Source organism: Rana temporaria, chromosome 3 (genome assembly GCF_905171775.1).
Source record: "Rana temporaria chromosome 3, aRanTem1.1, whole genome shotgun sequence".
Classification (NCBI taxonomy): Eukaryota; Metazoa; Chordata; class Amphibia; order Anura; family Ranidae; genus Rana; species Rana temporaria.
In genome coordinates, this window is record NC_053491.1 from 265,052,479 (window position 1) to 265,296,271 (window position 243,793).

Sequence of the window (243,793 nt, forward strand, 5' to 3'; positions counted from 1 at the left end):
GTCAGCTCCATTGTAGTTCTTTAATCTAAACTCCCCCTAAAATGTGTACAAATGTTATTGTTGTCATTAAATTCAGGCAGAGTGTCAGAGGCTTTTTTTTGGGGTCCCAAACTCATTTGGAACCCCCCCCCCATTTAAAAAAAAATGTTTACAATGGGCTATCAGAGGGGGTGAGGAATCTGATAAGTGGACCTTATATTTTTGTCTTTAAATACTACTTAAACTAAATGCTGCACTCTTCCCCCCCCCCTCTTTTCTGCGGCCGGCCAGGTTAACGTGCTCGGATAAGGGGTCTGGTGTGGATTTTTGGGGGAACTCCATGCCATTTTTAAAAAAAAATTGGGGTGGAGTTCCCCTTAAAATCCACACCAGACCTGAAGGGTCTGGAATGGATATTTGGGGGGAACCCCACGTCATTTTTTTTTTAAATTGACGGCGGGGTTCCCCTTAATATCCATACCAGACCTGAAGGGCCTGGTAATTGAATTTAGGGGGACCCCCACGCTTTTTTTTTAAGGAATGAATTCTCTCTGATTTGCCGGGAGCCGACAATTCATTATAGCCGCGAGTCCGGTTTGAAATTACTTGTTTTCTTTCAGAAATGACACTTTGTGCAGGGACAGTTCTAATGCCCCGTACACACCATCACTTTATGTGATGAAAAAAAACGACACTTTCTGTGAAGTAAAAAACGACGTTTTTGAAACTTCAATTTTCAAAGACGAAGTTGCCTACACACCATCGTTTTCTCACAATGATCTTGCAAAGTGAGGTTACGTTCCACCACGTTTTACCATTGAAGCTTGCTTCTGGGCATGCGTGGATGAAAAAACGTCTTAGAAAACGACGTTTTTTGCTACACACGGTCAATTTCTGTGAAGTAAAAAGTGCACTTTTGAAAAACGACACATAAAATTGAAGCATGCTTCAATTTTTTTTGGTCGTTTTTTACAAGACATAAAACGACGTTTTCCCCCACACACAGTCAATTAAAGTGACGTTTTTAAAAACGTCATTTTTTTTCATCACATAAAGTGATGGTGTGTACGCGGCATAAGTACAGAAAACATGCGCTTTTTCACATGCTTACTTTACACCCCTCCTAGGTACGAAATTTAAGGGAATATTTCACTTTTATTGTTTCACTCTAAGCATTATTAAATTCACTGCTCCCGAAAAAACGGACGTTTTTAAAACTTTTTTTTGCATTGATACATGTCCCCTGGGGCAGGACCCAGGTCCCCAAACACTTTTTAGGACAATAACTTGCATATTATCCTTTAAAATTAGCACTTTAGATTTCTCCCATAGACTTTAACAGGGTGTTCCGTGGCTTTTCGAATTTGCCGCGAAAACCCCAAATTGTTCGCTGTTCGCTGAACAGGCGAACAGGCAATGTTCGAGTCGAACATGAGTTCGACTCGAACTCAAAACTCATCCCTACTGATGTTGGCCAAGAATGTTTGTGTCTAATCTGCTTGCAATGTTATGTGCAAAAGCACAATTTTTTTTTCAGGTTTGACTCCACAGTTTCCTTCAACGCCATAGGAATGGCATACTGTGACTTCCCAATTTGCACAGCGGTGGGACTTTCGCAGATGCAGAGGGGAAATCGATGGGAAACATGCAATGCTGTATCCTGGCCTAGGCCAACAAGGCCCAGGCCTAGGGCAGCACTTTGTAGGGGGGCAGCACGGACAGTGTCTCCGCCGGCTTGCGCTGCACTGTTAGGCAAATTAGTTTAGCACCCCCATAAATCGGCCGCACTGCTTTCAGTATGTGGGCGGTTGGCATTCTGCAACTGTGGGGGGGGGCGTTGCTTCAAATATTTTACCATCCCTGTCCCATTGCAGAGATTTCCCTTCACTTCCTGTCCCATAGCCAAACAGGAAGTGAGAGGAAATCTATGCAAATTAAGGAAATCCATAGCCCCCCACCCCCCCAGGCCATCAGAACTAGTGTCCGCACTTGAAAATTTCAGGGTGGGTCTTAAATCGCAAGGGGTGTGGCCTTGCCAGGAAGGGGTGGGTCTTATTTAAATTAGGGGGTGCACGAGTTTAGTAAGGCCTAGGGCAGCACAAAACCTAAATACATCCCTGGAAACATGTCCACATCGTCCCACCCCCCAACTCGGGGTCATACTATTATAATTACAAGGGGTTTAATAGTATCGTGATGTTGGCGGTGGTGTCGGCGACATACCAGTTTTTGTATGTGGACATGGGGAAGAATGGCCGGATATCGGATAGTGGAGTCATCGTCCAGATTGAGTTTTACAGATGGCTCCAGAATGGTGGCTTGGGATTGCCACCTGCTGAAGATAATGTGGCAGGACTACCGTTTGTTTTTGTCGCTGATGAATTGTTTGGCCTAGGTGAACACCTGATGCGGCCATTCCCCACGAGGACCCTCACCCCGGACCAGAGGGTTTTTAACTGCCAGCTGGCCAGAGCCAGTAGAGTGGTGGAGAATGCTTTTGGGATAATGGCAAGCCGGTTCCGCCTATTCCTCACGGCAATAAACATGGCGGAATATAAACTTAAACATATTGTGCTTTCATAATTTTTTAAGGCGAAATGCTAAAAACTATGTGGCCTCAGTCGTGCCTGAGGCCGGAATTCAAGAACAAAGCGCCGTGAAGTCCGGCAAAAATATCTTGAATATTTCACGGGTAGGGGGGCCATTAATATGCCAGCAAATATATAATTCATTTTAAAAAAATTTGATCAGAAATAATCTTGAATTTAATTCACTGCTTGTGTTTCTTTTAGCTGTATCCTTGGTTCTCCTAGTGCCCTTGTAGTGTCAAGAGGATTTGCCTTTAGTAAATAACCCCCATTGTCACTGTAAACACCAACTTACTGCAAAAACTGGTATTGAGCATTGAAAGAAGAAGCCACACATTGTTGAGCAGAAAACCTCACATGTGCGTTAGAATTATTTTTTAGAAAAAAATAACATCTTTGTTTAATAAAGTTTGACATTTAAATATCTTTTTTTTTCTTAAACAGGCATGTTTCAAACCATAACATACACAACTCTGGAACTTACAAAGTTCAACATAGAAAAAGTGAAGGCAATATCAGACATTATAGTATGTCAAAAATGTGTTGATCTTGCCTTTATCAGATGGGGCGATGTCACCCCTGTAAAAGGCAAATTTTGAAGTTGCACACAAATTTTGAGGCAAAACGGGAATTTCCCTTCTGATCCCATGCCTAATGTCAACATGTGCTATCGCCCATCATTGAGGATCAATAAATGTGTTTCGGGGGTGCAACCCCTTCCTCTCACCTACTTGAGTTGCGAGGAAGGGGTTGCACCCACAAAACGCCTACATTAATTTCCCGTGATGGCAGATAGCACATGTTGACACAGTGGGGCAGATTCATGTACAATGGCGCAGATTTGGACCGGCGTAGCGCATCATTTTTAGACTACGCCGGCCCAGCGCGGAGAGGCAGTTAGGTGATTCATGAAATTTTTTCTGTGTAAGATGCCCCAGCAGGGCGGATTTTAGATGGCGTAAGGCGGGGTAAGGCCAAATGGAGTCACCCCATGCAAATGAAGTGCCGACCGTGGCGCAGGGGTCACGCCGGGGCGCATTTTAGACCGCGCATGCGCAGTGACCTCCAGGGGGTAAATGCCCCAATCTGCACATGCTCAGAACTGCGCCCCGGCGTGAGCCCTGAGCTCCGCCGGCCCACTGCCAACGCCCAGTCCATAAATCAGCCCAGACTTCCGCCCTACAGGTGCAAATGTACCCAAGCATTTTTTTTCCTGCTAGGTCGTTTGCTATTGTGTGCTGGGGCAGTTATGGCTGATGAAGATTCCTCAGGTGGGCGGATGACCAATTTCAGCCCAGAGGAGAGGGCTGTAATTATCGAGGGCCTCTCCCAACATGGGGACTGCCTCTATGGGCCACAGAGTGCCTACACTGGAAAGGCTGACAAAGCCAGAATTATTGCGGATATTCCAAGCCAGGTCATTGCTTTGGGGGTGGCGGAGAGGGAGCCCAAGCACATCCACAAGAAGATCAATGATCTGCGTAGATTAGTGAAAGAAAAATTGGTGGCCCAAAAAAAGCATGCCAGTGGAACAGGAGAAGGACCAGCCAGAAGGATCACCCTGACACCGGAGGACCTTGTCGTGGCCAGGTTCCTGGCTAGGGAGCTGGTGGAGGGCCTGGAGGGCTTTGATTCTGGGGATGAGCCCTTGAGGAGAGGTAAGTGTGTTTTATCTTCTTTCGGGTGTGTTGCATGTGTGTGTGTGTGTGTGGGAGGGGAGGGAACAAGTGTCAAGTGTGTGGGTCCACCAACATCTGAATGTTTTGTGTCCTCCACAGATGTGCAGGATGGAGCTGGGCCATCATCGGCTGCAGACCGACCCACCACATCCAGGGTGGAGACTTCCCCTACGTCTGTGCTGGAGGAAGTGGAGGAGGAGCAGGTCGTGGTAGAGGAGGAGACTCTTTATTTGTTGGTGGAGACCCCCATTCCTGGCCCCTCCCCCCTCATGAGAGTTACCCCCTCAGGGCTCTCAATCCCTGTCAGGGATTTCCCATCTAGGGACCCCAGCCCCTCCAGGGCCAGCCCCTCACGGGACACCAGCCCCTCCAGGGCCAGCCCCTCACGGGACACCAGCCCCTCCAGGGCCAGCCCCTCCAGCCGGCCTCAAGCCGCTCCTGCCCCGAGGAAGGCTTTAAAAAAAATGAGGGGAGTCCCTGCAGAGCTGGAGTTCAGTCTGGCAAGGGACCAAACCAGACAGACCCGCCACATTGGGACTCTTGCGGGGGATCTGACACGGGTCGCAGCTAGCCTGGCGTCCTCTGCCGAGAGCCAGGCTGCCTGCACTGTGGCAGTGAAGGAGGCCGTTATGCAGCAGGCTGGCTCCTAAACGAGAGCCTGCAGGATGTTGTGGGTAACGGGGCAGCCCTTCTGTCATGTCTGGGGGACCTGCAGGACACCACATCTGAGCTGGTTGCTGAGGTCCGGAGCCTGGCAGGTGCTGTCAGAGAGGAGGGGAGGCTGACACAGCGCCAGCAGCGCAGCACTACCATCCGCCGGCTGCGGATGCAGGCTGCCACCAATAGCTACCTCCACCGGCTAGCCGTGGCAATGGAGGGCAGGCAGGCAGCTATGGAGAGACTGGGGGAGGTTCCACCACCAGCCCCCCCAGCTCCACCAGCCCCCCCAGCCCGGCTCGCACCAGGCAACAGCGCCCAAAAACCCTAGGGACAAGAAAGAGCCCACGACAGGGCCGTTGATTTTTGGCCTATTTATTTTATACTCAGGTTATGAGTATTTTTTATTTATTTTATACTCAGGTTATGAGTATTTTTTATTTATTTTATACTCAGGTTATGAGTATTTTTTATTTATTTTATACTCAGGTTATGAGTATTTTCTATTTATTTTATACTCAGGTTATGAGTATTTTTTGGATATCCCTGCACACGGGGAGTAGTGCAGGCTTCAGTGTGAATGGTGTGTGAATGTGGGGGGGGTGACACTCCTGCCATTAAGGTTTGTCACCCTCAGTCGTTGGGGAGAAGTGATCCCCATGACCCGTGTGAAAGGTATATGAATGTACAGCAACATAATTGGAGCCTTGGCGCGGCGTTGCTGCTCCCTAGTACCATGGGGGGTACTTCGGTCTAATCCAATTCAATGTGGATGTGGGGTGTATGTGCTAGGGACCACAGTGGTGTGCATGCATGCATTCTCATTGTGCCATGTTTAATGTGTGTGTTTAACGTGAAAAAAAGCCTACCACGAGGCATCTCCTGACTGCTCTTCCATCAGCAGACGGGGTAGCCTCTGGCAGGGGGGATTGTGTGGTTGGGGGGTCAGGTCATCACGTATGTCAATCTCCAGGCCCCTTCTCACTGCGAAGTTGTGCAGCATGCAACATGCACCGATGATCTGGCACACAAAGTTTGGGGAATACAACAGGGTACCCCCAGACTTATCCAGGCATCGGAAACGGGACTTCAGGGGGCCAAATGTGCGTTCCACCACTCCACGGGTACGTGCGTGTGCTTCATTGTATCTTCTCTCTCCTGGGGTTTGGGGGTTCCGGAATGGAGTCAGGAGATGGGGTCCCAGTGCATATGCCGCGTCACCTGGAAGGGAAAAGACAGGAGGATGTTAGTCGTGCATGTGCCCCTCGTGATGTCTGCATCATGGGGGGGGACAGTCATACCTGACACCCATGTCACTCACCAACCAGCCAGCTGTTCCCGTACACGTTTTGTTCAACTTCTGTTGGGATGTTGCTTTGACGGTATATGAAGCTGTCATGGCTGGATCCTGGGTGTTTGGCACGGACGTGCCATATGAGGCATTGGGCATCGGCTATCACCTGTACATTGATGGAATGCCAATGCTTCCTATTGCAGTATATGTGCTCCATGTCATGGGGGGGCTGTAGTGCCACATGGGTGCAATCAATGGCCCCCACTGTGCGTGGGAATCTGGCAATTTGGTAGAAATCTGTCATTGTCTTCATCCGATGGACCTCCTGGGTGGGTTTTATGATTTGGTTGGCCATGCGTCTCAGGATTGCAGGGACAACCTGGTGCACACATCTGCTTATGGTGGATTGTGACATCCCAGCCACAGCTCCACTTGTTCTTTGAAAAGATCCAGTGGCCAGGAAATGCAGTGTTGCCAGTACCTTGACCAGTGGCTGCACTGCATGTGTGCGGTGTGTCTTGCTGGTGATGTCATCCTGCAGGATTCTGGTTAATTCCAGGATGGCCTCACGGCTGAATCTGTAGGTGCGATACACCTCCAATTCCCCCATGGCAAAGACGTCAATGCGCGTGCGGAATATCCTCTCCCGTACCCGCCTACGTGCCCGTCGACGCAATAGTGCAAGGACCACGGCTGCCCCTGGCATGTTGGCACACAGATGTGTTGTCCAGCAAGTGTTGTTGCTCAGGTCGTCTGTAAAGCTGCTGCTTTAGCTGCTCTCCAGCTGACCTGTGCAAGTCTGGTGCAAAGTTACCCCTGCTTTATGAGGGGTAACTTGGCGCCGGAATTTCCAGTTCCGCGCACCAGGAGTAGCCTGCGCCGGTAATTCGTAATTTGGTGAATCGGCCCAACAACCTCATTTGCATATTTAAAACACAAAAACCATGGCCGCGCCAGATCCGACCAGTCTGCGGATCCGCGCCGGCGTTGAAATGTTACACCGAGGCGAAGAAGTCTATTTGGAGGCGTAATCTGGTTCTCTGGGTACGGCGCAGCAATCCGCCGGCGCAAATCTGCACTTACGCCGCGCATCTCAAAAAAAAAAACGGTGTAAGTGCTACATGAATCTGGCCCACTGTGTGCATCTTCAAAATTTGGCTTTTAAAATGCAAAAAAAATCTTAGTAATTAAAAAAAGTATATATGCAAAAATGTAAATGAAAAATGTGTAGCGCTGTGTTCAGAAATCTGCTAAGTGTCCTCTCCTTACACCGAATTAAGTTTGCATTTCATTCTAGTTACAAACACATCTAGACAACAATGTACTAAACTTTTTTTAGCCACTTGAGGCCTAGAGGACATCATATGACGTCCTGGGCTTTGTGGGGCTATATCTGAATGATGCCTGTAGCCACAGGCATCATTCAGATATCGGCATTTTTAGCCGGTGACTCCCTACATCATAGGAATGATCATAGCAGCTGTTCCACCGCTTAATCATTCCTACGGGTGGCAAAAGGGGACCTCCCACCGCCCTCCAGTGCTTCTACCAACTCACCTGTGCGATCGGTGAGTCGGAGATCGGATCTGCTGGCCCTGGATGGTGATCATAAAGATTTCCGGCGGACCAGTTGGTCGTCGGAGTCTATGATTTCTCGGAAGCCGGGCGCGATGTTATGACATCACACCCGGCCTTCAAATAAACGGCGCCGCCTCGGCTGGGAATCGGTGATCTTTTTTTTTTTTTAGGCTTCCCAGCCTAGTGGTGAGATGTTGACTCCTGTCATGCCATATTCCTATTACAAGGGATGTTTACATTCCTTGTAATAGGAATAAAACTGATCAAATTTTTTTTTTAACCACTTAAGGACCGCCTCCTGCACACGATCGCCACCGGTGTCCCGCGATTGGTCACAGGAGCTGAAGAACGGGGAGAGATGTGTGTAAACACACCTTCCCTGTTCTTCACTGTGGCAATGTCACTGATCGTCTGTTCCCTGATATAGGGAAAGACGATCAATGATGTCACAAGTCCAGCCCTGCCCCCTACAGTTAGAAACACATATGAGGTCACACTTAACCCCTACAGCGCCCCCTAGTGGTTAACTCCTAAACTGCAATTGTAATTTTCACAATAATCAATGCATTTTTATTGCACTTTTTGCTGTGAAAATGACAATGGTCCAAAAAATGTGTTAAAACTGTCTAATGTGTCTGCCATAATGTCGCAGTTATGAAAAAAATCGCTCATCACTGCCGTTTGTAGTAAAAAAAAAATATTAATAAAAATGCCATAAAACTATCACCTATTTTGTAAACGCTATACATTTTGTGCAAACCAATCGTTAAATGCTTATTGCGATTTTCTTTGCCAAAAATAGGTAGAAGAATACGTATCGGCCTAAACTGAGGGAAATTTTTTTTATTTTATATCCTTATTGGGGATATTTATTATAGCAAAAAGTAAAAAATATTTAATTTTTTTCAAAAATGTCGCTTTATTTTTGTTTATAGCTCAAAAAATTAAAACCGCAGAGGTGATCAAATACCACCAAAAGAAAGCTCTATTTGTGGGAGCCACATCGCACGACTGCGCAATCGTCAGTTAAAGCGACGCAATGCCGAATCGCAAAAAGGGGCAAGGTCCTTTAGCTGCATAATGGTCCGGGTCTTAAGTGGTTAAAGTGTAAAAAAAAAGTAAAATTAACAATAATATTTATTTTGAAAGTGCCCCGTAAGTCCCGCCCACGTATGAAAGCAGTGTTCAAGCCACACATGTGAGGTGTCCCCGCAAACGTTAGAGTGAGAACAATAATTTTAGCACTACACCTCCTCTGTAACTCAAAACATGTAACCAGTAAAAAAAATGTAATCGTCGCCTATGAGGATTTTTAAGTACCGAAGTTTGGCGCCATTCCACGGGCGTGTGGAATTTTTAGGCGTGACATGTTAGGTATCTATTTACTCGGCGCAACTTTATCTTTCACATTATGCAAAAAATTGTGCTAACTTTACTGTTTTGTTTTTTTTAAAGCATGAAACTGTTTTTTTTCCAAATACCGTGCGAGATAAAAAGTTGAAATGACCGCCATTGTATTCTCTAGGGTCTCTGCTAAAAAAGCATATATAGTGTTTGGGGGTTCTATGTAATTTTCTAGCAAAAAATTGCAAAACAAAATATGATTTTTACATGTAGGAGCGAAGTGTCAGAATTGGCCTGGGTCTGACTTGGTTAATACAAATAGGCATGACCAAATGTAGTTAACCTGTATATCCCAAAAACATTGTATTTAGTGGGCGAACAAACAATGTTTACTATGACCGATTACTGTGCCCACGAACCTGAAAGTTGACATTTTAAACTGTACACCAGTAAAGAAAAGCACATGGAGTAACATGCAAGTAATAATAATAATAATAATAATAATAATAATAGGAACACAGGACAAATACTTACTTTTTAGAAGCAGTTTCCTGCTCCTTCTGTACTGATCGTGCTCCCTCAATTTCAGGTCTGACCAGCATTTCCTTAAAGGGTCACTAAAGGATTTATTTTTTTAGCTAAATAGCTTCCTTTACCTTACTGCAGTCCTGGTTTCATGTCCTCATTGTTCGTTTTGCTCTGATGTTGCTGTAATCCTTCTCTGTTCTGAACACTTCCTGGTTGTCTGTTTCCTGATAACAAACCATCACTGCCCTGTATTGGCTCTGAGTCTCTGTACATCACACAAGCAGGAAACAGCATGCAAAACGAAACTGAAACTGTAGGTACATTATATGATTTATTTTTATCTATTTTTAATGATTTTTAAAAGGAATCAGTTAACTATTATGTCTCTATTCCCTGTAAACAGTAATTTCAGCAAAAAATGTTTTGTTTTACAACTCCTTTAATTGCTCCTTGAATCGTTTTACCCCAAAATTTCTGTGCAGACTTCTTACAACTTTAGACATGATCTTGGCCTTTCTCACATTTGGGTTGGGGTATGGTCCATACTTCTCATCATAGTCGGTCCTCTTCAAGATGTCCACCATCTCCACCATCTCTACAAAGGTCATATTTGAGGCCTTATATTACCTCCTGGATCAGTACATTTCTGGCTCCGGGCTTTCCTCCTCGTTAGTGCTATTACGCACCTGCTGTGTCTCTGCCATGTGCTCTCCCACTACGCCGAAAGAGAAGGGGGGGGAATATATTAGAAAGAACGCCAGGGGCAGGTGACGCGGGCAGAGTTTCACACATGCGCAGTGTATACAAAGCTAACAAGCTTTGAGCAGAAGAAGAAGTAACAGAAGCGCCGATTGTGAGAACAAAGGTAAAATTGTAACTTGGGGCATCAGTGGCCTATACTGCGTCTAGATTGAGGCCTATATTGGGAGAAGATTAGGAGAGTTTAGACTGACATTAGTGTTTTTGTCTTGTGTTTTGTCTTGCAGAGAAAATGAAACAGTTCAAAGATCCTAATTTCCTGTCCCTGTTAATTAGCAAGTACAGGGAGCTGACCTGTCTGTGGCATGTAAAACACTCCTTATATAAAAACAAAGCAGCTAGGAAGGCAGCGATGGAGAAATTGCTGGAATTTGTGAAGCCGCAGATCTCCATGGCAGACATCCCCTATTTGAAAAACATAATTGGTGGCTTGAGGAGCAATTATAATAGGGAGCGGAATAGAGTCCTGGACTCCCAAAGATCTGGAGCAGGGCCGCCATCAGGGGGGTACAGGCAGTACACCTGTAAGGGGCCCGGATGGCAACCCCCTTTTAAAAAAAACAACCTTTTTTTAATTTTATATATATATATATATTTTTTTTATTATTAAAGGGCCCAGAGGTCCCCAGGGCCCCGGATGGTCACCCACTCCCCTTTTTTTTATATATATTTGTTTATATATCTCTTTATTTCATTTTTTTGTAAGGGGCCCAGAGGTCCCCAGGGCAACCCTCCAATTCGTGGCACCCCCCGCTTCTCAATTCACGGCCCCCCCCCACTTCTCAATTTTCCCAATAAGCGGTAGCACCCCTCCACTTCTCAATTCGGGCAGCCCCCCGCTTCTCAATTTGAGGCAGCAGCACCCCCCCCCCTGGTTCTCTGCTCCAGGGGGCCCATGCCTGAAGCTGTGGGGGCCCCATAATTCCTGATGGCAGCCCTGATCTGGAGCAGCAGCAGAAGACATTTATGTCCCCAGTCTGTGGTACTATGACAGACTCCATTTTCTGTCAGACCAGACTGAAATCAGGCCATCACTTACCACTCTACCTTCCACCCTTCCTTCCTTCCACCCTAGCTGAGGCTTCCGACGACCAACCTGGGCCTTCCAACCAGGAAGAAGTGGAGGAGCCCAGCTTGAGCCAGGTATAGTATTGTTCAACATATGAATTGTCCTAAAATTAATAATGTTAACTAGATGTTATTATTTATAACAAATTTATGATTTAACAAAAGTGTTTTACATATCAATAGACAGTAGTGGCCAAAAATGATTGGGACAAGAATGAAAACTGCTGGGGTCAGAATGAGAGTGTGGGGGGCTGTTTTAAGGCACACGAGCTCATGGGTATGTGACAGAATGGTATTTTCTTTTTTCCAAATATAGGTTTTTATTAGGGTTTTCTTTTTTTTTTACAAACAAAGCAAACAGAAGAAATACAAAAAGACACAGAATAACTGTGGTCGCAGTAGACCATATTCCCAACAGGTAGGTTATACAGTAAGAGTCACATGTAACATAAAATCTCTAGACTGTCACCACGGGGACATACCGTTACACAGTTCTTATAACTAGATCATAAACATTCCTGTTCCTGCGTGCTAGCACCCAGAGTAACATGGTACACAATCTGTCGCTCAGTTGGTTAGGAACATGTTTTAGTCGGATATACCGTGACTCCCTCCCATACACGGCCTTCAAATACCTGCTCCTGAAACCATCAGTTGAGGAAACCAAAGATAGAGAAAGAGAGAACGAAAAAATAGAAGAAGGGCAAAGAAAGAAAGGGGGGGGGTCGTATTCACCACGGGGGTGACAGATGCCCTGCCACCGTCGCCTCACTACGGACGGCGCCAGGCAATCTATCAAGAATTCAGCAGGGATTGCCCTTAATCTGAGTATATGTACAAGTTCCATAACCTCCAGGCCTTGGAATGTGTGTCCTGTTTATTTTATGCGGTAAGCACCAGGTCCTCCAGGTGCTTAATTTCCTCTACTTTACGCAACCACAACCACACAGACGGAGGCGTGGTCTGTTTCCAGGTAGCCGGAATACAAGCCTTTGCGGCATTGAGCAGATGTCTCACAATGGATTTCTTGTAGGATCGTGCCGGGATCGCGAAAGCATGCAGCAGGAGGAATGCTGGGTCTTTTTGGACTGTGTGGCCAGTGAACTTTTGTGTGATCGTCTCTATGGTTGTCCAAAAATGCAGCAATAGTGGGCATGACCAAAAGACATGGAGAAGCGTTCCTATGTCTTTTTGACACCGCCAGCATTTATCTGTCGTGGTTTGGAAGACTTTGTGCAAAAACTGAGGCGTATAGTACCACCTGGTTAAAATCTTATAGTTCGTTTCTTGGATTCTTGTGCAGATGGATGATTTTAATGAAAATCTAAGGATATTTTGCGTCTGTACGTCAGTGAAATTCTGTTTAAGGTCCTGTCCCCAAGATCGTAGAAACCGCAGGTCAGGCGGGGTGTTGAGTAACGAATACGTTTTTGAGAGTACTTGAAGCAGCACTCCTCCATCCGAACAGTAGTGTTCAAATGTTGTCAGGTCACGAGTGAAATGTATAGGGTCTGGTATTGAGTGTATGAAGTGGTGTAACCTCATAGCTTTCCAAAATGAAAGTTGGAAGCCACCAGTCTCGCTCGACAGGTTTTGGATCGATGTCCACCGGTCCCCATCAATGAAGTGTAGAGCACAATCTTTGCTCGCCGCCGCAAGCTCCCCATAGTCTAATCGAGACAGTCCAGGCGGAAACGCCGGATTGCCAAGAATTGGGAGTAGCGGGGACGTCCTTGACGTCGAGGAGGTAGTATTCACCACTGATGACCCTACGCGGAGCGTCGCACTTATGGTTGGGTGTTTCTTCATATCCGAAGGGAGTTGGTCATAGCACCATAATGCTCCCTTTGGTAGAATGTGCACCTGGTCGCGTTCTATTTGCTTCCACAATTTGAATGGTATATGTCTGTTCCAGTCAATGATTCTCCCTAAGTGCACTGCGAGATAGTAGTTTTTTATGTCCGGAAGGGCCAGACCCCCACACTGCTTCGGCATAGTCAAGGATTGTATGCACAGTCGTGGTTTCCTATGTGCCCATATGAATTTGGTAAAGAGGGATTGTACTTGTCTGAAATATAGAGCGGGGATCCTAACTGGTAGGGCTTGAAACAGGTACAGGAATTTCGGGAGAATACACATTTTAAGAAGATTGCATCTCCCAAACCAGGAGTGGAGCCCTTTATTCCATTCCTCTAGCAGTCCTCTGGCTTTGGTCAGCATTGGGGGGAAGTTGAGTTCAAATGTGCGTGTCAAGTCCCTTGGGATACATGTCCCCAGGTAATTGAGGTGGCTATCCGACCATCTAAATTTAAATCTAGACTTCAGTGGGGATAGGTCATCTGGAGTCATATTGACCCCCATAGCTGCCGACTTGTAAAAATTTATTTTTTAGAGATTACCCCATATCTTTTAAATTCTTTAATCAGGTTAGAAAGGGACACCACAGGGTTCGAAAGAGAAAACAAAAGGTCATCCGCATATGCCGAGATCTTGTACTGGCCTTGGTTTATCGTGATGCCTGTTATGTCTGGGTTCCGTCGGATCGTGCACAGGAATGGCTCTAGAGCCAGGGCAAAAAGAAGGGGGGACAGCGGACAACCCTGCCTGGTGCCGTTAGAGAAAGTAAAGGGTTCAGATAGAACTCCATTGGCTTTAACTTGGGCAGTCGGTACAGAATAAATATTGGAAATTCACTGCAGCATCTTGCTACCCAATCCCACATGTCCAAGGACGGAGAGCATAAAATCCCAACTGACCCGGTCGAAAGCTTTCTCTGCATCTGTGCTGAGAAAGACACACGTTTTTTTGAGCAGGGCGGCCCTATGAATTAGGTTGAGTGCCTTGGTAGTGTTATCTCTGGCCTTCCTAGAGGGGACAAAGCCCACTTGGTCTAAATGTACAAGGTCCGTCATGTGTTGGGACAATCTATTGGCCAGAATTTTATTAAAAAACGTAAGATCTATATTCAGAAGTGATATAGGTCTGTAACTGCCGCAAGCAGCGAGATCTTTACCTTCCTTAGGTATAAGGTGTCACGGAAGCATGAATCAGACGTACAACAACAGATAACTGAAATAGGAAGGCTTTATTAATAACCAAACAGCAAGGTTAAAGTCCAAACGGATGAACAAACAGTAAGCAGAGTCTTCCACCGGAGCCAGGGATCAGGAGCCAGAAGGATAGTCCGAACGAAGGTGTCAATCTCTTGGCCTCAGAAAGGTAAGTCAGATTCTTGTGGTCCGTTAGGATGAGAACCGGAACCACCGAACCCTCGAGCAAGTGCCTCCACTCTTTGAGAGCCTGCACGATGGCCAACAACTCTCTGTCACCAATCTGGTAGTTGCACTCCGCGGGAGACAGTTTCCGGGAGTAAAACCCACAGGGAAGCAGAGGACCCTCTGGTGTCCGACGCTGAGACAGAAGGGCGCCTACTCCCGTCTCAGACGCGTCCACCTCGAGAACATAGGGCAACCCAGGGTTGGGATGAGACAGTATTGGAGCCGACACAAAGGCAGATTTTAGAGCCTCAAAAGCCCGGATGGCCTCGGCCGGCCAGACCTGGGAATTACTGCCCTTCCTGGTCAGATCCGTGAGACGTTTGGCCAACATGGAGAAGTCCCTGATGAACTTCCGATAATAATTGGCGAAAGCCCAAAAAGCGCTGCAGGGAACGAAGACCACTGGGCTGGGGCCACTTTAAGACTGCCGAAACCTTCTCAGGGTCCATAGAGAACCCCTCCGCGGAAATGATGTAACCTAAGAAGGTTACCTGGGACCGGTGAAATTCGCATTTCTCAAGCTTACCGAAAAGCTTGTTCTCTTGTAACCGTTGCAACACTCGCTTGACATCCAAAATGTGGGCCTCCATGGATCCAGAATATACCAAGATGTCATCCAAATAGACCACCACACACTGCTGCAACAGGTCACGGAAAACATCGTTGATGAATTCCTGAAAGACTGCGGGCGCATTGCACAACCCAAAAGGCATAACCAGGGATTCATAATGACCAGTCCTGGTGTTGAACGCGGTCTTCCACTCGTCACCAGCCTTGATCCTTACAAGGTTATATGCCGCCCTCAGATCGAGTTTGGTAAAGACCGTGGCCCCTTTCAGGCGATCAAACAACTCGGAAATCAACGGTATTGGGTATGCGTTCTTGATCGTGATGCGATTAATGCCCCTATAGTCGATGCAAGGCCTCAACTCTCCGCCCTTCTTTTTTACAAAGAAAAATCCAGCCCCTGCCGGAGACGAGGATTTGCGAATGTGCCCACGGGAAAGCGCCTCCTTCACGTACTCCTCCATGGCCTCATTCTCCGCAACCGACAGTGGATAGACCCTGCCACGAGGAGGAACGGCACCAGGTTGTAAATCTATGGCACAATCGTATGGGCGGTGCGGAGGCAGGGCAACAGCGCGCACCTTATCGAATACATCCCGGTACCCCTCGTATTCAGGAGGCAACACAGAGTCCGAGGAGGTACACAACAACTTGACAGGCCCATGGATGCAACTAGCCCCACACTGTGGTGACCACGAGAGGATCTCGGCCGATCTCCAATCGAAAGTCGGATTATGCTTCTGGAGCCAGGGGTACCCCAAGACCACCGAGTAGTGTGGAGACGAAATGACCTGAAGGCAGGCCGACTCCCTGTGAACGGCCCCAATGGCTATCCCCACCGGAAGGGTCTCATGAGTCACGTGTGACGGCTGGAGGGGTCTGCCGTCTATCGCCTCGAGAACCAGCAGGGAAACTCGAGCCTGCAGAGGAATGGAGTTGGCGGCAGCGAACTTACTATCAATGAAAAATCCACCAGCACCAGAGTCCACCAACGCCTGGGTCGTCACCGAGCCCCCGACCCAGGAGAGAACAACGGTGATCAGTGGTTTATCAGCACGGAAAACCGGGGACGAAGAGACTCCACCCAAGATCTGCCCCCGACAGGATCTCAGGTGCGAGCGTTTTCCTGGACGGTTCGGACATGCCAACCGAAAATGCCCACCGAGACCACAGTACATGCATCGGCCCTCGCGTCTCTGGAGTGCCCTCTCCCCCTCGGACAGGCGAGCAAACCCCAGCTGCATGGGTTCACCCCCAGACAAGTCAACCCCAGGAGGCGTGGGAGGAGAGGGAGGCACGGGTGGGACAGCAAACGTAGGCGCCAATCTGTTAGGAGGCCTCCGCAGACTCTCCTTAAAGGAAGGTCTCTCCCTGAGTCTGGTGTCAATCAATATCAGGAAAGAAATAAGAGCCTCGAGCTCCACTGGTAGGTCCTTAGCCGCAACCTCATCCTTCAAGGCATCCGAGAGACCATGGAAGAAGGCAGCGACCAGAGCCTCATTATTCCAGCCCACCTCTGCTGCCAGGGTACGAAACTCAATGGCGTATTCAGCTACCGATCGTGAACCCTGTCTGGCGGACATAAGGAGCCTCGCAGCAGAGGCAGAGTGAGCCGGTACATCGAACACCTTCCGAAGAGAAGCAACAAAACCGGAAAACTCGGCAACCACCGGATTGTTGTTCTCCCATAAGGGGCTTGCCCAGGCCAAGGCCTTGTCCAAGAGCAGCGAGATCAAGAAGCCCACCTTTGATCTCTCAGTGGGAAAGGCATGTGGCAGCAACTCGAAATAAATGCCCACTTGGTTGAGGAAACCTCGGCACTGAGTTGGCTCTCCCCCGAAGCGCTGCGGAAGGGGGGCAGAACCGGTCATACCCCGAAACACCGCAGGCGCAACAACAGGTGTCGGGGTAGACTCTGGCGTAACAACCGGAGCGGCAGTAGGAGCGGACCCAGGAGCGACAACCGGCCTATCGGCAATGGGAGCGAGATGAGCCGTGCGTGCATGCAGGGTTTGCAACGCCTGAGCGAACTGACCCAGCAGGTGATCCTGCTGATCCAATCTGGCAACCAGCATGGGTAGCGAAGGTGGCCCTGTACTGTCAGAATTCATGGCTTGGTCCTAATGTCACGGAAGCATGAATCAGACGTACAACAACAGATAACTGAAATAGGAAGGCTTTATTAAAAACCAAACAGCAAGGTTAAAGTCCAAACGGATGAACAAACAGTAAGCAGAGTCTTCCACCGGAGCCAGGGATCAGGAGCCAGAAGGATAGTCCGAACGAAGCCAGGGATCAGGAGCCAGAAGGGTAGTCCGAACGAAGCCAGGGATCGGGAGCCAGAAGGATTGTCCGTGGAAGCCGGGTCGGTAACCAGAAGCAGCAGCACAATCTCAGGAGCATGTGTATACAAGAGGACCAAGCAGGGAAATGAAGCAACAGACCTCCTATATATATGCAAGGCATCCAGCTCCTCCCAGTGGGAAGGAGGAGCCGCAGGGTGTGGTAAGTTATAAGAAGCCCAGAAACCAATGTGGCCGCCAGCACATGTCAGATGAAAGAAGCCAGCAAGTGGTAAGACAATGACATAAGGGAGATGTGGGCCCTCAGAGTATCTCTTTGGAAGTGTCCTCCCTCCGCTAGGTTGTTAAATAGGTTGACCATGTGCGGTCCCAGTTCTGGCAAGAGGGTTTGATAATATTGTAGAGTAAAGCCGTCCGGACCCAGCGCCTTACCCTGTTTCATTCCCTTAATGGCCCCCTGCAGCTCCACTAACGTAATCGGGACCTCCAGAGCCGCCCAAGCCTCCTCCAGAAGCCTGGGAATGCCTGATTGGGTCAGATAGTCTTCCACCTCCGTGTCGCTAGTGTGTTGTTTCTGGAGGTTATATAGTGAGGAGTAGAAATCCTGGAATTCCCGTGCAATTTGGGTGGGCATGACCTTCCTTTGTCCCGAGGATGAGATAATGTGGGATATATACGCTTGTCGTCTCTGCTGTTTAACTGCATTAGCCAGCAACTTCCCACACTTCGCCATGACTAAGCACTAGTTAAGTGCGAAACGCGTCGGCTGTCCTGTTTTGTGGTTGCGGTGATTGTACATGTTCCAGCTTGAAAATAAAGACAACTTTCTTTTAAAAGTTTTTCCGGAGTGTGGCTGTCCATCTCTCTCTTCTCACTGCTATAATTTCCCACACTTGTTACCCGACTCGTAGGATAGCTTCCTACAGACTTGTAGAGCAGTCTTGTATCGTAGGAGGTCTACTGTTTGTCTTCTAACAGTCCTAAGTTTCGTTTCCACTAAAGAGGTAGGGTTATGTTTATGTTTTGCCTCAAGATCTCGGATCTTGTCTAAGAACACCGAGAGTTGTTTTTCCCGGTCTCGTTTGATACGCGCACTGTGTTTGATCAAGACCCCCCTTATCACAGACTTATGAGCCTCCCACAGTGTGCCTGGGTCACTGTCATCAACGTCATTGAATCGGAAGTATTGTGTCAGTTCGGACTTCACATCTGTCAGTACATTAACATCTTGTAGTAGGCTTTCATTCAGCCTTCAGAACCGTGTGCGAGACGTTGAGGCCCGCGAGAGCGAGCAACGCATGGTAATGGGTGCGTGGTTTGACCAAGTAATATTCCCTATCACTGGGTCCTGTGCTGCCCCCAGGTTGCGGTGTGGTATCAGGAAATAATCGATACGCGAGTATGTCTTGTGAGGGAATGAGATAAACGTGTAATCCCTTTCTCCCAAGTGATGAAGTCTCCATATGTCCAGCAATTGGGCAGTATGCAGATCTCTCGAGATGTTTCCCTGGACATTAGGTCTCAACGATGAGGCTCCAGAAGAACTGTCTACAGTTGGGAACAATGGTACATTAAAATCCCCTCCCAACGACCCATCTCACTCCTGAATGCAGATACCAAACTGTATGCAAAAATTTTGGCCGAACGAATGAAGGGGGTGATGACTGCCATTGTCCACCCAGACCAGGTTGGTTTCATACCTGGGAGGGAAGGAAAGGACAATGGGGTCAGGGCACTTCTTCTCATGGAGCAGATCAAAGATAGAGGGACCCCCGGTCTATTCCTGTCAGTAGACGCTGAGAAAGCGTTTGACAGGGTAGACTGGGGGTTCCTGATACAAACACTAGAATGTATAGGAATTGGCCCAAGGATGATCAAATGGATCAAAACGCTCTATTTCCACCCTTGCGCTAGGATCAAGATCAATGGATCTTTATCCGCACCCTTCGAGATGAGAAATGGAACCAGGCAGGGCTGTCCCCTGTCCCCTCTTCTTTTTGTTTTATCATTGGAACCCCTGCTGGCAATGGTCCGACAAAATCCAGAAATATATGGAATAGAGGTTGGAGAAGATGAGCACAAATTATCCGCCTTCGCAGACGACATTTTATTTTATATAAGTAGCCCAAGAGTCACTCTCCCGAAGTTAATAGCTACTTTAAAACAATATGGTGAGGTGTCAAACTTCAAAATGAATACAGAAAAGACGGAGATTTTAAATATCAATATTCTTAAAGAAGAAGAACAATATCTGCGGAAGAAATATAATTTTAAATGGCAAAAAGAAATAAAATACTTGGGAATAAAACTGGCAAATACCATCAAGAAAATATATAGAATAAATTTTATCCCCCTGCTCAACGAAATAAAAAGGGAAATTAAAAACATATTCAATAGACCTATTTCGTGGTTCGGGAGGATAAATGTAGTAAAAATGGTTCTCATCCCAAAAATCCTATACAAGTTTCAAATGGTCCCAATATACCTACCACTGTCATTCATTAAAATAATTAACTCCCTCATAATGAACTATATTTGGAATAATAAAAAACACAGGGTGTCTGCTCAAATTCTAAAACGGGCCAAGAAAAAGGGAGGCTTAGCTGTACCCGACATCAGATTGTATTATAATGCTTCGGTTCTCTCACGGGTTATAGAATGGGCTAAAGAATCCCAGGACAAAAGATGGATAAATATTGAATGCACATTAGCAAGGGCACAGTTAGGGAGATTAATTTGGAATCCACCACAACACAGATCCTTACACACTTCAACACACACAATTACTCATAATGCATGGAGGATCTGGGATAGACTTCACAAACAATTAAAAACAGAATTCAACTCACCCTTTATTGATTTAAAAGAAAACGAATATTTTATTCCAGGGACAAAAGAAGTAGGGGGAAATTGGATCACAAATAGAATACAGTTAAAAGATATAACACTAGATGGCAAAATTAGGACACTTCACGATATTAAATATAGGATTGGAATTAGGGCGCTCGACGAGTGGAGATACTTGCAGTTAGTGTCATTCGTCAAGCGCCTACCACACCCTTTGAGGTCACAAGAGGATTACACCTTATTGGAACAATTGTGTAGCATCGAAAGCTCAAAAGGAAATATATCTAAAATCTATAATTACTTGCAGAAAACGGAAGAGTTGGACACGCTAAAATACATCCAAAATTGGGAAACGGACTTAGGGGTCCCAAGGGGGAAAACGACCATAGGAAGAATCCTGAAAATGACTCACACCTCGGCAGTAGATGTAAGAACTGCCGAGATGAACTTCAAATGTTTGACGAGGTGGTACGCCACCCCAGATAAAATGGCAAAATTCAGAGGGGGAGAGTCAGAGAAATGTTGGAGAGGTTGTGAGTCAAGGGGAACAATGGCACACCTATGGTGGGACTGCCTGAAAATTAAAGCTTATTGGAAAAAAATCTTGGCCCTGATAAAGGTAATAACAAAAAAAGAAGTGGAAGATAACCCATGGGTAGTTCTCTTTCATGGGGGGGAGATTCCAGAGAAGGAGTACAAGGCTTCACTGATCCCTCATTTATTGAACGCAGCGAAACGATTGATTCCCCTTAAATGGAGAGACGCGAAAAGTCCGCAAATGTGGGAGTGGATCGACTCCGTAGAGGACACTTATAGGAGAGAGAAATTAAAATACGGGAGCTATAAACACGAGGTAGGGGAAAAGGATATATGGGTACCCTGGATGGAATTTAAAAAGTCCTGGAGGTTCGCAGAAAACCTGAGAGAGGAATAGGAACGCATTTTTCAATTAAGGGAAGGAATTCTTACAGTGGAGTCGTGGGATGGTCAAGGGAGGGGGGGGTAGGGGGGGGGAGGGGGGATTTAGTTGGGGAGGGGGGAGATGGGGTGCTGGGTATTTCTTTGTCACGCAGATAAAACCTTTTAAAAATTCCGTACTTACTATAAAAGAGTGAGTTCTAAACGGTGAAAAAAGAAAAAAAAAAAAAAAAAAAAAGATGAAAATATAAAAATAAACAAATAAATAAAATAAAAATAACAAGTATAAAAATTTGCAAAAGAAATGTACCACAAATGATGCTAAACCTGATGTAGAGACGGAATTATGAATAAAATCATGAGCAAGTCTCTCGCTGTGGTGAAGTCTGAAGTGGCAAGCAGAATAAGAAAAAAAAAAAAAAAAAATCCCCTCCCAAAATCAGATGGCCCTCCGTAAAGTCCATCAGAAGGGCCAGTGTGTTATGTATAAAGGCATCTTGTCTGTCATTTGGAGCGTATACAGTGGCCAACGTCACCAGCACGTCCCCTATCAGTCCCTTAAGAAACACGTACCGCCCCTCGGGATCTATTCTAGAGTCACGGCAAGTCCAGGGTACTCTTCCTGCCAGGAGTATAGATACTCCTTTAGATTTGTGTGTGGGGTTTGTAGCGTGGTAGGTGAAGGAAAAGTACCTATTTTTCAGACAAGGTGGAGAGCCTGCCCTGGGTCTCCTGGACAAACGCTATATCCGCTCTGGCCCTTTTAAGGTCATTCAGGAGCATACAGCGTTTTTCAGGTACATTCAACCCCTTGGCGTTTAGCGAGAAAAAAGTAACGTGATCCATCACACCCGTTCCGGGGGCGGAGGGAGGGGGAATGGAACAGAAGAGGGGGTGCGGGGTAACTTAGCAATGAAAAGGAAAAAACAACAAAGGGGGGTAGAGAAAAGAGAGCACGATTAGCTGAGAAGAGAGTAGGGCGAGTGAGAGGTGCTCACCACTATTCTATTCATGATTTATCGTGAAAACACAATCAATCGTAGTGCAATAATTTGCAGCGAAGCACACTCCGGATAACTCAGGGTGCGGTGCTTCGATCTAGTGGGAGAGGAGGTGAGACTCGACTGGGGGAATACTCCTGGCCCCGTCCAGACCCCCCAACCCTGAGGTATAACTTGGGCATGTACTCTAACAAAACCTGCAACAAAAAACAAACAAGGTAGAGCCGAACACACAGAACAAGACAAATAAATCAGCAGACCAGCTGTGTAAAGTCCAAGCATGAGGGAGAGTTAGTCCTCCGTACGGGAGACTCAGGGGTTATCCTTCGGTGCCCACGTCACCCAACAGGGCTGTTGCCGCCAGATCCTCTGACCCCGTGGCCTCAGGCAGACCCCGGAGCCTCAGGTTGTTTTCGCCTGCTGCAGTCTTCCATTTCTTCCAGGCGCAATTGCTGCACCAGGATGGATGTGCCGCCTGGGATTCCTCCACGTGCCTTAGCCTCTGCTCCAGTACCGACACTGTGGCCTCTCCCTCCCCCACCCTCTCCGTTAGTATAGTAACATCACTGCGGATCGCTTCAATATCATTGCAGTGAGAGGCTTCCAGCCTGCTGGCCATTGCCTCAAAGTCGGCTTTCGTAGGCAGAGCCTGCAGCAGTGCCCTCAACTCCACATCCGCTCATAGAGTTAGCGGCATGAGCTGTGGGTGAAGTGAGTCCCGGACATCGGAGCCAAACACCGCCGGCGTGCTGGGGTCCCCCTCCATGCTGCCGGATGCCACAGGGGATGCCTGAGAAGTGTATGGGGGCAAACTCACCGACCCGTCGCACTGCGTGGTGTCTGCCATTTTGGGGCTGGAGGAGGATGTCAGCGAGGGGGTGAAGAAACAATAAATTTCTCCGCTCGGCCAGTTCCTGGGGGTCTTGTGTCTCCTCTGTGTGCCTCTCTGCTTCCCAGCTGAGTACAGGCCGCGTTTTGAAAGAAATATCACTGATATTAGGGCTGGTAAGGCCAGGACGGTCCGGGAGCTCCACAGGCATACGTCCTTACTCGGCCATGTCCAGACCAAGCCCCCCAGAATGGGATTTTCAAGCCCCCCCAGTTAGTGAATTGGGTCAGTTAGGTAGGCGGGGCTTGTTTCCTTCCTAGTAAGGTTATAATAAGGTTGTGAGGTAAAGCTAGGTAACAAGTAAAAGGTCATAGGTTAAGTCAAATGACCTCATGGAATATTCTGGAAGGGGCAAAGACTATTTAAGGCAGTGCAATAAGCCCGCTTTTTGCCAGTTCCTCAAGACCCCTACCCATGAGTTCCTCCCCCCCCCCTGGTCGCTGCCTTATAATATTAGGTGCTTTTTACCCCCTTTTTCATAGTAAAAGGGGGATAGTTTATATACATTGATTTATACTTTATGTCAACCTGAGTCGTAGTGGCTGGGTTGCTTACTGTAATGTTATTTTCTGAATAAATAAGTTGTTTGTAAATTCATTTGCTAACTATGAATGGTTACATGTTTAATAAATAAAATTGAATACCAATAATAAAGGCAGATGGCCAAGTTTACTCTACTATGCTGATTGTTGGTAGTTATAGGTTATCATTTATGTCTACAGTCCCATGAGAGTCTTTTCTATTTATTAACATTCAATTTAAAACAGTCATGAGCTAAAAATTGTGTGTGATTGATGAACGAAAAGCTAAAACTATGTCCCTTTTTTATACACATTAAAGCCTCAGCCAGGAGGAGGCTGTGAAAAGTGGCAGCCAGGAGGTGGCAGGGGGAATTGGCAGCCAGGATGTGGCCAGACCCAGTAGCCTGACAGAATCATAGGTGCCTCCCCTCCACCTTCCACCCAAAAGGCCCATGAAGGGGAGGAATGTGGAGGAGGCAGCACTCGACCTCATTCGGGAGGCTAGTGCGGCCCTCAGAAACCCCCCCCAACCTTCAAGAGGCCTATGCCTGCATGGCAGCATGTAAAATGTAAGAGGGCCACAACGCCTCATCTGTGAGGAAGTAATTTTTATGGCCCTAAATAAAGGGTTGAGGGGCGAACTCACCAGAAAAAGCCACATTTGTGAGCTCAACCATCCTCCTCCTCCTCCTTCACCTCCTTCCACAACTCCACCACCAGCGCCACAACCTGGAAGCAAGCCTGGAGGGAAGCGTGGAAAGAAGGCAAGAAAGTGATGGCCTGGGTTCAGTCTGGTCTGACAGAAGACACAGGCTGTTGTAGTACTACAGCCTGGGGACATATATGTCATCTGCTGCTGTTCCTGATCTTTCGGAGTCCTGGACCTGATTGTGCTCCCTATTATATGGACTCCTTAGGCTACCAATTTTGATTTTTAAATAGTTGATGTGTGCCCTGGGGTCCAAAGGCTTCGCAAATTCCAGCAGTTTTTCCAGCATTGCCTTGCTCTTTATTTTTTTATGACCCATAATAAATGGATATTTTTTTTCAGAAAATACTTGCCTATGTGTTTTTCTTGAAAAGGGACAGTTTGTTTGTGAGTAGGCAGGTACATTTCAAAAATACAATGTCAAATTAACAAGGGACGTCAAATTATGAAGTTCACAAGAAAATAATTAAAAAAAAGGAGATCTTGATTAAAATAAAATAAAAAAAAGGAAAAAAGATGACTATAAAAATAAATTCTAAACATTTTAATGGAGATCTGGCTTTAAAAAAGAAAAAGATTATTCAGGAGATCACGATAAATAATAAAGAAATAAGTTTGTCAGAACTCTGTGTAAATATCAGCAGCAAAACAACGTCATTATTCTAGCATTATAAAGAATAAAAGAATGCGCTGCATTAAAAGATCAAAACATTTTGAACGCTAGTTTTACCAGACCAGGGGCTTCCGTCTCGTACTTGATTCAGAGCATGCATAGGATTTTTGTGCGTCGGAATTGCATACAGACGATCGGAATTTCCGACAATAACTTTTGTTGTTGGAAAAATTGAGAACCAGCTCTCAAACATTTGTCGGAAATTCCAACAGCAAATGTCCGAAAGAGCATACACACGGTCAGAATATCCGACCAAAAGCTCACATCGAACATTTGTTGTCGGAAATTCCGAGTGTGTACGCGGCATTACAGGAGTAAATTTCCCTTCCTAGTGGTAGATTTCCTTTCACTTCCCTCCCATTTTCTGTTTCTCGTTTCGTTCGTAAGTATGAGTCGTTCATAACCTGGATGTTTGTAACTCGGGGAGTGCCTGTATAAGAATATTCAACCATGAGAGTTAACATCATTTAAAAATAGAGAAAAACAATATAGGCTAAGAACATTTGTTCAGAAGGTGAAATAATATGTTTAGATTTATGCACTGTGTACAGTCTATGGAGAATTTTTTTCAAATGGCTGAATGGCTGGGTCTTCAGCTGAAGAAATTTTCAGCTGCAGTGTGACGCTAAACATTTAGCAGTGGTATTACACTGCTACATATGACAGATTCACTCTTGTATGTTATTAAACACAGACCATGTATCCCCCAGGTTCCAGTTATCAATGGATTTAAGTTTAATAGGTCCTGGGAGAGGCAAAAGAGAGAGAGAGGGAAGGTTTGGCTAGAGATCTACTGCACCTATTCTAACATTAGAATATTCGCTATCGCCACACTGATCCTCCATCCAGGCAAGCAGGAAATGAGTATTGAGATTCATCACCCGATTGGCTGAAAGGATAGGCGATCCTATAGGATGCTTAGGAGGAGGAGGAAGGAGGAGGAGGAAGGAGCTGCACGGCGGAAGCCACTGTGATGCAGAAGAGGAGGAGAGGACACAGGAGCTGTTACCCACCCGCTGCCCACCGTCTGTAGGAGCCCACTGCACATAGGAGCCCGCAACCTACCCATAGGAGCATGCAGCTTGGCCGGTGCCTGCCGCCCATAGGAGCTCGCAACCCACCCGCCGCCCAGCCACAACCTAGATGGGGTAAGTGCCAGGGGGTGCTGTCAACTGACCAACCGGGGGGTGGTTATTTGCCTCCCCCCCAAAAAAAAACACACCAGCTGCCCTCCTATCCACCTCCTACTGTGATCAGGCTCCGGTGTACTCCTATGACCCCCCTTATGCCTTTAGGATGAAGAGCAAGGAAGGGGATGGTAAATGACGTAAAGAGAATGTAAAGTTTGTCATTGTTTTTAGAAAAATAACAAACATGTTATATTTACCTGCTCTGTGCAATGGTTTTGCACAGAGCAGCCCCAATCCTCTTATTTGTGGGTCCCCCATTCAGCGGTCTTAGCTCTTGCCCCCTACCGAGTGCCCCCAATAGCAAGCCTCTTGCTATGAGGGCACTTGAACAGGATCACTCCCGAGCCACACTCCTGTGAATGCACATTGTCAATTCACACACAAGGCGTGGCTTGGCCCCACCCCCGCTCTCTCCTTATTGTCTCCTGCTGCCCTGTGAGCCAATGGGAGAGAGACCCGGGAGAGCTGCTGCTCTCATGCACATTGCTGGATCAATATGGGGATCAGGTAAGTATAAAAGGGGGGTGAGGTGCTGGAAGGAAAACTGCACCCAGAAGGTTTTCTACCTAATGCATAGAATGCATTAAGTAAAAAAAAAATCTGCCTTTGTAAACACAACAAACATATAAATAGAATCAGTGATCCGTACCAATCACTGACTCTTTTCGTTCATAACTTAGGCATAGTAAACTGTGTTTACTATGCTTCAGTTTGTGAATGAATGAAAGCTCTGTACAGAGCTCTTCCTGTCTGTTCATTCTGTGATGCTGAGGCTGCAGAGAAAGAGATTGAGGGCTGTGTCCTCGATCTCCTTTGTCTGTCTCATAGGTGAAACATCTACATTTACAACTGAAAATTGTTATCTTGTCAAAGTTACAAAAGCGTATAATCAAAATCAGATGGGGGGTAATGATTGATCCAGTTCATCTAAATTAGAAATTGAATCATTGAGAGTAGCCACCATTTACTCATTAAGAAGAAACAAACAAATATTCTGGCCTATGGTAGGGGTTGATGATCACCATGTATTAGCTGGAACCTGTTTGGAAATTTTAAAAACAATGGCAGTAAATTAAATGTATTATTTGTACAGGGTTCAGGCTTCAAGTTTTAAAAAGCTTATTTTTTGGAATATGTGTTCCCTGTATACACCAATTAATATATACCAGTGTAGTATCTTATAATTTTGAGGCATTTCCACACCAATCCCTGCCCTCAAACAGCCTTTCAATCTAAGGTCCCCAATGCAGGTTCAGCAGGAACCAGTCAACATTAAGGATGGGCCGAACACTCCCCCAGTTCGGTTTACACCAGAACTTGCCGAACAGGCAAAAAATTTGTTCGAACATGCGAACACCGTCAAAGTCTATGGGACACGAACATGAAAAATCAAAAGTGCTAATTTTAAAGGCTTATATGCAAGTTATTGTCATAAAAAGTGCTTGGGGACGATTAAGCATTGACACTCAATGCGAAACGCGTCAGCTGTTTATCCCACTGTGTGCTGATATCTGTAGTGCATTTTTTCCTGTACCTAATAAAGGGCACGTCTTTTTTCAAGTTACTGGAGTGCGGCTGTCCATATCCTTATTGCTTTTGCACATCCTGCCCCAGGGGACATGTATCATTGCAAAAAAAGTTTTAAAAACTGCAATTTTTTCGGGAGCAGTGATTTTAATAATGCTTAAAGTCAAACAATAAGAAGGGGAAACATTCCTTGAAATTTCGTACCTGGGGGATGTCTATAGTATGCCTGTAAAGTTAGTGTCCCATGTACCAAAGACTTTAACGTGGTTCCACGGCTTTCAAATTTTCCCCAAACTCAGCATATTGTTTGGTGTTCACCAGAACACCCAAACAACCAAAGTTCGGCCCGAACTTATGCTCAGGCTGAACCGTTCGCCCATACCTAGTCAACATTTGGTCACTGTATACAGGTATCTGCCAGACCAGAATTTGTCAAAGGGACATGCTGGAAAGCCATCATCCGATCAGCAGTGCTGATCAGTGTGTTCTGGCAGGGTGGTGGTGTATAGTCCCACTGTGCAGAATACAAAGGCACAATGGGGGAAATTACTGCACCAACATCGCTTGTGTTGGTACGGTGACCTGACAGTTTTTTCTTTTTTGCGTTCAGCCTGCTGGGTTGAAGGAAAAAAAAGACTAGTAGTGTGTACCAGGCTTAACACAAGTTCATACACTAAGGCCAATTAACCTACCAGCATGTTTTTGGAATATGGTAGGAAATCGGAATACCAGGTGGAAACCCATACAAGCACAGGGAGCACATGCAAACTCAACATAGGTATTGTCATGGTTGGGATTCAGATTGCAGACCCCTAGTACTTCAAGGCAGAGGTGCTAAACACTACGCCACTCCTGCCGTCACAGGTACCATATACCAGCACATGAGTAGTCTACAATTAGATTTGAACAATGAGCTGTGGATTCCCAAAATTTGTATCCATTTTTCTGGATCTAGAATGCCTCCAAGGTCTTGCTTCCAAAATTCCACATATGGAAGGCAAACAAGGAAACAGTATAACATAGTAATTGTGCCCCTAGCCGATATTTAACCACTTTTACTAGACAGCTTGCTATACAGGACACACAACAGTAAGGTTTTAATCAGAAAATCAACATTATATCTTCACAGAAAAAAGCCAACAAAATATTGTAATGACTTCATGCACAGTATTTAAACATTGAAGCATTTTTACTTGTGCTAGGCCAAATTTGTGAACACACACCATACAGCTTTTAAAAAAATCAACTTTAAATTATTTTGAACAAATACTTAATTCAGTATTTTATTGTTTGTCTTGTGTTTTGGTTTTAATCGAATGTTCTAATAAAACTCATGGGGCCAGATTCACATAGAGATACGACGGTGTATCTCCTGATACACCGTCATATCTCTGATTTACTTTGGTCGTATCTATGCGACTCAATCATAGAATCAGTTACGCATAGATATGCCTAAGATCCGACAGGTGTAACTGTGTTACACCGTGGGATCTTAGGCTGCAATTCCAGGCCGGCCGCTAGGTGGCGTTTTGGTTTATTAACGCAACGATTATGCAAATGAGGAGATACGCCGATTCCGAAACGAACGACCGCCCGGCGCTTTTTTTTTTACGTCGTTTGCGTTCGGCTTTTTCCGGCGTATAGTTACCCCTGCTTCTATGAGGCACAGCCAATGTTAAGTATGGCCGTCGTTCCCGCGTCGTATTTTGAAATTTTACGTTGTTTGCGTACGTCAATTCACAAAAGCGCTGGACGCAAGTTACGCTCACGCCGAAACCAATGACGTCCTAGCGACGTCATTGGGAGCAATGCACGCTGGGAAAATTCACGGATGGCGCATGCGCAGTTAAATCGGCGCGGGGACGCGCCTGATTTAAATACTACACTCCCCCTAGCCGCAGAATTTGAATTCCGCCGGGGGATTTAAGATACGCCGCCGCAAGTTTTGAGGTAAGTGCTATGTGAATTAGCATTTGCTTTAAAAAATTGCGGCGGCGGATCTTAAATCACATAGGTTACGCGGATCTAAAGATCCGCTAACCTATGTGAATCTGGCCCACGGTTTTTATATACTCAATATATATAATATTATATATAAATGTGTAGTGCCCTTTAAATGAAAAAAATGAATCAAATATTCGTGGTGCTCTGTTGAGTGTTGCCAAAACCTATTCTTTAAACCATATTCTATTATCTAAATTATAAAGTGAGAGGTGCTCTTAAATAAATTAAATAACAAAACAATTATAATCTTTTGATGTGTACAAGTAATCCTTGAGTGAAGGATTTCAGTTTACTATCCACACCTTAGTGTTGCCAATTTTTTTTTAGTAAACCATATTCTATTAACTCAGTTGTAACATGACAGGTGCTCTTAAATAAATAAAATTACAAAAATTGATAATCCTTTTGATGTGTGCAAGTAATCCTTGGGTGAACAATACTTTCTAGTTAAATTAGGCATGTTAACAAATGATCGGTCTTTGATATACAAGTAGTCCTTGGATGAATAATCAATCAAAAAATCATGTGACAGGTGCTCTTTAATTGTACATATCACAGATTCATGCTGTGCTGGTGCTTTACGTTGTGTTCTGGTACATGCCATCTTCCTGGTGGGTGTTTGTGTAGATGAATTATGAAGAATTTCCATTGTTCTGTGCCTAAATTTGGACTGTGGAATACTTGCAGAGATGAAGACCTGGGGATCATTTCTTCTAAAGTGAAATTGATTTTATTCCATATCACAGGGCATGCAAGCCTTTGCTGTGTTCAGTTTTTGGAGTTTTTCTAATTTCTTTTACACATAAAGGCACTCCTAATGAGCCCTCAGACTATTACTGATGCAGTTTCTGTGAAGTTTTATACCACCATGTTAATAATTTGCATCTGATTTCTTTGTATTTGCCAGCTTGAAAAGCTTTTGTGCAAAAATAAAAATAATGAAAAACTCCTTTCCACTGAATTACTCTTCAATGCACATTCATATTGTGAATCATTCTCACTTATCAGTGTTATCAGGACTAAGTGGGTGAGGAATGTCCTGAACCCTACAGATATTTTAAAGCTCCTACTCAAGCCTCTAAGTGGCGGAGGAACGATCTATTTAGGTGAAGAGGCTAAAAATGGTATCTCAGTGAGATTCATATTCGACTCCTTTGAAAGAGGAAGCAACTACTTGAAAGATGCCACCTAGTTCTCAAACCTAGAAAAAAAAATCACAACCAGTTCATTATAAAGTTTTAACAAACATTTCTGAGCATCCATTTTGAGATAGCGAGAATGCATCAAACATATGCTGTCATTCTTAGGGCCGATGGCAGGATGGGTCTTAATAGTTTGACCGTATTTTACAGTCTGATGTTCCTTGTCCTCCACACCCTAAGACAATAGGATGTATCTACTAGGCCATCTAATAGGCAACATTCTGAAGACACACACCACCTAACTTTTATTAAAAACTAAAAAAATGCATTAGAGGGTAGTGACTTTATGCACAATATTTAAGCACTTGTACTTGCCCACATTTTGAACAGGTTAACTTTTAATAAAAAAACAAATCAAATTATGGTGTGTGTATTTATTTTACTGAAAAAAAGCCACCAAAACATTGGAGTGACTATATATACAGAATTTACATAAGCATTTGCCGCATAGGAATCAGGCTGTGAAGCTGCTAAGCTACACTTCCTGTTTCCCTTACTAGAAATGCCAGCACCTGCACCCAAAGCCGATTGAAGAATCGACATGGGTAAGGACACGACGGGATCCCAGGACACTTAATACCATGCCGATTGAAGAATTGACATGGGTAAGGACATGACGGGATCCCAGGACACTTAATACCATGCCGATTGAAGAATCGACATGGGTAGGGACACAACAGGATCCCAGGACACTTAATACCATGCCGATTGAAAAATCGTCATGGGTAAGGACACGACGGGATCCCAGGACACCTAATACCATGCCGATTGAAGAATCGACATGGGTAAGGACACGACGGGATCCCAGGACACTGAATACTAATACCAGTCAGCTTTTCATAACAAAAAATCAACATTAGAGTGCTGCAACTCCATGCATAATATTTAAGGTGGAACTCCAGGACCCTTCAGAAAAAAAATATAAGTCAGCAGCTGCAAATACTGTAGCTGCTGACTTTTAATATAAGAAAACTCACCTGTCCTGGGATCCCGTCATGTCCTTACCCATGTCAATTCTTCAATTGGCTTTGGGTGCAGGTGCTGGCATTTCTTGTAAGGGAAACAGGAAGTGTAGCTTAGCAGCTTCACAGCCTGATTCCTACTACGCGTGTACTAGTCACACTTTACCTTGTGAAAGGTTTCAAAATCCTCTGGGAGCTGTAGAGAAGGGGATGTCACCACTCTAGGTAGGTCAAACAAAGGTGAAAACCTCTCCTCCGGTTTAAAATTTCAGGTGCTGGCAATGCATGTAGCAATAAAACAGGAAGAAGTTCTGGACAGTCGCACTCCAAAAAAGTTTTTGCCTTTTATTAAAAAAATGAAATCAAAAATACATGCCACAGCAGAACGGACAGAAGAGAGGACGTGTTTCACACTAACAAACAGTGCTTAGTCATAGCTGGCTGCAAGAAGTGCATTGTTGTTAACCACTTAAGACCCGGACCAAAATGCAGCTAAAGGACCCGGCCAGGTTTTGCGATTCGGCACTGCATCGCTTTAACAGACAATTGCGCGGTCGTGCGACGTGGCTCCCAAACAAAATTGGCGTCCTTTTTTCCCACAAATAGAGCTTTCTTTTGGTGGTATTTGATCACCTCTGCGGTTTTTATTTTTTGCGCTATAAACAAAAATAGAGTGACAATTTTGAAAAAAATGTTTTTTTACCTTTTGCTATAATAAATATCCCCCAAAAATATATAAAAAAAACGATTTTTTTCCTTAGTTTAGGCCGAAAAGTATTCTTCTACCTATTTTTGGTAAACAAAAATCGCAATAAGCGTTTATCGGTTGGTTTGCGCAAAATTTATAGCGTTTACAAAATAGGGGATAGTTTTATTGCATTTTTATTATTTTTATTTGTTTTACTACTAATGGCGGCGATCAGCGATTTTTTTCATGAATGCGACATTATGGCGGACACTTCGGACAATTTTGACACATTTTTGGGACCATTGTCATTTTCACAGCAAAAAATGCATTTAAAATGCATTGTTTACTGTGAAAATGACAGTTGCAGTTTGGGAGTTAACCACAGGGGGCGCTGAAGGGGTTATGTGTGACCTAATATGTGTTTACAACTGTAGGGGGTGTGGCTGTAGGTGTGACATCATCGATTGTGTCCCCCTATAAAAGGTATCACACGATCAATGACGCCGCCACAGTGAAGAACAGGGAAGCTGTGTTTACACACAGCTCTCCCCGTTCTTCAGCTCCGGGGACCGATCGCGGGACTCCAGCGGTAATCGGGTCCACGGGTCCCGCAGTCACGGAGCTTCGGACCAGGCACGTTGATGTGCCCAGCCGTGCCATTCTGCCAACGTATATCGGCCTGAAGGGGTCCTTAATTGGTTGCTATAGACACAACGGTGTTATTTACTAAACCTGTAGAGGGCAAAATCTGGTGCAGAGGTGCATGGTAGCCAGTCAGCTTCAAACTTCAGCTTGTTCGATTAAGCTTTGACAAAGAAAAACTGGAAGCTGATTGTTTTTTTCCCAGAGCTGCACCAGAATTTACACTCTCTAGTTTTATTATTTTCTTTAACCGCAAACAACTTGGGTTATGATTGAACTCATGTTCAGCCCTAATCCAAAGCTCATCCCTAACCTCTCTCCATGCCAGTAATGGAACTAAGTCCCGTTGTAGGCATTTTGGTTTTGTTTTACTCAACCCAGCAGAGCTGAACGAAAAAAAAAAAACTGACAGCTCAGTAGGAGCTGCTGTACTAACAATCCGACATTAATACAGCATTCACCCCTGTTGTGCTATTTTATTCTGACAGGGGGACAGTGAGAGCGCTGATTGGGAGCTGATTGGCAGACCTTTTTCAGGCATGCCCCTTCGACAGAAGCAGGCCGAATGGCTGGCTACTGTTGGACCGACTGCAGCACCCAGGGGCCAAATGTCAGGCGGTTTTCATTGAACCGCCCGGTGCCGCCCATGTGTACTAACCTTAAAGCTGCCCCCATTCAGAGTGAGTACTACTGAAAGAGGAAGTTCTAGCATACAGGCCTAGAGAAAACATAATTATGGAGCTCCAAACTACTAGACATGGGTATCGAGGAAGATGTCCAGAGTTCTAAGAGTCTATTGGTGATTCTCCATTCACTTTATGGCTTTTTGGGCATAGTAATTTCTCCAATGTTATAAAAGGCTTTCCTATTGTAACAAAACTGTTGGTGGCAACTTGCTGTTATCTAGTCAGTAGTTTCTACAATTGAAAAGCTGGTTAAGAGGAGTTGAGTTTTCCTTGAAATGACCTAATATAAGGCCAGCGTAATTAATAATACTCACTCACACCCTAAGGACCCATTAAAACCTCTACATTTTCCTTTTGTGTGGTGTCTTTTTCATTATTATTTCATGTGTTAAAAAGGAAGTGTAGCTTAGCTCACTTTTTAAGAAGTGTGAGTTGTTTATTGCCCATAAGTTTTAGGTTTCCACAAAATTGTCATCAGGTTTTCCATACACTTTAGGTTAGTATTAAAACTGCATTTTTTTGTTTTAATATGTTTCCGATATGTTGTATTTTCCTATCTTTGCCATGTGAAATCAGATAAAGTTTAATCTTCAGATAGTAACCACCAAACCCCAATGCCATTGCATTTTTCCATTAGGTATGTAGTCAAACCCTATGCAGCCAACTGCACATTATTTGGAACATAGGTTATGCACTTTAAACACATTTAAAGCACTATGCATGAAAACAAGCCTCTGTGGTCCTTCCAAAACCAAACATTGTGTTAGGTAACCAACAAACACTAAATGCACATACCAATATCAAACATAACCCAAGAAGAAAAACTGATTAAATGTTTCAACCCATAGCAGCAATTTTAGTTTGACTAAACTAGATGCTAGGGGAACAAATGCATGATTTCTCTTAAATAAAAATATGTTTGCAAATTAACTGTTAAAGCAATGATAACATTACTAAAAAGTTAAATAGTATACTTTGAAATGATTACCGGTATTTCTTTATATGTGCACTTCAAAGCAGAAGAATATGAATTCCTGCTTTATAGACATAATCCATAGAAGTATCCCTAAGGCCTCGTACACACGACGGGACATGTCCGATGAAAACGGTCCGCGGACCGTTTTCATCGGACATGTCCGCTGGCGGATTTTGGTCTGATGGCTGTACACACCATCAGACCAAATTTCCCGTGGACAGCGAACGCGGTAACGTGGCCGCGCCGTCGCCGCGACAATGACGCGGCGACGTGCGCGACCCTGGAAGGTCAATGCTTCCACGCATGCGTCGAATCACTTTGACGCATGCGAGGGCTTTCGGCCGAGCGGACATGTCCGGTGAGTCGTACAGACGACCGAACATGTCCGACGGACAGTCTTCCAGCGGACATGTTTCATAGCATGCTAAGAAACCTGTCCGATCCGCCGGAAAATTGTCCGGTCGGCCATACAGATGACCGAACATGTCCGCGGAAACTGGTCCGCCGGACCAGTTTCAGCGGACATGTTCGGTCGTGTGTACGAGGCCTAAGTGATCTTTGGTGAACACAGTAAAAATTCATCATACACACAAGACTATTTTCCCATTACTAGTTTGTCCATAACACAATACAAAGCTGTTGTACTTGGCACTTTTTTGGGCTTATTTAATTAGTGAGCTCAGTATGTGCAATGTTCAGTAACTAATGTAGACCAATAAGATTTCAGTTTACTGCATTTAGATGAGATTCTAACCAATCCACATTCTATTCAAAATGAAATAAAAAGGTATTGACATACTGTACAACATACAACTTTCTTGTTCAAATTTGTTATTGAAAGGTTAACATACATGCCTTAGGAAACGGTATATAATTGCCACATGGTTAATCAAATCATATCCCCATGCAGGGAGGCATATACAGTGTCAATTAGAAACATGGCAATAGCAATTATGCCGCGTACACACCATCACTTTATGTGGTGGAAAAAAACAACGTTTTAAATCATGAAATAAAACAAAGTTTTTGTAACTTCATTTTCAAAAACAACGTTGCCTACACACCATCGTTTTTTCAAAATGCTCTAGCAAAGCACGGTTACGTTCAGCACTCTTTTCCATTGAAGCTAGCTTTATAACTTGCTTCTGAGCATGCGCGGGTTTAAAAACGTTGTTTTGCCCACACACTATCATTTTAATTGACACAAAAAATTAAGTTTTGAAAAACGACACAAAAAATTGAATTCAAATTTTTTTTGTCGTTTTTCACAAGACATAAAACAACGTTTTCCCCCACACATGGTCATTTTAATTGACGTTTTTCAAAACGTCTGTTTTTTTCATCACATAAAGTGATGGTGTGTACGCGGCATTACAGATCTCAAGTCAGAGGATGCCCAGGGGTGAAAGTGTAACAGTAATAAAGTACTGAAATATAAACCAGAGTAGCCAGGTGCCCACTGTCCAACCTCAGCCATAGCTCAAGAAAAAATAATATACAGAAGGAGGGAGGATAAGAGAGAGAGAGAGAGAGAGAGAGAGAGAGAGAGAGAAGAAAGACATTGAGGTCCTCCTAGGGGGTTTTATAGCAGTGGAGGCACAGGAGTGTGCAAAAGGTAGAGTGTCCACTCATGTCACGGCTCCAAAAAAGAGTTGTCAAAGTCCAGAGGCAGGAAATTGTATATCCAGGGGTAACCAAATTTTAGTGTAATTCCGGATTCCTTACTGGATGGTTGCTTCAGTTTTGGTGTGGATCTTTGTCTGGGTAAATCAATGCTTCATAGTGAGAATACAGTGTTGGTGATTTTCACGATTGTGCTACTGCCTGTTTGGTGGCAGCAGTTACTTAAAGGAGGAGTCAAAATTTGGTTTCTGGTCAGCCAATGGATTATTATTTAACAAGGCAATCTGACAATTGAGCTGTATATCAGTATTAAACAGTTTGGTAAGAATTACCCAAAAGGACCTCACCACAGAGCAGGTCCACCAGATGTAGAGATGTGAACTGTACTTCCCACAACCTCTGAAACAAGCTGGTGGGTAGCCAGGAGCATACATCACTATCCTTTGTGGCACCAGGTATCACCTGGACAGTACTTTGTAGACCCTTTCTACTGTCGATATACTTTGGGTTGATTTGTGAGTTTCTATCCAAATGAATGTCCACCCAGTCTTCTGAGGTAAAGTCCAGGTTCCTCCACCCCAAACTCATCAGTGTCTTTATGGACCTTGCTTTGTACACTGGTACGCAGTCATGTTGGAACAGGAAGGGGCCATCCCCAAACTTTTCCCACAAAGTTGGGAGCATAAAATTGTCCAAAATGACTTAGTATGCTGATGCCTTAAGAGTTTCCTTCACTGGAACTAAGGGGCCAAGCCCAACCTTTGAAAAACAACCCCACACTGCGTAATATCCCTTCCACCAAAGGATTTGGACCAATGCACAAAGCAAGGTCCATAAAGACGTGGATGAGGGAGTTGGGGTGGAAGAACTTAACTGTCCTGTACCTAAACCCCCGATAGAACACGTTTGGGAGGAATTACAGCGGAAACTGCAAGCCAGGCCTTCTCATCCAGTGCCTGAACTCACAAATGTACTTCTGAAAGAATGGTCAAACATTCCCATAGACAAACTCCTAAACCTTGTGGACAGCCTTTTCAGAAGAGTTAAAGCTGTTATATCTGCAAAGGGTGGGCCAACTCAATATTGAACCCTACGGACTAAGACTGGGATGCCATTAAAGTTAATGTGCTTGTAAAGGCAGGGTCACTATTTTTTTTATCAATATAGTGTATAATTGCCTCTCTTTTCATTTTTATAAAAAAAAAAAAAAAACATTGAAATGACATTCCTGCATCATTACTAAAGTAGAAATGTACCCCTTATGTGAACTTTTCTGCTGTATAGATTGCTATGATAGTGTTTCCCATATTGAGATGCCTTTGTTAAAGGATGGTAGCTGAGTGTCTCTACTGACCCTCATCTACGACCAGCCCTTCCTATTCGCAGCAGTGCTGAAATACTGCTGGAGACATTTCTATCCTAATGACTGTATTCTATTTGTGATGCTGATCTCCTGGAGCACTAGTTCTATGGTGGGTTCATAAGGTGCTTATGAAAGAAGATTCACCACAATATAATGGAGTTTTATTCCATAACAATATATAAAGAGACCTCAAGAAACATTGGCCCAGATTCACGTAGGGCGGCGTAACTTTGTGCGGGCGTAGGGTATCTTATTTACGCTACGCCGCCGCAACTTAGAGAGGCAAGTGCAGTATTCACAAAGCACTTGGGTCCTAAGTTACGGCGGCATAGCGTAAATGGGCCGGCATACGCGCGCGTATTTCAAAGTAGGCAGGTCGTGGGCGTGTTGTATTTAAATTAAGCGTGACCCCATGTAGATGCATGGCCGAACGAACGGAGCATGCGCGCGCATGCTCAGTATCACGTCGAATTTACGCCCTAAGATATGCCAGCTCAATGCCTGTGACGTGAACGTAACCTACGCACAGCCCCATTCACGTACGACTTACGTAAATGACATAAAAAGATACGCTTGTTCCGACGTCCATACCTTGCATGGGCTGCGCCACCTAGAGAGCAGCTTTATCTTTACGCCGGCGTATGTCTTACGTAAACGGCGTGACTAATTGCGACGGGCGTACGTACGTTCTGAATCGGCGTATCTTGCTCATTTGCATATTCAACGCAAAAAACAACGTCAACGCCCCTAGCGGCCAGCATAAATATGCAGCTAAGATACGACGGCGTAGGAGACTTACGCCGGTCGTATCTTGGCCAAATTTAAGCGTATCTGGTTTCCAGAATACGCTTAAGTATACGACGGCGCATCTACAGATATGCTGTCGTAAATCTCTGAGAATCCGGGCCATTAAATATAAAAAGGAAAGGTTGTACATAAACCAAAAAAATATTATTATAAGTAATAATACCATTAAGATATATACCCATGTCAAGGAAAATTTTACAAAAAAGGGTGTCTATACCAAGAAGTAAACGGTAAACACTAGTTTTGAGGAAAGGAAACCACCTAAAGGAAAAAGCATAGTGCGTTTTCAGTGAGCCTATATTTTGAGTTACCTTTAAAGGGACTAAATTATATCCTTATGCCTTGTATACACGATCGGGCTTTTGCCCGGCCAAATCACATCGGAATTCCATCGGAAAAAAATAGAACATTTTCTATATCTAAACTCTGATGGAATTCATCTGAATTTCCGATGAAAAAACTCTGATGGGGCTACACACGTTTGGAAAATCCGATGGAAAAAGTTCATCTGACTTTTTCCATCGGAAACCCTGATCGTGTGTACGGGGCATTAGTCTCCAAAAACAATCCAATCACATCTTCTACTTAATGGCCCTGTAATGTCTTCGTAAGCTTCAGAACCTCCTTTCCTCCTCACTTCTGTTTGTTTTGGAATACGCAATGAGCGTTAGTTGTGGTCATATGAACACAACAAATCCCATAATCCTTTGTCCACCTTATGAATAAGCAAGAGAGGGAGGCTGCATTCCTACAAACAGTGGGATCATGGAGAATAAACATAGGCACCCTCTAGGAGGCTCCGAGCAATAGAAAATACTTTTTTTCTGATTAAGGGGTGGTTGTAAACCTCAGACATGAAAAACGAACAAATCACATTGCACTATAGTGCATATTAACCACTTAACCCCCGGACCATATTGCTGGTCAAAGACCAGAGCACTTTTTGCGATTCAGCATTGCGTCGCTTTAACTGACAATTGCGTGGTCGTGCGACGTGGCTCCCAAACAAAATTGGCGTCCTTTTTTTTTAAACATTTATTGATTGGTTTGCGCAAAAGTTAGCGTTTACAAAATAGGGGGTAGTTTTATGGCATTTTTATTAATATTCTTTTTTTACTAGTAATGGTGGCGATCAGCGATTTTTTTCGGTACTGCAACATTATGGCGGACACTTCGGACACTTTTGACACATTTTTGGGACCATTGGCATTTTTATAGCGATCGGTGCTATAAAAATGCATTGTATTACTATAAAAATGCCACTAGCAGTGAAGGGGTTAACACTAGGGGGCGGAGAAGGGGTTAAGTATGTTCCCTGGGTGTGTTCTAACTGTAGGGGGGTGGCCTCACTAGGGGAAATGACTGATCGCTGTTCATACATTGTATGAACAGACGGACAGGCATTTGTCCCCTGACAGGACCGGGAGCTGTGTGTGTTTACACACACAGCTCCCGGTCCTCGCTCTGTAACGACCAGTCGCGGGTGCCCGGCGGCGATCGCGCCCGCCGGGCACACGCACGGGAGTCAGGGACAAGCGGGGGGCGCGTGCGCCTCCGGCGGCGTGCACGCGCCCCTAGTGGCCGCTTAAAGAGCCGACGTATAGCTACGGGCTCTCGCGCAGGGGAGCCGACCGGCGGCTGGTCGGCAAGTAGTTAAACTGAATTCAAAGCACCGTCTGGTTCCTTTGTGATCTTTCCTTTCTCTGCTATTTGCATGACTCACTCCAAAGGCCCTGTTTACACATACTGCAGTGACCTGCTTCAGTTCACCGCAAGGACAGATAGAAAAAAAAATTCTGTGTCCTGTTCACACCACAAGGTTAGTGTCATTTTAAGCGCTACATTTATGCATTTTAATGCAATGCAAATCTATTGAGAAAATAAGTGTCCTATTACTGTATCCAGGGGCAGACTGACCGTTCGGGCACTGCCCGAGGGCCCCATGCTACTAGGGGGGCCACATCGGGGTTGCCACCCTCTAAAACCAGGGTCAGTATGTAAAAATCTGTGTTTTCAAAAAAATCCCAAGATTATAGTGTGTGTATGTGTATTTTGTGTGTATGTATACTGTGTGTATATACTGTGTGTGTAAATTGTGTGTTTGTGTGTATATACTGTGTGTGTGTGTATACTGTGTGGCCCCATAATCTATTGCCTGGGGGCCCCATAATCTCCTATTGCCCGGGGGTCCCATGAGTTGTCAGTCCGCCCCTGACTGTATCCCTTACAAGGACACAGCAATTTAATGCACATAAAAACATGTGTCAATCCACGTCAAAGCCAATGCACATCCATTTTTGATGCATGCATTTTAATGCACATTTATGTGTGAACAGGCCCTATTAGATTACGCTGACACCTCAGCCTCGCAGGAGATGGTCTGCCCCCCTCCAGCAAAAAGCAAATGATTCATGCGCTCAGATGTATGCTTCTCTGCTCCTGTGGATTTCCTCCAATCAGCTCTCAGATTACAAGTTCACTTTTCATGCAGAGTAGTGTGTCGGCAGGTCTCCATCCCCTGCTTCCTGCTGCTGAGAAAAATCCCTTTGTCTGTATGTTGTAGGACAGATAGCTGCAGATAAACAGGTACAACTTATGTAGGAAGATTTGTTTCGTCTCTGTGTATCAACTGAGCTCAGTTATTTCACTGGTTATATGTAATTTTTAAACCAGAGTTTAGTGTCACTTTTTCTGTTTAGGTTTTACTTTTAAAATACGTGTTTCATTTGTTTGTTATTCCATTTAGTATTTTGCTAACCAAAGGCATAACTTCACTACTACAATGAGTTTGTCTAACTGCTAAACAACTGTACAGATAAGATATCCACCACACAGGGAGTTTTCAGTGTGTCAGGCCTCGTACACACGACAGAGATTCTCGGCAGAATTCGCCGAGAAACTCGGTCAAAACCCGGATTCTGCCGAGAATCTCTGTCGTCTGTACAGTTTTGGCTCGATGGAGCCGCCGAGGAGCTCGACGAGAAAATAGAGAACATGTTCTCTATTTTCTCGTTGGCCGCGTTGTTCTATAGGAGAAGGCGGCCCGCCGAGCTCCTCGGCGGCTTCATCCCAAAACGAGACGAGGAACTTGACGTGCCAAGCACGTCGAGTTCCTCTGTCGTGTGTACGGGGCCTCAGACAACTCCTAGACTTGCACAGTTGGAGCAGGGAAGCACAATCACTGTGTAGCACTGCAGGGCAAGAAGCAAAGTCTGCAGCAGTAATTAAAAAATATGGCTGACCCCATATACTTGTATTACACATTATGCATAAAAACATTTTATACACATAATAAAATCATTTAGTGATTGTTTACATCAAGCTAACATATATAAATAAATAAGAATTGATAGGACAATATTTTTCTTTTAAATTACTGAATATACTCGAGTATAAGCCGACCCAAATATAAGCTGAGGCACCTAATTTTCCTGCACAAATCTGTTACCACACAGATATGGGAAAACAAAAAACAAAAAGCCTAGAGTGGGAAATGCAGCAGCTACTGTAAGTGGAAAAGAAGGTCAACAATGCCCATTTGCAGCCTCACTGTGTCCATCTGCAGCCCCACTGTGCCCATTTGCAGCCTCACTGTGCCAAGTTGCAGCCTTATTGTGCCTCACTGTGTCCATCTGCAGCCTCACTGTGCCCATTTGCAGCCTCACTGTGTCCATTTGCTGCCTCACTGTGTCCACCTACAGCCTCACTGTGCCCATCTGCAGACTCACTGTGCCCATTTGCAGCCTCACTGTGCCCATCTGCAGCCTCACTGTGTCCATTTGCAGCCTCGCTATGCCCCAGTGTGTCCATCTGCAGCCTCACTGTGCCCACTTGCAGCCTCACTGTGTCCATTTGCTGCTTCACTGTGTCCACCTACAGCCTCACTGTGCCCATCTGCAGACTCACTGTGCCCATTTGTAGCCTCACTGTGCCCATTTGCAGCCTCACTATGCCCAGTGTGTCCATCTGCAGCCTCACTGTGTCCATTTGCAGCCTCATTGTGCCTAATTGCAACCTCACTGTGTCTCACTGTGTCCATCTGCAGCCTCACTGTGCCCATTTGCAGCCTCAGTGTGCCTCACTGTATCCATCTGCAGCCTCACTGCGCCCTCACTCATCTACTTTTGATCTCCTGCTTTGTCATGCTGCAGTCGGTGGCCATTCATTGTAACAAAGCCGCTGCCTCCTCCTCGAACACTGAACACTGATACATTACTGGGAGCCAAGGGGGGCTTTTTCATGTCCTGAAAAAGTCGGTTTACACTTGAGTATATATGGTAAGTTAATTTTTTGTGCACTTGCTACAAAATCAGTTGTACTATTCCAGAGTCTCACAAATTATGCATTAATTTTTTAAATGGTGGCGATCTTGTACAGTCTTATGAGATGAAATATCTGAATAGTCTTTCAAATACAGCTGCAGAGACAGGCACAGCTAAAAGCCTTAATGCACAGTGTCACATATAGCACTGTATCATCGGGGACAAATATAGATGTTTTTCCAACAAAATCGTTATCAAAATGTATCCACTGAAGTTCTCGTTGAAGATACTGTGTACTCATCTCACGTAGACACCGGAGGAAGGCATACTTAGATGCTGTACTATAGGCTTCCAAAGTGAAGATTTCAGCATTAAAATGTAGGAGGAAGAAAGCATTATCCTACAATAAAAAAAAGTAAATGTTCATTTAACAGGTTACAGGAGAAAATGAAAATTCATTTAGTTTTCAGCAACTTGTATTTCATCATATTAATTGTTAGAAAACTTTGGCAAAACTACAGGCATAAAGGAACTTCGTTAACAGTTTTCTTTTGTTTGTTGAAAACATATATTCACTTTTTGTAGAATGCTGTGAACAAGCAAAAATACTTTGCTACGCTTAGGTAATGGGTTGCTGAGGGTTAATTGAATGCTTGATGATGTCATGTTTTGTTTTATAGGTATATATTGCAGTGACACAACTAGACATGTGCTAACAAAAAACAACAAAGACCTTTCGAAAAATTTGTTCGTTTTAGTTTCATAAATTTTTTTTTTTTTTTTATTGCTTTTTTCGGAAATTCGAAAATTTGGAATTCGGAAATTCGGAAATGTGAAAATCGGAAATTCAAAAATCGGAAATTTCGAAAATTTGAAATTAGACATTTTCAAATTTTCGAAATTCTGAATTTTCAGATTTTCAAATTTCCGAATTTTCAGATTTTTAAATTCCAAATTTACGAATCCTGAATCTTAGGATTTTAGGATTTTCACATTTTCGATTTTCGAATTTTTGAATTCCCGATTTTAGCATTTTCAGATTTATAAAAGTTCAGAAATTTGGAAATTCTAAAAAAAAAAGAAAGAGAATCAGTAAAATTCGAAATAATAACTAACTATTAAATTATAGGTATTGGAATTTCCTTTCAAATTTGGCTGTTAGTGAATGTAACAAATACAAATTTATCTGAAGTTACAAATTATCCAAAATAATGAATGCCACATCTAAACAAATGGAATGGAACAAATTAATAATAAATAAATAAATAATAAAAATAATTTTTACTATTATTTATTATTATTAGATTGTTACGTTCCATCAATTTAGATACGGCATTCGTTATTTGGTGAAATTCGGATAACAAAAAACAACAAAGACCTTTCGATCCCTAAAGGGTTCTGTTCCATGCACCAATTAGTCCTTTGGACATTATTTTGGACTATTGTTGCACTGACGATATAAAAAAATTAAGCTAGTGACAGAACACAAAAGTATGATCTGTCACGTGCTAATAAGCAATTATCATATTTAAATATTTCTCTCTGCTTGCATGATATAATGGAATGTTTGTCATAATGTACTGCTTTTTCGAAAGCAGCACCTACTTAAACTATATTTGGAACGTTTCCAGATAAAGAATGCATGACTAAAAGCTTTTTCACCGCAGATATTTTCAGCACAGACAAATCTGTGGACATACAGTAAGGAATACATTGATTTCAGTAAGGCCTTCTATGTTTCTTCTAACTTGTAACTCAGCAGCAAGTTGGGAAAATATACATGTGATCATTTGATTCAACTGCAAGCAGGCTCTTCAATGATGCAACACAAAAGAATTGCACATTAATGTGCAGTCATAAAATAGCACACTAATGGTTTGGGGGTCATATTTAAAGCCTAAATCCTGGTACACGCGACTGGTTTTCCCGGCAGGAGAGCATTTGGCCAGGAATTTCGGCCGTGTGTATGCTCCTTAGCAGTTTTCCCAACAGGAAAGCTGCCGGGGAAAAATAGAGAACCTGCTCTCTATTTTCCCGTTGGGATTCCCGGCAGAGTGTTTCCTGCTGTATGCTTACCTGTTCCATTGGAAACCTGCGCATGCTCGAAAAGAGTTTGACGCATGCGCGGTAGTATACAAGTTTACTGTGGGGTGTAGCAAGATGGCCGTGACGGCATCGAATGTGACGAGCGCAGGCTCGTCGTAGTCGATGACGTCACTGCGTTCTTGCCATTCAAAAGAATGGCGGTTCTTTTGAATGGCCGTCTGTATACACGGCAAGCTTGCCAGGAATCCCGTTGGGAAAACCAACGTTTTTTTTCTGATAGGATTCCCGGCCTGTGTGTACAGGGCTTAACTCCAGTTTAATGAATACAAAAAAATCTCCAGATAAAGTTAAAATATAAACGTAGGTCTGGACTCCCTCTACTCCCCTTAGCGCTGTCCTCCACAGTAATCCATCTTCACCACAAGATGCTTCTGCTCTTTCAGTTTGAACAATGTTGGGTATTCTTGTAACATCTTGTGAGCTCATGGCACCAAAGTTATCCAACCTCCCTGGGCTTGCAGAAATAATGCTAAAGATAGTGGTTCCACATCAATACATGGCACCACTTTCAACAGTATTTAGCACTGACAGGAAGGAATTGGATCTGTGATGTCACTGGGCCTAAGTCTTCTTAAAAACAGATATGTATAAATAACTTTTTCATCAAAAAGGGTGTTGGGTGCTCAAGGAGAATTAGGTTTGACTTGATTTAACTCCTCTGATCATTCCTTTGTGACCCATATTTTACCTTTCAGTACAGTACAGGATAAATAAAGGGAGAATGTGATGGATTGATTGTTGTCTGTATAAAGAGCTTTTCATCCACTTATCAGCTTACCTGTGATTGATCAACGCCATCAATTAATGTTAAATCCTTCAAAAGCCACGTGCCCCTTGATTCATATTTTAAAGCCATTTTCCTTTCTGTCACAGCTAGCCAAGTCAGGCAGACATCATTTCTTGCAGACACTATGATACCAAATAATAAATGTCACCTTCAAATTACAAAGAAAAAGCATTTATCAGTGTAAACTTTGTTGTATTCCAAATGCAAATGTACACTAAGGGCCAGATTCACAAAAGGGATACGACGGCGTATCTCCTGATACGCCGTCGTATCTCTGTTTCCATCTATGCGACTGATTCATAGAATCAGTTACGCATAGATATCCCTAAGATCGGACAGGTGTAATTGTTTTACACTGTCGGATCTTAGGATGCAGTACCGCGGCCGCCGCTGGGGGGAGTTTGCGTCGTAAACCAGCGTCGGGTATGCAAATTAGGAGTTACGGCGATCCACGACGGATTTTCACGTTCGCTACGTCGCCGCTAGTCTAGTTTCCCGTTGCAAAGTTAGTCGTCGTTTTAGGTGCCCTAACTTTAGTCAGCAAACGTATTGCTGTCTAAAGTATGACCGTCGTTCCCGCGTCGAAATTTAAAATTTAACGTCGTTTGCGTAACACGTCCGGGAATGCGGAAGTACGATACGCGCGTCGCCGTTCGAAAAAATGACGTCACGGCGCGCAAAGCACGGCGGGAGTTAGAAAACGGAGCATGCGCAGTAGGTCCGGCGCGGGAGCGCGCCTAATTTAAATGACACGCGCCCATTTGAATTGGCCCGCCTTGCGCCGGAGGCCGCGGGCGTAGTTTTCATCACAAGTGCTTTGTGAATCAGGCACTTGCGATGAAAACTTGCGGCGGTGTAACGTATCTATGATACGTTACGCCGCCGCGATTCTACGTGAATCTGGCCCTTTCTATGTAGTCTAGTGAAAAACAATTAGGCTACAGATTTCAGTGCCTTTGTTTATGGCGTTATCATGTGCAGTATTTTGGGAAATAGGAATTTTGTCAGGAAATAAAACCTTAAACCTAAAGGGAAAAATGGGGGAAAGGGTCAGACATTGATACATACAAAAATACAACTTTTAGTACAACTGAATATGGCTTTTATTTCTGTTAGTTTTTTTTCCTGCTTCAGATCCCCCCCCCCCCCCCCCTTGTCTAGTGAAACCATTTCAACAGGACAGAATGTGGAGGGGAATTTGGATAGCAGTTTAAACTTGATAAGAGCTCTAGTTCTTGCCTATGTCATCCAAAACTAGAAAACGTTTTAAGCTTGACATAAACTTTAAAGTGTATGTCGAGGCATAACATTATTTTTTCAGTTTTTAATAAAGTACGGCATGGTTAAAACTCCTGTCAGTCAATTTCTGTGTCCCATTGGGGAAATTTCTCTTCTAGTTAGGTTTCATCTAGGGTGTCCATGCTTGCACCAGCCCTGGTCATGAGTGTTGAGGTTGCGTGAATAGAATAGTGAATACAATAACTGACAGCACAGATTCCACCTTTTTTATGCTGTTTAGGGTAGATTGGGGCATCTATTATTCTATGTGTATGCTATCTTTACAGAACTTTAGTACGGGTTAAGCAATAACACATTCCTATTTATTTGCCTGTTAAAGGTTGTATATCTGTATTTTCATAATTAACCTAAATTTCCATTTAAATATATATAGGGGCAGATCCACGTACAGCGGCGCATATTTGCGTCGGGCGTAGCGTATCTAAGATACATTACGCCGCCGTAACTTACTTTTTTTTCGAATCTTCAAAGAATCCGCGCCATAAGTTACGGCGGCGTAGTGTATCTTTGGCCGCGTAAGGGCGCGCAATTCAAATCGATGTGATGGGGGCGTGTTTTATGTAAATACGTTGTGACCCGACATAACAACGTTTTTTTTTAACGACGCATGCGTCCGTGGGGGTATCCCAGTGCGCATGCTCGAAATTAAACCGGAACAAGCCAATGCTTACGACGATGACGTCATTCTACGCAAATCCCTAACGTAAAAAAATGCGCCGCCCGGACGTACGTTCGTGGATCGCCGTATCTAGCTAATTTGCATACTCAATGCGGAATTCGACGGAAACGCCACCAGCGTAAATATACACCTACGATCCAACGGCGTACTAAGACGTACGCCTGTCGGATCGATCCCTCATTCCGTCGTATCTTGTTTTGTGGATACAAAACAAAGATACGACGCGGGAACTTTGAAATTACGCGGCGTATCAATAGATACGCCGGGGTAATTTCTTTGTGGATCTGCCCCATAGTATTTAAATGTAGGAACATATCACAAATAATGTTTTAAGCCCCAAAAAATTTAAGTTTAATGATATTTCATTATAGGGACAGAAATTGAATATGGAAAAAGCATTTACTCATTAACCCCTTGGCGCAGGCCCGTTAAGGGGTTTCAGATGCCGGGAGGTGGGGTTTATGATCATGTGACCGCCGTGATTGGCTTCCACAGCGGTCACATGATTAGAAAGCTTCTGATCGCAAGCAGCAATTGGGAGCTTTCTGTTAGCCGCCTGTAACTGTGCACGCTCTAATACACAAATATACAGCCACGTTAAGGTCCACCCACAGAGAGATCGCATATTTGTGTACAATCAGTGCCAAGAGGTTAAGTCATAAAAAGGGCTATAATAACTTGCTTTAACAGGAGATGTTTGAGGCAATAACTAAATTGTTTTCGTGAACCTACATTTCTAAGCACTTAAATGTCCAAAATCCAATGTTTCCAGTAACCTTCTGATTTGTTCTGCTGGGTGAACCAATCTGAAAAAAGGGTCCTTTGAAACCCTAAATAGTTCATGTGTTTGCTTTTCATGGGAAGCCTGTACATCGCAGAGCTTGATTTCTTCCTCTACTAAAGATGTGCCATACTTTGTAAACACAGCAGCCTAGAACAGGAGCATAGTACAACTACATTCGGTAAATAAGGGGAAGACATTCTGACCCACAATCTTGGGCAGTTTTATGTACAATAAAAAGCATATTCCCCACGAGATCCATTGTGCTCAATGACCAGTGCTCCAATGGTTATGGGTGAGGTGTGCATTGCTCTCCTCAAGTGGACTAGGAAATATAAAGAGGACTCCTTTGTTGGTTTTCAAAGTAAATTGCAGATGTTCACCTAGCAAAACAAATCTTGGATTTGTCCATTATTCTGATTCTGTGTTCGTCAGTTTCCAAAAATAGCAGCAGTGTAGGACTGCTGGTGCTCCATTTTTGGGTGGGTTGCAGCAAACAAACCACCACCGCTCGCTCGCTCGCTCATTCGCTCATCTGCACTTACCCCATCCAGGTCGCGGGTGGCTTCCCCCGGCCTTTCCTTCCAGCCAATCCATTTTCTTCTCCCCCCGGGCAATCTGTCCTTAGGACCTGTTTCCTGTCCTGATTGGCCGGGAAGAGAAGCAGGAAGACAATAGAAAATGTTGATTCGCTAGCATCTCACAAGTGGGTGGGCTCTGCGCCCCGAGCCCAACGTTTTTGATGCCAACTAAAGCCTCTGGCGCATAGAATCCATTCTTCCGTTGCTTCGCATGGAGATTAGGTGGTGGCGCATGGAGATTAGGGGAGGGCACCCCTATGCTCCTTATGGACCGCCTGCTGCTGAACATAAGCTATAAAAATTCAAATTTAGATAACATTTTAATAATCTCCTAATGCTACGGGACAGTATTCAACTGTGCAAAAATGTAATTGCCTACACTATATATCTTTGTTTATTGTGCTATTCTCACCAGCAGTTAAGCAGGAAAGTCCTGAGGTTGTGAGTTGAATAGCTTTGACAACAAGAAACACAATTTCAGGATAGCAAGGTCAACATAGGGTAGAGATGGAATCAGTTTATTAACTGTTGATCAGTGGTGATGTCATAGATGAAATTATGTTGCCTATGAGACTGCAGGAGACACAGCAGTATGTGGTAAACATTGAAAATATTCAATGAAAACTTTCAAAAGTGGAGGCAGAGATGATGTTCCCAGAACACCACTGCTTATGTTTTTTTGGGAGCGTAGTGGCCTAGCACACCTTAACAACACATGGATAAAACAACATACTTGCGCACTGTACATAACTGAAAGTTGCATTTTGTGTCTTTCTGGAATACACCTTTATCCCTTTAAAAAGTACACAGTGTATAGACATAATAAAAGTGTAGCACTGACAAGTTGAACATGGTTAAACAAGAAGAAAAGTATTACTAATAAAACTTTCATATTGACATTATTACATTTATATTGTATGACCTCACTCCTCATGACAAGCTTGTATATATTTAGGTACAGGAAACAATATCTTTTTAGTTCCTTTTTTTACTACATGTATTATTTTCTGTGTACGTGTGTTTGCGCGTGGAAGGTTTGTTCACTGCATTTTTAGTGATTGCTTTTTTTTTTTAAACTGTATTGACATTGACACTTCATTACAAGTCATAAGAGCCCCATTCATTTGCTGGCCACCTAAACCAGGGGGGTGGGATAGTAGATGACACAACTGCACAAATATGGTCACAACCACTTGTTGACAAAGTAAGTGATTTAGAAGATATCTATATTCACTTTAATTCCTTGTTTCATATTGTCTTTTATCCACTAGATCGAGAAACAAAAGGGAGATCCCCTAGTGGACTTTAAAGGCACCAAAATATATGTTGGTGCCTTTAAAGTCTACTAGGGGATCTCCCTTTTGTTTCTCGATTCATTAATTGGATGTGGCACTATTTCTTAGGCCCCGTACACACCATAGAATCCATCCGCAGATAAATCCCAGCAAATGGGTTTCAGCGGATAGATCCTATGGTGTGTACACGCCAGCGGATCTGTTTCCGCGGATATATCTCCCCTAGGATGGATTCCAGCAGATCGAATATTCGCTGACATGCAGAACATATCCATCTGCTGGAGTCCATCCCAACGGATGGATCCGCTGGTCTGTATAGACTCACCGGATCCATCCGTCCGAAGGGATCCCCCGCATGCGTCGTAATGATTCGACGCATGCGTGGAATTCCTTATATGACAGCGTCGCGCACGTCGCCGCGTCATAATCGCGGCGACGGCGCGACACGTCATCGCCAGAGGATTTTGGCGCAGATTTCAATGCGATGGTGAGTACACTCCATCGCATTAAAATCTGCTGAAATCCTCGAGAGGATTTATCCGCGGAAAACGGTCCGCTGGACCGTATCCGCGGATAAATCCTCCCGTGTGTATGGGGCCTTAGAGACGACTGCGATAACATTTTTGTTTATCCACTAGATGGCAGATATCCAAATAATCATTGGCCTGATGGATGAGTGATCGTATGGACGCCCAGGGCACCACTGGGGGGGAACCAGAAATTTCTGGGTCTTCCTGCTGGCACCTTTGTCCTGCCATTTGCATTAGTGAGTGTCCCTTTGGTGTATTTCATCCCGCTGGTGCCATCAGGCTGTTCAATTTGAGTGCCCACTGAGGCTAGCTGACAGGATTTCATGTCTATGCTAGCTTTGGGCATCAGTGCAGCTCTGCCTTGAGGGTGTCACATAAAAGTACATTGTGAGTATAATGATAAGACCCTATTGCTTTTTTCTTGATGGCAATAAAATGTATTTAAAGGGACATTGAATCTAATGCCGCGTACACACGACCGTTTTTAATGGTCTAGAAAAAACAACGTTTTTTTCAACCCGATTATTGTTAAGCCGGTCTTGCCTACACACGATCGTTAAAAAAAATGCTCGAGCAAAGCGCTGTGATGTACAACACGTACGACAGCACTATAAAGGGGAAGTACCATTCGGATGGCACCACCCTTGGGGCTGCTTTTGCTGATTTCGTGTTAGTAAAACTTTGGTGAGAGACGATTTGCGCTTGTCAGTCTGGTACAGCGTGATGAATGTGCTATCTCCATTACGAACGCTAGTTTTACCAGAACGAGCGCTCCCATCTCATAACTTGCTTCTGAGCATGCGCGTTTTTTCACGTCGTTTAAGCCCACACATGACCATTTTTTACGACATTAAAAAGGACGTGAACATTTAGAGCATGTTCTAAATTTTTAATGCCCATTTTTTTACATTGTGAAAAATGCTCTGGAGCCCACACACAATCGTTTTTAATGACATTAAAAAAAATGTCATTTTTTACATCCTGAAAAACGGTCGTGTGTACGCGGCAATATACCCTAGATTTTCTAGTTGTAGCATCACTGGGAGATCTTTGGCTTGTTTTATGCCTACAACCTCATTTTTTGATTAACAAAGTGTGACAGTGATTTCAATTTTAGTATCCTTTGGATTTCTTATTAATGAGTGTTAATTTGAGGTATAATCTTCTTTTTCTGTGTTTTTTTGTACACAGTTCATTATATCTCCTATTAATTAATTCAAGGGTGTGTCTCTTCCCCCTCAGGCAGTGGGTTTGTCACCTAAGCTCCTGTTTTCCCCTCTGTGGTCACTGATGTCCTGGTGCAGCATATGATGTTGGATTCGTAACAGATACTCATTTATTGGATAACAAGTTGAGGGGACTTCCCCAGTTTACCCATTAAACGCGGGTTCCGGACATCGTTTTTTTTTTTTTTTTTGTAAGCTAAAATTAATCACATTAAATAGTCCCTAAAACATAATAATAGCTCCCTAATCATTCCAGAAATCATTGCAAACACTTGCCTTATATCCTCCAGCTCATGTTGTGGCCGTATCCCTCATATGTGATGCCTAGTTCCTTTTTCTTCCTGGATTTCAGGTAGAGGTGCATGAAATTAGTGTCATCATTTCCCAGGAGGCAATTGTATCTTAGGACAGGAAGTTGAACCACCTAGGACCAGGAACTTCATTTTTAGGGTGGAACTCCGCTTTAATACGTGTGCTCAATTATATTATGGGTTTAAAGCAGAACTTCAGTCATTTTTTTCAACTTTCCATCTATTAAATCTTCTGCCCTTGTTGTTTTAACTTTGGATAATAAATTTTTTTTTTTTCTGTTAGCAAATACTTTATACAGCCCACTTCCTGTTTCCTGTCTGGTAAAAAGCATAGTCTCTCTCTCTCTCTCTCTCTCTCTCTCTCTCTCTCTCTCTCTCTCTCTCTCTCTCTCTCTCTCTCTCTCTCTCTCTCTCTCTCTCTCTCTCTCTCTCTCTCTCTCTCTCTCTCTCTCTCTCTCTCTCTCTCTCTCTCTCTCTCTCTCTCTCTCTCTCTCTCTCTCTCTCTCTCTCGCCTGGCAGGGAGTCCCACAGTTAAAATGGCTGCAGCCAGACTCAGTGGAGGGAGATTTCTGCAGCATATTTGGCAAATACAGAATCACAGTATATATAAAATAATATGCAAAGTGATTGGAATGCCAAAGATGTTTTTATTATGTATGCAGACTGCAGTTCCTCTTTAAATAACCCATATTTTTTTGAACAATATATATCATGATGTAATGTTCCAGTGTAGTTTTATTAATAAAAATGTTTTGTGTTGATGTACAGTATCTGTATACTAATTTATTGCTCTTTTGTAGTGAACTGTTATGCAATATTATAGCAAAATTTCCTGAAGAAGCCATATTCTGGCAAAACATGTAGCAATACATATATTGCAGCAGTACAGTATGAATAAAATATCTTTCTCAATGTTTTTATGTAAAAAAAATATTTTATTGATATCAATAACAACGTATTTTTATATATTTTTGTGTTTGGCACCTTGAAAATCCCATATCTACCCTCTTAGTCATTCGCTTCATTTGGTGCCCAGGGTCATTTCAGACACAAGTTTTCCTTCTTTATGGTCACATGACATTGACTAATAATGGCCATGGCCATATTTGTGTAACTACATTGGGCATACCTCACCTTTTTTCACATTTCTTTATATTCTTTACATTACAGTGTAACAATGAGTTTGGATGTGTCCACTGCTTGGCAGGTTTTTTCTTTCAACAAATTGGTGGGTGTTGTTTATCGTGAATTACGACACAATGATACTATGATTGATGATTAGTTTACATTGTGGGACTTTCTTTGTTTTTTTTTAAGTACTTAAAAAGTGTGGGTAATAAATTACAATTACATTTTTTTTCTTTGTGAATGAGTAGGGGTATTATATTCCCCCGGGCCCTAACTCATTCACACAGGGGTTAAGGCTGGTATCTGGGGGTCTCCTTATTTTTAAAAGGAGCTTCCAGGTTCTGATAAGCCCTCACCTGTAGATCCCCTTAACCACTGGGCCAGAGTTGTGGTTAACAATGTAACCCTTTCCCCTGGTTCCTGGCCGGCCGGATCTGGTATGGATTTTGGCAGGGGGGGTTCCACCCTTTTTGTCTTATTTTTTGCATGGGAGTCCATCTTGTATTCTATACGAGAATCAGCAGGTCTGGTATAGAATTTTGGAGGGGACTCCACACCTTTTTTTGTTGTTGTTTTTGTGTAGGACCCCCCTTGACATCCATACCAGACTCTCATCAAGGATATTGGGCTGGTAAACATTTTTAGGGGAAGGTCTTGTCGTTTTTTTTTTATGTGGGATCCCCAATAATATATATACCATACCCTCATCTAGGATAAGAGTCTGCAGATTAAGGGAAGTTCCAGCCACTTTGTTTATGTAGTAGGTTGCATACATTATACTGATGTGCCAATTCACAGGCAGGTTCAGGGCACCCCCACCCCCTACCCCAGGAATGTGTTGGGCAGGTCCAATGCCTCCAGCCATGTTATTTAAATGAATTTTGCAATTCTACTGTTGCCCTTTAAGCATTATTAAAATGGCTGCTCCTCTGCAAATGGATTTTTTTTAAATATGTTTTGCTTTGTTACATTTTCCTCAGGCAGTATCTTCCCCCATGTGTCACAAACCCTTGCCTATTAGTCTAGAAAATTGATATTGTTTTTTTTTAACACTTAGCTTCTCTTAACTTTAGCGGGGTTTGGATTCAGCACTTGAACTTCAGTTCAGATATTCAGATATTCAGATATTCTCTGAACCTGCCTTAAACGGAACCCGTAAAAACGTAGGTTTGACACATCCCTTAGTTCTGTGATGAAATTAAGGTGCCTGCCAAGGATGAGCTTGGAGACTAAAGGACAAATGCAATGTGTGATGAATGGCTTAAAGCAGGGGGCTCAAACTCAAATTACCTGAGGGCCACAGGACAAGTTTTCACATCCAATGGGGGTCGCATGCAAACTCTCCTTTCCCCCAACATTGGTGTCAGCGGACGCACTATTAACCCCCAGCATTGGCGTCAGCGGACACACTATTAACACCCAGCATTGGTGTCAGCGAACGCACTATTAACCCACAGCATTGGTGTTAGTGGACACACTATTAACCCCCAGCACTGGGGTCAGTGGACGTAATATTAACCCCCAGCACCGGTGTCAGCGGACGCACTATTAACCCCCAGCATTGGTGTCAGCGGACGCACTATTAACCCCCAGCATTGGTGTCAGCGGACACACTATTTACCCCCAGCACTGGTGGTGTCAGCGGACGCACTATTAACCCCCAACATTGGTGTCAGTGGACGCACTATTAACCCATAGCATTGGTGTCAGCGGACACACTATTAACTCCCAGAACTGGGATCAGCGGACGCAATATTAACCCCCAGCACTGGTGTCAGCGGACGCACTATTAACCCCCAGCATTGGTGTCAGCAGATGCACTATTAACCCCCAGCACTGGGGTCAGCGAACACAATATTAACCACCAGCACTGGTGTCAACAGACGCACTTTTAAACCCCAGCATTGGTGTCAGCAGACGCACGCACTATTAACACCCAGCATTACCCCTTACACTCCACAAATAACCCCCCCCCACACTCCACTTATACCACCCCCCACACACACACTCCACAAATAACCCCTCTTCACAAATTTCAACCCCAGTCACTCAACTAAGGACTTTGCTCAGCCTCGATGGCTCACTTACCTCTCCTCCTGGCAGTCAGCTGGTGGCTTGATCTTCTGCCTCCCGAGTCCTCTGCTCCTGTTGGGTCCTGGCTTCATCACAGGCCTAGTGGCAGGGCACCCCGAGAAGGCCACAATCTTCTGCCCTGAGGTGGCAGCAGGACCCTTGATCCAGGGTCGGTGTTCTGTCGAGAAGTGCTCGCTATCGAATAGTGCCCGGGATGAACTAGGCTTGTGCTGTAAGTAATAGCAAAACAGCTGATTTTACGATCAGCTGTTGTGTTGGTGAGACGACTGAAGACATTTTTCAGTCAGATTGTGCCTGGCGCTGCCGAGGCATGTTCATGTACGCGAGGGGCGGAATTTAACATGTAGGGCACGGATGTTTTTTTTAATGATGGGCAGTGCTGCAAAGATGGGGGCAGAATTTTTAACAATTCCCAAACAAATCTGCTAAACAAATCTTTATCTGCTATTCTTCCTGAAGGGCCTATTTAGCTAGTAAAACATTTAAAAATGTTCTCCCATCTTTGCAGCAGTGGCCATGATTGAAAACATCTGGGCCCTTCATGTTATATTCGCACTGGCCATCAATAAAAACATCCGCCCCCTTCATGTTAAATTCCACCCCTCACCTACATGATTCTGCTATTGTGCACAGGCGCCATCTCCCTGACACAACAGCTGATTGTGGTATTGCGTATGGTGCATGTGCAGGTCTTCCCGGGCACCGTTTGAACTAGGTGGGCGGGGTGATGGGCAGATCCTCCCGCCGCTCTGCTCTCCTGTGTTGTGCACGCTGGGCTGCAGCACCATGCGGGGAAGAGGAGACAGAGACAGAAAGCTCCCAGCCGCTGTCACATGTCACACCCGCCTAGGATCGGCCCTGCCTGCGGGCCATTTGTAGCCGGTCCACGTGCCGTAAATGGCCCACGGCCCGGTACTTTGAGACCCCTGGGTTAAAGCTTTGTAACTCCAGTGCTGCATTTGAGCTTGGGCTCTGTGGGCTCCCATAAATGTTAAAGTGAACTTATTTTATTAGCTCCCTTTTGGTATTTTAAAGGCTAAGTTCACCTTTACCTAAAAAAAGAATGGCCCAGATTCACGTAGGGCGGCGTAAATTTAGGCAGGCGTAGCGTATTTACGCTACGCCGCCGCAACTTAGAGAGGCAAGTGCAGTATTCACAAAGCACTTGCGTCTAAAGTTACGGCAAGGTAGCGTAAATGTGCCGGCGTAAGTCCTTTGAGAATCTGGGCCAGTATATACATATATTTTTGCAGGTACAAAATGTGCATTTATTTAAAACAGGATCCTGTACCCACAAAACAGCAGATCACAGGTGCAATGTCAGGCCCCTGCACACACTTTTCAAAGAAAGGATATGTCTGTGCCACAAAAAAGTCTCCTAATGCAAAGTGCCATTGTTATCTTTAAAGTATAAACAATACTATTGGGATTGATATAAATAAGTGACAATGCTATCAATAACGTATTGATATCGGTGGAACATGTAACATGTTCCAAAAGTGAACTTATCGTTATTTAACATTTTCCAGCATTTTGTTGTATCTGCTCAATAAGTACAAAGAAAATACCAGCTGAACCTGCCTGAAATATACTGAGCTTGTCACTTCCTGTGCTCTTTGCAGTAGTGTCAACCCTGTCCAGTTCACCTCTGTGAACTACAGAATACTAATAATACTAATCTCCTTCCTTTTTAAAGAGATATAGACGTGTTCTATAGGCCTGTCCTAGGGGGATCATGCTGCTCCTCCATGGACACTGTATGGTGAGTTAAAGTTGCCACCCTTGGACAAGAAGTATGTTACTGGCATGTTAACCAGGTGAAAATAAAGGTCTGAAAATAATAACAAATGCACCCACCACAGCTAAGGTACCAGTAAGCTGCAATAAATCTAAATGTGGGTTCTTGGATTTAGATATACTTTAAAGTATAACTCCACTTTTGTTGAGAAAAAAAAACAGTCCCTTCTGTGTGGTCAATGTACAATGCAATGATTTTTAACAAACTTTGTAGTAAATTCCTTCATATTTTTGTTCTGAAGGAAAAAAGCTGTTTGCAGTCTGATTCCTGATTGGGAGGGCCTGGTGGTTAACTTTCAGTGTTTTAATGAGAAAAGCTGCAGTGCATGCATCCCATTAAAAATAAATAACCTTGAGCCCAGGTTCACACTGGGTACGATTTCCTTTGATTTGAGATGCGATTTCACATGTGAAATCGCATCTCAAATCGGCAGCATTTGCCGCCAATTGTCGGCAATGACACTGTCCTAATCGGTGCGACGCCGCATCTGCGGCGCTGCACCGATTTCAAAAAGTAGTTCCTGTACTACTTTTTGCGATTTCGGGCCGCGATTTACATAGACATCTGTGCAGAAACCTGCACAGATGTCTCTTAAATCGCGGCCGAAATCGGGACTGCCGGCGGGAGTGAAATCGTGCAAGTTCAGCTGAACTCGCACGGATTCACTCCTGCAGCCCAGTGTGAACCAGGGCTTAGAGTATCTCACCAAAAATGTTATTTCTTTTGCAGTGAATGCCTGAAATACCACTTGTATCTAAATATTTCATTGAGAGCCAGTTCACAATGGAAAGCATGCGTTCCAATGCAGTCCTGTACGTTCTGGTTTTGACATCTTATTTAGCTCAATGGACTGCCAAACATAACAGTTAGGCCCCATACACACGAGAGGATTTATCCGCAGATACGGTCCAGCGGACCGTTTCCACGGATAAATCCTCTCAAAGATTTCCGCAGATTTCTATGCGATGGAGTGTACACACCATCGCATTGAAATCCCCGCGGAAATCCTCTGCCGATGACGTGTCGCGCCGTCGCCGCGATTATGACGCGGCGACGGGCGCGACGCTGTCATATAAGGAATTCCACGCATGCGTCAAATCATTACGACGCGTGCGGGGAATCCCTTTGGACGAATGGATCCGGTAAGTCTGTACAGACGAGCGGATCCATCCGTTGGAATGGATTCCAGCAGATGGATTTGTTGTGCAGCACAGCAAATATTCGATCTGCTGAAATCCATCCCAGAGGAGATTTCTCCGCGGAAAAAGATCCGCTGGCGTGTACACACCATAGGATCTATCCGCAGAAACCCATTTGCTGGGATTTATCTGCGGATGGATTCTATCATGTGTATGGGGCCTAAGTATAAAAAGTAATGCAAGCACTATTTTTCAGATCACAGCACACCAAATTGCATGGTACTGCAGAACCAGTACCCGAGGAGACCCGAGACTCTGTGCAAAACCACTGCTCAGAGCAGGTAAGTATAACATGTTTATTTGTTATTAAAAAAAAAAAAACATTTGCCTGTATGATGCCTCATGTTGGATATCTGTCGTGCATGAGTATAATGTCTTGAAGAAGCAGCAATAACCGCAAAACTTGTCACTGACTAGTGACTTAATACATACAACAGTAATCCTATTTTGTATAAAATTATTTGTTTTATGTTCCTTTGCTTTTAATCATTGTAATAAAATTCTATCTGTAAATCTTTTTTTTTTTTACATTTGATTGTTTTTGGTGTGTAATTTAAATGTTGGTGAACCACCTTTTTTTGGGTTGGTGACCCCCGCCCCGATATAGAGCTGTTTAGCCGTTAATTAATAACCCCCATTGCTGCTCTGACAAAACCACATTATTTTGTACTATTTACTGGCCCGATCACCAGCTGAAATTAAAGGGAAAAAACCTAAAAAATAAAACAAAAAATGTTGCCGCCACATCAAAGGATTGGCAAACCTCAATATTTAAAGTGTGTGGTTTTGAGTTTAATAGTGATTTAAGTAACTACTGCTTACCTGTTGAATCACAAACCAATATCCTAGCTCTTAGGCCCCATACTCACGACCAAACATGTTTGCTGAAACTGGCCCGCGGACCAGTTTCAGCATACATGTTTGGTCGTGTGTAGTTACGAGCGTACAGAATTTCACCGTACATTTGCCCGCCGGGCCGTTTTTCAGCAGACATTTATTTCCAAACTTGTTTTAAAACTGTCCGCTCAAATCCTGTCCGAACGGACATGTTTGGTGGTGAGTACTCGGCCTTAGAGATACCAATTGTGAACAGTAACACCCTATTGATTCACAGCTCTGCCCAAGCACCAAAATGCACCTAGTTTAGCAAAGCAGTGCACCACAATGAGCAGTAATGCATTATCATGAGTTGTGAGCTACATGCAGGTTCACTAGGGTGCCATTCAGAATGAATAGCTCCACAGGGCACTAACAAGCATACAGTTATTTGGCCCAAACAGAAAAGTGAGAAACAGGCCTATGTGTTTGTGGTTCTTTAGTATAAGGGATATTTTTCAACATAGGTATACTTTACGTGACCTCCTACGTTTACAAGTTCTAAGGACCAAGAGTTCTTTGTGAAAAAATGCCAGCCAAATTAATCACCCTCGTTACTATACCTCGACTAGCCAAATCTGTTTACACAATTCATATCAAAAGTCACCAGTTTTAGTGATCTGGTGCCCCTCATTTTCATGATCTTAGGAGACAGGAATGGAACATGGCTTGATCTTCTCTACTGCAACCAGTCATTTTCAAGGTCCAAAAGTATTGGACCTGAGATACCTTTCTGCATACCACTACTGCAAAAATAGTTATTTGAGACATTCTGGACTTCTGTCAGTTTGAAGAGGTTTCGCTGTTCTCCTCTGCCCTTTCTCAGTAACAAGAAAATTAACTCACAGACGTGCTACCCACAGCAGTTTTAGAGAACGTAGTGTGTGAAAAAATGAGATCAGCCATTTTTAACGTACTGCAACCACCACATATGGCACCAAAAAAAATTTCACAGTCAAAGTATCTTAGATCAACCATCTCTCTCATTCTAATGTTTGGTTTAACAGCAACTGAATTTGTTGACCATATCTGCATGCTAAAGCATCTTAGATCAACCATCTCCCTCATTCTAATGTTTGGTTTAACAGCAACTGAATTTGTTGACCATGTCTGCATGCTACAATAGCTATATTCACAACTGTACCTAATGAAGGTAATGTGCCACAACTGCATATTATATATTATATACCTCTTTCTTATGTTAGGTAACTGAAATTGTACTGTTCCATTGCAGTCAAGTAAGCCAGTATAAGATATTACAGTAAAATATTATCTCAATATGGAGAATATAAAATGAGGGCTAGCAATCAATAAAAACGGTGCTGGACAGTTTAAAGTATAATAGGATCCTGTATTTTCAATAAACATTTCTAAAACTGTTTGTAAAGCTGAAACAAACCTTTTTTTTTTAATTGTAATGTAAAAACATTGCTCTTAAACTTATTTAAGTAATCTGAGACAATGATTTTCACAGTTATATTGCAATATTCACTTAACTGAACAACTAATACAAAAAGAGATACATACCAGATATGCATAGATAATTCTTGGGATCTTCTTTACTTATATTTGCAAGCTGCAAAACATGAACCAGTCTATCCCCTTTAATATGAAATATATCCTTCTCCAAATTGTTTTTGAGAATTGACACCATAGTGCTGATGCAGGACTGAGAATAACAAAGATTGGTGTATAGGCTAAGCCTATGCTTATGTAGCCATTTACTGTAGTATAATTATAATAATGTCATGTTGTCGTCTTTAAAAAACCTCCACTCAATATTTTCCAACCCATTGAATCAATGCTTTGACAGCTGTGTAAAAGGAAAAGATGGAAAATGTGAACCATTACAACAGGATGTATGGAGTAATGCTGTCAAAACACACTGCGTGTGCTGTGTGAATGCTATAACATTTTATTAATGGATTTTAAAGATTTAACATTTCCTAAGATGCTGTTCAGCAGTTCAGCTGCGATTTAGATGAGGTTCAGAATTTTTTTTGGAGCCAGCGGCCACCGGCATCTTTGACAATAGCTGGTTGTTAAGGAGCGGGCTGGGAAGCCAGCCACCGCATCCTCAACAACAGATGACTCATCAGCTGGAACCCGGCAAATGTAAAAAAAAAAAATTGCTGGCAATAAAAAAATTGTGAAAAAAAACGGCGTGGGGGTCCTCCCAATCCTTACCAGGTCCTTTTGGATCTAGTATGGATTTAAGGGGAAATCAACACCAAAATTTAAAAAAAAAACAGCATGGGGTCCCCCCAAAATCCATACCAGACCCATAGGTATTTTGAGGGGAACTCCCTCGCCAAAATTGTAAAAATAAAACCATAGCAGAGCCTTATCCAAGGCCAGGAAAGGGACAGACGAGTGAGCCACATGCCCTCAACATCCCTGGCCGGAGGTTGTGGAGCTCTGTAAGCAGGGGGCCTATAGGAATCTGGAAGCCCCTTTTATCAAGGGGGCCCCCAAACTCCAGCCCCTCTATGGGAATGAGTATGGGGTACTCATTTACCAAAAAATTTGAGAAGACCGGCTACTGTTGAACAGGCATGTTGGAAAACCAGCATTTGATCAGTGCTTGGAGCCAATGATTGAGTGCTGATCAGTGTATTCTATATTGGGGGGTTCCCCCTATCAGAATACGTCTCAACAGGAGAGATTGTTGCATCAACATTGCTTGTGTTGATGCAGCGATCTGTCAGTTTTTCTTTTTGTTCTTTTTGTTTACTTTGGTAGTTCTAATTGTGTGTCTGTAGAGTAATTCCTGTCATGCATCAGTTTCTGCGATAGCAGCTTTTAAATACGTTGTTTAAGATTCCCTTTATCAGACATTTTGAACGTGATAGTGTTCTCTCTCTCTCACCCAGAGCTTGATTGAGTTGATCATTTTTTTTATAGCTAATCTTATCTCAAATCGAACTAACTGTACCAGGAGTTGGATATCCGTGCCTGCAATCAGGACACATTGTGTAACCTCATTGTTTGAGAGTCGTTTCCCTCTAGTGTTGAGTTCGGACTCTAAGCTGTCTTATCTGGAATAGCAGAGATTAAGCAAAGCATCTTGGGACATGTAGTTCAGATTGGCTGGATTTGCCTTCTAGATAAATCGTAAGAAACTACAACTACCAGATGGCTGACAAGGAAGAACAGTATGCTGGGAGAGTCTATAAAAAGGGCTGGTTGAGGCCTAGCTCACTATCTTGGGATAAGGTGACCAGATTTTTTTAATTAAATCCAGGGACATATTTTTTTTTAACTAGTAATGACTGCAATTAGCGACTCTCTGTCCGTCGACGCTGCCGTCCACCTCACAGCCTGTCAAGTCTTACTCTCCGGGCAACCAGCTACTACTGGGTGGGGAGTAGAGGAAGTTCACTCCACCAGGGAAGGCAAGGCCATAAACAGACTGGCAGCTGTCCGGGACTTGAGCCAAGGCAAAAGAACATGTGAGCGGAGCTGAATGGACATGCACCCAAAACTGAAAAAATATTGCCTTCGCTCCGACCAGCACATGATCATCAGAAAGGGTCACAGATAATGCAAAAAAATGATCTGTAAGCAGAGATTCTGTGACTGTGAGTGTTGCAGCCGAGTCACGGTCTGCAAAAGCGGAATCACCTACCAGAGATTCAGAGGGACACCTGCGGACAGCATCCCCTACCCTGTCTGGCGGCAGCCTGGAGACCACTCAGAGACCACCCCTGTTCCCTCTGTCCTGCATTTGCATCATATTTGTGTGAGTCGTAGCGCGGTGCGGCAGAGGCCGGACGCCATCCCTTGAGTCAGGTTCCTGAGGGAGAGCTTGCCAAGTCATCATCAGCATCATCCTCATCTCTCATTCCAGGACAGGTGAGCGGACATCAGCCCATTCTTTTGTAACAGACACTGTATACAGACACTGTTGTCTCTATTAACTACCTGTTGCCTATGGTACCGAAGGATAAAACCATTCATCCACATAGGCACTGTATACAGACATCACTGTCTTCATTTACCCCACTGTTACTTGTAGTTCTACAGGATACAGTGCCTTTGCATAAGCTGTCACTGTGATTGCTATAATAAATATCCCCCAAAAATATATAAAAACATATTTTTTCCTCAGTTTAGGCCGATACGTATTCTTCTACATATTTTTGAAAAAAAAATCGCAATAATTGTTTATTGATTGGTTTGCGCATAAGTTATAGCGTTTACAAAATAGGGGCTAGTTTTATAGCATTTTTATTAATATTTTTTTTTTACTAGTAATGGCGGCGATCAGCAATTTTTTTCGTGACTGCGATATTATGGCAGACATATCGGACACTTTTGACACATTTTTTGGACCATTGTCATTTTCACAGCTAAAAGTGCTATAAAAATGCACTGATTACTGTAAAAAAATGACAATGACGGTGATGGGGTTAACCACTAGGGAGCGCTGTAGGGGTTAAGTGTGACCTCATGTGTGTTTCTTACTGTAGGGGGGCGTGGCTGTAGGTGTGACATCACTGATCGTCGGTCCCTATATCAGGGAACAGACGATCAGTGACACTGCCACAGAGAAGAACGGGAACGGTGTGTTTACACTCACCTCTCCCCGTTCTTCAGCTCCTGTGACCCGATCGCGGGACACCGGCGGCGATCGGGTCCGCGGGTCCCGCGGGCGGGGTCATGGAGCTTCGGACCGGGATTAAGGCAGGGATTGCCTTTACTGTGCTCATTGAGCTTGAATTTACCTAGAGCTCTCTGTAAGAGCAACCTTAACTCCATTGCAGTTGACTAGAATTGATGGTTTATGACATTTGCATTTAATGTTTGTGCCTATGTGTTGAGGGACAGAAGGGAGAGGTCAGACACAGCTAAAAGCTATTCCTCAACCCTTCTGCTGTCTGTTCACATAGGCTATGTATACGCATAGTCGTGAAGTACTGTCTATATTCAGATATTCTTTGTATTTACTTATTTGACCTTTTCCATTTCATTGTCACTTAATTTCTGGTGATATTCAAACTTGAAATACTATTCTGATGCATAAATCTAAGGGCATCTCGGCCTCACACCCGGTACGTGACAGCAAGTAACCCATCAATGGGGTCAGGGACTCGGCACAAGGAGTCTCATCACCCCCTAAGGCCATAGTTAGGTCCTTGCAGCATGGAGGTAGGAAGGACCCAGGCAAATTCCCCACATCCCCTTTGTGGAAATTTGGGGAATTGGGACTGACAAGTTTCCATTTTATGGATACATTGCCATCAAGATTGCTTTTTTTGGCCAGCAGCTATTGGAAAAATTGAAACCTTTGACACGCTAGCAGTGATATGCCCTAGACCTCTGGGGGGTGAACGAAATTCCATGCTGATTGGGACCAACACCGACATGGTGAGGAGGTTGTTAGCTACCGTGATCAGGGAAGATGTCTCGATGCCCAACAGAGTCCACCCTCCGTTACACCAGGTGTGTCAATGAGTGATTAACCACTATTTTTTTAAAACCAAATTTTTTCCTCAGTTTGGGCCGATATGTATTCTTCTATATATTTTTGGTAAAAAAATTGCTAGAAGTGTATATTGATTGGTTTGCGCAAAAGTTATAGCGTCTACCTTGTTTTTATGGATGGATGAATCTGTTAAGCTGGCCATACATGGTTCAGTTTATTTTCCTTTTCATCCAGCAGACCGAACAAAACAAAACAGAACCATTTTTTCCATTCACACATTAGAAGTGGACAGGGGAATCTTTCCCTCTGCACTATTGTATTCTGGCAGCAGGGGGACTCTCCCCACTGTCAGAATACACAGATAAGCACTTGCAGATTATTGTCTGCAGCGCTGGTTGAGCTAGTTTTATCCCACAGGCCGATTGAACAGTTGTTTGGTAGATAAATTACCAGAAAGTAGAAAATAGATCCTGCAGCACACATCAAGGGATAGAGGATCAAAATAATGCAGCAGCCACACCGACACGGATAAATCTCCCAATAATCGAAATAGCAAAAATCCAAATGGTTTCAGTCTGTGTTTCCTTAAAGTGGTGGTTCACCCTTAAAAACAAGTTTCTACCATTAAATACAGCATACTAGCGTGAGCTACAGTATGCCTTTATTTAAATTTTTTGCGCCGTACTCACAGTTTAATCCCGTAGTTAACCACTTCCCTACCGGCCCATAGTAAAATGACGTCCACAAAGAACTTCTGCCGTTCAGAGTGGACGTCATATGACGTCCTGGGCTTTCCGGGTGGATATCTGAATGATGCCTGCAGTTAGAGGCATCATTCAGATATCCTTCTAAACTGCCGGCGATTCTGCACAACGTAAGGACGATCATAGCGGCGGTTCCGCCGCTAGATCGTTCTTACAGGCGGCGGGAGGGGACATCCCCCCCTCCCGCCGCCATCCGGTGCTTCTCCGGGCTCTCCCGTGCCATCGGGGGCCCGGAGAACGAATCGTCCGGCGCTCGCAGGAAGCATAGAGATGACTGGTGACCAGATGGTCACCAGTCATCTCTATGACCGTCGGAGGACCCGGGCGCGATGTGATGACGCCACGCCCGGGTCCCCGTAAGTAAACAAAGCCGCGATTGCGGCTGCTAAGCAACCACAAGCATGAGATCGGTGATTTTTTTTTCACCGATTTCATGCTTTCCAGCCTGGAGGAGAGATGTGGGGTCTTATTGACCCCGCATCTCTCCATAAAGAGTACCTGTCACACACATTCCTATTACAAGGGATGTTTACATTCCTTGTAATAGGAATAAAAGTGATAAAAAAAAAAAAAAAATTAAAAAAAAAGTGTAAAAAAAGAAATAAATATATAAAAAAAAAAAAAGAAATAAAAATTTATTTTTTTAACGCCCCTGTCCCCGGTAGCTTGCGCGCAGAAGCGAACGCACACGCAAGTCCCGCCGACATATGTAAACGCCGTTAAAACCACATATGTGAGGTATCGCCGCGTGCGTTAGAGTGCCAGCAACAATTCTAGCACTAGATCTCCTCTGTAAATCTAAACTGGTAACCTGTAAAAAATTTCAAATCGTTGCCTATGGAGATTTTTAAGTACCGAAGTTTGGCGCCATTCCATGAGTGTGCGCAATTTTAAAGCGTGACATGTTAGGTATCTATTTACTCGGTGTAACATCATATTTCATATTTTACAAAAAAATTGGGCTAACTTTACTGTTTTTAAATTTTTTTAATTCATGAAACAATTTTTTCCCCAAAAAAAGGCGTTTGAAAAATTATTGCGCAAATACCGTGCAAGATAAAAGGTTTCAATGACCGTCGTTTTATTCCCTAGGGTGTCTGCTAAAAAAACATATATAATGTTTGGGGGTTCTGCGTAATTTTCTAGCAAAAAAATTATGATTTGTACATGTAGGAGAGAAGTGCCAGAATAGGCCCGGTATGGATGGGTGTATAACTGCCCTGTATGGAAGAGGTTAAGTTTCAGACTCCCCGCGGGGAATGGGCGTTCCTATGCAGAGGGGAACATGATTGACGACCGGCTATAGCGCGTCACACTTCCCTAAAATAGCCGGAGTAGGACTCGGCTCTTCACGGCGATATACGGCGAATGCGCACAGACTAGGAGCTGACTGCGCAGGTGCCGTGAAGAGCCAAGTCCTATTTCGGCTATTTCCGGGAAGCGTGACGCGCCATAGCCGGCCGTCAATCATGTTCCCCTCTGCCTAGGAACGCCTACTCCTCGCGGGGAGTCTGAAACTTAACTACGGGATTAAACTGTGAGTACGGCGCAAAAAAATAAAATAAAGGCATACTGTAGTTGGCGCTAGTATGCTGGATGACATGGTAGAATTTTTTTTTTTTTTTTAGGGTGAACCCCCGCTTTAAGAACATCGTTCCTTTACAATTACTTCCACTAGTAATTTATTAATCGTGCACAAAATACATAAATATGCTTTAAAAAGTCACTTAAAGGGACACTAAATGATTTTTTTTTTAGCTAAATAGCTTCCTTTACCTTACTGCAGTTGGTTTCATGTCCTCATTGTTTGTTTTTGCTCTGATGTTGCTGTAATCCTTCTCTGTCCTGAACAGTCTGTTTCATGATGAAAAAAGTCATGGGAGCTTTCTCTCTGTGGTCACTAATCAAGGAGGTGTGATTACTGTGTGTCTAAAACCCCTCAACACCAATCAGTTTAGTTTTACAGACCATCACTGCCCTGTATTGGCTCTGAGTCTCTGTACATCACATAAGCAGGAAACAGCATGCAAAAACGAAACTGAAACTGCAGGTACATTACTGTATATGATTGATTTTTATCTATTTTTAATCATTTTTAAAAGGAATCAGATAACTATTATGTCTCTATACCCTGTAAACAGTCATTGTTTTCCTTTACAACTCCTTTAAACCACTCATAACTGGGAAAAACTAAAAATTAAATGCTGAAATTTTAAAAACCAATGAGGAAATCCAACATTCAAATATAGTTAAAGAGGTATTAAAACAAAAACAAAATGTGTTAAATTGCAGCTCACCAATTCTTAAATGTGGTGGCTACATTAGATTTTTATTTTTTTTACTTTTATAATTTTTTTCACCTGGTAAATCTGTTAATTTTCAACATACTCCTTTAACATACCAAGCTGTCCAGACAAAGCAGCAGTTACAGGAATGAGATCAACAATTTAACATTGACAGGGGTGCTTGCAATGGTCAGATTTTATTAATTTATGTAAAACCGTTATCCTAAAAAGAAAAAACTGTTTCTTAAAGTGGATGTAAACCCAATTTTTATGTTTTGATGTCACAATGTAGAGTATACGATTTCCTATCATCTGTGCCCAGTCTTGCCACACAGAGTTAATCCAGCTCTGAGCAATCCTTGTTTATTGTTCAGTGAAAATTAACAGACTTCCAGATAAAACCCTGTCTAAATACAAATTCCTTCCCTCTCTCCTTGCTTTGAGTGACAGGTTATTTACATATCTAACTTGGACATGTTTATCATATGTTATGTTATGTTTATCATAATATGAGGTGATCCACAGTATAAAAAGTGAGAAATACACCCCTCCCCCACATAACACATCCTATTATTATACAATGACCTGTGGATCACCTCATATTATGATTAACATAACATATGATAAACATGTCCCAGCTAGATATGTAAATAACCTGTCACTCAAAGTAAGGAGAGAGGAAAGGACTTTGTATTTAGACAGGGTTTTATCTGGAAGTCTGTTAATTTTCACTGAACAATAAACGAGGATTGCTCAGAGCTGGATTAACTCTGTGTGGCAAGACTGGGCACAGATGATAGGAAATCTTATACTCTACATCAAAAAAAATGTTTTGGGTTTACATCCACTTTAACTGCTTGTAATGTGTTAGCTGGAGTTCAGACACAATTATTTTTTTCAAGTCCATCTAAATCTGGTGTAATCTGGGGTGACTAAACTCTTGTGGTAGCTGCATTTAAAAGTGAAATCTCGTCTCATGATGAACACTGTGTTCTTTTTCCAACCATTTTCACAATTCTCCCTGAATTCTCTCCATCAGTCTGCTAATGTGACCTCAGTGCTGAGGGAGAGAGGCAGAGGAGGGTCAAACAAGAATGCTGTGGCAGGGACAGACATCCTCCTTTTCAACTGATTATGTCATTGGTTGTTAGGATGCCAGTGTCTAGAACAGTGGTCTCCAAACTGCGGCCCGAGGGCCGTATGCGGCCCTTTGCTTGCCTGTATGCGGCCCTTGGGGCATTATCCCTCCCACTGATATGAGACACTATTCTGCCATCTGACACAGACAATGGAGCATCATTTCTCCCACTGACACAACTAATAGAGTACTATTCCTCCCTATGATACCAGCAATGGGGCACTATTCCTCCCCCTAATACCAGATGTTTACTAACAATGATGCCAGGAAAATGTCCACTCCTGCTGGCCAAAGTCCAGCCCTCCAAGAGTCTGAAGGACAATGAACCGGCCCTTTGTTTAGAATGTTTGGAGACCCCTGGTCTAGAATGTCGTAATGGTGCATAATGAAAACCTGTGGCTTTGTGTAATTAATAATAATTGATAATATTTAAAGTAAATGTATATATATATTTTTTAGATATGATTATTGCATTCATTGGTCAAAACCTGCTACACCTATGGTTTCAATGATTTATTAGTTTTGGGATTTAATACAATTTGGGAGTTAATGGGTTAAAGACCAAGTTGGAGTAATTTCTGAGAAGCTAAAAGGAAGATTGACTGCTCAGCTCTCCACCACTGATAAAGGCAGTTAACTGTCGAAACATGTTTGGTGTGATGGAGCGCTGAGAATCTGGTACTGTATAAAGCCATGAACCTCTGACAGTGGTGAACAAAGAGCCGGCCTCTTAGCAGTGGATTGGCGAAGTTTGTCTAGATATGTACAATAACTCCAAATGTTTGTAAATATTTTTTTATTAGAATTCTGTGTTGGTTTACTATTTGAGGAGAAGATTTATTTTTATTTTTAAGTGATCAACCTGGCAGAGAACCAGAACCTTATAAATTTATAGAAAAAGTGCTGCACTCTGATAGATTACATCATCCTCCGTCATCCTATATAACCTAAACATACAAAAATAAAAGTGCATACAAATAAATGCCCAGTGCACATATTGTAAATATAAATAAATATGTGCAATACATATAAGTATCCAGTGCATTAATAAATCCAGTGGTACAGTTTGTTATCTTCCGAATTTTCCACCATCAATCTTCAGTGATACACTCCACCCAAAACTGTAAATTCTTTGTGCACTCTCTACACTGTGGTCACACCACAAAACAACACCCAGGTGTGCACTTACCTTAATAGATGGGATCTACTGACAGGTCCAAAAAGTTCTTTATACCACCAGGGGTTAATCACTCAGTCGTTTTAATGTGACCTCATATCCAAGGTGCAAGTGAACTCAAAAAAATAAACAGCCCTCGGCACTCATAGTGATCTCTTTTTAACAAACATGTATTTAAATACAGGAATACAAGCACTACAGGATAATATATTCAGCCAAGCTCATAAAAATGTATTTTACCACTACTTGCTGTTATAACTGTGACCAGTTACCGGTCCACACCACAAGATCACTTCCTGGAGGCGCTGCTATAAGTGTTGTGATGTCATCTGTAGCTCCGCCCAAGTGACATCACAAAATGCATTATATTACCCAATTTTTGTTAAAATATAAAAGATGAGGTTGCACCAAGCAAATAGATACCCAATATGTCACACCTTAAAATTGCATGTGCCAGTGAAATGTTGATTTACTCCAGTACAGTAGATTTCCTATAGGCAACATTTTAAAACCTCCTAAAGTTGACCAGTTTAACCACTTACGGACCACCCGCCGCAGGAATATGCCGGCTGTTTGAAAAGGAATACCTATGTTATAGTAGCAGCTAGCTACCATAACCCTGGTATCAACTTCTTCAGCGAGCAGTCCGCTTCAAGATAAAAGTGGTCTCTGCGGCAGATACGCCGGAAAATCACTTTTATCGGCAACGGGAGAGGCCCCCCCTCCCGCCACTCTCCGGTGCCCTCCGCCGCTTACCGGAGCCGTCGGCAGTGGCCGAGGTGATCGGATCCTCTCCCTGCCTGTGTATGGAGATGAGTGAGGGGAAGATGGCCCCAACCCGTCTCCATATCACTTCAGGGTGGAAGCAATGTCAAAATGTCACTTCCGCCTATTGCTCTTAACCGCTTAACGACCGCCGCATGTATATGTACGTCCACAGAATGGCACGTACAGGCAGATGGGCGTACATGTACATCCCTGCCTTTCCGCGGGTCCAATCGTGACCCCCCCCCCTGGTACATGCGGCGGTCGGAAATCATCGGGGAGCGATCCGGGATAAGGGCGCGGCTATTCGTTTCTAGCCGCCACCTCGCGATCTCTCCCCGGAGCTGAAGAACGAGGAGAGCCGTATGTAAACACGGCTTCCCCGTGCTTCACTGTGGCGGCTGCATCGATCGTGTCATCCCTTTTGGATTGGATTGGAATAAATACTTATAGAGCGCCGAATGCGAGTTGTGAAACTCGCGTCTAAGCGATTACCAACAAGCTGGGGGTATCCAGTTCCCAAGAGCAAAAAGAAGAAACTAGGACATCTAAGTAAAATAGGGGAACAGACAAGAAATAAACAGAAATATAAAAAGAGGGGGGGGTGTCAGGGCACAAAAAGCCTATCCCTACTCCCTGACCATGGACCGCAGCCTGGGATTAAGGCAGCGTCCTGCTAAGGGCTTGGAAGGCCAAGTCTCTATCTGTAGGCTTGTGAAAAAAGAAGTGTTTTCAAGCCCTTACGGAAGGCCATCAAGGAGGAGGATGCTCGGAGCTGATGAGGGAGCTGGTTCCAAAGAGAGTTCCCCAGTGTTTGGAGCCGGCGGCCACCTTTTGAAGCTGATCGACTAGATTAAATAATTGCTAACAGGGCGTCAGTCGAGCGAAGCTCTCTGGGTGGACAGTAGTGTTGTGTCATATTCGATAAGTACATCGGACCTAGTTTCCAATAGGCCCGAAACACCAGACAGAGTGCCTTGAACTCAACCCGTTTTGCTATCGGGAGCCAGTGTAGATTCTTAAGCACCGGGGAGATGTGATTCAGCCTTGGGTAGTTTGTGACTAGTCTTGCAGCATGATTCTGTGTAATCTGCAATCGTTTTACCCACTTCTGTGGGAGCCCTAGAAAGAAAACGTTAGAACAATCTAACCTAGAGTGGATAAGTCCATGAACTAAGATCATACGGTTGTGCTGAGTGAAGAGATTCTTAATTTTCCGTAATAATTGCAGATGATAGTTGGCTGATTTTATGCAATATTTTGCGTGGGGTACGAAGCTTAGTTCAGCATCAAAAATTATACCCAGATTTTTTACCTGCTTAGCTGGAGTTGGGGCAGGGCCAAACGAGGATGGCCAGGCAGGTAAAAAGGTAGAGTTGGCCTGTGGGCCGATCAGCAAAAGCTCAGTTTTGTCAGCGTTAAGGCCTAGCCTGTTTGAGTCCATCCATTGTTGGATGTTAGATAATCCCTTATTCAGCTGCTCAGGCATATTAGGTCCACTTGCAAGGTCTGCCAAGATCTGTGTGTCATCCGCATAGATCTGGCAGCCTAGACCATAGCTGGTAATGAGGTCAGCAAGTGGGCGCATGTAGCAGTTAAAGAATAAGGGAGAAAGGGCAGAGCCCTGAGGTACCCCGCAGGTCAATGACTGGGTATTTGAGCGGTACGACTCTATTTTTATAGAGTGCGTTCTTTCGGACAGGAAGGATCTAATCCAATTTAACACTGCGTCCTCACAGCCAAATAAGGATTGCATTTTAGAGAGAAGGATAGAATGGTCAATGGTGTCAAACGCCGCAGAGAGGTCCAGCAGCACCAAGGCTGCGGACCCCCCCGCATCGCGGACACCCAGCAGACGTTCCCTCATATCTAGGGCAGACATCTCCATACCGCGACCGGGTCGAAATCCCAACTGACAGTCATGGAACAGACCGTGTGACTCAAACTGCTCCTGCAGCTGGGTAAGCACAATAGGGAGACACGATCAATGACGTCAAACCTACAGCCACACCCCCCCTACAGTTGTAAACACACACTAGGTGAAACAAAACTCCTTCAGCGCCCCCTGTGGTGTTGTTTACCAAAAATAGGTAGAAGAATACGTATCAACCTAAACTGAGGAAATAAAAATTATATATGTTTTTGGGGGAAATTTATTATAGCAAAAAGTAAAAAATATTGCATTTTTTTCAAAATTGTCGCTTTATTTTTGTTTATAGCGCAAAAAATAAAAGCCGCAGAGGTGATCAAATACCACCAAAAGAAAGCTCTATTTGTGGGAAAAAAAGAACGCCAATTTTGTTTGGGAGCCACGTCACACGACCGCGCAATTGTCAGTTAAAGCGACGCAGTGCCGAATCGCAAAAAGGGGCCAGGTCCTTAACCTGCATAATGGTCCAGGTCTTAACCGGTTAAAAAAACAGACATATTGTTTTTTTTTATTATTGCATTTTAGACCCCAGATCTCATATATAAGATGACCTCATGCTTTTTTCTATTACAAGGGATGTTTACATTCCTTGTAATTGGATAAAAGTGGCCCAATGTATTTATTTTTTAAAAACAGTGTCAAAATAAAGAAAATAAAGTAAACTAAATAAGAAAAACAATTTTTTTAAAGCACCCTGTCCCAGCGAGCTTGCGCGCAGAAGCGAACGCATATGTGAGCAGCGCCCGCATATGAAACCCATGTGAGGTATGGCCATGTTTGTTACAGCGAGAGCAATAATTTTAGCACTAGACCTCCTCTGTAACTCAAAAGATGCAAGCTGTAGAATTTTTTTTTAACATCGCCTATGGAGATTTTTAACAGTAAAAGTTTGTCGCCACTCCACGAGTGGACGCAATTTTGAAGCGTGACATGTTGGGTATCAATTTAATCGATGTAATCTTTCACAATATAAAAAAAATGGGCTAACTGTACTGTTGCCTTATTTGTTAATTCAAAAAAAATATATATATTTTTTTAAATGTGCGCTTTTAAGACCGCTGCGCAAATACGGTGTGACAAAAAGTATTGCAACAGCCGCCATTTTGTTTTCTAGGGTGTTGGAAAAAAATATATAATGTTTGGGTGTTCTAAGTAATTTTCTTGTAAAAAAAAAAAAAACATTTTTTAACTTGTAAATACCAAATCTCAGAAAGTGGAACTTCCGTTCATCTGATTACGCCCCCCCCTCCGGTGCCACAATGGCACCTTTAGAGGGGGGGAGGGACAGGATACCTGTCTCTGACAAGGCGGCTGCAGCATCCGACAGTTGATGGAAACATCAGCTGCGGTGCTAACATCGCTGGACTCTAGGACAGGTAAGTGTCCTATTGTTAAAAGCCAGCAGCTGCAGTATGTGTAGCTTCTGGCTTTTAATTATTATAATTTTTTGGGGCTGGAACACCGCTTTAAGTGGTTAAAGATACCCATAAATAATGGGCCTAGAAGAATTGCTTTCACTCTGGCCTGTGCAGTGATATGTAACTATTATGTAACTGATATGTAACTATTCCTATGTGTGCGTACATGGGGACAGAGTGGGCTCAATTTTTGGGGGGGAGAGTTTAACTGCTTGGGTTTAACTTTTTTTTACACTAAAACTTTTTATCACATAGGGGATCAAAAGTCTCCAACATGATACAATTTTGTTGTGACAGGTCCTCTTTATCGAGAAATCAGCAGTCTATTAGACCCCAAATGTTATTTTCCGGTCACAGCAGCCAGGAAAAGTGACAAGTGACTGGGCTATACAGGGAAATCGGTTAACCAATAATGTTTTATAAACATTATCACACTATGTTGCGCTTTCTGTTTGTTATGCTGGCTAGGATTGGAACATTCTGATAATCCAGAGAGGGAGCATGTGAAGAATTCCTTTTTAACAACCACTGCAGGCCTTTTTAAGGTCAAAATTGTTCCACTGAGTGATTTGTGTACATACAGGGAGTGAGACTGCATTGTGTTTCCAGTGAAAGCCACAGCGTGGTGGAAGCTTTATTTTTGGTTCTTGGAGAAGTGACTTCACATTGTCAAACTGTTTCTGTCTTTGTATCATTTTATTTTTTTGTTTTACTAAAGGCAAATACACTGTTCGCTTTGCATAGGAATGTTCTATTTTTACATAACAACACTGTATATGGTGACACATTATAGCACCAAATAGAGGTGTTGTTGCTTTTGCCATAAAGTATCTTGCACGATAATTATTAAGCAAAGAGGTCAATGTATATCCCTTTACTACTTTGAGGCCGCGTACACACGGCCGAGGAACTCGATGGGCAAAACACACCGTTTTGCCCGTCGAGTTCCTTGTGAAGCCGCCGAGGATCTCGGCGAGCCGCAATTTCCCCATTGAACAACGAGGAAATAGAGAACATGTTCTCTATTTCCTCGCCGAGATCCTCGTCGGCTTCCTCGGCCGAAAGTGTACACACGGCCGGGTTTCTCGGCGGAATTCAGCTTCCGACCGAGTTTCTGGCTGAATTCTGCCGAGAAACTCGGTCGTGTGTACGGGGCCTCATGGTATATCAATGGGTGACAGAGCTATGTGAGCCAGGTATGGTTTCTGTATAGTATACGCTCAAACAATATCTGTATCCTTTTGTCCTTTGTATCTATGTATTTATTGACTTTGATCTAAAATAAAAAACAGCCTTGAAATCAAGGAGGTTGTAAAGGCCGAAGTTTTTTTTTATCTAAATGCATTCTATGCATTAAAGCGGAGCTCCACCCAAAAAGTTCCTCTTAAAGCACTCCACCGACCCCAAATATACCACATTTGGCATGTCATTTTTTTTTGGAGGGAGGAGCAGGTTTTGAAAGGTACCTGCTCCCACTTCCGCTCGGAAGTCACAGGTCCCAGAAGATTGCCCGACCAATGGGGAGGCGCTGCGCAAACTGTCACAGCCGGGTGCCCATACTTGCAATGTCGGCACCGCAGAGAGGCAAGGGAAAAAAACAAGGGTTCGGGCGGCCACATCACTGGATCATGGGACAGATGAATGTCCGTTTATTAAAAGTCAGCAGCTACACTTTTTGTAGCTGTTGACCTTTAATAAACACAAAAATGAGTGGAACTCCGCTTTAAGGAAAAAAGCCATCTGTGTGCAGCAGCCACCCCCCCCCCCCCCCCTCAGCCTCCCTTATAATTACCAGAGCCCCATCTCGATCCAGCGATGTTGAATGAGAGACTTGGCTGTCCAAGACTCCTCCTCCTTATTGGCTGAGATAGCAGTGAAGTGCCATTGGCTCCCGCTTACGTCAAATTCAGTGAGCCAATGAGGAGAGAGAGGGGTGGGCCGGGCTACATGTCTGATTGGACACAGGGAGCTGCAGCTCGGTGCCCCCATAGCAAGCTTCTTGCTGATGGGGCACTCAATAGGAAGGAGGGGCTAGGAAATTTGAAGAATGACCCGATAAGAGGAGGATCTGGGCTGCTCTGTGCAAAATCATTACGAAGAGCAGGTAAGTATAGTATGTTTGTTATGTTTAACTAAAAACTGATCACACTAAACAGGAAAGCACACTGTGGTCTGTTATTTAGCTATGCTGGGAACTCAGACTGCTCTCCTCCAATGGTTAGACTTGTCATGACCCGCCTGCTCAGCCTTTCACTGGGAAGATCAGTGTGCTGTTGCTCCCCCTTCCCCCAGCTCATATGCAGCTGAGAACAGAGGGACTGTGATGACTTATAAAAAAGGGGGAAGAAAGGTATTTATAATGTTTTTGTATATCTATATACAAATGTTTTGCCTTTCATGAGTCTTCTAGTCTGTTTTAGATCCGAATTCAGCCAAAAATTCAGACCTGAAACAGTGAACAGGCACGCGCCAGACCCGTGCTGTGAGCTGCTCCGCACGGCAGTGTGAACCCAGCCCGAAAATGTGCATTTAGTCACCTGAGGGTCCTGAAAGTCCAGTAATTTTTTAGCCAAGTAGTCCATGAAGGTATAGCTGTCAAATTTAGCACTTAAAGCATGTTACTCCAACATTTGATATGGGAAGAGGTTAACACTAGGGGGCGATCAAGGGGTTAACTGTGTTCCCTATTGTGTGTTCTAACTGTGGGGGAAAGGGGAGTCACTATAGGAGATGACTGATCATGGTTTCTACTTTGTAGAAACCACGATCTGTCTTGTCTCCTCTGATAACACGGGGATTTGTGTGTTTACACCCACAAACCTACTGTGCTGCTGCTCGTGCATGCGATCGCACGAGCGAAGCTGGCTCTCCTGTGCGAAGCTGTACATGTATGGATTTCGCCCAGGAGAGCCATTCTGCCGCAGTATATCTGCGCGAGCCGGTCGGGAACCGGCTAAAGGATCCATTCTTGGTAGGCGTTTTGTGCACATAAAGGTGGCATGCGGAGTGGAATCATAGCTTTGCACTTTATGTATGGAATTAATCTGAGTTTAACCTCCCTCTTGGTATTTTCTCGCTTGATCAGCTCTGCAGGCAATAGGCTGCAACTCTGATCTGTATATTCTGTTGCTGGGCAAGTTTCCCCACTGTCACAATACAATAACACAGTGGAGAGGGTTTCCCCATCCATATTGACCCTAAGTTCACTCTTCTGGGTTTTCTGCGGGCCACGTTTGCAAGGGAACGGCAGCCTATTCAAATTAATGGGCTGCTGTGACTGCGATTCCTACCCCAAAAAAAGTGAATGCACCTTTTCGAAAAGTCAAACAAAGGGAAATGGCTTGGTCGTTTTGACCATGCGATTTCCCTGCGGTTCTAGCACCTTTAATCGTGCTGCATGCTGAGATGAGTGGTGCTGCCATTCAGAATTAATCAAGCTTTTCAGAATTGATTCAGAATTGATTCAGAATGAATCAATCAATTCATTCTGAATGGCAGCCCTGCAATTCTCTTAAGAGCCGTGCAATTTGGCTGCGGGTACAGATGCGATTCCCGCAGCCACAGGCATAGGTGTGAACCTAGCCTGAACGTATGGATGGGAGAATAGAGTCAGTTTTTTTTTCCTTTAACCTGGTTAAACAAAAAAATATTAACCCTTCCATGGCCAGCTTAACTCTTGAGAGATTCATTAAAAGGTTAGGATTATTGTTTTGTATTTTACTGTTAGTTTTAGTTTTTTTTTTAATAGACATTTAAGGTAATTTATAGCACTGTTTTTTTTTTTTTCTTAACATGATTTAAACAAATATTTAATTTTATTTCTAGGTACCTACTAATCTTATGTCATTATAAGAAAACATCTTCCAGACAAATGCAGAATTTCATGATGATTCCTGGACTGCACATTAACATGTTTCTATTGCAGTAAAATGGAAAACAAACATCAAGGCAACCTAGTAAGGCAGAAACCGCACAACCCACTTAAACAGAGGAAGTTCTTTGTCATCATTCTTTTAGCCTTCCATGCAGACACACCATTGATTGCTGCAGGTGTCTATATACATTTTCTGTGTGAAGATTTAAGAGTAGCCTATATTCCAGTTAGAATCAATGCATTTACATTATTATTTTTTATGAAGGGGAAAAATGAAAATTGCAGCATTTACCACTTTAAAAGTCATTGAAAAAAGAAATGTATCTGATATATGTCATAAATGTAAGTGATAAATGATATCTTAACTTAAAGTATAAGTAAAGGCATTTTTTTTATTTCGGATAGAGTGGAAGGGGATTAGAACACCTGTCAGTTTTTATTGCTGTCTTTGTCCTCATTAGGGAGATTCACTCTCTCTATCTGTCCTGTTTACCGTTATCGTTAAAAGTGAAAAAAAAAATATGGAAATGAAGGGAAATCTCTGCAATATGATACAGATGGCGAAAAAAATAATCTGACACGAGTTATTACCTTTCCTTATTCTATCCAAATTGAAAAAAAAAAGTTTTGCTTATAGTTCTAGCAAACAGGAGGAATATGGTCCTGGAATTTTAAGTGAGGCAATCCTTAATATCCTAAATATATATTTCTTCATTTTAGGATATTTTGTATTTGTAAAGGTTCGTTTTTATTTTCTAAATAGGTTCCTTTAAGCTAGTGCATTGTTGATTCACTTACCTTTTCCTTTGATTTCCCTTCTAAATGTTTTTTTTCTTTGTCTGAATTCCTCACTTCCTGTTCCTCCTCAGTAAGCTGTTTAGTAAGCTGTTCTGGCTGACTAACCACCGCTCGGATTATGGTGGCAAGTTTAGTGAGGAGAAACAGGAAGTGAGAAATTCAGACAAAGAAAAAAAACATTTAGGCTCGATTCACACTAAAGCGTTTTTTGATGCATTTTGCAGAAATGCAGGGACATTTTTTAACATGGTTTCCTATGGAACATGTTCACATCAATGCTTTCTTGTGCCTTTCCTTTTTTTGGAAAGGGTCGGGGACTTTTTTTCCGGCAAAAAGCAGCATTTTGCATGTAATAGAATTCAACGGACCCGAATGCAAAACGCAAGTACCGTGTTTTTACCACGATTTTGCCGACTGTATATAGCTGGTTGCTAAGGAGGGGGCCGGGAAGCCGGCCATCGCGTCCTTAACAACTGATGAGTCATCAGCTCTCAGCTGGCTTCCCACTCAATATTAAAAAAAATGCCGGCTAAAAAACAATTGTGAAAAAAAAACAGCGTAGGGTCCCCCCCCCAGGTTCATACTAGGACCTTGGGTCTAGTATGGATTCGGAGGGGACCCTCCACACCAAAATAAAAAAAAATGGCATGGGGATCACCCCAAAAACCCATACCAGACCCTTATCTGAGCATGCAGCCTGGCAGGTCAGGAAAAAGAGGGGACGAGCGCCCCCCATGTGACTGAGTATGGGGTACATTGTACCCTTACCCATTCACTTAAAAAAAAGTAGTGTAGTGTTAAAAATGACAATAGACAGTTTTTGACAGTCTTTTATTAAAAATCTTCTTCTTCTCCGGTTCTTTCCCAGGTCTTCCTCCATCTTCTCCCACATCTTCATCCTTCGGTCTTCTCCTTCTCCCCCTGATCCTTCTTCCGCTCTTCTGTCTCCTTTTGTCCAGTGTTCTGCCGCTGCTCCCCCCGACGACCCTCCTCTGATGCTGCGTCCCGCTGATCTGTCGGCGCCAATGTCCTGCATTACTTAAATAACGGTGGGGGCATGGCAACCGGATTACGTCATCCAGAGGCCACGCCCCCTTGTGACATCACAACCCGAGGCATGATGGGGCTGTGACGTTGCAAGGGGGCGTGGCATCCGGAAGACGTAATCCGCCGTTATTTAAGTAATGCAGGACATTGGCACCGACAGATCAGCTGGCAGCAACAATCGGAGGAGGGTCGTCGACAGGAGTGGATGCAGACCAGAGAAAGGAGCGGAGAAGAAGAAGATTTTTAATAAAAGACATGTCAAAAACTGTCTACTGTCTATATTAACACTACACTACTTTTTTTTTATTGAATGGTTAGGGGTACAATATACCCCATACTCATTCACATAGGGGGGGGGGCCGGGATCTGGTGCTCCCTTGTTAAAGGGGGCTTCCAGATTATGATAAGCCCCCCGCTCGCAGACCCTGACAACCACCAGGCAAGGGTTGTCCGGAAAAGGCCCTTGTCCCCATCAACATGGGGGCAAGGTGCTTTGGGGTGGGGGGGGCGCATTTCAAAAGACGCAGGTTAGTGCGAGTTGGATCGGCGATTTCATTGCGGCTTGCAACTTCATTTAAAAGACGTCAATGCAAGTCACAATGGAATTGCAGAAACGTAGTGCAGAAACCTTTTTCAAAGTCGCTGCAAATGATTTGAATGGTTCCATAGCCAAAAATAGGGTGCAATTTGTCATGCGATTTTGAACTCTCAAATCACATGACAAATCCTCTTGGTGTGAATAAGGGCTAAATCAGAGAAAATCTGGAGAAACTTTACATACTAACATTCTAACTTGTTCAGTAAAGCTTTGAAAATTAAACATAGAAGCTGATTGGTTGCCATGCACAACTATTCCAGCCTTGTTGAATCCCCTTGCCTTTCCACTTTTTTTATACACACCATAAAACAGAATTCCTTATTAGGTTAAATATACCTAGCTTTAAAAAAAATAAAAAGCTTTCTACAGTATCTTGAAAATTATTTATTTTCTGGTATATTTTCTCACTTGTATATTGGTTAGAATGTCCCACTGACCACATGAACACTTCCCATAAAACTTCTACGTCATATTTCTTAGAATGTTGACACTATGGTAAAGGTGTTGGCTCACATGTAAAGCCAGTTTGATGCTAGGGGGGAAAAAAACTCCTACAGATACACAGAAAGCCATGCCTATGCAAATGCGGTGTAATATTTGATATCATGGTACATCTGTACTGTAACTCTTGGAAAAAACATCACTATAAATAGCATTTACATTTTTAATTTGTTAATTTAAAGGGACTATTATATGTTGACTTTTTTAAGCTGGATACACACTATACAACTTTATCTAGATTTTTTCCTTTAGATTTACCAAAACCATATAATATGAGGTCAAACCTAAACACTTTTAATTTGTATGCAATCAGGCAGACCCTTGCACTACATGGTTGAAAGTAAATCTAAAAATGAAATCCAACAACAAAAGTTGTATGGTGTGTATCCAGCTTATAGTTACAGAGATGTGGACAAGTTAACAATTTGGTAGTAAATTTGGACATGTTTGTATACGTTATGGATCTTCTCTCCCCGTTCGTTGTCACAATCTAATCCCGACCACGTTGTTCATTTACAGTGTTCTATGAGTGTGAAAACTACAAGTACCGCCATCCTTTGTGGCTGTCAGCTTGTAGTTCTCAATTAACTAACCAGGGAGCTGTTGAGCACTCTAGGTAGTTCATTAATCTTCCTGTCATTCAGAAACTGCCTGGCCATATCGGAAGAATGGACAGACAGCTACACTGACGGTCTGCAGTAGCTGGCAATGTGGGTGCAATGCTTTGCAGGCTCCGAACAAAAAATTATTATTATATGCAGTTATTTTATAAATTTTTTAAAAAGTGAACTTATCCTTTAAGAATTATCTGCAGAAGAACAAGCGGTTCTGAAAGGGTTGGTTTGGGCTCCATAGAGCCCTAATCTCAACACCGAGTCTGCCTGGGATTACAGTACATGAGGAGACAAAAGGATTTGAGGCAGCCTACATCCACAGATATGTGGTTAGTTCTCCAAGATGTTTGCAACAACCTACCTGCCAAGTTCCTTCAAAAACTGTGTGTAAATGTACCTAGAAGATTTGATGCTGTTTTGAAAGTAAAGGATGGTCACACCAAATGTTGATTTGATTTGGGTTTCTCCTCTGTTCATTTACTTTACTTAACACTTCTATTTCTGAAAGCATTCTTAATTTACAGCATTTTTCACACCTGCCTAAGACTTTTGCACAGTACTACATGTAGCGGCATGCTACTTTCTAGCTGGCGCTGCTTTAGGTTTGGGGGGGTAGTCTGAGAGTTAGTTGACTCAGACTGTATGATTTTTACTAAATGTGGGCCTCTGTTCCAGTCATGGCTGTGCTGTGGGTGACCACTATTGTTGTCTGGGTTGTCGTTGTCGCTCCAGGCCAAGGGTGGCAGCAGTCGGGTCAAGGTGTTTTGGGTGTTCCCCTTCGGCGGCCGGTCGGGGGGAGTTGGTCGTCCCGCTGTGCATGCTGAGGAGGAGTACTTGGGGGACAGACGTCATTAGCCCGGGGTCGTCATCGCCGATCCTGGTCTGTTGTCCCACCACCCCTCATGTGTCGCCCTCCTGGCCAGGGGTGCGTGTTCAAGTGTTCCTGGCTCCAGGACCACATTGGTCTGGCGTTGTGATCTACTAAGTAGGCCTGGTAGTCAGACTGGGTATACGTTTGCAGAGTGGTCCTGTGCTGTCCGTCCTGAGGGAGGAAGCCACTCGATGAAGAACCTGTCTTGGAGAGCACCGAGCAAGGGACTGGTGTCTCAGGAGAGGCCTTGAACTTCATCGAAGGATGCACTATTACTGAGGGGCTGAGTGATGGTCGCCTGTCAGTTCGGAATCCACAAGAATTTATTCAAGAGAGATCCGGGTGTTTATTCCTGTGCTGAGAGGATTCTGGACCAAATATATCTCCATCTTTGGAAAGGTCTGTGCCAGAGACTTTGCTAAATTTCCGTTTTACATCCTGGCTGCTAGGTTAGTGAGAGAGTCCTATCCAGGTGCACAGTACCCACTCTGGCTAGAGTGGCAAGAAAGCTACGATGCTGGAAGCAGGAGTGTTTCCGAACCAAGTTATACACCTAAACCTATTCTCTTTTACCCTTCCACCTCTTCAACTACTACTTTTATTCCTTTTACCACGTTGGGTAAATAAAGCAAAGAAAAAGAAGCCTAAAAAGTAGACATTGAAGTTTTTCTCAACTCTCATCTGATACCCTAGACGGCGAAGGATTAGAGGTAAAATCCCAAAACAAACCAGCAGCTCCTTCGGGGGTAGTGCTACATACATATATATATATTGTGACAGAGGGAGGCTCTGTCACTAAGAAAGTAGGAATGATGTGACATAGGTTTCGCATTAAGGGGCAATGTGAGGTTCAGAACTATCATTTCTGAGTGGAGAAAGCAGTCTTTGGCTTTCTCCAGATTCCGTAGTTCGGTGTCCGGTTTTGCCTGACATCTGGAACCTTGCTGATTACACATGTTGTGCAGGGTCATTATATACTTGGGTTTGAGAATAACTCAGAGCTCCCATCTGGAGACTGCTTCCAGTTTGGAGACCACTCCCAGTGTGGGATACGGAGTCAGGGGGCCCCAGCCAGAAGCCATGAGACGAAATGTCTCATCGAAGGGTAAGAGGGCCCAGCAAGGAGCATTGTTATAGGGAATAAATAGAAAGAAAAACAATCACTTTCCTATTATTTTTCAACATTTATGTAATTTGCACACCATTTTAGATTTACTGTAGAATCCAGAAAGCTGCTGCACAGGCTGATTTTGGTTCTGCTTGATGTCTGCAGCTAAGCCTAGCTGAGACTGGGCAGAGTGAAGGCTTGAGGCTTTCAAATTCTGAGATTATGATGAGGATGGAGATGATGATGACAGGGGGTGGGGTGGTAGGAAGCCGACAGTGGGGTACAGGAGGCTGAAGATAACAGGGGGTGGGAGGTAGCTGGCAGGGGGGTACTGGGGAAATGTAGGTGACAGGGAGTAGGGTGGTATGAAGCTGACAGGGGGGATGAAGATGATAGGGGTGGGGTGGTAGGAAGCTGACAAGGTGGGTTGGTAGGAAGCTGACAGTGGGGATGCAGTTGGCAGGGGGTGGGGTGGTAGGAAGCTGACAGGAGGGATGAAGATGGCAGGGGGTGGAGTAGTAGGAAGCTAACAGTGGGGCACAGGGTGTGGAGTGGTAGGAAGCTGACAAGGGGGGTGAAGATGACAGGGGGTGAGATGGTAGGAAGCTGACAGTGGGGTACAGGTGGGATGCAGATGACAGGGTGTGGGGTGGTAGGAAGCCGACAGGGAGGATGAATATGACAGTGGTGGGGTAGTAGGAAGCTGACAGTAGGGTACAAGGGGATGCAGATGACAGGGGGTGGGGTGGAAGGAAGCTGACAGGAGAATGGAGATGACAGAGGGTGGGGTGGTAGGAAGCTGACAAGGGGGATACAGATGACAGGCGGTGGGGAAGTAGGAAGCTGACAGTGGGGTACAGGGATGATGCAGATGACAGGGGGTGGGTGGTAGGAAGCTGACAGAAGGGATAAAGATGACAGGGGGTAGGGATGTTAGGAAGCTGACAGTGGGGTACAAAGGGTGGGGTGGTAGGAAGCTGATAGGGAGGATGGATATGACTGTGGTGGGTTGGTAGGAAGCTGACAAGGGGGATACAGATGACAGGGGGTGGGGCGGTAGGAATCTGACAGGGGAGAGGATGATGACAGGGGGTGGGGTGGTAGGAAGCTGACAGTGGGGTACAGTGGGATGCAGATGATGGGGTGAGTCAGTAGGAAGCCAACAGTGGGCAACATGGGGGGATACAGATGGTGGGGTGGTAGGTTAGCTGACAGGGGGGATGAAGGTGACAGGGGTGGGTTGGTAGGAAGCCAACAATGGGGATACAGATGACAGGGGGTGGGGTGGTAGGAAGCTGACAGGGAGGATGAATATGACAATATGACAGTGGTGGGGTGGTAGGAAGATGACAGTGGGGTACAGGGGGGATGCAGGTGACAGGGGGTGGAGTGGTAGGAAAATGACAGGGGCGATGCAGATGACAGGGGGTGGGTTGGTAGGAAGCTGACAAGGGGGATACAGATAATAGTGGGTGGGGCGGTAGGAATCTGACAGGGGGGGATACACAGGGCTGGTGCAAGGATTTTTGACACCCTAGGCGTAACCTAATTTTGCCGCTTTTACCCCTCTAACCCTTTTGCCCTGCATATGTATATGGTGGAGGTGGCAGGGGTGGAGTTTTTTTTAGCAGCACCTCTCCCCCTATTTCTTCAGCCGTGGTCTCCACCTGCGTCTCTGGACCCAGCCGAAAGACAAATAGTGGCAATACAGCACCCCTTTACAATACAGTGCCTGCTTTATATCACAGACCTCTTTCCATTCAAGTTTCCCAATTTACATCACAACCCCCCTCCTCACATCATAGACCTTCCCCCATTACATCAGTGTCCTCAGCCCCCCTTCCTTGCATCCCCCTTTCTTTGCGCCTCAGTCCTCTTCACAGCCCCCTTGTACCCCAGTCCCCTTTACTTGTACTCCAGTCCCCTTCACAGCCCCCCTCCCTGTACAACAGTGACCTCCACAGCCCCCTCCCTGTATTCCAGCCCCCCCCCTTCTTGTCTCCCAGTCCCCTCCACAGCCCCCTCCTTGTATCACAGTCCCCTCCACAGCCCCCCTCCCTGTATACCAGTCCCCCTTCTTGTCTCCCAGTCCCCTCCACAGCCCCCTCCTTGTATCCCAGTTCCCCTTCTTGTATAACAGCCCCCCTCCCTGTATCCCAGTCCCCTCCACAGCCCCCCTCCCTGTATACCAGTCCCCCTTCTTGTATCCCAGTCCACTCCACAGCCCCCCTCCCTGTATACCAATGACCTCCACAGCCTCCCTCCCTGTATACCAGTCCCCTCCACAGCCCCCCTCCCTGTATACCAGTCCCCCTTCTTGTCTCCCAATCCCCTCCACAGCCCCCCTTCCTGTATACCAGTACCCTTCTTGTCTCCCAATCCCCTCCACAGCCCCCCTCCCTGTATACCAGTCCCCCTTCTTGTCTCCCAATCCCCTCCACAGCCCCCCTTCCTGTATACCAGTACCCTTCTTGTCTCCCAATCCCCTCTACAGCCCCCCTTCCTGTATACCAGTCCCCCTTCTTATCTCCCAATCCCCTCCACAGCCCCCCTTCCTGTATACCAGTCCCTCTTCTTGTATCCCAGTTTTCTCCACAGTCCCCCTTCCTGTATACCAGTCCCCCTTCTTGTATCCCAGTCTCCTCCACAGTCCCGCTTCCTGTATACCAGTCCCCCTTCTTGTATCCCAGTTTCCTTCACAGCCCTTCCTTTATACCAGTCCCCCTTCTTGTATCCCAGCTCCCTCCACAGCCCCCCTCCCTGTATACCAGGCAGTCCGTCCGGCAACTCACTCCTTGCTGTCCCCTGCAGCCAGCGCAGCGCCCCCCTACTGATGTGCGCTCTAGGCCACCGCCTAACTTGCCTATTGGTAGTGTCGGCCCTGGGGATACAGATGACGGGGTAGGGTGGTAGGAAGCTGACAGTGGGAATGAAGATGACAGGGGGTGGGGTGGTAGGAAGCCGACAGTGGAGTACGGGGGGTGATAAAAAGTATGATGACAGAACTCGGAGGTAGGGTAGTGTGATGCCAGGAACAGAGGGAAGATGATGATGACAGGGGGACAGTAGGTTGCACAATATGCCTGATGGCATACTTATTAGGGCTGTGTGTGAGGTCATGGGCGACTGGTAGAGCAGATGTTCAGGGCGCCCTCATTCAGGGAAGGACGCCACGGGATGCTGTTGGTGTCAGGAAGCTGGACCGGCATGCAGTGCCTTGAGACTCCGGCAGACTGGCTCCCCCTCAATGATCGCAACTCCTGCTCGGGCAGGTCTTCCACTACAGCTGTCCATCCTGGAGAGGCGATCAGGGAGCTGCTCAGCCATGGTGGCCATTAAGCGGGCTCTGCACATGGCAGGAGATCCGCAGAGTACAGGGGAAGAACCGTTGGATTGAGGTTCTGAGAGCAAGGTTCTGACAAGCTCCCAGCGCTTCCTCCTCCACAGGACTGCACAGCGGCACCTTGCGCCCTTGAAGAGGCTACCCTTGTCACACAGCGGGATAGTGGCTGCGCCCTAGATGGCTGCCTAATACACCTAACGGTAGCGGCCCTGATGGGCTCCAATTGGGAGTCTCAAAACTAGCTTTCACATATATTTGCAAATGTATGCAACTAAACCTCTGTCATTGACATGAACTTTTTACAAAGTGTACAAAGACCTATTTCTCCCAGAGTTGTGAAAGGTATTAAAACAAGGCTTTTACATCCCACCAATTACTGGACTCTATGAATATGGCTAGCATTAGAGTTCTATTGAAACCTGGAAAAGACAGACTCCATACGGATTCATATGGCCCATTTTCACTTTTAAACTTGGATGTTAAAATTCTCTAGCCTCAGTAAGGTTATGCATGGTTTAGCCGGATCAATTCGGCTTTATTCTCACCAGATCAACGGCAATTAATATCCGTAGATTAACCAACAACTCCCATCAATGTAGGAGATACATACTCTCTTTGAACCTGGCTAAAGCGTTCAATAGTGTGTGATGGCCCTACCTTTGGGAAGTATTAAATCTTTTTTGGCCTAGGTAAACGCTTTATCAGCTGGGTTATACTACTATATTCTGCCCCAAAGGTGATTATTCAAAGCAATGACTCTTAAACCTCGTACACACGATCAGACATCAAACAAACTTTCTCTTGGATTTTTGCCCGAAGGGAGTTGTCCGGTCACACCCATAGCATACACACGCTCGGAATTTTTCGGCAACAAACACGAACGTAGTGACGTTTCAACGTACTGATGAGAGTTTAAAAGAGGAAGTTCATTTCTCTGGCGTCACCCTTTGGGCTCCTTCTGCTAATCGAGAGTTAGTAGAGGTTTCGTCTGTGTGCATTCGCGATTTTCAGTTTTGTGCAATTTTGTTCATTTCTGAACATCCGTTCGTCAAGCAGACATGTTGCGCAATGGGGTTGTGCTAACTTAATCCACAAAAAAATATAGAAATATGTTTAAATCATATAACCAAAATACACTAATACGAACGCTAGTTTTACCAGACAGAACGCTACCGGCTGGTCTTTGCTTCTGAGCATGCGCGTTTGTACTTTGTACATAAGTCCGATTGCTTGCTGTACACACGGTCGGACTAGGCACCATCGGACTCTTGTTGACGTAAAGTTTATCCGTTTGCTGACCAAACTTTTTGTCCGATGAAACCCGAAAAAGTTTGTCTGATGGAGCGTACACACTATTTTGAAAACGTGCTCATTTTGAAGTTTGTTGGCAAAAAGTCCGACCGTGTGTATGGGCCTTTACTCTGATGTCTTCTCCTGCATAAAGGAAAGCATCAAGGGTGCCCCCTTTGCCCTCTCCTCTTTGCCCTGACATTTCTGGGTTTCATATTAGGGGGGGGGAATACAAAATATCCTTATACTTGGATGATGCATTACTATTCCTAGGGCACAGTAGGGGCTCATTATCTCTCATGCCCATTATTAAAGCCTGGATTATTAAAGATTGGATCCCTTATGAGTTTTGTAATTAACTGGGATAAGTCTATCCTCATGCCCATAGATTCCCAGCAAGTATTGGATGCAGTGTGTCAGTCAAGTTTGTATCTTATTGAGAGTTTGTCATCATCTGTACCTTACAGGTTTTGTAACTCTCTGTCCTTTAGCTGGTGTCTGTAAGGCCTCGTACACACCAGCGGATCTGTCCGCTGCCGGATTTCTGTCTGATGGTTGTACATACCATCAGACAGAAATCCACGTGGACACGATACGCGGTGACGTGCTCGGCCCTGGAAGGTCAATGCTTCCACGCATGCGTCGAATCACTTTGACGCATGCGAGGGCTTTCGGCCGATCGGACATGTCCGGTGAGTCTGTACAGACGACCGAACATGTCCCGACGGACAGGCTTCCAGCGGACATGTTTCTTAGCATGCTAAGAAACATTTGTCCGCTGGAAACTGTCCGATCCGCCGGACAATTGTCCGGTCGGCCGTACACACGACCGAACATGTCTGCTGAAACTGGTCCGTCGGACCAATTTCAGCGGACATGTTCGGTCGTGTGTACGGGGCCTTACAGTTATGGTAATCCACGTCAGTTTAGCTTTGTAACGGTTTCATGTTTTACAAGGAATAGGTCTTTGAACTGCTTTAGAAATCCTATTATGTTGATAGTAAAGAAATACTGTATTATCCATTATATCACTTTTAATTTAAGTGTATCTAAAGCCAAGCATTATTCCCTGTAGATGAAGTAGGTAAATATTAAAGCCCTTTTTTGTGTTTTCTTTTTGCCACCTGTGTCTGATTTGGATGTTTTTTCTTTTTACTTGCTGTCCTGTAGGCACAATGGGAAATGGAGTGGAAATATAACTAAAGTCAATGAAATGCCACAATAGACACACTGGAACAAGTAAGCCCCTTCTGTTCCTGTTCTAAGGCCACCCAAGAATTGTGAGGAGTACCAGGACCAAAACAATTAAAATAAATAAAAAGAAGAGGTCATTGGCATATGCCACTGCATTGTGAGTACCAGAAATGGTTGTGAAGCCAGACTTCAACCCAAAATTTGGACAGTAATACAAATTTAAAAATGAGGTTCCAACCCTTCACTACACTTAAATAAAAGAAAAAATGTTTTGGCTTCAGATACAGTTTAAGAAAGGGAAGTTGCATTAACTGACTATATGGAAAAAATTGTTCATCCCCACCACCTGCAGTGCACCACTTTAAAAATCCATTAGCAAAGAGAAAATGTAGGCAAACGATGTGGCTGGAAATGCCATGAAGAAAGTGTAAAAACACTGTGACAATGTCAAAGAATTTTTTGGACATTTCCAATGTCATTGATATTCACTAAAACATATTAAAGTGAGATGTTGTTCAAGTAATATCCTTCATGATCCATGCAACTATACTTGCAAATGTGGTAGCTGTAAGAATTGACAATACAAGTATCAAGATTATCAGTGTTTGTAAGATTTTATTATTTTTATCACAAAATAGAATTGTGCAGCTCTACAGAACAATTGATTGACAATGAGATGTACAACAAAACTTGTACATCCATAATGTTAGAATTAGTCTGCAGCTTATTACCAAAGCAAGAGGGGTTCCTTGTGAGGCAATAAAAATTGCTGCTACAATAGACAATAACTGAATTTTGTACTGTCACAAAACTAGTGGGCAGCAATAGGGGGAAAGGGGGTCTCCCCATTAATCTGTTTGGCAGTATATCAGCACATTCCAAGTAGACACAGTGGCTAACATATTGAGAAGGGGGCAATTAATTGCGCACACTGGGGTAGATTCAGGTAGCTGCGCTTTATGTTACGGCGGCGCAGCGGTTTGTATTTACGCTACGCCAACGCAACTTACAGGAGCAAGTGCAGTATTCACAAAGCACTTGCTCCGTAAGTTGCGGCGGCGTAGCGTAAATGGGGCCGGTGTAAGCCCGCGTAATTCAAATGTGGAAGGGGGCGTGTTTTATTGCTAAGTTGTTATGACACGCCGTCCGTGTACATATCCCAGTGTGCATTGCTCTCAAGTACGCCGCAACGACGTATTGGTTTCGACGTGAACGTAAATTACGTCCAGCCCTATTCGCGAACGACTTACGCAAACGACGCAAACATTTCAAATTTCGAAGCAGGAACGACGTCCATACTTAACATTGGCTGCGCCACCTAATAGCAGGAGCAACGTTATGCCGAAAACTACTTACGCAAACGACGTAAAAAACTACCGCCGGGTGCACGTACGTTTGTGAATCGGCGTAACTAGGTAATTTGCATAATCTACGCCGAAAACGACGGGAGCGCCACCTAGCGGCCAGCCTGAGAATCCACCCTAAGATACGACGGCGTAAGAGACTTATGCCAGTCGTATCTTAGGCTAATGTCGGCGTATCTTGCTTTCTGAATACAGAAAGAAGATACGCCGGCGCAGATTTGAATTTACGCGGCGTATCTATGGATACACCGGCGTAAATTCTCTCTGAATCCGGGCCACTGTTTTTGCTTTTACCTGGCACCTGAACCTATTTACTCTCCAGCATCTTTGGGCAGAAGTGAAACCTCACTGCACGGCTTTATTGTGGCTTTTTTTTGTTTTTAGGGGTGGTGGCATAATCTTTAAACAAGGGTGCATGAATGCCCTCATTGGCTCTCAGAGATCACACTGAAAAGATGAAAGGTAAGGTCTTTGCTGGCTACTGCAAAGTGAATGAAAACGCCCATTTAATGTCTTCCTTTTTATAAGTAGGTTGCTATTAAATGCAAGTAGTTGGGGGCAAAAGTGCAGAACATCTGATATAAATGCAGATACAAGTCATACAAACAAACTTCCAAGGGATGCACCAAGAGCTTGTGGAACATTATACTGTATGTACTAGATGTACTTACGACTGGGTATCTTATTTTTAATCTCACTTTGCCTTCTTAGAATACTGAATCATAAATGTTACAGTATAAAGCCTCTGCTTGCATTTAGATCAGTATCAGATGGTAACATGTATTATCTACAAAAACGAATAAAATACAGTAAAACTAAAATCATTAGCACCATAATCTAACCCCTGCTCACCATAAGAAAATAAAGCACGAATAGAGGAAAAAAGAACTGGGACAAATCACATTGACCAGATATATACAAACTGTGACCCTGTAATAGCAGCAAAACTGCAAGTCTCCCATATCCTGCTGCCTAGTAGTTGGTAGAGAACGGAAGCACTTGTCACTCCCCCATATGCTGTTGCCTATTAGTTAGTAGAGCATGGTGGCACATTTTGTTACCCTTGAAATCTAGTAGGCCACTCCCTGGACAACAATGAAAGAATTACCATTTGATTTCAGTTTGCTGCTAATAATTCTTCATACTGTAGAGATTAGGGTGTATTGCACACATCATTTTATTTAATTTTACTTAATCTACTGTTCTGTTTTATTACTTTACATATTGTCTTTGGCTAATGTTCACAGATGTAATTTCCCCAAGAATTTTGATTTAAAAAATGTTCTAAGTTTCACCACACTGGATACCAGGAGTGAATTAAAGCCAATAGTTAAACATAAAAAAAAAGCACATTAAAAAATCATTTGCAACAGCGCAATGACTGCATGTCAGTCAACTTCTGTTAATCCGCAAGGCCTTAGAAACTCTTGTCCTCTTTCATGGAACCATTTATTTGAAACTAAAAGGAAGAAACAAAATGACAATATGAAAAACAATCATTATCAATACAGATACATTTATCAAAATTCATGACTTTGCCGGTCATATACATATTATATCTATAGTTGTAATATTTTACTTCTTAAAGATGAATCCCAGGTATGGTATATTTTTACATAGCTACATTGGTTGAGTTTTGACCAATGTAACTAATCATATACCATATCTGGTTAATACCCCTGGAAGCTGGAAATTACTTAAGTAGACACCGCTAGTTCAGTAATCTCCATATGCTTCCAGTTTTTTTCCCACATACTTTTTATCTCCATATACCCAGCCCTAGTTATCCTAAAATAGTCTCCTCCGCCCTAGGTCTGTTCGTTGGGGGGGGGGGGGGGGGGGGCAGAGAGGAGACAGACCACCAGAAAACAACCCGTTTTATTTATTTATTAATATTTATTCTCTCCTTCACACTTAAATGACAATTAAATGAGGAAAGTTTGTTTCTTGTGGGTTTTTTTTTGTCTTTATCCTGATGTACATTCTATTTTGTTGCAATTAAGGTATTTGTTCATAAGGCAGATGTTTGGTCCTTGGACTCGGCGTCTGTCTTCAACTACCTATTTGAGGTGAACACATATAAGGGCTTTATATCATGTTGTTATGCCATGCTCCTGAATCTCTTCATACCGGGTGCCCCTTTGAGGGCGGTGTCCCGGTGGGAACAAGATGTGGGAGCATTGGAGGATGGGCAGTGGGAAGAAGCCTTGCAGGCGGTCCCCATGTGCTCCCTGAACGTGTCGCACAGACTTTCACAGCTCTATATCCTTCTAAGGGTGCATTATACACTGGCTAGACTAGCACGAATGGGGCTGAGGGTTGATCTCTGAGCTAGGTGCTGTAGAGATCATGGTGATCTTATTCACCTGCTGTGGCGGTGCCCGAAACTACACCTATACTGGACAAAGGTCATTGATGCTCTTAATGGGGCTTTTCAGGTTCAGATACCTCTGGACCCCAAAACCTGTTTTCTGGGGATAGGTGACAGCCTGCTGGTAGATGGTATTTCTAGGCAGGCCATTGGTAGAGCCCTATTTCAGGCCCGATTAATGATATTGAGGCACTGGAAAGACACTGAACCACCCACGGTGCAGGAATGGATCAAACAGATGGGAGTTACACTTAGGTTGGAAAAAGTTGTATATCAACATAGAGGGTTCAGCTCTAAATTTTAAAGATTATGGGCCCCTTGGCTGAATGTTCCGGGTCTGGCCCCTTATAGATCTGGTGTATGATCGTCTATTTTAAGGCTGAACGGAGAGGGTGCATTTCTAGGTTTTAATAAATTGCATAATGGCTAGTGTAGGCTGAACTATACCATGGTTTAGGGGCGGTGACATGTTTTGTGAAAATGTAAAATGACTGCTGGAGGAGTGAACTGGGTATATTTTTGCATTTAAAGTTTTCCCTTGTTTTTTTTTATTGGTGTGCTGCGCCACACTGTCTGAGTGAAATGCTTGTGCTCTGGAGCTCTTTGCTTGTATTTACATTTCGGTTCAATAAAAACCTTTGTTTAAGAGAAAAAAAGTATTTGTTCATATATTGATATATACAATTATCTACAGATTGTATTCATTTCCTGGATTGAATTATCATACACACACATACCATGGTGCAGATCCTGAAAAAGTAGGTACAGTACCTGTAGATCACAACAACCTGTGTGGACTACATACATTTACCATTTTTGTAATAAATAGTTGTTGGACTTTTATATGGTTCTATTCTCTAAGAGGTACAATTAAGTCCCATTTCTCTATATACAGGGAGTGCAGAATTATTAGGCAAGTTGTATTTTTGAGGAGTAATTTTATTATTGAACAACAACCATGTTCTCAATGAACCCAAAAAACTCATTAATATCAAAGCTGAATATTTTTGGAAGTAGTTTTTAGTTTGTTTTTAGTTTTAGCTATTTTAGGGGGATATCTGTGTGTGCAGGTGACTATTACTGTGCATAATTATTAGGCAACTTAACAAAAAAAATATATATACCCATTTCAATTATTTATTTTTACCAGTGAAACCAATATAACATCTCAACATTCACAAATATACATTTCTGACATTCAAAAACAAAACAAACACAAATCAGTGACCAATATAGCCACCTTTCTTTGCAAGGACACTCAAAAGCCTGCCATCCATGGATTATGTCAGTGTTTTGATCTGTTCACCATCAACATTGCGTGCAGCAGCAACCGCAGCCTCCCAGACACTGTTCAGAGAGGTGTACTGTTTTCCCTCCTTGTAAATCTCACATTTGATGATGGACCACAGGTTCTCAATGGGGTTCAGATCAGGTGAACAAGGAGGCCATGTCATTAGTTGTTCTTCTTTTATACCCTTTCTTGCCAGCCACGCTGTGGAGTACTTGGACGCGTGTGATGGAGCATTGTCCTGCATGAAAATCATGTTTTTCTTGAAGGATGGTGACTTTCACCCACAATCAGACAACACCAACAAGAAATGGGAAAGGGATCTACGTATAACAATCTCTAATGACCAGTGGACTTCGGTCTTCCATCGCCTACACAAGGGCTCACTAAGCGTCCTGATACAGGAAAACAGTTACAAAATATACTCAAGGTGGTATAAAACCCCTTACATTATTAATAAATTTAGCCCAAACGTCTCTCCCTTGTGCTGGCGATGCGGACTAGAGGCTGGCACTCTCCTCCATATATGGTGGGAATGTTCAGCTATCACGACTTTTTGGAAATCAGTCCATGATCTCATTGTGTCCATTACCACCTACACCCCAGACTTTACAGCTGGACAGTACCTATTACACCTCTCCTCTCTACCCAATTCAGTCTACAAGAAATCTATTATTGTGTTTCTTATCAACGCGGCAAAGCTGTGTATTCCAGTTAAATGGTCGCAAGCAACCCCTCCAAAAATTTCAGAGTGGATACGCAAAGTGGATCACATTGCATATATGGAGGAATTGATATCCCATTCTAGAGATTCTTCTAGGAATTTCCGAGATAAATGGGCATGCTGGCACCACTTTGCGGATTCTTCTGAATACCGTACTTTGTTGGATTCCTGATGAGTCCCGGAATCTGATTAATCTCCTCTGTTGTTCCTATTTTCTATAACTTTGTCAATTTGAATCACACCGCTTATAATAGGATGGTTTCCTCAACCCTCCCTCTACCTTGCCTTCCCCTACCCCTTCCTTTCCCCCCTAAATACTCGAATTTTATCTTGACTGCTTTGTTGTGACTATGATGGATCACTAACTTTAAATATTGATCCTTGTTTTATGTTCTTAAATGTAATGTCACTTATTCGACTTATTGCATACATTGTAACAAGATCGCTTTGTATACTCTTACATGTTTTAAAAACCCAATAAACATATTTGAAAAAAAAAAAGAAAATCATGTTTTTCTTGAAGGATGCAGACTTCTTCCTGTACCACTGCTTGAAGAAGGTGTCTTCCAGAAACTGGCAGTAGGACTGGGAGTTGAGCTTGACTCCATCCTCAACCCGAAAAGGCCCCACAAGCTCATCTTTGATGATACCAGCCCAAACCAGTACTCCACCTCCACCTTGCTGGCATCTGAGTCGGACTGGAGCTCTCTGCCCTTTACCAATCCAGCCACGGGCCCATCCATCTGGCCAATCAAGACTCACTCTCATTTCATCAGTCCATAAAACCTTAGAAAAATCAGTCTTGAGATATTTCTTGGCCCAGTCTTGACGTTTCAGCTTGTGTGTCTTGTTCAGTGGTGGTCGTCTTTCAGCCTTTCTTACCTTGGCCATGTCTCTGAGTATTGCACACCTTGTGCTTTTGGGCACTCCAGTGATGTTGCAGCTCTGAAATATGGCCAAACTGGTGGCAAGTGGCATCTTGGCAGCTGCACGCTTGACTTTTCTCAGTTCATGGGCAGTTATTTTGCGCCTTGGTTTTTCCACACTCTTCTTGCGACCCTGTTGACTATTTTGAATGAAACACTTGATTGTTAGATGATCACGCTTCAGAAGCTTTGCAATTTTAAGGCCCCGTACACACGACAGAGGAACTCGACGTGCTTGGCACGTCGAGTTCCTCGTCGAGTTTTGGGATGAAGCCGCCGAGGAGCTCGGCGGGCCGCCTTCTCCTATAGAACAACGAGGACAACGAGAAAATAGAGAACATGTTCTCTATTTTCTCGTCGAGTTCCTCGGCGGCTCCATCGAGCCAAAACTGTACAGACGACAGAGTTTCTCGGCAGAATCCGGGTTTTGACCGAGTTTCTCGGTGAATTCTGCCGAGAAACTCTGTCGTGTGTACGAGGCCTAAGAGTGCTGCATCCCTCTGCAAGATATCTCACTATTTTTGACTTTTCTGAGCCTGTCAAGTCCTTCTTTTGACCCATTTTGCCAAAGGAAAGGAAGTTGCCTAATAATTATGCACACCTGATATAGGGTGTTGATGTCATTAGACCACACACCTTCTCATTACAGAGATGCACATCACCTAATATGCTTAATTGGTAGTAGGCTTTCGAGCCTATACAGCTTGGAGTAAGACAACATGCATAAAGAGGATGATGTGGTCAAAATACTAATTTGCCTAATAATTCTGCACTCCCTGTATATCCACATCTTCTAGCAATTTTACCTCATGCTAATTGCTAAACCAACTAAAAATCCCTTACAGTTAACACAGTTTATGGTACATCAATAGTGTATCTAGAGGTTTACCTTGCTTTCAGCCATTTGCGACAACATAGTCATACTAGAGCTCTTTAAAGGATTTCTAAAAATGCATATTTTTTTCCAGGTAAAAATAAATAAAAAATACATTTTTCCTAGGGGGTTTACCAATGTGAAGAAGAGCCGCGAGCGCCGCTGAGGGACCCCAGAAGATGAGGATCGGGGCCACACTGTGCAAAACAAACTGCACAGTGGAGGCAAGTATGATGTTAAAAAACAACAAAAAAAAAACGGAGGGTTTACAACCCCTTTATTCTGGAGCATGCATTGCATGCGAAGGCACGCTAAGGCAATGCTTCTACTTTAATAAAAGTCCATCTAGTAAGACTAATTTCTCAGCTCATTGTGCTTCATCCAGAAGAGACTGGAGGTTTTGGTCAGAAGCGAAGCACCACAGAGATGACATCCTTGGTCAATCATTTATAAGGAGGGAGGCTTGTAATTAGATATCCTGCATTTTTGTTCTCGAATGATAAAATGTATGCAACAAAATATGTAAATAACTGTTAGAGAGAAAACATACCCCATTTACTTCCTACTAATACCGGACAAGCTGCATGTCGTGTTCTGTAATCCCCTTCTCCACTTCTGAATAGATTGTACCAAAACACAGCAGTTCCCTAAAACATCAGCAAGAACATATTCAAGAGAAAAAACAGAAAATATCTATTACAATTATATTAACTATATAGAGGATTTGTAAATTTTGGGATTTGGATAAATAAACCATAAATCACTAAAACTAGAACAGTACAAACAATAAAAACTAGTGTGCTGTAAAAAAGGAAGTGGAAGTAGGCAACTCATTTAGTTTAACAAAATGTAAACATTTCTGAATATTAAACATATTTTTCCTAAAAAGAGGGGACACAATCTTTCTTAGGCCCCTTTCACACGGTCAGACCGTTCAGGTCCACCTGTCAGTTTTGTCGGTGGACCTGAACGGCTGCTCCATGCAAGCCTATGGAGCGTCAGATGTCAGCGGAGACATGTCCGCTGACATCTGACCCGATTCGATCCGCCAAAATCAGATGGCGATGCTGTCCATTTTCATCAGATCTCTCCATAGGAGACAGCGGTGCTGCACAAGCCCCTCCCCGCTCAGTAAGCAGAGAGGGACTTGTCATGCGCCAGCTCAGTGGAGATCAGCGGAGAGATCTCCCGCTGAACCGGCGGACTCCGTAGCGACGGAGTCTGCTTAGTGTGAAAGTAGCCTAAACCATTGTCAAAGGCACTTTTGTGATAGTGCCATCTTTTACTAGTAAAGAATGTAAGGATGAACCACTGGAAATTAGACATAAAAAAATAACACGTAAAATGGAAAAAAGCTTAGCTGGATTCTTCTACATATCTCTATGTATAACGTCACTTTAAATAGATTAGAATTTGTGAAGTTTGGTATCGTAATGATGTTTTGAGTTGCTAAAGGGAAATGTAATCATAATATTATATCCTAATACGACTCCCCATAAACTATCCAATCCTGCCCTAATCAAACTGGCCAATGTGAAACTTCAGGTTATTTAGGGTTCAATTTAAGATGATCATGATTGCTTCTCACATCAGAAAGAATCATTTTGACCAACAGATTTTGCAACCAAAATCTGAGAGGCCTGGCTGGTTGCTCTGCATTACTGAAGCATTTACAGGTCCAATGATGGATAAAGGTACCCCTACCAGTTTCTTCAGTGGAACATCTGACATTTTTACATACTAACCAGCTAGTAACAGGAAATATGGAGGACACAGTCAACAGTATACTAAAAAACATAGCCGAAATAGCCAAATGCACCATCTACCTCTACTAATCTCACCTTCACAGATTTATTTTGAATGCTACACATCAAATGCTCAAATACATATACAATGGCCCAGATTCACATACATCGGCGCATATTTATGCCGCCGTAGCGTATACCTTTTACGCTACGCCGGCACAGCGCACAGAGGCAAGCACTGGATTCACAAAGCATTTGCTCCCACTTGCTGTTAAAGATATGCTGGGTTTCCTCGGCATAAGCCAGCGTAGGTGAAAGTGGGCCATGCTAATGAGGCGTGACCCCATGCAAATGATGGGCCAAGCATCATAGAAGTACTCAAAATGAACGGCGCATGCGTCCCGTGGCCGCATCCCTGTGCGCATGCTCAGAATCACGTCGGAACTACTCCCTAAGATACGCCGGATCACTGCCTACGACGTGAACGTAACCTACGCCTAGTCATATTCACGTACAACGTAAACGACAAAAGATACAACGGCTTGTGATCCCTGGTCCATACCTTTGCATGGGTTGCGCCTTCTATATGGGGAATAACTTTACGCCGGACGCAGGACTTACGCAAGCCGCGTATATTATGCGCCGGGCGCCAGTACGTTCATTTGCATATGTGAATCATAGAAAATCAATAGGAGCGGCAAATGCGCCCAGCGTAAATATGCCCCCACGATAGGCCGGCGTAGGAATGTTACGTCGGTCGGATGAAACCTATTTTCAGGCGTATCTCAGTTTATGGGCACGGTGCATAGATACGACGGCGCATACTTACACTTACGTGGCGTATCTCGAGATACGTCGGCTTAAGTGCTTTGTGAATCCGGGCCATTGTGTTTAATGTACCCAATTTTATTTATTGAAGAAAACAAATGCACAGAAGAGATCAGTTAATGGGATCAGTATGGTAGATCCAGTGTTGTAAAGACACTGACAACTTCAAAAAGGCCAAGATTACCTTTAAGGAAAAAAAACAAAAAAAAAAAAAACGTTCATTTATTATTTTCCACGGGAACCTGCAAAGCATTGCATCAGTGATCTGTGGACCATAGATGCAATGCCTGGCTCTTCAGCTTCCTGCCAGTACCTTTAAGGGTCCATAAAGGGTACTGCGTGATCAGCAGGGTGAAATATGTAGAACAGGGATATGCAATTAGCGGACCTCCAGCTGTTGCAGAACTGCAAGTCCCATGAGGCATAGCAAGACTCTGACCGCCACAAGCATGACACCCAGAGGCAGAGGCATGATGGGACTTGTAGTTTTGCAACAGCTGGAGGTCCGCTAATTGCAGAAGAGGGATGTAGAACATCAAGATATCTAAACAAACTAAGCAGGTAACCACATCAAAAAATTAGATGGAATAAATGCAATCAAAAAATCAACAGCTTTGATGAGTGTTTAACTGCATTGAGATTATCTAATTCCGTCATGTGGTTACTTAATACACATAGGCCACATAATCGGCCAGTTCAAACAGAAACCAGCTGACCCACCCTGTTACCTTCTTGCAGCTTACACTGTAGTATACTTTATGTAGCTGCTGCTACATACCTTTTATACAGTGCGCAAAGCAGGCATAACTGTTTGTGAAGAATATAGTTTAGGCCAGCTTGGGCCAATAGAGTATTATGTTTCAATGTTTTTATTGAAATTTTCACAAAGAAAATAAATACAATCTTGAGTCCAAAAAAAAAAAGGGTACAATATAAAATGTAGGCAAAGTCCTGAGTCATCCTAACAATGAGTGGAAACCTCCATAGCAGCCAAGTTACAAACTAGAGTTATTATGAAGTGGAGTAAGTAAGACGTCTTCAGCCCTAACAATAACCTCAAAGCTTGTTTGAATTTTCACACATGGGCTGGATCTAATACCGTGTGACATTAAGAGATACATCCTCCAACCTTTAAAGATCAACATCAGTCATCCATAAAGAACTATTTAGACATACATATATTATAGACACATGAATTAACTACTGCACATATAAGCAAGTAGAGGTAAATGGCTGTGTAGTAAGAAAACCCCACCACTCCCTGAGATCACAATACATTCCGTAGAGATACCCACTATGCAGAGGTTAGAGAACAAAAATCTGATGACTCTCATATCATTATAGTAACAAAGAAAAGAAAGAAAAAAGGAAAAGGGAAAAAAAAGGGGGGGGAAAGAACATAAGAGAAAAGAAAGAGAATAGAGGAAGTAGAAAGTGACCCCGTGCTCCAACACCCACCATCCCGAGACAGCCCTACTCAGGCAGGCCAATAGAGTATTAAAAAAGTCACAGTAAATAAGCATTTAAACTTACATTTTTTTGGCTAAGAACATTTTCAAAATAAAAAAGACCTGCTGATCTTGCCAAAAGGTAATATGGTTTACGCGTTACTTTCTATGTGCCGGACAGAAAAAAACAAACATTCTGATCTGCCTTCTGAGGTATATTCTCTAAACTACCAATTCCCCTCTAATCATGTAATCAAGTTTGCAGTTGAAATGAGAGCAGGCTAGTGACAACATGGCTCATTTCACAGATACAGTGGAGGAATGAGTATAGCCACCAATTTATTGCAGAATTATCACATAAGGACTGGTAGGCTGCAGTATACTTACGATCTTGGTTTTATTTGCGACTTAGGCAGTAAATAATCTAAAAAACAGTACCACCCTAAAGCTCCAGAAGTTGAGTCATGTGGCTGGTGACAGTGTATAATGGTGCTGGTTGGGATATAAAGCTTGTCAGGGTCAGTCCAGCTGCACACAATAACAGCAGACTGTAAATCTAAGATAATAAAAGATGAGGAAGCTTGGCTTCAGCTTGGTTCCCAACCCACAGAATAAACCCCTCCCCCTTAATGCATTGCACCCTTCATGACAGGGCTGGGTGGAAAGGAGTTAACTGGCCTTTACCTTGGTGCAAAAATGTACTCATTTAACATTAGATATGTAAATTTGTGTATGCAGAATAACAGGAAATACACCCAAAGAATCTTAATTAGCATAACACTAACCGGGGCAAAATATATACAGTAGTTACTGTGGGCCAGATTCACAAAAGAGATCTCTGTGATCCAGCCGTCCTAACTATGCGGCTGATTCATAGAATCAGTTACGCATAGATAGCCCTAAGATCCGACAGGTGTAATTGAATTACACTGTCGGATCTTAAGGATGCAATTCTAGGCCGGCCGCTAGGTGGCGAGGCCATTGCGGTCGACGTAGAATATGCAAATGACTAGTTACGGCGATTCCCGAACGTCCGCGCTGCCCGTCAATCTAACTTTACTTTGTTTCCGTCGAGATAAGCCGCGTAAAATTAGGGCTGAGCCCTCGGTGTTCTAAGCCATGTTAAGTATGGCCGTCGTTCCCGCGTCGAAATTTAAAAAACAACGTTGTTTGCGTAAGTCGTCCGTGAATGGCGCTGGACGCCATTTACGTTAACGTCTAAACAAATGATGTCCGTGCGACGTCATTTAGCGCAATGCACGTCGGGTAATTTTCCCGAGGGAGCATGCGCAGTACGTTCGGCGTGGGAACGCGCCTAATTTAAATGGTGCCCGCCCCATTTGAATTAGGCGGGCTTGCGCCGATCGGATTTACGTTACACCGCCGCAAGTTTACAGGTAAGAGCTTTGAGAATCAGGCACTTACGCTGTAAACCTGCGGCGGTGTAACGTAAATGGGATACGTTACGCTGCCGTGGAGCAACGTAAATGTATCAGAATCTGGCCCTGTATCTCCAAGATGAATGTGATGTGCACCCGGAAAAAAAGGTAACATTTAAAATATAACTATTCCATATTAGCTATAAAAATGTAAAGACTCAAGCGCAGTTCACTGCACAAATTCAGCAATGCCAAATCTGACGCAACTCTTGGACATGCACGGGAGTGACATATCAGCCCGCTCAATGACAGCGACCGGCGATAGAGACCTGGAAGCTGACCGTCCGAAGATGTCAGCAGCCAGCTGTGATTTCCGGGGACGACGCATCACTGGATTCAAGGGGAGTATAGTTCCGCTTTAAAGCAACAATAATTTTCCCTTTTTAGATCAGTAACTGATAAAGTAAGACTAGAAGGGTTGCAGATCTCAAAAACATACAGTGGAGAGCTATGGCAATATAAAATCAGCTCACCTTCCTAGGCCAGACTGCTGCTCCAAAGTCTGGAAACACTGTGGCTCCTCCAGCTTCCACATCACTCATCTAAAGAAAGGCAAGTCACAATTACATGAAAATGACAATACAGATAAAAGGTAGGACAGCCAACAAAACCTACCTAGAGGTGTACAATTTCAGAAAGAAGGTAAAGGAGCTTAACTGCCCCTTAGCAATGACTTGTAGTGCCAGCTTGTGCTGTCCCAATGATTTGCCAGTCAATGGTAATGGATGGCACGTGTGACTTTTGATTTGTAATACTGGACGCATAGCATTTCTTTTCAAATGAGACTTTAGAGGAACTTTAGTCAAAACCAAAAGGACAAACCAAAAGTACTTTCAAAACAATCACAATGGCCACAGACAATTGTTTTTGCAGTCAGTCTTTGGTACCATCATTGTCCTTAAAGTGAACCTGTGTATTGCCCATGCTGAACAAATATTCAAATTCAACTCAATACAAACCTTTCCAGTAACACAACTATCTTTCCTTTGACTTTGTTCACTTGCCAGAAGGAAAAGCCTGTAGAAGCTATGAGTGGCTGCAGTCGTAGCTTATATAGGTCTATGGGCTCCACGTGTGACAACCCTGATTGCCCAACACTGTCATATGGAGTGAATCAGATGCTCCGTTTGTACCTGAAAGTATAGGGCATTTTCTTTTGCTCCTGGTGTTCAATAGAGCAGAGGGGGAGAAAAGGAAATATAATTATATGCTATTGGGTATGAGGGGGATAAAACTGATTTACTGCCCTGAATAGGTCCAGGTTTTCTTAAAACTTTATAAACTTCTAAAATGAAGTTTGGAGCAGGTTTTTTCAAAAATCTGTGTCAGACCTTCGGGCTATGAACAATTAGCTGGATTCAGGTAGAGCGGCGTATATTTGAGCGGGCGTAGCGCAGCTCATATGCGCTACACAGACGTAACATAGAGAGGCAAGACCAGTATTCACAAAGCACTTGCTCCCGAATTTACGGCGGCATAGCATAAATGGGCCGACGTAAGCCCGCCTAATTCAAAGTAGGCAGGTAGTGGGCGTGATGTATTACAATGAAGCGTGACCCCATGTAAATGAAGGGCCAAACAAACGGCGCATGCGCGCGCATGCTCATGATCACGTCGCATATACTCCCTAAGATACGACGGCTCAATGCCTTCGACGTGAACGTAACCTACGCCCAGCCCCATTCAAATTGGGCCTAAATTTACAATATTTTGTGTGGCCAGCACTTTGTTAACCCTCTTGGGCATGGCGCTCACCAGAGCTTCACAGGTTGCCACTGGAGTCCTCTTCCACTCCTCCAGGATGACATCATGGAGCTGGTGGATGTTAGAGACCTTGCGCTCCTCCACCATCTGTTTGAGGATGCCCCACAGATAAATAGACACCTAACATGTCATGCTTCAAAATTTCACACGCTCGTGCAATAGCGTCAAGCTTCGATACTTAAAAATCCCCATAGGCGACGCTTTATAATGGTCTAGTTCTAGAATTATTACTCTTGCTCCAATGTTCGCAGTGATACCTCAACATGTGTGGTTTAAACGTCATTCACATATCTGGGCGCGACTTACGTATGTGTTAGCTTCTGCGAGCGGACATGAGACGACAGGGGCTCTTTATTTTTATTAATTATTGTTAATTTTACTTTTATTTTTTTAGTTTGATGCTTTCTTTTTACATTTTTTTATCACTTTTATTCCTATTACAAGGAATGTAAACATCCCTTGTAATAGGAATAGTGTGTGATTACAGGTTATTTTTACAGTAAGATCTGGGGTCAACAAGTCTCCAGATCCCACCTCTAGGCTGGGAAGCCTGAAAAAAAAAATGATTAAAACAAAAAAAAACGGACCCTACTTTTGTTGCTCTAATTACAGATCAATGAAAAGTATAATGTTTCCAAAAGGGTTTTCTATAAAGTACTCTTGTTTACCATCCAGAAAAAAAAAAATCGAAATACTGCAAAAAGGTGGTTCCTTTGTGGTTAACCAATATGTTTTCATTTACACATGTTGTCGACAGACAAATCATTTCCTGACAAGCAGAAAACACTCTTCTGTCAAGATTGGGCTGCAGACTGGGTACCCTTAGCTTATTATTAAACTATCACTGCAATGGTGTTGTATTAAATGATGGCATTGTGAAGTAGTTAGGACTCATACACAAGAAATGCTTTGTAATGCACACTGCAGCATACAAGCTCCACAGAATCTGGAAGGGTGTACCGTATATATGTCAAATCTCTAGAAAAGTTATTTATATTTTAATTGAGCATCCCATGTTGGATAGGTGTTTTGCCATAGCATAAACTGCATAAGACCAATTCACGTCATCTGCTTTATGTAACTGTGAAGTACTGGCTGCAGTTCCATGGATTCCTACTGAAATCTCAATTTTCACCTATAGATGATCTTACAGATGGAGCTTGACTGGCATAATTTGTCTCAGGTCTACCCTAACAAAACTGAAATTTAGAGGGGTACTTCCTGAAACTTTTGCCATCTGGTCTCACTCTAGGACCAACTTCAGTTAAACAGATGGCATACCTATCTGTACTACTTATGATAAGATACAAACACTACATTATAACCATTAGTGCCATTATAACCATTAGTGTCATAGTGTTACCGCAGACCTGTTGCTATGTTCAGTGTGCTTCCACTGCTCCTTGGGGCCTGCACAAGTCTGAAAATTCTCACCTGATCATATTCATAGCCCCACTAAATCCCATAATGTAAATCAGGCACCTCCTATATGTTCACGGAGAAATCGGCATAGCATTATGAAATGTAGGTCTATATAACAAAGTCTTCTTCTCAAAATATAGTTGCCATGGAAACAAATCAAAGTTCTTATGCATCGGTACCTGGTCCCTGCCTGGATTGCTAAATGTCTACTGCCCTAATCCCCTCTTCCTTCCGTGGTTGTTCAGAAGCAAGCACACAGCATCAGATATGATGGAGCTGTCCCAACAGTCCAAACATATTTGACCAAAATTTTCCAAGTACTTACCATTCTGTTTGACCACTCTCTACCTGTGAACCTTGCCACAGCCTTGCTCAATAAAAAAACCTTAGAAGTAACTCAATGACAGTGTAAACATCTCCTGCAGGTTACCACTGCGGTGAAACAAACTATCGCAAAGGCCTGGAAAACCCCTTGTCTTAGTGTATTAGAAACTAAGAACAGGGTCACCAAAGCTATGATACAAACTAAAGTTGAAGCGGCCCTTTTAGATAGGGTGAGTCAGTATGAACAGCTGTGGAAACCATGGGTAGACAACTACCTTACCACTGATTTTAATTAAACCCTTTTATCTTCATGACATCTGTTGACACAGATCTCTACAATAGATTAATCCTACAGAGGGTGAGAATTAAAGGTGCTGTAGAATCAATTATGCAGCGGCATCCCTGGCTCTCTGATATATGCAGTATCCCCTATACATTTATGACTATGGACTTATCTACCTAATGTTTCCCACACGTCTTCTAACTTTAATGGTAGCCATTATTACCTCATGTTCTTTGTGCATTATACCTCTATTTTTATTACTAACTGATTGTTATGTTAATAATGTTGTTCTAAGCCATATTGCAGAAATTGAAGGAACATTTGCACTTCAATCTAGCTTTATCATTGTACCGGTTTCTCACATGAGTTGCATCCCAACTGACCTTGCACTGTTATACAATTCCTTTCATTTGGTATGACAGAAATATTATTTTGTACCATCTCTGTAACCCTGTTACTTTTTTATTATTAAACTTTATGAACAAGAAATGCAAGTCTAATGAAACATGGAAGTTGTTTGTAAAGATGTGAGGGTTCCTGGGGAACACTAATGTTAGAAACCACTTGATGGTGCCCGTTGATATAGGTCAAGGATAGTTTATATAAAAACTGTACTAAAAAATATGCATGGATTACCATTTAGGACTACCACCTGAAAACAACTGCCAGGCTTTCTCTGACCCAAGTACCTCTGAACCACTCACTAAGAACAAGCACACATCAAAGCAAAGTTAGAATGTGTGATCTATGCATTTATTTCTAGGTACGCGACTCAGAACTGAAGCCTTTGTGTAAGCATGATACCAAGACACCTGACATTTAAAACATTGAGGTCGCAATTGCAATGTCAGTATTTTCTTACTAAAGGTGTGTGTTAAAGCCAGCCATAGTTGGATAGAATCTTAGCCAATTCAGCAGAGACCGGACAAGATTCAAACCATCTATGGGCAGGCCGGTTGTATTGAATTTGATCCATTGATCGACTTCAGTACAACCAGCCTGTCAAATTTGTTTTGATGTGATCACTGCCGACTGCTATAGCCGCCAGCAGTGATCATTGTGTTCTGCCGACAGGGAAGGCTCCCCGTCCGCAGAACATAATAGCGCTGCGGGAGGGATTCCTGCATCAACACAAATTCCCTATACACACGATTGGAGTTTCCGTCAAAATAAACTCAGATGGGTTTTTCCGACGGAATTTCGTTCAAGCTGTCTTGCATACACACTGTCACACCAAATTCTGAACGTCAAAAACGCGGTGATGTACAACATGTACGACGAGCTGAGAAAAATTAAGTTGAATGCTTCTGAGCATTCTGTCGACTTGATTCGGAGCATGCGTGTTTTTTTCTCCGTCGGAAATTCCATACAGACAAACGGAATTTCCAATAGAATTTTTTTCCGTCTGGAAAAAAAGAGAACATGGGGCCATATTCTCGTAGATCGGCGCATATTTAGTCAGGCGTAGCGCATCTCAGATGCGCTACGACGGCTTAACTTGGAGAGAGCTGGGCCAGATTCCCGGACCACAAGCGTCCTACGATGCGCTCGCATAACTTAAATGTGTCGGCGTAAGCAGGCGCAAGTGACGGTAGGAGGGATGTGGGCGTGAAGCATTCTAATGAACCGTGACCCCATGCAAATGATGTCCAGACCGAATTGAGCATGCGCCGGACGTGCCCCGCCCTCTGCGCATGCGCAAACCAACATTAGGCGTAAATCCCAGCTGAGTTGGGCCGGCCCAGTGCATAAAAGCGTCATCACATGCGCCCAACGAGTGCAAAGTGACTCCATTTATTTCTGTTGGTGGTGTGAGATCTTGGAGCGTTCACTTTGCAATGCCTGGACCCAGGAAGGAAAGAAGGAAGAAAAATTTCACACAAGATGAGAGGGCCATCATAGTCTCTGCTATGGAGAGATATGATTCTCGTCTCCATGGTGCAGACAGTGGCAGCACCAGCAAAACCAAAAAGGAGGAGATCCTTAAGAGAGTTACTGCCCAGGTCAATGCCTTAGGCCATGAGGTCAGGACCCCCCAGGACATTCAGAAAAAGATGAATGACCTGCGTGGTGTGGTCAGGAATAAGATGGCCACCATTGCTAAGCATGCCAGGGGCACTGGAGTGGGGCCACCCTGTACTATCAGGCTCTCAGAAGAGGAGGAAGTCATTGCCCGCTGCCTTCGGAGGGAGCAGGTGGAGGGCCATGACTCAAGTGAGCCGCCCATGAGGACAGGTAAGTGTGTTTTATCTTCTATCTGGTGTGTAGCATGTTTGGGGGGGGGGGACAGGTGACAAGTGTGTGGGTCCACCAACATGTGAATGTTTTGTGTCATCCACAGGTGTACAGGAGGGAGCATGGCCATCCAATGCTGCCAGTGGCCGGTACACACCATCATCCCCTGAGCAGCCTGCTTCTGTGGCTGACCCCCTGGGAAGCCAACAGGCCTTGGTGGTCGATGAAGAGGTGGTTCACACCAATCAGGAGGTCTTCCTATTTTTGGATGAGTCGCATGTGGTGGCAGGACCATCACAAAGCCACCGCATCTCCAGCCCCTCAGGGTCCTCCAACACCCTCTCCAGTCCCTCCCGTCCCATCCCCCTCATCTCCAGCCCCTCAAGGTCCTCCCCCTATGCAAGGACCCCAGCCACTCCTGTCCCCAGGAAGGCGACCCACCAAACAAGGGGTGTGGCAGGAATGGTGGCTTTGGAGGGCAGACAGGCAGCCAGGGAGGGACCTGGGGATGCTCCTCCACCTGGGGATGCTCCTCCACTTGATGCCCCACCCCCCAACTGAGGCTCCCCACAGGCAAGTGAGGGCCAGGAACCTGGGCACCAGGCATAGCCCGCACCGGGGCCAGTGATTTTTTTTTGGATTTTATATTTGCTCTGGTTAAGAGTTTATTTTTTTGTGCTCTGGTTAAGAGTTTATTTTTTTGTGCTCTGGTTAAGAGTTTATTTTTTTTTGGGTGCTGCACACAGTAGTGCAGAGTACAGTGTGAATGGTGTGTGAATGTGGGGGGGTGCCACTCCTGCCAGTAAGGGGTGTCACCCTCGGGCGCTGGGGATAAGTTCTCCCCAGGTCCGTATGAATGACGTATGAATGGACAGCAACATCATTGGGGCCTTGCTGCTCCTTAGTACCGTGCGGTGTACTTCGGTCTAATCCAATGTAATGTGGATGTGGGGTGTGTGTGCTAGGGACCACAGTGGTGTGCATGCGTTCATGCGTTCATTCTCATTGTGCCATGTTTAATGTGTGTGTTTAACGTTCAAAGATTCGTTCCACGAGACATCTCCTGACTGCTGTACCATCAGCAGACGGGGTAGCCTCGGTTAGGGGGGGACTGGGTGGTTGGGGGGTCAGGTCATCACGTATGTCAATCTCCAGGCCCTTTCTCACTGCGAAGTTGTGCAGCACGCAACATGCAGCGATGATCTGACCCCAGTCTTATCCAGGCATCGGAAACGTGACTTAAGGAGGCCAAATGTGCGTTCCACCACTCCACGGGTACGTGCGTGTGCTTCATTGTATCTTCTCGCTCCTGGGGTTTGGGGGTTCCGGAATGGAGTCATAAGATGGGGTCCAAGTGCATATGCAGAGTCACCTGGAAGGGAAAAGACAGGAGGATATTAGTCATGCTTGTGCCCCTCGTGATGTCTGCATCATGGGGGGGGGGCAGTCATACCTGACACCCATGTCATTTACCAACCAGCCAGCTGTCCCCATACACATTCTGTTCAAATTGTCTTGGGATGTCGCTTTGACGGAATATGAAGCTGTCATGGCTGGATCCTGGGTGTTTGGCACGGACATGCCATATGAGGCCTTGGGCATCCACTATCACCTGGACATTGATTGAATGCCAATGCTTCCTATTGCGGTATATGTGCTCTGTCTCATGGTGGTCTGTAGTGCCACATGGGTGAAATCAATGGCCCCAATGGTGCGTGGGAATCCGTCAATTTGGCAGAACTCACGCATTGCCTTCAGCCGCAGGTCCTCCTGGGTGGGTTTGATGATGTGGTGGGACATGCGTCTGAGGATTGCGGGGACAACCTGGTGCACACATCTGCTCATGCTGGTTTGTGATATCCCAGCCACGTCTCCACTTGTGCACTGAAAAGAGCCAGTGGCAAGGAAATGGAGTGTTGCCAGGACCTTCACCAGTATCTGCACTGCATGTGAGCGTTGTGTCTGGCTGGTGATGTCATCCTGCAGGGCTCTGGTAATTTCCAGGATGGCAGCAGGGCTGAATCTGAAACGGCGATACACCTCCAAATCAGCCATGCCAAAGAGGCTAATGCGTGGTGGGTATATCCTCTCACGTGCCCTCCTACGTGCCCTCCTTCTACGCGTCTTGGCCTCTGCACACACTAGTAGTGCCAAGACCACGCCTGCCCCTGGCATGTTGGCATAAGAATGTGTTGTCCTATAAGTGTGGTTGCTCAGCTCGTCCGGGATGGTGCTGCTGCATTTGTTTTCAAACTGACTTACTCAGGTCTGGAGCAAAGTTAACCGAGCTTTATGAGGGGTAACTTTCAGCCGGCCATTCGTCTTACGCGCACAGCGCGTAGCCTACGCCGATTGCGCGTAGGTTCGGGAATCAGCGCATCTACATCATTTGCATATTTGAATACTAATTCTATTGCAGCGTAGGATGCCATCAGCAGAAATATGCGCCTACGCTGCGTAAACTTAAACGGGTTAAGACGGACGGGAGAAGCCTTGTTTCTGGCGGATCTGGTTCTGTGACTACGGCGCATAGATAGGATGGCGCATCTTTACACTTACGCCGCGCATCTCCATATACGCCGGCGGAACTTCTTTGAGAATATGGCCCATGTTCTTTAACTCTGTTAGAATTTCCGATGGAAAAAGTCCGATGGTGCACACACACGGTGAGAATATCCAATGAAAAAATTCAGTCTGACTTTTTCCATCGGAAATTCTGAACGTGTGTACGAGGCATTACTGTTTTGATAGGGGAATTGAGCAATTTTCTTTCCTTCCACCCATGGTGGAAAGAGAAAATTACATCATCTTTGGGCTGCTTTAGAGGGTCTATCACCACCAAGGTTTGTTTTAAGCTCTATCATCCTGGTTCCCACTGGATTTTCTTTTTTTTGTGTGTGTTTAGCATTTAAATAGCTTCTCCATCAAGATTTGCAGAGTTGACGTTACTCTGCTGAAAATGGAAACCGTTATACCAACACTTTTACAATAATTAACAGCTTGGCCTGTTATTAACCATCATTAACTGGTTACATTTTCAAATGTAATACTCCATGCCCTTTTATGCTGTAGTGGAATACAATTTTGCTCGTGTTGCAAATTTTCAATTTAGATTAAGTCTGCATTCACACCTAGGCGTAGGCGATTTGCAGCGTTTTTCCCCGCGATTTTCCACGACAAAACGCAGCGTTTTTCCCTGCGGTTTTGTACAGGTCATTGGCATCAATGTAAAACGCCCAAGCCGCCCGATTCGCGCGTCAAAAAAGGGTCCGGGACTTGTTTGAAATTCAGGCGTTCGGCGTTTTGTGTTGGTGATGTGAACCATCTCCATAGAGAATAAATGTTATTTTTACCCTCTAGCGTCTTTGAGCGTCGCGCTTCAGGCGACAAAACGCTCAGGTGTGAATGCAGCCTAAAAAGCACGTTATAAAGCAGGTGCTTTGGGGTGCAATCAACTTTGAATGGCTACTCATATCTGCTGCACATTATGCTGCAAATAATTGTTACAATTTGGTGCCCAAGTCTGTGACTTCTCTTGTATGAGAAAGACCCTTGCTATATATAAAACTTTTGGTAGATGAAAATGATTATGCACATAGCATAATGTATACTGTATGGCCAACTTAAAGCATAACTAAATCCAAGAATAAATATACCGTATATGTTAAAGTGTACCAGTGATTAGGTGTGTTGTCTGCATTCAATTATCTTTTTCGGTTTGAGAACATTTTGGCAAGTACAGAAAAAAAACTGTTGATTTTGTCAGAAAAACATTCTTGTTGTGTCATTGAAAGCAGAAGAACAATGTTACCTTTCTCATGTAAACTACTAATCTCATCTCAAACATAACAGAGATGCACAAAGGCAGACAACCATGTAACCAGCAGTGTAGCCACATACAGAAAATCAGTATTTAATTTACCTAGTTTCTAGGTGAAAACAGAGAGGGGGGTGTTATCATGACTCATCCATTTCATTGCACCATTTCACAGGCAACTATGGACAAATTAATGAAATATGCTAAAATACCAGGTAGAGGTCCAGCCAGCAGTGTTATGGATACTGACTGGTATTTCATGCAATGAAAATCAGGGGTTCATAAGTGAGTTTCCTGGAGTAGGGCGATGTCAGTTTTAATTCTTTTGAGATGTCGAAGGATCTTCATTCTCTTGTTAGGAGATCTGAGCCCTTTTACGTTCCAAGAAACGATTTTCATGTTAGGGCGGTTGGGAAAGGGATTTGTGACGAAGTTACAGATATGTCACCGTGTAGTTGAAATTGTGAGGTAGTTACCAGAACAAGATGAAAGACACTGTTCTCGTTATGGGAGACTGGTGTCAGGGAGATTGGTACCGTGGAGGTGCCCAGGCAAAAAAAAGGGTGGGGGGGGAGGGGTTAAGGGGGGAAACCTGAAACAAAAATAACATATGCAATCGCATGAACATCACTTCTTTCCGCATGGAATCACTGTGTAAGCCGGTTCCCGGTACACGACCCTGGTAGTATGACCTCTGAGAGCCCATGTCTGGAGAGGGGATTTCGTGGGCTTCTTTGGTCCAGGGAACGGTTGTTTGGAGTGGGTTTTTGATGGGGTATGGGCCTACATGCAAAGACCGTAAAAAGGCTTCTGCCTCTGAGGGGTCATGGAATGACAATTGTTCGTCATTAGGGGTTTTGAGGTGGAGAGTGGCTGGAAAGGCCAGAGTGAATTTGATTTGCTGTTTATAGAGTTCCGTGCAGACCTGCTGGAAAGCTTTTCTTTTCTTTGAGACCTCAATTGAGTAATCATCAAATATTAGGACCATTAATCCATCAATTTGAAGTGAGCGGGATTGCCTGAACTTTTGTAGTACAAGGGCCTTGTCAGAGTAATTTAGGTATTTGGCAATTATTGGCCGGGGTGTTTTACGGTCAGAGTTGAAGGCTCCCATGCGGTGGGCCCTTTCCACTGTGCAGGGGCTCGGAAGGCCTAGGGCTTCTGGGATGCACATGGTGCAGAAATCAGCAAGAGCAGGAGTTTACAGCAATTCCGGGATGCCTACGAATGGCAGGTTGCTCCTTCTGGATCTATTTTCTAAATTGTCCAGCTTTTAGATAATGTATTGGTTGGTCTAGTCCTGGGCTTGCTCTGTGGCCTGTGCCTGATAAAGCTCCTCTTCCACACTAGATAAGCGGTGCTCCAACTCACTGAGTCTGGTAGTGTGTTCCGCTAGCTGGGACTTGATCTGAGCCTACACACACGCCCGGGATTCCCGGCCAAATGCTCTCTTGGCAGTTTTCCTGCTGGGAAAACCGGTCATGTGTAAGAGGCTGTAGGGTTTGTAGACCTAATGAAATCCTAATGGGCCAACGATGCCAACACTCGTCAAGTATGAGCTCAAGTCACCTCATTTTTAATGGAGAAAAAAATAAAAAGAAGAAAGAAGGAGATTTTCTACCTCCTTTAACAGGGTGACAATTATTTTCAATCTGTGGTGAACTGGTGCAACAGTGTTATCATCCTGTGGACTGCACAACCTTCTATTGACTTTAAGTAAGAACAAGCAGATTAAACCCAAACTCCATCTAACATTTGGGCAGGTACAATTTTTACTTTCGGGTATTAACCCGTAATCTACCGGACTACAATATTTTTCATTATTTTTGTGAGAAGGCATTTTATATGAAATAATGCAAGGTTCATTTTCCAAAGATAAAAAGCTCCAGTCTTTATGTACAACTTCTGAGCAGTTGTCATAACAGCATAGTATATTTTTTGCATCACAGGAACATCACATATACAATACAAATGTGTATTTTTCCAGTGAATCATTTAGAAAAGGTTTATTTTGAGCTGTACCACCTTCATGCATGTTCCTATATTCACTCCCTTATCTGCATCTGGGGTAATTCCGGATTACTATTCTGATTTCCTGATAAGCTACAAACATATTGCAATGGACATTTTCACAAATGTCTGTTGTGGTGTGCAATTTTGGTGTCCTCAGCTGTACAGTTCACCTGCCCTGCAACACAATTACCTTTCTTTTCTTTATATAAAAATTTTAGCATGAGCAAAAGCGCATGACCAGATATGATCAATGCACATTGAAAATCTATGTATACACTGCACATAATGTGTAAGGCCTCGTACACACGTCCAAACATGTCCGCTGAAACTGGTCCGCGGACCAGTTTCCGCGGACACGTTCGGTCGTCTGTACGGCCGACCGGACCGTTTTCCAGCGGACATTTGTCCAGCCGACCGTTTTCCGGCGGACAAAAAATTCTTAGCATGCTAAGAAACTTGTCCGCTGGAACGATGTCCGCCGGACATGTCCGATGGTCAGTATGACCGATCGGACATGTCCGCTGGCCCGAGAACCCGCGCATGACGTCGAAGTGATTCGACGCATGCGTGGAAGCATTTAACTTCCGGGTTCGCACACGTTGCCGTGTCATCGTCGCCGTTGCGTCGCCTTCACGTCGTCATCACGTCACCGCGTATTCTGTCCGCGCGGATTTTGGTTTGATGGTGTGTACAACCATCAGACCAAAATCTCCGAGCGGACATGTCCGATGAAAACGTTTGGACCGATGGACCGTTTTCATCGGACAGATCCGGTCATGTGTACGAGGCCTCACTTGTCCCTGGTTTCCAAGGACAACTTCAGTCTTTCAAGATTGGTCTCATTATGGATAAACGCATTGAAGAGGCACTGGGATTTTAGTGCTTGTTCAAACTGTTTAAATGCAAGGAAGTTTGCAAAAAAGCTTGCTGGCTCTGGTAGCTTTTAACCACTTAAGGAGTCGGACCATGCCTGTTTTTCAGACTCTGTGTTTACAAGTTTAAAACAGTTTTTTTTTTTGCTAGAAAATTACTTTCTACCCTTTTTACCCCCAAACATTATATATTTTCTAACACCTTAGAGAATAAAATGGCAGTCATTGCAATACTGTCACACCGTATTTGCGCAGCGGTCTTACAAGCGCACTTTTTTTGGAAAAAATTAACTTTTTTGAATTAAAAAATAAGACACCAGTAAAGTTAGCCCAATTTTTTTTTTATACTGTGAAAGATAATTTTAATCTGAGTAAAATGATACCCAACATGTCACACTTCAAAATTGTGCCAGCTTGTGGAATGGCGTCAAACTTTTACCCTTAAAAATCTCCATAGGTAACGTTTAAAAAATTCTACAGGTTGCACCAGAGGAGGTCTAGAGCTATAAGTATTGCTTTCGCTCTAACAATTGCGGCGATACCTCACTTGTGCGGTTTGAACACTGTTTTCATATGTGGGCGCTACTAACGTATGTGTTCGCTTCTGCGCGCAAGCTCATCGGGGCGCTTTAAAACATTTTTTTTTTGTTTTCTTATTTATTTTACTTGATTATATTTATTTTTACACTGTTCTTTGAAAAGAAAAAAAAAAGGGTCAATTTTATTCCTATTACAAGGAATGTAAACATCCCTTGTAATAGAAAAAAGCATGACAGGTCCTCTTAAATATGAGATCTCGGGTCAAAAAGACCTTAGATCTCATATTTAGACTAAAATGTTTTGACGAGGCTTCTGCCCTGCTATGCTATGGAGACATCTTGCCCTCACTCATATCCATGGCAAGCAGCAAGAAGCAGCGCCACTACCGATGGCTCCGGTAAGCGGCGGAGGGTGCGGGAGAGTGGCGGGAAAGGGGCCCTCTCCCGCCGCCGATAACGGTGATCTCGCGGTGAATCCGCCGCGGAGACCACCGTTATCGTTTACAGCAGTGTTTCTCAACTCCAGTCCTCAAGGTGCACCAACAGGTCATGTTTTCAGGATTTCCCTCAATTGAAACAGCTGTGGTAATTACTAAGGCAGTGAAACTGATCGAATCACCTGTGCAAAATAATGGAAAGCCTGAAAACCTGACCTGTTGGGGCGCCTTGAGGACTGGAGTTGAGAAACACTGGTTTACAGGACCGGCCACGGAAAAGATGGATATCTCAGTTGTGGCAGCAGCTGTTGCCGTTACCGAGATATTCATCTTTAAAGTACCGACATATATGTACGTGAGTCGGTCCTTAACAAACAGGCCATCCTCAATGGGTATCCAGAAGAGATGCAAAGTACAGAAACAACTGGTGCCAATCCAAAAGAAGAAAAAGTCCAAGATGCCTTTATTTATTTAATAATATTTTAAACAAAAACAACCTACATGTTTTATGGTAGTAAACCCCCTTTATTAGGGCTGCAAAAAAGACAAAACATAATGAAAAAAAAAAAAAAAAAATGTAAAAGAAAGAATGAGAAAGGCTTATATTTACACATAATTTATAATTTATGTATTGAATTATAAAACCAATACCAAATCATGTGATAATTCCTTTAACATGGTTCATTATCAATTGATAATTTTTTTTTAAAAATATCCGTTTTACACTCATATACACATATGCCATTTTTTAAGTTTATTTTTTATAAAATTTTTTTACAATTGTTTATATTTTATACCTATTTGATAAGCCTCATTAATTTTAGCTCTGCATTTACCACAGTAGTTCCTGACAAATTAGTGAAACAGTTAAAAGCTTTGGGCCTATGTCCATTGCTGTGCACATGGATTATGGATTTCCCAACAAACAGGCCGCAAATGGTGAGAATAGGAGATCAGATGTCTAACATTATTATTTTGAATACAGGGGTATTACAGGGATGTGTGTTAAGTCCGGCCCTGTTTACATTGTTTATGCACGACTGTACTCCCATACATGCGTCTAACACTATAGTGAAGTTTGCTGATGACACCACTTTAGTGGGACTCATACAAGATAATGATGAGACAGCTAATAGGCAGGAAATTCAACATTTGGTTGAGTGGTGTCGAGAAAATGGTTTAATACTCAATACGGCAAAAACTAAACAAATAATAGTGGATTATATGAGATCAAGAAAGATCAATCATTGCCCGGTTTATATAGGTGGTGAGGAGGTGGAAAGGGTGGACACTATTACATTTTTGGGAGTGCATATTACAAGGGAGTTGTCATGGTCTCAAAATACATTTTTTTTGTGAAAAAAGCACAGCAGAGACTTCCTTCGGAGACTGAAGCAGGCTGGATTGCCCTTAAGGCTTCTGGTCAATTTCTATCACTGTACCATTGAGAGTATTCTTCTTCACTGCTCTGTAGTGTGGTATGCCAGCTGCAGGGCAGAGGATAAGAAGTGCCTGTCTTGTGTGGTAAAAACAGCACAGAGGATCATAGGAACAGAGCTACCAAATTTGGACACAGCATATGCCAGCCGATTAAAAAAGCAGGCAAAAGCTATTAGTATTGATCCAACCCACCCAGGTTACAGTGTGTTTGTTCCATTGCCATCAAGAAAAATATATAGGACACTGAGGGGCAGATCCTCAAAGAAATTACGCGGTGTATCTCTTGATACGCCACGCAATTTCAAATTTTGCGCGTTGTATCTTTGTTTTGGTATCCACAAAACAAGATACGACGGCATCTGTGTTAGATCCAACAGGCGTAGGTCTTCGTACGGCGTCGAGTCTTAGATGCAATTTTTCGGCGTCCGCTAGGTGGCGTTCACGTCGTAATCCGCGTTGAGTATGCAAATTAGCTATTTCCGACGATCCCCGGACGTACGACCGGCCGTTGCATTTTTTTACGTTGTTTCCGTTCGGCTTTTTCTGGCGTATAAAGCTGCTATATGGTGGCGTACTCAATGTTAAGTATGGCCGTCGTTCCCGCGTCTAATTTTAAAAATGTTACGTCGTTTGCGTAAGTCGTCCGTGAATGGGGCTGGACGCCATTTTTACAGACGGCGCATGCGCAGTTCGTTTGGCGCGGGGACGCGCTTCATTTAAATGAAACACGCCCCCTACCCGCCCAATTTGAATTCCGCAGCGAGAGATACACTACGCCGCCGTAACTTACGGCGCAAATTCGTTGAGGATTCAAACCAAAGCCAGGTAAGTTACAGCGGCGTAGCGTATCTTACATCTGCGCCGGGCGCAGTGTATGTATGTGGATCTGCCCCTTAAAACGCAAACTAATCGCTTAAAGCATAGATGTTTCCCCTAGGGCTGTATTGTCCATAATCCCATCAGGTACAGTGTGTGGAATTCTAATATATATATATATATATATATATATATATATATATATATATATATATATATATATATATATATATATATTTTTTTTTTTTAATACATTGAATATTTAAATATATTTAAATATATATGTGGGCATGTGCTAAGAGTATGTATGTGTGGTTTTGTTGAGAAGTGTTTTATTGCTGCTGTAAAGAGTATCCGGAAAAATTGTGTTGTATGTATCTATATCTATCTATGAAAGGGGAATTGTGTTGTCTGTAAAACATGTTAAATGTTTTTCTTTACACTAATTATTAATAGATAAAGGCATCATCTTTTGTTTTGGCATTTTGGAGTCTTTATGTAACATTGTCAGCTATTTTTGTCAATATTTCAGTTGGACATATTACATTTAAAGTGGAAGTTCAGTCAAACACCAACTATACATAAAGAGGAACTGCAGTCTGCTCACATGATTTGTAATAAAAACATCTACTTGACAGAGTCATATTTTTTAAACTGTATGTCAAACCAACCAACTTTTTTATTGAAGCTTTGAATGATTTGGAAAGACACACACCTGTCTATATAAGGTCCCACAGTTAACAGTGCATGTCAGAGCACAAACCAAGCCATGAAGTCCAAGGAATTGTCTTTAGACCTCTGAGACAGGATTGTGTCGTGGAACAGATCTGGGGAAGGATACAGAAAATTTTCTGCAGCATTGAAGGTCCCGATGAGCAAAGTGGCCTCCATCATCCGTAAATGGATGAAGTTTGGAACCACCATGACTCTACCTAGAGCAGGTCGCCCGGCCAAACTGAGCAATCAGGGGAGAAGTGCCTTAGTCAGGGAGCTGACCCAATAACCAAATAGTCACTCTGACAGAGCTCCAGCATTTTTCTGTGAAGAGAGGAGAACCTTCCAGAAAAACAACCATCTCTGCAGCACTCCACCAATCCGGCCTGAATGGTAGAGTGGCCAGACAGAAGCCTCTCCTCAGTAAAAGGCACATGACAGCCTGCCTGGTGTTTGCCAAAAAGGTATCTGAAGGGCTCAGACCATGAGAAACAAAATTCTCTGGTCTGATGAAACAAAGATTGAACGGATTTGGCCTGAATGGCAAGCGTCACGTCTGGAGAAAACCAGGCACCACTCATTACCTGGCCAATACCATCCCTACAGTGAAGCATGGTGGTGGCACATCATGCTGTGGGGATATTTTTCAGCGGCAGAAACTGGGAGACTAGTCAGGATCAAGGGGTAAGATGAATGCAGCAATGTACAGAGACATCCTTGGTGAAAACCTGCTATAGAGCGCTCTGTCCCTCTGACTGTGGTGAAGGTTCATCTTCCAACAGGACAATGACCCTAAGCACACAGCCAAGATAACAAAGGAGTGGCTACGGGACAACTCTAAATGGCCAAGCCAGAGCCCAGGCTTGAACCAGATTGAACATCTCTGGAGAGATCTGGAAACAGCTGTGCACCAACGCTCCTCTTTCAACCTGATGGAGCTTGAGAGGTTCTGCAAAGAAGAAATTGGAAAAACTGCCCAAAAATAGGCATGCCAAGCCTGTAGCATCATAATCAAAAAGACTTGAGGCTGTAATTGGTGGCAAAGGTGCTTCACCAAAGTATCGAGCTAAGGCTGTGAGTATTTACGTACACCATTTTGGTATACGGCTGTAACATAACAGTGAAAAAGTGAAGCACTACGAATAATTTCCGGATGCACTGTATATGTATTATAATATAAATCATACTTAGATATTTTTGTCTCTCTTTAATATACAATCAACTATACATTGGTTTTTCCACAGCTATAGTAATTGCAATCATGTCACTGGCTACTAAATATAACATTTATAAAAATAGGATTAAATAAAAAATAAATAAAAAATCCTAACATTTTGCCTGGTCATCATTTTATTTATTTTCTTGCCTTTAGCCCAGTTTCACACTGACAGCGGGACAGAAATCGTGCAAGTTCAGCTGAACTCATACAATTTAATTCCTGCATGTCAGTCCGACTTCAGGGGCGATTTCAAAGACATCTGTGTGGGTTCCTGCACAGATGTCTATACAAATCGCACCCCAAAGCCACCAAAAGTAGTACAGAAACTACTTTCGGGAACCGGTGCGGTGCCGCAAATGTGGTGCCGCACCGATTCGGATAATGCCACTGCTGCCAATTGCCCCCGATTTGGCATGCAATTTGACATGTCAAATCACATGCCAAATCAAACCAATGTGAACCTAGGGCTAGAAAGGGTAATTTCTACACAGCTAAGAGATTCCTGAAGCACATTTGCAAGTTATTTTTCTGTTCCCCATGTCACTTTTTTTGTATGGATGTGAAACTTAAAAATGTATATTTATACATGTAATGTTTTTACTTTAGGTTATCACGTGTATATTAAAAAGTTCTTGCACATCTGTGATACAGTAATGGTAAGTACATGCACACCATACATGGTAATATTCTATACTGATACCCATTCATGATAACAATCTTAAACTACATATTTCAAACGCCTCCCCCATTAGTTCAAACAGGGCTGTTTTATGATTTACACATTTTACCATTTTTTCTGAATTTAGCATTATGGCAACCATGATGTTCATCTCTTTCGCAGTCCAGTTTCTTCCATGCTTAACAGTTCAATCCCAGATACTATACTTACATAGTTTAAAAAGGTTGCCACACGATTGCCAGTCCCTAAACGCTTGAATACATCAGGTTCCTCTTTCTACAAAATTAAATGTAAAAATAAACTGCAGACCTGAAAGAATGATGAAACATTTACCAAGGTACTTACATAATTAAGATATGTTGCAAGCCTATTTCCTTCCGATTTGAGATTGGGGTCAAAGGGACGCTGCAACAGATAATAACTTTAACCCGAATTCAGAAATGTATATAAAAAAAAAAAATATATGAAAAAAATGATAACATTTATTAAAATTACGGATAAAAAAAATGCAATTGTGCTTTGCATAAAATGTCCAGCTATAGAGACAAAAAGACAGAGGAGGTACATCAACACACATTTGGGAGATTACACCTCTGAAAATGCAGGAAAACACAAAAACATGACACTTAAGCAAGCAAAGCCTTTGGCCACATGTGTTGGTTTAAGCTCTGCTAAGCAGCACAGCCGTGTAATATAGCAATTCACCACAGCAAGGGGAAGCATCGATAAATGATTTTTGCCTGTGATTATCAGATGGTTTGAGGTTAAAATTTAAAGCTGAACTCCAGGCCCAAAAATGTATATTGAAATATATTTTTCAGGAGCCACAAAAGGACATAACATGGACTTTGTGTGAGGCTGAATGCCTTTGCAGTCACAGATATTACCTACTGGAAAATTGTATTGGTGCCTGTGCAGAAAGCAGAACTGTGATTGGAGTTCAGTGGGCCCTTCCACTACAGGCCCTTGCAGAAAACTATGGGGCAGTAGTTCTCAACCTGGGGGTCGGGACCCCCTTGGGGGTCAAATGACAATTTGCCAGGGGTCACCAAATCCTGGGCTGTTCCTGAAGCCTGCAGCACTCTCAGCCTTTTCACAGCCATCCAGCAGGACTGAAGCTTGTGGCCGCCCAGCTGAGCTGCTCCTGGAGCCCTTGGCTGCCCATTCAGTCCACAGCATGGATGTGGGGCAGAGACTAGAGGTCAGCTGAATGGCGAGAAATGTGAATTGGGACGGGCTGGAGGAGACCCTATCTCCTGATTTCGGCATAGGTGTCACTGCTGCGAGACACCACAGAGCTGGCGACACATTGAGTAACACTACCTGTGATAGAGTTGCCATTTAAAGTTCCCACTACAGTTTTCAGATCAGCAGATGATCTTGATCAAGAGCATCAAAGCTGGCTGATCAGAACTCCCCGCCATCACTGCCAGCCCCTCCCCCCCCCCCCCCCCCCGAGGAGTAAGAGAAGGAATAAAAGCAGAGATTGCATGGAAGGGAGAGGAAAAGAGGGAGAGGAACAAAGAAAAAAGGGAGAGAAAGAATAAGAGAAAGAACAGGAAAGATGACTAGAGAGAGGGATGGGGGGACAAGAAATAAGACAGAGATAAAAGTGAAAGAAAGGAGAACATAGAGAGAGTGGTACATCCTAAACATCCTAAAATGTACCAGAAGGGGTTTTAATACTGTACGAGACTTAGGGATCCCTAAATGTCCGTGGGCTAGGGGCGCAAATTACTTGTCTGGCCTTAGGTGCTGAAAACCCACGCTACAAAAACTCTACTGTTAGGGGTCCCCACAACTTGGTAAATTTTTTCAAGGGGTCACGGCACTAGAAAGGTTGAGAACCACTGCTATAGGGGAAGGGGGCAGATGCAAGACCAGTCACCCTGCATAAAGTGAGAGCAGCAGAGAGCTTAATAAGAAAAAGCTTCTGCAGAGGCAAAGTGCAGGAGTTATTTCCTGTTGGATTAAAGAGATCCCACCCAAAAAAAAACAAGGTACACCAAGATAACACCCATTCCTCTTCAAGCAATATTTGTGTAGCCCAGATTTCCAATGTAATTTAATGATTTCAGTAGCCATAAACGAGATATGGATAGTTTTATCTCACTAGCCAGTATACTCTTATAAAAAAGGTCAAGACTTGGCTGGGTATACATGGTATACATGGTATTTTTGTGTTCAACCAGTGGGTTGAGCGAAAAAAAAAAAAAAAACACAACAGATTCCCGCATCCACACAAGCGATCTGAAATGCGGGAATGTCCCCCATCACACTATCGTATTCTGACAGTGGAGACTCCCACATCCTCAAGTCAGAATGCACAAAGCAGCGCTTCAGCCGTTGCCATCGAATGCCGCTACCATTTGACAGAAGCCAGCCTAAAGACCACCACCTGTTGAACAGACAGGGATAATATACACACACAGATAGAAATTCAGTAGGGTCCTCCTGAACCAGCTGAATGTCAATGCGTGTATACCCTGCTTAAGGAAGGATTTTAAAATCACATATAGTTAAAATTGCAAAACAATGCATTGTTGTTACTTTTCTGAATGAATAGAGACGGTTAACTAACCTAAGTGGATGTTTACTTAGCATAGTAAGTTGGAAGGCGCATTCATGTTTAAGAAAGAATACAATATGATCCCGTATGTAGGTTTGGGAACCCACATGCTAACTTGGATCTCTGCCCTTTATTCCATTCCACAGGCAGTAGTCCAGATTGATGAAACATGGTCTAACTTTTTTGGATTATCCAAAGGCATAAGGCGAGGATGCCTTCTGTCACCCTTAATTTTTGTTCTGACTTTAGAGCCTTTACTGTGTGCCATTAGGGCAAACCCAGTATATTACTGGCCTTATTAGTTAACCTGGCCATCATAAAGTCATGGCCTATGCAGGTGACCTTTTTATAGTTTTGAACCAAAAGCTGACTCTCCTGAATCAAATGTCACTATCTAACCATAATGGCGACTTATCTAAATATAAGATCAATTATAATAAATCAAAAGCACTTAACGTGTCTTTACTGTCAGAGTGGGTTTTCGTGCTGAGGCACTCTTTTCCATTTGCCTAGGCCACCACTAGTCTCAATTTTCTGGGGGTCCAGATCACACGTGACCCAGCTCTGCTTTTTGACACCAATTTCTGTCCACTGTACTTCATAATGAGCATGGATCTGCAAAACTGGAGGTCCCTAAATCTAATATGGTTTGTCAGATCAAATGCCGTCAAAAAGATGACCCTACCTCAAATTGTATACCTAATCCAAACTCCCCCCATAGTGCTCAGTGTGTCTTTTTTGTGTGCATCTTTGCTTGTTTCTGAAATTTCTATGAATAGACAAACAACCCTGCATTCAAATATCGCTTTGTACTCTACCCAAACTGAAAGGAGGCATAGGTTTGCTGGACATTCTGTTGATTTGTAAAGCCCTGCACTTTGTACATGTAGTCAGTTGGAGTACCCAGGCTAAAGGTAAAGCGTCATTTACACTTATACGACTCCAAAGTTGTGCCACTTTGAAATGGGTGCAACTTGGATGTGACTTGTACAAAGTCAGACCCACTGTTGCATGTAAAACATTCAGGTACGACTTTCATGCAACTTTTGAGGGTTAACATTGAAGTAGATGGCCCTCAAGTTGCATGAAAGTCAGACCAAAGTAGTGCATGAACCACTTTGAAGTAGCTACGACCAAGTCACACATATATGGATGGTTATCATTGGAAAACATGGAGTACAACTTGTCATGCGACTTTGATGTCCAAAGTCGCATGAAAAGTCGCACAAGTGTGAATGAAGTCTAAAACCATGGGTACATTTCATTGAGGTATAGCTACACATAAAACATAAAACAGGAAAACATAGATATACTCACTGACTCAGACAAATATACAGGGCACAAAAAGGCAAGCTTGCTTAAGCAGATTTGGTCACTTTGTGCATGACATGTAAATGACCTCCAAAAGGTAAAGCATGGATACAGGAAACACAAATTTCAGTGGAAATGAACATTTCTAATCAATTTAAATTCTCTTAATATTAGTGGGAGGCTTTGGAAAATAATAAATAAGCAACTGTAGAAAGCCAGACAGTTTTATTCGCAAAGCAAAATTGCACCTTGCTACACCCACCACCACCACAAATAGCAAAAAGTTTAAAATTTTGACACAAAGACATAATTGCAGTACAAGAAAGGTAATCTCAAAAATGATTGCACTATTAATGATTTAGGATTTTGTCCTGATACAGAGTCCCTTTGATTTTGCAGACAAATGCATATTCATGCAAAAATACTTTGTCACTACTATAACATGTATGAATTTTACACAGCTTGCAATATATTTTAAACTCAGCAACACTATGAATATAAAACATGAGATGCAAAATTATAGACAAACATTTGTAAGACAAGCTTTTTAAAATGTTCTTTTTTTTTTGTACAGTGTATTACTGTTATTTTAAGGATCGACTTCATTTATATGTCAGTTTTGTACCATTTTGATTTGTAAAAACCATTCGCAAATAAAAATAGCAACTACTTAAAAAATTGTAAATATGCTGTGTTTAAAAATAAATAAATAATAAATAAAAAAAAGCTAATGCTGCCTTTAAATTGAATGATGAGGAAACGAGGCTTGGAAACCTACCAGTTACAATATAAAAATGTATTTAGAAAAAATAAATAAAAAATCATACAACAAACATAAAGTAGGTGGCAGGAGTGAGCTGCAGAAATATACTGTATAAACAATGAATTGAACAAGCCCATCTATTTTTAAGTGACTTTTTTTTACTATTAATTGTAAGATACAAATATTTTCTATTAGGGCTCCATTCACACATGATCACTAGTTGGATCGCCACAATTCTGCCCTGTGATTCTGGCTGCAAAAAAAAAGTTACGAAACTTATTTTTGTGGCGACACGCATCCCATAATTTTGTATGCACGATTGCGGCGCCATTGGGGTGCCATTAGAAGTAATGGCATTGCAAGTGCTTCTCGCGTTTGGCAGCCATTTGAAATCACGGGGCGAAATTGCAGCGATTGCGCCCACGATCAGGTGTGAATGGAGTCCATGCACATAACTATCTCTTTTTTTCGAGTTGCATGTCTTGTCAATGTGGCAAAAAGAAAAAAAAAATGGCGGAGGTTGTAGGTTTGTAGACTATGGTTCTCTATGGAAAGCTTTAAACTGGTAAACCTGGACTTCCTAAAAGCCAGATGTAAAAGCGAGAATAAGGTATTGGCTCTCCACAAATAGATGCTGAAGGCTCACTCTCTCTCTGCCCATGTTATGCCAGAGGACTGCCAGGAGGAAGTGAGTGTGTATACACAAAATTTACAGAACCTTGGCTATTTATATTCAGACTAAAGCCCAGTCATACACGGGTTGAATTCCAAAATAATTTTATTTAGAAAATAGTAACTAAGAATTTTCATTCAAATTCCGCACCATTAGTGGGTTGAAGTTACTGCCAATTTTCATGCGGCCATCAAGACTTGAGTGATCGGGTATGTTGGACATTTTTGGAAAAACAAAACTAATTTCTAACCAATGATGGGAGAATCATGTGAGAAATATAATCAAAAATTTAATGTGTATGAGATGTGACCTGGAAAGAAAAGAACATTCCCGGACCACAAAAAAAAAAAAATTCTGTAGCAACAGGTAAAATTGAAGGCTTGGTTGGTCGAATGTCTAAATCAATGGTGGCACCATCTGATCACAAAATTGAGTTTTTTTCGAAGGAAATTTAATCCATGTATGGCCTGCATTAGTAATTTCTCAGACACCATTTTATTGGCTGCAATCTATGCACCTGTGTTGAGACCAAAGTGAGTATGTGTAAAAAAAAAACTGTATGTAATTTACCAGCCTTATTAATAACTGCATGCACTGTATATTATAAGATACCATTATGGTCAGAATTCTTGTGACTAAGGCACAGCAGCAGCTTGTATACAGTAATGAGCCACCAAAATAAATAAGGATGACCCAGCATGGCCTGATAAAAATCAAGCAACCATTTCGTATGGGTTACCAACAAAGCAATCACATGTCAGAGAGCTCAATAATGCATGCAACAATTTTCTGACATGTTTCCAAAGATTGTTTTATGCAGATGATCCCATATGTGCATCCTCTTACATATGGGCATATTATATTTAAACAAACATTGGTAGCATCTACCACCCCACCACTAGAAAGGTTAAATACCATGCATCATACACATTCTAATATACACTTACCCTTGAAAAATCAAAATGTGGCTCATATTGACCTCCCATACCATAGTTTGCAACCTGTAAGAGACAATATAGATACAAGCTAAATGTAAAGCATAACTCTAGCTGCGTTTACGTCTTGGGTAAAGTAAGGAATAGCTAAAACACATGTTAGATGTTATTTCTTTTTGGAACCCTGCAGGATATTCCCCTAACTTCTACTTGCTTGTCTGGTAAAAGCACTGTTACTGGGACAGCAAAATTAAGAAATTAATTCCAACTGAGCACACAAGGAAAAAAACCCGCTATCTTCCAAGTTTTATTGGAAATGTGGTACCAACACAGGGACAGCGGGTACAGAAAAATGGTCAGAGTCCTGAGGCTCATAAACACGGATGGGGGGGGGGGGGAGGGATCGGGTGGTCCACCTATTGGGAGGGTATTAGGCCGGCCTCTCCGCCTCTCCTGGCCTTGGGACAGTGCTGCCATACTTTAATAACTGTAGAAAACATTACTGCTAGCCCTTTCTCATTAAACGCTTCTGCTGTGCCACTATCAATATTAATAGAATCCTCTAATATCTCTCTACTCTCCTTCTCCCACTCCGCCTCCTCCGCAAGTGTAGCTTTCGATTGGAAGAGGAGAGCGGTCATGTGACCATTAATAAAACAGCAGAGGGGAGTCTGTCATGGATCTGCCATCTAAGGGTTAATAGTGCAGACTGATTTCAGTGATTGGCAACAGGCTGCCTTATTTTTTTTATTTTTTTTTTAAAGTGTATTTTGTGCGTGTACTCGAGAGAGGAGCCGGACTGCAGGAGTCGGGAGTAGGCAGGCCTCCCCCAGAGGCAATCTGCCACCTTTCTCCATGCCCCGGGTGGCAATGGCGGGTGTGTGAGGGGGTCCTCCCACACAGCCCGCCCTACCTGCTCCGCTTTGAAGCCCAACGGGGCAGAGGGACTCCCCTATAGGGGAGTGAGAGGATCTAGCCCGCTCAACCAGCCCTGTTAGTCCTTCGCCTCTCTTTTTAGAGACCGCGTGGTCAAAGTGCGTGCATGTTAACCCAATTTCGAGTGCGTGTAAGTGTGGTTTCGGCGGCCGCTAGGTGGCGTTTCCGCCGAAATCCGCATCGAGTATGCAAATGGCTATTTACGGCGATCCACGAACGTACGTCCGGCCGGCGCATTTTTTTACGTCGCTTTCGTTTGGCTTTTTCCGGCGTATAGTTAAAGCTGCTATATGGTGGCGTAGCACATGGACGAAAATACTCTGGATAGCCATGGCTAAGCGCTGAAGTACAGCGTGAAACGCGTCGGCCATTTCTGTACCTGTTGTTTGCGGTGAATGCATGTGCATTTGAAAATAAAAGACCAACTTTATTTTAAGTTATTTTGGAGTGCGGCTATCCAGAGTTTTTTCGTCCATGTGCTACAATTAGCATCGCCAGCACCCTGGTGGTTCAACAACCCTTAATGATTTACGAGGCTCACCTGGAGCGGTGAAAGATTTGTCTATATGGTGGCGTACTCGCGAATAGGGATTTGCGTAGAATGACGTCACCGTCGTAAGCATTGGCTTGTTCCGGGTTAATTTCGAGCATGCGCACTGGGATACCCCCAAGGACGGCGAATGCACAGTTAAAAAAAAACGTTGTTTACGTCGGGTCACGACGTATTAGCATAAAACACACCCCAATTACATCCATTTGAATTCCGCGCCCTTACGCCGCCAGAGATAGACTACGCCGCCGTAACTTACGGCGCAAATTCTTTGTGGATTCGAAAAAAAAAAAAGTTGCGGCGACGTAGTGTATCTAAGATACGCTACACCCGGAGGGAAGATGCGCCCAGGTACATGGATCTACCGCAAAGTGTCTGCATTCCTAGAAGTGATTATGCCTGTGGGAGTATCTCACAAAAATAAAATAAATTACATTTCTGTTGCAGCAGATGCCATGAACCTGACTTGTAACTTAGGGTAGTGTGGAGTTCTTTACCCAAGCAGGAAAATACATTTTTGGTGGTGTTCTGCACACCAACTGTGCACAGAAGGCAACCAGGTTCCCATATTGCATTGAATGTTATAAAAAAATGACAGCTGCAGATTGACATTTAATAACATTAAATTACACTATGGCTTGTGTAGCAGTTCTAAATGCCACAATTTATCATTTTATTTACTATATTGTTTTCCCATAAACGTTAAGATACCCTGTAAGTTATCTTCTACCTTCTCCAGAGGAAATTTATACGGTTTTATAATAACATGGGAACTCTGGGGATGTGTGGTAGTATATGCATCTAAGCCTAAATACTGCATAGTAACAAACAGATTTTACCTGTAACAGTTCAGCAGTGTCAGCAGTTAGCCCTGTAATGGCCTGCATGCGTTTGTTCACACGACCAATAATTGGGTCTTCATATTCTTCCAACCAAGCACTGTACAGAAACAAAAACACTTAAAACATGGCAAGTTTAGAGGACTAAGCCATTGGTTAGATCCAGGGTCTCCAAACTGTCTAAGCAAAGGGCCAGTTTACTGTCCTTCAGGCTTTAGGGGGAGGCACACTGTGGCCAGTGGGAGTAGAAAATGCCCCGGTATCAGCGCCCCATCATGGAGATCACACAAACCCATGGTATTAATGGGAGGAGCAGTGCCCCACGTTTGCCATCAATAGAAGAATAGTGCCCAATTGATTGTGTTAGCAAGGGGATCAGTGCTCCATCATTGGTGCAAGTTGGTAGAATAGTGCCCCGAGGGCCAGATAAATGCAGACAAAGGGCCACATCTGGCCCCTGGGCCGTAGTTTGGAGACCACTGGGTTAGATGGAAGTAACTAATAGTTTCAACAACAGGCACAATGAGAAACGTATACCTTTTTAGGAGGTCAGAAAGAACAAGAAAATAAAAGAAACACTGAATAAAAGCCATTTTTCCCATCCAGTAATGCTCACAACCACTGAGCATTCACAGTCAAACAGTGAATAAACCTCAACAATGAACTTCTGTTATATGGTTTGATCTCTTTTGGTTTATAAAATACACCAAACATTTTGTTATATGTGTTTGAGTAGTTCAAAATACATGCTGATCTTGCCAGATTTTGTGACCCAATACATTTTTCTATGCTCTCTGCCGTTGCTGACTGATCAATCACATTGTTCTCTGAGAACTACAGAACCACACCACTCTTTTATGGAGAACAGGGAACTGGAGAAAGAACAGGGAACTGGAGAAAGTGCAGAGAAGGGCAACTAAACTGATAAGAGGCATGGAGGAACTCAGCTATGAGGAAAGATTAGAGGAACCAAATCTATCCAATCTTGAGAACATACCTTAGGGGTCAAAATGTTGCTGAAGGGGAATATGGTGGCCGCATCCCTGATAATTGGAAACCCCTGGAACAGCCCAATCTCTAAATGGGACGTTAACGGGCATAGTCAAAGGTATTTATAAAAATACAAAAAGTTTATTGGCTACACATTAAAATTAAACAAGAACAAATAAAAGGGAGTGAATGTGGTTCAAACAGAATGATACATAGTAAAAGAGCAGGGATAACCATATACTTCTATCCTCAAATAGAGTCAGAAAGACAGAAGTCACCCTTGACTTCTGACTCTATTTGTGGATAGAAGTACCGTATATACTCGAGTATAAGACACGTTTTTCAGCACTTTATTTGTGCTGAAAATGCCCCCCTCGGCTTATACTCGAGTCACCTTTTTGCGCCTGATCTTCCGGAATTTGGGGACCTGGTACTGGCCTGCCGTAGGTCCCCTGGACCCCAAACTTGGCACACACGTAGCCCCATTTCTCCTCTACAAGTGTGCAAAAGCTTGTTGTCTGGGGGACCTACGGCTGGGGAGCACTGATTTTTCAAAGCCGGGCACCCCTTCTGTAGACTCCCATGTTAAACGTCAGTCTAGGCATGGGCACAGTGAGGCATGCACATGAACACAGTTGGCCCCGTACACACGTCCGAGGAACTCGACGGACAAAACTCATAGTTTTGCTCTTTGAGTTCTGTGTGAAGCCGCCGAGGATCTCGGCGAGCCAACTTTCCTCATTGAACAACGAGGAAATAGAGAACATTTGTGGTAAAATTCGGTGCCTCGGCTTATATTCGGGTCGGCTTATACTCGAGCAGGCCCGGACTGGGACAAAAAAAAGGCCCGGGCATTTTAGGCTGAGCAGCCCATTTTTTTTTAATACAAATCAGGGAAGCATGACATGTTTGTTATTTAATCAAACGAGGGTGAGGTGGGTGCAGAGGGTGAGGTGGGTGCAGAGGGTGAGGTGGGTGCAGAGGGTGAGGGCAGAGGGTGAGGTGGGTGCAGAGGGTGAGATGGGTGCAGAGGGTGAGGTGGGTGGGTGCAGAGTGCAGAGGGTCAGGTGGGTGCAGAGGGTGAGATGGGTGGGGTGGGTGCAGAGGGTGAGGTGAGTGGGATGGGTGCAGAGTGCAGAGGGTGAGGTGGGTGCGGAGGGTGAGGTGGGTGCAGAGGGTGAGGTGGGTGCAGAGGGTTCGGTGGGTGCAGAGTGCAGAGGGTTCGGTGGGTGCAGAGTGCAGAGGGTGAGGTGGGTGCAGAGGGTGAGATGGGTGGGGTGGGTGCAGAGGGTGAGATGGGTGGGGTGGGTGGGATGGGTGCAGAGTGCAGAGGGTGAGGTGGGTTCAGAGGGTGAGATGGGTGGGGTGGGTTCAGAGGGTGAGATGGGTGGGGTGGGTGCAGAGGGTGAGAAGGGAGGGGTGGGTGGGATGGGTGCAGAGTGCAGAGGGTGAGGTGGGTTCAGAGGGTGAGATGGGTGGGATGGGTGCAGAGTGCAGAGGGTGAGGTGGGTGCAGAGGGTGAGATGGGTGAGGTGGGTGCAGAGGATGAGGTGGGTGCAGAGGATGAGGTGGGTGCAGAGGGTGAGGTGGGTGCAGAGGGTGAGATGGGTGCAGAGGGTGAGAAGGGAGGGGTGGGTGCAGAGTGCAGAGGGTGAGGTGGGTGGGATGGGTGCAGAGTGCAGAGGGTGAGGTGAGTGCAGAGGGTGAGGTGAGTGCAGAGGGTGAGGTGAGTGCAGAGGGTGAGGTGGGTTCAGAGGGTGAGATGGGTGGGGTGGGTGCAGAGGGTGAGGTGGGTGGGATGGGTGCAGAGTGCAGAGGGTGAGGTGGGTGGGATGGGTGCAGAGTGCAGAGGGTGAGGTGGGTTCAGAGGGTGAGATAGGTGGGGTGGGTGCAGAGGGTGAGATGGGTGCAGAGGGTGAGGTGGGTGGGTGCAGAGTGCAGAGGGTGAGGTGGGTGCAGAGGGTGAGGTGGTGCAGAGGGTGAGATGGGTGGGGTGGGTGCAGAGGGTGAGGTGGGTGCAGAGGGTGAGGTGGGTGCAGAGGGTGAGGTGGGTGCAGAGGGTGAGGTGGGTGCAGAGGGTGAGAAGGGAGGGGTGGGTGCAGAGGGTGAGGTGGGTGGTATGGGTGCAGAGTGCAGAGGGTGAGGTGGGTTCAGAGGGTGAGATGGGTGGGGTGGGTGCAGAGGGTGAGAAGGGAGGGGTGGGTGCAGAGGGTGAGGTGGGTGGGATGGGTGCAGAGTGCAGAGGGTGAGGTGGGTTCAGAGGGTGAGATGGGTGGGATGGGTGCAGAGTGCAGAGGGTGAGGTGGGTGCAGAGGGTGAGATGGGTGGGGTGGGTGCAGAGTGTGAGGTGGGTGCAGAGTGTGAGGTGGGTGCAGAGGATGAGGTGGGTGCAGAGGGTGAGGTGGGTGCAGAGGGTGAGATGGGTGGGGTGGGTGCAGAGGGTGAGAAGGGAGGGGTGGGTGCAGAGTGCAGAGGGTGAGGTGGGTGGGAGCAGAGTGCAGAGGGTGAGGTGAGTGCAGAGGGTGAGGTGGGTTCAGAGGGTGAGATGGGTGGGTGCAGAGGGTGAGAAGGGAGGGGTGGGTGCAGAGTGCAGAGGGTGAGGTGGGTGGGATGGGTGCAGAGTGCAGAGGGTGAGGTGGGTGGGATGGGTGCAGAGTGCAGAGGGTGAGGTGGGTTCAGAGGGTGAGATGGGTGGGGTGGGTGCAGAGGGTGAGGTGGGTGGGATGGGTGCAGAGTGCAGAGGGTGAGGTGGGTGGGATGGGTGCAGAGTGCAGAGGGTGAGGTGAGTGCAGAGGAAGAGGTGGGTTCAGAGGGTGAGATGGGTGGGGTGGGTGCAGAGGGTGAGAAGGGAGGGGTGGGTGCAGAGTGCAGAGGGTGAGGTGGGTGGGATGGGTGCAGAGTGCAGAGGGGGAGGTGAGTGCAGAGGGTGAGGTGGGTTCAGAGGGTGAGATGGGTGGGGTGGGTGCAGAGGGTGAGAAGGGAGGGGTGGGTGCAGAGTGCAGAGCGTGAGGTAGGGGGGGATGGGTGCAGAGTCCAGAGGGTGAGGTGGGTGGGATGGGTGCAGAGTGCAGAGGGTGAGGTGGGTTCAGAGGGTAAGATGGGTGGGGTGGGTGCAGAGGGTGAGGTGGGTGGGATGGGTGCAGAGGGCAGAGGGTGAGGTGGGTGCAGAGGGTGAGATGGGTGGGGTGGGTGCAGAGTGTGAGGTGGGTGCAGAGGGTGAGATGGGTGGGGTGGGTGCAGAGGGTGAGGTGGGTGCTCTCCTCTCCACCCCCCCCAGATTCCAGTACAGTCAGAGCTCCACATTCAACTTTCCTCGTTCTACTCACAGCGCTCCAGATGCACATTTCCGACATCAGGCAGGGGACTCCTCCAGGCAGCTTCTCCCCCTTCATGGTCACCTGACCTCTTCAATTCCGCCACCCCTGAGCTCAGCTGAATAGTCCGTCGGACGGCCGCGGAGCTGGCAGTGGTGAGGCCGGCTGAGCGGCCCCGACTCACGGAGCAGCCCAGATGACGCAGCACTTTGATAAGGGATGGGGACCACGGCCAGAAGGACATGGATGCGGCTCATCCCGCGGAGCCGGCCACGGAGAGGCCGGCAGCGGATGAGCAGGGCCGGCTCAAGCAGCTGCAAAATCAGGCACAAAATTGACATGTGGCCGGCTGCCGCGGCCCACCGGGCATATGCCCGGTGTGCCCTATGGCCAGTCCGGGCCTGTACTCGAGTATATACGGTATATGGTTACTATGTATCATTCTGTTTGAACCACATTCACTCCCTTTTATTCATTATTGTTTCATTTTAATGTGCATCCAATAAACTTTTTGTGTATATATATATATATATATATATATATATATATATATATATATATATATATATATATATATATATATATATACACACACATATACATACACACACACACACACACATAAATACATATACACATATGATCCACATGTATAAATACATAAGTGGTCCATGTAGTGAACTTGGTGTTGAGTTATTCACTGTAAGGTCATCACAGAGGACAAGGGGGCACTCTTTACATCTAGAGGAAAAAAGATTTCAACTCCAAATACCGAAAGGTTTCTTCACAGTAAGAGCTGTGAAAATGTGGAATAGACTCCCTTAAGAGCTTCTGTGCAACTCAGTAGATTGGTTAAAAAATAAATAAAAAGGCCTAGATTATTTCCTAAATGTACATAATATAAATGGATACTAACATTTATGGGTAAAGTTGATCCAGGGAATATCAGATTGAGTCTCAGGGGACCAGGATGGAATTTTTTCCCCCTGCTGGTAAAAACTGGATCATGCTTTGCTGGGGGGTTTTGTCTTCCTCTTGATCAACTGTAGGTATAGGATTGTGTATATGGGATTGTATAATTTTTTGTTCTCCTTTTATTGATTGAACTAGGTAGACTTTTTTTAACCAGATTACCTATGTAACAGGAGAGGGACAGGGGTCCTTCATCCTACATTGTTTCTGTTGTCCTAATGCAGAAGGCCATTGTTTTGTGTATGGTGCTGACCAGGCCTGGACTGGCCATAGGGCAGACCGGGCATATGCCCGGTGGGCCAACCCAGCCAGGGCCGCCCGCTCTGTAGCCTGTTGCTGTTCAGGCCGCACAGCGGAAGGTAAGCGCCGGCCGCGGCCTGAACATGGTTAACACAGGCCGTGACCGCCGCTCGCCGCTATGCGGCTGTGCCTGTGTCTCCAGGGGAACTTTCGGCTGCATCGGCTGAGCTGTGTGTCTCTTTCACACACAGCTCAGCCTCAGAGCTGATAGGAACAGTTCCGCTCTCTGCTCCCAGGGACTGTCCCTCCAGCCAAGGTGTCTGCACGGTGGGGCAAGGGGGAGAGCTGCAGGCAGGATGTTTCCCCCGCTCACCCCCCTCCCCTTTTTTTTCAGGACTCGGCAGCACATGTGAGGAGAAAGCTATTGTTCTTCCCTCACCATTGGTCACAACAGCAAACCAATCAGAAGAAATAGAGGGGCATCATGGGAAATATAGTCCCAGAGATAGGTGGCCCAATTGTTTTCAGCAGGGAGCTGATTACACTCCCCAGCATGCATTCTGTTGGGTGGGGGAGAGAAAACCAAAAACACGCTGAGGAAGGCTTATAGCAGCTATCATAGGAGACATGAAAAATGAAAGAGAGGACTGTGCTGGGGGAACCAATAGCCCCAGCACCACCAGAGAGAGCTACGCTGTTCCGCACCACCAGAGAGAGCGACGCTGCACCGCACCACCAGAGAGAGCCATGCTGTACCACACCACCAGAGAGAGCCACGCTGTACCACACCACCAGAGAACCATGCTGTGCTGTACCACACCACCAGAGAGAGAGCCACGCTGTACCACACCACCAGAGAGAGCCACGCTGTACCACACCACCAGAGAACCATGCTGTGCTGTACCACACCACCAGAGAGAGAGCCACGCTGTACCACACCACCAGAGAGAGCCACACCAAGTTCACTACATGCACCAGAGAACCATGCTGTGCTGTACCGCACCACCAGAGAAAGAGAGCCACGCTGTACCGCACCACCAAAAAGAGAGCAGGTCAGTGTCACTGGGCAGTGTGGGCACAATAGGAGACAGACAGTACTAGCATTGTATAGCCACAATAGGACTGGGACACTGTAATATAAAGGGGACTGCACTGTAAAGGGGCACTGTAATTATTGCAGTGCCCCTTTACAATGCAGTTCCCTTTATATTACAGTGTCCTCAGTACATTTCAGTGTGGAGGGCCCACACCAGGCACCCGCGAATGTCTACCAAGCACCCCTGTCTCCAAACCCCCCCGTCCCCCCCGTCCTTGGAAAAGTTGGCTGCTCAGTCTAAAATGCCCGGGCCTATTTTTTGTCCCAGTCCGGGCCTGGTGCTGACAGAATCAAAGTGAAAGTGAAAAAAAAAAAAACACCTCAATGCAGTCACCACATGTACTGCATTTTGATTTTGGGTTTACACCATGCTTTAAAGCTGAACTAGGGATATATAAAATATTGCTACTTCACTTAGTTATGTGTTCACTAAATATCAGCAAATGTATTATTAAATGGAGCTAGTATAAGTACCTGATTCTGTCTTTGTACTAATTTCATATTATCCCCTGCACAGCAATTTAGATTGGGATATGAACGTTCAGCATGAGATAGCCATGCTCTACAGCACAGTTTAGTACTTAAAATAAAAATCTCGCAAACTAATGATCTAACCCAGCCTTTTTCAACCCGGGGACACCTTCTGTGTTCTTCATTGGTGTCTTGGCAAAATGTCTAAAACTTTCCACAAGCCTATGGGCCCTTTCACATGGGGCTGTTTGTGTACGGGCATCGCTTTGCTCAGCGGGGATCGTTCCGTAGATTCCTGCTAAGCAGGCAGATGACAGGTCGGTCTCTGCACACTGTGCAGGGACCGACCTGTCAGAGCGCCGCTCTCCCCTATGGGGGATCGGATGACGACAGACCGTAGAGCCGGTTGTTATCCGATCTGCCAGATGGAAGGAAAAGTAGGGTTTTCTGTCTTCACACTTCCGCCCGTGTGATAAGGATCATGTTATGGGCTCCTTGTTTATCCCTCCCCCTGCTCCTCTTCTTCACCACTGAGGTCACATTAGCTGAGTGAGGAAGAGAAACTGAAGGAGAAGAGAAACAGTGGAATACTAGTCAGTACCAGTGTACAACGGTGCATTTGATGTGCAATAATAATGTTGGGTGTCCTACATGTGCGGATGTGGATCATTTTAAAGGGTGCCTTGACTGAAAAAAAGTTGAGAAACACTGATCTAAATCGGTACAGTGATACTTAATTTTTTTTACTGTACAAGAGTTTAAGTTTACATTTTGCAGCTATGTAGTTATGTGTTTGGCTGGCATTCAAGAACCGAACAATCAAACACTGTTGTTTGCTCAGTTCTCATGACTGTCAGTCAGCAGCTCTCTGCTCTGCCCGCCACGCTCACTGGAGCGCTGGGCTGTGGAGAGAGTGGGAGTGGCTCTCAGCAGTTTGCTGAGCTGCTGAGCCGGGTGCCGGTCCAGGCATGTGTGCGGATAACGATTTCAATGTTGCAATCTTGCCGTAGCCCGGACAGACTCTGTGATGTCAGCCTTCACACTATAAACCGCATATGAAATGCACAGGAACCACACTGTATTCCTATTCAATTCACATGCAGTACAATTTTAGCTCATTCAAATCACACCACATGGCACTACCAAGTGAGAATTTTTATATTCTCCAAGATGGTTCTTTTCTATATACCCAAATCACACCAGTCATGCATGCGTCAACTTTGGAACCGGACTGAAACCAGATCACGTGGTCGGTCTGTTCCATGTGATCCGCTGCAGGCAAACACAGTGCATTTGTGACATGCATTTGGAGTGCTGCTAAGATTGTACTGGCACCTGCTGCAGATCGCAAAAGGCAGTGCGATTTAAATGTGGTGCAGGAAACACGCACGGATTGCAGGTTGCCCACAACGCATTATAGTCTGAACTTTTTTCAGTAATTTAGCTCTTATGTTAAGTTGATGGCTATGACATACTGTACTGATCATTGGAGGGTTTTTTGATTTCCCCCTCCTCATTAGGTTTCATAAATGTTTAGGATCAACATATTTAGTGTCGGTCCTTTGTTTGTTTTTACACCAGGGGACAGCATACTTAATTGCTCATAATGCCAGGTTAAGAAATATTAAAAAAAGTATAATGAAAAGTGACACCACAGTGCACCAAGCCAGCATGCACTGTCATCACAAGACAGTATCATCTCCTTCGTATCGTCTAAATTATTTTGGTACCAAATTATTCCCTTTGCTTCAACATAACAACAACAGGGGTTATTTAGCATATTATTCAGACACTTGGGGGAATTCATAAAGGGTGTCTTAGGAGTTATTTAATAGGGGTGTATGGCGCCTGATGGGGAACTATTCTCACAGTTCCCCATCAGGTGCAGTTCACTTTTCGTCCAGGAACGATTTGGCGCAGTTATATGCACATAACCGCAGGTAATCGCAGTGCACTGTGTCAGCTGCGTTTGGTATGACTCATGAGGGGGAACTCCACGCCAAATTTTAAATAAAAAAACGGCATGGGTTCCCCTTCAGGAGCATACCAGGCCCTTGGGTCTGGTATGGATTTAAAGGGGAACCCCTACACCGAAAACCGGCGTGGGGGTCCTCCATAATCCATACCAGATCATTAAAAAAAAGTGACAATGTCATTTATTAGGCAGCTCCGGGGGTCTTCTTCCGACATCGTGGGTCTTCTTCCAACTTTGGGGGTCTCTTCTTCTGCTCTCCGGTGCCTTCTTCCTTCTGCCGGGCTCCTCCGCCATCTCCTTGCAGCTGTTTTACTAGCGGTGGCCCGGTCTTCTGCATCGTCTTCTTCCCTCTTTTCTTCTTCAATGTTGACACTTCCTCCCGCTGTAATGCCGGGTGCACAATGATTTATATCGGCATGGGGCGTGGTCACCAGGTGACCCCGCCCCTTATGTTGTCACCACCCAGAGCAAGATGGGACTGTGACGTCATAAGAGGCTTATATAAATCGTTGCGCACCGCGCACCCGGCATTACAGCGGGAGGGAGTGTTGTGTCAACATCGAAGAAGAGAAGAGGGAAGAAGATGACGCAGAAGACCGGGCTGCCGCTAGTAAAAGATCTGCAAGAAGATAGCAGAGCAGCCCGGCAGAAGGACACCGAAGAAGAAGGGAGAAAACCGGTCCGCCGGCCTGGCAGAAGGACACCGGAGAAGAGGGGAGAAGACGACGCAGAAGACCGGGCTGCCACTAGTAAAAGAGCTGCAAGAAGATGGCGGAGGAGCACCGGAGAGCAGAAGAAGAGACCCCCGTAGTCAGAAGGAGACCCCCGAAGCTGCCTAATGACTGACAATTTTTTCCTCCAGGTGAATGGGTAGGGGTACGATGTACCCCATACTCATTCACATAGGGTGGGGGGCCGGGATCTGGGGGTGCTTCGGAAGGGGGGGTGCTCGCTCGTCCCCACCCCCTTTCCTGACCTAAAAAAGAAAGACAGGAAAAGCGCCTCTAAGTTATCTGGTTTAATTGTAATAACAGGTGCAGGTATCCAACACTTACATTTAAGATAGTAGGAACAAGGATAGAAGTGATGGTAATCAGGTGGAGCCGGGCTGTGCCTGCAATCTGTGAAAAGATCTCCGCTCTGAAGCCGGGAGAGCCGAGTCTGAAGTTGTATGAGAGCGCTGTTTGGACAAGCCGCTCGTCTGCTGGGTGGTGACGTCAGAGGGACGGTGGCTGACAAGGTTCACAAAGGTACACAACGCGTTTCAGAGCGTGCGCTGGTCTGTAGAGAGTCCTGCGCGCTCCTTTCTCAAGTGACACTTGAGCAATGTATCCTTCACCCCCACAAAGATGCTGCGGACATTTTTTAGCGTCCTGTCAGTGCAGCGTCCCAGTGTAAAAGCAATCGTTCTTTCACGCTGAGACTGCAGGGGAAGTGTTTTTCAGGTGCTTTACATGTGCCATTTTTAGCCCAAAAGCGCCTGAAAAACGCCAAAGTGTGAAATGGGTCCTAAACCTGGAAGCTGAATGGTTTCTATGCAGAGCTGCACCAGATATTGCACTCTCCAGTTTTAGTAAATCAACCTCACAGTCAGAGGAATTCAGTGCCCTAATGACATTAAAATCTAGTTTAAGGGCTCCTTCACACGGGCGGTCCGCCTGACAGTTTTTTAGGTGGACCTGAACAGGCGCTCCGTGCTCCTCTATGGAGCCACCGATGTCAGCGGTGACATGCCCGCTGACATCCGACCCGCTCCGATCTGCCAAAGTGTGACGGAGGACAACCCTATTTCCCTTCTGTCTGGCGGATAGGGCGACAACGGACTCTACGGTCCGTCGTCATCCGATCCCCCATAAGGAAGAGCGACGCTCTGACAGGTCGGTCCCTGCACAGTGTGCAGAGACAGACCTGTCATCTGCCGGCTCAGCGGGGATCAATGGAGCGATCCCACCTGAGCAAAGCGGAGCCCGATAACGACCCGCCTCATGTGAAAGAGCCCTTACTGCCTTTCTAAAGCTATTAGAGTTATTACAGCCAACATCAATCACCTGAATAAAAGAGCTTCACAGATGATGCTATGGTTACCACAGGTCAGGTGTTATATTCTGCACGTTAAAATACCAGGGGTAACTTGGTTACAATTAGATTTTCATTAGGCAGATTATAAACATTTGCTCCTCCATTTGTGTTCTGGCCTTTGTAAAATGAAAAACAATGTCTATACCCTCAGGAAAAATAAAACAAAAATGTATTTATAAAATCATGTGCGTGTTATTCTACCTTTTTGAAACTCTGTAACTGGCTGTGGTGAGAACTCCAGTTTTCGGGTCCCGCACAGTTGCTCTTGCTAACTGTAGAGAAGAAATCATACCAAATATTAGGTTTAATGAATGAAAAAAAACTGTGCATGCTTTGATTCAGTGAAATCTTAGACCAGAAAAACAGGGTGGTTTCTGTACATACTGTACATTATATACTAATGATAGAAGGGAGACATGAACCCAAAATTTTGCTTCTGAAAAAACTAGCCTAAACCCAACTAGCCTAAACCCACTTGCCATGTAACCTGGCCATGTCACCTGCCACGTCACCTGCCACGTCACCTGCCACGTCACCTGCCACGTCACCTGGCCACATCACCTGCCACGTCACCTGGCCACGTCACCTGCTACAAGTTGTGGATTGTCCACTTGCCACGTCACCTGACCACGACTCCTGCCACAAGTTGTGGATTTGTCCACTTGCCACGTCGCCTGCCACAAGTTGTGGATTGTCCACTGGCCACGTCACCTGGCCATGTCACCTGGCCACGTTACCTGCCACAAGTTGTGGATTGTCCGCTTGCCATGTCACCTGGCCACGTCACCTGCCACGTCACCTGGCCACGTCACCTGCCACAAGTTGTGGATTGTCCACTGGCCACGTCACCTGCCACAAGTTGTGGATTGTCCACAATGCAATGCAAGCAATTACATTTTTTTATGTTTTTTTATGGTTTTTCATCATTTGCCATCATTTTTGAGATTTGTAATGTAAAAAAATAGGTCACCTTTAAAAACGCCTATAAACGAAATCGCGGCAAAACGCCGGTACCGTGTTTTGCCGCGTTTAGCGGCGTTTTGCCGCAATTTGCGTCTGAGGCCCCATACACACGAGAGGATTTATCCGCAGATACGGTCCAGCGGACCGTATCCGCAGATAAATCCTCTCGAGGATTTCAGAAGATTTCTATGCGATGGCGTGTACACACCATCGCATTGAAATCCGCGCTGAAATCCTCTGGCGATGACGTGTCGCGCTGTCGCCGCTATTATGACGCGGCGACGGGCGCGACGCTGTCATATAAGGAATTCCACGCATGCGTCAAATCATTACGACGCGTGCGGGGAATCCCTTTGGACGGATGGATCCGGTGAGTCTGTACAGACGAGCGGATCCATCCTTTGGGATGGACTTCAGCAGATGGATTTGTTGAGCATGTCAGCAAAATATTCATCTGCTGAAAATCCATCCCAGGGGAGATTTATCCGAGGATAAATATCCGCAGGAGTGTACACACCATAGAATCTATCCGCTGAAACCCATTTGATGGGATTTATCTGCGGATAGATTCTATGGTGTGTACGGGGCCTTAAACGCAAAAACTTTTGCGTCTGAACCCAAAATTTTGCTTCTGAAAAAAATAGCCTAAACCCAACTGCTTTAAAACGCAAAAAAATGTGAATGTGTGCATGGACACATAGGATAACATTAAATGTGTTCAGGGGCAGTTGAAAAAAAATGCCCAAATGCCTCTGAACTCGAGTTTACCAGCGTCTCGTGTGCATGGGGCCTTAGAAATCGGATAAAAGGTTTAGCACTGGAAAACACTTTTTGATAGATAAAAAGTGCATTTTATATACAACTATATAGATCAGACCAAAATGAGGGACAAATGAGAAGGAATGAGGGACATCCCTCAAAATCAGGGACAGTTGGAAGCTATGCCCACCGATAGGATCATGGCAGACAATATATGCAAATTAAGTCAGTTAGGACAGTTGACAGTTTTAAATATAATAATTGTTTTTTATTGGTAAAACTGGGGTCACATGTTATTAGCGGCACGAGCAGGTTCCTATATAAAGCAAATTCAACTGCGCAATTAACAGTCGGCAGTGGATCAGCAAAAAGACGACACATCCCATCCTCCCACCTATTGTTGCGTGCCTAATTTATGTGCTTAGTCCCTTTCTCTCAGAAAGGGGACAGTTATTTATATATATGGACATGTGTTGGTATGACTCGCGCTGTTATGGCTGAGTCAAAAGGTTGTTTTAAAGTGTATTTGGTGTAATTTATATGGGTTACCTTTTATAAGATTGGTATATTGAAGTTGTTTTAATTAAAGCGGGGGTTCACCCTAAAAAAAAATTCTAACATTACATTGAGCTCACTTCCGACATTGACAGTATGCTGATCTTTTTTTTTACAGTTGTATCGTTATTTCCCCCCCCCCCCCCCCCCCCGACAAAATAATGATAAAACGGTATGTACGGCAAAAAAAAAAAAAAAAAAAATCAGCATACTGTCATTGTCGGAAGTGAGCTCAATGTAATGTTAGAATTTAGTTTTTTAGGGTGAACCCCCGCTTTAAATACCAATAAAAGGGCCGCGGCCATTTCAAATCCAAAAGATTTATAAAGTGTCGGTTTATTATTTACTAAAGGGGTTTTGTATGTTATATAAAGTTCTGCCTGCGGTCCCATTATAATGGTTGCAATTGCTGTTCGCCTGAGAATGCTGGTTGCCTGGCTGCATCTGAATTGATAATTCTGAGTATCAGGCGAGAAACTAACATGCGGCAAATGAAAGCCAGAGAAAAAGTCAGAAATGATTCCTTATACTTTATTCATTCTTAAAAGCAGGGGGTCAGCAAAGGGCACTCCTTTTTCTCTAATGACAGGTATATTTTAAAATGCTGCAATATAAATAACAATGATTATTTAAAATGCCAACACCACATCAACAGAATCAAGCCCATCTGAGAACTTTTTTAGAGCTCCGGAAACAGAGGTTAGTGCTATTTTCTTCCTAGTTTGGCACTGACCAGTAATCACACACATGGTTTTTATCAAGCATACTGGTTACCATGGTAAATAAACACACACTGGGGCTCCTTGGCAAAGCCATCATTTTGTGCTGCAGAGAGTAACATATGAATAAGAGGTACCCTTTGTGGCATGCAATCCCAGTCAAACCCTTTTCTCAATGCTTCATATATATAATTTACAGATTCAGCGGTCCTTGTATATTAATTGAAATCTGTTAATTTAAAGGTTGCCTTGCTGACCTAGGAAAAGCGACTAAATCCAATGTGCAGGTTATAAATACATAAGCTATAATATTTCAGTAATAATAGCAAGTACTGTACATACTTGTGTGGTAAACAGCACGTTAGCTGGTATCATTTCTGTACTGCATCGAAGACTCACAATAGGAAGCACATAAATAGTACACGCATGTGGGCAGCAATGCAGACTGTAACAACAGGCATTCTTGGTATGGGCTTTCAGTTAGAAAGTGTATAAACTACACTCAATTAACTTTCATCACGGCAACATGTTTAATCCTAGATCTTTACTGATCCCTATAGCTCAGTGGTCTCCAAACTGCGGCACATTGCTTGCCTTTATCCAGCCCTTGGGGCACTATTCCTCTCACTGACACCAACAATGGGGCAACATTTCTGCTACTGACAACAACGGGCGCCATTTCTTCCCATTGACACCGATGGGCACTATTCCTCCCCATTGACACCAACATTGGGGCACTATTCCTTCCACTGACACCAACAATTGGGCAAAACGCCCGCTACTGACAACTGGCACCCTTTCTCCCATTGACCAACAATAGGGCACTATTCCTCCTATTGACCAACAATGGGGTGCTATTCCTCCCCATAATACCAAAGATGCATTGTTTACTCCCGCTAACACCAGGACAATTTCTACTCCCACTGACCAGAACCCAGCCCCCCTATAGTCTAAAGGCCAGTAAACTGGCCCTTTGATTGGAAAGTTTGGAGACCCTGCTATAGATGGATCGTTGGTCACCTTCACAGTCTGTTTTTTTTTATTTATTTTTTTACTTTTGGACCAAGCCCAAAGTGAACCAAGTTTGTACAGTCTATCTGTTGCTATCACGCTAAGGGAGTTTGCTTTGAATGCCAACATGGCTCCAAGCTGTTCAACCTCTGCTAGAAGAGGATTCCGATGTGAACACAGAGCCCAAAGTAAAACAAATCAGACAGTAGATGCAGTGAAAGATTTCTACATACAAAACCACTGGATACAAAAAGACTGAAAACAAAAAGGTCATTGTGGGATTACGGTATTATCATAAGTCACGCAAGCATTTTAAAGCTGGATACTTGAACTAATGCTCAAACAGAAATACATGTACTTGATGACAATATCTTTTAGATTAGGATTAAGACTTTATTAGCGATTCCTTCCACTCCTACATATACTGTATACTACTAGATGAGTGTTTTCAATAGGTACGATTATATATAAAGCGCTGCGCAAACTGTTGGCGCTATATAAATCCTGTATAATAATAATAATAATATATGAACACTGTTACAACAAGATGCCTCTATCTGTCCCTTCTCTGTATATTGCCCATTAGCATTGCCATTTATTACAATGTACTGTGTTAGTTATGGAATATTGCTCCTATTCTTCCTTTCAAAGGAGGGAGGTCCCTACATACTGATTGTAATCTTTTGGGGCGAGCAGAATTTATACTGTACTGTGTCTCCTAGTTAAACCTCTGTAAATATTACAAAATTACACTGTTGAGCTCAAAAGGACTTAAGCATTTGAGAAGTCAGCATATCAAAGTCAGCTGAAAAAATTTTTTATCAGCAGTATTCTGTAAATAATGATTATTACACAAGCAAAACCATCAACTGTGAATGGATACCCTGCAATTCTATAATCTGTCCACTAGATGTCAGGAAACGACTGTTTATGTAAAAGAGAAACCAGTTGGCTCTGCTTTGTACAAATAGATATTTAACTACTCAAAATGTTGTAAATTGTCAAGCAAAATATTAGAAATGCTGGCGATTATTGTCCAATAACTAGTGCTATCCACGTGATTGACACAGAGTCCATTGTTGGTGCTCATGCAGCAGATACCAGTATATGTCAAACTGACAGCCCACCCCAGAGAGTTTTAGAGATAAAGTGACTAAAGGTAAAGGAGTAAGACCAATATAGACGAGGCACACCAAAAAGAAAGGTACATAAATTAAGTTTTTAATTTTCCATACCAAAAGTACTAAATCGAACAGCTTGTGTATTTAATCAAGCAGCTTAACAGCGATATTAAACCACAGTTATAATATACTACAGCTTACCAATCATTAGATGTGGTGGCTGCATTTGTTTTCTTTTAGAGTACAGAGCGCAGTGGCACCTTTGGACAGCAGCATTGTTAATTTAGGGGACAGGACAGGAGTGTTAAGATGTACTAGCAGATTTAGATACACTAAGAAATTGTAGCTGGACTCCAGCTAACATTTTATATGCAGTTAGAGCAACACAGTTTTTGTTTTTATAGATAAAGCTATATATACACACACTAATAAAACACCAATTGCTCCATTTGTGTGTATGCGTTTTCTGACATTATTTTGTAGCTATCCTTTCCTGGGATGTAAGGGATAAGATGTCCATGATAATTTCTGCAAGCAGAAAACCTAAGGCTACTTACACACATAGGCCGGGATTCAGATACATTGGCGCATATTTATGCCGCCGTAGCGTATCTTTTTTACAATACGCCGGTGCAGCGCGGGGGGCAAGCACTGTATTCAGAAAGCCATTACTCACCAAGATGCGCCAGCGTAACGTATTTTCGAAGGCGTAGGCCAGCGTAATTGTAAGTGGGCGTGACCCCATGCAAATGATGGTCCGTGAGTGTCGCAGTGGTTTACGTCGGGCGTATCTAAAACGGCGCATGCGCCGTGGACGTATGGCCCGCACCCCTCTGCGCATGCTCACTACTACGCCCGGCGTAACCCCTAAGATACGCCGGCCCACCGCCTACGCCCAGTGCATAAATACACCCAGACATGCGCCCGTCGAGCGCAAAAGTACACCAGCAGCTTTTGGTGTAGGTACTTTTGTTTTCTGAGACATGTCTGCTCCAGTGACTGGGAAGGAGAGGAGGAAAAATAATTTTACACCGGAGGAGAAGGCAATCGTGATCAATGCCATCTCCAGGTACGACGTGTACCTCCATGGGGCACAGAGTGGCACGACCACCAAGGTCAGGAAGGAGGAGATCCTCCAGGAAATCACCATGCAGGTCAATGCCCTTGGACATGAGCTGAGGACCTCAAGGGACATTGGCAAAAAGATCAACGACCAGCGTTGTCTGGTCCGAGACAAGCTGGCCACAATGAGGAGGCACGCCAGGGGCACGGGAGGTGGACCAGCCAGTAAGATCAGCCTCACTCCTGATGAGGAGGTGATTGCCCGGTGTCTGCAGAGGGAGCAGGTCGGGGGCCTGGAGGGCTATGACTCTATTGATCAGGCCTTGAGGACAGGTAAGTGTGTTTTTTCTCCTATCCGGTGTGTAGAATGTAAGGGGGTGCAAGGGAACATGTGTCAAGTGTGTGGGTTCACCAACATGTGAATGCTTGTGTCATCCACAGATGTGCTGGAGGGAGCTGGGCCATCGTCGGCTGCTGGGCAACTCACGCCATCCCAGGAGGAGTGTGCCCACACCTCTCCATTAGAGGTAGTTGAGGAGGAGCACGGTGCACTTGAGGAAGGTGTATACCTGGTGGAGGAGAACATCATCCCTGGACCCTCCCAAACCTCCTCCCCCATCAGGGGAAGCCCCTCATCCTCCTCCCCCATCAGGGAAAGCCCCTCAAGGGCCTTCCCCATCAGGGCAAGCTCCTCAGGATCAAACCCCCATCAGGGCAAGCTCCTCAAGGGCCTTCCCGTACATACGGCCCCAAGCCTCTCCTGCCCCCAAGAAGGCTACGCGCAAGACCAGGGGTGTTCCTGATGCCTTCAAGGAAAATCTTGTGAGGGACCAGGCCCGGCAGACCCGCCATATGGGTTCTATAGCGGGTGACCTGCGCCGTGTGGCAGAGAGCCTGACCACCTCGGCCCAGACCCAGGCTGCCTGCACATTGGCTGTCCAGCAGGCCCTCACACAGCAGGCTGATCAGAGTACCTCCATCTCTGACAGCCTGCAGGATGTGAGTGCGAACTGCACTGCTATAGTGACCTGCCTTGGGGAGCTGCAGGCCACAACATCAGGCCTTGTGGCAGAGGTCAGGAGCCTTGCAGGGGCTGTACGGGCCAACACTGCTGCCATCGAGGCGGAGGGGAGGCAGACGAGGCGCCACCAGCGGCACACCACCACCTGCCAGCTGCGGATGCAGGCGCAGACTAATGCAGTCCTCACCCGCATTGCCCTGGCATTGGAGGGCAGGCAGCCAGCCAGGGAGAGACCAGGGGATGATCCTCCTCCAGATGCCCCACCCCCCCCCCCCACCCGAGGCTCCCTCCAGACAGCTGAGGAGCAGGAGCCGTGGCACCAGGCGTGGCCCACAACAGGGCAAATGAGTGTCTTTTTTATTTTTTGGGGGGGGCTCAGGTTATGAGCTTTTTTATTTGTTATTTTTGCTCAGGTTATGAGCTTTTTTATTTGTTATTTTTGCTCAGGTTATGAGCTTTTTTATTTTGTAGTGAATGCACACGTTGAGGAGTGCAGGCTACAGTGTAACTGGTGTGTGAATGTGTGAGTGACATTCCTGCCAGCAAGGCGTGTCATCCTGGGTCGTCGGGGAGAGGTTATCGCCTCGACCGTGTGAATGTGGTATGAATGGACAGCGACACCATTGGGGCCTTGGCGTGGCGTTGCTGCTCCCAAGTCCTGCATGGTGGACTTGGGCTAATCCAATGTGAAGTTGATGTGGTGTGTGTGAGCACAGGAACCCAGACTGCAATACCCCTTTTTTTAAAAAAAAAAAAAATTGGATATTTTTAAATGTATTTTTTTAATCTTTTTAGTTCCTTTTTTTCCCTATATATTTTTCTTTAGTTCATCTTTGTCAATTTGTGGCAGCACCCCCCAGGCCCATGCCTGAAGCTGTGTAAGGGGCCCCATAATTCCTGATGGCGGCCCTGCCTGGCATGTTGGCATACAGATGTGTTGTCCTGCAAGTGTGGTTGCTCAGCTCGTCCGTAACGGTGCTGCTGCAGCTGCTCTCCTGCTGACCTGTGCACGTCTGTTGCTGAGTTATACCTGCTTTATGTGGAATAACTTTACGCCGGACGTTGAACTTACGCGCACATCGCGTAGCCTGCGTCGGGGGCATGTACGTTCGTGAATCGCCGTATCTCCCTCATTTGCATATTTGAATAGGAAATCAATGGTAGGGCCAGATGCTTCCAGCGTAAATATGCTCCCACGATACGCCGGCGTTGGAAAGTTACGTCGGTCGGAAGAAGCCTATTTTCAGGCGTATCTAGTTCTGTGGGCACGGTGCACAGGTACGGCGGCGCACATTTACACTTACGCGGCGTAGATACGTCGGCGTAAGTGTTACGGGAATCCAGGTCTAAGCATTTAGCCAGTGTACATCCAATACCAGAGTGTCAGTGCACCCAGGAGGCACAGGCGCCGTGTCCAGCTTGACTGCCTGCAGCAAGTCAAAGTCTATGACAGGCTGAATTTCCGCCCCCTACCGTAACTATTGGCCTTCCAAATCCTAGAAAACATTTTATGGTTTCCACCCATACTCTTCTGCAAAAAAAAAAAAAAAAAACACGGGTTTCACCAGTTAGAGCAGTGGTTCTCAACCTGGGGGTCGAATGACAATTTGCCAGGGGTCACCCAATCCTGAGCTGTTCCTGAAGCCCGCACCACTCTCCCAGCCTTTTCGCGGCCGCCCAGCAGGGCTGTCCCTGGAGCCTGTGGCTACCCAGCTGGGCTGTTCCTGGAGCCCGTGGCCGCCCACTTAGCCATTCTTCAGCCGCCTATTCAGTTCACGGCATGGATGGGGGCAGAGACGAGAGGTCAGCTAACTAGTGAGGAATGTGAAGTCGGAGGGGCTGGAGGAGACCCCGTGTCCTGATTTCGGCATAGGTGTCACTGCTGCGAGACACCACAGAGCTGGGGACACAATGAAGCCAGAGACACAGTGAGTAACGCTACCTGTGATTATAGTTGCCATTAAAAGTCCCCACTACAGTTCTCAGATCAGCAGATGACCTGGATCAAGAGCACCTAAGCTGGCTGATCAGAACTCCCCCCAGGCACTGCCATTGATGCCAACAGCACTGCCACTCATCCCAACTCCTCGCCAGCACTGCCACTAATCCCACCCCCCCCCCCCTCTACAAAGGAGTAAGAGAAGGAATAAAAATAGAGAACACATGGAAGGGAGAGTAAAAGAGGGGGAGGAACAAAGAAAAAGGGAGAGAAAGAATAAGGGAAAGAACAAAAAGACTGCTAGAGAGAAGGATGGGGAAAAAAACAAGAAATTAGGATAAAGAGAGATAAAAGGGAAAGAAAGGAGAACAAAGAGAAAGAGTGGTACATCCTAAAATGTACCATAAGGGGTTTTAATACTGTACAAGTGGAAGGAACTCAGGGAGCACTAATTACTTGTACAATCTACGCTACGAAAATAATTTTACCGTTAGGGGTCCCCACAACTTGGGAAATTTGGTCACGGCACTAGAAAGGTTGAGAACCACTGAGTTAGAGGAATGGAGGGGGACAGGAACAAGTACAGCTTTGGCACAAAGCTTTAAAACAGTAGACCAATGGAAGCACAGAGGTAAATCATATTCCCACACCATAGACACACCCTTCTCTACACAAACCCACAGAAGATGCAAGGAAATACACATAAGAATTACTTACTTTGGGCTTTGCCAGCTCCTTAATTCGATTAATCTCTTCACTGGTTAAAACATCAAGATATCGGACAATGCGAGGACTATCCCACTCATCTTCCTCCTTAATAGGACTCAAGAGCAATACTGGGTTTCGGTTTCCATCATGATACCGACAGAAAAGCCTCTTCTGCCTTTTCGGTGTCTAAAAAAAAAAAAAAAAGTACTATAGGTGCAGTATAACAATGATAATTATTAACATTTAACCTAAGAAAAAAATAACAATATACACACACACACACACACACACATACAGTGGGGATCGAAAGTTTGGGCACCCCAGGTAAAAAATTGTATTAATGTGCATAACGAAGCCAAGGAAAGATGGAAAAATCTCCAAAAGGCATCAAATTACAGATTAGACATTCTTATAATATGTCAAAAAAAGTTAGATTTTATTTCCATCATTTACACTTTCAAAATGACAGAAAACAAAAAAATGGCATCTGCAAAAGTTTGGGAACCCTGCAGAATTTATAGCATGCACTTCCCCTTTGCAAAGCTGAGACCTGCCAGTGTCATGGATAGTTCTCAATCATCGTCTGGGAAGACCAGGTGATGTCAATCTCAAAGGTTTTAAATGCCCAGACTCATCTGACCTTGCCCCAACAATCAGCACCATGGGTTCTACTAAGCAGTTGTCTAGAAAACTGAAACTGAAAATAGTTGACGCTCAAAAAGCTGGAGAAGGCTATAAGAAGATAGCAAAGCGTTTTCAGATGTCAATATCCTCTGTTCGGAATGTAATTAAGAAATGGCAGTCATCACGAACAGTGGAAGTTAAAGCAAAATCTGGAAGACCAAAAAAAATATCAGACAGAACAGCTCGCAGGATTGTGAGAAAAGCAATTCAAAACCCACGTTTGACTGCACGATTCCTCCAGAAAGATCTGGCAGACACTGGAGTTGTGGTACACTATTCCACTATAAAGAGATACTTGTACAAATATGGTCTTCATGGAAGCGTCATCAGAAGAAAACCTCTTCTACGTCCTCACCACAAAAATTTTCGTTTGAACTTTGCAAATGAACATATAGACAAGCCTGATGCATTTTTGGAAACAAGTTCTGTGGACCGATGAGGTTAAAATAGAACTTTTTGGCCGGAATGAGCAAAGGTACGTTTGGAGAAGAAAGGGCACAGAATTTAATGGAAAGAACCTCTGTCTAACTGTTAAGCATGGGGGTGGATCAATCATGCTTTGGGGTTGTATTGCAGCCAGTGGCACAGGGAACATTTCACGAGTAGAAGGAAAAATGGATTCAATAAAATTTCAGCAAATTTTGGATGGTAACTTGATGCCATTTGTGATAAGCTGAAGTTAAAGAGAGGATGGCTTCTACAAATGGATAATGATCCTAAACACACCTCAAAATCCACGGGGATTACATCAAGAGGCGTAAACTGAAGGTTTTGCTATGGCCTTCACAATCTCCTGACTTCAACATAATTGAAAATCTATGGATAGACCTTAAAAGAGCAGTGCGTGACAGACAGCCCAGAAATCTCAAAGAACTGGAAGACTTTTGTAAGGAAGAATGGCCAAAGATACCTCAAACAAGAATTGAAAGACTCTTGGCTGGCTACAAAAATCATTTACAAGCTGTGATCCTTGCCAAAGGGGGCAGTACAAGATATTAACTCTGCAGGGTGCCCAAACTTTTGCAGACGCCATTTTTTTGTTTTCTGTCATTTTGAAAGTGTAAATGATGGAAATAAAATCTAACTTTTTTTGACATATAAGAATGTCTAATCTGTAATTTGATGCCTTTTGGAGATTTTTCCATCTTTCCTTGGCTTCGTTATGCACATTAATACAAATTTATACCTGGGGTGCCCAAACTTTCGATCCCCACTGTATACACACACACACCCATTGCTGACTAGAATTTAAAAGTGGGGAGTCCAGGGATGTCATCCTGACTGTGGCTTCAATATCTATGGATTCGTTGACCTAAAATTAACATGCAAAAAAAGTGTTTTTTTGGAAATGCACTAGCATAAAAACTGAGGAATACTGGCAGTAAGTCCCCTTTCACACTTCTGCGACGTGAAAGTCGCACGATTTTACCACGAGTTTGCAGCGATTTTGACAAGACAGTCATACGACTGTGGATCCGACTTTGTCCCACAACTTGAAGTACGCCTTCAATGCGCAGGGACACGACTTTGATCCCCCAATAATTGGGGGGAATTCCACGCCAATTTTTTTGAAAAAAAAACAAAACGGCATGGGTTCGCCTTTGTGAGCATACCGGGTCCTTCGGTCTGGTATGGATTTAAAGAGGAACACCCACGCCAAAAAAACACTGTGGGGTCCCCCTCAAAATCCATACCAGACCCTTATCCGAGCACCAGCCTGGCCGGTCAGGAAAGGGGGTGGGAACGAGCGAGTGCCCCCCTCCTGAGCCGTTCCAGGCCACATGCCCTCAACATGGGGGGGTGGGTGCTTTGGAGCAGGGGGGCCCTGCACCCCCCCACCCAAAAGCACCTTGCCCCCATGTTGATGAGGACAAGGGCCCCTTCCCGACAACCCTGGTCGTTGGTTGTCGGGGTCTGCGGGCGGGGGGCTTATCGGAATCTGGGAGCCCCCTTTAATAAGGGGGCCCCCAGATCCTGGCCCCCCACCCTAGGTGAATGAAGACGAAAAAAGAAGACCCCCCGAAATCAGAAGACCCCCGGAGAGCGGAGAAGTCGGAAGAAGACCCCCGGAGCTGACTAATAAATGATTTTAAAAACCTGTGTAGTGTGTTTATTTTTTTGGACACTTTTCCTCCAGGTGAATTCACTCATTCACCTAGGGTGGGGGGCCGGGATCTGGGGGCCCACTTATGAAAGGGGGCTCCCAGATTCAAATAAGCCGCCCTCTTGCAGACCCCGACAACCAACGGCCAGGGTTGTCGGGAAGGGGCCCTTGTCCTCATCAACATGGGGAAAAGGTGCTTTGGGGTGTGGGGGGGGGGGGGGCAGGGCCCCCCTGCCCCAAAGCACCCACCCCCCCCACGTTGAGGGAATGCGGCCTGGCACAGGTGAGGAGGGGGGGCGCACGCTTGTCCCCACTCCCATTCCTGACCGGCCTGGCTGGTGCTCGGATAAGGGTCTGGTATGGATTTTGGGGGGACCCCACGCCCGGTATGCTCATGAAGGGGGAACCCATGCTGTTTTTTTTTTTTTCAAAAAAAATGGCGTGGAGTTCCCCTTCATGCACAAGTTGTGTACAAGTCACATGCCAAAGTCAGATCTGTTAATACAGAATCAGACTTTGATCCGACTTCAGAAAAAAAGTAGTGCAGGAACTACTTTAAAGTTGGCACGACTCAAATGTGGACATTGAAGTGGTTCTAAAAGGCACGTTTTTTATCTTAATGCACTCTCTACATAAAGGTAAAAAGCCTTGTGTGTAGCTCCCCTCACAGCCCACCCTATACTTACCTGAGTCCGATCTTGACTCTGCGCTGTTCCCGAGAGCAGTGGCTCTCTCTGCTTCCTCGGAGGCAGCTGCTGTCAATTGCAGCTTGTGAGGAGAGAGTGGGGCAGGGGGTGGCGACTCGGCCAAGCTGTGCTCTGTGTCCTATGGACACACAGAGCACAGCTCAGGGGTTGATCCCACACAAGTGCCCCCACAGCAAGTGGCTTTCTATGTGGGCACTCGTGGAGGGCATCCTGGAGCGCCGCCGGAGGAAATGAGAAGAGGAGCATCAGGGCTGCTCTGTGCAAAACCATTGCAGGTAAATATATCATGTTTGTTATTTAAAAAAAAAATTTACAATTATTTTAAGACTTATACCATGCATTCTGGCCTTGCCTAGTTAACTGCCTGCCTTGATCACAGGAATAGGCACAGTTTGGCCTAATAAATACACAGATGTCAGAATTTCCAGAAACACATTGTGCATGAAGTGGCTTCTCTAAATAAAGAAACCCATGTTTATTGTAATGTTTGGGAGTCGTTGTTCCAAATAGTAATTATTGATATTCAACAACTGATCGCACAATGCTTTTGATACACTCAGTTGTATGTAACCAGACTACTTCTAAATGAACCCCAATTGAAATTCTACCTTCTACCTAACCTATACATGAAAATCTTGCTGACTGGGGCCTCTCCATGTATTATTATTAAGTGTACAACTGAGGCCTCGTACAGACGAGCGGACAGTATGATGAAAACGGTCCGGCTGTACACACCATTAAACCGAAATTCCCGCCGACAGACAGCGCGGTGACGTGGCAGTGACGTTGATGCCGCCACGTCACCAAACCAGGAAGTAAAATACTTCCACGCATGCGTCGAATCCATTCGACGCATGCGGGAGATATCTGTCCGCTGGTTAGGTGTACTAACCAGCGGACATGTCCGCTGGACAGCTTTCCAGCGGACATGTTTCTTAGCATGCTAAGAAACATTTTTCCGCTGGAAATCTGTCCGCTAGCCTGTACACACGATCGGATCTGTCCCCTGAAACTGGTCCGCGGACCAGTTTCAGCGGACATGTCCGGTCGTGTGTACGAGGCCTGACTGATTCATTCAAATCAATTGTTGTTTTTTTTTAGGTGACCCCACTAACTCTTGGACTCCGATACTAGCCAGACTCAATTATGTGTTGTTGCGTAACTATCTGTTACTGGCCAAATGTTGCAGCCATCCTTATGGTCAACTGCATGCTCAAAGAAAAAAAAAAAAATTCCTGTGTGCCTTAATTTTTTGGCATGTGCAGTTATTTTGATATTAGGCTCAGACTGTGCACAGGGCCTAGACTCGTCTCCAACTCCCACGCCTCCCAGTGTAAGCCCTGTCATTCAAACGGAAAATGCCAGCGCATCCACGTCCCAAAAAAGCTATGGATTTTTCTGCCAGAAGCACATTTGTGCATTTTTAATGGCAGTTTTCGAAGGTTACAACGTTTGTTTTATATACCCATAACTAAGTGCATAAACTAAGAACATAAGGCAATAATATTTACAAGCTACTGTCTCAGTTACCATTCTCACTCCCTCTCCGCGGCACAGGGCTTCATAGGTATCGCGCTCGGGCAAATAATCTTGAGGTCTGGTGTAGACATCAGGGCGTGAGTTTTGTGGCTCGGTGTCTAATGTCTCGTTTACTTTCTCCTCACTCTTCTCTTTTTCTAGCATCTTTTCAAAATATCTGAGGTTAGTGCCAGCTCGGTCATGGTTTGGATCTAAAATAAAAAAAATAGAAACTATGTTTTATTATCAAAACCACCTCAATACCAGCATGTTGAACCCCCTTCTTCTTAAGCCATGTTTCAGTTTTCAGTGCTCGGTCATACAATAGTGTCCCTAAAAGCGTTTATAATTTTTTTTAAGACAGGTAGAGCTTTCATTTGGTGGTTTCTAACCACTTGTGGACCTGCCGGCCGCAATGTACGATGGGCGGCATGCACAGGCAAAACAACGTACCTGTACGTCGCTGCCTGCTATTTCTTGGTTTAGGGCGCATGCATGTGCGCCCCCCCCTAACAGCACCTGCTGTGACTATACACAGCAGGAGCCTGTCAGCAGGTCCCAGCCAAGATTCATGGCAGCGACCTGCTGATCGGCTGTGTACAATCACAGCTCTGTTTTAACAATCAACACAGCTCCATACAGAGGGAATGATCGCTCCGTTTCTCATCCCTGAGAAACTAAGATCTATTAGTAAAAGCAGCACACTTTACACATATTACACATAGTTAGGCATACATTTAACCCCTTGATCACCCTAGACGTTAACCCCTTCCCAGCCACTGTCATTAGTACAATGATAGTGTATAATATGATCAGTGATCAGTGTAATAATGTCACTGGTGATGTCTGTGGCAGTTAGTCAGTCCCCCCCCCCCCCCAGCGTCAGTTAGTGTCAGATTCCCATTATAAAAGTCGCTGATTACCATCATTAGTTGTATTTAACCACTTAAAGTGGAGGTTCACCCTCAAAAAAAATTCTGACATCACATGGAGTCGAGCAATCCCATGGGACTGGGCGTTCCCAAGCACTGCCTGTGATTGACAGGGTCCGAACGGCGCATACTGCGCCTCACAGGTTGCCGACAGAACCCGAACGTCGGTGCGCAGGCGCCGTATAGAGCCGCAACGACGTTCTGTTTTTTTCGGCAACCTGTGACGCACAGTATGCGCCGCTCGGAAGCCTGTCAATCATAGGCAGTGCTTGGGAACGCCCAGTCCCGCGGGATTGCCGGGGGGTGAAAATCGTGATAACGAGGTATGTGCTGAGAAAAAAAAAAAAAAAAAACGGAATTCCGTCGGTAGGATGGCTCGACTCCATGTGATGTCAGAATTTTTTTTGAGGGTGAACCTCCACTTTAAGGACCGCTCACTGTATATATACATCATTTTTTTAAAGTTGGATATCTCGGTAACAGTAGCAGCTGCTGCCACAACCGAGATATCCATATTTTCAGTGAGCGGTCCTTTCAACGATAACCGCGGTCTCCGCGTCAAAACGTCACTTCTGCCCATGCTTCTTTTTTTTTTTTATTATTATTCTTTTGCCCATGCTTCTTAAAGCAATATTTTCTTGTCATTTTTTCAAATGACAAATTTTTTCTTTTTTTTTGCATTTTAGTCTAAATAGAAGATCTGAGGTCTTTTTGACCCCAGATCTCATATTTAAGAGGGCCTGTCATGCTTTTTTTCTATTACAAGGGATGTTTACATTTCTTGTAATAGGAATAAAAGTGATCCATTTTTTTTTTGTGTGTAAAAATTTATAAAATAAATAAGAAAACTCCAAAAACATTTTTTTAAATTGGCCCGTCCCGACGAGCTTGCGAGCAGGAGCGAACGCATACGTGAGTAGCGCCTGCATATGAAAACGGTGTTCAAACCACACAAGTGAGGTATCACCGCGATCGTTAGAGTGAGAGCAATAATTCTAGCCCTAGACCTCCTCTGTAGCTCAAAAGATGCAACCTATAGAATTTTTTTAAACATCACCCATGGAGATTTTTAAGGGTAAAAGTTTGACGCCATTCCACGAGCGGGCGCAATTTTGAAGCGTGACATGTTGGGTATAATTTTACTCGGCGTAACATTATCTTTCACAATATATAAAAAAAATGGGCTAACTTTACTGTTGTCTTATTTTTTAATACAAAGAAGTGAATTTTTTCCAAAAAAAGTGCACTTGTAAGACGGCTGCGCAAATACGGTGTGACAAAAAGTATTGCAATGACCGCCATTTTATTTTCTAGGGTGTTAGAAAAAATATATATAATGTTTGGGGGTTTTAAGTAATCTTCTAGCAAAAAAAACAAACAAACAAACAGTTTTAATCTTGTAAACGCCAAATCTGAAAAACAGGCTTGGTCCTTAAGTGGTTAAATAAAAAAAAGTCCTGTGTGTGTGTGCATATATATTACACATATACACACACACACACACACACATAGACATGTATATATATTTTATTGGATATGTTTTGTAGCAGAAAGTAAATCCTTTAATTTTAGAAAGCTCTATTTGTGTGAAAAAAATGATATAAATTTGGTTTGGGTACAGCGTTGCATGACTGCGCAATTACCCATTAAAGTAGTTTAGAGCTAAATAGCAAAAAATGACCTGGTCATAAAGAGGGTAAATTCTTCAGGAGCTCAAGTGGTTAACCACTGCGGGTTTTCATTTTTCTACAGAAATTTGAAAAACATTTTTCTTATCTTTGGTTTTCATAAATGAAGACCAAAATGTATTCTGCTATATTTGTATATCAGGTAGAAAAGATCAGCAGCAATCCTCCTCCCGCTGACACAGACAGAGCAGTCATTGGGGTTAATTTACTAAAACTGGAGAGTGCAAAATCTGGTGTAGCTCTGCATAGAGACCAATCAACTTTCAGGTTTAAGCCCAGGTTCACACTGAGCTGCAGGAATGAAGCCGGGTGATTTCACTCCCGCATGTCGGTCCTGATTTCAGATGCGATTTCAGGGACATCTGTGGGGGTTTCTGCGCCGATGTCAATGTAAATCGCAGCCCGAAATCAGAAGGTGCGGTGCCCGTTTTAGAGGAGGAGGCGGAGGCTAGAAAAAGTCCTGCAAGCAGCATCCTAAAGCGCCCCTGCCCATTGAAATGAATGTCAAATGAATGTCAAAGTGCCTGCAAAGTCCTTCGGCAGCGGCCGTACAAGGGTGGTATTAACCACTTCTTCGGCCGCTAGCGGGGGTTAAAAGTGTCCCACTAGTGCCCGAAAAGCGCTACTAAAACGACGAACACTAATACTAGCGGCGCGTTACCCCAGTGTGAAAGTAGCCTTATGCCCTGTACACACAACCGTTTTTCTTGTCAGGAAAAAAAACAAAGTTTTTCCTGACGGGATTCCTCTCAAGCCTGCCTTGCATACACATGTTCAGGCCAAATACCGTCCGTCCAAAGCACGGTGACGTACACCACATACGACGGGACTATAAAGGGGAAGTTCCATTCAAATGGCACCACCCTTTGGGCTGCTTTTGCTGATCCTCGTGTTAGTAAAAGTTTGGCGAGAGACGATTCGCGTTTTTCAGCCTTGTGCTTTTCAGTCTGTTACAGCGTGTGGCAAATGTGCCATCTTCATTACAAACGCTAGTTTTAACAGAAAAAGCGCTCCCGTCTCATACTTGATTCTGAGAATGCACGTTTTTTCCCCCTTGGAAAAGCATACACGCGACCGGTTTTCCCGCCAGGAAAAAAGAAAACATGTTCTCTTTTTTTTTTTTTTTTTGCAGTTTTCCTGTCGGGAAAACTGTGATGGAGCATTCACACGGCTGGGATTCTCAGCCAAAAGCTCTCATTGCATTTTTCCTGCCGGGAAAAATGGTTGTGTGTACGAGGCATTAGAGTTCTGCTTGCTTCCGAACCTAAAATTGTATATACTTACTATGATCAGTGATGCATTGAATTCTTAAGCGTTAGACCTACATAATGGGAAGAAAATTATTCTCGTACACGTGTTGTGTTTGGGAATAAAAAATATCTAGGAGTCAAGTAATAGATGTTTTAAAGTGTAAATAAACCCCCCTATCGTTTTCAGCCAAGGAAGCTGCCATCTTTGCCTCTGTTTAATCTACAAGTGCTATGATGCTGCACATGTGATCATTTATGACACCAGCGATTGGATGGTTTGACAGTTTGGTTGAGAGCACAACCAACGAGAGTGTTACATTTCCGACACGTGCCGGAAATGAAACTGTTTTATGCATGGGTTTACTTCCACTTGAAGTACATCAGGCAACAGATTTAAGCTTTTCTGGTCATCTGAAGACTTATTTAAAATACTCAGGTTGTTACTTGAAGTACCCGACTAGTTGTCACTGACCAATGATAATCCACCTATGCCATTCTGTGAACGTATGGGTAGGTCATAATATATAGTTGATAGCAAGGCAAATATCTTTGGTAGAAAATTCATAGACTACAAATGCATGAAGTACTTTTACCTACCCAGCGCTAGCAGTCTTCTGGTAAGCTCCACTGCTCTGTGGATATCGCCGAGCTGAAAGACTGTGTAACTGAGGTAGTCTAGAACACCCGCTATAGAAATGGTGACCGATTCTTCCCCTTCATCCAACAGTTTAAGAGCTTCTTGCATCCATAGTACAGTATGATAATAGTCACTCTCGTGGTAAGCTATTTTTCCCATACCAAAGCAATCATCCACAGATAAAGATGAAACATATTTTGTTCCTAAAATAAAAAAGACAATCAAAAGCAGACACAATAAATAACTTGGCCTTAGCCAATATGAACATAGGGTTGGCAAGGTTTTAAAGTAATTTCATTGAACACGGCTGTTCTGTACGTGTGTAAGCATGTCACATACAGCATGATTTTCACTATATATTACATTTGTATGTATTTGCAATGCAGAAAAAAAGAGGAACAGTGATTATTGCAAACAAACCTCTTGTGGGTAGCCACATATACTAAACCAGGGATCCTCAAACTACGGCCATCCAGCTGTTGTAGAACTACACATCCCATGAGGCATTGTAACACACTAACATTCACAGACATGACTAGGCATGATGGGAATTATAGTTCCTAAACAACTGGAGGGCCGTAGTTTGAAGACTCATGTACTAAACCATACAAAGGCCCTTGGGACAAAACAAGCATAAAAAGGAAACTGGTCATTTTTGATCTCAGCGACCCCAAACAAGCATGCTGATAGGAATTGGTGACTTTTACTTTCAATAGATTTTTAATTTTCAAATCAAAAATGTAGGCACAACATAACAACGGCATGACAAAAGGCAACATCAGAAACATGTGTCAAACAAAACATAGTGTCAGCAACAAGGCCCCATTTGGCGTTTCACAGTGGGCTGAGTATCAGAAGATTAAGGCCTTACCCCTGGCTAGTAGGAGAGAAGGAGGTAGAGATGTGGGCTAAGGGATCAGTCGGTCGGGTGGGTCCTTCCCGTCCCGGGTACCCCTAATGGTGGAATTGGTGATTTTTTTCCCCTCAACTTCAATAGTGACTAGAATATTGAAGCCAGAAGATCAGCATAACAGCAAGCCAACTAGCATTCTCAAAAAATGGTCAAATATAGATAGATAGACTCTCCTCAGAGGGAATGTGACAGGCAGTGAGGAGGTGTTATATCACTATTCGGGCACTTCTCTCCTTCATGTAAAAATCATATTTTTTTATGCTAGGAAATTAATCAGAACCCCCAAACATTATATATTTTTTTTTAGCAGACACCCTAGGGAATAAAATGGCGGTCATTGCAACTTTTTATCTCGCACGGTATTTGTGCAATCATTTTTCAAACGCCTTTTTTGGGGGGAAAAAACGGTTTCATGAAATAAAAAATAACAAAACAGTAAAGTAAGCCCAATTTCTTTGTATAATGTGAAAGATGATGTTACGCTGAGTAAATAAATACCTAACATGTCACGCTTTAAAATTGTGCACACTCATGGAATCGCGACAAAACTTCGGTACTTAAAAATCTCCATAGGCAACGATTTAATTTTTTTACAGGTTACTATTTTCGAGTTACAGAGAAGGTCTAGTGCTAGAATTGTTGCACATGCTCTAATGCATGCGGCGATACCTCACATGTGGGGTTTGAACGGTGTTTACATATGTGGGCGGGACTTACATGCATGTTCGCTTCTGAGCGCAAGCTACCGGGGACAGGGGCGTTTTACATTTTTATTTTTTATTTATTTTACTTAATTCTTTTTATTTTTACACTTTTTTTTTATTTTTATTTTTTTGATCACTTTTATTCCTATTACAAGGAATGTAAACATCCCTTGTAATATGAATCATTGTGACAGGACCTCTTTATGGAGAGATGCAGGGTCAATAAGACCCCAAATCTCTCCTCCAGGCTTGAAAGCATGAGATTGTGAAAAAAAAATTACCGATCTCATGCCGACAGCCGCGATTGCGGCTTTGTTTACTTCCGGGTACCCAGGTGTGACGTTACAACGTCGCGCCTGGGCTTCCAACGGTCATAGAGATGACTGGTCCTATGTCGTCGTTCTCCGGTGCCAGCCGATTCGTTCTCCGGGCCCCCGATGGCCACCTATAAGAACGATCAAGCGGCAGAACTGCCGCTATGATCGTTCTTATCGTGCACAGAATCACCAGGAGGAAAACAGTGATATCTGAATGATGCCTGTAGCTGCAGGCATCATTCAGATATCACCGCACAAAGTCGAGGACGTCATATGACGTCCTCGGTGGAGAAGTGGTTAAACCCTACAGCAACACCCTCCAACTGAATGCATTGCACAGGGATGCAGGAAACCCCCATTCACTTGGATGGGCCAGCTTCAGCAGGCATTACAGCTCGCTCGCTGAACCCACCAGTGCAAACAATTGTTGCCACACTGATGCAAAGAATTTTGACTGCTGCTTGTGCACATCCTCCCTTTGCTGTCTTTGCAACTTAAGAGGAACAGTTGAGTAGCAGTAAAAACATAGCTTAATCTCTTTTTATTACTGTCCCCCAACCACAAGTGTAAACAAAGTTGCAGAGTACTCTGAAGAGTAATCCACAGTGGATTATTTCTTAGAAGTATTTGACAGGTGGTGAAGAAGCATTATGTTTTTTCCTCACCACCTGTTTTTAACCTCTAAAATCCCATGCCACTATGCTGAAGCCATTGTGCATTGCACACAGTTGCTGCAAAGCCCGATTCAGTTGAATGGGTTGAGTTAAAGCGGAGGTCCACACAAAAAGTGAACCTCTGCTTTTCGGAACCCTCCCCCCTCCGGTGTCACCAAGCCAAGATGGTAACTCTGGAGGAGCTGCAGAGATCCACAGCTCAGCTGGAAGAATCTGTTCACATGACAACTATTATTCGTGCACATCACAAATCTGGCCTTTATGGAAGAGTGGCAAGAAGAAAGCCATTGTTGAAAGAAAGCCATAAGAAGTACCATTTGCAGTTTGTGAGAAGCCATGTGGGGGACACAGCAAACATGTGGAAGAAGGTGCTCTGGTCAGATGAGACCAAAATTTAACTTGTTGGCCTAAAAGCAAAATGCCCTTGTAGGAGCTGCTGGTTTAAAAATGGGCCTTGCATGTTACCTCGCTCTTCGTTGTCTAGGGGATGAGATGAGAGTCTAAGAAACTTCAATGTCCACACAAGTTGTAAATCCCTTTTTCTGTCAGGTTTTATTTCACACAAACTGTTATAGGTAGATGGATGGAGGGTCAGGGGAAGGTTCAGGCACATGATGCAGATCACTGGGGAACTTCGGAGTTTCAAAAGTCACACTCACCACTTCCCTCAGAGTGGGTATTGCTCACCCGCATAGGCCACTCTCACTGGCCTAGCAGCCGGGATGATAGAATAGGATAAATAGAATAGAATACAGTCTCTGCCACAGACCTTTCATTGAAGGAAGAAAAAAACTGTTCCAGAATCTTCTGCCACAGGATTTAGTACCCGGATTTCAAACATGTTCTATTTTTTTTCACCGATGGAAAACAAACTGATGGGGCCCAGTCCATCGGTCCGTTTTCATCGGACAAACCGATCATGTGTACAGGGCTTAAGGCATCATAGAATACAGTGCATCCTCCAATAAAGTTACCAGGCCTCTCCCGAGATACCAGCTTTCCGCTTGGTCCTCCCCAGGACAGGTCCTCCCATGGTTTCTGCCATTGAGTGACTTCCTCCCGCAGGACAGACAGCACAGGATCACCTTCAAAGTGCAGGCAAGACAACTGGGCCTACCCGGTGGAAATGCAGCTTCGGGCCAACGTGGTCCCGGGGGCTGAAAATGGACCATCACATACCTCGAGCAAGGAGGGCCACGAGGCAAAGAGCCCTGAGAAAATGGCGTCTGCCCCTTAAATATCCTTCTCCAGCATGCCCAGCGGGGAGTCCACTCCCACTGGGCTGTTCCCGGGGAAAAACACCCAATACACTCTGGCTTGCCTGTGTTCCAACATTGGCCTGTGGTGGTAACGCCACCTACAGACAAACAATGGGAAAACCCTCCAAGCACAGCCATAGCTGGAACAGAGGCTGATTTAACCTTAATCATCAGTCTGGGCTAACTACCAGCTCAGACACCCACTAAATTTAAACATAGCGCCTGGTGATCAGGAGCAGGGTGCAAAACTATGTATGGTGGAAAACGAACACTGAACATTACCATGCCCACCGCGAAACATGAAAAACATGAAACATGATCCCCATGACTAAGCTTCAGGGGGCGGAGTGAATACAAATGTACGCCACACTTTCTGCAGCTTCTCCAGAGTTACCTCGTGACTGCTTCTCTGGTTATTGCTCTCCTTGCCTGGCCTGTCAGTTTAGGTCAGTTAGGTTTTCAGTTGTGCCATACTCTTTCTATTTTCGGATGATGGATTGAACAGTACTCCGTCAGATGTTCAAACCTTGGGATTTTTTTTATAAACTAACCCTGCTTTAAACTTCGGCAAAACTTTATCCCTGACCTGTCTGGTGTGTTCATTGGCCTTCCTGACGCTGTTTGTTCACTAAGGGTTTTCTAACAAACCTCTAAGGGCTTCACAGAACAGCTGTATTTATACTGAGATTCTGTTACACACTGGTGGACTTTATTTACTAATTAGGTGACTTTTGAAGGCAATTGGATTTTTTTAATTTGAGTTATATTATGTTAAAGTAAATTTATTAGGCAATGTACCAAGCTTTCAATGGTGATGCAATAGTTATTAGATTTTAATATTGCATGGCTGGACCCACTTACTGTACAAGACACAAACAACGAGTTAACATGCAATGCACCTTCATACCGATACTTGGAAGGGTTAATGGCCCTTTAAGCTGACATTAGGTATACATTTGCATATTTATATTTTTAATCTAGGTATGGATGCAATATAAAAAAAAATTATATATATATATATATATATATATATATATATATACACACACACACACACACATACACATACATACATAAATACATGTGGATGAATCTTGTCTCCTGCGCAGCAGCATAGGAAGAGGGAGGAGCAACACTGTAAGTTAATCTGTCTGTTTCTTGTTAAACCCTGGGAAGATTGTATGTTGAACTCATAAATATACATTTTTTCCTTCATTGTTAAATCCCAGACTGATGCCTGTGGATGTCGAACTTTGGCACCCCAGATGTTTAGAAACTACATTTCCCATGATGCTCATGCACTCTGCATTGTAGTGGAGCATCATGGTAAATGTAGTTACCAAACATCTGGGGTGCCAAGGTTCGCCATCACAGTCCTAGGCTGTTTATGGCTTAAAACGGTAGTAGAGTCTTGTGAGAAAAAAAAAAGATTGCTCCTGCAAAGCAATATCATAATATGTTACTATGCACCGCATACTAGCACATGATGAGAAACTTACCTTGAAACAAAGCCCTGCAGCGGCAACAACGTGCTTCCATTAACACCCAGGGACTCCGGCCGCCTGATGGGACAAGCCGTGATGACGTCACTACCGTGCATGAGACACGATCGTGGAACATAGCTCTGAAGGAATGCCAGGGCTATGCCATTCTTTTAAAGCGCATACGCCAGTGACATCACTGGCTGCTGCTCGTCTGTATATCTCGTAAACAGTTTGGGAGATATTCATTTTACCTACAGGTAAGCTTTATTATACCTATAGGTAAAAATCACAAATGAGAGTTTTACTACCATTTTAATCGAAGTGCAGCCTTCAGAGACGCTCAGGGAGTTCAGCACCCTGTTATACTGTCTGGAAGGGATGCATGGGTCACAACACTAGCTGAACAGAACCATAAATCCTTTGAAAAATAAAATGACCTAAATGTAGCTATGTATTTAGCTTTTTTGCTTGATATTTAGCTTTAAGACCATATGAATGCTTAGCAAGCCTTGAATAGGAACATGTGTTGAACATTATGAGGATAAACATGGGTTGCACTAACCTGGCAATATTCCTTTTGCTATAACATCAGGATCCAGTTTGTAAGTGTCTTGGAGGCGCATTAGTGCTTTAGCTGCTCCAGTTTCATCTTCTTCACTTGGAAAGAATTCCCTTTGAAAAGTGAGGTTTGCAATAAAGCCTGAAAGCCAACAGAGACACAATAATGAATCACTCACACCCATGTGGCTGTCTCCCCATGTGGAGTACGTGCAACGACACAGCTACAGATATAGTAATTTGTGAACCTGCTTAGAGAACAGAAAAAAAAAACAGATTTAAAAGCCATTCTTAAAAAAACACTGCCAAACAGTTGAAAGTAGTTATAAAGCCAATACATTACCTTAATGCATTCTGTGCATTAAGGTAAAAAAATGTTTAGGCATCAGTATACCCCCTTTACCAGGGCTTTTTTTCAGCTTGAACTTGGTGGAACTCAGTCCCACCACCTCTGGCTCAGGCCCTCTGCTCCCTGCCTACCACTATCACTTGTAAACACAGAAGTCACCTACAGTGTTAGGCCTCGTACACACAACCGCTTTCCGCGGCAGAACTCTGTGTGTATCCCCAACACCCCAACTCTGCACTCTGTAATGCCCTCCTGGTGTTTAATGCCCCTTAAGATCCTTCCACTGTTAGTGAAACTTGACCACACTATTAACCCACTATGTGATGAGGTTTGGAGGGTGTTTGTGAAGGTTTTTTTTTTTGGGGGGGGGGGGGGGGTTCCTGCACCTATTTTCTGAGAGAAAAAAAGCCCTGCCCTTAACAACCCCCACCCCCCTCAACACCATTTACTTAGCTGAGCTCCCATTTGAGCAAGCGCTGTGCTTAGGTGTAGCCCTTCTCTCCCCTCACTTCCTGGTCTCACAGGCTTGGCTGAGGCAGCAGGAACCATTGGCTTTCGCTGCTGTTGATTAAAAGCAGTGACGAGGCTCAGGAGTAAGCCCATACAAGTGCCCCAATAGAAAGCCACTTTCTATAGAGACACTCACCTAAAAAAAGGAGCTTCATGGCAGCTCTGTGCAATTCCACTGCACAGTGCAGAGCAGTATAAATTAAATGTATTTTTTTTTTTAAACACAATCATTTAAAACCACTTTTAAAGCAGTATTAAACCCCAAAAAACGAAATCTATATACAGTAAAACCTTGGATTGCGAGCATAATTAGTTAAATTTACAGTTTTTTAGCTGAATTCTTTTTTTTTTTAAGGATTTTTTTCCTTATTTTTAACCTGTGATCTGGCCAGTAAGTATATTATTTATTTTAACTTCCATTAAAGCTGTCCAGCAAAAAAAAAATGGACGTTTAGCCTGTTGAAAAAAAACATTTAATACTGACAGGGGAGCTTACAATGATCAGTTTTTATTCATTTTTATAAAACCTTTATCCCAAAAAGGGAAAAAAAAACTCTAACTACTTAAAAACATGTTAGTCAAGTCCATCTAAATCAACTGCTGCATGACAGAAAAATGTAAAGGGTTCGCCCTCCAGTGGTGGTGATACTGATGTTTACCCCAACCTATGGGAGACAACTGTAGGACTATGTATGCCGAGAACAGCTTGTAAATGTGCTTAGAGCTACTCCTTATGCATGTGTTTATAAGTTTGTTTGCCAACTAATTCCAATAAACACAAGTAGCTTTGATGTGAAAGAGCTTCCCAGCCCTTCTTTAGGGTTAGGGGCAGGCCTCTTACTAATGTATGTCTCAATGCCTCCTCACAGGGTGAACCCATAGGGGGTGACAGGTTCTAGCTCACTACGACACCATTTCATATTGCATTAGGAAGAGCCTGCATATGATTAGATATACTTTTACCGTCATGACCTGTCTTGTGTTAACACTTTGTATACCTGGTGTTTTGGTTTGTACAAACTCCAACCTTTACTGTACTATCTATTGTGAAAATCAATAATAAAAAAAAAAAATCAATAAAAAATCTATTGCTGCATTGAACACTACCCTCCTCCCAGACGGACAATGCAACTGGTCCAAAGGGGTCTCTGTTGCTTCTCCAATAGAAAAGAGACACCTTAAAACAGGAAGTATGTTACTGACCAGATCACCAGTTGAAAAATAAATCAGAAAAATCATAAAATCTATGCAACCACTACATTAAGCATTTTTTTTTTACAGCTGCCTAAGTACTTTTACATCGCTCGGAAGGCCTGTCCCTTTCCCTGACCGCAGCATTGGAATGGAAGAGCCTGCACCGCTGCCATCTGGTCAGCTGCCCACAGAGGAGATGGACGATCTCCAATCTCCTCTGGAGAAGCGACAAGGATTTTGACCCTTCCAGCTTCACAGCTGTCTTTTCCTGGCTGTATTTGATCAGATGCTCTAATGGGCAGGGGAGATATAGACTGATAGCCTGTCACTGACCAAAACTATCACAAGGGGTCTTGTTCATCCCTTGTGATAGCAATTAAGTTGCATGAAAAAAAAAAAAAGAAGATTTAAATAAATAGGGACCTCCTCCTCCCCTTACAAATGCAAACATTAACATAGGTCCAGTATGCATATGTGAACTATGATTACATCACATATGTGAGGTATCGCCACAGAGTGAGTGAGTGAAGCCTCGTACACACGACCGAGGAACTCGACGGGCGAAACACATCGTTTTCCTCGTCGAGTTCCTTGTTAGGCTGTCGAGGAACTCGACAAGCCAATTTTCTCCATTCCCGTCAAGGAGAACATGCTCTCTTTTTGGCTTGTCGAGTTTCTTGACAGTTTCCTCGACGAAAATGTACACACGACCGATTTCCTCGGAAAAAAAATATCTCCAGGCAAGTTTCTTGCTGGTTTTTGCCGAGAAACTCGGTCGTGTTTACGAGGCCTTATGCCCGGTACACACCATCACTTTATGTGATGAAAAAAAATGACGTTTTTAAAAACGTCACTTTAATTGACCGTGTGTGGGGGAAAACTTCGTTTTATGTCTTGTAAAAACACGGCCAAAAAAAATTGAAGCATGCTTCAATTTTATGTGTCGTTTTTCAAAACGTCGTTTTTTACTTCACAGAAATTGACCGTGTGTAGCAAAAAACATCGTTTTAAAAGACGTTTTTACACCCGCGCATGCCCAGAAGCGAGCTTCAATGGAAAAAGTGGTGAGAACGTAACCTCGCTTTGCTAGAACATTGTGAGAAAAACGATGGTGTGTAGGCAACTTCGTCTTTGAAAATTGAAGTTTCAAAAACGTCGTTTTTTACTTCACAGAAAATGTCGTTTTTTTTCATCACATAAAGTGATGGTGTGTACGGGGCATTAGAGTTTTAGGTAACAATTTATTGCCAAGTCGAAGGCGTGCACAATTTTAAATATTGACATTGTTTGGTTTCTACTTGTGTTTAATAATACACCTGTGTATCATGCGACATAAAAAAAAACTGCCACCATTCAGAATATATCAGAAAATATTTAATGTTCAGGGGTTCGAAGTAATTTTCTAACAAGAAAATTTTTTCGATTTTAACATATGTGAAAATTGACCGAATTGCCCTAGTAGGCAAACCATAAATTTTTAGTTTTGGGGATTAATATTTTACAGCTTTACTGTTCGAATTATGTCATGTATTGTACCATTGTAAATATGTGGAAACAAAGTGGGTCTCTAATCACATAAAGTCTCACCACCATCCTCCAAAAAGTATGAATTGGAGCTAGAGCTCCAATTGACCCCTTAACAAAAGGGAGAAAATATTACACCTTTTTCACAAAGTGTCTATAGCAAATAGATTCCAACAGCTAGAATACACGATCCTTACTAGGTGGCATAAAGTACTGTCTGTATTAGACAAAATGAACAGTCCAACTCTCGCTGGCGATGTAGCAATACTCCAGGCAAGATATTCCATATTTTCTGGCAGTGTTCCAAACTCCAACCCTTCTGGAAAGATTTGACTGACACAATAAGACATCTAACCTCAGTAGACCTAAGAAAAAACCCTGCAGCTTGTCTTCTCCACCTGACAGAGAGACCCATCTCGAAATACAAAGGCTCTTACTATTCATTTGCTAACCTCCCACACTCCAAAATACATGCTTATAGGTTATTTGGCTCCTGTCTAAACTGGTCCTAGTATGTGCATGTATGGATGTGAATAAAGGACCTTAGATTGTAGGCTCCTTGAGGGCAGGAACTGATGTGAATTTACAATGTATATGTAAAAACCGCTGCGTAAATTGACAGCGCTATACAAGTGCCTGTAATAAATACTGATAAGTAAATGCATAAAAGGCCTGTAATTCTGCTTTTCTCAAAACAGATACATACACATTTACTAGAAATACCTGGTATTTACTCATGGGAGATCTTATCTCTACCCTACATAATACAGAACAGAAAATCAGGACCTCATGAAAACTGACAATATAACAAAACCACATATCTCTATCCACAGGTAATGAAGGCCCCTTGACCCGCCCTGCTCTAAGGAAAGGGAACCTTGACTGCTGGATGCTTGGCAACTAAGCGGGGCGTCAACATAATCAGTGAGTCGAAGTGGCTCCTTTGGGATTGGCTACAATGGCACAAGGGGACTGGGTGGAGCCGGAACTCTACAAAAGGCTACGCAGAGGCACGCCCCACTACTCTCGGGAGAATTGGACGTCACACGAGTTGAACACCCACCCGCCCGTTGTGTTTTTTTGTCACAGCTTCTTGCAGTTTTACCTTGCCAGCAGTTGGTATTACTTTATGGGCTATGCCCTCAAGTTTAATTACGCGACAGTTTAATGCGTGCTTCGCACTGATGGTGGAGACAGGCCTCTTAGACTATACGATTTGTTGTATGTGGTTACTGATATTTTGAAGGTTATTATACTATGTTCAATAAAGCTGTGGCCTTGCCCTACTTCCAACTTAAAGTGGTCTATGTGTCTTCTTGGGGGGCAAAGTTTTGTGGTGGTTTAAATAAAGGGTGTTAATACAAGCCTAAGCTTCTCAACAGTCATGGCCTCAGACTCCTTAACTCCAATAGGTCACTCACTTGCGTGTATGACATTGTCCCCTTCCCACCTCCTCCTCTTTTCTTCTCTTCCTTCTATGCTCTAACTGGAATTCCACGTTCCCCTCTTTGTTCTAAAAACAAAGCTCAATATGGTTATCAGTACATATTAAAGCAGAGCTTTACCCTTAACAAAATCGATAAAAAAAAATGATGTTCTTGAGCAAGAAACATACATTCCACATAAATAATTATGCTACCAAAATGAGCCTGTGTCATGGACGACCTTCCGTTGTCAGGAGAATCCGTTCCCGGCGCGTGCGCATTGGTGCGCGCTTGCCCGCGCATGCGCGCGTTGGAACGCACTTGCGCGCGCGTCAGTGGCGCTCGTGGCGCGCGTAAGGGTGCGCGCGCACGTTGACAGTGTTTGGCGCCAAGGATTCCCTATATAAACAACCTGATCCCTCACCAACTTGCTGTCCTGTCTACAGCGTTTTCCTGAATAATCTGCACCTGTGTATTTGCTGTTCCAGATTACCTGACCCGGCTTCCTCTGACCTCTCTTGTTTGCAACCTGCCTCTGACCCCGGCTAGGTCTGACCTCCGCACCTGCTTAACCCCTGGCTCTGTCTTTGCCCGCCTGTTATACCGACCCGGCCTGAACCTTGACTACCCCTTTTGGACTTTGCTTTGGCTCTGATCTGCTCATCTGTGTTGACCCGGCTTGCCTGACCTGTTGCTTCCTGCTCCACAAGTGCCTCCGTTGCTTCCAGCCTGCTGCCAGCTTCCTGCCAGGACCTCAGTGCTTCATCCTGCTTCTGCTTCCAGCAAACTACCCAGCCTACTACCAGGCACTTGTGCCCCTCTGTACACTTGATCCCCTGTCCACTCTATCAGGGGCTCCTGAGTCGGAGGCTTACGAGAGGCCGCTCCCTGCACATCGGGCTCCCATCACCAGGTACGTGACAGCCTGTGCAGCAGTTTCCTCCAGTAACCTTCCTGCTTCTTCTTGCTGGAGGCTGCCATTTTGCTGATACCCAGACCCCCTGAACCGCAGTAAATCTAGGTTGTCAGCAGATCAGGTTCTAGTGGTAGTCTACAGGATGGAGTGCTGATCAAAACAACGTTTTCCAACCGGCTGGTTGGACATAAGTTGATCAGTAGATTGACATCTGTTCTACCACAGTACCCACCATTTGGATGGCAATTTGGCTGGTTCAGTAGGAACAGCCATATTTCAAACCATGTATGGACAGCTTAAAGCGGAGGTTCACCCTAAAAACAATTTTCTAACATTACATTGTGCTCACTCTCGACTTTGACAGTATGCTGATGTTTGTTTTGTTTTTTTGCCATACATACAGTTGTATCGCTAATTTCCCCGCCGGCTTCCGGGTAGTGGCTCCCTCGGGTGTGGGCGTTCCTATGCACAGGCTAAGTGATTGACGTGATGACAAAAGCTTTCCCACGGCGCATAATGCGCATCATGAGTTGCCGAAAGAAGCCGAACTGCGAGTCGGCGCTAACGTTCGGCTTCATTCGGCAACTCGTGACGAGCCTTATGCGCCGTAGGGAATCTTTTGTCATCACGTCAATCACTTAGCCTGTGCATAGGAACGCCCACTCCCGCAGGAGCCACTACCCGGAAGCAGGCAGGGAAAATAGCGATACAACGGTATGTACGGCAAAAAAAAACATCAGCGTACCGTCAATGTCGAGAGCGAGCACGATGTAATGTTAGAAAATTGTTTTTAGGGTGAACTTCCGCTTTAATTATATGAAACTATGTAAAGCAGGATATACACTTTTGTTTTTTTGCTGAATCAGCAGACTGAACTAAAAAATAAATAAATGAATTAAAAAAAATATATCAGAAGCCGGCATCAACGCAAACAATGTTGATAAAGGAATCTTCTCAGCTGGTCTACTGTATTTTGACAGGGGTGACTGTACAGACAGTGGTACACATGGACCAAAATTTGTCTGGTTCCTGAACCTGTTGATTTTTGGTCGTCGTATGCTCTGCTTTAGTCCCACTTAAGGAGAAAACAAAGGCAAAGCTTTATGGTAAACCTTGCTGGAAAATCCTACCTAGCCTCAAGCATCATACGAATGAGATTTAGAAATTTTCCTGACTCCCCAAATTCCACAATATATCCAAAATCAAGACTATTCACCTGGGTCAATTCTCAGAACAAGGGAGGAGATCACCAGAAAGCTCTCCCTCTCAGATGAAGAAAAAAAAACTCTGGAGGAAAGGACTAGATCTAGGTGCATCTAGGGAGTCATCCAAGCATTCCTGCACCTGGACATGAACCTGTTCAGCATGCAGTTGAACTGATATCAGGGGGCATGCAGCTGGCATCCTCCAAATGTAACTCAGGTCCTGGAACACACTAAGGTGTATGGACTGCTCCTCCATGTCAAAATGAAACCGGCTGGGGAAGACCTAGAAAGGCAGGTGCAGTGGGAAGGTCGCTTTAGCTATAGGGGCTCTAAAAGACTCAAGACTGGGGTCAGCAAGCTAATCCTCCAGGAGTCTCTGAATTCTAGAGCTATAGTGGAAGACTGCGACTCCTCAAGGATAATCTCATGAGGTAGGGATTGGAGCAACTCAGATATAGTCTCTGTGACCAATGGCTCAGAAGCAGATAGGGACGCAAGCATAGAACCTGCAGGGGAAGGCATGAGAGCATTCTTAAAAACTCTGTGGTCAGAGCCAGCAAGGAACTAGGTGAAAGAGGTGCAAAAGCAAGTGTCTTGAATGATGAGTTAAGACTCTTATTACAAGATAACAGGATTCCAGACTGCAGACATTGGCACCTTCAGAAGTCACAAAAGTTTCTGAATAGTTAGGGGAGTATGAGCTGGGGTCATCCATTGCAATGGAACTACCCCCCTCTGTGTCTAGAAAAGACATGTGGTGATCGCTCAGAGTATAATTCAAGGCCTCAGGTACTCACAAAACCCAGACAGCTGGTAGCAGGTTAGGGTCAGATGACTGGAGGTCAGTAATGTTACAGTATATAAGCAATAGGTAGAAAAAGATGAAGGACTGGAGTTTCATGTGGCTCATTCCAAACTAAAAAGCAGCAGCGAGGGGAAATACTTTCTCAGAGTAAAACGTGGCAAAGAGGGCAAAGCGCACGTGGGACATGCCACCCAACAGATGACCCCAGTGGTCAGTCCTCCAGTCTTAACTCCTTCCCAGTAGAAACCAGTGGAAAGTGGGAATTTTAAGTGAGCCCAGTGATCCAAACGAATGAGGTAGTTCCCAGTGCACAGCTGGATCGACCTGCTTACAGAGTGGTCCATCAGAGACAGGACAAGCTCTGAGGCAATGCAAACAGCTCTTGACCTTAAAAACACTACACAGCTAACGTCTTATCAGAAAGGGGCATATAAAGCACCTTACACAGAAGCCCAGTGTCCTAGGTTCATTTCCAGGCTAGTCCTGCAATGTCTAGAAAAGTTGGGTTCAGATTGGATAGCTGCAACGGTGTAGAAAATAGTTTTGATTAAGGAAGAGTGAAGGAAAAAAAAACACTAGAAAAACATTAGATTACACTTTTTCCAGCACAACTGAAGAGAAGATGTCCAAACTCCTGGGGCACTAGCAAAATATATGAGCGATGCTGGCAGTGGGGGGGTTATCTTGGGTGGGCATACAGTTTCATTTGTAGAAGGCTGAAGAACCTCAGAAGTAGATATAAAAGTGGCGATGATAAAATTGAGAGTCTAAACAAATATAAAACCTGTCATAAAGCAAGTTTCAATTTAGCAAATCCTTAACTGCCACGGTTATTTGGCAGATGAAACTGCTTAAGCAAACATCCACGTTTCATCATGCCTAGAGGTTTACACAAGCAGCTGCAAAAGTTTTAATATATTAATTTAGACAACACAATTTATAGCTTAAAGATAAAATAAAGCAGTAACAGGAAGAGCCTGCACCTAACTTGAACGAACGTATTCAGCTTAGATATTTACTTGGCAGGCGTTGCTGTAAAAATGTACATCGTTCTGGTGTCAAAAATAGTGAAATGTTGAAAATATAAAACGATATACACACACATTCTCCCTTGCAACCTTCACACAAAGTTAAACTAGCAACATATCAGATGGTTTAGCAATCTACTGGAGCATAAACATGCTTTCATGTAATGCCGGAGTACGTATGCTTATGCAATGAAACATGCCAAGTGTCAATCTGATCTTCATAGGAAAGAAGTACCGTACCAACTTAGCCAATCAACTCTTTTCTATGGCCGGGCTACCTAAAATAAAGATGTCCAGACAGCAGTTGTCGGAAGCAGCCAAATGGCTAATTGGGTCATTAATATTTATAGGTAACTAAACAGTGGTTTAGGAAAAGATTTTGCATTATTTAATAAAACCATTTTAAAAAACATAATTAAAATAAAAAAATTATGACCTATAAAAATTGGATAAAGTCCACTCCTAAATTAGAACTATAAAATTGAAGAAAAAAAAATGTAAACTGGTTACCACTGCCTATAATTTCACTTATTTCTCTTCGACTCTCCTATACTAGGCCCACGAAACAAGTATTTTGGTGTGTGCAAACCATGAAGCAATCTTATTTTTGCATCCAAAAATGCAGACCAGAAAAGTGGCTGAACATTTTTAAATCACAAGTGACTGTGTTCATTACAACAGTTTTTTTTAAGTGAATTAGTGAGCACTATTTTATAAAAGACATATACGATACAGGATTACCAGGAAAGGTAAAGACATACTTAAAACATAAGAGAATTTGTGTTAGCTGTCCATTGCCAAAATAGTGGGGAGGAGAAGGGAGTAATGCCCCGTACACACGATCGGACCTTTGTCCGATCAAATTCACATCGGAATTCCGACGGAAGTCCATCAGAGTAAAAGAGAACATATTCTCTATGTAAACTCCGACGAAATTCCTCAGAATATCCAATGGAAAAACTCTGATGGGCATACACACGGTCAGAATTTCCGATGGAAAAAGTCCATCTGACTTTCCATCGGAAATTCCGATCGGGTGTACGAGGCATAAGAAGTTGAGAGCATCCAAAAAAGGAATGTCAGGTGTGCACTGAATTGTTTTTTAAGAGGATATGAAGTGGAAAACTAACAGATCAGAAGGGAGGAACCGTTCTTCCATGTTTCTGACATTTCAAATATTAATTGTCCACTGACCATGATTTTATTCATCACATGAGAATTGAAAGGGTTTAATCAAAAATTGGAAAATTATAGCCAAGGCCTAAAAGTGTTGGTCCTTACATAGACACCTATTACCTAAAGACGCTAGAACTGCAAATAAAGTATTAGGCAATAAGCCAATGTCCCAAGAAAAAAAAAGAAAAGAAAAGGACAAAACTTTTTTCTTGCACAGCTATGGTTTTGTCACAATAACTTTGCCGTTTTTTTTTCCTACTGTGGTTGTATCTGCTGGCCCCAACATAACTACAGGACATAGTAATGTAGGGGCTGGTGAATTAAACCAGTGATTGTGGTAGCAGCCACAGACATCTGGCACACCCGGTCACCAGTGTTAATTTTCGACTAAAAAATTTCCGTCAACTAAATTAAGACCATCTTGGTCTACTAAAATAAGACAAAAATAACAATTCAGATGACTAAAATAGGACTTAAATGGCATTTTAGTCAAAAGACTATGACTAAAATGAAATGAAGCCCGTGTCTTCCTGATTTCTCTGTTATCAGCATTCTGACAAGTTCTCCGACATAGGAGATAAAAGCAGCTAGAAATTTGTTTCAGGGAGGTAACTTTGAGACAGATTAGCAGAGAGCTTGTCTTCTCACAGCACAGCTCTGCAAGTTTCTATGGTCCTCTGCCTATGTGGAGGGAGACGATATACATGTAAAACTTATGTAGGGAGATTTGTTTTATCTCTCTGCATCATCTGAGGCTGTTAACTTTACTGGGTATAGGAGAGGGTTTACATCCACTTTAATGCCTCGTACACACGATCAGTTTTTCCGACAGGAAAACCGTGTTTTTTTTTCAGCAGGAAAACGGCTGAAATTTGTCTTGCATACACACGTCACACTAATCTTGTCTGAAATTCCGAACGTCAAGAACGTGGTCGGAATTCCTGACAAAAACCTCACATCGCACTTTTCTTGTCAGGAAAACTGATCGTGTGTACAAGGTATAACACTGCACTGCCACATAAGAATAACTAGGGGATATATACAATACTGCTGAAATTTTTTTTAACTAAGAAAAGGGGCTTTTCTATTTTTTTTTCTTAACATTTAATGTTGGTAAAATATTCAGGTAATATGTGCAATGGCATTAAAGCCAATAAAGTTTATTTTTTATATATTTTAAAGTTGGACTTCTGTTTGTCAAAAAAGAAAAAAGTAATATTTTTGTTTGTTTGTTTTTGATGAAGCTTGGATTTCTTCATAAAGACGTTATATATCACAATGGCTAAATCTGTGTCTGTAATGCATGTTCAAACCATAACCACTTGCTTACTGGGCACTGTTAACTCTTTGAATGACAATTGCAAGGTCATGCAACACTGTAACCAAATTATATTTTTATAATTTTTTTTTTCACACAAATAGAGCTTTCTTTTGGTTGTATTTAATAACTGCTGTGTTTTTTTTTTTCCTTCATTGAAGTGTGCTGATGAGGCTGCACTGATGGACACAGGTGGGCACTGATGAGGCGCCTTACTCCGATCTGTGAACAGTCGAGTCTCACTTACTTAGGCCCACGCTGTAGCCATCTTTTGGCTATAGCACGGGCGTGAAGAGGTTAATACAATACTTAATAACATGTTATTAGATTTTTTACTCCAGGAGTATATAATGAAATTGGCAATTCTATAGAAATGCTTAAATAATGCATTACAATTTAACTAAACCCATTCAATTTTAGTCATCTACAATGTACTGGAGATTTTAGTCAACCAAAATATGATTGACGAAAAATTCAGATGACTAAAACACGTCAAAACTAAAATGACATTTTAATCAAAAGTCTGACTAAAAGTAAATCCAAATTTGACATCAAAATTAACACTGAAAGTCATGTTTAATTTTTTTTTGCTGAAGGCAGTAGCTCTTGAATTGAGCAAAGATTTAAAGTGGATGTAAACCGCCCCAAATTTTTTTTTTTGATGTCACAATGTAGAGTATAAGATTCCCTATCATCTGTGCCCAGTCTTGCCACACAGAGTTAATCCAGCGCTGAGCAATCCTCTTTTAATGTTCAGTGAAAATGAACAGAATTCTAGATAAAAACTTGCCAAATTATAAAGTCTGTTTCTCTGCTCTTGCTTTGTGTTACAGGTTATTTACATATCTAGAGCTTGGACATGTTTATCATATGTTATGTTATGTTTATCATAATATGAGGTGATCCAAAGTTCATTGTATATTACCAGGATATGTAAATAACCTGTAACACAAAGCAAGAACAGAGAAACGGACTTTATAATTTGGCAAGTTTTTATCTGGAATTCTGTTAATTTTCACTGAACATTAAAAGAGGCTTGCTCAGCGCTGGATTAACCCTGTGTGGCTAGACTGGGCACAGATGATAGGAAATCTTATACTCTACATTGTGACATCAAAAAAAAAAAAAAACATTTTTGGGTTTACATCCACTTTAAGAAATGGAACGTGGGACAAAGGAGTATTTATAATCATTTTTTGCAGGGGTTTTATTTCTTGGTATTTTTTATTATTATTTTTTTTAGCCACAGAGTCTCTTTATTAAGCAATAGTTAGCACTAGGGCTGTCAGTTCAAATCTTAACCACAACACTACCTGCACAGAGTTTGCTTGTTCTACTTTTGCGGGTTTTCCCCAGGTGCTCAGGTTTTCTCCGACACTCAAAAGAAACACTGGTAGGTTAATTGGTTTCTAAATTAGCCCTGGTATGTGTACTTATGAATGTGAGTTAGCTCTGGTTCACTCTATGAATCGCACAGGAATGTGCAGCGCACTAATGTGCAAGTTATATATTTTGGATAGGCTCAAAAATTGCACCAAAAGGTAGTGCATGCACTACTTTTGGAAACGCCCTGCAACTGGACCGCATGGTACTTTTGTACTCTGGCACTGTGTTTGCGACCTTTGGGATGTCATTAACAGTGACACCAGCTGCAGATCGCAACTGCAGTGTGTTCTGAACTCGGCTTTGGTGCAGGAGATGCACACGGATCACAGGTTTCCAGCACCTTGTTCTGGTGTGAACCTAGCCTTAGGGACCTTACGCTGTAAGCTCCTTGAGTGTAGGGACTGATGTAAATGTACTATATATATTATATGTAAAGCGATACGTAAATTGACAGTGCTATATAAAGTACCTGTAATGAATAAAATAAATATTTACATCAATACCTTTTAAAAACGCAAATGCATTTTGCCTTTTTTACACATTCAATGATATGTTTTGTAGTGTATTTTTGCGTATTTAAAAAGAGAAGCATGTGTTCATGTGTACAATTGTCAGGGCTGGGCTATCAGTCCTTCCTTCTCTGTGCTCAGGTTGCTCAGCTGTCGGTTAATTACCAGAACTCATCGTTCCACAGTGGCCCACCTGTTGATCATCTCCTGCTCGTCAGTCAAGCCCACAGCCAGACCCTCCTGGCTATTTAAACTGCCTGGTTTATTTCTTCCATGCCTTCGCCTTGGTCAACATATCTAGAGACTCTCTGTTGTGTTCCTGTCGAAGACTTGCCTGGCTGACATCCCTTCTGGTTCCTGATCCTGTCTGCTGCATCTGACTACAGTGATCTGTGGCTTCCTGATTTCCTGGCTTGTTCTGACTACCAGATTTGGCTACCGAACCTTGGCTATGTTTTGACTAGGCTTACCAGTTGTACCATTTTTACCATTTTATTAAAAGGTGTGATTTTTACTGCATTTTCTGTCTCTGTCTTTTTGACGATTCCTGACAAAAATGAAAATGTACGCATTAGAAAGAAATGTTATGCTAAAAATGCACTTCGGACAAACTGCTGGTTATCACATGTTCACAAACCACAGTATGGGGAATTCAATAAACCTTTTAGGACACTATAATGGTGGTAGGTCAGTTTAAACATACCTGTGTTAAATTCAAGCAGGCCTTTGCAACAGTTTTTGTAACATTACCGCTACATGTGGCAAATTCAGGTGGTTCTTACTACCATCACTTTAAGAACCGGTCACAGATTTAAAAAAAAAAAATACTTTCAGATTAGGAAATCAACGGTAATGAGGACCAACTCTGAGCTTGCATGCAGATTAGACACTGGTGCTCAAAGTGGGGTATGTCTGTGTTGGGAAGCCGTCATGAATGTGACAGGTTCTATCCTAGGCACCACTAAGCCGTCAACTGGGGAATTTCCTTGCCAAAAGTTGATTTTATGAAAAGGGGCATACTGGTCATACTGGATACAGACCTGATGGTTAACCAATCACAGGATTCTATCCTCTGCCCCACTAAGCTGTCAGCTGGGAGATTCCCTGGGCAAAAGTTGAATATAGCAAAGGGGCAACAGCAGGTTATACTGAAGACAGACCTAATGGTAAACCAGACCTGATGGTGAACCAATCTCAAGATTCTATCCTCTGCCCCACTAAGCTGTCAGCTGGGAGATTCCCTGCCAAAAGCTGAATGCAAACAAAGGGAAAAAACAAGTCATACTAGAGACAGACCTGATTGAGAACCAATAGAGCCCCATTAGGCTCCACCCACCGAATTCAACGACATCATCAGTGTCAAGCAAATGCAGGGTGGACCTGATGGGAAACTAGTGTCTCAGTTCTCCGCTGGGATTTCCCCACCCAAGCCCTGTCTGTGCGAAGGGCACAGTGGCTGGGAATGTAGCTGTGTAATGAACACTTCAGCCTCAGTGACATCACCACCTTATACAAATGTCATGACTCCCCCCCACACACACACTTTTGTGGATATATATTATATATATTTTATAAATATAGTCTGCTAAATAAGGAAAACTGGGCTTTCATCAGTTAAAGGAGTTGTAAAGGAAAAAAAAATTTGCCTAAAATTAATGTCTGCAAGGTAGACAGACCGAATAGTGTAATGATTCTGTTAAAAAACGAGTAAATACCTATTAAATTCCTTCATCTATATCACCTCCAGCGTTCTAGTTTCTGTTCTCTCATTCACTTCCTGGTTTGCATCGCTCGTTCATGTAAGAACTAAATTTCCCAGTATGAATTGCGGCACGGCCAGTAATTCACACCTCTTTGAAGTCTCTAAGGCCCCGTACAGACGACCGAACATGTCTGCTGAAACTGGTCCGCGGACCAGTTTCAGCAGACATGTTCGGTCATCTGTACAGCCGAGTGGACAGGATTCCAGCGTACATTTGCCCGCCGGGCCTTTTTCGAGCGGGCAAATATTTCTAAACATGTTTAGAAACATGCCCGCTGGAATCCTGTCCATCGGACATGTTCGGTCGTCTGTACAGACCTACCGTACATGTCCGAGCAGCCGCCATCCCTCGCATGCGTCGAATGACTTCGACGCATGCGTGGAAGCATTGAACTGCCAGGGCCGCGCACGTCGCCGCGACAGCGCGGCCTCGCCGCCGCGTATCGAGTACGCCCGAATTTCTGTATGATGGTGTGTACAGCCATCATACAGAAATCTCCGGGCAGACATGTACGCTGAAAACGGTCCGGCGGACAGTTTTCATCGTACATGTTTGCCCGTCTGTACGAGGCCTAACACGTAGAGAGCGTCCTGCCGCACAGATGTAGTTCCCAGGAGGGGGTGAGCACGTCACTGACCACCGCAGTAAAGCCTCCCGTCATGGTGGTCAGTAAAATCAGACAAGCAGGAAGTGAACAGAACAGAGAAAAAATAGAGCACCTTCTGAGCAAAAACGAACAATGAGGAAGTGAAAAGAGGAATGTCTGCAGGTAAAGGATGCTTATTAAAAAAAAAAAATAATGTTTCCTTTACAACCCCTTTAAGAGACACAGTCCAAAGGAGAGCAGCAACTGCCAGGCTGTATTATTAGAAGCCTACAAATCTCATTAGTTTTAGACCCAAAACACAAGCCATTGCATGTTCCCTCTACGTTTGTACTTTAGGTTGATATTTCCACATGTGCAGTTCATGTTATGCTGTTCTGCTGATTTAAGGGCTGAAACAGTAAAGCAGTACAATTTTCAAGTCTGTAAAAAGTGTCAAGATTATGCAGGGATCCAATTGTTCTTGCATTTGAATCGGTTGCCATGTTCCAAGTTTAGGAAATTGACTTTCATTACTTTAGCAGCAGATTATAAAACTAGGATGAGAAGGTCAGGAATTATTCTTGTGGTAAGGTATGGCAGAGAAGCAAAGTTTCCAGCCAAGTCTACACAGAACATGTGCAATGTCTTGGCGGCTTACAGTACTTCATTACTTGAAAGCAAGCTGAGGCTGCAGGGAAAAACATGCGTATGTGAAAGTCATCAGTACCTCACAAAAGAAAAAAAAATACATGCAATGTCAGCCAACAATAGATGAAACATGCATAGCTTGTATAGTACAAAACCCCAGGAGACTCATTTATATTACTGGAAAGTTCTGTCTGAGCCATCTAAATACAGTTTTCACACATGATTAAAGGCCAGGTAATTCAATTCCAGGATGAATTAAAAGGAAACCCACAAAGGAAATCCATGTTCAGAGAAATATACGGTTTCCACTGCTGACTGATCCTCCTAAAATACTGGTAATTGTTTAAATAACAAAAAACAAAAAAACGTGTTAGGCCCCTTTCACACATATGGACCGTTCGTACGTTTTTCATCCATCCCTTCATGGAAAAACCGGATGATCATTTATTTGCATCAGTTTTCCTCCGCTTCTATCAACATCCGGTTTTTTGAACTTACGGAAAACAGGTGTTAGCGGACAACATCCGCTTACATCCGATCCACTGACATCCGTTTTTGAAACCCCCTTTTCTTCACTCTTTAAACACACTGTATATTTAGCTGGTTGCTAAGGAGGGTGCCGGGAAGCCGGCTGCCGCGTCCTTGACAACCAATGAGTCATCAGCTGTCCAGAAAGGGAGGGGAAAAAACAGCGTGGGGTCCCCCCAAAATCCATACCAGGCCCTTATCTGAGCATGCTGCCCAGCAGGTCAGGAAAGGGAGGGAACAAGCAAGCGCCCCCTCCTGAACCATACCAGGCCGCATGCCCTCAAAAATGAGGGGAAAAATGGGTTCAGAGCCCCCCAAAGCACCTTTCCCCCATGTTGATGGGGACAAGGGCCTCTTACCAACAACCCTGGCCGGTGGTTGTCGGGGTCTGCGGGGAGTGGGGCTTATCGGAATCTGAAAGCCCCTAAAGGGGGTCCCCCATATCCCGCCCCCCATGTGAATGGATTTTTGGGGTGAATGGGTAGGGGTACGATGTACCCGATTCCCTTTCACATAGGGTATGGTGGGATCTGGGGGCCACCTTGTTAAGCCTGATAAGCCCCCCTCCCGCAGACCCCGGCAACCACCGCCTAGGGTTATCAAGAAGAGGCAGAGCACCCCCAAAGCACCCATCCCCCCATGTTGAGGGCATGCAGTCTGGTATAGCGCTCGCTCATCCCCTCCCTTTCCTGACCTGCCGGGCAGCATGCTCGGATAAGAATCTGGTATGGATTTTGGGGGGGGGGACCCCCCGCCATTTTTTTTTCTTAAATTTTGTCACAGGGGAGGTCCCTTCTGAATCCATACCAGACCTGAAGTTTTTTCTCCGCGATCTATTTTTCTTTTTTACATTCAGTTGTTAGCTGATGACTCATCGGTTGTTAAGGATGCAACTATATACAGTATTTGAAGTTCAGTCACTTTTTTTTGTAAAAAAAACAAATGAAAACCGGCTAAAAAACTGATTAAATATTTCATACGTTTTGATGCGACTGAAATTAAAGCGGAGGTTCACCCTAAAAACATGTATATACCATTACATTCAGCATACTTCCGACATGTGCAGTATGCCGTTTGTTTTTTTTCGCTGTACATACTGTATTATTGTTCTTTTCCACCCGACTTCCGGATTCTCACTCCCGCGGGAGTAGGCGTTCCTATGCAGCGGCGCAATGTCACCTGGGACTTAGCCCACATGATTGACGTGCTTCCCCCCCGGCGGATAAGGCGCGTCACGAGTTCCGAAAATAGCCGAACTGGCAGTCGGCTCTATATGGCACCTGCGCAGTCAGCTTTACACCGCTCCTAGTCTGTGCGCAGGCGCCGTATAGCGCCGTATAGAGACTCCCAGTTCGGCTATTTTCGGAACTCGTGACGCGCCTTATCCACCGGGGGGAAGCATGTCAATCACGTGGGCTAAGTCCCAGGTGACATTGCGCCGCTGCATAGGAACGCCTACTCCCGCGGGAGTGAGAACCCGGGTGGAAAAGAACAATACGGTATGTACAGTGGAAAAAAAAAAAAAAACAGCATACTGTACATGTCGGAAGTATGCTGAATGTAATGGTATATACATGTTTTTAGGGTGAACCTCCGCTTTAATGGTCCGAATGTGTGAAAGGGGCCAGCCCCAATCCTCCTCTTCTGGGGTCCCACACCAGCACTCCTTTTCAGTGTTTTCCCACTTAGCAACCACTTGTTATGGGAGCAGACACTGAAGAGGAGGAACAGCAGATGTGTGAACTTGCTCCTGAACTTGCTCGTGGGAAAATGAAAACTCCTACAAGCTTTAACCAGGCACTGCTGATGGGAAAAGGTATAAAGCAGTTTATATATACTAAAATGGTTGCATTTCTGTGTACTGTGGGAGACCAGATATAGTGAATGCAGGGTCCTGGGTTTAGTACCACTTTAACTCAGCTTGAATAAGAAATGTACCCAGTCAGCATGATTTTTTGGGGGTATCGTATGCAATAATGATGTTTAAGAAATACATACAGAGCCTTGAAAAATTATTCATACCCCTTGAAATGTTCCATGTTACAACCAAAAACGTAAATGTATTTTATATGATAGACCAACACAACACAAAGTGGCACATAATTGTGAAGTGGAGGGAAAATGATAAATGGCTTTCACATTTTTTTTTTACAAATAAATATCTATAAAAAAAGTCAATACTTTGTAGAACCACCTTTCACTGCAATTACAGCTGAAAGTCTTTTTGGGGATGTCTCTACCAGCTTTGCACATCTAGAGAGTGACGTTTTGCCCATTCTTTGCAAAATAGCTTAAGCTCTATCAGAATGATTGGAGAGCATCTGTTAACAGCAACTTTCAAGTCTTGCCACAGATTCTCAATTGGATTTAGGTCTGGATTTTGAATGGCCCATTCTAACACATGAATATGCTTTGATCAAAACCATTTCATTGTAGCTCTGGTTTAGGGTTGTTGTCCTGCTGGAAGGCGACCCCCCACCCTACTCTTATGTCTTCTGCAGGCTCCAACAGGTTTTCTTCTAAGATTGCCCTGTATTTTGACTCCATCCATCTTCCCATCAACTCTGACCAGCTTCCCTGAAAAGCATCCCCACAACATGATGCTGCCACCACCGTGTTTCACGGTGGGGATGGTGTGTTCAGGGTGATGTGCAGTGTTAGTTTAAAGCCACACATAGCATTTTGTTTTTAGGCCAAAAAGTTATATTTAGCCTCATCTGAACAGAGCACCTTCTTCCACTTGTTTTCTGTATCCCCCACATGGCTTCATGCAAACTGGCTTTCTTTTTGCCACTCTGCTATAAAGGCCAGATTTGTGGAGTACCAATAGTTGTCCTGTGGACAGATTCTCCCACCTAAGCTGTGGATCTCTACAACTCCTCCAGAGTTACCATGGGCCTCTTGACGGCTTCTCTGATTAATGTGCTTCTTGCCTAGACTGTCAGTTTAGGTGGACGGCCATGTCTTGGTAGGTTTGCAGTTGGGCCATACTCTTGCCATTTTCTAATTATGGATTGAATAGTGCTCTGTGAGATGTTCAAAGCTTAGGATATTTTTTTATAACATAACCCCGCTTTAAAACTTCTCCACAACTTTATCTCTGACCTGTCTGTTGTGTTCTTTGGCCTCTATGATGCTGTTTGTTCACCAAAGTTCTCTAACAAATCTTGTAGGGCTTCACAGAACAGCTGTATTTATACTGAGATTAGATTACACACAGGTGGGCTCTATTTACTAATTAGGTGACTTCTGAATGCAATTGGTTCCACTAGTTTTTAGTTAGGGGTATCAGAATAAAGGGGGCTGAATACAAATGTACGCCACACTTTTTAGATATTCGTTAACAATTTGGAAAACCATTTAGAATTTTCCTTCCACTTCATAATTTTGTGCCACTTTGTGTTGGTCTATCTCATAAAATATGTTTAAGTTTTTGGTTGTAACATGACATAATGTGAAATATTTCAAGGGGTATGAATACTTTTTCAAGGCACTGTAAATAGATGACGTATTGTACTGACCACAGTTAGCACTACCTGATCTCCTGTTACTTTACAAGCTAGTGTCCCTGATGTGAAGAAAACGATAGATGGTTTTAATGCATAATCAAGTCTAAAATGTCTGGAGAATGCTCCGTCCCGTGGACGCATCCCAGCGCGCATGCTCAGAATCACGTCGGAACGAATGCCTAAGATACGACGGATCACTGCCTACGGAGTGAACGTAACCTACGCCCAGCCATATTCACGTACAACGTAAACAACGTAAAATACGACGGCTTGAGTTCCCTGGTCCATACCTTTGCATGGGTTGCACCTCATATATGGAGAATAACTTCACGCCGGACTTACGACTTACGCAAACCGCGTATATTATGCGCCGGGCGCAAGTACGTTCATGAATCGGCGTATCTCCCTCATATCCATATTTGAATAGGAAATCAATGGGAGCGCCAGATGCGTCCAGCGTAAATATGCGCCCACGATGCGACGGCGTAGGCAAGTTACGTTGGTCGGATGAAGCCTATTTTTAGGCGTATCTCAGTTTGTGGGCACGGCGCATAGATACGACGGCGCATATTTACACTTACGCGGCGTATCTCGAGATACGTCGGCGTAAGTGCTTTGTGAATCCGGGCCAAGCTGTCTTTGACCACTTGTGAAAACATATGGTCCAACTCATCTGGTAAGGAGGCACTTCTTATACTGGTGGAGGATATCATCACATTTGTCGAAGATTTTTGCTATCTCACTGGGTGTCCTCTTCATTTTTGATTCCTCAATCAAGGACTTTATTTGCGCTGCACTTTTATTATTATTTATCATTTGTACTTTTTTTTTTTTTTTTTGTGATTGCCTCTGTTGGTGTTCAGCTTGCAATCAATTTAGTTTTATTTGTAACATTTGTGCGCTGATTGCAGTTTTTTCTATTTCCGATAATCAATGTACTCTGGGAGCGATGGGAGTTCCAGTGGTGCAGTAATGTGGGGGCTCTGAATCCAAAGCCAAAATGTGGTACCAAAAGTTGCTTTTCTATAGGCGAAGGTACAGATTTACTACAAAAAAACAATGTACGGACTCGAACTTGAAATTGCACTGAAAGTGCACTTGGAAGTGCAGTCGCTTTAGACCTGAGGGGGACAGGCAAGGAGAATAAAAAACGGCATTTTAGCTTGTATATGATTGGATAATAAAATCAGCAGAGCCTCCCCTCATTTCAGCTCTACCCCTCAGATTTACAGCGACTGCACTTCCAAGTGCACTTCCAGTGCAATTTCAAGAGCACTTTGCACTTGTAGTTTGCACTTGTAGTGCAAAGTGGATTTGCCTTTCGTAAATAACCCCCTATGGTTCCCCTAATGTCTGGTTCACGCTGCCGTGACTTGTCATGCGGCAAAGTCTCATGACAAGTTGTGCCCCATTAACAGCAAAGTAACTTTTCAAACTGGTGCGACTCACGTCACTCTGACTTATAAAAAGGTTCCCTATGCTCAGCATACACATGCCACAGTCTTTTTACCCACAAAATATGCTTTAACGAGGGTGCCACAAGAAAGAGTGTAAGGGCTTGTGCACACTAGCATTGGTCTCTGAAGAAGCATTCATATGGCGTTTCATAGAGTATTTGACATGAAGTTAGGAGATGTTGTATTGCCTCCTTACCACCTGCTTTAACCACTTGAACCCTGCACTGGCACACTGCAACTGCAGGGAATTTACAGAGCAGCCCCTTTCATTCGAATGCAACAGAGGGTACAATCTTAATCTATTACATCAAGACTGTTTGCATTGCTTTATAATGTCATCTTTGCATAGGGTCACACTCACTATAATAATTAAACTAATACGTTATGTGGCCAAATTTTAGGAGTTACCTTTAGTCGAATCTTGAAGCACCAAGTTCTCCAGAGAAAGCCAATCTGAATTGAGCCTCTTAACCAGCTTGTAGGCATTCACAGGATGAGAAAGAAATCCCTCTGGATCAAGAGAAGATTTACTCGTCAAGTCTTCGATTCGAGAAGCCCAGCTGTAAATGCCAAAAATTGAACAAATTATTTAATAAGAGTTATTCTGTTTATATGGAATGTTTGGGTGTCTGGGACAACTCATTATGATCAATTCACAAATCTGCTTCTATTTTCCTAACCATTACCTTCTTCTTATCATGCCTTATTTGTCTCATACCTCTTAAGCTGGCTATAGATGGAACTTTTTTTTTCAGGCAGCCAGGCAAATGTCGCACCATGAATGGCCAGTTTTAAAGCATTATGAAAAGGGGCAGCCCGCCACAATCGTAATAATGTTATATTAGGATTGTGGCGGGCTGCCCCTTTTCATAATGTCCAAGTATTCACGAACATGCACACTCATCTTCCAGTATGCCCTTCCCCTCAATAATGGCTTATGCCTTGTATACACGATCGGAATTTCCGATGGAAAAAGTCTGACGGACTTTTTCCATCGGATATTCCGATCGTGTGTAGCCCCATTGGAGATTTTTCATCGGATATTTAGAATTTAGATAGAGAACATGTTCTCTTTTACTCCGATGGAACTCCGTTGGAATTCCGATGTGATTTGGCCAGGCAAAAGCCCGATCGTGTGTACAAGGCATTAAAAATCTTTGTCCAGGCTTTTTCCAGGTCTAAAACCTTCTTCCTCTGCCATTGTGAAGCGAGGAATGACACAACTTCTGCACTGAGTTAGTGCCCTGGCATCTGGCTCCATCTTATAAAATACAGAATATAAGATGAGAGTGTACACTGCACTATGCATGCACTGCAGATACTCAGAATACAAACTGATTGGAGCTAGAGGAAGAAGTTTTTTTTTTTGTTAACTGTATGGTTCTACTTTAATTTTAGGGTTAAAGGAGTTGTAAAGTCTTGAGATTTTTGACCTTAATGCATTAAGGTGAAAAACCTTTTGTGGTGCAGCAAACCCCTAGAGCCCCCCTTTATACTTACCTGAACCTGATGTTTCCAGCGATGAAAACGAGCCCAGCAGCTCCAGCCGCTGTCTCAAGTCCCCATTGGATAGATTAATAGCAGCAGGAGCCCTTGGCTCCCGCTGCTGTCAGTAAAATCCAGTGACACAGGAGCATGTCTGTGTCAATGGACGCAGCAGCAGGACTCAAGAGCATGCCCGTATGAGCACCCCCATGGTGCACCTGATAAGGTAGAGTAGCCAGGAGAGCCCAGAAAAGGAGAATCAGGGCCGCTCAGAGCAAAACCCTTGCACAGAGCAGGTAAGTATAACATGTTTTTTTTTTTTTTTTTTTAAATAACAAACATCTTTACAATTACCTTTTTGGGAAAAAAATTATAATTGCACAGATTTTTGCAGAAACTAAAAAAAAAAAAGGGCTTTGATTACCCCCCCCCCAGGAGCTTGAAGAGAATTGCATCCATAATCAGTAGATGACAGGTCCAGTGTCAGGCTCCTGCAGACTGTCCGTATAGACAGAAAAAAAGCGAGCAGAATCAATGAACGACCAGAGCACTCATCAGCGGTGGCAGACAGTAGTTGTAGTTCATTCATTCACAGATCACTGTGAATGAGTGATGTGGCCGTTTGGGCAGAGTCCCGCTGTTTTTGAAAAGGGACAGCGAGTGAGAGGAGAACCTCTGCTCACTATCAAAAGGGGAGGATCAGGGGGAACTGCTGGAGCATGTTACACCCTAAATATAGATGTAACATAACATGCTCTCAAAAGGTGAACTCATCCTTTAACTACTAATACTACCATCAACCTGCAGCCCAAGTAAATGTTATTGTACTGTACCTCCTGTCATTGGTATTCATGGGTACCCACTGGTATCCAAACCAGTGCTGGTAATGTGAAAGTCACCAGAGCAGGGCTCAAGTCCTGTGGGAACGCGTGGGAACGGAGTCCCTGCACTTTTTTTCACAGCAGGAACGCAGTTACCTTTGCAGGACTAGAGCAGCCGAGCCGCCCGAGCCAATCCTTCACTAAGCGGCGATGCCCAGCTCGAGTCACTGTCAGGGGCAGGTGAACCTTAGTAATCCTTTATGTTACTGGCCGCTTCCTGTATATGGATTCATCAGGTAGTGTGCCGGTATTCCGTCACTTCCTCGATGCCGCAATGTCTCCTGGGAGCTTTTGTCATTGTTCCCAGGAGACATTGTGGAGGTCTGCCACGAGTTATCGCTTAAAGTTCTTTCTAAATCCTGCGATAACTCGCGGCAGACCTCTGCAATGTCTCCTGGGAACAATGACAAAAGCTCCCAGGAGACATTGCGGCATCGAGGAAGTGATGGAATACCCGCACACTACCTGATGAATCCATATACAGGAAGCGGCCAGTAACATAAAGGATTACTAAAGTACAGTGGATCGAAAAAAATAAAACATGCGGTTAAGTAATTATGCAGATGAGCGTATTATTCTTTTTTTTTGGTGGGGGCGTGGATCTTGGGTTGGAGTTCCCACACTTTTTTCCCCAGGACTTGACCCCTGCACCAGAGGGTAAGGCAGGGCACTCTAAACAGCAACTTATACCAAAGACTCAAACAAAGAAGTCATTTACTGCAGGTTCTATGTACAAGATTTTACCATGGAGAAGTTATTTTAGCTTTTGGACTGTATGGGCCGCAAAATCTATGCACAGATGAAAATTACAGCTCTGGAACTAAAAACAGAAGCATGATTCAGAGGGATCAAACCCAACCAAAAAAACATATGCAGCGGATAATCCAAAATAGGGGTTATAAAGGAGCTGCCATTATTCCCAAACACTGAAATGGCTGCCTGGTAACCAGAAATGTCCAGTTACTGATGTGAAGACATTGAAATTCTATCCTAAAATCAACAAAATGAAAACACCAGCGCACAACATAGCACTTAATGACAGGTGCCCTTTAAAAACAGATGAAATAATAACAGCAAGCAAGCAGAATGCCTATTGCTAGAACAGCAACAGCATTTTTTCTTTTTACCTTTTGATTTTTTCCAGCCGTTCTTCTTCTTCTCTAATGTACTCTTTCAGAGACTGTACAAGATCTCTCTCTTTGTATATCAAGTCTGTCATTTGACCTGAAGCAAAAAAAACAAAATCATTTTTTGCTCTACAATTCAGACAAGAAAAATCAGTTATTTATATTATTCAAAATAGGCAAGTATATAAATGTTACAAAGTAAGCATATAGGGGCAGATTCACATACAATTGGACAGGCGCAGCATATCAGAGATACGCTACGCCGCCGTATCTTACCTGGCTTAAATTCGAATCCAGGAAGAATTTGCGCCGTAAGTTACCAGCAATACACACCAAACTGAGCATGTGCAGCTTGCCCCCAACGCTCTGTTCTATCAGCAGATAGATTGGGGACAGTGGGACTGTTAAGAATGTGGTTCATCTCCTTAATTTTACCACCGTCAAACTGCAAGTGTAACCTAATAGGCTTCATTATAAAATGTTAGAAACAAAAAACAACTGAATTTAAAGCTGAACTCCAGGAAAAACGCTAAACGCACAGATGAAATTTCCTACATTAAAGTTGTTTTAACTGGCAAATCATTTGTATGCTGTCCATCTATTCCTAAGATTTGCATATTCAAATCAAAGCTGGTACCCTCAGTTTACTTTACTGCGGTTCACTACTGCAGCTTGGACACTTCCCTGCCCCTATCCTGCAATCAGACAACATGGAAGCAGTACAAAGATGGAATTGTACCTAGGGTTGCCACCTGTCTGGGATTCACCTGGACAGTTCAGGTTTGGAATCATGCGTACGGGTTTCAGACTACCTGAAACCCAGACACATTATTAAGACCGGAGTATGGTTTCCCAGCAGGGTTGCTAGCTGCAGATGTCTAAGCTGAGAGTGTCTGTTACACTCTCTTTCATGCTGCACAAAGCCAGCACTAACAACCCCCCCCCCCCCCCCCCCACACACACACACACACACACATACAGATGGGAGAAGAGAGAGGGCTCGATCTGCACCTCTTTCTCTCACCCCTACCCCTATGTGTCTGCCCACACTCCAATCCCCAGGGCTGTTCCTCAGAAAAGGAAAGTGCGGTTTGGATACATCTGGATGAGAGGTGCTGACTTCCAAGGGATGAGTGAGCTCACCATCCGTCTCTGTCTGTGACTGAAGTCTCTCCTGCCTCTGAGTGAGTACATAAAGGTAATTCAGGGTTCTCAGAGCACCTCTTACATCAGAGTTCCCCTTTACACCAAAAGCCACAGTGTTCCCCCTTACATCAGAGTCCTCGGTGTACATCGGTGTTCCCCCTTAAATCAGGTTTCCCAAGCATCCCTTATGTTAGAGTCCCCAGAGTTTTCCCTTACATCAGAGTCTGCAGAGTCCAACCTTACAGTGAAAGGGAACTTTGCAAGTGCAGATGCAATTGAGGAACTCTGTGGACTCTGATGTAAAGGGGGATTCATATGATTAAAAATTGTATTATTAAATATATGTATAAAAAAGAAAAAAATTGCTGTGTGCCGCTAAGTGTTTGACTTGAAGAAAAAGTGTCAAACCCAATTGTACCTCTCATCTCTCCTCCTTTCAATATGTTCCTTGTCATAACACATGCACACAGCGTAGCCCAATTGGCTCCTGCTGCACATTTGTGCTGCTTCCATTATATTCAATGGTGCCCGTTAAAAAAGAAAAAAGTGTATTGTTGCTTTAAGCTCATCGTTAAAATGTACATGAGCTTTTTTTGGTAGAACCACATATTTTGAACATTCAAAATAAGTGCATGTTGAATTGTCATGCACTGCGATAAAACAACACTTATGTGAAGCTGTACTGAGAGTCAAGGGTCAAAGATCACACAAGTTTCACAGCTGTTATCCTGTCAACTGCCTGACCCACACATGGTGTACAAAAGCAACATAAAAAAAGTGACAAATACCAGAGCCTGATACCTACACTGAGGCCCCTTTCACACTGAGGAGTTTTTCAGGCGGTTTAGCGCTAAAAATAGCACCTACATACCACCTGAAAAACTCCTGCAATGCATTCTCACTGTGAAAGCCAGAGTGCTTTCACACTGGGGCGATGCTATAGCATCTTTGGAGCGGTGAGAGAAGCGGTGTGTATACCGCTCCTTCACTGCTTCTTCCCATTGAAAGTAATGGGAGACCACGGTAATACAGAGAAGACCCCCAAAGTCAGAAGAAGACCCCCGTAGAGTGGAGAAGTCGGAAGAAGACCCCCGGAGCTGCCTAATAAACTACTTTAAAAACCTGTGTAGTGTTTTTTATTGACATTTCTATTCCACCAGGTGAATGGATGGGGTACAATGTACCCCATACTTATTCACATAGGGTGGGGGGCCGGGATCTGGGGGCCCCCTTATTAAAGGGGGCTCCCAGATTCCGATAAGCCCCCTGCCCGCAGACCCCGACAACCAACGGCCAGGGTTGTCGGGAAAAGGCCTGTGTCCCCTTCAACATGGGGGCACCAACCCCCCCCCATGTTGAGGGCATGTGGCCTGGTACGGTGTAGGAGGGGGGGGGGCGCTCGCTCACCCCCCTTCCTGACCTGCAGGGCTGTGTGCTCGGATAAGGGTCTGGTATGGATCCTTGGGGAACCCCCACACCGTTTTTTTTCCAGTGTGGGGGATTCCCCTTAAGATCTATACCAGACCAAAGGGGCTGGTATCATCCTGGGGGGAACCTCACGCAAATTTTTTTTAATTTTTGCGGGGGTTCCCCTTCAAGATTCTCCGCACACGAGTCGCCCCGCAAGTCGGATCATCTTGATCCGACTTCTGGTGCGACCTCTATTCAAATCAATGGGCTCCCATAGGGAACCATTGATTTTGAATAGAGAAAGAAAACGCGGCTGAAAGCTAGCACGGTTAAATTGAATTCAATGCAAAACGCGTTAAAAACTGGCGTCTGTACTAGCTTTACAGCCTGTTTTAGAATTCTAAAGGGTGCCTTGACTGAAAAGAGGTTGAGAAACAATGAACTAGAGCACCTGAGAGAAACCTATGTAAACAAAAGACCATACAAACTCCACACAGACATGAACTACTAGATACCCTAAAGGGCTAGTCTTCCCAAAATGAACACTTCTGTTCGTGTCAGATGCTGGAGAAATAAGGACTCTATTGGTGTGATCTTTGTGTTTAAAACCTTGGGCCTTTACCTCTGTTGTGTCCATTATAAGGGGGTTCCCATTCTCTGTTTGAATCCTTATCGATTTTATATCATATACCGGAAATTCTAAACTATTTTTCTTTTTTTACTGTTGGGGCGTAGAATACAACAGAAAGGGCTGTAACACTAAAATGTGGACAGGAGGGACCAAAACTCCCAAGTAAAACGGGAACAAAGCTGAGAATTATAGCAAGGAGATCTCATTGTTGGAGTAACCAGGACATATAAGGTGCCAGGGAATAATGCAACTGTAGCGCCCCCTTGCTTTAAGCAGGGGTGTTACGCTAAAGTTAGTGGGAATGGGAGAGTTACTTTGCTCCCATTCGTGTTTGTTCAAGTTTGGGACTCTGTCATCCCAGAAATGTCCACTGGGTCAGTCTGTGGTCAAGGGGTGCAAAACCACCCCTTGCCGGCAGTTGGCGCCAGAGGGGTTCTGGCAGAGCGAATTTTCCCCAGCAGCCAATTGGAGGAGTTTTCCCTCGCGGGGCATGCTGGGGGAGAGTATATCTGTGACAGGGGTCATGTGTTAGAAAATCTTCGCGGGGTCCCCGTTCCAGGTGCGGTATCCACCTTCAGGGTACGCGCATCCATGGACCCCGCATGCGCAGCCCACCTGGCCAAAGCTGACAGCTGCATCGAACCTCATCTTGAGGAGAAAAGGGAGCTCAGTGTTCCACTGGGTCCCATGACTTGTTGAGAGGATCCCCGTCTGGGATCGGGCATCCGGACCACTGACAGGTATGCTTGCTGTCATCCGGGGGGGCCATATAGGAAAAGTCAACTGGGAGCATTTGCTCTCTTTATTGAAACTGCCCTGTGGCAGAGGCCCTAGAGCCGGGTCTGTGAGAGAGACTCGTTCCTCCCAGCTAGTTCAGAGTGACATTTCGGCTGCCAGGCCTATTATAGGGGTCTGTCCGGGGGCACTATACCCACTCCAAGCAGAGTGGCGACGAGTTACTACAATTGGTACTATATAGAGCAGTATTGATTGCTCCATTCAATATCCAGGCCTGATACCGCAAGGTTTTCTTCTCTTTCCTTCATCAACCTTGACCTTCCTAATACGTGTTGATGTTGGCCGTGTTTGGCCTGGACAATAAAGCATCAAAAACCCTTTTATTGGCTGTCTGGACCTTCTCTCATTGCCACTGTTCTCACAATTGCACCCCTAGACACCGCCAGGGTAACTTAGCAGGCCGATCCCTAAATCAACCAGCGGCTCCTTCGGGGGTGAGCGCTACACAACCTACTTGGCTCCATCAATAAATAAAATATCAATGGATTTCTGTTTTTTCCTCTTTTCTTTCTTCTCTTTCTCCCTTTCTCTCTCCCTCTCTAATTTGGTAGACTAATATTGCAGAAATGTTTTTGACATTAACTGTAAGATACTGCTTACTGTGCTATGTTTACCGACATTGCCACTGGAGGAGCTGGTTCCTATTTTTGCACTGCTTTGGCCAATGGCCCACACCCTCCTATACCCACTGCGTGTGTAAAACGTGTTGCTATCAAATTGGAAATGACAGTTTTGACCTTTTGCTATCTGTATTTTATTACCAACTGTGAACAGTTTTATATAAATAAAAAACATTATTTGAAAAAATTAAAATAAATCAATGGAACTGAAAATTTTGAAATGCCATCTGGAGAAAAACAAAAAAACCATAGGAATTGCTCAATACGTATTCTTGTAGCTAGATTCAGTAAGAGTTAGGCCGGCGTATCAGTAGATACGCCGACCTAACTCTGAATCTGCGCCAACCTAAGTTTAAGTGTATTCTCAAACAGAGATACACTTAAACCTATATAAGAAACGACGGCTTGCGACGTCCTATCTTAGGGTGCAATATTTAGGCTGGCCGCTAGGTGGCGCTTCCATTGCGGTCGGTGTAGAATATGTAAATCACTAGATATGCCTATTCACGAACGTACGCCCGTCCGACGCAGTACAGATACGCCGTTTCTGTAAGAGATAGACCACCTAAAGTTAAAGATGCCCCCTAGGTGGCGTAGCCAATGTTAAAGTATGGCTGCTGTTCCCGCGTTGAAATTCAAAAATTTTACGTTGTTTGCGCAAGTCGTTCGTGAATAGGGATTTACGTTGTTTACGTCCATGTCAAAATCAATAGGCCCGTGCGGCGGACTTAGCCGCAATGCACACTGGGCGCCCGGCGCATGCGCAGTTAAAAAAAAACGTCAATCACGTCGGGTCAAGCCTCATTATCATAAAACACGCCCCCTCAGACAAATTTGAATTAGGCGCCCTTACGCCCGCCCGCTTTAGGCTACGCCGCCGTAACTTAGCAGGCAAGTACATTGTGAATCATGTACTTGCCTCTCTAACTTACGGCGGCGTAGCTTAAATGCCTTAAGCTACGCCGCCTTAAAGTTGCGGCCATCTATGTGGATCTAGCTATTGGTCACTCTTATGCCCCGTACACACGATCTGACTTTTGCCTGGCCAAATCACATCGGAATTCCGACGGAATTCCATCGGAGTAAAATAGAACATGTTCTATATCTAAACTCTGATGGAATTCATCGGAATTTCCGATGAAAAAACTCTGATGGGGCTACACACGATTGGAATATCTGATGGAAAAGTCTGTCTGACTTTTTCCATCGGAAATTTCGATCGTGTGTACAAGGCATAACTATGGTACACAAATAAAGACTTACCTATAGATGTGAAAAATTCTGCTCGGACAAGCCATTGGCAGACGAGATCAGCAAGCAGCAGACAGATGCCAAGGTACTTCATCTTCCCTTAAGAGAATTCAGTCAGTCTAAAAAATAAGCAAGTACAATAAATTACTGATACAAGCCAGACATCAAAGACAAACCGTTTTCATAAACATACATATGGATACCAGATTAGAGTGTATATATATACACATACATACACACAGCTGTTTTACGCCAGTGATTGGTTTTATACTTTTAATAGACAACAGAGTTTGGCTTTATATATTACTATTAGGAACAGATTGCTTTTTATACTTTAAAGAGTTTCAAAGAAAAAGGAGGATACATTGCAATAAGTGTTGCATTAGGTCCCATATTCCCTTTTCATCCAATTCCTGAACTATATTCTCACATAACTCAGCCATAAGTACAATCATTTTGTTCTATTTAAAGTAATGTATAGAAGGTAGGGCCCGAAAGTGACTTAAGCCCAGGGGCCCCCACCACCCTAAGTCCTGCCCTGGCTGCAGGCATCACCCCGATATAACCCCTTCAAGCCGAGAACGCATATTTGCGTATGGTCAGTGTGAAGGGGTTAAAAAAAAAAAACTATTTCTAACTTTTTTTAAATGCGTTTTTCTGGATTTTTTTGTTATTCTGTCTCTCGCTGTTAAAAAAAAAAATATATATTTACCATTAAAATTATAGACTGATCATTTGTCAGGGGGCAAACGTACAAAGTCAGCCAGGGGATACATTTTTTCCCCCTAACTGTACGTGATCAGCAGTCACATTTTTAATAAAGAAAAAAGCATGGACTGCTTTCAATATTGCCGAGAGACACAAACCGTAGCATATTAAAAAATATATATGATTAGATCAAATAAACGTCAGGCAAAAAAAAAGTTCTTGATTTATACTTGCATTTCCCCCTCCCCCAATCTGCTATAACTAACTCAGCTCAAGCTCATTTTAATATTACAGCATATGAACTACAAAAGACTTGTCTGAGCCTGTGATAGAACGCGGTCTGCTGAAGTTCACCAGGTAAGCATGTCACTCCTAGAAATCTGTCAGTCCAAATTATTAACATCTGATTGTGTGTTGACGTGACAAGTCAACGGTTTCTGTCAACAAATATTTTCAGCTTTGAAAGCTTTAAAAACGATATACCTATTAGATACAAGAAGTTAATACTGAATTTCAGCCTTAAAGGGTTACTAAAGGAATTTTTTTTTTTTCTTTAAAATAACAAACATGTGATACTTACCTCCACTGTGCAGTTCGTTTTGCACAGAGTGCCCCCGATCCACGTCTTCTGGGGTCCCTCGGCGGCTGTCTCTGGTCTTCCCCGCAATTACTCACCACAGTCATGCGAGAGCTCGCATGGTGGTCAGTAATCGTGGGGCGCGCTCTCGTGATACAGCGAGCAGCCATAGCCACTCACTGTACCACTCGGCCCCACCCCTAGGCGCGACGCGTCACTGGATGTGATTGACAATGGCTGCGCTGCTCTCAATCCATTCGCTCAATCCATAAGCGGCGAAGAGGATCTCGGGACCACGCGGGACTTTCAAGGGGTCAGGTAAGTATAACGGGGGCTCGGAGGGGGCCGGCAGGATCCGATGTTTTTTCACCTTAATGCATAGATTGCATTAAGGTGACATTTTTTTTTTCTTTACAACTCCTTTAATAATCATCCGTTAAGAATAGAGTGTGATAGGCAAACATGTTAAAGTGTTACTAGACCCACAACAGTAAAATCAGTCTGTATATGTAGTAAAGCATGCTTGTTATACTCACTGTGGAACCTAAGGGGTTAACCCTCTGCATTGTGTAAAAAGGCTGTTTGATCCTGTCTTCTTTGAGTCGCCCCCTCTTCCACAGTCCCTAATCGAATCCATCTGCTGATAGTACAGAGCCTTGGGGGCACTGTGCACATGCTCAGTTTGGTGCGTATAGGTAGAGAGTTTATTTTTTTTCTTGGGAGGGTGCATGTGATCAGTACAGGGCCAAAAGGTCATGTAGCCTCAGGACAGTCAGGGGAGAATGAAAACTCCTCCTACAAGCTTTAACCAGACACTGATAGAAGTCACAAGACTGCTATATAATGCTGATGAGAAAAGGTTCTGTAGCAGTTTATGTACACACATACACAGTATATCTCTATATCCTTCTCTAAAATCACCATGGGGCCCATGCGTGGAACAAAAAAATTGTATTACACTGTGCATATATAGGCCTTGCTAAGTGACCCGCACAGTGGCCTCCGACTGACACCTGTTCGTTTCTCACTGGCAAATCTCTCAAGAGTAATCATCCTCCCCCTCAGTCCTGCGAGCGGCGCCAGCATGTGACAGCGCATGCGTGCCCGTCGGTCTCCAAGGAGACAAGAATAAACAACTTCCGCTCTCTCTCCTCTTGAGTCCCTTCAGCGTGAAATCAGCTGTTGTGCAGTTACGTACGGCGCATGCGCTCTGTGGCTGACACTATCCGACAGAACTCCAGATTTTTTTGCGAGCTGAGCCCCGCAGGAAACTCCACCAATGACAGCTATGCCGGGCCAGCCGGATAGGTTTTTCCCCCCCCCCCCATCCAGCAGGCTGATGAAGAGAGGCAGTGTTATGCTGATGATTTTTTTTTTTTTAATCATACATTTTTATTGATTTTACAAAGGGAAAGTACAACAAATTGAACTCAAAATACAGTGCTGGCCCCAAATATTCATCTGTGACAGGTAAGGTAAGGAATCTATTACATTTACTATCAGTGAGGGCACCACAATCATCATCACTTAGGCCGCTTTCACACTGGGGGCTAAGTGCGCCGGCGGTAAAAAAAATGTTTTATCTATTTTTAGCAGCGCTTTACTGTTTAGGGGCACTTTTAACCCCCGCTAGTGGCCGAAAAAGGGTTAAAACCACCAATAGGCAGGGGCGCTTTAGGAGCGGTGAGTTAACCGGTCCTACAGCGCCTCAAAGATGCGGCTAGCAAGACTTTTTTTTACCGCTCCAGTGTGTACCCTGCACTCTGTACGCAGCGCGCTCCTGTACCCTGCACTCTGTACGCAGCGCGCTCCTGTACCCTGCACTCTGTACGCAGCGCGCTCCTGTACCCTGCACTCTGTACGCAGCGCGCTCCTGTACCCTGCACCCTGTACGCAGCGCGCTCCTGCACCCTGCACTCTGTACGCAGTGCGCTCCTGTACCCTGCACTCTGTACGCAGCGCGCCCCTAGAGTTGATACATAGTCCTACAGATACAACCGGCCCTTTGAGGCAAACCATACTGCTAATGCGGCCCCTGATGAATTTGAGTTTGACACCCCTGCCAAAGAGCATCAGCACCTGACTGTCCCAATACAAAAGAAGAATTTTAAGGGTCACGCGAGAATAAAAATAAAAAAAAATAATAACAATAAAAAAAAGGTACAATTAGTCACTAGCAACTTTCCCAAATGAAACACCGCTCTAAAAATCACTAAAATAATGGTTATTTATTCTGCTGATCCTTGCTGAGTGATTAAGATATAAGGCCGGGTTTACACTGCTCCGACATGAAAGTTGAAAGACTTCGCCAGCCGACTTTGATGGGACTTAGAAGCAGTTTCAGGAAATGTCTGTGTAATCTTCCTGTAATGTCAGATCCAAATCACATCAATTAAGATCAGGATCCGACTTGGATGCAGCAAGGCAACGTCAGCACGACTTAGAGCAACTTACAATGCGACCTAAAGTTGCCTCCAGGACAGGTGACTTTGGCTGTGGCCAATCACAGAATAATCAGCTCTGTGGGAGGTAAACAATTTTCTCTTCCTGTAAAGTTGCTTCAGTTAAGATGGAGATCCGACTTTGGAGGTGACTTCCATTGAAATTTATGGGTACAAGTTGCCTAGAAGTCGCCTTGAAGTAGTACAGGAACCTTTTCTGAAGTCGGAGCGACTTCCGTCGTGTACATTAAGACGGCTCTCATTCACTTCAATAGAATTTGTCATGTTGCCTGACATGGGGCGACACAAGTTGGATCCCATGTCGCGGGAGTGTGAACTGGCACTAATATTTGTCTAGGAACTTTTACCCAACATAATCCCCACCTAGACTATGAACATGAAGACACCCCTACTGCCTATATGGTAATTCCTAATGTCCTTAACATAGCATGGGAGAAAATATGGGTTTGAACAGATAGGTCATATGCCCTTGATGAGCTGGTAGTCCTCATAATTTGTTTTATTCTATAAAAGATGCACTTTGACAAATTGAAGTGGTATGGCATACTGTAGGTGTGCCATGTTCTGACATAGGTAAACTCAGTAATCGGCCATAACGAGCTGTACATGTTCAGCAGCAATACTTGAAAAGTATTGCTATGGCATTGAAATCATATAGCTAGATTCACGTAGAGTTACGCCGGCGTATCAGTAGATACGTCGTCGTAAATTTAAGCGTACTCTGGAAACCAGATACATTAATTAGGCTAAGATACGAGCTGCGTAAGTCTCCTACGCCGTCGTATCTTAGGGTGCAAATTTAGGCTGGCCGCTAGGTGGCGCTTCCGTTGTTTTCCGCGTCGAATATGCAAATGAGCAAGATATGCCGATTCACGAACGTACGTACGCCTGTCGCAATTAGTTACGCCGTTTACGGAAGACGTACACCGGCGTAAAGATAAAGCTGGTCTCTAGGTGGCGCAGCCCATGCAAAGTATGGACATCGGAACGAGCGTATCTTTTTACGTTGTTTGCGTAAGTCGTACGCTAATAGGGCTGTGCGTAAGTTACGTTCACGTAGTAGGCAGTGTTCGACGTATCTTAGGCATTCTATCCGACGCATGCGCCGTTCGTTTAAAACGTCAATCACGTCGGGTCACAAGTCATTAACATAAAACACGCCCCCCTGTTCCTCATTTAAATTAGGCGCGCTTACGCCGGGCCATTTACGCTACGCCGCCGTAACTTAGGAGGCAAGTGCTTTGTGAATACAGCACTTGCCTCTCTGACTTACGGCGGCGTAGCGTATATGCGATACGCTACACCGCCTCAAAGTTAAGCCAGTCTTTCTGAATCTGGCTAATAATCATTACAGATTAGAGGTCCTCATGTGTACTGAGAAACATGAACACCAGACAACCTAAACTATTGCCCCAAGATAAGATAGAATAATGATATGTTTTGTGAGCCTAATATTGACCCTACCATCAACATATGGCATCCAAAATGGAGACTGATCCAAAGAGAATGTTTCAGTACCCATTGTTTACTGTAGCCTAATGTTTTAGTCCTCAGTTGATTGGGAATGGAACCCAGTGTAGACCACTGTTGTTAAAGCTGACAACCTTCAAATGGTGCATTCAGATTGGGTCTTCTGCACACCACCGTTGAAAATCTTTTTTTTACCGTTGCGAACACTGGACATACTCATCTAGCCCGATTTTCTAACATGGCATTAGCGAACATTTTGGATGAGCAACGACTGAACCTCTTGCATTGGTCTTCATACTTTACATAATAGGCACACACATAACGTATTAATGCTAATAACTAAATAGGTTAAGCACTTCCGCCTAGCAGCAATAGGGTCGCCGTTTTGAATCTCAACCACAAATCTACCTGCCTGGAATTTGCATGTTCTCTCCTGTGCCTGTGCGGGTTTCCTCCAGGTGCTCCGGTTACCTCCCACACTACATGCTAGAAGGTTAATTGTCTCCTGTCTAAATTTGCCCTAGTAGTATGTGTGTGTATGAATGAGTTAAGAGACCTTAGGTTTGTAAGCTCCTTGAGGGCAGAGACTGATGTAAATATATACTGTATTTATTGGCGTATAACACTCACTTTTTCACCCAACAAATCAGTTGCAAATAGTGTGTGTGTGTTTATACGCTGATACTGCAATTTGGGCTGCCTCAGAGAGAACAGGGGGGGGGGGGGGCGGGTCGAGCGCCATCAGATTACTTACAGTGAGAATCTCCTGTTTACTCAGCAGCCTCTGTAATAGGAAGTCCCGTCTCCTGGGCTGGCATTGGAACAGTGTTCTGTCTATCATAGAAGCCGGTCCAGGAGGCATTAAAGTGGGAGTTCACCCATAAAACAATTTTGGATGCTAGATGGATGCTCAATTTGTCTAGGGGAATCGGCTAGTTGTTTTAAAATATGATCCGTACTTACCGTTTTCGAGATGCATCTTCTCCGTCGCTTCCGGGTATGGGTCTTCGGGACTGGGCGCTCCTTCTTGATTGACAGTCTTCCGAGAGGCTTCCGACGGTCGCATCCATCGCGTCACTAGTAGCCGAAAGAAGCCGAACGTCTCTATACTGCGCCTGCGCACCGACGTTCGGCTTCTTTCGGAAAATCGTGACGTGATGGATGCGACCGTCGGAAGCCTCTCGGAAGACTGTCAATCAAAATAGGAACGCCCAGTCCCGCAGCCCATACCCGGAAGCGGCGGAGAAGATGCATCTCGTAAACGGTAAGTACAGCTCATATTTTAAAACAACTAGCCGATTCCCCTAGACAAAACGAGCAGGAATCTAAGGGGAAAATGTGTCATGTACGGGTGAACCCCCGCTTTAAGCAGATGGGCATTGATCAAGCTGCATTGATGGGAAATTGTGAGGCTACAGATGGGTATTGATCAAGCTGCATTGATGGGAAATTGTGAGGCTACAGATGGGCATTGATCAAGCTGCATTGATGGGAAATTGTGAGGCTACAGATGGGCATTGATCAAGCTGCATTGATGGGAAATTGTGAGGCTACAGATGGGCATTGATGGGAAATTGTGAGGCTACAGATGGGCATTGATCAAGCTGCATTGATGGGAAATTGTGAGGCTACAAATGGGTATTGATCAAGCTGCATTGATGGGCAACTGTGAGGCTACAGATGGACATTGATCAAGCTGCATTGATGGGAAATTGTGAGGCTACAGATGGGCATTGATGGGGAAATTGTGAGGCTACAGATGGGCATTGATCAGATTGCATTGATGGGAAATTGTGAGGCTACAAATGGGCATTGATCAGATTGCATTGATGGGAAATTGTGAGGCTACAAATGGGCATTGATCAGGCTGCATTGATAGGCACTGACCCTTATTTTGCTTCAAAGTTCTTTATTTAAAATTGTATTTTTTTCCTGAAATGTCCATCTTAAAATGAAGGTGCGTGTTATATGCCGATAAATATGGTAATATATCATAAAGTGAAACCTTGGATTACGAGCATAATCCATTCCAGGAGAATGCTCGTAATCCAAAGCACTTGCATATCAAAGTGAGTTTCCCCACAGAAGTCAATGGAAACTAAAATAATTAATTCCGCATTGACTTCTATGCCGTGCAATACCGCATGTGGCCAGAGGTGGGGGGCGCCAGAGAACCCCGGAAATACTCAAAAAGGCTCAATTGCAGTACTGCACACTGCTGTGGCTTGAATCCTGCTTGTTTTGCGAGACAACACTCACAAACAGAGTCAGGATTTTCAAAAAAACAGTGCTAGTATTGCGAAACACTCGTTAACCGCATTACTCGCAATCCAAGGTTTCACTGTATATGTAAAGTAAAGCGTAAATTGATGGCACTATACAAGTACATGTAATAGATAAATAATAAATCAAAGTAATCTATGTAATGTAATAAAATGAATACAATAGGTTTGTCCTTTTCTGGCTTACGGAGGACTACGCACTCTTGTTCCCTTTCCAGTGTTAAAAAGTACAATAGCACAATTTTGCTATTTTACACAATTAAGAAAATTGCTAAGTTTGGAACGGAATCCTTCCCATGTTTCAAAGAACAGAAGGGCGACAAATCTGTCCTCCTTCATTCAGCTTTGCATTGCGTTTATCACTTACTAGCTGTGTTTACAGACTACAGCTGGTCACACAGAGAAGCAATGCAGCATGGAACATCCTTTGCCCCCAGGGAGTACGTATTTCTTTTTCAATCAGGCTTCACAATAACTTGTCAGAACAAATAATCCTGCAGAGCAGAGGAGCAACTAGGAGTCTGGCCAAGTCTTCATATAAATCTTAATAATTCACTGGAGCAAACCCCAGGTTCATATACTCGGTCAGCAAGTAACACAGCAATCTGTACAGATGTATCCAAGGCTCAGCCACAATAACGGCACGTCATGCTTGGAAAAATCTAACTTTTCCCATCTGAACTAATAGGGAAAATATGAGCACTCTAGAACATTATATAATTCTAGATAGCCAGAGAATGGAATCAGCAGGCGGACTAAAATGGAAGAAATACGTTCCTTTAATAATCAGCAAAACTTGTCCCTATACATAACTATCAACTGTGGTTACTAATCTAATAATAATAATAATAAAAATAATGTTTTACATACCCCTTTCATATATTTTTTGTCATATTTATGGAGATCCGACAGATTCACATTCAAATCGCACTGCACTGAACTGCATGTGACTAGCATAGGAACTCACAGTATGATCCTGTGTGATTCATATCCAGGTCCTAGTGTGAATGGGCTCCTGAGAACTGTACAGGAATGCAAAACCCGAGACAATGAAAAATATAAAAAGCCCACCAACACAAGCCTAAACTTATCAGTTTACCTGCCAGGGCTTGTTACAGTCACTGTAAATTCTTGTAAATTGAAGTTCACTACACCAGAGCCAGGCAGGTGACATCGTTGTGTCCTGCTTAAACTTTGCAACCTCTTGTATCACCTCTTAACCTATAGCCTGGTAATCAGACAAGTGTAAGACTTCATTTCCATGGACGTTTTTACAGCCACTTTCCGAGCGTTTTTTGCAGCTTAAAAACGGCTCTCCATGTTAGTCTACGGCCTCATGCCCACCATGACGTTTTTGAGCTGTAGATGGCTGAGCCGTTTTTAAGCTGCAAAAAAAAAAAAAAAACAGGACCAATGCGTTCTGAAGCTCCAGCATTAGAGCTGTAAAAATGCCAGACGTTAAAAAACGCTACCGCGGCAGCTAAAAAAAAAGAACAAAAAAAAATGGACAGGCGTTTTTAACCACTTCCGGACCGCCTCCTGCACATATACGTCGGCAGAATGGCACGGCTGGGCACAAGCACGTATATATACACGTCCTATACTTGTACCCAGCCGTGGGTCGCGGCGCGCTCCCGCGACCCGAAGCTCCGGTCCCGCGGACCCGATCGCCGCTCGAGTGCGGCGATCAGTCCCCGGAGCTGAAGAACGGGGAGAGCCGTGTGTAAACACGGCTTCCCCGTGCTACACTGAGGCGGCGTATCGATCGCGTCATCCCCTTTATAGGGGAGACACGATCGATGATGTCACACCTACAGCCACACCCCCCTACAGTTGTAAACACTCACAAAGTGAACCCTAACTCCTACAGCGCCCCCTGTGGTTAACTCCCACAGGGAGTCATTTTCACAATAAAGAATGCAATTTAAATGCATTTTTTGCTGTGAAAATGACAAGGGTCCCAAAAATGTGTCAAAATTGTCCGAAGTGTCCGCCATAATGTCGCAGTCACGAAAAAAATCGCTGATCGCCGCCATTAGTAGTAAAAAAAATAAAAAATGCAATAAAACTATCCCCTATTTTGTAAACGCTATAAATTTTGCGCAAACCAACCGATAAACGATTATTGCGATTTTTTTTTTACCAAAAATAGGTAGAAGAATACGTATCGGCCTAAACTGAGGAAAACAAATAAATTATATATGTTTTTGGGGGATATTTATTATAGCAAAAAGTAAAAAATATTGCATTTTTTTCAAAATTGTCGCTCTATTTTTGTTTATAGCGCAAAAACTAAAAACCGCAGATGTGATCAAATACCACCAAAAGAAAGCTCTATTTGTGGGGAAAAAAGGACGCCAATTTTGTTTGGGAGCCACGTCGCACGACCGCGCAATTGTCTGTTAAAGCGACGCAGTCCCGAACTGTAAAAACACCTTGGGTCTTTAGCCAGCATATTGGTCCGGGGCTTAAGTGGTTAAGCTGTAAAAAAGGCTAAAAAAAGTGGCTGTAAAAACGTCCATGGAAATGAAGCCTAACCAATCATATTCAATAATTGTCCACTCCATTGACCAAACATTCAACCGCTGAAGCTGTAAACGTGGTATTCAACCCAAAAGCAAACATTAAATACATTGTCCGCCGCGAGTCCGTCGGAAAGCTAGAGAACAGGTTCTCTATTTAAAGGTCCGTCGGACGCTACACACGGCTGGACTTTCCAAGAAAAAAAGCCTCTACAAGGCATTAGGAGACGTACAGCCAAAAAAAATACTGCAGCTGCTGACTTTTAAAAAATGGAAACTTACCTGTCCAGCGCGCCCGCGATGTTAGCAGTTGAGGCTGAGCAATCGCTCGGTCCTCGGCTGCTTCCGCCGCCATCCTGGGTAAGGGAATGAGGAAGTGAAGCCTTGCGAGTATCACGGCGCGCCATTACTGGTCCCCGCTCTCTGCTGGGAACAGTGGTTCCCAGCAAAAAAAATAAAAAACACCACATGCATACAAAAAAAAAAAAATTCTCACAGCCATGGATCAGATTCAAATCAGTCTTAAATGTCTGAATGTAATTGATCATGTTAAAAGCAGACAGCAAACGGGCTTCAGGAAGCCCAGAAAGATGCCAAGCCTCTTTCTAGTGTGGTTATTGTGCAGCATTCTATACAAACTCAAGATTAAATTGGTTGGAAACCTCAGACATGAAATCTGAACTAAGCAAACATTTCTATAGTGTTTGCGTGCCTCTCTCCAAAGCATGAAGTGTCATTTTTCTCCCACTTCTGACAAAGTTTTCCTGACACCAAGAGCTTAAAAGGTGACAGGGGAGAGAGCTTCAGGGCACAACTTGTGACTGAAAGCCCCAGCTCTGTCGCTGTGTGACGAGGTGTGTGTCTCTTCCGTCCAATCAGCTATCAGAGATCATGTACAGTGTGTAGCTGCAGCTCCCCCACCCCCTACTTTGTAAATCTGTGAAAAATCTTTTTACTTTTTGAGTGTTACAAGGATGTACAGGACAAGTGGCTGCTTATAAAACAGATACAACTTATGTGGGAGGATTTTTCCTCTCTGTGTATCACCTGACGCCGGTCACTTCACTGGGTATATGGAAGGATTTACATCCACTTTAAAGGGGTTGTAAAGGTTAATTTTTTATTTTGTAAATAGGTTCCTTTAAGCTAGTGCATTGTTGGTTCGCTTACCTTTTCCTTCAATTTCTCTTCTAAATGTTTTTTTTCTTTGTCTGAATTTCTCACATCCTGTTTCCAGGGCCATCTTAATAGCATCATGGACCCCTGGGCAAAGTAATGCTCTGGAGCCCCTACAATGATGACAGTGCAGGTAAACAGACATCAAGTACCGTATTTATCGGGGTATTGCGCGCTCCGGCGTATAGAGCGCACCCCTAATGTGGACCCGCAATTCCTGTAAAAAAAAACATTTTAGTACTTACAGTTTTGGTGTCTTGCGCGGCGTCCATTGGCGGCCTCGTCGGGTCCGGCGTCCGTCTGCGGCTTCGGTGGTGTCCTCCCGGCTTCTCCCGCACTGTCTCCCCATCGAATCGCCGCATCCTGCGCTCAGTTTGAATGCCTGTGCCGACATATACCGAGTGCAGTACACTCGGCTATATTCGGCCAGGCTCTGCTTCGCTCGTGCTCACGCTCTGTGACGTTTATGCGTGAGCACGAGCGAAGCAGAGCCTGGCCGAATGTAGCCGAGTGTACTGCACTCGGTTAATGTCGGCACAGGCATTCAAACACAGTGCGGGAAGCGGGTATCGGCGTATATCGCGCACCCACGATTTTACCCTTATTTTAAGGGGAAAAAAGTGCGCGGTATATGCCGATAAATACGGTAGGTAGGAGGCAGACTGCCTCCCCTGTGTATCTATCACTCTTAGTGCCATGGTGGGCCCCCAATTATGGGGCAGCGTGAGCTTAAGGACCAGCTGCTTTGGGGAAAGTGCAGGGGCATCCCATGCAGCTAGGGCCCCTGGGCAGTGCCCAGGTGTGCCCTCTCATTAAGACAGCCCTGCCTGTTTCTCCTCAGTAAGCTTGCCCCCATCATCCATGGGGGTTAGTCAGCCAGAACAGCTTACTGAGGAGGAACAGGAAGTGAGAAATTCAGACAAAGAAAACAAAAACAAAAAAAACAATTAGAAAGGAAATCGAAGGAAAAGGAAAGTGAACCATTAATGAACTAGCAGCAGCTTAAAGGAACCTATTTAGAAAATAAAAAATGAACCTTTACAACCCCTTTAAGTAAATCTAGTGTAAACTCTACTTTAAAAGCTCACATTTTAGAATAAGAAAATACAAAAATCACTGTTCAAAGATTGCCCATTATGCTGGATATTTTTAATTAGACACATATTCACAGGAGGGCAAACATATTTGCAGGGGAGACATTTTCTATTTCCATGTATACACCATAATAATTTCCAGATAAAAAAGAATGTGAGAATTAAACAGAGCTGGCTGGGTCAGTGATCTCATTCACAATGAATGCATCTCCAGAGGACACGGTCTTCCAAATCAGTGTCTGAATTCTCCTACAAGAAATATGGAAGGAAAACCACTGTACAACAGAACATGCTGAAGCAGATATTACCAGCTGTAATATTACCGCATTATCTGAAAAAGTGAGATTTTCTTAGCAAACAACGTCAACCCAAAATGAAAATGTACAGGCAAGCCTAAAATGACTGAGCTGTTCTTAACTTGTAGGGCCCCTCTGCAGGGTCAAAGATGGCTTGTTTGACTTTTTTTTTCGGAAGAGGAGTGTTAGCAGAACACAGGAACATTTTGACTGAGAACATTCAACCCCCATAGTCTCCCCCTACTCTGACTGAAAATTGAGCAATCAGGAAAAGGCTGTAATGACTGAAAAAAAAAAATTGTACTCCTAAAATTAGAGCTTTAGAACTGTTGTACAAGCACATTTACAGAGCCACATAGAACGTACCAACCTAGACACTCATATGCCGCGTACACACGATCGGACATTCCGACATCAAAACCGTGGATTTTTTTCCCGAAGAATTGTTCGCTCAAACTTGACTAGCATACACACGGTCACACAAATGTTCTCAAAAATTCCAAGAATTCAAGAATGCGGTCACGTACAACAACACTACTACGAGCTGAGAAAAATTAAGTTCAATGGTTCCGAGCATGCGTAGGATTTTTGTGCGTCGGAATTGGCTACAGACAATCAGAATTTCCGACAAGAACTGTTGTTGTCGGAAAAATTGAGAACCAGCTCTCAAACATTTGTTGTCGGAAATTCCGACAGCAAATGTCCGATGGAGCCTACACACGGTCGGAGTTTCCGACAACAGGCTCACATCGAACATTTGTTGTTGGAAATTCCGACTGTGTGTACGCGGCAATACAGTTACAGAGCACTAAAAGGAGACCAGTACTACTGAACTCCATCTACTATTAACCTAACAATCTCTGGCTCCAACCTATGGATCAAATTCTGTACAATCGCCCTGTCAGATTTTTGCCGCATGGTCAGTATATTCTGACAGCTGGGAAGTCTCCTCACTGTCAGAATACAAAGGCTCAGCGGGGAGGATTCCAGTGTGTGGAGGGGGGAATTTACTTAACTAGTTGGACAATTTGGCCAAGCTGCCCACATCCAAAAAAACTTTGTACACAGAACGTATGTAGCACGTCCAGTCTCTCTATCCTGCTTCTCTCAGCCCCTCCAAGTATACTAGAATTGCTGTCTGTGATTAATTAAAGCTGGCATTAAAGAATACTCAGAGAAGTCAGAGGCTCTAGCTATCAAAAAAGTAGTCCAAATCAATGTTTAGAAACTACATTGCTCCAGACAATACAAAGATACAAGGTAATAGTTACTTTGTACTTTCTGTTCAATCACTGCAGATCAAAAGGGATGTCAAGCCGTTGTATGCCCGCAAAAAAACAAACAAAAAAACTGTAATTAAAGCATGAGCTCGTATGCACCTCATTATGAAATACTTACCTCAGAATGAGGTCCCCGCATTGCATACTGTTCAACGCCGAGGGGGCTGACATTTTCCCCTCTGCATTTCTTCTGGGTTTGTGGCTGAAGCCACGATGTCACTTCTATGCTGGACCTTCACTGCGCATGCGCCGCTGATGTCAGCAGCTGCATGCAGGGTGAATATCTTCTAAACCGGGTAGGTTTAGGAGATATTGATTTTACCTACAGGTAAGCTTTATTATAGGCATACAACGTCAAAGGGTATACAACCACTTTAACACAATCTCACAAGTAAGACATTTTTTTTTTTTTTTTATAAAATGTTCCTCTGTTTAACCCTTATGCAACATACACCCGATCGGGCTTTTGCCCGGTCAAATCACATCGGAATTCCATTGGAAAAAAATAGAACATGTTCTATATCTAAACTCCGATGGAATTTTCTATGAAAAAAACTCAGATGGGGCTACACACGATCGGAAAATCCGATGAAAAATGTCCATTGGACTTTTTCTATCAGAAATTCCGATCGTGTGTAGGGGGCATCCGTTTACTCTAATCAGCCCTAATTGGGTGCATTGTCTCCTTCTCTCCAATTATTTTCCTACTGATTTTTTGATTCTATTATACTAACTACTAATATTACATTTTTTTTTTTGTTTGTTAATATTTTTACATATTAGGCCTCGTACACACGACCGAACATGTCTGCTGAAACTGGTCCGCGGACCAGTTTCCGGGGACATGTTCGGTCGTCTGTACGGCCGACCGGACAATTTTCCGGCGGATCGGACAGGTTTCTGGCGGACAAATGTTTCTTAGCATGCTAAGAAACATGTCCGCTGGAAGCCTGTTCGTCGGACATGTTCGGTCGTCTGCACGACTCACCAGACATGTCCGCTCAGACGAAAGCCCTCGCATGCGTCGAAGTGATTCGATGCATTGGAAGCATTGACCTTCCAGGGTCGCGCACGTCGCTGCGTCATTGTCGCGGCGATGGCGCGGCCACGTCACCGCGTTCGCTGTCCGCGGGAAATTTGGTCTGATGGTGTGTACAACCATCAGACCAAAATCCGCCAGCGGACATGTCCGATGAAAACGGTCCGCGGACCGTTTTCATCGGACATGTCCCGTCGTGTGTACGAGGCCTTAAATGTATACTTACACATTTCCCCATCAAAAATAAAAATAAAAACACACTACACACACACACAAACAACTTTGCAATGCTTTGTATCAGACCATACATTTTAAAGAGGACACATTTTTTATTGATGGATGTGCCACCATTAGAGAGAGTCACCCTCTCTATTTCTCCTGTTAAGGCCTTGTACACACGAGAGGATATCCGGCGGACCGTTTCCAGCGGATAAATCCTCTGGCGGATTTGGATCTGATGGCTGTACACACCATCAGATCGAAATCCCCGCGGAATACATCCGCGCTGACGTGGCCGCGCCGCCGCCGCCACGATGACGCGGCAACGTGCGCGACCCTGGAAGGTAAATACTTCCACGCATGCGTCGAATCATTACGACGCATGCAAGGGATGGGAGCGGACAGACTGATCCGGTGAGTCTGTACAGACGACCGGATCAGTCCGCTGGACTGGATTCCAGTGGATAGATTTCTTAGCATGCTAAGAAATTTTTTTCCGCTGGGAATCCGTCGGCTGGATTTTTATCTGCCTGAAAATGTCCGCTAGGCCGTACACACGACCGGATCTATCTGCTGGAACTGATCCGCGGATCAATTCCAGATCGATCCAGTCGTGTGTACAGGGCCTAACCGTTATCGAAAGTGAAAGTAAAAAATAAATGTTACAGCACTGATCACTGTAAAAATGACAATGGTCCCAAAATGGTATCAAAACTGTCCGATGTGTCTGCCATAATGTCGCAGTCATGATAAAAATCGCTGATCGCCGCCATAACTAGTAAACAATAATATTAATAAAAATGCCATAAAACAGTCCCCTATTTTGTAGAAGCTATAACTTTTGCGCAAACCAATCAATAAACGCTTATTGCGTTTTTTTATTTATTTTTTGGGGATATTTATTATAGCAAAAAGTAAAAAATATTGCATTTTTTTCCAAACTGTCGCTCTTTTTTTGTTTATAGAGCAAAAAAAAAAAATTGCAGAGGTGATCAAATACCACCAAAAGAAAGCTCTATTTGTGGGGAAAAAAGGACGTCAATTTTGTTTGGGAGCCACGTTGAGCGGCCGCGCAATTGTCAGTTAAAGCGACGCAGTGCCGAATCGCAAAAAGTGCTCTGGTCTTTGACCACCGAAATGGTCCGGGGCTGAAGCGGTTAAAAGTGTGCTGTCTGGCACGGAGAGTCGCACATACAGCCCAACCCTTATCACCTGCCCTCTTAAGACATGGTAGCAGAGCACAACCCCCACTGCCTGTTCAAAAGCAAAAATTACAAAGCACTACTACATGGTTTCCTGCATCATATTCAATGAGCACATCCCTCACCACTAGCTTCCTAGGGCATGGGCACAGAGCGATACGCCCGCTAGGTTGAATGGAAAAAAAACTTCCTGTGTGTACTCAGCATAACAGGTGGCCAAGAGAAACCGGAAAAAGCACTGGGCACATGTCACACATGCAAGATTGCTAGGAAAAAAAACCCTAGTGAAAATACTTTTCTGCTTCTATGTGTCACTCCCTCACTGACTAGGTGGTAAATGTGTTGGGGGAAAAAAATGCAGAATCCAAGTAGCCCAACAAAGGAGTGATGTCTTGCTAATCTAGCCAGCAAGGGAGGAACAGATGGAAAGAGGAGGAGTACTAAAGTGAATGTAAACCCGATTCATGAAATTCGAGCTGGGCACATATATCTGCAGTATTTTGTTATCTTTCTTCAAAGAGCTAAGGCCCTTCTCTCTCTCCTTAACTCCTGACAAATTCTCAGACTTTTTAGACAAAAGCCTAAATCTTCTGTACTGGAGCTTGCTAAAATAGATTAGCAGGGAGCAGGTCCTATTACAAAACACCTCTGAGAGTCTCTGCCTATGATGAGAGGGGCTGTGTGCCTTTCCTCCAATCAGCAATGTTAGCTATCTTGGCTGTATGCCCAGACATCACGCTCTGTGTTAACCAGGAAGAGAAAATCACCTAACACGATCTCAACATTCTAAAGTATATAATTGTGAAGACAGCAGATATACATGTGTAGCATTACCCCCGAAAGAACTGCTGGTTGTTTGGGTGGCACATTTACCTCATGGCTCCCCCAAATTCCTAGGGGTGAATGAGGCGTATTGCATTTGGTAGAAGTAAAGGAATGTCCGCATCAGGTGTTCTTTGCTGTGCTCTTTATTACCCAGCCGGGTAAAAACAATAAACTTGTGTTGAGGAAAGTAAGTCTCTGCCACAGAACGTCCTTGGTGAACTTGAACTTGAGGAAAAGTCCCTGCCACAGACCTTCCTTGGTGAGCCTCAGAAAGATACCTCTGCCACAGGCCCTCTCTGGATTGTAATCACGGAGATATCCCTCCTTAGATGAGTTACGCCTGGATCTCCTTCAGGTACAGACTGACAGGTGATCAATCCCTCAGTGTCCGGCTACCTCGATCCCCGGTGGTTTGTCGAGGCCCTTTTGGATCACCAGCCTCTCAATGGCGCTCCTCAGACGGACTCCCCACCGAACAGCAATACAGCTTGGGGCCCTCAAAGGTGGGAACCCAGTCACTCACTGGGTCCCCGTCGCTGTTCAGATGCTCCGGGCCAACATGGTCCCAGAACCAGGAACACCGCGTGGCACGCACGCCCCGGCCAGGTAGGCCATAACGCCGGGGCACCGTGATGTGGTCATCCTAAAGGTGGGTGCCACACACAAAGAAGACTGAGAACCAATGGCGTCTGTCTCATAAATACCCCTCCCCAGCATGCACAGCAAGGTCAAACCCTCCTGATTGGCTGCTGGGAAAGAGCACCCAAACCTTGACTCCACTGCTGCCACCTGCAGCACCGGGGCTGGAAGAACACCCCAGCACAACAGAATAGCCCACAGCACAGCACAGCTGAGACAGAGACCCTGTTTTGCACTTAACAATCTGGATCAGAGTTTAACTACACTCTGATCTACCCTTAAATTTAACTAGCACCGCTACCATAAAGTACACAGGCGCTACACATGTAAAACCTATGTAGGGAGATTGGTTTCATCCCGTGTATCATTTGAGGCTGTTCACTTCACTGGGTGTATGGAGGGTCTACATCCACTTTAAGCCACCCCTTGTATAGCCATCCTGAAGCTTGCCAACTAAACTGCTAGTGTGACGTTGCCTTTACTCTAACCAATAATGACTACTAGCAGTAACATTTGAAAGTATGCAGGGGAAATGCCCCTTCCTTTTATTAGATTTTCATTCCTATAATTCCCCCAGCATTTGTTAAGGTTTGCAACTTGTCAAATTATTTTACTTATAGCATACAACACTCACATGAAGAAACCATGGCAGGTCTGATTGCCAAAGACAATGAGAAAACAGAAATAAACATAGACAGTAGTAAGATTTGCATGGTTTTTGTTTCATGCTAGTTGTGAGTGTAGTCATCTGTGACTGCATGCTGTTGTTGTAAAGCCACATGAACATCTTTAGCAAACCTAGTTAAAGTTTTAAGATGTATAGTCGCTACAGTACGCTCTGGAGAAAAAGAAAAACAAACGCTTATGTTAGAAGTAATTTATGGAGAACCCAAATTTCATCTGACTTATTTCTAGAGGAGATCCAAGGTTTTCACAGAGAAAGTCCACCCCTCAGTGTCGGTTCACACAGGGGCAACCCGACTTGCAGCGCGACTTTGCAAGGCGATTTGGAGGCCACTCCATCGTGACTTTGAGCAACTTACAACGCGACTTAAAGTTGCCTTCAGGAAAGGCGACTTTGGCTGTGGCCAATCAGAAAATAATCAGCTCTGTGGGAGGGAGGGGTTTTCCTGGGTAAACTATTTTCTTTTCCTGTAAAGTTGCTCGGAGATACGACTTTGGAGGCAACTTCCATTGAAATCTATGGGTACAAGTTGCCTAGAAGTCTCCTTGAAGTAGTACAGGAACCTTTTCTGAAGTCGGAGTGACTTCAGTAGTGTACATTAAGACGGCTCCATTCACTTCAATGGAATTTCTTCTGTCCAGTGACTTGGGGCAACTTGAGGTCTGACAAGTCGGATCCCAAGTCACTGTAGTGTGAACCGCCACTTGGTGTCATACTACTAGAACTTAAATGGATCTTGCTAAAGAAAGTGCATAAAAAACAGGGCGACTAAATGCTGTGAATGCCAGTATTAAAGTGTACCAACGTCCCGATAATATGTAACTGGAACCTAATCTGGACTAAATGAAATGGACTTTAGACGGTACAAGTAAATATAGTAGAAAATCTATAGATATATTTATTCATAAAAAGAAAAGATATACGAAGAAAGGAATAATGTACAAAACTTTGTGAACAAAATAGTACAATACCAGCATATTATCACAGTACATCATTTAGGAAATATTACATAAAAGTCTATAGAGATAAAACCATACGGCACCAGAAAGTATAAAAAACTTTTAAATCCTTAGGACTGGATTGGATATGCGGAGGAGTGGATGTTGTTTTTACTCGCTTTTACTCAACATGTTTCGCGTTGAAAACGCTTCATCAGGAGCATAACGGTAAGTAGAATGAATCTCCGCAGGAGTGTGTAAAACAGACCATTGGGAATAGGTATATAGCATATACAATGCTGTTACCTGACCAGCCTTGTGGGCATGTGAAAGGTTATTTAAAACATCATTGTATATGGATGTATAAAACGTCGGGCAAATGCACAGTTTATACAGGTAATGTTATAAAGCGGCAGAGGATACTCAGGCAGGTTCCCTAAATCAGGTTCCAGATAGGGTAGTAACTGAAGTAGCTGGATAGCTTGTAGGCTTAAACGCCAACGGTATTACAAGCGCAGATCCACGGGGAACAGAGCAAGAGTGTGTAACTTCCCTGTCGCACATACATACTACTAGAACAACTACTCCATGCTCCCAAAGATAGTGCACGGATAACAGTATAACTGCATAGCTTTCTACATTTCCACTTTTCATGAAGAGTTGAATGTAACGTTTAACAATGAACCTCTTATTTGCTCCCTTCTGGTCTACCAGATATACTTTTGAATGTGTTTTCTATATTTGTTTAATATGTGAGGGGAGATACAGCACCACACACTATTATGTGTAGGCTGCCTTCACTTGGCTATCTTTGGCGCTGTGATAGTTAACAGCCGCCACTGTTAGACTGAAAGGTCATGCTGCTCACCCACCCCTCTGCCCTCTCTGCCATTTACAAATATGCATTACTATTCTTCCATAATGCATAATGTTCTGTGAGTAGGAGCAGATGCCTGGTTCACACCTATGCATTCTTTTAGTGCATTTTCAATTTTGCAGAAACACACTACAGTCCATATAAAATGGTTTCCTATGGATGTAGTTCACATGTTATGGAAAGGGCCAAGGACTTTTTTTCTGGTTTTTGGTTCCATAGACTTCAATGGATCAAAAGCATGTATTGAAAAAACGCAAAATGCACCTGCAATATGCAAACTGCATAGGGGTGAATCAGGCCTTACAGAACATGATGCATTGTGGGAGAATAGTAATACAGGTTTTGTGAACGGATGGCGAAAAGAGCAATATCCAGCAACTATGAAGAAGGAGGCGCTGAGGGGAGGAAGGCGCAGCCTGCAGGTAATGGCTACACACCATTACACAAATACTGCATTTGTTTAAAACATGCACACGACAACTTTACTATGTGTCAGTATTTCTTGTTTATAATGTCTGAGCTCCAATCTTGAGAACAACCATCTGTGAAGCATGAACTGCCTGCATCATCATATTCCCCGCCAAGATCTTCAACTGGTAACAATTAAAGGCTGAAAAATTTAAAAAATACATTTTCTTTAGTTTTCAAAGACACACATTAGCAGAGAGACCGAGGCTTACCATAAAACCAAGTTTAATTTTCACATTATTTTCATTAATTGTATGTGGTCATTTAAAATAATGTACTGGGGAATGTATTGCTTTATGCTTATACCAACAGCAGTGACAACAGTAAAATATGTATACAGTTAAATGGAAAATAACAATTTGGTGTCAATTTTATTTTAGTTGCTTTTTAACGTTTATAGGTTTTTAGTCTGTGTTTAAAGTTTTTCTTTAAATATATTGCATAAACAATCTTTATTTTACAACCAAAATGCAATTCATGAGTAGGGATTCCCAAAGAACTATCGGTGAGCTAATCAGAGAACACAATATTTATACGGCTCCTTGTGTTTTTTTTTATACTTCAAACTAAAAACATTGGATGAAACCCTGTTTCACACCTGTGATTTTAGGTATGGTGTATTTAACCACTTTTCGCCCGTCCACCATCAAATGGCGGCGGGGCGGGCAGAGCGAGCGGCTCTCGTTCTGGGACGCAGTCATATGACGGCGTCCCAGAACGGCCACTTCCATGCACCGTAGCTCTTTAACCAATCACAGCCAGTCACATATAAAAAAAAAAAGAGATGCTGGTAATAGCGCTAATCGCCTCACACTGACAAAGTGTGAGGAGAGGAGAGCCGATCAGCGGCATATGCTCACAGAAGACAGCTAGTATGTAATGATCACGTTATCACTGTGCTTGATTGGCCAGCAAACTCACCTGACCCAAACCCCATAGAGAATCTGTGGGGTATTGTCAAAAGGAAGATGAGAGACACCAGACCCAACAATACAGACGAGCTGAAGGCCGCTATCAAAGTAACCTGGGCTTTTGTAGCACCTTAGCAGTGCCACAGGCTGATCGCCTCTGTGCCACACCACATTGATTCAGTAATTCATGCAAAAGGAGCCCAGACCAAGTATTGAGTGCATACTATACTGTAGATACTTGTCAAAAAGACAACATTTCTGCATTAAAAATCCTTTTTTTTTTTTTTTTTTTTTATTGGTCTTATGTAATATTATAATTTTCTGAGATACTGAATTTTGGGTTTTCACTAACTGTAAGCCATAATAATCAAAATTAAAAAATAAATGTTTGAAATATATCACTCTTTTTTTAATTGAATTACTGAAATTAATAAACTTATTGATGATATTCACATTTTATAGGATGCGCCTGTATATCATTGCAACTACTTAGTTTATCTAGGTGGGTTACAGTGCATTGAAAACGTATTCATACCCCATGAAATTTTCCACATTTTGTCATTTTACAACCAAAAACGTAAATGTATTTTATTCGGATTTTATGTGATAGACCAACACAAAGTGGCACATAATTGTGAAGTGGAAGGAAAATGATAAACGGTTTTATAATTTTTTTACAAATAAATATCTGAAAAGTGTGGTGTGCATTTGGATTCAGCCCCCGTGTCAGTATTTGTAGAACCACCTTTTGCTGCAATTACAGCTGCAAGTCTTTTTGGGGATGTCTCTACCAACTTTGCACATCTAGAGAGTGACATTTTTGTCCATTCTTCTTTGCAAAATAGCTTAGGCTCTGTTAGATTGGATGGGGATTATCCATAGGATTTAGGTCTGGACTTTGACTGGGCCATTCTAACACATGAATATGCTTTGATCTAAACCAGGGGTCTCCAAACCCCAGCCCGCGGGCCACATCCGGCCCGCTCGAATGTTTTATCCGGCCCGCAGCTCATTCAGAGACTGCCTGCTTAAATTCCCCAGTGTGGGCAGTGGGACAGAGCAGAAGGTCGGCGGGCGATGTAGGTGTACCGCTGACACAGCGGATCCAATGAAGCAGAGGGAGGTGGAGCGGTGGGCGGATTACCATGCACGCAGGGAGGAGGCGGGGCCCCGCTGTCGGGCAGCATGGATGTGTGTGGGCTGGCTGTGCGTGCTGGAGTCAGGTAGGGTCCTGCAGATACATGTCCCGCCGAGGGGGAAGGGGGCATGGTGCAGAATGAAGGAGGCGTGCTGTGGCAGTTAGCTTCACCCCCTCTCTGCGCCTGTCAGCACCTTCTCTGCCGGCTGCACCCCAAGAACCAAGCCGGGAATGGCTCTGATGTGAATGGCATGAGGAGCAGTGAGCGGAACCAGGAGACTGTCACTGCAGAGAGGTAGACACCCGGAGACTAGGACCTCCTGTACTGTGCCCCCCTTGTACTGTGCCCTCCTGTACTGTACTGTGCCCCCTTGTGCTCTGCCCTCCTGTACTGTGCTCTGCCCTCCTGTACTGTGCTCTGCCCTCCTTTACTGTGCTCTGCCCTCCTTTACTGTGCTCTGCCCTCCTTTACTGTGCTCTGCCCTCCTTTACTGTGCTCTGCCCTCCTTTACTGTGCCCTCCTTGCACTGTGCCCCCCTTGTACTCTGCACTCCTGTACTGTGCTCTGCCCTCTTGTACTTTCCCCCCTGTACTGTGCCCTCCTTGTACTGTGCTGTGCCCCCCTTGTACTTTGACCTCCTGTACTGTGCGCCCCTTGTACTCTGCTCTCCTGTACTGTGCCCCCCTTGTACGGTGCCCTCCTGTACTGTGCCATCTTGTCCCCATGCTCCATGTATTATTCTCCTGCTCGCCCCATAACGACATACTTAAATCCAGGCCACTGATAGGCTGTGAGAGATATTTATGACAGGGGAGCAGTGTGTACATGTAGGCGGATGGCATAAAAAAGGAGTGGGAGCAGCTCCCCATTATCTTTACACCATTCATCCCCATTCTACTGCACCAAGTATAGTGTCAACACTGACTGTGGCTATGTACAAGGACAGCAGGAGCCTTCCCCACGCTACCCATATAAATGTTTATATAGCACCAACATCTTCACAGCCCAGTACAAGGACATTTGTCCTTCCAGCAACACTATCAATGCAGAGACATTTAGTTTTTTTAGTGACACCACATATACAGGTGCATTTCTACCCAAGACCCTGTTCTCCCATACTGTAGTGGCCTGTAGCTGGTTTTGCCTAGGGTGCAAATTACCAGCCCTGGGACGAGGTTGGAGTGGAGAAGTGGTGCAGTTGTCACCACCAGATTTTTAGGAAGGTATTGTGCCTGTTCCAATGACAGCTAACCCACCCTGGTGTGCTGCAGATTCCTCCACTGTCATCATCTGGAGGAGGAGCTGCAGGAATGCAAAACCCAAAAGGTGTGTGTGATGGTGGAGGAGTGTGTTAGGATAGAGGTATGAGGAGGGGGGTGTGATCAGAGTGGAGAGATATAGGGGTGTGTGATCAGACTGGGGGTATCTGGCGTGGTGGTGATCAGGCTGGGGGGGAGTGGTGTTATCATATTAGGGGGGGTATCTGAGTGTGTAATCAGGGTGGGGGACACGTGGAAAGGCTCTGACAAGATTATTTAAATTTGTATTCATTTATTTCTAAATACATTTTTTCGGCCCGCGAATATTTATAGAATCTACAATGTGGCCCTCGGGCTAAAAAGTTTGGAGACCCCTGATCTAAACCATCCCATTGTAGCTCTGGCTGTATATTTAGGGTTGTTGTCCTGCTGGAAGGTGAACCTCTGCCTCAGTCTCAAGTCTTTTGCAGACTCTCATGCCACGTACACACGACCGTTTTTTCCGTTGGAAAAAAAAAGCGATGGTTTTCCCAATGGAATTCCACTCAAGCTTGACTTGCGTACACACCAAATTCCGACAGTCAAAAACATGGTGACGTACGTTGGCACTATAAAGGGGAAGTTCCATTCCAACTTCGCCAACCTTGGGGCTGCTTTTGCTAATCTTGTGTTAGTAAAAGTTTGGTGAGAGACGATTCACGATTTTTTTAGGCCGTTACAGCGTGACGAATGTGCTATCTCCATTACAAATGCTAGCTTTACCAGAACGAGTGCTCCCGTCTCATAATTGATTCAGAACATGTTTTTTTGCGCGTTGAAATTGCATACAGACTAAAGGTTTTCGCGCAAGGTTTTTTGCCTGTCGGGGAAAAAAAGAGATCCTGCTCTCTTTTTTTTCCCCCAACAGTTTTCCTGTTGGAAAAAGTCAGATGGAGCATACACATGGTCGGGATTCCCAGCCAAAAGCTCTCATTCGACTTTTTCCGATGGGAAAACCGGTCGTGTGTACGGGTCATAACAGGTTTTCTTCTAAGATTTTCCTGGATTTGGCTCCATCCATCTTCCCATCAATTCTGACTAGTATCCCTGTACATGCTGAAGATGGTGTGTTCAGAGTAACAAGGGAACAAAACAGGGAGCAGCACCTAAGTGCAATATGTTGGATGAAATGTATTGGTTTAAAAGGTAATGCACTTACAAACAGAAGTTAAAACGCACTGCAATATGCAAACTGATTTGGGAGTTTCATTAACTTTTAATGGACTCCCAGCAGTTCACATAGTGCAGTGTGAAGTGTCACCGGGAGACATGTGATGTGGGACACAGCAGTGGATTTGGAGGGTTCCCACATTGCAGCAGTGTGAACCAGCCCTAAAACATAATGACACTGACAAGAATTTAAAAAAGGATTTTTTTTAAAAAAAATGTACCTTTGATCTATCAGCTGAATGTAAATGCAGCTGATGACTCATATGACCCATCGTTGTTAAGGACACGGTGGCCGGCTTACCGGCTCCTACCTTAGCAACCAGCTATATACTATTAGGTAGATTCAGAAAGAGTTAGGCCGGCTTATCAGTAGATAAGCCGACCTAACTCAGAATCTACGCCGACTTATGTTTAAGTGTATTCTCAAACAGAGATACGCTTAAACATATCTAAGCTACGACGGCTTGCGCCGTCCTATCTTAGGTTGCAATATTGAGGCTGGCCACTAGGTGGCGCTTCCATTGCGGTCGGCGTAGAATATGTAAATTAGTAGATACGCCGATTCACGAACGTACGCCCGGCCGACGCAGTACATTTACGCCGTTTACGTTAGAGATAGGCCGCCTAAAGTTAGAGCTGGGCCATAGGTGGCGTTGCAAATGTTAAGTATGGCCGCCGTTCCTGCTTCGAAATTCGAAATTTTTACGTCGTTTGCGTAAGTGGTCCGTGAATAGGGATTTACGTCGTTTACATCCACGTCGAAATTAATAGGCCCGTGCGGCGTACTTAGCCGCAATGCACACTGGGAAATGTAGGCGCCCGGCGCATGCGCAGTTAAAAAAAAAACGTCAAAAACGTAAGGTCAAGCCCTATTAACATAAAACACGCCCCCTTAGACACATTTGAATTAAGCGCCCTTACGCCCGCCCACTTTAGGCTACGCCGCCGTAACTTAGCAGGCAAGTACTTTGAGAATCAAGTACCGTATTTATCGCGGTATAACGCGCTCTGGCGTATACCGCGCACCCCCAAAGTGGCCCCCAATCCTGTGGGAAAAAAAGATTTTTTGTTTTTTGTACTTACAGTTTTGATGTCTTGCGCGGCGTCCATCTACGGCCTCGTCGGGTCCGGCGTCCTTCTGCGGCTTCGGGTGTCCTCTTCGGCGGGTCCGGCGTCCATCTTCGGCGGGTCCGGTGTCCATCTTCGGCGGGTCCGGTGTCCATCTTCGGCGGGTCCGGTGTCCATCTTCGGCGGGTCCGGCGTCCATCTTCGGCGGGTCCGGCGTCCATCTTCGGCGGCGTCCTCCCGCTCGTTTCCCGCCACGACTTTGAATACTGCGCCCGCATATAGCGAGCGCAGTACACTCGTGAATCTTCGGGCAGGCTCGGGCGCCTCTCGCACTGACGTCCTGTACGCTCAGGACGTCAGGACGTCAGTACGAGAGGCGCCGAGACTGGCCGAAGATTCACGAGTGTACTGCGCTCGCTATATGCGGGCGCAGTATTCAAACTCATGGCGGGAAAGCGGGTATCGGCGTATATCGCGCACCCACGATTTTGCCCTGATTTTCAGGGAAAAATAGTGCGCGGTATACGCCGATAAATACGGTACTTGCCTGGCTAACTTACGGCGGCGTAGCCTAAACACGCTAAGCTACGCCGCCGCAACTTTGCACCATTCTATGTGAATCTACCTAAGTCTGTTTAAAGAAAAAAAAAATACATAAAAAAGAAAATTGCAGGAAAACTGCATTAAAAAACACACACACACACACATCAAGTGCAGTCGCATAGATGTGAACCTAGGGTTAGATATATAACTATCCCCTCTAAAAAGAGATTACAGGCGGTCCCCGGGTTGCAAACAAGACAGGGACTGTAGGTTTGTTGTCAAGTAGAATCTGTTTGTAATTGTGAAATGGTACATTTTTTAAGTGTAGCTCCAGCCAAAAAATCTATTTTTAAGCTTTTTGGAAAACATAGGGAAGGGTTATTACCCCTGTAACATTTATTTTGCTGTCTGAGCACCAGAAGATTTCACCTCACTTTCTGTCCTAATGACAATTGGATTTAGAAAACTTTGGGTTATTACGGAAACAAGGATTGGTGATAAAGCATCAGTGGAGACTAGGGCCATTCGGTTTGCAGCAGAAAATGTGAACAGGCAAAAACTTTGTTGGAACACGCGAACACCATTATAGTCTATGGGACACGAACATGAAAAATCAAAAGTGCTAATTTTAAAGGCTAATATGCAAGTTATTGTCAAAGAAAGTGTTTGGTCCTGCCCCAGGTGACATGTATCAATGCAAAAAAAAAAGTTTTAAAAATGTCAGTTTTTTCGGGAGCAGTGATTTTAATAATGCTTAAAGTGAAACAATAAAAGTAAAAAAATTCCTTAAAATGTTGTACCCTTGGGGGTAGATTCAGAGAGAAGATACGACGGCGTATCCCCTGATACGCCGTTGTATCTTTGAGTCCGGCCGGTCGTATCTATGCGCCTGATTCATAGAATCAGATACGCCTAGATTTGACTAAGATCCGACTGACGTAAGTCTCTTACGCCGTCGGATCTTAACTGCATATTTACGCTGGCCTCTAGGGGCGTGTACGCTGATTTACGCCTAGAATATGTAAATAAGCTAGATACGCGAATTCACGAACGTACGCCCGGCCGACGCAGTACATTTACGACGTTTCCGTAAGGCTTTTCCCGGCGTCGAATTTTAAAAAGTTACGTTGTTTGCGTAAGTCGTCCGTGAATGGGGCTGGACGTCATTTACGTTCACGTCAAATCAAATGACGTCATTGCGGAGCAATGCACACTGGGAAATTCCACAGACGGCGCATGCGCTGATCGGGAAAACGTCAATCACGTCAGGTCAAGCCTGATTTAAATAACACACGCCCACCTCTTCAGAATTTGAATTAGGCGGGCTTACGCCGGGCTATTTACGCTACGCCGCAACTTTATTTAAAGAATACGGCACTTGCCTGTAAAAGTTGCGGCGGCGTAACGTAAATAGGATACGTTACGCCCGCACAAAGAAGCGCCATTCTACCTGAATCTACCCCATAGTGTCTATAGTATGCCTGTAAAGTAGCGCATGTTTCCCATGCTTAGAAAAGTCCCTGCACAAAATGGCATTTCTAAAGGAAAAAAAGTCATTTAAAACTGATTGCGGCTATAATGAATTGTCATTAAACAGATAAAAGTAATTGAAAAAAAAACAGCATGGGTTCACCCTTAGTCCATTACCAGGCCCTTCAGGTCTGGTATGGATATTAAGGGGAACCCTGCACCATTTTAAAAAAAATAGCGTGAGGTTTCCCCCAAAAATCCATACCAGACCCTTATCCGAGCACGCAACCTGGCCGGCCGCAGGGAAAGAGGGGGGACGAGAGAGCCCCCCCCTCCTGAACCATACCAGGCCACATGCCCTCAACATGGGGAGGATGTCCCCATGTTGATGGGGACAAGTGCCTCATCCTCACAACCCTTGCCTGGTGGTTGTGGGGATTTGCGAGCGGGGGGCTTATCGGAATCTGGACCCCCAGACCCCGTTCCCCCCATGTGAATTGGAACATTGTACCCCTACCATTTCACAAAAAAAAAAAAAAAGAGTGTCAAAATATAAAAAAAAAAAAAAAAACACAGGAGACAGTTTGGGACAAGTCTTTTACTAAAAAGAAGAAAAAAAAAGAAAAAGGTTCCCACCATGAACCGTAATCTCGAGCAATACGGAAGAGAGAAAAGAAAATCCCAGACGCTAGGAACGGTACCGCGTCATAGGAGGCCAAATGGCGCTCTGCTGGGTTGACAGCTCTTTCATAGATTATGGGCAGAGGCCACACGTCCTGTGCGTGGGTAACCCCGCCCCCTCTCTGACGCAAGGAGAAAGCCAGGGGTTACCCAATGACGCGTACGGGTGACCCCGCCCCCTCTGGCGCGTCACAGGAAACCCGCTTTGCGCAAGAGGGGGCAGGGTCACCCATATAATTTTTTGGGTAACCCCGGGCTTTCTCCTTGCGTCAGAGAGGGGGCGGGGTCACCCATGCACGTGACATGTGGCCCCGCCCTCATCTATAAAAGGCCCTTGTCCCCATCAATATGGCGATGTCCGCCCCATGTTGAGGGCATGTGGCCTGGTATGGTTCAGGAGGGGGGGGGTGCTCTCTTGTCCCCCCCTTTTTTCCTGCGGCCTGCCAAGTTGCGTGGCCTCTTTTTTTATAATTTTGGTGCAGGGTTCCCCTTAAAATCCATACCAGACCTGAAGGGTCTGGTATGGATTTTTGGGGGGAACCCCACGCCATTTAAAAAAAAATGGTGCAGGGTTTCCCTTAATATACATACCAGACCTGAAGGGCCCGATATGGAATTTGGGGGGGGGGGGGCCCCACGCTTTTTTTTTTTTTTTTTGGTTCGGGGTTCCCCTTAATATTCATACCAGACCCAAAGGGCCTGGTAATGGACTAAGAAGGGAACCCATGCTGTTTTTTTCCAATGACTTTTATCTGTATTGCCGGGACACGACAATTCATTATAGCCGCGATCAGTTTTAAATGATTTTTTTCCTTTACAAATGTAATTTTGTGCAGGGACTTTTCTAAGCATGGGAAACATGCGCTACTTTACAGGCAAACTATAGACACCCCCCAGGTACGAAATTGAAAGGAATATTTCACTTTTATTGTTTCACTTTAAGCAGTATTAAAATCACTGCTCCCGAAAAAACTTTTTTTAAACTTTTTTTTGCATTGATACATGTCCCCTGGGGCAGGACCTGGGTCCCCACTTTTTATGACAATAACTTGCATATTAACCTTTAAAATTAGCACTTTTGACTTCTCCCATTAAAGGGTGTTTCGTGGCTTTTCGAATTTGCCGCGAACACCCCAAATTGTTTGCTGTTCAGCGAACGGGCGAACGGGCAATGTTCGAGTCAAACAGATAGCCCATCCCTAGTGGAGACACCTTTTCCCATATTAACTCTTACAGGAGAGAATTTCCCTCCCTAGGGGTAGATTTTCTCTCACTTCCTGTTGTAGGAGTCGTTTGTAAGTTGGATGTTTGTAACTAGGGGACCGCCTGTATGTGAATTAAGCCATTTTAGTTAACATAATCAGCATCCATTAGGCCACATAAACACTAGGCATTTAACCTGTGTGTGGCCAATGCCGGCGGTTCTGTGGGAGAAAAGACACAGATGTGGGGGGGATCCCATGCCATTTAAAAAAAAAAAAAAAGGGCCTGGTATGGATTGAGGAGGACAAACTTTTTTTTCTGAACTTTTCATTGTCAGTAATTCTTTTCTTTCCATGCAGTTGTCAACAGGAAACCAACAGACAGCTGGGGAGGCATTGGTAGTTAAGGACGCGGCATCCGGCTTTCATGCCTGCTCCTTAACAACCAGCTATTTTTCACACAGAATTTGGGTCTAAATTCTAATAATTCAAAAAATTTGGTACTCATTAGAAAATGAATAAGCGAAACAAAACTTTGAAATTAGTAACATAACGAATTAACCGAAACTAAACACATTTTCCTGTTCTGCACATTTCTAATCATAACGGTCATTTAACTAGCATGTTTAGAAAGATCTGCAATGGCAGCCCCTTTATGTATCTCATGGCACGTTTACTTTAGGATACATATTTTTGTATTCTAAAAGTAACAGGAGTGTGACCCCTGTGCATACATTTTACAGACGGGCTATATTTATATTAAGCAAAAAACAGAGGGTCCTTGTCTTCACACGTAGCACTGGTGGAATGATCCGAGACAGATGTGACAGCCTGGGATACAGCTGCAGGCAGACCATCTGATGTGCTCTGCAAGCAGGAGCACCGGGTAGGGGAGGTGCAAATTGTGACACAATTACTATACTAACTACAACAAAGGAGCTTAGTAGAGAGAAAACAAATTAAAAATAAACAAATGAAAGCAACAGTATACACAAAGCCTAGTATCCTACACCCTTTCATTCCTCTTACCCCACAAACAGTTCCAATGCCAAGTCTAAACTCTTACCTAGAAATAAATGCTCTTTACTCCCAAGGCACTGTATCAGACTGGTTCTCACACTGGGGATAGTGAGCCCTAGGGAGCTCTTCCAATGAGTTCAGGGGGGAAATATGAGTAAAAGTTTTAGCAAATAATTCTAAAACAAGCAAGAATGGAAGCACATCTGTATCCAGACGCTGTTTAGGGCCCATTTACACCGTGCGGTGCTGAAAAAGTGCTGCATGCCAGGGTTCATTTTTTGTCAGCTCTGGTGAATTGCCAGCCTCTAAAAATGTTGGGCTTGATTAACCACTTAACCCCTGGACCATATTGCTGCCCAAAGACCAGAGCACTTTTTACTATTCGGCACTACGTCGCTTTAATGGACAATTGCGCGGTCGTGCGACGTGGCTCCCAAACAAAATTGGCGTCCTTTTTCCCCCACAAAAAGAGCTTTCTTTTGGTGGTATTTGATCACCTCTGCGTTTTTTCGTTTTTGCGCTATAAAAACAAAAATAGAGCGACAATTTTGAAAAAAAATAATATTTTTAACTTTTTGCTATAATAAATATCCCCCAAAAATATATAAAAAAACTTTTTTTTTCCTCAGTTTAGGACGATACGTATTCTTCTACCTATTTTTCGTTAAAGAAAAAATCGCAATAAGCGTTTATTGTATGGTTTTCGCAAAAGTTATAGCGTTTACAAAATAGGGGGCATTTTTATTAATATTTTTTTTTTACTAGTAATGGCGGTGATCAGCGTTTTTTTTTCGGTACTGCGACATTATGGCGGACACTTTTGACACATTTTTGGGACCATTGGCATTTTTATAGCGATCAGTGCTAAAAAAAATGCATTGGATTACTATAAAAATGCCACTAGCAGTGAAGGGGTTAACACTAGGGGCGGGGAAGGGGTTAAGTATGTTCCCTGGGTGTGTTCTAACTGTAGGGGGGGTGGCCTCACTAGGGGAAATGACTGATCTTCTGTTCATACATTGTATGAACAGAAGATCGGCATTTTTCCCCCTGACAGGACTGGGAGCTGTGTGTTTACACACACAGCTCCCAGTCCCCGCTCTATAACGAGCAATCGCGTGTGCCCGGCGGCGATCGTGCCCGCCGGGCACGGGAGTCGGTGGTGAGCGGGGGGCGCGCACGCGCACCTCCGGTGGCACGCACGCGCCCCTAGTGGCTTGCGCGAGAGCCGACGTTATACAACGGGCTCTCACGCAGGGGAGCCGACTTGCCGCCGTAAAACGACGGTGGGCGGTCGGGAAGCAGTTAAAGGGTTATAAAAAAAATAATATCTTTAAAAAGATAATAATAATATCTAGGGCTGCAACTAACGATTATTTTCATAATCGATTAGTTGGCCGATTATTGTTTCGATTAATGGGATAATGGCCTTAAAAAAAGAAATAGCATTTAAAAAAAAAATTTGGGCCAACTTGTTGTTGGGCAGATTACAAAACACAAATTGCCACAAAAACACATTACATTTTCTGCAGCTTCTCCATTGAAGTATATTGAACCAAAAAAAAAAATAGCACCGCTTTGCGTTAAAAAGTCCTTGCCCTTTCCAAATACGCAGAAGCTGAAAAAAATCATGAATGTGAATGTGTCCCATAGGAAAACATGTAAATGAACTGCAAAAAGCACCAAAAAACAGAGGTGTGAACCCCGGCCTGAGATGTTTAGTAACATAATGGGGTTAAAAAAACAAAAATAAGTACAAAAAGAGCAAATAATCGCTATTGTAAGGAGTTCATTTTTTTACTGTGGGAGAGTGAAAGTAATATTTACAGTAGCGATTAGCTTTTTTGTACTATACAGGGCTAATTTTAGTTTTTTTAACCCCATTATGTTACTGGCAGATTAATCGATTATGAAAATTGTAATCGATTAATTTCATAATCGATTAGTTGTCGATTAATCGATTAGTTGTTTCGGCCCTAATAATATCTTGTGCTTACTCTAACACAAATGTGATATTAAGTTGAATAAAAATACCAAAAATGTGCATGCTTCAACTTTAAATCTAAATACTCAATTGAATTAAATATAAATAAATGAGATATATATATATATATATATATATATATATATATATATATATATATATATATATATATATATATACACACACACACATACAGTATATTGTGATGGTATGCAAGGTTAGATACACGTTAATAGGTACATTTCACCTCGCATTCGTTCCATTGTAAGGGACTGAACCGGAATCCGGCCCAGTTTTTCCAGCATTTGTGGCAGGCTGGGTTCTGGTCCGGATGTTCGGGTCCACAGTCAGCTGGACTTTAACCACTTGCCAACCGCTGCACGCAGATGTACGTCTGCAAAATGGCAGGGGCAGGCACATTGGCGTACAGGCACGTCCCTTCAAATCTGGCGCCCAACAGGCGCGCATGCGCAGCGTGCCTCGTGAGTATGCTCGAAGGTCCCGGGTACTCGATTGCGGTCGGAAAAGGCAGAACAGGGGGATACCTTTGTAAACAAGGCATTCCCCTATTCTGCCTAGTGACACTGTCACCGATGGCTGTTCCCCGTGATCGGTCGTCAGTGACATGTCACGTGTAGCCTCGCCCCCTAACAGTAAGAATCACTCACTAGTACTGACTTAACCCCTGCAGCGCCACCTAGTGGTTAACCCCTTCACTGCCAGTATAATTTTTACAGTATCAGTGCATTTTTATAGCACTGATTGCTGTAAAAATGGTCCCAAAAATGTGTCAAAAGTGTCCGATGTGCCGGCCATAAAGTTGCAGTCACAATAAAAATCGCTGATCGTCGCCATTACTAGTAAAAAAAAAATATTAATAAAAATGCCATAAAACTATCCCCTATTTTGTAGATGCTATAATAACTTTTGCGCAAACCAATCAATAAACACTTATTGCGATTTTTTACCAAAAATATGTAGAAGAATACATATGGGCCTAAACTGAGGAAAAAAATGTTTTTTTATATATTTCTTGGGGATATTTCTTATAGCAAAAAGTTAAAAATATTATTATTTTTTTTAAATTGTCGCTATTTTTGTTTATAGCGCAACAAATAAAAACCGCAGAGGTGTCAATCAAATTTTGTTTGGGAGCCACGCTGCACGACCGCGCAATTGTCAGTTAAAACGACACAGTGCCAAATCACAAAAAGTGGCCTGGTCTTTGACCAGCAAAATGGTCCGGGGCTGAAGCGGTTAAATATCCAGGAAGGGAGCACAGCAGTGCTCTGGTTTTGAGACTCAGGAAGGAACCTGAGTGAGAGGAGCTCTGGGTGTTAGACTAAATGTTGTGCCTTACCGCATGTTTTGTGGGTGACGGGGACCAGCACTGCACTGTATAGAGAGGAGACTGTTTGTTTAGTTTAGCGCCGGGCGGCAAGGATTTAATTAAGAGCCGGTTCACACTGGGGCAGCACGACTTTGGGAGCGACTCTGCAAGGCGATCTGCCCACGACTTCAGAGGCGACTTGCAAAATAACTTCTGTATTGAAGTCAAAGCAAGTCGCCTTGAAGTCGCACCAAAGTCGTACAGGAACCTTTTTCTAATTAGGAGCAACTTGAGTTGCTCGTATTAGAACGGTTCCATAGTACAGAGCGGAGCGCGACTTGTCAGGCGGCTAAGTCACCTGACGAGTTGCCCCTGTGTGAACCGGCTCTTACCGTTTTGTTTATTTTTGCAAACCTCCTGTAAAATAAACCTGGCATCTGCCAGATTTTTAAGAAAGTGCCCATTTGCTGACTGTCATTTAGAAAAGGTGATCCCTCACAAGCTAATCTCCCACTATATATATACACACACATACACACACACAAAAAAAGTGCGCAATTCAAGAATGAAATTTAAAATATATAAAAATCAAAACACATTCTCTATAAAAGACCACATTAACGTTAAAATAAATTGTCCATAAGTGTTCTCCATATGTGTGTCCTCGGTGCAAAATGGTAAATATTCGTGCTGTTCGGCGGTGTGTTGTCTCATACAAAAGGGAAATCCAAGCCTCTTACCAGAAAGAATGGATCCCAGGTTATAGGGATCAAACACGCTCAGTTAACTATGTAGCCACCTGTGATATTCCACTCTTTCGGCTCCAACACAAGACCTTCCTCCCGTTGTGATGATAACTTTACCAAAGTTGGGAATACCTTTCAAACAAATCCAGCTCCACCGATAATTCAGCTGAGTATACTTCAACCGGACTAATCAGAGCAAAGATGTCATCAGCCATCAGTCATTAGATTTCCCTTTTGTATGAGACAACACACCGCTGAACAGCATGAATATTCACTATTTTGCACCGAGCACACATATGGACAATTTATTTGAACATGTGGACTTTATAGAGATGCGTTTTATTTTTCATTTATTTTTACTTAAAAAGTGTTACTAAAGCCATAACAGTAAAATGAGTCTGTATATGGTAGTTATACGGTAAAGCAGGGGACTCCAAACGTCCTAAACAAAGGGCCAGTTTATTGCCCATCAGACTTTAGGAGGGCGAGACTGCAACCAGTAGACAATGCTCCAGCATCAATGGGAGTCCACAAGGTCTCAGGCTTGGTGGTCAGTGGGATTTAAAAAAAATGTGGTCAGCATAGGTGTGCGCACAGGGTGTGCCGGTGGTGCTTAGGCACACCCTAATCACCCTGTGTGATGCAGATTCCCCCTGCCGAACCCCCGTGGCAGCTGAGGCTACAGAGAAAGGGACTGGGGAATCTCTGTCCTCAGTACCTTTCTCTGCTATTTCACCAAAGCCCCTCAATGGGGCTCCTAACAAATTGTAAAAAAAAAAATATATATATATATATATATATATATATATATATATATATATATATATATTAAAAATAATATCATACAAAAATAATTAAAAAAAATAATATTGTAAAAAAATAATAATAAAAAAAAACTACTGACACCATCCACTGCTCTACTGTGCATGTGTATTTGAACTTTGGGGTGCACACCCTAATGCAATAGGCTGCGAACACCTATGGTGGTCAGTAGGAGGAGGAATAGTGTCCCATCATTGGCACTAGTTGCAGGAACAATGCACCATCGGTGAGGTCAGTGGGAGGAATAACACCCCACTGCTGGTGTCAATGAAAGGATTGCTGCCTCAGGGGGCAGACAATGGCAAGCAAATGGCCATATCTGCAGTTTGGAGGCCACTGTAGTAAAGCATGCTTGTTATACTCACTGTGGAACCTAAGGGGTTAATGCATTGCATTGTGTACAAAGTCTGTTTGATCCTGTCTTCTCTGATCCTTCCCCTTCTTTTAGCCCCCCAAACCATCTCCCGATAGAACAGATCTTTGGGGGCAAGATGCACATACCCAGTTTGGTGTGTATTGCTAGAGAGTTTTTTTTTCCTTGGAAGAGTGCATGTGATTAGCACAGGGCCAATCAGAACTTTCCAGACAGATGGTGAGGGGTTCTGCAGCCCCATAGGGCAGTCAGGGGAGAATGAAGACTCCTCCTACAAGCTTTAACCAGACACTGATAGATGTCTCAAGACTGCTATATACTGCTGATGAGAAAAGGTATTTAGCAGTTTATATTTACTAAAGCCTGGTTCACACCCATGCATTTTTCAGTGCTTTTTTCTGAAATGCACTACAGTTCATTTAACAATGGTTTCCTATGGGATATCAATGGAGAAGCTGCAGAAAAGCATGTAGTGTGTTTTTGGCGGGATTTGCATTTTTTTTTATTCTGCCCAACAACAAATTGGCCAAAAAAAAAGCATTAAAAATGCAAAAAAACGCAAATTGCAGCAAAATCGCTGTAGGCGTTGCAGAAACGGATCAAAAGCAAACTGCATAGGTGTGAACCAAGCCTAAAACTATTGCATATTCTGTGTACTGTGGGAGACCAGATATAGTGAATGCAGGGTCCTGGGTTTAGGAACACTTTAGGCTCCATGCACACTGAAGCTGATAAACTGCAGTTTATTGGCGTTTTGGCTTTTTTTTTTAAAGCCCATAAACTGAACTCTATGTTAGCCTATGTGCCCATGCACACCTGGGCGTTTTTTAGTGTTAATGAGCTTTGGAGTTTATTGTTTTTTTTCTGAATGCCCAAAATTTGCGTTCAAAGTGCAGTTTTCTGGCGGGAAAAACGCAAAACGCTGGAAAACGCAGAAAAATGCTTAAAAACGTTCAAAAGCGCTGGTGCCAGCGTTTTTTTTTTCGTTTTTTAATCCATTGAAAAAAAAAAAAAGTAAAAAAAAAAAAAGCTACACTGAAAAACGCTGATTAAAGCTATTGCAAAATGCTAAAAAACTTTGAAAGGCTCCCTGCAAAGCTACTGGCGTTTTTTTATAGCGTTTATCAGCTTCAGTGTGCATGGAGCCTTAATGTACAACATAACAAGTGTCAACAGTAGTGCAATGCACAAGAATGGTAAAGTGTAAAATGCCCCTTAGTAACTGCAACTGAATTTCATAGTACGCATCGATTAGTATTCCAGCTATTTTGTTTTTTTGTTTTGTTTTTTTTTTATTATTAATTTCTGACTTTTACAAGAGATGAAATGTAGTTGTGCTTTTTGGATTTAATTCCTCGGTCACCATAGCAAGTCCTCAAGGATTGCTTTCATTTTCTTCATAACTGAACATGGTCAATTACTGCCATACAAAAGGTTCTTTGTGATATTACCATCTACCATTATGTCTTAGGCTCGGTTTCCACTACTGCGAGTTGTTGTGCGACTTGACACATGTGAAGTCGCATGACAAGTCAAAACCCATGTATTTCAATGGTCCTGTTCTAATTGGTGCGACTCAAGACACAGCGACTCCAAAAAAGTTTCCGACTTCGGTGCGACTTGTTCTCCCATGGTTTTACCCCAGTCGCATAACATTGCATAAAAAAAAAAAATCGCTTTGTAAGTTGCGTGACTTTGGGGTTGCAATAGCAGAACCAGAGCCTTATACAAACTGATATCTGGAAGATATCCATTTTAGCGTTCCTACTTATAAAGCTGAATTTTAGTAAAGAAAAATGGGGCATAAAATGTACCTCTAATGAGGTGTATCCGCTGGATTCCAGTCACTGTAATAACCCAAATCTTAGTGATGACAAAGACCCCACAGCTGTAAACGTCTGGCGCTCTGGGGGTTAATAACAGCGGGTGTAACTGATGGATTACTTTTCTCGTCCTCCCCTTCCTGTGGCGCGGGCCCTCGGCCATTCATAAAACTCCTAGGAGGACCAGATGAATGACAGGATCTCCCCTACCCATTCACAGAACATGTTGCATTTTGAGAGAATCGTAGAAGTTTGTAATTGGCTCAGAGGGGGGGGGGGGAGTGGTGCATGTGGTGCACGTCCTACTAAGTCGCTGTGGTACTTCATATTCAAAAACATATTTAAAAAGCATAAAAAAATTGCATACTTACATATTTTAAGGTTGGCCATAAATGGTTTAAAATGTGACCAGTTAAGCAGGAACCAGACAAATTTCAATCTGTCTATGGGCAGGCTGGTTTTACTAAAGTCAATCCACCAATCAACTTCAGTACAACCAGCCTGCCAAGTTTTTCTCATGCGATCACTGCTGGCAATGATTATTGTATTCTGATGGCTGGGAAACCACCCACTGTCACAATACAATAGCTCTGCGGGGGGAAATTTGGAGATTTTTATTTCCTTCAACCCGTGGTTGAAGGAAAGAAAATTACGTAGTGCATAGCTTCCTTAAGCGGTTCTAAGGCTTACCTTTTTTTTTCTTTTTGTATTAAAATAACAAACATGTTATACTTACCTGCTCTGTGCAATGCTTTTGCACAGAGCAGCCCCAATCCTCTTCTTCTGGGGTCTCCCCATCGGCATTCCAGGTTCCTCCTCTTTGTTGGGTGCCCCACGGAATACCGCTTTGGGGGCATCTGTGCATGCTCGCTCCCGAGACCCGCTGCTGCGTCCATTGACAACCCCCCCCCTCGGCTCCCGTGTCACAGTATTTAATTGACAACAGCAGGAGCCAGTGGCTCCCGCTACCTGTCAATCTGTCAAATGAGGAGAAAGGTGAAAAACCTTAAAAGGGGTTGCAAATCATTGTGTTTTTTCACCTTGATGCATCCTATGCATTAAGGTGAAAAAACTTCTGTCACTGAGCAGCCCGGCCCCATTTTACTCACCTGAGCCTGTTCGGAGACACGCTCTCTGCCCGTTGTCTCAGCTCTTGATTGGATAGATTAATAGCAGCGCAGCCATTGGCTCCCGCTGTTGTCAATCAAATACAATGATGTGGGCGCCAAGGGGCTTTTTGTGTGAATACATGCAGAAGCAAGAGAACACCCGCATGGGTCTCCACCAAGAAGAGCGCTTCTCCGACGTGAACACCCATTGCGGGGAGGAGCTACCAGCGCCCCCAGGGGACACCAGAAGAGGAGGATCGGGGCCACTCTGTGCAAAACAAACTGCACAGTGGAGGCAAGTATAACATGTTTGTTCTTTTTTTTTGTTTTTTGTTTTTTAAGGGTTCACTTTTAGTGAAGGTTCAAATGTTTTTTTTTTTTAAACAACAAACATGTCATACGTACCTCCGCTGTGCAGCTCGTTTTGCACAGAGTGGCCCCGATCCTCGTCTTCTGGGGTCCCTCTGCGGCTCTCACGGCTCCTCCCTGCATCAGATAACCCCCTCTGGAAAGTGCCTTCCCAAGGGGGTTAACTTTGCGGGTGTCCATAGACACAAATGCCGGACTCGGCCCCGCCTCCGGCGCCCGCTTCATTGGATTTGCTATCAATCTATCCAATAAAGAGCCGAGAAGACCGGGCCGAGATCAGGCGATTTCTCGACACAGGACTTTCGAGGGCTCAGGTAAGTAAACGAGGGGCCGGCAATTATCGGATGTTTTTTCATCTTAATGCATAGGATGCATTAAAGGGGTTGTAAAGGTTTGTTTTTTATTTTCTAAATAGGTTCCTTTAAGCTAGTGCATTGTTGGTTCACTTACCTTTTCCTTCAATTTCCCTTCTAAATGTTTTTCTTTTCTTTGTCTGAATTTCTCACTTCCTGTTCCTCCTCAGTAAGCTTGCCCCCCATCATCCGAGCCATTCTGGCCCGGGGGTTAGTCAGCCAGAACAGCTTACCGAGAAGGAACAGGAAGAGAGAAATTCAGACAAAGAAAAAAAAAACATTTAGAAGGGAAATCGAACCTTTACAACCACTTTAAGGTGAAAAAACGGGAAGGTTTACAACCCCTTTAAGGCTTTAGAACCACTTTCAATGTAAATAGAGGCGAATGCCTTGTACACACGATAACAACAATCAGATGAAAGATCGCCTGGTTTTGTTTTGCAGGCTAGTCGCATAAAAGCAATAGGTTACTAAAGTTATGGCTCTCGAAAGCTGTGTACCAATGCTCAATGTATTGTACGATCGCTTTGAAAGCTGTATTTTTAGTATGATTTTCTCATTGTGCGCACTAAGCATTCGGCTGGCCATACAGGAGTCTTTTTTTCCCCTTCAGTTTTCCCACACATTCTATGTGGATGAGGGAATTCTTCCTGCTTAGCTATTGTATTCTGACGGAGGCTGTGCTGATTGAGAGAAAACATTCTGTTCACAAGTCAATTGATATAATATTGACTTGTGAACAACCAGCCTTTGAGCCATGTATGATCACCTTTACAGACTTACAGCATCCCTGCCAGTTGCTAGTCAAACACTTGTTTCTTAAAGCGGAGGTCCCACTAAAGAAAATATTTAAAGCCAGCAGCTACAAATACAGCAGCTGCTGACTTTTAATATATGGACACTTACCTGTCCAGGGTGCCCGCAATGTCGGCAGCCAAATCCGAGCAATCGCTTGTCTCTCGGCTGCTCCCGCCGCCATCCTTGGTGAGGGAATCAGGAAATGAAGCGTTGCGCCTTCACTTCTCGGTTCCCTACTGCACATGCTACGCGTCTTCACTGGTCCCCGCTGTGTTCCAGGAGCTGTGTGTCTCCCAGAAGAAAGCGGGGGGTACAGAGTAGGTGCCGGAAGTGGCGTAGATCACAGAGGTGATCTATGCCAGGAAGTGGGAGCAATTACCTGTATTAGACAGGTATCTGCTCCCCCTTGCCAAATGTGACATCGGAGGGGGGGGGGGGGGGGGGTTCCAAAAAGTGAAAGTTCCATCTTTTAAGCGATTAGAAAAGGTACATAAAAAAAAAAACATGTCTATACTTACCTGCTCTGTGCAATGGAATTGCACAGACCGGATGCGAATCTCCTGTTTTTGGGTCCCCCGCAATGCATTAGGGTAAAAAATGTTTAGACTTTACCAGGGGCGGACTGACAACTCATGGGGCCCCCGGGCAAGAGGAGATTATGGGGCCCCCGGGCAAGAGGAGATTATGGGGCCCCCGGGCAAGAGGAGATTATGGGACCCCCGGGCAAGAGGAGATTATGGAGCCCCCGGGCAATAGAAGATTATGGAGCCCCCGGGCAATAGGAGATTATGGAGCCCCCGGGCAATAGGAGATTATGGAGCCCCCGGGCAATAGGAGATTATGGGGCCCCCGGGCAATAGGAGATTATGGGACCCCCGGGCAAGAGGAGATTATGGGACCCCCGAGGGGGTATAATCTTGGGATTTAAAAAAAAAAAACACAGATTTTTACACTGTCCCTGGTTTTACTGAGGCTGGCAACCCTGATGGGGCCCCCGGGCAGCGCCCCTGGACTTTACTAAGGATGAGCTCCAGTGTGTTCGCATAGTACACGTGCAGAGCCTGCCAGGAAGTCTGCACGGCGCTGCGCTAATCACAGCCAGGGAGACATTGTCCCAAAGCTCGGCTGCAGAGATTGGGAAATGTCTCCCTGTGTACTATGCGAACACGCTGGAGCTCATCCTTAGACTTTACAACCATTTTAATAGAAGAAATAGAGGGGAATTGATGAAAACTGAAGCAGATAGATGGTAGAGCAGCTGTACATGGAAACCAATCAGATTTTTTAAAGATCCCTTTCACACTGGGTCCGCGTTCGCGGTAAAGCGATGCTTGTTTTAGCGGCACTTTACTGCTGTATAAGCTGTGCTTTTCGCCCGCTAGCGGGGTGCTTTTAACCCCAAAGAAGAGGTTAAAAACTCCTGTGTTGCGGCGTGCCATAACGCTTTTCAGGTGCTACGAAAGCGCTGCCCATTCATTGCAATGGGCAGGAGCGTTTTGGGGGTTTCAACCCGCCCCAAAGATGCCGCTTGCAGGACTTTTTCTAACGTCCCGCAAGCGCACTGCCAGGGTGTGAAAGCACCTATTGCAGGGTATGGGAGGTAGTTTGCAGGCGCCATTTCTAACGCTAAAACGCCTGAAAACTGCCTCAGTGTGAAAGGGGTCTAAAGCTTAACAAGCTGAAGTTAGAAGCTGATTGGTTGCCATGCACAACTGCTCCAGATTCCATCTGCTACAGTTTTAATAAATTCCCCTTCTGTATAGGACTTCTCTGGCAGCCTCTAATATAAAGCCTGGTGCACATGATGAGATTATCAGACGAACGATCGTCTTTTTTTTTTTAATGCTAGTCTCCAAATCAAAAACGAAGAGGTTACAAAAGTTCCGAAAATTCTCATACAACAGAATAAAAATGCCGAAGCGATGAAAACCGTACAAACTGGTATCGTACGAGAACATTTTTTGTGCTTGTCCCTTTGGATAATTTCAGACTGACATGATCGGCTCTCGTAAGCAGATGATCGCACGATCGATTCCAAAGCGGTATTTGTCATAGGATTTTCTGATCCTGTGTACTAGGTATAAGCATAATGAATGGTTTGGGAAAATAGTTGGAAGTTTTGGTACTAATTTGAGAATTGATCACCCTGGGGGGACTTGGGGAAAACACCTTACAAAGGGTTAGGTACACAGGGCCGGATTCAGAAAGATGAGCGCTGTAACTTTGGGCACAAGTTCTGTATTCAGAAAGAACTTGCGCCCTTAGTTACGGCGGCGTAAGCCCGCCTAATTCAAATGGGGATGTTGGGGGGCGTGTTTTATTTAAATTTCGCTTGACCCCGCGTTGACGGATTTTTTGAACGGCGCATGCACCGTCCATAAAATATCCCAGTGTGCATTGCTCCAAAGTATGCCGCACGGACGTATTGGATTCGACGGGAACGTAAATGACGTACAGCCCTATTCGCGAACGACTTACGCAAACGACTTAACATTAGCTACGCCTCATATAGCAGGGGTCCCTATACGCCGAAAAAAGCCTAATGTAAACAACGTAAAAAAATGCGCCGGCGGGACGTACGTTTCTGAATCGGCGTAAATACCTAATTTGCATATTCCTCGCGTAACTATATGGAAGCGCCACCTAGCGGCCAGCGTAAATATGCAGCCTTAGATAAGACGGTGTAAGACACTTACACCAGTCGGATCTTAGGGATATCTATGCGTAACTGATTCTCTCAATCAGGCGCATAGATACGAGCGACCGCACTCAGGTATCAGGACATACGCCGTCATATCTTGTATTGAATCTGGCCCACTATGTACAATGTTACAGCTGAGAAATATACAATGTTACAGCTGAGAAATATACAAATGTTACAGTTATGAAACATTGGAAAGTTTGTTTAAATAACTTAACAATTATTATACAAATATTTAGAATTGAGACTAAAGAAAAAATAAGTACAAAGTTACACCAGGTAATGATTGGTCAGAAGTAAGGCACTGTTAGGACATGAGAAGTAGAGGATTAGAAGGCTGCACAGTGGAGGACACATCCAGAGATTCCCAGCCCATGTTCTCTGGCACTGAGTACTGGACTGGAAGTTTATGATGGATCACATTGCACAGAACATACTGGAGGGGAGCGATCTTCTGCCAGCACAACTTTTCCTCTTCCCTGGGACTTCCCTACTTCTATGTGTGGAGTAACATGTCTGCTGCCCCCCATCCAAAGTGTAAATTTCCCCTTCCCTCCCCATCCCTCCATTATGATGTCATAGCTGCTTACCCTGACAATAGAAGATCTAGTAGTGATCGATCCCCCCTCTCAGAGCCGGCTCTCCTATCTCATGTAGATCGCACTCCGATCATGTAATGCTACTGCAAGGCAATGTAGAAGGATCGCAGTCTGGAATCTGAGGATCCCTCCCATACACACACACAGTTCAGCCTCTGCTATGACGTATTATCCGGTGTTCAGTGACATCACATCCCCGGCATCCCTATAGACGTGCCTGCTCTCCGCTCTGTGCGGCTAACAAGGGACTACTCTGTGTTCTGCAGAACAATAGCATGCTAACAGGAGATCACAGCATACACTTGTGTTGTATAATATCAGCATTGTAACAACAATAGTTATTACTGGCATTGCAATATAAATCTCCTTTCATGTTGTCATCTCTTTCCACAACTTTCTGGGCTCCATCTCATTGGATTCTACGCCTCATTATTATTTTACAGGATTTATACATAACAGCGCCCACAGTTTGCGCAGCACTTTACAACATGAGAGCAGTACAGCTACAATACAATTCAATACAGGAGGCATCAGAGGACCCCACTCGTAAGAGCCCTTTACACTGGGGCAGCCCGTGCGTTAGCGGTAAAGCGCCGCTCGTTTCAGTGGCACTTTATGGCTGTTTAACCACTTAAGGACCGAACCTCTTTTTGACACTTGTTTACAAGTTAAAATCTTTTTTTTGTGCTAGAACCCCCAAATATTATATATTTTTTTCAGACACCCTAGAGAAAAAAATTGTTGCAATAACTTTGGGGGTTATTTACAAAAGGCAAATTCACTTTGCACTGTAAGTGCAAACTACTAGCCAGATTCAGGTAGGGGCGCGTATCTTTAAGGCGGCGTAGCGTATTTACGCTACGCCGCCTTAAGTCAGAGAGGCAAGTACTGTATTCACAAAGCACTTGCCTCCTAACTTACGGCAGCGTAGCGTAAATGTGGCCGGCGTAAGCGCGCCTAATTCAAATGAGGATGGGGGGGGGCGTGTTTTATGTAAATGTTTGGTGACCCGACGTGATTGACGGTTTTTACGAACGGCGCATGCGCCGTCCGTGTACATATCCCAGTGTGCATTGCTCCAAAGTACGCCGCAAGGACGTATTGGTTTCGACGTGAACGTAAATTACGTCCAGCCCCATTCACGGACGACTTACGCAAACAACGTAAAAATTTCAAATTTCAACGTTGGAACGACGGCCATGCTTAACATTGACTAGGCCAGCTATTTGTTGGAATAACTTTACGCCGGGAAACGCCTTACATAAACGGTGTGTCTTTACTGCGACAGGCGCACGTACGTTCGTGAATCGGCGTATCTTTTACATATTCTTTGCCGAACTCAACGGAAGCACCACAAGTCGGCAAAAAGACTCGCGCATGCGCAGTAGGAAATGGGCAGTGAAGCCGTAAGTGTGAATGGCGGCGCGGGACCTGCATCGATCGTGGGATCGGCATCGGAGGGGCCATCAGCGCGGGCAAGTAGGACAGGTAAGTGTCCTTAGTAGCTGCTGACTTTTAAAAAAAATAAAAATTTGCGGGTGGAATCCTGCTTTAAAGTGGTTGTAAACCCAGTCTAAAAAAAAATGATGAATTACTTACCTGATATCGAAGCCCCCGCAGCGGTCCTCCGGCCAATCACAGCGCCAAAGCCGCGACGTCACTCCCACGTGCCCCGCCGGTAACAGCACACGGACTGAAGCAACGGCACATATGCGTGCCATTGCTTCAGTTTGCCCCAGTGCACATGTGCCAATGGCATCGGCACATGCATGGGACAGGGGATATCTTCTTTTTTTTTTTCACTTCAGACTCTAC

At 44.1% G+C, this 243,793-nt stretch overlaps 2 protein-coding genes across 4 annotated transcripts; both read right to left on the minus strand.

Moving 5' to 3' along the window:
* Positions 1-42,889: 42,889 nt before the first annotated feature.
* LOC120930833 (exocyst complex component 1-like) lies at positions 42,890-61,522 on the minus strand. The gene is made up of 3 exons (XM_040342010.1): positions 61,330-61,522; positions 45,997-46,127; positions 42,890-43,512 (listed from the first exon to the last, which is right to left on the minus strand). Exons 1-3 carry the CDS (start codon positions 61,454-61,456, stop codon positions 43,258-43,260), a joined length of 513 nt encoding a protein of 170 aa, XP_040197944.1. The 5' UTR covers positions 61,457-61,522; the 3' UTR covers positions 42,890-43,257.
* Positions 61,523-92,456: 30,934 nt separating this feature from the next.
* Positions 92,457-242,135, minus strand: P4HA2 (prolyl 4-hydroxylase subunit alpha 2). 3 transcript variants are annotated; one of them, XM_040344641.1, is made up of 16 exons: positions 241,970-242,135; positions 197,723-197,829; positions 191,855-191,951; positions 188,770-188,921; positions 166,531-166,668; positions 160,578-160,820; positions 156,123-156,322; positions 151,107-151,283; positions 141,441-141,511; positions 130,103-130,202; positions 127,790-127,843; positions 121,872-121,931; positions 121,737-121,802; positions 103,426-103,494; positions 98,043-98,139; positions 92,457-92,768 (listed from the first exon to the last, which is right to left on the minus strand). In XM_040344641.1, exons 2-16 carry the CDS (start codon positions 197,802-197,804, stop codon positions 92,698-92,700), a joined length of 1,677 nt encoding a protein of 558 aa, XP_040200575.1. In that variant the 5' UTR covers positions 197,805-197,829; positions 241,970-242,135; the 3' UTR covers positions 92,457-92,697. The 3 variants fall into 3 exon arrangements, with proteins under 3 accessions (XP_040200575.1, XP_040200576.1, XP_040200577.1); XM_040344642.1 differs by lacking the exon at positions 121,872-121,931 and having other exon boundaries at positions 241,970-242,134; XM_040344643.1 differs by lacking the exon at positions 121,737-121,802 and having other exon boundaries at positions 241,970-242,134.
* Positions 242,136-243,793: the final 1,658 nt, after the last annotated feature.

Coding starts and splice junctions, on each gene's coding strand:
- LOC120930833 (XM_040342010.1), bottom strand. CDS start 61,456: ATGGTGTCAATTCTCAAAAACAATTTGGAGAAGGATATATTTCATATT. Junction 46,128..61,329: donor GAATTATCTATGCATATCTG/GTATGTATCTCT, acceptor TTGGTATCATAG/TGTCTGCAAGAAATGATGTC. Junction 43,513..45,996: donor ATGGCGTTGATCAATCACAG/GTAAGCTGATAA, acceptor TTTTTATTGTAG/GATAATGCTTTCTTCCTCCT.
- P4HA2 (XM_040344641.1), bottom strand. CDS start 197,804: ATGAAGTACCTTGGCATCTGTCTGCTGCTTGCTGATCTCGTCTGCCAA. Junction 130,203..141,440: donor AGTTACAGAGTTTCAAAAAG/GTAGAATAACAC, acceptor GTTTCTGTACAG/TGCTTGGTTGGAAGAATATG. Junction 98,140..103,425: donor CAGCAGTCTGGCCTAGGAAG/GTGAGCTGATTT, acceptor CTGATGTTTTAG/GGAACTGCTGTGTTTTGGTA.